We start from the raw sequence: 288,358 nt of genomic DNA, 5'->3' as shown, positions 1-288,358 counted from the left end.
CTGTGTAAGGTGGAAGTCCAAAATCAGGCACAGACTCTGCGAAGATCTCTCTCTCTCTCTCTCTCTCTCTCTCTCTCTCTCTCTCTGTTGGCTTTGGGAGAAGGTTCTGGTTTCTTTAGATTATGGCCCTTGGTCCCTTGGTGATTTTCATGTGTCATGGCATCTTTCTTTGCCTGGCTTTGCCCCCTTGCTTAATCTACTACTTTTGTATCTCAAAAGAGATTGACTCAAGATATACCCTGCACTTATACTATCTCATTACCATAATGACATGTGAAAATGGTACGGCTTGGGCTCCTGACATCCTCATGCTTCACAAGGGGGAGTCTCAGGCTAATTCTTATGAGGGCAGACAAACCTTTACCTTCCAACCACTGCACTGATTTGGACACTAGTCAAGCCTCCCATGGTACTCTGTACTTCTCCCTGGGCTTAATAATTCTTTGTAATGGCCATATAGAACTCACAGATATATTTATGGGGCTCATTAGGGAAGTAACAGGTTATCATTCAGGATCAAGAATAGCTCAGTATACAGTGATTCAAAGAGGACACTTTTTTGTTTTGTTTGCACCATGCCATAGGCAGATTCCTCTCTGATCTTTGACCCCTTGTCCTGACCTCTGACCTGCTTGAGCAAGTGTTACAAAGGTATTTGGCTGCCCCAGTAAGTGTCCAGAGATACCCATACCACCAGTAAGCATCAACCTGCCTGAAGGCACTGAGTTGTTTCTCTTTGTAGCACAGCATACCACAATGGCTGCCTCACACCATGGGCTGAGAAGCCCACCTTGCTGTGAGTCCACTCATGGCCTCTCTGGTCTCTTGGTTCTGCTGTCATCAATTCTGTCATTCCTTCTTGTCATCTCATACCATCTCCAGGGTTACAATTCTCTCTCTCTCTCTCTCTCTCTCTCTCTCTCTCTCTCTCTCTCTCTCTCTCTCTCTCTCTCTCTCTCTCTCTCTCTGTGTGTGTGTGTGTTTCTTGGCATGGACCTAAGGTCCAAAGGATCTGCTCCAATTCCAACTTCCAACTCTTCAGGGTAGTAGTGAGGTACTCTTTGGGAGAGCTCATTTAAGCCTAGTGGCCAAATGGACCAATCCCCTCCTAAAGATTCCCCACACCTTCTTTGCTTCGGCCCACCCCAACAAGGGGGCCATGCTCCTTGTTGACATTTTTAGCAAGTCGTCCAAACCCTTTGCTGAGTCACACACAGTTTCTTTGCATAATCTCACCCAAATATCTGGTAGGTGTTTCCAGAGTCATATGGCAAGTTTATGTGGCAAAAAAGGCCACACACAGCGATCTATTACGCTACACAAACCACGGCTGGCGCTAGGATTGACGGGGAACAATCCAATCCTTCACAGTACCTGGAGCAATGATGTTGGGACAGTGTCTGACTTCCTCTAACTTCACCAAGAAAGAGGAGGAGGAGAATCACTGTCAGCCCGTCCTAGGCGGATTCCGCGGGGTCAGAGGTCAAACATGCCTGCAGCCTCCAGCCTTCTCACTATTGTGCACACCAACTTGGCTCTCTGGTGGTGTTGCTGACCCATTGGGATTGCAGCCCACCGCACGCCCCTGATAATACCCAGGGTCATAGTACTTACTAGGGAACGAACTGGTTACAATTTAGGAGTAGACACCATCAGGACGCAGTTCATTATAAGGACAGTGCCCACAGGCGCACGCAAGCTCTCAGCCTCTTTCTGCCAAGCCTGAGCGGGTGTCACAAAAGCTCTTTTACCTCTACCAATAAATGCTCAACGGTCTCTACCTCATCAGTGAGCCTCAACTTGCAGGTGCTCAGCTCTAACTCCCGTCGGACAGCCAGCATAAGGCTCCCTGACTAAGTGCCCAGAGCAGCTCATTCCATTAGTAAGCCCCCGGCCTGAAGGAGCTCAGCTTTTTCATTCCATGGACCAGGGAGTCCATCACTCACGCTGGTCTCCTTCCGTTCCGCTGTCTCTGCTGCTGCTGCTGCTGCTGGTGGTGGTCATCTCTCACTATCCCTTGTCACAGTTCTCTGTGTCCTGGTTCAGAGTGATTCAGTTCAGGAATCTCAGATCCAAAAGATGTACTCCACTCCTCCACTCACGTCTCCATAGTCTTCCTCTGGGATAGCTCATTTTTAGTCTACCAGGATGGCAGAACAGACCAGTCCCATACTGGGGGTGCATATTCATTATTTGCATGGGCTTATTCCCACAAGGGTACTAAGTACCATACTTATACTTTCAGCAAGCTATCCAGGCCCCTTCATGGGTCATGAGCACCTCATCTTTGCATTATCCTACATAGTCATTGAAGAGCCCTGGCAGAGTAAAAGAAACCAAGAAAACCAAACCAACTTCCTGCCATTGAGTCAGTGCTGGCTCCTAGCTACCCCCGTGTGTTTCTTAGCCGATCCCAGTTGATGAGAGTAGAAGCCCCGTCTTTCGCCTACAGAGTTCCTGGCGGTTTCGAATCCCCGACCGCGCAGATAGCAGTCCACCGTGCCACCTGTGCACCAGGGCTGTTTCAGGTGGCATGTGGGTATGAATTGGGCTGCTAAGCGGAAGGGCAGCGGTTTGGAATCACCAGCTGCTCCAAGGAAGAAAGATCAAGTTTTCTCTGCCGAGTCTTCTGGGAAGAGTTACGAAGGCAATGGTTCGCAGAGCATATACAACAGTCCATTGTATCGCAGCGCCAAGGCAAAGAGATCACGTTTTATGAGAATGTAGTTGTTCTCAAGCAGGTGAGCTCTCCAGATAGCTAGCTATGACACCATGAGAGAGGGTCAGGGTATGAGAAGCCAGGTCAATGACAATCGTCACGAGGTGTGGCGATCTTCTATGGACATTCAAGCAACACCTCACAAATGCTCCTTTTTGTTCGTGTGTTCCAGGTACTTCCCTAAGCCTCATTTTGTCGTTGTCCTCTAGCTGTCTTCCCAGTGAGCACCTTTAGTGACTCCAGGATCCTATCTTCAATTCAAGTCTTTTCCTGGAACTTTCTAGACTGGAGGCCAAAGAGTCTCCTTTTTTCTTGGGTTGCAAGTGAGACACGCACAAAGCCCAAACCTTCTGTTCACCCTCCACCCTGACCACACTTTAGCCTTGAGCAACACGTGGGCCTAATTCTGAGCGGAGCCCAAGAAGATCTTTACAGAATGACTGAAGGAGAACGATTAGTCGCTCACAGATAGCTGCCGTTGGACTTCTACCCCATGTCAGACTAGAACCTAAACCTCCTGACCCTTTTTAGGCAGACAAGGAAACATGGTCTTGAGCAATTTGCATCATCCTCTCTGTACAAGCAACAACCAGGCTCATGGAGAAAATCAGGTTCTGAACAGAACCTTTCCGCTCTCCCTGTCCCTTTTGAGGTTTGACTCCCCTTTACTTAGCCTCAATACTGTAAACATGACACTAAATCTGACCTTGGTCCCCTCTCCCCTTGAATTAGACCATCTGCAACCTTAGAGTGAAACAATGACTCCAATTGAGGGGCAGAAAAAATTAACTGGGAATAAAACTTTTCCGGATTCAAGCGATAAGAGAAAGGAAATGGTTCCGGATGTAACCAGACATAGAATTGGAAAACACCCAGAGCTTTCTGGTTTGTGAAAAAGACAAAATCAATTGGAAGCTGTTCTGTGTTTCAAAAAAAAAATCATCTACAAAGCCCATTTTGGAAAGACTCTTAATTATGTGAGATATATAAAATGATTATGCAAGGTATATAAAATGATTAGGCGATGTATATAAAATGATTGAGAAGATAGCTCCAGACCATTTCAATGGTATTCCAAATCTAAAAAGAATTAACACTAAAGAATATTCAATCAAGTCAGCATTCTCCCAACTCCCCCTGGCTTAGTGCAGAATTGCGACAGAATCAGCATGAAGCAAGAATGTTTATAAACGCTGGTCCATTGTGGAATGACTTCCATCACACAGCGAAGAAACACTGAGGTCTCGCAGAGTCAAAGGTAACTTCTTTAGACCTCCTGAAGTCTGTCAGCTTAAATGTAACTAAGATCATTGTCAGCCCTTAAAACTGGGCCCTGAAACATGTTGTGTATCTTAATCATTGATAAAAGTGAGCTTCCTTTACCATTCATTTTTCCAACATCGGAGTAGATGCATAAATCAGATTTTTTAAAATAAAAATTCATCCAGCATTATAATAAAGAAAATACTACATAACAAAAGTTGACCCAGAAAATTTATTATGTTAGGCACTCTTCTAAACCCCTACGTGTATGAATTCATTTAATCATCATGACTATGACATAGATATTCCACTTATTTTATTTGTATAAAGGACCTGATGCATAGATGAATTAAGAACGTTGCCTAAGGTCGCTCCTTACTGAAGTGATAGAACTTGGCTGTGAACATGGGTGGTGTGGCTGCGGAGCCTTCGTTCAGCCACTCCTCCCTCTTTTTCTTCTTTATGGTTGAAAAGCCTGCGCGGTATGGAAACGGCTTGGACTCAGCTGTCAGATTGACCTGGGTTTCGATCCCAGTTCTACCACTTACTGGCTGCAGCTTCTCCGAAATCTTCCTCAACTCACTAGGCCTCACTTCCTCATCAGTGCATAATGGTTATGTCTTAAAGAGCTGGAAAAATTAAGGAAGCCACATTATGTGCAAGAGCCTCGTGTGTGCCAAGAGCCTGGACAGAGAAAGCTTTTGATAAGGTTGAACTGTTAGATGTCTTGATCTGGGAGAGCAGAGTTACTATGGCAATCAAAAGTATCACAACCAGGCTTACAGTTCATACATACACAGGTTTAGTCCAACAAAATGTGTTTGAATATGTGATCAGTGAATGACTGATCCAGACAAGTCCTCTTAGTAATATTGGTCTTACTATCATTAGGATGCCTTTTGTGATGGTTAGGGATTATGTTAACCTGACACTCTTGGGTAAGGGTAGGGGACAGAGCTCTACCTATCAATTATATCACAGCCTGATGACACCTGCTTGGCTTCATAAGACTTTTTGTGTAAGAGTGAGACCGAGGAGAGTCTAATCCTCTTGGGCCTTCTGTGTTTGCCTTCTACGGGAGCTGGACCTTGCATCTGGTTCCTCCATCTCCTACTGCATTGTTGCCTGCTGATCCCAGGAGCCATCAGTAGACTGCCCAAGGTGGATTCTTTGGGCTAACTTCAGCTCTGTGGATCCACCAGCCTGTGGCGCCTGCTGTCTCTGTTCCTCAGCTGCTTCTTATTTGTCAGCTCCCACATGTCAGAAGAAGCCTGACCTGAGCCGGACGGGACTCACCTCCTTCTATAACGGCGTGAGCCATTTACGGATATAAACCTTTTCCCATATATAACACATACGAGCGTCACTGGTTTTGTTTCCCTAGAGAATCCAACCTAACAGGCCTTTAGACAAACCAGTCCATTTAAAACAGTGGCTTCTGAGGGGCTCTGCTGGACCAGTTAAATTCAAGATGTACTCATAAGTTCATGACAATGATTTGGGGGGGGTGTTTCAGAGAGAGATCCTTGAGAGATTTTATCAAAGGAGATAGGATGATGGCAAGGGCTTATGATGAAGAAAGCTTAAGAAAACAGGAAACTGCCTCAGTGAGATAAGGATTCAGGAAAGTTATACTGAGGGATATTTTACCCCATCACGATAATGTACCTGTTCATTGTTTGAGGATAGAAAGGGATGCCCTATAAGCATCTCATTGGGAAATCTTTCCTGGTCCATCCTACAGCCCTGATTTTGACTCTTTGGCTCTCCTTTTGTGATCCAAACTGGAAAAAAAAAAAAAGAAAACATTTGAGAGGAACATGATTTGAGTCCCTCGAGGATGCCCAAAGCCCCTTTGATGTGGTGTCCACTGGAGAGTGCAGAAGCCCAGGGAAGGGTTAAAAAGATGGAGCACACGGACGTAGATGGAGGAGATTGCAGGAAACAACAGCTTCACGTTTGGGCGTGTTGCGTTTGTAAAGGTGTCTATGGTTTGACAACAATACATTTGACTTTCTCTGATAGCTATAAATGTTTCAATCACGATACCTCGATTGATGAATTTCCACAGGGAACGTGTTCTCCATTTCAAACTCTTTTAAGTCAATTCAATTCTGTGACGTCCTCTATATGGTACAGACATCGATTCCAATTTTTCCTTTTGAAAGAAAAATCTTTGCATTTTGGATAAGCTTCATTTCTATACCCTTTTTTGGCAACAACAAATTAGATACTACAACTTACATAATAAAATATCCATTGCACCCCCTACCATTGTGACTTTCCCTTTACAAGTTATGTCTACCACGTTCAGTTTCCCAGGGCCAGATTCTGTGGATCTGTTACAAAGAAAACTTGGATCCATTCTATTTTAATCTTTCACAAATGCCCCTATGTGCTGGTTTAGCCACTTGCTGAGTTTACTTTGTGCTTATTAACACATTTCTAACAGGTCCAATGCTTCCTGGTTCAATTTTTGAACTTCTAATTGCCAGCGTGTTATTTCCAGCTATCTTTTATATCGGTGGATAGATACATTTGATCAATGCCAGTTTTCTTTTGTTTTGCCTTTAAGCAAGTTTTAATTGTAAGATGACTATACAATCCTGTGAGTTGTAAAAAAGAAGAGAAAAGCTGCTGTGTCTTTGCCCACTGGAGGATATTGGTACTACTGTCCAATGTCCCCAAAGGATATTGCCATCAATGCAGTCAAGACTCAGAGCATGCTGTTACCACAGGGTCCCTCCTGTCATTCTATTATAGCCACACCCACTTTCCTCCTTCCCTCATCTCAAAGCCCGGGCACCACTAATCCATGCTCCATCTTTACAATTTTACCATTTCAAGGTTATACATATAAATGGAACCACAGCCCTTTGGGATCGGCATTTCTTCACTTAGCATCGTTCCCTGGAGATTCTTCCAAGTTGCTGGATGTATCAATAGTTTGTTTCTTTTCATTGTTGAGTGGTATCTCTGGGTAAAGATGTACCATAATTTGTTTAACTATTTGCTCCCTGAAAGACATGCAGGCTATTAGAAATAAAGCTGCTATAAATATTTATGTGGAGGTTTTCAAGTGAACATAAATTTCATCTCTCTGGGATGAATGCACAGGAATACAAAGTAGTGCTGGTGGCACTATCGGGCAAATGTTAGGCAGCCAACTGCATGGTCGGTGGTTCAAATCCACAAGTTGCTCCGCAGGAAAAAAGACTAGGCAATCAGATCCGGTAGACAGTCTCAGCGACCCTTGGCTTGCTGCGAGTTGATTTCGACGGCTTGGCAGTAGGTTTTATTGTTATTTGGCTGTTGTGACCGTTGCCTTGGAGTTGATTAAGACTCCTAATGACCCTGTGCCCACCAGAACCAAATACTGTCTGGCCCGTGTCGTCCTCACAATTGTTCTCACGTGGGATCCATCCTCCTAGTCACCGTTATGTTTGGGGCCCTTGTTGCAGCTACTCCGTTAATCCAGCTTCTTTCGGATCTTCCTCTGTTTGCGGACTTCTAACTGCCAAGCGGGCAGTCGAAAGTATCTCTCACCAACCTGGCTTCCCAGGATAGTCGTTGCAGTGCCGCACGCCATCTCACAGTGGTGCCACCATCTCACATTTCCGCCAGGCTATCTTTGCTCGTATCCCGTGTTATTGTTTTGGTTTATCCATTCTTTTAGGTAAGCAGTGCTATTTTGTGTTTTTAATTTGCATTTCCCTAATCACTAATGATGATGAACCCTTTTGTTTACCTTTTGTTTACTTTCCATTTAAGGAACCCAAATGGCACAGTGAGTTAAATATTAGACTGAAAATCACACATTGAGTGGATCAAGCCCACCAATTTCCCTGTGGCAGAAAGATGAGAGAATCTACTCCCCGTGTCTCAGGAACTTTGTGGTGCAGTTCAACACTGCCAAGGAGGCTGATGTGGGTTGGAGTTGACTCAACAGAAATGCGTTTGAGGTTTATTTTCCATTTGTGTATCCTTTATGATGAGGTGGCTCATTATGCCTTTGGCTCATTTTCTAATCAAGTTTTAAAATTTTTATTGTGGAGTTTTATGAGTCTTTTTTTAATTAGTCTTTTTTTTATTGGGGCTCTTACATCTCCAGTGTGTCAAGCACATTTGCACATATGCCGCCACCATAATTTTCAAACCATTCTCTTCCCACTTGAGCTCCTGATATCAGCTCCCCATTTCTTCCCCCTCCCTCCCTCGCCCTCCCTCCCTCCCTCACAAGCCCTTTGATAAATTATAGATTATTTTTTCCATATCTTACATCATCTTCTGTCACCCCTCACCCACTTTTCTATTATTTGTCTGCCTTGGAGGGGTTTCTAGTTGATCCTTGTGATCGATTCCCCCTTTCTCCCCCTCCCCTCCCCTAATCCTCCTGGTAGCTCTACTCTCATTGTTGGCCATGAGGGGTTTATCTATCCTGGATTCCCCGTGTTTCAGGCTCTTGCCTGTAGCAATGTGCTTGCTCTGGTCTAATCTGATTTGTAAGGTAAAAATGAGGTCATGATAGTTGGGGAAGGAAACACCAATGAGCTAGAGGAAAGTTGTGTATTTCATTGGTGCTGTGCTGCACCCTCACTGGCTCATCTCTTCCCTGTGACCCCTCTGTGAGGGGATGTCCAATTGTCTACAGATGGGCATTGGGTCTCCACTCCATGCCCTCCCCCCATTCACCTTGGGTATGGTTTTATTCTGGATCTTAGATGCCTGATACCTGATCCCATCGACACCTCGTGATCACACAGGCTGGTGTGCTTCTTCCATGTGGGCTTTGTTGCTTCTGAGCAAGATGGCCGCTTGTTTATCTTCAAGCCTTAAAGATCCCTGACACTATATCTTCGTTTTTGATTTTTGTTCTTTTAGTTCAAGGACTATTTGTTGGCCTTTAGGAGTGTTTTCTGGTTGAGTCACATGGGGTGCCACTCCCTGGGCCCAAAGTCTATTTTTGGTAATCCATGGGAACTTTGTTGCTCTGTTCCCCTTGCTCTTCTGTTGCACACCCTTAGTGTTTTGCCTCAGTGTGGTGGGATCAGATCGGGTTCTGTTCCCACACTGTGTCTCCAGTGTTGTCCCCTGTAGGGCTATGGGTCAGTGAAGGATGTTGTGTCTCATAGTGGGGCTGGTTGCAAACATTGTATCCAACTTTGTGACTTTTAGCCATCTTAACTAGGTTTTGTGCAGAGTAAAAGTTTCTAATTCTGAATAAGTCCAATATATAAATTTTCCTTATATGGATTATGCTTTTAGTGTAAAGTGTAAGAATTCTTTACCCAGCCCTCGATTTTGAAAAATTTCTTCACAATCTTTTTCTTTCCTAAGAGCTTATGGTTTATGATTTATATTTAAGTCTATGATTTTTGTATCAGGTGTGATATTAAGGTTAAATTTATTTGGGGGAATGTGGCTATCCACTTGCTCCAGTGTCATGTGTTGAAAAGCAATATTATTCAAAATAGCCCCCACATGGAAATAACCCCAGAATGGAAAAACAAAGTATCATACATGCATATAATGGAATATAAGTTTTATTCAGCCATAGCAAAAAAGAAATTCTAATAGCATGATACAACATGGATGACCCTTACAAATGTATGGTAAATAAAAGAGCCAGACACACATGAGCATACACTGCAGTATTTCATTTATAGGCTATGTCCAGAAGAAATAAACCCAATATTAGACTCAGCAGACATTAAGTGGACTATTTTACATTTGTACATTGTATAGCTTAGCTGTAATGGATGAATTCCTTAAAAGAACTATCATAACTCTTCTAATACTAAACATCTTAACTATATTACTTTGCCTATATACTTATATTTGAAGTGTTTCTCACAGCCAATATATGGTTGTTATGTATTTTAATCCTTTCTGTCAATCTCTTTAATTGTATATTTGGGCCATTTAATGTAAATACTTCTATAATAGGCTGTTTGACATTTAATAATTGGTTTTCTGGGTTTGTTTTTATTTTCTTTCTCCTCTCTTCCTGCAGGTTACCTAAATATTTGTTTAGAATTCCATTTTTCTTTATGTATAGTGCTTTTAAGCATTGGATTTCTTTGTATGACTTCCTGACTGATCATAGTAAAAATCACATTGTGTGTGTGTGACTTCAAAAGGAAAAATCATCCACTTTTTCCCCATCTTTACAAAAACTTTAAAGCCTCCTCATGTATACATATAACCTATTACAGTCTGCTGGTGTCATTTTATCAGCCCACGAAAGGGATAGATATCTTCCTGCCTCCTTTTATGACCCCTTTCCCTCTTCTAATTCAGTATAATTATCTTAAATATTCCTTTTACATACATTTTTGGATCTCATCAGATAGTGTTATACAGTGTGAACTGCATTTAGGAAGAAGGTAAGGGAACTAACGCTATTGCCATTTACCCATTGTCTGCATGTTCTTTCTTCCTGGTTCTCCTTTAATTGTTTTCTTTATATTTATATGGCCGACATGAGTCAGAATGCACTCAATGGCTGTGGGTGGGTATTTGGGGTTCTTTTCTGTTGTGTTTTTTTTTCCTATTAAGAGAGTTTCCTATTCCATTCGATTAAGGTAAGTCTGTTAGTCACAAATTTTTAGTTATCTCTCATCTAGCAATATCTTTATTTTCCCTTCATTCCTGAATTTCAGTAGGTATAAGAATCTCATGGACATTGTGATGCTCACCTTCCCCATACGATCAATGAAGACAAATAGGTGCATAAACAAATGTGGTGAAGAAAGCTAATGGTGCCCGGCTCTCAAAAGATATAGTATCTGGGGTCTTAAAGGCTTGAAGGTAAACAAGCGGCCATCTAGCTCAGAATCAACAAAGCCCATATGGAAGAAGTACAACAGTCTGTGTGATCACAAGGTGTCAAAGGGATCAGGTATCAGGCATCAAAGAACAAAACATCAAATCATTGTGAATGAGGGGGAATGCAGATTGGGGATCCAAGACCCATCTTTAGGCAATCCCTTTCAGAAGGGTCACGGGGGAGGAGGCAAACCTGTGTAGCAATGATGAAACATACAACTTTCCTCTACTTCCTGAATGCTCCCCCACTGCCCGCCCCCACACACACTATCTTGATCCCAGTTCTGCCTTGCAAATCTGTCTAGACCAGAGGATGTAAACTGGTACAGATAGGAACTGGAAACACAGGGAATCCAGGGCGGATGATCCCTTCAGGACCAGTGGTGAGAGTGGCGATAATGGATGGTGGAGAGTAGTTGGGGTAGAAAGGGGGAGCCATTTATAAGGATCTACATATAACCTCCTCCCTGGGGGATGGACAACAGAAAAGTGGGTTGAAGGGAGACGTCAGGCAGTGTAAGATATGACAAAATAATAATAATTTGTAAATTATCAAGTGTCATGAGGGAGAGGGGAGTGGGGAGGGAGGAGAAAAAATGAGGAGCTGATACCAAGGGCACAAGCAGGAAACAAATGTTTTGAGAATGATGATGGTAACAAATGTACAAATGTGCTTGACACAACGGATGTATGTATTGATTGTGATAAGAGTTGTATGAGCCCCCAATAAAATTATTGTTAAAAAAAGATATTTGAGGAGCAAACCATACTAAACACGTGTATGAAACAATTAACATGTAAAACAGTTAAATAAAATAGAGGATACGGCTTGCTCCTTAGAATTCAGGCCGGTGATACTTCAGCTCACTTACTTTGGACATGCTGTCAGGAGAGACCAGTCTCTGGAGAAGGACATCATGCTTGGTAAAGTTGAGTGCAATTAAAAAAGAAGATTCTCAACAATCGGGATCGACACAGTGGTTGCAATGATGGACTCAACTACAGCAGACACTGTGGGGAGGACCAAGACTGGGCAGTGTTGTGCCCTGTTGCACACAGGGTCGCTAGGAGCTGGAATCGGTTTGACAGCACCGTGAAGCTGCAGTAAATATTAAACACTCCAATTTCCTCTTTTATAATTATTTTCTTGACATTTCCCTGCCAGGACTGAAATCTGAGGCTTATTGCCCAGAGAAGGACATGGTGGCAATTGAGCACCTGGCGATGAGAGGGTGCAGCAGTCTCTGGCACTGTAATAAAACGCATGGATAGGGTGTGATGTCATTGGAGGGCACCCTCTTGAAGTTGGGTTATATGATTTTCCATTTGGGGACATATGAAACTCAAGGTTGATGAACCTACGGACAGCAAGTTGACTAAGGGTTTCAGCGGGGAAGGTGTGTGGGGGCAGTAAAAGGGAGATGATATCAAGGAGTCCATGTAGAAAAAGAATGTTTGGAAACTGATTGTGTTAGTTATTGTATAATTCTACTTGACCAGATTGAACTATGGAATTATGATATATGTATTAAATCCCAATTAATAATAATTTTAAAGGAAAAAATAATTAAATGCATGTGTGAGAAAAAAGGAATCTGGATTGAAAGTTCTTTTACTTTAGGAGTTAAAAAATATACTGTGTTACTTTCTTCAGGGCTCCGTGGTTTCTGATGAGCAATCGGCTGTCATTCTCATTGTTTTTCATTAGGCACAGGGTCATTTTTCTCTGGGTGCTTTCAAAAGGTTTTCATTGTCTTTCGTTTTCCTAAGTTGAATGGATCTGAAGTGTGTTGGGGTGGATGTCTTAGGGTCTACAGTGTTTGCAGTTTGCTCTGCTTCTTGGATATGTGGGTTTATGTCTTGATAAATGAGAAATTCTCAGCCATTATTCCTCAAGAACTCTTAGCTCTGTTCTTCATCCTCTCCTTTTGGGACTCAATGGCAAGGATGTACGATCGCTTGTTATAGTCTCACAAATCCCAGAAACCCAACGATCTGCCTACCTTCAAGTCTATTTTCTCTTCATCCGGATTAGGTAATTTCTATTATTCTATCTTCCAGCTTAATACTTCTTTCCATTACTTTGTCCCTTCCTTCCTGCTGCTGAGCTTATCGACTAAGCCTTTTATTTGATGACATTTTTCAGTTCTCATTCTTCCACGTGGACCTTTTTTATATCTTTTATTTCTTTGCAGAGACAAATGGCTGCCATCTTGGCGTTAGTCTTTATTGCCTTTTCTCTTTCGGTCTAAATCTTTCTGGTTCTTGATACAGTGAGTGGTTTTAGGTTGAGATATGGATATTTGCAGCCCGATGAGGCACTATTATTTAAAACTATTTTAGCTGGCCACTCATCTGCTGGGGAAAGGAGGGACAGTGCCTTGTGACTGGTAGGGGACTGTGGAAGCCCATCCAGTTTCCCAGTTCCACCTGCACTGGCATCTGAGGTGAGGCTTCTTTGTACTTGCTGAGTGGGAGTGGGAATCCTGATTCCATACAGGTGCTCTACTGATCTCTCAATGGCTGTGAGAGGTAGCTTGTTGTGGTTAGATGCCATTAAATTGGTTCCATTTCAGACCCTCTGCACAATAGGACAAAATACTCCCTCGTCCTGTATCTTCATCACAGATGTTGCTATGTTTGAGGCCATGGTTGCATCCTCCATGCTGTCTCGTTGAAGGCTGTCTCCTTTTTTCACTGACCATTTACTCTACCAAGCCTGGTGCCCCTTTCCCAAGATTGGTCTGTCCTGATGATATGTCCAAAGTACATCAGATCCAGACCACCATCCTTGCTTCTAAGGACCATTTTGGATGGACTTCTTGCAAGGCAGACTCACTTTTTCTCTGGAAGGCCGTGGGTATTTTCAATATTTTTCACCAACACCAGAATTCAAATGCATTACTGTTTCTTCCTCCTTCCTTTTCACATTTCAGCCTTCCAGCTTTCACATCCATACGAGGCAACTGAATACATGATGGGTTGGGTCAGGCGCACCTAAGTCCTCAGTGACGTCTTTGGTTTTGAACACTTGTTCAAGAGCTCTTTTTGCAGCAGATTTGCCCAGTGCAATACATCCTTTGATTTCTTGACTGCTGCCTCCAGAGGAGTATAGCTGGTGGATCCAAGTAAAATGAAATCCTTGACATCAATCTTTTCTCTACTTATCTTGCTATTATCGATCCATTTGTGAGGAGGTTCGTTTTACAGTCAACAGCAATTCGTATCAACGGCTGTATTCTTTGATCTCCATCAGTAAATGCTTCGTGGTCTTATGTTTCAGCAAGGCAGGTTGTATCGTTAATATAGTTCAAGTTGTTAAGGGATCCTTCTCCAAACCTGATACACCGTTCCTCTTTTTATAATCCAGTTTCTCAGATTTATTTGCTCAGCACCAGGTTAATTAAAGTGGCAGTGTATCATTACTGCCCCCCATATGGATCGTGCTGACACTATAGAAGATGCAGTAGGAGGGAAAGTCCAGCAGGTTCCTCGGTCGTTCGTGATACCACCTCCACAAGGAGGCAGGGGCAATGCGGGAGGGCTCTTCCTTAGAGCCTGCCAAGTACAGATATCTAGCCCCCTATTGCCCTATTCTTGTACAGATGAGGTTGAGACCCTTTTATGGCGGTTTTTGGTGGAAGTAGAGTGACTTTTTAAAAAACAATCTTTTTATTGGGGCTCTTATCACAGTCTGTACATACATCAATTGAGCAAAGCACCCTTATACATTCGTTGCACTCGTCATTCTCATAATTCACCTTCCACTTGGGTTCCTGGAATCAGCTCGGTTTCCCTTTTTTTCCCCCGTCCCCCTCCCTCCCCGATCCAACCCCTGGTCCCTTGATAGTTTATAATTATTATATCTTATCTTACACTCCCGGTGTCTCCCCTCACCCGCCTCCCCATTGCCCATCTCCCAGAGAGGAGGTTACACATAGATCTCCGAGATCGGTTCTAAGTAGAGTGACTTTTTAAAAGTATTTTAGGTTGGTAGGTTGCCCTTTTGTGGTGTCTTGGCTGGAGAAAGAAGTCTTTTATTGTTTGGGGGTTGCTTTTTTTGTTGTTGGTCTCTGCCTACGGGCATTTCCATGTTGCTGGTTTCTCCTCCTGTAAATCGGGGCTATAGGAAGCAAAAAGAAAATCAAAGAAGTGCACTGCCATGACATTCTTCCAAGTGAAAGTTTTAACTGTAACATTCAGAAGATTCCATTGTACGTAGTGGACACCTAAAGAAAGTGTGTCGATTCCATTTTCCATGGTTTTATTTTTTTTTAACAATTTATTGGGGCTCTTACAATTCTTATCACAGTTCATACATATACATACATCAATTGTATAAAGCACATCTGCACAGTCTTTGCCCTAATCATTTTTTTCTCCTCTTTTTTTTTACATTTTATTAGGGACTCTATGGTTTTATTTTGCATATTCATTTTTCGTAAGAGCTATTGACAAAGAATTAAATAAAATAATAAAAATGCGTTTCTTAGAGCAAAATTATATGGATGGGTGGCCCAAGCATCTTAGTAGCTTTTGACTATATACTGATTATATAAAGTACAGTTTGAAACAATGACCCTGGCCCCAGGAGAGGAGAGTGAAGGTAGGAAGCCAGAGTGTACTGCAAAAAGAAGGTGCCTTACGAGATGGTAACCAGTTAAGTGCTCAGTGATTAATGTTGTTTGTCAGAGAATGGTGATGTCAAGAGGGGGCAAACAGGGAGGTCCCCCATTTACAGAGAGAGAGAGAATCTGAGCAAGCTCAGTAAAATCACACTTGGAAAAGGAAGGAGGCACCAAGGTAAGAGGGTAGGATTAATGAAGATGCACTGCTAAGATTGTTGGTATAATTATTAAAAATTATTATAAGGTGTATGTCTAGGCACCATGGCAAGCACTTTAGATTATTTTAATCATCCTTCCTAACATCCTTTGGTAATGCAACTGATTCTATTTTAAAGATGGGAAAACTAAGACTAAGAGAGGCGATTCCCCTCGAGCTGCAAGGAGCTAGGATTCTGTCTGAAATCTTAGCACGACCCTAGAATGCCTGGGATGCACATGGCATTTGCCTGAAGCAGAGGGTTAATATGGGAGAAGAGGGATAACACTGAAACCTGGGACAGGATGTACAAGTCTTTACTCAAAGGAAAAAGGAGGGAGAATCTGACGCGGACTCTTCGGAGGCAGCCGGTGGGAGGGAGGAGAAGCAAACAGAAGAGAGCCAGTTTAATACATGAGGCAAAAAAATGACTCAACTGACTTTTACCCAAAATTCCTTATCGAGTTCCTTGCCATTAATTTCATTTAAAAAATAAGTCAGGCGGCTTTCAATGGGCCATATTCTTTAGAGATCTCCCTCTCCTTCTCCCCTCTTCCCTGTGCGTTCTCTCCCCTCTCTTCCTCTCTGTGGTAGTTACGTAATCTGGTGTTAATTTGAGAGGCTTATGAGTGAAGGGGTGGAGTCTGGTCTGTCAATCAAGATATAACCAAATGAGGTCTCTGTGTGGGCATGGCCTTCTCTTGAGAAGTCTGTGAAGTCCGGTATTTCCTCCATGGAGGCAGAAGGCACATTCTCTCTCTGCTCACCTCCTGAGACTATGCTCTACTGACAAACAAGACAAGATACATGGCACTATGCTGATAGACCATGTGTTCTGGGTACTAGAGAAGCCATGTGGAGACCCCTGCCAACTCTGAGATGCTGACGCCGCCACTGGATCCAAACACTTTCTACCCACTGGTTTGTGGTCATCCTACATTCGGCATCATTGCATGTGTTTCATGAGTCCTAGGAGAACTTTATAGATTGGTATCAGACATCTGGGCTAATATCGGACTTATGGGCTTGGACGGGACTGAGTTGGGATGCTTTCTCAATGTACACTTACCCTTTATGTGCAACTCCTCTCATACACGTGTCAATGAATTTCTCTCGTCCACCCAGACTAACTCATCTCCTTCTTCCGACAAATGTTACATTAAGAGCCCTTTAAGGAAAGCAGTTTTGTTTGGTGTTTGGTGTTAGAGACTTTGTGACGTGATGGGTTAACTTCCAGTGAGCTTCAGGCTCCTGTTTTAAAGTGGCATGTGACTGGATCATGCTTCGTCATTCAGTCAGTCTGCTTAGGTTAACTAGATACAATGTGGGCAGTCAGAATGACATCACAGGACTCCTTTAAAAGAGGAGATACAGGGGGAAAGAGAAAGATTTCAAGAGAATTTTTCTCTAGAAGACTGGCTAAAACCCAAAAGAAAAATCAGATTAAATGGGTCCGAGTAAGCTCTTGGATAATGTTATGGATTCAATTATGTCTCCCCAAAATGTGTTGTAAATCCTAGCCTTTATTTGGGAATGGGTTATCTTTGCTAAGCCGATAATGTAGGGGGTGCGGTGAATCAATCTGTTTTGAGATATAAAAGAGATGACACAATCAACTGGCAGCAATTGGGTCAAGGAGGGCAAACCGCATCAAGATCGCACAGGGGCAGCAGCTCAAACAAGATAGGGACCTTCCTTCAGAGCTGACAGAGAGAGCGCCTTACCCCGAGAGTCAGCCTCCGCAATTCAAGCTGCCAGCCTTCTACACTGTAAAAAAAATACAAATATCTATTTATCAAACCCACCCTTTGGTGATATTTCTGGTCCAGCAGCCCTGGTGGCACAGTCGTTGCCCATGGGGCTACAATCCGAAAGGTCAGCAGTTCCAAACCACCAGCCACGCTTGGGGAGAAAGAAGAGGCTTTCTCCTCTTCAGAAACTGGCTTCACCTAGCACTAGATAACCGAGACAGACAGTATAGCTCTGGCTGAGCCAGAAAGCCAAGGGGATCGCATTATACTCTACAGCTATGCAGGGAGAGTGGGCCCGCCCTGTTCACGATCTCGGAGTAATTACAGAGCATCCTTTCTCAAAGTCTGTTCTGGGGAACACCAATTCCATGGAAAAATCTGAGAAGAAAGAAAGGTACCATAGTTTGTGTGTGTGTGTGTGGGGGGGGGCAGGTAACTTGCTTAACTTTCAAATAATTTTGTTAGCTTTCAAATAACTTTCAGCTGAAGGTTTTTTGGAGCTTCCAGGATGTTCAGGTGTACCCCCAAAGAAACACGGGGTTACGAAACATACTTGTTCCCAGACACCCGCCCCCTCCTTTGGGGGGTGGCGATTTCTTATGAAAGGGTCTTTGATACATTCTGAGACAGTAAAAGACATTAAAACACATGCAGACCTGTATCCCCCACTATTGTTTTTTCTGATTCCTCCAAGATACACCTCTATGATAAGATATGTGCTTATCATACTTTAAAGTTAAATGAGTATTTCCTATCTAAATTTAAAAAAATTGAAAGAGCCAAGTAATTTTCTTCAAATTCCCAAATTTCTATCCCCAATCCTCTAAACTATCCTAAGTGAATCAACAAACTGGTTCATAAGAGAAAATTGCAGAGATTTTATACACTTATTTTTTTATGAATGTTGAATTATAACTAGTTTTATAAAGTCAATCAGATTCCCACATCTCTTTCTGGTCACAGGAGCTGTGAGCGGCTTGTCCTCGGGCGCTCAGTAGCTCCCTCTAGGCTGTCGGGCGTGGAACTGGGCCTCCCAAGGCTTCTGATCCAAGGCGCTGTGGGGAAGGGCTCTCCCTGGGTCTCTCATTTGCAGGGAGACCCTGGAGAGTTTCTGGAACTCCTCCAGGGCTGCTGCATTCTCTCGAGAGATCTGTTCCCTCCTCTGCTGCTTTTTCCTAATGGCCTCCTTGATGCCATCGATGTGGTCCTTCTCCTCCTTCTCGGCCTTCAGCTTCAGGATGTGATGATGCTTCTCCCGCAGGACGCTGAGCTCGCGAGCGTGCTTCACTCGGTCTTTGATGTTCCCGTGGGCGCTGCTCCTGGCCGGTGGGATCTTGTCATCAACCAGCCCCATTGGCATCCTCTGGTGCCTCTGCTTTTGCTCCTCGGACTCCCCCACTCGCCAGCGGACCTGCTGGAGCTGCTTGTCCTCCTTCGGCGCCTTCTCCCTCAGCTCTCGGCAGTGCTCCTGAACCAAGGGCGTGTGGGTCTCACGGAGCTCCTGGGACCTCTGTTCCAGCGACAGTTTCTTCAGCAGCTCTTCGGCCTTGGCCTGGCAGTCCATGAGGACCTTGCGGGCCTGGTAGTTGATGATGGAGGTGAGGTTGGTCTCCTGGGCCCTTGTCAAGTCCTCCAGGGCATGCAGGTGCCTCTTGTGAGAAGCCTGCTCCAGCCTCTTCTGCAGTTGCAGGATGTTCTGCTCCTGGACCCGCTCCTGTTCCATCAAGTGCCGCACCTGGCACTGTTTCCTGTGCTCGGCGGGGGCTCGAGCCTTCACCAGCTTCCCCTGGCCCTCCACTCGCTTCTCCTGCTGGATCTCTGTCTTGCCCTCCCTGTCCTGATGGGCATGCCGCTGGCAGCACAGGTGACCCTTGGGCTGTTCCCTCTCCTGCCGCCACTGCTCCTGGCTCTGCTGCAGCAGCAGCCTGCGCTCCTTGGCCAGGGTCATCTGGACCTTCTGGTCTGAGCGCTTCAGCTCCTCCCAGGCGACCGCGGCCTGCTGCTGCAGTTCGCGCATCTTCTGGGCCTTTTGAAGGCGCGCCAGCACCAGGGCCACGATCTTCTGGTCCCTGGAAGAGATCACCGCGTCTGCCAGCTTGCTTCTGAGGATCTGCGAGGGCTGTCTGGGAAGCTCCTCACAGGACATTGTCTCTGAGCTGCCCTCCAGCTGGGAGTACTGGCTCACCAGTGACTCCAGCAGCTCCTGGCGGCCCCTCTCCGGGGGATGCCCGGAGGCGGGCCTTGTGCTCCCTTTGGAAAGCACGGAAGACTTCCCTGTGAGGCCTGGGGAGGAGGACCAGCAATCTCTCCGGACCGGCACAGCCCACCGGTTTCCATTCTGTGCGTCTTCCCCCGCAATCGGTGCCCTCAAGGGACTGTAGGCTCCCCGAGGTCTCGGCGGGGGCGAGTCTCCCTGGGCCGGAGGGTACTGTTGGCAGTGTTGAGGCTGGTGCAGTTGAGGCGGCTGCCAGGTCAGGCTGTGCCCACCGCCTCCTAGCCGCTGGCCTTTGGTTCTGGCCTCCCCCCAGCCATTTTCCAGGCGCCGGCTGTAGGGCCGCTGTTTCCGGGCGCGGTCCGGGGCTCTCCGGGCCATGTCCGTCAGGCTGCGGCTTTCCCACGACGAGGCCGGGTACCCGTGCCCGCGCCCAGGCCATGGCAGGGGCGAGTGGCGCAGTGGGAGCGCCTGCCGGGACGATGCTGTCTCGCTCCCCGCCGCGCGGGCCGGGGTCCAGGGGCCCAGGGCCGCCTCTGGCCTGGGCCCAGGCGCGCTCCACCGGGCAGACAAAGCGCGCTCTGGGATGGGCCACCCCGGCTCCGCAAAGTCCAGGTAGGGCCGGGGTGAGAAGCGATCGAGGCCCACCATGATGCCTCCGGACACGCCCAGTGTCTGGCTAGGGTCCCGGGCCTCCAGGGAGCACTGCGGGAGGCCCCCGCTCAACCCCCCCCCCCATTCCTGTGACGCTTGGGCTACTTCACAATGCACCTGACATCACCGCGTCCTGGCCACCCCTTCCCCCACACCTACTCCACATGGGTAGCACCCCAAGCACCCAGACAAGAAGGGGTGAGCCTACACAGGTAATGCCAGTAGATGCCCCCTCATTGGGCACGGTATGTGGGGGAGCCGTAGGTAATCAGGGGTGAGAATTGGGGCTGAGGGTACAAAATGAACCCCCACCAAAGTTTCAGGCAGGAATGTGAAGCTGCGTTGGTAAGTGGCGGCATTCAGGAGTCCCAGCGAAGGCATCATCCCAGAAGTCAAACAGGCGGAGGGAAGGTGCCAGGGAAGAGTCCCTGAGCCCCTGGGTACTGTTAGCATTCTTTTGCCCCGGGCCCCACATCTGTGCGCCTCCGCCCGGCAGGCATCCCCTTTTTGACGGTTTAGGTTGGCAAGCCCCAAAGTATGTTTGAACGTTTGCATTGTTAAACTTTAGGAAAAAAGAGAGTGCTGTTTGTCCTGAACCAGGAGACCTGCTGGCTTAGTCATTGTCTGTTGGGCATCTGTCTGCTAGGTCAGCGGTTTGAAACGCCCAGTCATTGCTGGGGAGAAAGAGGAGACTTTCTACTTTCACAATCATAAAGAGTGACAGTCTGAGGAAGTCACAGGGGGCAGTTCTACCCTGTCCTACAGGGTCCACTATGAGTCAGCATTGACTCCATGGTGTGGCAGTGAGTTGGTTCTGATTTTTGTTTTCGCCCTAATAATCGCTGTTTGTGATAAATTATGACTATCTTCTGCACTCCCTGAGATAGAGAACGCCTGCGAAGGTCACATGTATTGTGTATGTGTCTGTTTTGTTTTCCTCTAAAAAATTTTGTGACTTTGACCTGTTGACTCATCATGGGCTGTCACTGGGGAAGCATGGGTTCAAAGTTGGGTGATTTTGCACTGCACCCTCTTCTGCACCTTTTCACATGTATGATCTTGAAGAAGTGCCTTAACTTTCTGGACCCTCAGGTTCCCAGCAAGTGGAATATGGTGGGTGGAGCCCACAGCAGCTCTGCAGGGCTCTGCACAGGTGGGATGGGATTATGCAACAAGAGCCTTCACACCAACTAAACATTCGAGAACTATTATCTCAATGTCCTGCTAGACCAGCGGTTCTCAATCTGTGGGTCGTGACTTCTTTGGGGGTCGAATGACCCTTTCACAGGGGTGACCTGGTTCATAACAGTAGCAACATTACAGTGATAAAGAAGCAATGAAAACAATGTTATGGTTGAGGGGTCACCACAACATGAGGAACCATGAGGTTGGCGGCATTAGAAGGCTCAGAACCACTGTGCTAGACTTTGCTTTAACATTTACAGATGCAAACTGACCTGTGGGTGGACAAACATGTCTGCAGATTCCTAGCTGAGAGAGAAAGGAATGCATGTAATCCCAAAGCAGTTGGGGAAGCAAGGAAGGTCAGGGATGCTTGAGTCACTGGCTCTGTCACGTCCACACTTGACATGGCACTTGGCGAACTTCCTTACTACGGGGTGCAATGAGAAAATGTTTCTGGAAAACATTCTCCAAATATTGTACCCTGCTTATGGAAGAAAAAGGGGTACTTATCCACCTCAAGTAGGAGCTCTGGTGGCACAGTGGTTATGTGTTGGGCTGCTAACCGAAAGGCGAGCAGCTCAAAACCACCGTTGGTCTGTAAGAGAAAGACAGGCTTGCTCCTCACTTAAAGAGGGGCGGTGCCACCCTGTCTAGAGGGTCGCTAGGAGTTGGGATCGGCTCAATGGCAGTGAATTTGGAGGTTTGGGGATTCGTCTAGTTTCCTTTGTTAATATTTCTTTCCTTTGGACTTCACAGCCACCCCAGACAGGATGGGCCAGGAGAATTGATACATTCTCCTGAGGACAAATTGCAGACATGGTCATAATGCATGAATTTCCCAAAGTCTCTCATTAAAATGAGGAGTTTTGATTCAGCATGTCTTCCTTGAGATATGTTGCTTCTCAGGAAATAGATTCTAATCTGAAACATACTTCTAAGGATCTGCCAAGCCAAGGCCTGCAGTCACTAAAAAAGACACCACCCACACATGCACTTGTTGGACGAATGCTCTCCTTACAGGGAGAGTTGCACATTGGGCTGCTAACAGTGAGGTTAGCAGTTTGAACCCACCAGCCTCAGAAACCTTATATATGATCACTGTGAGTCAGAATAGAGTCAGTGGCAGTGGGTACGTAGAATAGAGAGTCAACCAGGTCAGCTTCAAGAGTGGATGTCATTCGTCCATGGAGAACAGGGGTAGGGGAACAGGGGTAGCCATGGAGAACACGGGTAGGGGAAGCCATGGAACAGGGGTAGCCATGGAGAACGGGTAGGGGAACAGGGGTAGCCATGGGGTTGCCTGGGTGCCTAGTCACATGCATGCATAAGCAATACAATGAACGCTGACTGTGTGCCCAGGACGGGAAAGGAGGAGGGGGAAACTGAGACACAGAAAGAAGCCTGGTTCTCAGTTTGTTCCCAGTCCAACGATCTGATTAGACAGTCCGTGTGAGGGTGGCCAGGCTCTGTGACCGACCACCCTCCCAACAGAAACCTAGGACATGTGCATCCATGGGTCAAGGTTGCATGTCTTGGAAGCCACGTGGTTTCAGCCTTAATCAGACCCCTGCACAGTCCAGAGGATGAAAAGTTGGCCTCTTCCTATATTTCTCCTGGCACCACTGTACCATTGCTGGTTAAATTATCTTATACGATGGCAGCCCTTACCAAGAGGTGAACAATTTTTAATCAAACCAAGCCAAATTTAACGTCTTTTAAAAAAAGAGTGATCCATTTCCAAGTTAAGTATTTTGACATGAACTAAGGAGCCTAGTGAGTGGTCCAAGGGTTAGCCAGTTTGGTCAACAGTTGGAACCCCCTGCTGCTCTGAGAGAGAAAGATGAGGCTGTCTGCTGCTGGGACGATGTGCCACCTTGGGAACGGAGGGGGCTATTCTCCGTCCTGTCGGGTGTTCTGGGTAGAGCTGTGCTGAGTTCCACACCTCTCTGAAGGCCAGTACCCATGCCCCTTCCTGCCATGGAGGTGCCATGTGGGGAACACCAGCCACCAGAGAGCTCGGAGACCTGCCCCCAGCGAGTCACTCAGAGTAGTCATTCACTTCAGAGTCTGGGCTTCCTCAGCTGTCAAATGACTATGCTTCAAGAGGCGACCTGTGAGGTCTCTTCCAGCCCAATGTAACTAGAGAGAGAGGGTTCAACTTAATAGCTGTCTCAGCCTTCATTCCATAAAGCTCATTCCATGAGTAAATCCATGAAAAACGCTTATAGCAGTCTCTGGCACGTGGTCACTGCCTTATAAAATCTAGCCACTAGAATCATCACTATCATTTTGCTAACAGCAGTACAACTGAACAGAGCTGAATTGAAAGACTGCACTTGAGGCGGAGCCAGAATTGAATCAAGGGCTTGGCTTTCCACTTCAGGCCTCTTTGGTCTTGTGCTTTCCCCTAAACAATCTCAGAATTCATTGTAGAAAAGTATATCTTGGTGCCTTCTGTCCGCTGCTGGTGGAGTAGAGGACATGGTCTTCACCAACATCTACAGTGTGGAAAGTCTGGGCCAAGTTCATTCAGGACCCATGCCCACCGTATTTCTAGAAGAAACGGGCCCAGGTCAACACAATGGGCTGGGTTGTTACAGAATAGCCTTAACAGAGTCCCTGGGGGTGGGAGGATTCAACTGGTCAGGGGTTTGCATCAGGGAAGGTCTCAGACAGCATGACATGAGCACTAAGCCTGAGAGGACAGCTAGGGCATCAAAAGACAGAGATGAGCAGGATTCACTGCGGGGAGGGAGCTGTTGGAGCCATTGCATGAGGCTTCCACAAGGCCCAACCCACGTGGAGTTTGTGTAATAAGACACTGAGAGTATATGCAGAGCGGTCAGTGTGCTGAGGGCAAGGAGGTGGACTGGGCCCAGAATCCAACAGACTTGATGCCATGCTGAAATGAGCAGGCATCATCCCAGCAGAGTTCCAGTTGTGTTCAGAAGAGCTGCAGAACTCCTTGAAGCTATCTTGGGTCCTAAAGTGAGTGGTCTGAGGGGATTGTAGTGCAGGCACTGAGCCCTTGGTCCCTGCTTAATCCAGAGAAACTTCGATTGATTTGCTTTCTATATTATGGCTCCCTATAAAATCAGCGTTCTTCTAGTTAATATAATGTTGAAATCTACTGCGTAAATGAGGAGTCATAAAAATCTTTAACCCAAGCAAGATGTTGTTTTGTGTTCTTGTATTTTTATATTAAAAACATTTTTACATTTTATTAATTGGGAATATATATATATATATATATATATATAATATAGGGCAATAACCCACCCAAGGGGAGGGTATTGTTTATATCTACAGGGAAAGTGGGACCAGACTTCAACCCAGTGCCGCAAGGTGTGAATGCAATATCCCTGCGTGGAGTAGGGAACCAGTAGAGAAGTCTGGGAGGCTGGCCCCAGCACCAAAAATTAAGTGGATTCCTGCCCCTCCCCTGAGAAGAATTTGTTTCAAAGGACGACATTGATTCTGCAGCTCCGGGAGATGGACATATCTGATCAGAGCACACGGGAGCAGATGAAGGGGCAGGAGGAGAGAGTGGAACACAGCCAGTCCACAGAGAGAACAACATGGCTGGCTCCACTATGAGAAATGATGCCAATCAGTGACTAAGGGCGATACAGGGGACAGCACCAGAGACACAGTGTGGGAATTGCACCTGACCCGATCCCACCACACCAAGGCAAATCACTGGGGGAGTGCAGCGGAACAGCAAGGGAATGGAGTGGCAAAGTCCCCAGGGAATGCTGAAAGTGGACTTTGGGGCCAGGTCATGGTACCCCAACAGACTGGACTGGAAAACACTCCTAAGGGCCAACAAATGATCCTTGAACTAACTACAAGCTTTTCTTTCTTGATGTGTTTTGTTTTGTTCTTTGTCAGTGGTTTGTTTTTGTTGTTTTGTTCTCTGGTTATATACTGTTGCTTTGCTTTCCTCTGTCTTGTTTTCGTGCACGTTATTGTCTCCACAGGTCTGTCTAAATAAGACAGGCTGGATGAACTATCTGGAGGAAAAACAACGGGACCGACAGTTCTGGGGGACTTGGGATAGGGGGAGGTGGGGGGGTGGTAACGAAGTGGTGTTAACAAACACAGGGACAAGGGAACAACATGGGACCCAAAATGGTAGTTAGGGGGGAGTGGCAGGCCTGGTAGGGAATGGTCAAGGGTAAGGTTGCGTAGAGAAGAGGTATAGCTGTAACCCAGGTGGGGACAGAGCATGGTAGTAGGGCAGGAAGAAAGTCAAGGGAGATGGAGGAAAGAGCTAGGAGTCAAAGGGCATTTATAGAGGCCTAGACAAAGACATGTACATGCAAATATATATATATATATATATATGGATAGGGAAATAGATCTAGGTGTCTATATTTATAGGTTTAGCATTAAGGTGGCAGAAGGACCTTGGGCCTCTACTCAAGCACACCCGCAATGCATGAATACTTTCTTTTATTAAATTGGCACTCTATGAGGCTCACCCTCCCGACACAACTGTTGAAGCCAAAGCAGGTGAACAAGTAAATGTGGTGAAGAAAACTGATGGTGCCCAGCTATCAAAAGAGATAGTGTCTGGGGTCTTAAAGGCTTGAAGATAAACAAGCGGCCATCTAGCTCAGAAGCAACAAAGCCCACATGGAAGAACACACCAGCCTGTGTGATCACATGGTCCTGAAGGGATCAGGCATCAAAGAACAAAAAAATCATATCATTGGTTGTACACCTCCATGATACAATCGCTGAAGACAAACGGGTGCATAGCAAATGTGGCGAAGAAAGCTGATGGTGCCCGGCTATCAAAAGAGATAGTGTCTGAGGTCTTAAAGGCTTGAAGGTGAACAAGCAGCCGTCTAGCTCAGAAGCAACAAAGCCCACAGGGAAGAAGCACACCAGCCTGTGCGATCACAAGGTGGCAAAGGGACCAGGTATAAGGCATCATGCTATATATATATATATATATATACCATAGGGAATGAAGGGGGAAGTGCAGAGTGGAGACCCAAAGCCCATTTGTCGGCCACTGGAGATCCCCTCACAGAGGGGTTTAGGAGAGGTGATGGATCAGTCAGGGTGCGATGTAGTACCGATGAAGAACACAGCTTCCCCCCAGATCCTGGATGCTTCCTCCCCCCAACTACCGTGATCCGAATTCTACCTTGCAGGACTGGATAGGGCAGAGGTTATACACTGGTGCATATGGGAGCTGGAGGCACAGGGAATCCAGGGTGGATGATACCTTCAGGACCAGGGGTATGAGGGGCGATACTAGGAGAGTAGAGGGTGAGTGGGTTGGAAAGGGGGAACCAGTTACAAAGATCCACATGTGACCTCCTCCCTGGGAGATGGACGGCAGAGAAGGGGTGGAAGGGAGACTCCGGATAGGGCAAGATATGACAAAATAACAATCTATGAATTATCAAGGGCTCATGAGGAAAGGGGGAGTGGGGAGGGAGGGGGGAAAAAAGAGGACCTGATGCAAAGGGCTTAAGTGGAGAGCAAATGCTTTGAAAATGATTAGGGCAAAGAATGTACGGATGTGCTTTATACAATTGATGTATGTATATGTATGGATTGTAATAAGAGTTGTATGAGCCCCTAATGAAATGTAAAAAAAACAAAAAACATTTTGACATTTTATTAATTGGGAATTTATATATATATATATATATATAATTCCATAGTTCAATCATGTCCAGAAGAATTGTACATTTGCTACCATAATCAGTTTGCAAACATTCCTTTTCTACATGGACTCCGTGACTTCGTCTCCCCTTTACCCCACCCCACCCCCACTGTACTCCCTCCCCCCAAGCCCTTATTCTACTTGCTATCTCTATAGGTTCATCAATCCTGGGTTTCATCTACCAAAAAATGAAAAAAAACATAACACAACTTCAGGAGGGTGGCCCCAATGACCTAACACCTCTGAGTTACATCCTAATATGTATAAACAAAAACCAAACCAAATAATACAACCCAAAAATACAGAAACTTTTGGAAAACAGATTGGGATTTGCTGACAAACTTTTAACTGTTCAAGTCAAATTTATGCCTTTGAACTTCTATACTCAATTCATTTTTAAATGCACTCAATTTATGTGTGGCATGCAATGTCATGGAAGAGATCAGCTTACGTGATATGCCAAACCAAAAAAAACCAAAGTTTCCAGACTCTAGAAGAAGAAGAAGAGACCTGATTGGTCTATAGTTCAGAAGTGTGGACGAAAATGTGGTGGCTGAGAAGAGACATTGAAGCTTGGAGCCCAGCTAGGAGGCTCGTTCAGCAGTCTGGATGATCAATAAACCTGTTGCTGTGGGATCTGTCAAGCCTCATAGTGACTCGACTTCTTGGCTCTAAGCTTTATAGAAGGAGAATGCCAGGCCTTTCTTCTGTGGTATCACTGGGTGGATTTGAACCACCAACTTTTTTGTTAATAGTCAAGTTCAAAACCATTAGACACTCAAGGACTTTGGGATTGAGTGATAAACCAAAACCAAATGAACCTCACTGCCATCAAGCTGGTTCTACTTCAGAGTGAACCGATAAGACCAAAGAAAGTGCTCCTTGGGGTTTCCAGGACTGTAAATCTTTACAGGAGCATACAGTCCCCTCTTTCTCCCACGGATGGCTTGATGGATTCCAACTACTGACCTTGCAGGTGCTTAGTAGCCCAAGGTATCACCTTCTAAGCCATGAGGGGTAGGAGATGGGAATCAGGACAGCAGGACAATGGCCAGAGGACAGAGGGCTCTAGATTCAATTAATACTTCAGACTTTAAGGGACCATGAACTGAAGTTGAATTCTGGAGAGAGAAGATCTCTTGCTTGGTGAGTGGTAACAACAAAAAACTGCAGGATGGGTGTATTTAACCTTGAGTGACCTTGAATCCAGTGGTCCTGGAAATTGGGTGAAAGCCGCTTTAATAAGAACTGAGCCCCCAAGCAGAAAGCAAATGTTTTGAGAATGATGATGGCAGCAAATGTACAAATGTGCTTGACTCAATGGATGGATGGAGGGTAATAAGATTTGTACAAACCCCCAATAAAATGATTTTTTTTAAAAAAAAAGCCCAGACAGAACAGCCAACAGAATACTATCTGATAACAATTGGAAGAGAAGCCTTCCCTTGGAGAAGCCTCCTCCTAGGCCTTCATGCCCAGAAGCAGGGAGCAGCATCTTTAGCAGCTGATTAAGACCCCCAGGAGGATCACAGGTGTGGATGCCACCATCCTCTCCTCCACAGGGCAGATGAAAGAGTTGTTTTGCAAATGTTCAGCTGCCACGTATTCCCTTGATACTAAGAACAATCGTCCTCATTTTTATTTGGCAGACAAAGTCCTCAATGTATTCCACTGGATGCTTGAGAATGTGGGCAGTCTGCCAAGTGAAGACCTCAGCCTCTTTCCTTAATTTGTTGGAGACTTGGAGAAAATACAGCCAAGTGTGCTCTGACCCTCCAAGAGAGTATAGAATAAAAAGGTGCTGTAAGTCCTTTCTTAGAACATCCTGTTTCTGGTGGTGACGTCAGATTCGATCTCCTGGCAACGTTCCGATGAGAAGTCTGCTTGCGCTGCTCCGTCCAATATGGCAGCTGGTAGTCACCTATGGGGATGAGCCTTTGAAAGGTGGGTTGTTGTAGTCAATATGTAAATATGGAATCATGCTGAGCAAATGCAACAGCTTTAGTATGAAGAAAATGCAGAGTAGATGGATAGTTTTTTATTGGAATGATGATATTTAAAACACATTGGGCCAGAAACAATTGATTTCTCATATAAAAATTCACCTCACATGTCTTAATGTAAACTCTCACTGCCAACTGGTTGATTCCAACACATAGCCAACTGATAGGCTAAGGTCGACCTGCCCCTGTGGGTTTGGGAGACGTAGCTCTGTACGGGAGCGGAAGCATCACCACTTCACCACCGTGCCACCAGACTCCTCTCAATGTGGCTACTAGTGAATTGAAAATGACCTTTGTGGATTGCAGTGTGTTTTTGTGGGATAGTGCTGCTTTGAATGGAAGTCTCCCTATTGTCATGAGATTAGTGAAACCTTTTAAAATCTGGGCAATTGTCTTTTGGATTTAACTGCATAAATGCAATGTCTTACCACTCACTTTTTAAGAAGATAATACTTGGGTCAGATCCCTTTTCCTTTTACTCTCAAGGGATGGATGATAGGGTAAATGATTAATTTCCATAATTCAGCTCCGCAGTACAATTTCACAAGATTTCCGCTTTTCACACCCACCCCCATTTCTCCTTTACGACACAGGAAAACAGCTGCCCTTCAGGAACAGCGTCTGAGCATACTAAGCAGGGCCACTCGCTACATACATGTGCTTTCGAGATATGGGCTCATTAAAAATACCAGATCTACAAAACTTTCTTTTCCCCAATGTTATTCGAACACCAAGGGCAGTAAATGGAAAACTTATGTTAGCTAAGAATGAAAATTGCAGACTGCAAACTTTTTTTTTTAAGAAATTGAGATAAGAGCCCAGAAATATAAAAGTTAGGTTTCCATGGAAACAATCACTTACCCATAATGCAAAAGTTGCATGTGGATGAGAGGTTATAAGTATGACAATGATGGCTGGTACCTATTGAGCATGTGTTAGGAACACTGCTCCAAGTGTTTTTACATGTAAATCTTATCACAACAACATGAAGTAGGTGCTGGAGTCACAGAGCAAGAACTGCCCTAGATCATAAAGCCAGTCAGTGGTGGAGTCTAAATTCGAATCCAAACTTCCCCCACCTACCCTCCACATGGTACAAAAGTCTGTGTTAATAGGTTGCTGTGGATTTGAACCTTGGTCAAACCTACACCACCATTAGAAGTGTGTTCCATAGGGATTTTAATGCCTGAGTTTTCAGAAATCGATCACCAAGTCTTTCTTCTCAGTGCCACTGGATGAACCCCAAGCCTCAGTCTTTAAGTGAGTAGCCAAGCATATTTGCACAAGCCACGGACTCCCCTTCCATGCTTACTAAGAACCAGAGAAAAATGTTGTGTGTGGACAGAGGAGCAATGGCCCGTGGCTATCGAGTTCATTCTGATTCATAGCGGTTCCATGGGACAGAATAGAGCTGTCAGGAGAGTTTCCAAAGCAGCAAATCTCTAGCAGAGCTGACTGTCTTTTAATGACAGGTGGGCTCCGATTTCCGTTAGCTTTTCAGTTAGTAGCTAACGGCTTAACCCACGGTGCCACCAAGGCTCCTTAAAGGAGCAACAGAGAATTTTAAACATGTCCGGTCAGAATCCATGAGGCGGCAGTGAGTTGTGCTGCATCTTAAGATCTTGAGGTTGCTTTCCACATTATTTACCATATTGTAATTGAAAGGAGAGGTAGGAAGGAACAGGCTCTTTTGAAAAAAGAGAGGCTTGAAAAGAGCACTCCCGGAGCAGAGACTAAGTGGTCGCCATCACTCAGCAGGGACAGAGTCACAAAGCCGATGTGGTTATGTTTCTGAAACAATATCCCAACTAGTTCTTCACTTAGAACACAGGAAAAGGTGATTCCAGTGGGAATGTGGGAAAAGTTCCACTTTGGATCTCCCTTTCTATCCCCTACATAGCATAGGTATTATATTGAATTTTTAAAAGAAAGGACATGCTTTGTTGAATTTTATTATTATTTATTATGTGGGTTCCTTTTTTCTTTTTTGCTACAGTTGACTCTAGAGTATATAAGTTCAAGAGGACGGTGGTTCGCAGCCACTGTAAGAGAGTGAAGCCGGCCTGCAGACGAAGGCTGGGGTTGGGGGTGGGAGTGGGTGGACACGATTTGTTTCATCTGCTGACTGTGCGCATATCATAAGATGATGCACGTGGTGAATCTTTCCTGAAGTTATCAGCGAGGTAGGGCTCCCTCATCCCATTATGATTCCAGCGTTGTCATGCAGACTTATCAGATGGAAGAATTGTCAGTGGGACACATTGTTTTCTCTCCAAGTCACCGCCACATGGCTGGCGTGGAAACTGGCAACCAGAGGTGCCCACCCACTGTGGCCTCACTAGCAACTACCTCTGTCCACAGGGACCTAGTCACGGTGCTTTTGCCCCCCTACTGGGGACTCTGCATGGGCACTTCTGGAGAAAACATTAACCATCCTCTTCCACACACTAATGTAGCTCAACCCCACAACTTCATAGTTGCCCCCACACTCTTTGTGTTCTCAGCCCCTACCTTGTGGCCAAGGTCAAGGCCATCAGTGTGAACTCCTTGACCTATACTTCATTTATTGTTTTCCTTTCTGATGCAGAACAACAATTGTCCCTAACCTTTGTCCTTGCCAAAGCCCACTCTCCCTGTCTGACTCAAGCCCTCCATCCTCCCCCAAGTCCCTCTGCCCGCCTCAGCCCCTATCTTGCCATTTTGTTCTTTGCAGCTTCACTGGCTCCTTCCTCTCACCTCAGAACCAAACACAGGCCAGTCCCGTATTCCTCCTGGAGTACATTGGTAAGCCGACTCTTGGTAATTTTAACTGCAGAGCCAGCACTGTTCAGTAGAAGATTCTTCAATGAAGACTGCCTTCTTCATATGCACTGTCCAATTGAGAAATCCCTACCCATGCGTCAGCATTTGAACTGTGACAAGTGTGACTGAAGAAATAATTTAAAATTTTTTCCAATTTTCCCTGTGGTACATTATACATCATTTGCTAAAGTATTTAATTTTAGTTCATTTAAATGGAATAGCTGTGTGTGTCTAGTGAACTCCCTATTGGACAATGTCGCTCAGGGGTTGGTATTCTGAGGTCCTATTATGACATTTCTTAGTGTCCCCATCTCCTAGCAATGTGACCCTTGCTCAAAGTACTGACGTTACTGTTGCTGTGAGGCTCCTCCCACCTCCATCCGACGAGTAGGCGGAGTCATTTTATGATTTTGAGTTTTGTTCCACAGTTTTATCCCACTCTAACCAGGACATCCTACTGTGATCCTCTTCGGGAAAATCAGCAGTAGGCAGGCATCATCTAATTCTTCCAGTCTCAGGCTCTTTCAGGCTGAAGTTCATGTGGTCCATTAGTCTTCGCGGCTAATGGTTTCCTTGAGTCTTTGCTTTTTTTCACTCTTCTTTGCTTCAGAGGCAGAGAAACCAATAGTTGGACTTTAGATGGCTGCTCAAAAGATCACATTTGCTACTCACATCAGTTGAATATAGAACATCGTTCATGGCCCTGCTCAGTACTCTCCTTTATGCAGACATCAGTGAAGGGAAGGGTGCTACAGGGAAGTCTGGTGAAAAAGCAGATGGTGCCCGGCTGTCAATTGGAATAGTGTCTGGGGTCTTAAACAGTTGTTTTCAGACAAACAGCCATCTAAGTGAGGCGTCAATTTTCCATGAAAGAAGCAACAGCATCCTGTGTGATCCAAAGATGTCAAATAACAAAATCCCAACGTGATGAAGGGAAAGGTATCAGAGCTTACATTGTGAATACCCAATTTGTGGAAGGCTATGGGGCACCGTGAGAGCCCAAAATCCACCTGCGGAGTATTTAGTCAGATTAAGCCTCTGGCAGATCCCCTCTGGCCACAGATGAGGGATGTCCACAGGCTTGCTATTAGAGATGATTGTAAACTTATGTAGAGTGAACTACAGTCTAGATACCTGTTCAGTTGACTTCTGTCTTGACCCATCCTGAATTTGCTCTAGGTTTAAATATTTTGCACTTGTTCCATGGGAGAAATTTTCTCTCTGATTTATTTTTCTATTGCCAGTGGCCTTTCCTGTTTTTCAAAAAATGAGTTTTGCTCTGTTTCCCATTTTATGAAGGACAGAAGGAGCAGATGCATAGAGACGATAACTGATGTAATAGCTTATTGGGGATGGGTGGGAGGTTGAGGAAAATTGGGAAGCAAATAATGAATATAGGAGGGGGAGGAGGAATGAGCACTGATTGTGATGAGGTATATATAACTCTTTCTTTTTAAAGAGACTTAACTATGGAAGCAGATGATTTGTGAATTTTATATCAATAAAACTATTGGGGGGAAAATAAAGAACATTGTCTTTGTAGACATGTTATACCAATTGACCTTGATGTTGCTCAAGACTGTGGTCCTGAATTCCCAAGCCCAATGACTCATTCTCTCAAGGACATTTGGTTGTGGCTAAGAATGTTTCATAACTTTGCCCTCTGTATGATTAACTATTTTCATGGATATATTTATAGCACATGTTTATGGACAATAGCTCCATTTGCCTCCCCTCCCCTCTTCAACTTGAGTGTCTTTCAACTTGTAGATTCTTCTTATGACTATTTTGCCAGATGGTGTATGTCATGTATTTACCTTCATTCGTTTAATGCTTGTGCTCCTCCCATTGTGGTCTTCGCCTTGATCATTTTGTGCTACCTCCCCAGTTTGTGTTGTCTCCCATAGCCTTCTTTCCTGCCTTCCGCATCACCCAAATTGACACGTGTCTGCTCTCTGGTTTACCCTCTCTTCCCCTCCCACCCTGGTTACCTTCAAATAAAGTTTCTTTCAGTGTACAGATATCTTCTTGACTTTTTGCAATAGTGGTCTCACGATATTTGTCCTTTTATGACTGATTAATTTCACTCTGTATAATGTCCTTCAGGTTCATCCATGTTATGAGGTGTTTCACCCATCCATCTTTATTCTTTAGTGTTACCTAGTATTCCACGGTGTGTATGTACTGTAGTTCATCCATTTGTTTATCTTACTTTTATGAATGGTGAGATTAGGTCATTGTGTTTCTGGCTTTTCTCATTATTTCCTTTGTGTTGCTTTAGTGTTTCCTGAAACATTATGATTTTTTTGTTTGTAAAATCTTAGTGGAAAGGTTTACTCATGTTCTTTGTGATTTTTTATTATTTATTCATGTTCCTGTGATTTTAAAAATTATTTTCCTAAGTTTACAATTGTTTTGTCTTGACAGTGTTGACTTCTTTTACATTTGGAAGTTCTATAATTATACCACTTATTCTCTTTTTGATTTGTAATTATCGTGGTTTATTTATTGAAGTTTCTGGTTCCCTAGGTTCAGACTTGTCGATGAGTGTGTGTGTGTGTGTGTGTTTGATACTCCTGTATTTGGGTTGATTTCTGGGTGCTGTTGTGTGTTTTAATTTCTGATTATTGTCTCCTGTTCTCTCTCCAAAGGATTGCTTTTAGTATTTCTTGTAATATTGGCCTGGTTTTTTAAATTTTCTCTTAATGTATATTTACCAGGAAATATTCTAATTCTTCATTGTATTTGAAGGGCAATTTTGGTTGGTATTTTCTTGGTTAGAATTTTCTTTCTTTCAAACTTTCACATATGTCATCCCATTGTCTTCTTTTCTGTATGGTTTCCGCCAAAAAAATTAGAGTTTAGTCTTTCCTTTGGAGGTGGCTTTTCCTTTCCCAAGTTACTTTCGGAATTCTTTGTTTTTGGTTGAAAGTTTGGTTTTGAAATGCCTGGGCGATTTTACTTTGGGATCTATCCTATTGGGGGTTCATTGAGCTTCTTGAGCGCACAGCTTCTTATCTCCCTAATATTAGAGAAGTGTTCGACAAAAAAAATCTTTGGGAATATTTGGGTGGATTTAATTTCTTCTTCTTCTGGAATTTCAATCACATATATATTATTCTTCTTGATGATGCCCCACAAAATTTTTCTTTCCTAATTAAGAGGATATTACCCTTTTTCTGATTATTTCTGTGTAAGATTAACAAAGAGACTTATCTTCAATTTTGCTGATTCTGTATTCCATTTGTTCCATTCTATTCTTTTGTCCTTCCAATGCTTTACCTATTTTTGGATTTCTATTTGATGTTTTTGTATGATTTTGAATTATTTGTTTATTTTCTCAGCTTTTCTTCTTGGATTTTTCCCTTAGATTCTTGTAGAGTTTTGTTTTTCTTTTATTTTGCTTGTTGGTTTTCTTGATTTCTTTTTGTTAATCTGCTGAAAGGACTTAAATATAATTCTTCTGATTCTTTACTAAGTAGTTCCAATAGCATTTGTGTCTCTTGAATATTTTATGGTTCTGTATCTTGATTATGTGTTTGAGCCATCTTGACCTGTGTGTGTGTGTTTGTGTAAGACACAGAGATTTGAATTTGTCTATTGTCTTCAATACAATGTGCTGCTATTGTATGTTCATTGGATGTTGGTTTGCTTCTCCCTGGTTTTTGTTTTTGATTTTATTTAAAATATATATCGCCAGGCAGCAGGGTAGGCATGCTACTATGGTCACTAATTTGGAGTACTGAAGCTCTCATCAACCATTGGGTTTGGTGGCACATGAGCATGTGGGTGTGAGTTATGCCGAGTGGCTGAAAGTGGGCTGGGTGGGTGTTGCCGCTGTCATCAATCCATTGGTGGCACTTGCCCAGAGGGTGGCATGGCAGATGTGGTAAGTATGGCTGGGTAGGGTTGCTGTCTCCTGCATGCTGGGGAAAGACAAACTAAATGGGAAGGGGCATTTCAGAGGAAAAAAACAAAGACAAAAATCAGGGGATGGAGATGAGGAAAATTCAAGGAATTAGGAAAAATGAAAAAGATAAATGATAAAAATTTTTAAAGATAAAAATCTAAAAGTCCTTAAAAGTAGCACAGTATTGGTAGATGAGCTAGGCAGCAAACCTGGTGGCAGAGGAAAATGATGCTCATTCCATGGGCATCTGGGACACTGAACATGGAAAGGGAAGGGAAATGGCAGAGCATGGGACACTGACTCCACAGGATGGAAGTAAAAAGGAAGGAGAAAACAGAAAAAGAATATGTGGGGTGAAGCGAGTAGAACTAAGAAGCAAGGAAACAGGAAGAAAATGGCACAGGGCTGGCAGAAGTATTCTACCTAATACAGCCACAGAGGAACCTGCACTACCATCCACAGTGGGTGCTGGTGGGGTGCTGACTGGAGATGAAGGAGTGGTGGGCACATCTCGGCAGTATAGAAAGAGAAGGCAAGACAAAGCCAGGGAAGAGAAAGACAAATTCAAGACAAGGGACGGGGCAAAGAGGGAAGAACAAAGATGGGGGGCGGGGTGGAGAGGGGAAAGGCAGTGTAGTACTTGCTGGCTGAAGCTTCCAGTACAGCTGTGGCTGGAGCACAGCCCTTTCTCTGCAGGAGTGTGTACCACTCATCAGTGGGGTGTGCAGAGGTCTGTGCATCATGGAGGTGAGGGTGAGTTGTCTGCTCTGCAGGATCTAAAAGGAGGGGGCCGTCAAGGGAAGAGAAAGGGAAAACAGAAAAGAGTTGGGGAGAGGGGATAACTAAGAATAAAGCTAGAGGGAAGAAAAAGCAGCATAGCCTTTTCAGTGGGGAAAGGGATTGAACATCTGCCAGGTGGGTGTGTTGGGAGGCTACATCTCTGATCTGCAGTATCCAGGTCCTGGGGGAGCACAGCTGGTTATCTGGTTCCTGTGCTGATCAGAGCATTGCTTGCTATAATTCAAAATGACCACCGTGTAATTCCTGGTATACTGTTTTCATTCAGTCTCTTCCATTCATCAATATTTCATCTACTTTATTCTTGTCTTTGAAGCTCTGGGTTCCAGGACTGTCATCCATATGTTTCATAGGTCTTTGCTGGAGAGGATGTAGACAGCATATCTGTCTGTCTGCCATCCTGGATACACCTGCATGTTAGGTTGAGTTCTCCAGAGAAGCAAAAGCCCTGATGCTTGTATGTGTTGTATAATGATATATCAAGAAATGGCTTACATGGTTATAGAAATAAGTCCAGTCTGGTTCAAGCCAGGCTTCTTCTGACTCTCAGAAGGTGGTGAACAGGACGCAGAATGACAACCCAGAGACAGCGGGGAGCACAGGCTGGTGGATGCAGAGGCCCAAAGTCAGCTGAATGAATCCAGCTGACAACTCCTGGGATTGGTAGGAGACCCTAAAGGAAATTGAGGAACAAGATACAAGATCTAGGTCTGGCAAAAGGCAAAGTGCCTCCAGAAGTTCAGCCCGGTTTAGTCTCTTTGTCTTATGAATAAAGGCTTATGGCATCAAAGAGATGTCATCAGCCTGTGATGCAATGGCTAGGTTGAACTTCGCTCCTACCCCTCCTTACCCAGGAGTAGCTAGTTGATCTAATCCCTAACCATCACAACCTAGTACTTAAATATTTAAGGACTAAGTTTTTTCATCTGAGATTGAGATAAAGTACTGAACTGTAAGGTTACAGGGCTTCAATGAGATAGCATTACATTTAGAACACTGCTTGGTCCACAGTAGTACTCAATATGCAACGTTGGCTTTCGTCCTCATTGTCATCTTCAGGGTCACCAATTCCATTCAAATTGCCCTTCCCAATGTCAGGTCAAGATGCTTTATTAAGTGTCCATCCAAGTCCGACTTCAAGTTAGTGGGCCCTGATTATAACTTTTTAAAGAGAAATAAACTAGACTAGAATAAATGTGTGCCCCCATGTAGTAGAAGTAGGATTCATTCATGAAAGATGTGTTTCCATCTCTTGTGTACTGGGTAGTGATGTGAATATATTTCCTACCATGGATTGCATCAAACGGGCTGAATGGTTTATAGAAGTTTTGGTTGAGAGTTTACAAGGTTAGGACTGAGATCCCAGAGGCCACTTTCAATGGCTCTTCTCAGCTTCAGCTTCATCTCTCTATCCTCTAAGACAGAGTAACACAGCGACAGTTGTGATGATGCATAAGGCTGGGAGGTATTTCATTCTGTTTTTTGTAGGGTCACTGTATGGGCTGAAACGGACTTGTTGACTTCTAACAACAACAACCACCACAACAACAAACTCAGAGTATTGAAATGCACCGCCTGTTTGACTGGCTTTCTTTCCTTTCACTTCCTCTGTTTGCCTTTTTTCTCTTCTGTTTAGTGTATCTCTGATTTGCATCAGAATCGCTCTCAGGGTATTGGTGTAAGTGGTAGTCCTAAGCAGAGTCCAAGGTGACCTTTGTAATTTTGTCTCCTGTCACCCTTGTGAACCCTCCTCCCACATGGAATAGGGCTCACTGTGTAACTTGCAGGATTCTGCAGCAATGATGAGTGTCAGTCTGCAGTTTGTCTTTGCTCCCTTGGATCACTTACTCCAAGGGAAACATGCTCCGTAGGATTTTCAGGCCGATCTTCTGCAGTACCTATGGGTGAATTTAATTAGCCAATTTAAGATGAATAATTGAGCCCAGCTGTTTAGGGATCGCTCCTTCAGTATGGTTCCCAAAAGTCTGTGCCCGGGCCTCATCTCTTTTTACTGGACACTCACTGGACATGTGTGTCTGGCCTATGACTTTCATATGCGGCTTTGGAGCAACTCCTGGACCCCTTCTCCCACTCTGAACTCTATTCACAAGGGCCCGTCTTCACTGTCACTTCCGGCTAGCTATCACCCTATGAGCTGTCCTCCAGTAACCGAAACTCAACACGTCCACATTTGCATCCTCCCACTGTCTCCACACAATTTCTTTTTCTTCTGTGTTCCCTATTTTACTTGACGGTCTATGGAATGATCTCCCAGATTCTCCACCTTGATGTCCTCTTTTCACCCTCTTTCTTGCTCACACGGAAAACCTCCTGGTGTCTGAGATCTGGTGACTGCTTCACTTTGAAAATGTCCACGCTCACTGAAATCCCAGAGGCCATTATTGGGATCGCTCCTGTAGCCTGGTTTCATTACCACCTCCCCAATCTGTTGCTATAGCTTCTCCATTGCCTTATTGACCTGGTCTTTCCTCAAACCTCTTCCATTATACCCTGCATCCCTCCTCAAAGAGGAATGTCTTACAACACAGCCCACGATGATAATTACTTGTTCAAAAACCATTGATGGCTCCCCAGTGTCTTTCGAATAAAGTTCAAACGCTTTGCTGTGACATTTAAGATACCTAATAGTGTGGATCCAATATGGCATTCTGACTTTATTTCTAGCAGCCACCTCCCCAACCCACCCCTAAACCCACATATCATAATCTCCAGCCACAAGGGGTTATCTATAGTATCCCAGTCATGCCTCAAAGTTCTCTCTACCTCATCTTTTTCTGCCATCTCCTATAATTTTCCCTGCTAAGAATGAAAGATCATGATATAAAGCCCACTGGAAAATGTACTTGGGTTGCACGCCTTCTGCAGTGGCTGATGTAGTCTGTTCTCACCCTCTCATCTCAGTTCCCAAACCAAGTGGGGAGAAGGCAAGGCTAACATCTGGCTATTTTATTGATTTGGATCGTGTAAATAAAAAAATTTTTCTCTGGATTTTCACCTGCTTAACTTAAAGTGGTTTGTGCTTCCATGAAAAGGCACATTCATTCTTTGAGCCAATAAGCACTTATTAGTCCTCTCCCGAGGACTGCTGGTGGCACAGAGGTTAAGGCCACTTATGGTTGCTGTGTGTCATCATTTATTCAACAGCATTAACAACCAACAGCATTAACAACCAAACTCGTGCCATTGAGTCAATGCCAACTCATAACAACCTATGGGAGTGGGTGGAACTGCCCCTGTGGGTTTCCGAGACTGTAGCTCTTTACAGGAGTAGAGAGTCCCATCTCTCTCTCGCAGAGAGGCTGGTGGTTTCAAACTGCTAACCTTGTTGTTAGCCACCCAATATGTAACCACTGACCCACCTTGGCTCCTCCATCTAGCAAGAGGGGGATATAAAAATGGATACTTTTCCCCTGCTCTTGATCCACTTTGCTAATACTTGTGAGACAGTAGCAATTGCAAAAAGAAAGGTACTTGACATATCAGTAGTTTCAACAGGTAAAAGAAATCGCTTCTAAGTTGGTGAGGTAGTTTATTGTGCCAACCTGGCTGATAAACACATGTGGGTTAACTGAAAGGCGAAGGGATAAATGGCTGTGAGCCTCACCTTTCGAGTTCTCGGGTCTCTTGCTTTCTGATGGTCAGACCAGGGTGCAGCTGCCTTAGCCAGTTCCCTGCTTCAGCTGGCAAGGCTCACTTCCTGCAAGACATCACTGAGGAGAAGCCACATGGACCTACCCCGATGCAGCCCTGGGAGCTGGAGCAGTTGTGTGGAGACCCCTGCCAGCGCTGAGATGCTTACACATTCACTGACTCGGCTTTCCTCCTGCAGTCAGCATCATGTGTGTGTTTTGTGAGATGGAGGAGGACTTTGTGGATTGGTGTTGGCCATATGGGTTAATATTGGACTTGTGGGCTTGGGCAGCATTGGGTTGGGATGTTTTCTTGATTTGTACTTACCCTTTATATAAAACTCTCTCTTATACATGAGTTTCTGTGAATTTGTTTCTCTCAAGTACCCAGACTAATACAGTTGGAGAGACTGAGTGGGGATGACTTACGCCTGTCTCCCTCTACTTGAACGTAAACTCCAGGGAAGACAACCATCCTGTTTTGTTCAGTTTGTATTGCAGCACCTAGAGCGGTGCATGGCAGATAGTAGGTGCTCAACACAGATTTGTTTGAATGAAGACATCGCTGCATTTTAAAAAATGTGTGTCTAAAGCACACACCAAAACCAAACTCACTGCCATTGAGAGTTGATACCCGCCCATGGCAACTCTATAGGGCAGGGTGGAGCAGCCCTGCAAGTTCCTGAGACTGCAAATCTCAAAATAGGAAGCCCTTTCTCCTGAGGAGTGGCTGGTAGTTTTGAACTTCAGGTTTGCTGGTAGCAGCCCAAGGTGTAACCACAACTCAACCAGGGCTGCTCAGTAAGAGATAGAGGTCTAGGCTTACAGCTGTGAGTTCCTTGAAGGCTGAGATGAGGCCTATTTGCATTTTATGGACTTGCTTTGTGTCGGGCATATCTGGGGTCCTCAGTAACCGCTGGCTGAGGGTTTGAGTGAGTGGTTCCAGACCTGAGACGCACTTCCTTCCCAGCGTTCCTCTGCTGTCTTCACACATTAGCCATTCAACAGGAAACATTCGGGCCACACTGACAGGGATTTTAAAACCTTTAAGAAACTACGGGGGGTGGGGGGGGACAAGCTGGTAGAAGATGAGATGAAATTAAAAGGTCTGAGAAATAGCATTTCTTGGGTAATGAGCTATGGAAAGTGTTTCTGTAAACTCTGGTTTACCTGTTACCTAGTAGTCGACTGAAATGGACATGGTGGCTCTAAGTGGTGACATTGTTAAGCCTTCTCATTAACAACGCTTGTTTGATTTAATCCAAGAACCAAATATTGCTATAGAGAGGCCAAGGCTTAAAGTTAATGAAAATTTACCCAATTCAGAATTCAATAAAAAGGCTAAAGGCCCAGAGAATATGTCTGCTGCTGTTTTTCCCTCCCCCCTCCCCCAGTGGTCTAAATTTAACTAACGGAAATTATATTCTAAGTACCAAGTATTCATGCCAAGCTCTGAAGTGGCAGCTATCTTTGCATAGTGAGGTTATTTTAGTGAGAGGCTCATCCACTATGAATCCAACTGGATGTAGAATTAAATGCTGGGGAAAGAAGCAAAGGCAAGAAAACGCCCTGGTCCTGGACATGAAGAAGCTTAACTACCTAAGCCGGTGAATAGGTATGCTGACAGCAGGGGGTTGGGGATATGAAGCACAGACGTGTGGGTGTCGATTCATGTACAACCTTGGGGCAGAGCCTGCTACCAGCCATGGAAGTCTGAACTTCCTTTCTTCCCAGCAGTCCAGTTGTGTCTGGGTCTGCATTTCCCAGCCCCTTCTCACCGATGTGTGAACCTGGGACTGGTTGGTCTTGTGACCTTGTGCTGGCCCATGGGAACGTATGCAGAAGAGATGGGGGCTGCTTTTAGACCTCTGGAAGCACATTTCCCTTCTTCTGGGGGCTGAAATGGCAAAGAGCAGGCACTGCTGGAGACCTTGCGTTGGTCTCTGCCTTAGTCCTTGAAGGGCTACAGTGGTACCAAGAGGTAGCCCGTTACTCATCCTTCCATCCTAGTTCCCAAACCAAGTGCAAATAGGCATGGTGGAGACATGGAAGCAAGTCTCACGGGGCATCCGACTTTCTCCTAGCCTCTCAAATCCCTACCCAAGTCTCCGTGTTCCACCATCACGGACCCGAGCGCGGCCTGACCCTACACTGCGAAAAGAAAGAGGGGCACATTTCACTATGTTGGGGCCATTCTTGGATATGCACACAGCTGTTCACCGAAGGGCAGGGGTTCGAGCCCACCAAGAGCCTCCTTAGGAGAGAGATTTCTGCAAAATCCGCCGCCAGCCCCTCACGGAGCGCAGTTCTACTTTGCCGCAGATGGGATCCCCAGAAGGTAGAATTGATAGCAACTGGTTTTTAACGGTTACAGGAAAACAAGCAGCTTCCTGCCGAAAATTAAAGTATGGGATGATGAGGCCCCCAGAGAGAGACAGTGGGTGTCGGGAATGCCAATAAGCCCCGTGAGGAGACTCTCCAAGCACAGATGGAACTGTGCAGGGAACGAGCGGCTGAGGAGTTTAGCAGGCACCCCTGACTGGCTATCATCTCCCCCTCCCAAAGGAAAGCCTCCAGCCAAAGCCGGCTGAATGCAGACACATCCCCAGGACCTGGGTTCCCAATGGGCCGTCAGTACTTCAGATGCTTAGAGCCAACTCCATCTCATTAAACTCCGGGTCCACTTTCCCCACTTCTGTTGATCTTTTTTTTCATACATTTCAAGTGTATTTTCGGATACCTAGGAAATACTTAATATCGACCACACACACACACACCTATATCATGGAAAACAATCTTTTGACTCCTCCTCCCCAGCACCCCCATCTTCTCTTACCAACCTGTTTCCTTAGCCCTCACTCTGCACAGGGTACTCTCAAGGCATGTTACTGGTATAACACAATCTGATCCCCCACAGGAATAGTAGGAGGTAAGTACTGCCTTCCTCCTCATTTAATGGGTGAAAGGTCTGAGGTAAAGACACCAGTGTTTCTTTAAAACTGGAGACGGAGTGGCATCAGTTTAATATGAAGTAGTAGGGATGTTTGGTTTTTTTTTAAGTCTGACGCTGTCAACTTGCCCTCCGTGTGGTGGCGGTGAGAATCATGGTGGTACAATAGCTACGCGCCTGGCTGCCACCCTAAAGACCAGGGATCCAAACCTAGGAGCAGCTCCGCACTAGAAAGACCTGGCAATCGGCTCCAGGAAAGCGTACAGCCGAAGAAACCCTAGGAGGTAGTGCTGTTCTCCCCTACAGCTTGCTGTGCATTGGAGCGGACTCAATGGCACCTAACAACAAGGACAATATAGATCATGGCATTGTTCGAGACAAAGATGTCTCCATCTAGACATTCTAATCCTCTGCGCTTGGCGAACCGCGTCAGGAATACAGTAAGTGCCCTCTGAACGGACGAGAGAGCGTGTGAAAGAGCACATGGATCTTGTTCTGCACTCAGCCCTGAAGGTTGTCTCCACATGTGTAAGGGAAGGTCAAGCGAGACAAGTGAAAGCGCTTTGGAAATTCTAGCTCTTGCACCCCAAACCAGCATTCAGTACAACAAGGGAGTATTGGGTGGTCTGGAGTTGACACTCTGCATTCCTGGATATGCAGGACTGTGGGAACCAACAGAGAAAGAAGCTCAATTGACCCCATTCCTTCATTTCCAATGTCAAAGAGAGATTGGGTGGCAGGCTATACTTCTAACGTTTATTCATTTTGAAACATAATTTTTGATTTCTCTGGTGTGTTCTTCCTGATTCACCTTGGAGGAACCACATGGCGTACGAGGAGGCAAATTTCAGGGCCCAGAGTGCAGAACAGGGTAAATGTACATTCCGGAGCCCTGGGGCATAATGGTTATGAGTTGGGCTGCAATCCTCAAGGTTAGCAGGTCAAACCACCAACTGCTCCTCAGGAGAAAGATGGGGCTTTCTACTCTCACAAACAGCTGCAGTCTCAGAAAATCAAAGGGGTAGTTCTACCCTGTCCTCTAAGGGTCCCTATGAGTCAGCACTAACCTCATGGCATGAGTTTGAGGGTGTTCGGGCACTGGATGCCTGGAGCAGTGGATAAGCATTGTCCTTGTTCATAGAAGTCAAGATCTACTCAAGGGCAAGGAAAGAGCATACTCTACCCTACATGCGACCTTGGCTGAATCCCTTGGACTTGGGAAACACTACCGATGTGACAGTTTGGTTTGTGTAGGATGATGGGGCTGTGTGGCACACACACTGAGTAGCAAACTCTGGGGTGTCAGAGAGCAGGAGCTAATAGGTGCTCAAGAGGGAGGAAGAAAAGGTCACAGGTCACACTAAGATGGTGACAAGCAGGTGATGGGATGTTAAACATACATTCCCTTCCCTGACTTCCGGTTCACCTCTCCTCGTTCCTGTTTCTGTTCACGTGCCTCCAATGGCTTTTCCTCCCACTCGGAGTCAGGACCATCTCAGTTCCCGGGTCTCTAAGATCAGTGTGAAGCAGGCCTCCCCTGGTTTCTTTAGCCTCATTTCTTCTGGGTCTCCCTGTCATTCATTCCATTCCAGCCACAATGATCACTGCCCCGTGCACTGTAGGTGCTGGCCATGCTCCCACCGCAGGGACTTTGCATGTGCTCTCCCCTCGACAGCAAATAATGAGCCACAGTGGCATTGGGCTGCTAACCCCAAGTCTGGCAGTTCAAACTCACCAGACACTTGGTGGGACAAAATTGAGGCTCATATAAATATCTAGTCTCAGAAACCTAAATCTGGGTTGCTCGGAGTCTGAACCTACTCGGTGGGAGTAGACTTAGGGTTTTTGTTGTTGCTGTTGTGGGTGGCGTGGGGGGGTGGAATATTTGGTCTGTTTGGAATGCTCTGACCTTAGAAACCTGCATGGCTTATTCCTTTCCCTCCTGCAGGTTGTACTTAAATGTCACCTTCTCAATGAGAGCTTTGCTGAGAACTCTATTAACAATGCTCTCCTAACATAGGCAAAGAACCTGCCAGAGACTGCTAACGCCCCCCTCCCCCCTGCCCCCCCCTGTCCCCCACCTCCTCCATGCCCCATTCTCCTCCTCTTCCTGGTCACCTCGTTGCCTAATGAAGCCTGCATTCCCTTTGAGGAACCATTCCAGAGGGCTTCAGAAAGTTCATGGGACAATTCCATTCTCCTTCCATTTTCCCACCTACAAACTCCTGGAAATTCCTTCATAGATCAATCAGATAAAGATCTACTATCCGTAATTTACAAACTACCACTAAAACCTAATTACCAAAAGACAAAAAACTCAACCAAAAATGGGCAGAGGACTGGACTAGACATTCCCTCAAAGTGGATATACGAATAGCCAGAAAGCACACTAAAAAATACTCAAAATCGTTAGCCATCAGAGGATTAAAAATAAAAATTCCAGCGAGACAGCATCTCACCTCTATTAGAATGGTGATGATAAGAGAAAATGATGGTAGAGATTGTGGAGACACAGGAAGACTCATCCATTGCTAGTGGGATTGGTATAGCCACTATGCAAAATAGTTTGGCAATTCCTCAAAAAATTGAATGTAGAATTAGCTACCATATGACCCAATAATTCCACTTAGCTATATACCCCCAAATGCCTCAGGAACCGGCATTTGCAAACCAATGTTGATTGTAGCACTATTCACAATCCACTCCCCCAAAGGTGGAAATACTGCTAACTATCCATCTCCTGATGAGTGAATGCATAAAATGTATTTTAACCATGTGAGAATCCCATAAACAAAATGTGGTTACCACCAACAAAATCAGAAAGAGAAACAAATCCTGATACATATCACAGTGTGAATGAGCCTTAAGCTGAGTGAAATCAATCAGTCCCCAAAGAGCACATTCAGTATGATGTAACTAATATCTATGAACTAAGCAAATATATGAGGGGATGTCAAAATTTTATTGAAAACTGTAAAAGATAAAAATTAAAAATATATGTAAACTTTATTTCTCAACATCAGCTTCATGAAGGTCAAGATAATTTTATATGCAATGATACCAGTTATTTAGTCCAGACCTGGAGACTTTAGCCTGGGAATTTAACCATGTCAATGTAGTTCTTTTTTATAGTATTAGCTGAGCAAAAAAAAAAAAGGTGGGGGTGGCATTCCTTTTAAGAAGATTTTAAGATGAAGAAACAAGAAGTCAGAAGAGCCAAATCAGGACTACTTGGCAAGTGTTACACAATTTTCCATCGAAATGCTCTCGACATTGCACTTATTTGGTGAGAGGAATGAGTAGGAGCATTTTCGTGGTGAAAAAAGAAACTCCAGTGAAGTTTTCCTGGGTGTTTCTCTGCTAAACCTTCGGCAAATTTTCTCAGAGCAATTTCATAACAAGCAGTTGCTATTGTCCCCTGGCCCTCCAGAAAGTCAACATGCAAAATCCCTTGAGCGTCTCCTAAAAACTGTTTCCCTGGCTTTCGTTCTTGACTGGTTTGTGTTCTTCACTGGTCTACTTTTGTTTGGGCTGGACCACTTCCATCTCTTGGTAACCTTTGCTTTGATTGTGTTTTGTCTTCAGACTCATCCTGGTAAAGTCATGTTTCATCTCCTGTTATAATTAACCTAAGAGCTGCTTCCGGTTCTTGATCCCACTTCTTAAAGTTTTCTTTGGAAGCTCTGCTCTTGACGGCAACTGATCTTGGCACAACAGTGTCAGTACTCAGCAAGCCGAAGGTTTGCTCAACTTTATTTTTTCAGTCAGAATTGTGTACTTTGAAACTATTTAGACTATATGGTGTTCACGATTGCTTCTGATATTAATCAATAATCTTCAGTTAAGGGATGGACAGACAATGGGAAACTTTGGTTCTAGCTTTAAGAATGCATAGTTGAAAGAAGGGGTGGAGAGGGATATTCCTTATAATTTCCCCCCCAAAGTTGCCTGGACTCTCCTATTTGGGCTGACAACTTCAAAGCTTTCCCTTAGTTCACTTCCTGGTTGGCAATGGAATTAGCATTGACTCCTCTCTGAAAGACATAGATAGGTAAAATAAGTTCTTCTGCATTTAGTAGGAAATAAGTTGTGTTAGTCTGGATACTTTAGAGAAACAAATCCACAGAAACTCATGTATGAGAGAGTTTTATATAAAGGTTAAGTGTGCATCAAGAAAACATCCCAACCCAGTGCTGCCCAAGCCCACAAGTCCAACATTAACCCCTTAACCCATATGTCCGACACCAATCCACAGAGTCCTCCTCCATCTCACAAAACAGACACATTGATGCCAACTGCAGGAGGAAAGCTGAGGCAGTGAATGTGCAAACATTTCAATGCTGGCAGGGGTCTCCACATGGTTGATCCAGCACACAGGGCTGCATTGGGGTAGGTCCATGGGACTTCTCCTCAGGGATGTCTTGCAGGAAGTGAGCCTTCCCAGCTGAAGCAGGGAATTGCTAAGGCAGCTGCACCCTGGTACGACCATCACAGAGCAAGAGACCTGAGAACTAGAAAGGTGAGGCTCACTGAGCCATTTATCTCTCCGCCCTTCAATTAATCCCACGTGTGTTTATTGGCCAGGTTGGCACAAGAAACTAACTCATAAGTTATTCCCTCATTCTGCCTGCATTCATTCCCTTCCTCTTCTTGAAAAATATGCCTAACGAAATATAGTCAGGATGTCCTGTTTTGTTAACCCCGTGAGGTGGAAGGTGTTCATAGAAATAGCCATGGAAGGAAGGAAAAACTGAGTGGGAGTCAAATTGGCCTGGATTCAAGTCTGAGGCCTTTACCGGTTCAAAGGTCTTGAGGAAACAGATTGACCTTGCTGGTCTTTATCGCCCTCATCGCTAAGATGAGTATTACTTTTGAGAGTGAGATAATGTTGAAAATAACAAGATGGTATGCTGCAACAGGGACCCTGGTGACAGAGTGAGTTAGGGGTTGGGCTGCTGAGCCCAAGGGCAGCAGTTTGAAATCGCCAGGTGCTGTGTAGGAAACAGATAAGGCTGTCTTCTCCTGTAAAGATACACAGTGCAGAAAAACCCAGGGACCAGTTCCAGTTTGTACTCTAGGGACTTGACTTGAGGGCAGATGGATTGCTATGCTGTAGCTGCCTTGAAAATGGTCTCACCAAGAAAACCAAACCCACTGACATAGACTCCATTCCACCCCATACGTCTGAGCTTTGTTGATTTTATGGCTGTAACAAAGATGTTATCTTTTGGGGGGAAGTGAAATAAATATTCAAACTGTAGAGGGCAGTCCTATCACCTCAGAAAAGGGGAAGGGTGCCCCAACAATTTGGAGCTCCAAGGTACAAGTGTTTGCAGGTACAAGCTGCCATCTGAAGTTTACAGAGAAAAACCCTACTGAGCTTGACTTACCTACTGTAAGCGAATCTATCCTGAAAGAACTTGTGGAAATTACTCCCGGTAAGCGTCTACACAGCAAAAAGCTGTGATCTTCCAACTCTCATCGGCATGTGAGATTTTTGCGAGTACCGGAAGAAGCAAGGGATGATTTGGTCGCTATCAGAAAGATGATTTTCATATCCATAAACTACCACAGAATAATGGAGTGCCACTGGTGGCAGCAGCACATGGACAGGTTGGATTCAGAAGAGAGTTATCCTTGCTGATGTCAGATGGACCTTGCCTGAAAGCAGAGAGTACCAGAAATAATACCTGTGTTTGACTACGCACTCAACAACTGTGGATCATAATACATCACGAGCAACATCACGAAGAACGGGAATTCTAGAATCTTTATGTACCTTCATGTGCTCCTGCACTGGAGCCTCGGTGGTGTAGTGGTAACTCGTTGGGCTATGATCCGCATGGCTGGCAGTTTGAAACCACCAGCAGCTCCTCAGGAGAAACACTGGGCTTTCTACTCCCATAAGCAGCAATGATCTCAGAAACCCACAGGGGGGTGTTCTGAGTCAACACTGACTCAATGGTAGGGAGGGGGGCTGCTTGTGCAGGAGCCTGGTGGCGTTGTGGTTACAAGTTGGGCTGCTAACCACAAGGTCAGCAGTTCAAAACCACTAGCTGCTCTTAAAGAGAAAGATGGGGTTTTCTACTCCCATGAAGAGTTAAAGATCCTCAGGGAGGGAATGAGGCTTTCTGCGCCTGTGAAAATTTGCAATCTTGGAGACTTATAAGGGGCAACCCTATCCTCTAGGGTCACTATGAGTCAGCATTGACTTGATGGTAGTGGAAGTGATGCCCCAAGGGGAAGATTGACAATGTTCTTTTTTTTTAAAAAAATCACTTTATTGGGGGCTCGTACAGCACACACAACTGTTTTGTAAACTGTTTTGCTGGCCCCGATCTTCTTGGATGTCTAACAGTGTCTTAGACTTAACATTTCCAAAACAAAATATTTGTGATCTCACTTTCTCCTACCTACAGGCACACCTGTTCTTTTGTGGCCCTTTCCACATCAGAATAGTCCATTCTTCCTGGTCCTCAGGAAAAAAATGTGAATTATCCTTAACTCTCCTTTATCCCCTACCATCTCTAATCCATAATAAAATCTTTTTTTCCCTTTCTCTTTATCCTAAAGAAATCATTGTATTGGGGACTCTTACAGCTCTTATAACAATCCATATATCAATTGTATCAAGCACATGTGTACATATGTTGCCATCATTGTCTTCAAACTATTTCTTTCTGTTTAGGCCTTTGGTATCAGCTCCTCCTTTTTCCTCCCTTCCTCAAAAACAATTTTCTTAAAAATGATTTACTGAATATTAATAATTTTAAAAAAATCATGTCTGACACCCCAGACACCTAGCTTTTCAGCAATGCCATGTATGTAGGGATATATCTGCTAGCACAATCTTGTGTACTAACAGAATTCAAATACTAGATCTCTTTGAGATAATTCTTCATAGAAAATTACATATCAAGGTATTTGCATGTTATTTTATGATGTCAATTTTCTCTGTCATTCCAGACTCAGCAAATATTTTTGTTTGTCAGCTGTGTGTTTGAAAAAGCTATCCCATAAGAAGCAAAATATATTTCCCTCAAATATCTTTCACTATTGAAATGGTCAATATATATTTTTGCCTACCATATGTTTTATAGTACATAAGATGATATTAAACATGATGGGACAGTTCTATAAATAATAACTTGGAAATTATACTTGTACCCAGCATCTCTCTTATCCTTTTTAAAAAAATAAATCATTTTATTGGGACTCATACAACTCTTATCACAATCCATACATACATCAATTGAGTAAAGCACCCTTATACATCCGTTGCCATCGTCATTCTCAAAATTCGCCTTCCGACAATGTTCTATAACATAAAATAAGCATGATGTCTCTAAGGAGGTTCAGAGACTTATACAAACCATAGGTATATAAATGGATTGGGGGCTTGCACTTAATTCTAGCCCCATTTAAGAACACTTAGTTCTTATGACATGGCCCTGTTTGATGCTCACCTTCATGAAGAGATCATGGAAGAGATGGGTGCTATAGCACTAGATGGTGCCTGGCTATCAGAAAGAAAACCATCTGGGATCTTAAAGGCTTGTCTTCAAATAATTAGCCATCTAAGTGAGGCATCAACTAAGTCCACATTTAAGAAGCACATCAACCTGTGTGATCCGAGGATTGGAAATAATAAAATCCAAGCCAAGGAAGGAAATGGAATCTGAGATTGAATTGTAAGCATCTGGTTTGTACAAGGCTATGGGTGACAGAAGAAACCCAAACTCCATATTTAAGATCCACACATAGATGAAACACACAGTGAATCCCCTCTGATCACAGTAGAGGGAGGGGGATAACTTTGTTATCAGGGAGAGAGCACTGTAAAGTCAATTATGGCAGATGTACTTGAGTTAAAATATAATATCTTTGGGGCCAGGGTGTGGCACCCCATCAAACTCTACTGGAAAACACTCCTAAAGGCCAACAAACAGTCCTTGACCTAACTACAAGCTTTTCTTTCTTGTTATTGGGTTTTGTTTTGTTTTTGTCATTGACTTGGTGGTATTATTGTTTTCTTTTCTTTTGTTGCTTGGTTTTGCTCTGCCTTGTTTCTGTGCATGTAATTATCTCCACAGGTCTGTCTAAAGAAGATAGGCTGGGTGAACAATCTGGAGGAGAAAACAACGGGGCTGACAGTTCCGGAGGCATATGGGAGACGGGGGAGTTGGGGGAAAAGTAGTGGTGTTAACAAACCCAGGGACAAGGGAACAACAAGTGATCCAAATCGGTGATGAGGAGGGTGTAGGAGGCCTGGTAGGGCGTGACCAAGGGTAATGTAACCAAGGGAAATTAATGAAACCCAAATGAAGGCTGAACATGATAGTGGGACAAGAGGAAAGTCAAAGGAAATAGAGGAAAGAGCTAGGAGGCAAAGGGCATATACAGAAGTGTATATAAAGGCATATATATATGTTCATGTATTTTTATATGAGGATGTGGAAATAGATCTGTGTGCATATACTTATAGGTTTAGTACTAAGGTAGCAGATGGACATTGGGCCTCCACTCAAGTACTCCCTCAATGCAAGAATACTTTGTTCTATTAAACTGGCATTCCATGATGCTCACCTTCCCAACACAATGGCTGAAGACAAAGCGGGCGCATAAGCAAATGTGGTGAAGAAAGCTGATGGTGCCAGTCTATCAAAAGATATAGCATCTGGGGTCTTAAAGGCTTGAAGTTAAACAAGTGGCCATCTAGCTTAGAAAGAACAAAGCCCGCATGGAAGAAGCACACCAGCCTGTGTGATCATGAGGTGTCGAAGAGATCAGGAGGAGTGCAGAGTGGAGAACCAAAGCCCATCTGTAGGCAGTTGGACATCCCCTTACCAATGAGTCACGGAGAGGAGATGAGCCAGTCAGGGTGCAATGTAGCAACATCTAACTTTCCTCTAGTTCCTAAATGTGACTATCATGATCTCAATTCTACCTTACAAATCTGGCTAGACCAGAGGATGTACACTGGTACAGATAGGAACTGGAAACACAGGGAATCCAGGACAGATGATCCCTTCAGGACCAGTGGTGAGAGTGGTGATAGGGTAGGGTGAGGGTGGGGTGGAAAGGGGAACCGATTACTAGGATCTACATATAACCTCCTCCCTGGGGGATGGAGAACAGAAAAGTGGGTGAAGGAAGACGTTGGACAGTGTAAGATATGACAAAATAATAATTTATAAATTATCAAGGGTTCATGAGGGAGGTGGGAACAGGGAGGGATGGGGGAAAATGAAGAACTGATGCCAGGGGCTTAAGGGGATAGCAAATGTTTTGAGAATGATGAGGGCAATGAATGTACAAATGTGCTTTACACAATTGATGTCTGTATGGATTGTGATAAGAGTTGTATGAGCCCCAAATAAAATGATTAAAGAAAAGAAAAGAAAAAAAAGTAATATCTTATCATTTGAGCTCCATTTTTTACCCATTTTAAAGTTGTTTCAGTGTAAAGGGAAAACCGTGAAGGAGAAATACATGTGAATTAAACTCTGGTGAATTCCCTCTGACCACACCATCGACAAGGAACGTAAATAGTTTTGCTTTCATGCAGAATGCATTGGAAAGTGGATTATTATCATCTGACCTCCATTATAACTTATTTTAAATTTGCTCTAGTTTTCAATATTTTCTGCTTTCTTTTCAATTGAGGTTTTTATCTATTTTACTTTGTTTATTGTTGTTAGTTTTTTTTTAAAATCCTTTTCTGTTTATGAAGTCCAGGATCGACAGGGACAGTAACTAGATTCCTGGTTCCTTGGGGATGTGGCAGGGGAGGTTGTGGGGAAGAGGAGCTAATAATGATGAGCACAGAATGAAGAAAACGTTCTAAAACTGATCTTGGTGATGATTCTACAGCACTTTTTGATGTGATTGAACTATTGAATTGTGTGCTATGTGAATCATATGCCCATAAAGCTGTTAACAACAGATTTAGTCTTGGAAATTCACATGGGCAGTTCGACCCTTTCCTACAGCGTCGCTAGGAGTCGGAATTGACTTGATGGCAGTACATTTGGTTTGGTTCATATGCTCACGTGGGAGAAAGACAAGGCTTTCCAATCCCAATGCACAAGGACAGTTCTCCCCTGTTGTGTAGGCCCACTAGGAGCAGCGAGTTTGAGAGATTTTATGTGTTCCTGGGGACCCTGCACATAGATCATGAGACAGTCATTTGAAGTAAACAAGGGTATATTAGGTGGTTTAAAGTCAGGCAAAGTTGTTTGTCAGGGTGGTACCCTTTCACCACCCTTACTCATTTTGTGTGCTAAGCAAATATCTGAGAAGCGGTACTACATGAAAAAGAACAGGCTGGGAGGAAGACCCGCAATATGCAGACGACACAATCCTGCTTGCCGAAAGTGAAGAACACTTGAAGCACAAGTCAGTCCTGATGTAGATCAAGGACGTCAGCATCTAGTATGGACTTTCCCTCCATGGAAGCTCAAAACCAAACCCCCTGCCACGGAGTCCACGCTGACGCATCGTGACCCTACAGGATGGGGGAGAACTGCCCCTGTGAGCTCCCAAATAGAAAGGCCCATCTTTTGGAGCGGCCAGTGGTTTCATACTGCTGCCCCAGCTGCTAGCCCCCAGCGATCACCACCATGCCATCAGGGCTCCTTCCCCTCCGTGTCACCAAAGCATACAAATGAAGCAAAGATCTCACAACAGGACCACTGAACAATACCACCACAAGAAATGGAGACAGGATAGAAGTGGCCAAAGATCTTATTTCACATGGAACCACAGTCAACACCCAGGAAGCAGCAGTCAAGAAATGAAACATGCTATTACACTGGCAAATATGCTACAATAACCTCTTTAAATGTATTCAAAAGCGAACCTGTCACTTTGGGGACTGAACCAGACTGCGGCACTTGCAGCAAGCTCCCTGTGTCCATGGAAAAGTTGGACCGTGCGTACGGAAGGCTGAAGAAGAAATAACGACGTTCTGGTGTCAGCAAAGAATATGGCCAGGAAAATGAACACATCTGTACCGGAAGTGGCAGCCGGCATTCCTGCTAAGCAAGGAGACTTTGTCTCACTTTCTTTGGACATGTTATTAGGAAGGACCAGTCTCTGGAGAAGGACAGCAATGGGTCAGCAAAAAAGGAAGATCCTCAAGGAGATGGAGTAACCGTGAAGGCAAGAGTGAGTGGACTCAAACCTAGCAACCACTGTGCCGATGCGTGGTCCGGGCTCCATGAGTCCGAACTCTGAGGCACGTACCAATAACTGGTTCTAAAGTGCTACCAGCTAGCATCGCCTCATTAACTCACTCCTTAACTGCCTGGGCTGGAACATTGTCCCTTGGAGCTCAGCAAGCTGAGGAATCTTTGGAAGCAGAAGTCACCCTGCCGAGTATTCTTGGGCATCAGTCAAGGCAGACAAGGCACCCTCTCCATTGGAGAAGTCTCTCCAGTAAGGGCTGGCCCTGGGTTTTGACCCCCAAGTTCCAGAAACCTCCCTTCCAACTCCTCTCCCCCCTGACAACACTATGGAGATGCCTACTGCCCACTGATTCCCTGTTTCAGCTTCCTTTCTCTGCTGAGGCTGGGAGGGTTCTGTGGCATCTCCCAGAGGACAGAGCAGCCCTCACCCTCCTGGCTAGCGGGGGGCACACAGGAAAATGCCAAGGGTCAGGGTGGAGTGTCAGTCTCACCTAGGGAACGAACGGAGCTCTGGGGATGGGGATAGTGACTTTCATTATAGAGAAGCCCCCTGGCCTGCCCCACCCCAGTTAACCCTGCTAGTAGTGAGCATCCCGGGATGGGGAGCTGGGCGAGTTGCGCGCTCTCGCCACCACGGTTTGCGCCGCGCCCCGGGGCACCAGAGGACAAGCGGAGGCCGCGTGGGCAACGGGGCTTGCGCGCAGGCCGGGCAAGGGGCTACTGTCCCGCGCCCGGAATGGGCCTTGGTGGCCGCGCGTGCGTGCGTGCGTGCTAGAGCGGCCGCAGGACGCCTCGCGCCCCGACAGGTGCAGGCGCGCGGGTTTCCCATTGGTCGCGGCGGCGGCGTGGGTCTCGGCCCCCCTCCCCATTCTCCCGGGGTCCCCCTCCCCCGCCGCAGGCCTGCTCGGTCCTCGTCGGCGCGTGCCCGCGCGCGCTCCCCGGCCTCCGCGCCCACCGCCCAGCTCCCGCCACCCCGCCTTCGCGCGCCGCGGCCATCGCGCTCGCGCTCGCGAGCTCAGGTACCGGGCGCGCGGGAGGCGCCTCGGGGGCGCGCGGCCCGGCTGCCATCCTCCCCCGTCGCCGCCCGCCCGCCCGCGGGAGCCTGGGGAGGGAGAACGCGGGCGGGGGAGCTGGAGCTGGAGCCGGGCGCCGTCTCGCTCGCTCGCTCGCTCGCTCTCTCGCTCTCTCGCGCCGCGGTGGTAATAGAGGTCGCGCACAGATGCGGGTGAGCCTGGCGGGGGGAGGCGGCGGCGGAGGAGAGGAAGCTGCATGCATGAAACCTACAGGTAAGCCCACGAACCCCGGCTGGGGCTTTCCATCTCGCGGAGGGGCGCGCAGGCCGGCGAGAGGGAGTTGGTGGCTGTTTGGGCTTCCCAAGCCAGGGGGGTTTGCACCGCGCAGAGCGGGCTCTTCGGGGACTGTAGCCCTAGGACCTCTGCCGATCCTGGAGCGAGCCCGAGAAGTGGCGGGGGGATCCGTGCCCCATTGTGGGATCGGCCAGAGTGAAAGGTGTAGGCCCAGGGAAAAGTGGCTGCACGAACCCGAGGTGCTGGAAGGCTGTAGACTTTGGTGTCACCGTCACAACCGTGAATTCCCGGGGACCGGCGCAGAGCCAATGTGCGCGATTCCCTGCCCTCCTCCCCTCCTCCACCCCTCCTGCACGCGCAGCATCCCACGGAGGCTGTTACTCAGTGTACCCGTGCGGGGGGGCTGGGGGCGGGGAGCTCACCGTGGGAAAGGGGCGGGGGCCGCGCGGGGGAGGAGCGGGCATGGCGACCCGGGAGCCCGGGGGCAGGATCCCGGGCAGAGGAGTGGGAGCGCGGCCCCGGAGCCCAGCAGCAGCCAGGGGCATTGTGGTGTTCGCTCCTGGTTGCAGACTCTGGCAAGCCGGATGCCCTCTGTGGATGAAAGATGTATCATGGAATGAACCCGAACCTTGGAGATGGATTTCTAGAGCAGCAGCAGCAGCAGCAGCAGCTTCAGTCCCCCCCGAGACTTTTGGCCGTGATCCTGTGGTTTCAGCTGGCGCTGTGCTTCGGCCCTGCACAGCTCACGGGGGGTAAGTGACCCCGTTGTGGCGCTGAGGACCCGGGACAGCCCTGGCGGCGGCGGCGGCGGCAGAGACGCCAAGCTGTGCTGCCGAGAGCCCTGCCCCCTCACATCTACCCAGACTTTGGGGTGCCCGAGAGCCCCAGGGTTCCTGTGTCCCAGCCTAAAGCCACCCTCGCCAAAACAGGGGGTGCCCTGAAATCCGCATACATTCGCCAACCCCCCTTGTGATTGGATACCCCCCACCCCTCTGGCCGCCGAACCGGCTTTTGGAAAGGAAAGCCAACAAAGCCAGCCTCCTCGTTCTCACTTTGGCCGAGAGAAGCAGGGGGAGTGGAGTGTTTGTGGTTAATATGTGCATGTCTGACCCTCGCCCCGTGCCCTCCGTCCCCACCTGCACTGAAGCCGTTGCTGCGAGAACTACTATTGTGGACCGGAAGGGTCTAAAACCATGGCTTGTGGGGACGGTGGGGGGGTGGGGGCGGGGACGACAGGGCAGGTTTATTGGAAAGTTAACTTTTTCTCTTCGTTTCCCCGTGCAGTGGTGTGTGCCAGCATGTCTGTGCATGTGGAGGGTGGGGAGAGGAGTTTTCCCTTCAGTGGTGTGTCTGGAAGATGGCTTGGCCTATCCAAGTCTGATTTACAGGGGGGAAAAGTCAAGTGCTCTTCCACGAAGGGGAAATTAGCTGGAATGAAATTGATAGTCTCAGCCGCCGGAGGCGTCTAATCTATAACGTACTTGGTTCTGGAGGAAGAGTCCTTGGACTGTGGAAGGCAGCTGGAGCTTCGGTCCAAATGTAGAGACTCTCAACCCTCTTTCCTTATCTGTGGGTCCTTGCTGCCCAGCCCCAATTTCCTGTGAGGTCGGAGTGGACATGGACCATGCCGCTGTTTAACCACGAATACTGCTAATATGCACACAATTGGAAAACAAGTATTAGTGGAGAGAAATCAAGCTTTTGGGGCGGGCTTTGAAATATGAATGTGGCAGAGTATGGGAAGGTGAGGAAATTAGCCGGAGTGGGGGCGGGGGATCACCAGTCCGCTGGCTTTCAGGGCGGGGGACAATCAAAATCAATAAGGCAGGCCTTCCACTTAGAAGTCTGCCTGGGCGGGGCTTGTTGTGACGTCAAAATTAGTGAGGAAACACTGCTGGGGATCTGGTTCTTGTTTTGTAATACGGTACTCTTAGGTTCAGGGAAATGCCTGAAGTCAGGCTTTCTCCTTGTAAAAGAGAAGGCCAAGTTTTGTGCAGCCTGCAAGCGTGCCTTGCTGGCTTGTCCTGGACATGTGTTCTGCTTCATGGTTGGGGGAGGGTGGGGGGGGTGGGCACAGGTGGGCAGGGCAGGGCTGGTTCATCTCCTCCCCTCTGCCCTCATCTCTCAGTTCTGGCTTTCTTTCCTCAAACCAGGTGCGGGTGCTTTTCTGTTCTCGGTCCACTTCCCCAGGTCGATTACAGATTAATATCTATCAGGGCTCATCCTCCGAGCTCTATCTAGACAGTTCTACTGGTTGTGTGACATCTGAATGGAGCCCTGCCAGAGTTTTAGGCTGCTCTCTGGGCTCCTCCCACTTGTGTTTACAGAACAGACTCCTGCAGGATCTTAGAGTTCAGTGCCCAGTCTGGACCCTTCCTCTCATGTCAGTTGCCTGTGAGCTTCATGTAATAACTGAATAACCACCTAGTCCATTCTGACTCAAATCCTAGAGAGGATTTCTGAGACTACATCGACATGGGAGCGCACCGCACCATCTCATCTTTCTCTCATGGAGGCGCACTGAAGGGTTTGAACCACCGACCTTGCAGTTAGTCTGACAGCACTGTTGGGCTTCTTTGTGGTTCCCTTATCAAAAACAAACTGAAAAAATTCATAAAACATGCACCTCAAACTCATTGCCATTGAGTTGATTCAAATGCATAGTGGCCCTACACAGGGTGAACTTCCCCTGTGGGTGTCCGATGCTGTAAATCTTTATGGGAGCTGAAAGCTTCGTCTTTCTCCCACAACAGGTGGTTTCTAACTGCTTGTGATTAGCAGTCCCTGTGTAACCAGTACGCTACCAGGCATCATCTAGCACCTCTTTATCCCTTTCTTCCCAGAGGGAAGACGTCAAGCAAAAAAACCCAAAAAAAATCCTAGAGCCTTAAAGAGGAGGCAGGAGTAAAAATCACCTCTCAGGTCTGGGCTCCAGAGCTCGCTCTTTGAGGGTTCCCCGGTGCTTCTGAAAGGATCTGGGGGCTGACACCCGCGTCTGGAAGACTCGCATTTCAGAATCCCTCTATGAGTAAACTAGTTTGGGTGGCAGGGGGCATCTACGAAGTTCTTTATACAGAAATATTCATTCTTCAGAAAGGGAAAAAATAACACCCTCACAGAAACTCCAGGATGGAATCAAAGCCGATTCACTTTCAAGCTCTCTAGCAAGGGGCTTCTAAAACTTGATCTTGCACACAGGGCACCTGGGGGAAGGCGGGGCTCTTGGGGAAGGCTGATATTGATTCAGGTGGTCTGGGATAGGGCCCGAGATTCTGCATTTCAAACCAGTATCCTGGCAAGGATTTTGTTCCTGGGCCACAGACCAGACTTTGACCAGCAAGACATTGAGCACTAAAATTTTAAAGACTAAAAAAGTCTTTAAAATAAGTGGATTCCGGCTCTAGACTTTCTGCTTTCGTTCTCAAGGACCAAACTCCAATGGCGTATGTGTGCGGTCTCCAGGTGTAACCAGGGCTGAATAGCAGCCTTCATCTCTTCTTCCTCTTCTTTTTCATCCACAACAAAAGGGCACGCGTCTAATAGCAACTGTTCCGAAATGTGGATATTCATTTTTGATTGCTTTCCATGGACAAGACACTCTACAGTACTGAGATTTAATAGTCTCAGCTAGAAGAAGAAGGGGGTGGGGAAGCCTGAGCTCAATACAACAAGTGTTAAAGAAAAAGCCTGAACTTGGAAAGGGAAAATTGAAAAGATGATCGGAGGAAGAAAAGGGAGGAAAGAACTCCCATCAGAACCTGCCTGTGGTGTCCTGTCCTAGGAAGCCATGATATCCTTTGAGCCCAGTCTTAGCTTTCTGAGGCTGAGGGAGCCTCTGGTAATTTGTAGGGGGCTCTCTCCAGCTCGGCACTTGTAAATTAGGGGAAAAAGGACCTCCTTTGGGCCTTCTAAAATGAAACAGCCTGAGAGGACCAATACTGGTACCTGAGGGAGCCACAGGCCCCACTGTTCCCAGAATTTTCCTAGAGCATGGTTTCACCTACTGCTCTCCTCCTCTCTCCTGGTTCTGGTGACCTGAAGCCCGCTGGTCTCCCAGGACTGCCTGCAGGGGTCCACCCAGACCTCCAGGGAGGGAGTTAGTCAAGGGTATGCACTACAAGGCGGACCTTGAAGATGAACTCATTCACACGTCCCTAAATTATCAGAGGCTCAAGGGAGGATTGGATGCCTGGCTCTGCCAGGTAGTAGTTTGGGGCCTTGGAAGCCTTCTTTTCCTCACCTGTACGATGATGATGATAATGAACTTGTGGGTGTGGTGGTGTGCGAGAGATGGAAATCACGTAGGCACTTTGTAACTGTTGGCTGTCATAGCTGACAGGGGGCTAAAGCAGTGCCTTCATCTTGAAGCCTTTGTTTCCTTTACTCCCTAGTTTTGCTTGTCCTTCCAAGCCCTGTGCCAAGCGCTGCTACATGCCTCACTGCCCCGGCCTCGAGTCTGACTCCGCGTGGCCCTACAGGATAGAGTTTTTGAGACTGTAATTATTAGACTGTAAACCCCTTGGGGATAAGAACCTTGACTTTATTCATTTTCTTGCCTCTTAGGCACCCAGCACAGTGGCAGACTATAGTAGATGCTCAGCTAACGTTGGTTAAGAGGGAAAACATATCCTCAAATTAGTGGACCTTGTTGTTAGCCTAGAAAAACTCTCTTCTACTCTTTCCGCCCCTCCTCAATGAGGAGGCAAATCATAATCTGAACCTTGGCAATGGTGTTGAACTAACTACTAACTTCAAGGTTAGCAGTTCAAAACCACCATCATTTCCTAAGGAAGAGGAGGAGGTTTTCTACTCCCATAGCTGCCTGTGCAGGTTGGCCTCTCAAATCATGGTGACTCCATACACAGTAGGGTTGGATGGTGGTGATTCAGAGGATGTCAAATGCCTGTCTTCAGGCTTGTGTATCTTTAGACCTGTCTTCCTAGCCCATCTTAACCTGGAAGCTCTGCGGACGAGAAGCTCAGCATCATAACAAGAAGCAGGTCCCACTGACAGACAAGCAGCGACTGTGCAGAGATGCATTGACTGAGCATCAGCCCTGTCTCCCACATTCAAGGGGAGAATTCTTCCACTGACTCTCCAGTGTCCAGGAATCTCTGGCAAACCAGTGCCAGATGTGGGGCTCAGAAGTGCGAGGGTTTCGTGGCCTTTGCAACCACGTCCAATTGGAGATGGTCCAGGAGACTAGAGGAAACCAGGGAAGGCTCTAGGAAGGAGCACTTAGGACGGGGTCTGAGGAAGGCAGGAGTTGGAGCATCTTGTACCACAACCTGGAGGCACTACCTGGCCTGACTGTTCATATCTGGTTAATCTAGAGCATTCCTCACCTCCATCAAGTCAATTCTGACTCACCGCGACCTTAAGGGACAGAGTAGCACTACCCCTGTGGGGTTTCTGAGACGGTAATTCTTTACGGGAGTAGAAAGACTCCTCTTTATATGATGGAGTGGCTTATGGGTTTGAACTACTGACCTTATAGTTAGCAGCCCAACAAATAATCCACTACTCACCCAGGTCTCCTAAATCTAGAATATCAACTCCCAAATTTACTTGGTCTACCACCCCCTTTTCAGAAAAAAAAAATTCAGTGCCCACCTGTCAATTAAAAACGTGTACTATATAGCCCGCAGTTGGGGATTAAGGGTAGGTTTCTGCTTTTGCAGCCCGCCTGGGTTGTTCCAGTGCCCCCCCAAGGGGGTAGTATCTTTACTTCAGGGAATAACTGACCTAGATTCTAGAACACAGTATACCCCCAGGTGGCCAAGTTGGGTAAGTACGATAAATAACTTAGAGCCCTGTCCTAATTGTGTCACATGATGGGCAGGGGGAACCCCCCAAGGGATTTAGAGCTGGAGTGTCCCCTGCACAGTGCTCAAAATTCTTCCTCTGCTTCCAGATCTCAGTCTCAGGGACCTGACTCCTGCCCTCTCTGCACACCCACGCTTATGGCATTAGAGGTCGTAGCGTTGGGCCGTGTGCTTGTAAAGCTCAAGCCAAACTTACAGCGGCAAGTCAGTCCTAAGGCACAGCGACTCTCTAGCGTGCCCACGGCTGTGAAGCTCAATGGAAGCAGACTGCAACACGCAGTAGCCGGTGGGTGCACACGCTTGACTTTTGTTTCGCTACTGAGCATTTTAGCCACCCACCAGGTGCCAAATGCTTTCTGGCTGATTCATTGATTTGGGGGTGCTGGTTTCTTGGAATTCCACTAAGGAAAACTTTCTTACCTGTCAGAGTTGACGCTTTTTGTGCAATATTATTTATGCAAGCGATGGTTCCAAGCGGCTCTACTTTCATCTATGAGAAAAGTCTCAACTTCCCCAAGTGATGAGTACATTGTCAACAAAAGGGCACCTCGGTGTAAGCTCGGAGAAACACTGTTGGTGGACTGACCCGGCAAGATCCGAAAGAGTTTGGATTTCACAAGAAGTATCACATAGCAAGTAACAAGGCTCTTGTCTCAGAGCCCTGCAGGAGCAAGTGGGAGAGAGACTATTGGTGAGTCTTTAATTCTCCAGAGTACAGGTGAGAGTAGGCAAAGATCTCTCTCTAGCAAATATTGATTGGCTATGTGAGAAAAAAAACCACTTAAATTGTACTCTGTTTGTAGAGCCAGAGACATGTTTCCTAAACTTCCCAGCAGCCAAGGAGACTTGCCCTGACATGGGAAGCTCTGGTCCGGCATTAAGGCTGTGTGAATGGTTTATGGGGCTGGCTAAATTCAAGTTCAGCCTCTGCCATTTGTCAGTAACTGTGTGGCTTCAGGCATGTTGCCTTCTCCTTGACCCAGTGCTTTCTATCTCACTACCATGTGTGGAGTGGCAGTGGGGATTCCGTGAGAGCATGCGTGCACCCATGCAGGAGACCTGGGTTCAAATCCCAGCCAGTACACCATGTGTAGCCACCACTGGCCTGTCAGACTCTCGAGGAGCTTCCAGACCAGGACAGAAACTTAAAACCCACCACCATCCTGTCAATGCTGACCCATAGCAACCCTGTAGGGCAGGGCAGGACTGCCCCTGTGTGTTTGGGGGACTGTTAACTCTTTACAGGAGTAGAAAGCCCCATCTTTCTCCTCCAGACTGGCACAGACTAGGAAAAAAGACCTGGTGTGCTACTTGAAAAACCAGACAAGGCTCAGCCTATGGGTCGCAACTGCTTAATCCCCATCCTCTCCTGGAGAGGACCAGGACCATGCAGCGGTTTATTGTTGGTTCTTTGCTTTTAGGAATGTGATATATCCCGAGTCCTGGGCAAGGCGCGCTCTGTTATTTCCTCTCTTTGCCTTCCGTGCAGTGTGCTGCTGCATGGCCCAGGAATAGCCCAATACATGGACGCAGCCCTTGCTCCTGAAGAGACCAATGACTAAGGGCCAGCTTCTTCTCAAAATGGTTGGATGCAAGGGGCTTGCATAAAATGTTTTTTCACTTACACTTTTACGTCCGCTTAAATTTTAGTTTTATTTATTGATACCAATAATCGCAGTGTTTTTCCAGACTGCTTCCCTTTATCCTTGCCTTATTTTGAAAGCTCTTTGGGTATTTTATAATTGAAATAGACATCCTTAGTAACAGCACGTCTGAATAGGTAATTGGGATGGCGGCCTCTGAGTGGAGGGGGAGAAAAGGACAGAAGGGGAGGCTTTCTAATTTACGTGACCACACAGTTGAATTTCTCCCAAGTTCACTGTGATGTCTAGGATGGCATGTGAGGGTCTGTGCTCACACATCAGACACATGCTACCTGATGTCTAAGGAATGACATCCGGGACGGTGCTATCACGAATCACTCGAGATGACTTGGTGTGTTCGGCCCATGTTCTTAGCTCTTCCACTGTTCCTAACCATGGCTGGTGGAAGAAAGATAGGACCAAGTTTCCCCTGGGTCACTATATGAGTGATGGATAACTGACAAAACCAACCTCACTGCCATCGTGTTTATTATGAGCCTTCTCAGTCCTCCGTAACTGCCCTGGTGTGTTTCTGAGACTGTCTTTTAAAAAAAATTTTGTAATGTATCTTTAATATACCTTACAAATTAATTAAATGTACTTGGGGAATAATATCAGACTTATGGTGATAAAGTAATATTTCCTTATATTTTAAAGATTGTATTGCTTAGTTTTGTATGGTGTTTGAATACTTTACATACTTTTATGTTATTCATTTGGTTGATTTTCAATTTTTCTTACATTATGTTTTGTGGGCTTTTTTTTCTTAAATCATTTTAATGAGGGCTCATACAACTCTTATCACAATCCATACATACATCCATTGTGCCAAGCACATTTATGCATTTGTTGCCATCATCATTCTCAAAACATTTGCCCTCCCCTAGAGCCCCTGGTATCAGCTCCTCATTTTCCCCTCCCTCTCCACTCCCCCCTCCCTCATGAACTCTTGATAACTGTAATTCTTTTTTGGAAGTAGAAAGCCTTATCTTTCTTCCAAGGAGTAGTTCCTGGTTTCGAACTGCTGACCTGCGGTTAGTAGCCCTCCATGTAAACACTATGCTACTAGGGCCCCTTGAGGGCCTGATGGACGCTTTCAAATGGTAGTAATGACACTCCTCACCCACATTCAGAGCGGGTGACTCCATCTGCACACTGCTCCTCACTGTACGTCCAGGAACTCATTCCATCCCCACCACAACCACGTGAGGGCATGTTCTCAGCCATCCGCAGCCTGCAGACGAGGATCCAGGGTAGAGAGCAAGGTTGGGCATCTTGCACAGGGCCACCAGCTAGTCAGTGAAGCTCAGTCACCCAGACGGCCCTTCCTGGACGGCAGAGAATGGGGGGAAGGGAGACTCTGGATAGGGCAAGATATGACAAAATAACAATCTGTGGATTATCAAGGGCTCATGAGGGAGGGGGGAGCGGGGAGGGAGGGGGGGAAAAAGAGGACCTGATGCAGAGGGCTTAAGTGGAGAGCAATTGCCTTGAGAGTGATTAGGGCAGGGAATGTACGGATGTGCTTTATACAATTGATGTATGTATATGCATGGATTGTGATAAGAGTTGTATGAGCCCGTAATAAAATGTTTAAAAAAAAACAAAACAAACAAAAAAAACTTTCTCTGTAGTAAGCTGAGGAATGGCGAAATCGCTCCCCCAAGTGCATCCCCCTCACCCCCCGCCTTTTCATTTTATTTCAACCCAAATATCTTTCTTGTTAAGCACAATTCGCCAATATTTTGGAACCTTGGATCTCCCCACCTGACAGAAGGGAATGCTTTAATACTCTGGGGTTGCAGCCAAAATTATAAGAATGAGGAAGAGGAAGAGGGGAGCAAGAGAAACTCCCAAACAAACCAACAACAATCATAGCAACAAACTGAAAAACAAACCAAAACAGGAGAACCCAAGACTCCAGAGTGCCTGACCCTGGAGACGTGAGTGAAGAAAGGTCAGGGGCCGGGACTCTCCTCAGGTGTGTGGCTCTTTGAGGAAAGCGGTCCAAGCTGGGCTTGCCTCTCCTCCGCTCTGCAGGGCGTGGAGAGGTAAGTAATCAAATGGCTGGTCTCTGGGACCCCCTGAGAGTGCCAGCAGCCCCCTGTGCCCTTTCTGGGTGTTATCCCGCGTGACTGGCTGTGTCCAGGTGGCTCTCCTCCAGGTGGTGTGGCCAGCACTCAGAATAGCTTCTGCTCCCATGTGCAGTGTGCCACAGTTTACAAGGTGTGTTTACGTAAGCGCCACTTTTAATTTGCGTAACCCAGTTAGACAGCGAGGTTGCTGTTTTTCCTCTTCTTCCTTTGAAAGCACCTCCTCGCCAGGCTTGAGCTCCCGAGCTTCTGCAGACAGGTCAGATGAGTCTAGACTGTCCACTCTGTCCCTCCGGGCCAGCCTGCTGCCGGTGAGCTATGAGTTAGTCTGTGTCCACAGCTACGAGAGAGAACGGGTTTCCTCTGAGGAGCGGGAGCTTGCGACTCCTGCCAATCCATGTGTATCAGAGCAGGGCTGTGCCTCGCCAGGCTCTCAAGAGCTGGTTCGGGGGGGAAGGAGACTGCCAGGACCTTGTTTTGAGGCATCTGTGGGCGCACTCAAAGTGCCAACTTCTTAGTTAGCGGCTGAGTGCATAACCCTTTGCACCATGCAGGGACTCGTGCCTGTAAGGAGAAAGGCTCTCCCAGAAGGTTACCATCCAAGGGAGCGTACTGACTGGTTTCGATGTCTTCTGACATCTGTGAGCCGCTTCTCCTGCTCGTCAGGAAAGTGGGCTTTGAAGGCGTGAGCTGAAGACGCTCTGCCTTAGGGGAGATTTGGGGCCCTCATTTCTCAGCGAGAAAGATCACTGCACGACTTACTATAAGAGAAGAAATTATCCACTCAAGGAGAGAAACAAATAGAAATAATTAAGTGAGCTGTTCACAAACCCGAATTAAAAGTGCATTTTAAAACCGCGTCTTAATTGAGAGTGTTGTAATTGCTTTATTATCTGAAACAAGGTAAACTGGGAGCACCAGAGAAGTAAAACAAAAATAATTCTTGACATTGTTTGGAAGTGACAGCAAACCTGGGAGGTCGAGGTGGATGCGCCTATGTGGGAGGGAGGGGCAGGCCCGCGGGCCGTGGGGGACCCCAGGGAGATTCCCCATCAGGTGTCTGCTGGGTGTCTGAGAACAGCGTTTCCTTTCAGAAGAGGAATGGTCAGTGATCCGTGATCCCTCCAGGAGTATCTCAGGAAATTGGACTTTTAAAGAGGGGTGGGGGGGGGGTCTTTGGGAAAGAATGACCTATGGGGCTTTGTCCTGTCTCTGACATTGGTGAGTTTCATCTTCTGGAATCAACCAACGTAGAAGAATGCTGAGCAAGGGGGCGCTCAAGAGCGCTTTCTCCAAGGAACAGGAGACCCATTTCTTGGGTCTGAGTGCATTGATGTACGTAAGCTGACGTAGGAAGGCTAGGAAGCGGGCCACTCTCTGAGGAAAGCAGACATGCCACTTTACCATGGTTCCCGAAACCTCCGTGCCGTCAATGCTGTCACTGGGTGGGCTCCGTGGTGTTCAGAGCAGTTTCTCAGCCTGGGGAGGGAGACTCGGCGGGCGACACACGCTGCAAACACTCCGGTTTGCTCTAGACGGGGAACCACAGCATCTGCTTGTTTCCCAGAAATGTGATCGGTGTAGCAAGTTCCTCCTGGGAGAGGCCTTGGTTCACGCAGACTGCTGCCCACGTGCCCCGAGTCCTCGTGGCAGCGTCTTTGGGGGGAACATACTTCTCTGTAGGCTCAGCTTGTTATCTGACTGCGTCTGTTTGATGGCTGACCCAGAGTGTCTCTAGGTTTAAATCATGCTTACATATTGAAAACAGAGCAGTACCATTGTGGAAACTTGCAAATCTTACGGTGCAGAATAAGACAGCCATGCGTCTCTGAGTGCCCTTCGCAAACCTTGCCCAGAGATTTGCCCCTTCAGATGGACAAGGGGAGATTTATTCCCACCCCCATCCCCTCATCTCCCTTCTAGTCACACCTGCCCTCGGTAGACGAGAGGTGCTCACTTGCTCTGAATAATGACCTGTTTTAACTTCGAACCACCCAAAGCCCGAGGGCTGTAGATTCCAGCAGACGGTACTTGGGGCCACTGTCCCTTACGACTGTCAGCAGCTGGCTGAGTGGCAGTGCTCTCATCGCTGCCTCAGTTTCCTCATCTTCAAACGAGATGGTACTGGGACCATCTGCTCTCAAAGTTGTCCCAAGAACGAAGCACATGAACTCTCAGAAACATCAGCGTCATCACCAACAAACTTGCCTGTGAACGCTACGGCATCCACTGTGCTCAGAGCTTTCTTGGTGCCGAGGAGACACGACACACTACACGGCACCGACAAAAACACCGAAGCTCACTGCCTTTGAGTTGGCAGTGCTGACCCCTAGCAACCCTATAGGACCAAGTAGAACTACTGCAGTGGGCTTTCGAACTGCTGACCTTGTGGTTAACAGCCTGAGGTGTAACCCTCTATGCTGCCAGGGCTCCTCGGAGAGAGCATGGTGAAGACATAGCACAGAATGGCATAGGCATGCTGTAGACTGGCAGTCGGTGGTGATGAATGCCGTGGCCCGGTAGTCTCATGAAACTATTTCACACGGTTGCCCATACTGTGCCATGGTCACTCTGTAGTGGTGACTTGAGGGCTGGGCACAAAGTTGCCAGTCCACCACGGTGGCTGTGAGTCAGGACTGACTCAAATGGCAGTAGTTGGTCTATAGCAAAACTCACTCTCCCTGAGTCCATTCTGACTCCTGGTGCCTGTGTGGGACAGGGAAGAAGTGTCCCTGAGGGTTTTTATGGGGGTAGAAAGCCTCATTTCTCTCCCATAGAGTGGCTGGGGCATCACACTGCCGACCTTACAGTTAACAGGCCGGCGTGGTAACCACCGAGCAGAGATTTGTATCAGAGACGCTGAGGAGCGGGGTGGAGAAGGAGAGTGAATAAGATGATGAGCTCAATCTTGAACAATAAACTAATTTTCCAGGCAGGGAAGGTACTGGGAAATGAAGAGAGGCAGCATGAGCACAGACTCAGAATGAGAATGAGAAAGAATGCGTACTGCCGCCAAGGAGCTGGGCGGCGCAGCCTGGTTGGTGCTGTTAGCAGCTGCGTCTTTGCCCCTAACTCATGGTGACTTCATGCGACACTGTCAGGTCTTGTGCTACTCTCCTGATCAGCTAGGGATCCCACCCTGTGACATCTAAGGTTTTTATGGATTGGTTGTTGCAAGTAGATTACCAGGCCTTTCTTCCTCGTTACTTTGTCTGGAAGTGCCGCGGAAAGCTGTCCAGAGTCGGAGCAACAAACACCCCTCCACTGATACGTAGGCAGGCTGCAGCTGAGAGGCTGGACTCAAACTCGGGTCTCCTGCATGGAAGGAGAGAATTCTATCACTGGCCAGTTGCTGCTCTCGGGGCAGCTGTTGCAAGGTCAAATAGGGTGAGAAGAGACAAAAGAGGCTGCAGACAGAAGTTGACACCCCCTGCCCCCCACGTCCCCCACCAGCTAACTCAGATTCTTAGGCATTTGACCTGAACTTAGCAACTGGAGGAGGGGCGACCGAGCGATCTTAACTTGTTACGTTTTTTTATTAAGCATCTATCAGGTGCTGCAGTGACGAGACGGAGAGAACCCTACCCCAGTATTCTCCTGGGGGCCACTCAGGCACGTTATATGTTGGCACAGGAGGGCCCGATGTGGGCTCTCCTGCAAGACGAATGACTGGCTGTAGAAGGCATATGAGGAGGAGAATTAACTGAGGCCAGACAGCTGGGTGGCCCTGGAGATGGAAGAAGAGGTAGCGCCATTAGCAACACGGTGGCAGTGGACAGTTGGGGGGGAGGCCAGTGTGTTCCTTTTGGATTGGAAGGCTGTGCTGCCTGCAGGACATCCATTTGGGCACCATCTGTCCACCAAGCACTAGAAAATTCAGGGCCGTGTCCAGGAGAGAGATGAAGGCGGGAGCCACCAGTTTGGGTGTCACCTGCTCCGGCTCCGGCAGACGCGGGCTCCCAGGAAGAGCCTGCAGGGGGAGAGTGTGCCCCTGGGGAGACAGCCGCCTTCAGTGGTGCCGGGAGACGGTGACATCGGTGGCGGTAGTAAACTGGAAGGTCTTTCTTTCCGACTGATGAGGGTGTGTCTGCTCTGAGTCCGGAGACCGCGTTTCACTTTCTTGACCATGTTGTTCGCAGGATGCTCTTCGGGTCACTTGAACCGGTTGTACCCGTTGTTGTCAGCTGCCGCTGAGTTGGCCTGTGCCTTATGGACCAGAACTGCCCCATAGGGCTTTCTTAACTGCTGTCTTCTTGGAAGCAGTTTGCCAGGCCTTTGTTCCAAAGAGCCGCTGGGTGGATGCCAACCGGCAGCCTGTAGGTTACACCCGCTGATCTTAAACTGCTTGTGCCCCACCCCCCTTGCCTCTGGATGCCCTTAGCAACTGGAAAGAAAGGGGGACCAGGGTGGGGAAAGGTGGGTAGTGGAGCATCTACCAGGAGAAACTTGATGGTGAAGAGTTGGAAGACTTCCCGGCCCTCATAGGCAGACACAACTCACAGGCAGAATTGGAGTCCGACAAGATCTCCCAGGAGGCCTCGGGCATTGGGTGTTTCCCAACTGGGCCTGCTGGGCTGAAGGGACTGGGGGCTGTGTAGTATAGTGGTGAGGGGTGGGGGGCTGTGGCCCACCTTCCCGGCTGCCATCCCTTCCGTGCCCCTGGGGATGCTGGGCCACCTGTGCTCAGTGCTTTGGGGCAGCTCTTGCATGCGCACACACCCTTCCCGGATTCCACCTTCTCAGGCTGCCAGTTAATCTTCAAAGGTGTGATTGTCAGAGAGTATTCCTCTGCCACCCCCACCCCCTGCGGCCAGCTCTGTCACCTCATTTAACCTGCCCAGGCTGTGGCTGCTTCATCTGTAAGTCAGGGGCAATACGGCGCGCTCCTCCACACTTCCCAGGGGCACCCGGGGATGCCGGTGTACAGGAGACAGGGTCAGAAGACGAGGCAGTTTATAAATACAAGCCTGCTTGCCTGTCTGGAAGGCGCCCTCCCTCCCTCTGCAGTGCCTAGGGCCATCTCTGCTCCTTGCCTCCCCCAGGGTCAGGAGGGGGCAGGGAGAGCAGGCCTGCAGCATGTAAACACCGCCCTGTGTGTGGGTCCTGACCCCCATGAAGGCTCGTTTTGTGTGGCTATGACGTGGGGCCGCTTTGCAGCAAAATGGATGTGGCAGTCTGCGCTCCGTCCCTCCTGCCAGCGCGTGCCCAGAATAGTCGCCCATGGAGATGGAGGAGGTCCTCGCGCCGTGGAGAGGGGCTTCTCAATAGCTGTTGGCCCAAGCCCAGCCAGCCCCTTTGTGTGCCCACAGAAGCCTGGGGGAGAAGAAAGGCATGCACCAGGCAGACAGGTGATGCTGCGTAGGTGCTTGTGAGGCCTAAGCAGGAGGGTGCTGTCCACATGCCCCTCCCTCAGCCTCCCCCACATCCTGCCTGGCATTTATGGTGTTGGAAGCCAGTGGCCACAGTGGACCGGCATCTCCGGGATTTGGTCGGTCTGGCGGCAGGTGAATCTCCTTGAGCTGCCTGCGGGTCCAGAGAGTCACTGTGTGTTTCATCCTTGCCGGCTGCCTCCTTTCACCCCCGGCTGCATGCTGTCTCTAATTCTCGGGAATCTCTTTATAGCTTTGCAGGTGGGATGCTGCTTCTCATGGTCCGTGGGCTGGGGAGCTGGGATTCCTAGTCCTTGAGGGGGATGCCGGGGAATCCTCCGTCTGCTTGCCAGCCAGGAGCCTTCAGGCCAGCGGCGTGTGCGCCTTTCCAACCCAGACTGGCCTCCTCCTGCACCCTGAGAGGGTCCCTGCACCAACAGGGTCTGCCTGGGAAGAGACTCTGCAAAACGCCACCCGATCAAGGGGCCTTGCCTGCTGCGAGCAGGGTCCTGGATAGCTTTATTAGGTAGCAGGCCATTTATCCCCTCGAGAGCGGCTCTGCTGAAGATCCGCTGCTGCAGTTTTCATTTACATGGTAATGAATGTGCACCGCTGCCATCTCCAGTTGAAGGAAGGCCCAGTTCTCCGGGGGCTCTGCGGCCACGCGCAGGAGCAAAAAGTGGCATTGAACCTGGCCTGTCTTTGTAGCTGTTACTGTGGTGCCTTGGCTGGGCAACTGGAGCCAGCCAAGTGTCAATTCCTGGTGGCCGGTTCTTCTTGCTGCGAAACGGGTGCCTCCTGAGTTCACTGCTTCCAGTGTAGTTACCAGGCGCTTCACTGAAAGTAGAGGCGCTTACTGGTCTCTGCCTGCTTTGTGGGCACCCCACAGCATTTCACCTCCTGCAAGCCCTGGTCCTTATTTCCTTAGCGCCTGCTGCGCTGCTAACCCGGGGCATGTTCTCAGTGAGGTAGCATGAGCCCACTTCCCCCCTGAGCCCCAGAACATTGTACCTAACTACTTCCCCCTTAGGCCTTAAGATGACTTTAAAGTTCTACTTTTTCAGTACTCCTAATGGGGTTCAGGCACACACCCCTCTTAGAGATAGCCAGAAGAAAGGATATGGGTGGACTCTCAGGCTTCAAACTCCTTCTGCCTGGTTTGCCTTCCAGCTGAGAATTTGCCCCTCCCCCCCCCATTGATGGAATCAGAATTTACACCCTAACAAGAGCCCCAAGAATCTCTCTCTGTTGGGGATCTATCTGTAAGCACCTATAAGAACAAGAGAGGTCACGTGGGGACCCAGTGTTGACTTGCCTTAGAGGATAGGAGGGGTAGGAGGTATCCTTTTATGACCAGACGGCGAGACAAATGATGATGCTGAGCACAGAGACTCAAGAGGAGCTACCTGGTTGGCGTCTTTGCCTGGGAACAGGTAGCACATCCCTGTTAGGGACATGGAAACATCACACTGTCTTCCCTCCCAGACCTCACCCTGTACTCCTTTCAACCACATTCAGTCTGCCGCTGTAGGCACAGCATCTCCTGTGAGTTTTGTTGAGTTGTGTCAATGAATCAATTGGACTCCAGTGAGCAGGGGAGCTGGCTGAGCAGAAGTGGAGAAAGTTATGTGACCTCCTGGGCTTGCTGCTGGCATACCAAAGGAAAACCCGGAGCTGGGGCCCAGCTGATGTGAAGTGGAGGGACTCGTGTGGAGCCCTGAACTTATGGCTGCTACCCATGGGCTGCGGATGCGAGGGAGGAGGGCTATGTGGGCAGCTGGGGTCTAACTGGAATAGGATACAGAAGCTGAGGTTTCCAAATGACACAGCTGGTACATAGCATGGGATTGGTCATCCATCACACAATTTGGTGTCAAAAGTGGGTGCTGTCAATCCCCCTGGAATAGTTTCCGCGATTGGTACTATGAACAGGATTTGCTAGCGTGTCCCTGGTGTCACCTGGTTAATCTAGAAAAACCAGGGTGGAGCACTATTCAAATAAGACCTGCTGAACACCGCTCATTAACTCTGCCCTAAACTCCTCGGCCTGACCTTCAGCTGGCCTTCACACAGTGGATCCTGGGCCTGCACTCACCTCTGCTTCTTTGTCACAGAGCCTTCCTGTGCCTTAGGAGGCAGCTCGCCTGTTCTCTCCACAACCTGTGGTAAGCTCAGACAGCTCTGGTCTCCTTAGGAAGTCTCAATTCTCTCCGACTGTCGCAGAGAACCATGGGCATGATCTGGGCCAGGGGTGTTGCATGGAGCCCCCAGTAACCCTGTGGGGGCTTTCTGGACACTGGGGTGTGAGGAGATGCTTGAGGAAGCTGGCCCCTGCTTCCACCTTCCCATTGCACTTGCCTTATGCGCTGTCTCTTTATATCCTTTCCCTAGCCTGTGCGAACACCACATCCAGCGCAAGACATCGCCGTACCCGGGAGAAAAGGGGTCTGTACCCCCACTGGAGACTGTAGATGGTGGGGAAAGAAAGACAAGGGAGGGATCTGGAGACCGTCAACGCCATTCCGCTGCTTCGCTGCTCTGTATGTGGGGCAAGCTGCTTGGTCTCTGGGGGCCCCCATTTCTTCATCTGCATAGTGGGGACAAAGATGACACGGACACCATCGTTGTGTAGTGTGGATGAAATCAGTTAATATGAGGAAAACACATGGACTAGTTCGTGTCTCTAGACGATCAGGTTTCAGGAAGCGTTGACCATTAGTACGGTAAACACGTTGCTGAGTCTACTTGTGTTTGCATGCGTGAACAGTACTGACCGATCACGCGTTAACCGTGTTTGTACTTACATTAGTGAAGGTAGGCTGTCAGCCTGAACTGTAGGTCCTTAAAGGAGCCAGCTGCACAGGGGGATTTGGGCTTGAAATAGCCAGTCAGAAAAAACAAACAAACCACCCCAAACCAGCTGTCATTGAGTGGACTTGGTATGTGTCAGAGCAGAGCAGTGCTCCATCGGTTTGGCTGGTTTTTTAACTGGATTGACAGGCCTTTCTGCTCAGGCACTTCTGGATAGGTTCGAAGTTCCAGCCTTTGGGTTAGCCGCCCAGCATGTTAACCGTATACACCACGCAGAGACTTCGTTAGTAGGCTATTGCTCCCCCACCTTCATCATTATTTGTGTTGCGTTTTTAGTTCACATTAGCTCCTAATAGCCAGGATGTACAACTGACTCATCTCTTTTTCACTTGGCCATATGCACCCTATTCTAGATACTCACCAAACACCTGCTTGCTGACTGATGGGGCTATGAAGGTCTGAAGGAGTCAAACCTTCCTCCACAGCTTGATCGGACTAAATCCCCTGAGGACGGTGTAGCTCATTACTTCTCAAAGCACAGCACACACCCAGGTCTGCATTCCCACTGCAAGCGAGCTGATTCTGACTCATCATGACCCCGTAGGGCAGAGTAGAACTGCCCCCACTGGGTTTCCCAGGCCCGGGGCTTTACAGAAGCAGACTGGCTCCTCTTTCTCCCACAGAGTGGCTGGGGGATTTGAGCCACCCACCTTTCAAAACCCATGGGACCCTTTGGCCTGTAGGGTCTTCATGAGTCAGAATTAAATTGGCAGCAGTGAGTTTGTTGCTTTTTGTTGTTTGGCTGCTTTTTGTTGTTTTTAAAAACACTGTTCATGAGTTTGTTATTAGGCAATTCTAACTTATAAGTGAATTGGGTAATGAAACCCCCCTTTTTTTAATCTGAGAGGGCTTCAAAAGAAAAAGTCTTTGGAGAAAGGGAATTAGAAGATAATGGAAATTTTACATGAAATTTTTGAAGCCCTCTGTGTACCCTGGAGTATTTTACAAGAGCTTGGAGGTCTTTGACCATTGAATGCTTGCTGTAACCTACCTGTAAAAAAGTCGGAGCCAAATATTTTGTTGGTGGATGTCTTTAAATGAACAATTAAATGATCTCTAGTTCTTATAGGACTCGTTAGGCTTTCCTGGTTTTTCTTGAGACCATTTTGATAGAGGGACTAATTGTTCCACGTAATTGTGTCTTTCAGAGCACAGTACACACGTAGAGATATACTTTCCTTTGCTATCAGACTCACAGTGACCCAATAAGGCAGAACAGAACTGGCCCGCTAGAGTTTTCACAGCTTTAAACTTCCAGAACTAGACCACCACACCTCTCAAGACAACCGATGGATTTGAACACTTAACCACTGTGTCACTAGGGCTCCCTCTAACCAAATGACAACCCTGTATAGGATTTCTGAGGTTGTAAATCATTGCAGGAGCCACATAACCTCAGCTAGACTCATCTTTCTCCCACAGAGCAGCTGGTGGGTTTGAACTGCCAGCTTTGGGTTTGGCAGCCCAATGCTCACCCGACAGTGCCACTGGGCTCCTTGCACCACCAGGGTTCATAATTGCAGTCAAATACCCATCACTGGACCAGAGACTTAAAGAACTCCGCAACCAGGTTTGCCCGCCCAGACCTGCTACTACATGGTAAGAGAGATTGCTGAGGCAACATTTGATCATCTCTGAACTCATCCCCCTTTTGCTTTTGACATTGGAGTCAAGTGTCAACAACAGCAGAAGGTTGATGTCTGACTTGGACACCTGGACTGTCTGGAGAGTCATACCTGGCTCTGCACTCCTAGGGTGAGACGGCAAGGCACTCTCTCCGGCTTCTTATCGCGGTTTGCTCTAACATTTACTTAACACAAATGCATTAAGCATTTACTACGTGCAAAGAGCTGTGTTCGGTGCTAAGAATAGAAGTACAAACACCACACAGCCACAGCCCCAAGGACTTCAGATCCATGTGGAATACCAGAGGAGGACAGCTGTCAGTTCCAATGACAAAGAAGAGCGGGGATTTGCTCAGAAGGGGAAAAATAAGAACTGTGAGCAAGCCAGAGCTGGAGGAAACCTCCTTCCCACGCCTGTGTCCGCTAAATAAAACAATAAACCAGCCACATCAGTTCTGACGTGTGGAGATTCCATGCGTTTCCAAGTAGAGCCATCCTCTGTAAGACTTCATTGACGATGATCTTTTGAAAGCAGATTGCCAGGCCTTTCCTCCAAGGGGCCTGTGGACGAACTTGACCCACCACACTTTTGGTTAGCTACTGGGTGCTTAACCGTTTGCCCCACACAGAGCCCCCAACCAAACTCGCTGCAATGGAGTCGATGTTGACTCATGGCCCTGTGAATTTTTTCCGGGCTGTAATCGGTTACAGGAGTAGAAAGCCCCATCTTTCTCCCCAGCCACCCTTTACTTATTTGTGCATTTCATTAAGTCATTCAGCAAACAGTTCTGAAGGTTTGCTCTGTGCAGACCACAGGCAGGTAATGTCGAAGCGGTCCAAAGATGATCAGGAAACCCAGCCTTGCAAAACCTTCCAAATTAGGGGCGTATAACCTTTTTCTAACCTTCATCCTACCACTAACACTCCCCTCATTTGCTTGACAGCTGCAGCCACTGCAAGTCATCGGCAAGTGCTCCTCCCACCTTTCAGTAAACCCAGCCCCGGGTTAGGCAGACGCAAGCCAAGTTTTCATGGCCAGTTGTCCATTGGCGCCATGAAGGGCCAATGCTATCATCACAGGGTGATGGGATGTCATCTTGGATCTGACTTTTTAGTCATTTCGTGTTTAGTTTTTCTGGGGGGGGGGCGGCATTCCTTTTCATTAGTTTGTTGCTGCTCCTCTGATGTGCCCACAGCCTGTGTGGGGGGTGCATGCTGTGCCCCTGCTCGGTTGGGCTGCCATTTTGAGACCCCTCTCAGGAGACCTGCAGTCAGTTCCCAGCAAGGGGCCCTGGTGCAGGCTGACAGAGAAGGCAGTGGTCAAGTCAAGTGGGGACTAGCTCCCCTTTCCAGACCCCTCTCTGCTCAGGACATCTTGGAGGACCTTAGCTGAGTGATCACCAGGACAACCTTGGGAGGGGGTGGGGTGCCTTTAAACTAGGCCCTCCACCCACCATGCCACCCCTGCGAATGTGTTGAGGCTTGTGTGTACATTTCTCTGAAGAGTGTCTCCAGCTTGCAGCAGGTAGGTCCTCGGATCAGTTTAACATGAAAGGGTTAGACTTCCCCACCTGGGACCTGCGAAGAGCAAGGAGGTGGCAAGGTTACCGACAACGAGTTCCCAGTGATCCAAGTCGCTTGGGAAGGTTAGGAACCTGAGCTCCGTGTTTGTGATCTCCTTTCTGTCTAGGGCTTGGGGTGACCTGGTGAAGGAGGATCTACAGAGAAAAAGCAGGCATGCTTGACTGTGCTGGCAGCCAGGGGCGAGCTGCCCCTTTAATTTAACCCTCTGTCTGCTTCAGCAAGGGCAAAGACTGGGCCGGTTCAAACATCGTCGCACTAGTGAGTGGTTTCTGTGTAAATATGGAACGGATGGATATTTACCGAAGAGGTGGAGCGATCCTTCATTCAGCAGGCATGTATCGAGGCTCCGTGCGAGCAGGCTGGTGCTAGGCAGGATGGGAGAGCCAGAGATGAACGGTGAGCAGGGCCCCCAGCTTGTGTGATGATAGAAGATTACGTGTGGGAAATATTCATCTTTATTTAACACCCCACCCCCCAAAGCGTGGGCAGGATGAGAAATATTCCAATAAACAGGCAAAAGCGATGCTGTCTCTCCGCTATCTCTGTAATTCAGCATGCTGTTATGACACATTGAAACATTCTAGACTTTACAACGGTGAGGATGCTGCTGTTTCCAGGCTTATAAATGGACGGGTTCGTTGTAGATGAGCAATTTTATTTTTCCTTCATAATGAATATTAGAAACTGAATACATGCTCCATGTTGTTTACCTCGATAGTCCACCCAGTCTGGCTTCTGGGTGAGTCGTATTAGAATGAAAGGGGCATCAATCAGGTGGCCTGGTAGCACAAGTGGGTGCAAGCTAGAAGACTGACTGAAAGGTTCAAGGTTCGGACCCACACAGAGGCCGTGGAAGAAAGGCCTGGTGATCTGTTTCCGAAATCTACCTCTCAAACCCCTCAAGTTCGTCTTTGCTGTCTAATGGGTCTCTATGAACCCACATCAATTCAGTGGCAATTCCTCCCTCCCTCCTTTCTTTCTTAAAATGCTTGAATTATTGGGGAGGAAAAGAAAGCCCAGAGAGGGTGTGAGTTGCTAGCTTTGCTGCTGGTTAGTATCAGAGCCAGGACCAAACAATAACACACACACACACACCCACACACACACCAGTGTCAGAGCCAGGACCAAACAATAACGCACACACACACACACACACACACATACACACACACACACACACACCAGTGTCAGAGCCAGGAAACAAACAATAACGCACACACACACACATACACATACACACACACACACACACACACCAGTGTCAGAGCCAGGACCAAACAATAACACACACACACACACCAGTGTCAGAGCCAGGACCAAACAATAACACACACACACACACACACACACACACACACACAAAACAAAATAACAAACTCATTTCCACCGAGTCAGTGCTGACTCGTCGTGGCCTCATAGCTCAGGACAGAACTGCCCCTGTGGATTTCCAAGACTAACTCTTCCTGGGAGTAGAAAACCCATCTTTGACCTGTGGAGGGACCAGTGGTTTTGAACTTTTCTCTAACAGCATTCACCTTCCTTGAGGCAACCAGGGGTAGGAGCCCTGCTTGATGTGGGTTTGAGAATTAAATGAGAGAGTTTGAAAAAAAGTTCCTGGACTAACTCCATTATCTTTTGATTCCGTTTCCCCATGACCTTTTGGCAGCTCCCCTGTGCATAGCAAAGTGCCTACAGCAAGACCTAGCACACAACACAGGCTTGTGATGGCTGGCCACTGTTAACGGTCTTCTTCTTCATGCCTTTGCATCTTGTTCTCCATAAATCCATTGAAACCCTTGGTTGTGCATTGGGCTACTAACCCCAAAGTCAGCAGTTCTCAACCACCAGCCCCTCTGTGAGAGAAGGATGGGGCGCGCTACTCCCGTAAAGAGTTACAGTCTTGGAAACAAACAGGGGACAGTTCTCTGCCCACTGGGTTGATAGGAGACAGAATCCACTGGATGGCGGTGAGTTTGCTCTTTTGTTGTTGTAAATAGCTCCACCTCCCACCTGCCCCCTCCTTATGTGCCCTCTTAGGTGATACATTTCATGTGCTGGTGAGCTGGGAGGTTATTGCTCCTGTTGGGGCCCACCAGTCACCTAGATGCTGCTGAGGGCTGAGCCACCCCCTTTCCAGTTTGCAGTCGAGCACTTAACCATGCAACCACCAGCTCCCCCAAGCTGTTAGTACTTCTTTCCATTGCCCCCAAATAGACATGCACCCCAATTCTGGCTTCAGAAAGTGTCCCCCAATCTACAGGGGAGGCTCGAATTACATCTTCCGCTGTTTTGCAGACTGCTGGTGGCACCGTGGTTACGCAGTGGGCTGTGATCTGTGAGGTTTGAAGTTTGAAACCACCAGCGCCCTGTGGAGCATGATGGGGCCTGCTGCCCCGTGAGGAGCCAGAGCCTGGGAAACCCGCAGGGGCAGTTTCTGCAGTGCTTTGCGCCAGCATCGACTGTTGGATGGGAGGCATGCTGCCGCCCTGTCGGTTTCACCTCTCTGCGAAGCTCACCCTGTTGGGTCCCCATCTCCTCTCATCTCAGTTTTCCTTGGGCCGAAGGCTCCCCCAGCCAGGGGTTCTCGCTCCATTCCTTCTTTGAGAGTCACTTGGGCCTTGGTCTGCATGTAGGCTGGCCCAAGGTCAGAGTGGCAGGTTTGTTTCCATGACGTCTGGCTCAGTGTTGACAGGTCTGTTTCCAGCAACACTTGGGGTGGTGTTATCTCAGGGGGCCAGAAGCACCCAGGCCCTGTTCTGTGGAGCCCTGATAGCTTGGAGCCCATTGTTTCCCCGAGCCCTCTGTGGTGAATTGTTTTCCCCTCCCACTCCAGGAACTCTCTGCAGAAGTAATAGAGGCCCTTCTCGCTGTGAACTTCAAACCCCAGGGCATAAACAGAGAGGTTTTCTGAGACCTTACAGTGATTGAATCCAGAAAGCCAACCCTGAAGGACAGCTCCCCCTGAACCCCATTCTACCTGCCCCCAAAGCAACAACAACAAAATACACTCACTGCCATCGAGTTGGAGCTGATGAATAGCAACCCTATAGGACAAGGTGCAACTTCCCCTGTGGGTTTCTGACACTGTAATGCTACAGAAGTAGAAAGCCTCATCTTTCTCCCAAGAAGCACCTGGTGGTTTCGAACTGCTGACCTTGCAGTTAGCGACCCACCGTGTAACTCCTACACTACCAGGCCTCCTAAGGATGAAGCGATTAAAGATCAGTTTCTCATTTGTTTTTGAATATTAATTCAACATTTAACTTTGTAAAACAATAGGAAAAGTGGTATTCATTATGATTAGGATCTTGTGACTGAGAACATGAATGTGTAAACACCCTGCTGTCTCAAGTACACGGTCCCAAGAACTTCCAGCTCGGCACAGTGGCCATCGATTTCTCAGATGCCTTAAAACGCTTGTGTTATGAGCACAACGAATATGGCCCGGAACTTGCGCACAATGATCGGTATGGAAACCAGTGACCCCAGCCCACAGAGGGGCTTGGTCAGCTTACTAAACACATTGAGTGATTTGTGGTCCATGATGAAGTTGACAAGAAGCAGGTTTATGCGAGGACCTTTGGCACAGAGCATTAAGACCAGTCTGCACATGAGGGTGGAAGGGGGGTGGGAGGGAAAAAAACAGGACCCGATACCAAGGTCTCAAATAGTAAATGTTTAGAAAATAATGATGACAATATATTGTAAAAATACGCTCGATATGCTTGATGTTTGATTTGTTATAAGAGCTCCCAATAAAATTATCTTTTAATTAGAAAAAACAGTGCCTGGAAGGAAGCACACACCCATTGGGCTCGTGGATGTGGGGAGAACCTCCTAGACTCCGAAGAGAGAGCTAAACCAGATGGCGTTTGACAGTGAGAGAGAGTGGCGGTGGTTTGCCAGGCCAGAGGGCACCGTGCTAGGTAGCTGTGTGGGTTTGCAGTCCGTGGGGGGAGAGCTGTGTGCGCTCATAGCAAGAGGTGTTTAGCAGAGCTAAAGATCTGGGACTCTGCCCAGTGACGGCAGAGGCCCGAGTGTGCCCCTGTAGCAGTGGCCCGGTCCTCTCAGCGCAGTGGGGGAGGACCAGGGGGCAGGATGGCAGGACAGCCCCAGAGGCCCATGCAGTCGTGGCGGAGCTGGCTGTTGAGGCCAGCGAGGCCCAGCAGTGGGGCAGAAGCTTAGGGAGCTGTGCAGAGCCCCTGTGCAGTGAGGTGGAAGTCAAGTGGCCATGGCAACACGAACATACCATCTGACTCGAACCACACCCATTGCGTAAAAACGGACAGGGGTGGTTTGGGGAAGGGGCAGTGTTCCTCCTCTGGGGAAACTCAAGGAGTTAGCTGTTCCACTCTGTGATAGCAGCCCTACAAGACCAGGGAGAACTGCCCTATGATGTTCCAGAGGCCACTATCCCTCTCACAAAGCTGCCACTGGCTTGCAGTCAAATGCGTCACCACTGCACCACAGGGCTGCTTCAGAGGGCAGACCTAATGTCCTAGACTTGAGAGTGGTGGAATCAGGATCCAAATCTATGTATTCTGACCAGGAGCCAGCCAGCCTCTTCTCCACTGCTTGTCCCACTGCCATGGGGGCCAGTGGGGCTCAGCTGTGTTGAGTGTCAGGACAAGGAGAACCAACCCATCTGGAGACCCTTGGTGAACCACTTAGGGTTCCGAAAGGTGGTGTTTCTCAACTGAGGCATACTCCCACTCACATCCCCCACCCGGAGATATGTGACAATGTTAGGAGACACTTGTTGGTATGTAAGTCCAGGTAGACCAGAGAAACAAATTCATTGACACTCATGTATAGAGAACTTTAAATCAAGAAGTAATTGTGTATCATTAAGACATCACAGCCCAGTTCAGATCAAGTCCATAAGTCCGTTAATAGCCCATATGTCCCATACCAATCTATGAATTCCTCTTCAGACTCATGAAACACATGCAATGATGCCAAATGCGGGAAAATCACAGGCCAGTGGGTGGAAGGTCTTGTGGATCCAGTGGCAGTGGAAGCATCTCCAGGGCTCTGGCTACCATGCGTGTGGCTCCATGTGGCGTGTCAACAGGAATGTGTACCAGAGTGTGTGTGTGTCCCACCTCCAGGGAGGAAGACAAGACGTTCCCAGAATCCTCAGAAGGCCATGCCTGCTGAGTTAGTTTATTGTGCCAACCTGGCCGATAAACACATGTGGGGTTAATTGAAGGGTGGAAAGACAAATGGCTCGGTAAACGTCACCTTTCTAGTTCTCAGGTCTCTTGCTTTGTGATGGTCAGACCAGGGTGCAGCTGCTTAGCCAGTTCCCTGCTTCAGCGGCCAAGGCTTACTTTCTGCAAGACATCCCCAAGGAGAAGCCACAAGGACCTACCCTGATGTAGCCCTGGGTGCTGGAGCAGCCGTGTGGAGACCCCTGCCAGCATTGAGATGCTTACACATTCACTGACTCGGCTTTCCTCCTGCAGTCGGCATCATTGTGTGTGTTTTTTGAGATGGAGGAGAACTTTGTGGACCGGTGTTGGACATATGGGTTAGTGTTGGACTTGTGGGCTTGGGCAGCACTGGGTTGGGATGTTTTCTTGATGCTCACTTAACCTTTATATAAAACTCTCTTATACATGAATTTCTGTGGATTTGTTTCTTTAATATACCCAGACTAACACACCTGCACAGAGGCATCATTGGCTATGACCTGATTGACAGCCTAGACTCCACCCCTTTGCTCAAGTTGACAGGAAATTATGTAACTGTCACAGTTGTCCTAACTTGGGGTATGAGGGGCTTGGGTACCGCCAACATCTAGAGACAAGGGATGCTTCTAAAAGCTTTGCGCTACTTATGACAGCCCCGTTCAGTGAAGGACCATCAAGTCCCACATGTCCAGAGTTCTGGGGCAGAGAATCCCCGTTCCAGCCCAGCTGGTTTGGTTATGCCAGGCAGAGTAACCTGGAGAGGAGAAGGCAGGTACAGGTGACCTGGGGTGGAGGTGTTTCCAGGTGGGAAGCCCTTAGGTCCCAGAGGAGTTACTGGCAGCAAGAATAGAAAGGAAGAGACGGACTCTTCAGAAGATGGATTCCAGAGACTAGAGGTGGAAGACCAGAGACAGAGACGGCAGGCGCCGGGCTCTCTCCGAGTCTGGGTGTCAGAAGAACAGAGTGCTTAACTGTAATGGAGCCGTCAGAAAAGAACGGCTTATTTTAGAAAGAAGATGAGTTTGGTCTTAAGATATTTAAATTTTGACATGCAGGTAGAATTGCCCAACAGGCATTTGAGAATGAGCTGTGGGGAGAGAGAAGTTGGTGTTATAAATGCAAGCTGTGGGAAGCAGTAATTAAAACCCGAGCTCAGTGGTCTAGAGAGAAGACAGGGACACGAGGCTTATGGGTGATTCCCCTGAGGGTGGGGGGAGGGAGGACCAGGATGCTTAGGTGGGACTGCCAGCTCCTTCTCCTAATCACCCGCAATCTGGGGCTTCCCATTTTACCTCTTCATGCCTTGGCTTCCTCACAGGAAACGGGGGCCCCCAGAGAGATTGTTGGGTAGCCAGGCTAGTGTGGCATTAGGGAGACTCTCTCCCCACCCCCACCCCCATGTGGCAGTGGCCTCTCTGTGGTAGCTTGTGTGCTGCTGTGAGATTGGAAGCTGGGTCACTAGTGTATCAAATAGCCGCAGCAGCATCCATGGTGGACAGCAGCTATGGAGCTTGAATATTGTCCTGTCTAATGTTGAAAGAGGAACCCCCCCCCCAATGTTGGAAACCCAAACCCCGTTGGCATCAAGCGGATTCTGCCGTCTAAAGGCTCTATAGGACGGAGCAGAGCTGCCCCGTGGGGTCTCCAGGGCTGTGATTGTTTTCACAAGCAGGCTGCTACATCTTTCTCTGGTGGAGCCGCTGGGGGAGCCAAACCACCGACTTTTGTCTCTACAGCCAACCACTTTACCCACTGTGCCATCAGTGTGCCTCACAAGTTGGCAGGCACTCCACCTCCGCAGTGGCTGCACTGTGGATGCCATGGAGAGCAGTAGCCATGACGGTGGTATTGAACCAGGCAACGTGCTGTTCTGTACACGTGGTCGCTGTGAGTCAGACTGCGCTCCACAGGAACTCACAGCAGCAGTAACTGAAGCCAGCCAGGAGGGGTTCAGAGGGGTGGGCCACCGTGTGAAATTGTGCAGAGGCTAAGGGGACATATGGGAGCTGAAAGCAGCTCCTGTGCCAGTACTCACTGGGGACTCTGGGAAGAGCGACTGTGGGGTTTGAGTTTATGCCAACCTGATGGTCTCTGTGTGGGATAGAGGTGCAGCCCAACCTGGCAGTCAGGTGATGCCTCCAAGGGGCTGGGGCCTTTTTTAGAAGAGAGACAGGGAGAACTTCTTCTCTTGCCCTTCACCTCTCTCCTCACTGGGATTATGTTTCAGCCTCCTGGGGGCCACTGACCTGGGAGTTGTCTAGCCCTGCCATGTTCCGGCCGAGCTTGGATCCACCAGCCTGTCATCTCCCTGCCTCCTGGTCCACCTTGTGAGTCAGCAGCCCGCAGCCAAGGGCGTCCAGAGAGGGTGCCGGCTACCATTGGGTAGACTCACTTGAATTGGACTGGGCTGGGTGCTCTTCATGATGTAAAATGATTGGGGATTTTGATGTAAAGTTCTTTTTTACACATTTACCTGTGTCAGCTGGCCCCACTGGACACAGCACCTTTGGTCTGTGAGTCAGCAGTGTCAGCTAGACTCCTCAGTCTTGCAGTGGCATCCGGTGATGATCCTGACTGCTGTGGTAACAGAGTTGCAGTGTTGCAATGGTAACAGTTGCAGTGGTAACAGAGTTGTAGTGGTACAGTGGTAACATAGTTGCAGTGGTGCAGTGGTAACAGAGTTGCGGTGTTGCAATGGTAACAGAGTTGCAGTGTTTCAGTGGTAACAGAGTTATATCTAGGCAGATTTCACAGCAGTTTGCAGATACTGGTTTTCATTCCCCTGAAGAGGGGTGACAAACTGTAGAGGCAGAGAGGAGAAGAGAAACTCTAAGTGAGAGGCGAGACATCAGGGAGGAAGTGGAGTTTCTGTCCCAGAACCTTCCCCGCTCCCTCCCAGTCTTCCAGTCTTGAATGTAAGAGATGGTGCTGAATGTTCTAAATGTCCGGGAACAGGTCCAGATGCATCCAAGGAAGCGATCTGCCCACTGCCGCCGTCAGTACACATCAGGCTCCTCCTGGGCACCACTGCCACGGGCCTGCTTTATTTCTGAGTCCAGGGAGAAGAGAGTGGGATGAAACCAGAGACATAGCGTCCACAAGGGCCTTGGTGGTGCAGTGGCTAAGTGGTCAACCGTTAACCACGAGGTTGGCAGTTCAAACCCCAGTAGCTCTGCTTCTGTGGAGATTATAGCCTAGAAAACCCCAGGGGCTCCACCACTTGGGGTGACTATGAGTTGGAATTGACTTGGCAGCACCTGACAACAACAGGGGCTGAGGAACGTAGCGTAGCATGAGTGGGGGTGGGAGCGGGAGCCTGGGCTTCCAGAGAAGCTCCATATGGATGCTGCAGTTGCTCTGGGCAGTCCTAAGCTCCTGAGCCGACACCAATCAGGAAGGCCAGGGTTGTCCTTGGAAGCCCTTCAAGGGTGAGTCTTTCTCAGGGACAAACAGTTCCAGAGTCATTTTGTCAGTCAGTGCATTAAGTGCAGACTGACCCTGCCCTTCGCTACTCATAAGCAGGCTCTCTCGACTCCCAAGCAGGGAAGCCTTACCAAGTACAGCTCAGAGGCGGGCCCATCGGGGCACTAGGCCTCACATGTGACCTGTTTGTTCATTGTGTCAGTGAGACTTCGACTTCCCTGGATCTAGCCTCTCTCCCTCCCAGTGTATACCGGACACATAAAATAAGCCAGTCTCTGAAAAAAAATAGTGCCGGAATGACTTTTGCTGTTCAGCTATTAACACCTGTAAATATGTTCTCCTCTCTATGCTTCGTGGTCTGTCAGCCCGTGTGTATTTATTGAGCATAGTTGAAGCTAAACATTAGACAGCATCTTACTTGTTCTTGCCTAAGATTTTCTTTGAGGAACATTGGTGGTTGAGGTAGTTAGTTTATTGTGCCAATCTGGCCGATAAACACATGTGGGATTAATTGAAGGGCGGAGGGATAAATGGCTTGGTGAGCCTCGCATTTCTAGTTCTTGGGTCTCTTGTTTCCTGATGGTCAGACCAGGGTAGGGCTGCGTTAGCCAGTCCCTGCTTTAGCTGGCAAGGCTCACTTCCTGCAAGACATCCCTGAGGAGAAAGCCTCATGGACCTACCCCGATGCAGCCCTGGGTGCTGGAGCAGCCATGTGGAGACTCCTCCCAGCGCAGAGATGCTTACACATTCACTGACTCGGCTTTCCTCCTGCAGTCAGCATCATAGTGTGTGTTTTGTGAGATGGAGGAGGACTTTGTGGATTGGTGTTGGACATATGGGTCAATGTTGGACTTGTAGGCTTGGGCAGCACTGGGTTGGGATGTTTTCTTAATGCGCACTTAAACTTTATATAAAAATGTCTTATACATGAGTTTCTGTGGATTTGTCAGAAGCTGGGAAAAGTCTGAAACCATGAAGAAAACTCCCCTCTGGGATTGAATGTTAAAGGGAGCCTCTGGGCAGGCTAAGATGCTTGCTAGGTGACCGCCTGGATCTACTTGTTGAGTGGAAGTGGAAGAAATGCAGCAATAAAGAGATGGGTTGAGTTTGGCCACTGACACCTGTGGACTTGGTTTACAGGAAAAAAGGGAGAAGATGAGAGGGGGTTGACTGATCTAAAGTTAATGACCTAGGATAAGGGAGCTAGGCTTAAGTATTGGTGTGAGCCCATGGTCTAAAGGCAAGGCGACCAATGGGCACCCTGTGGAGGCTGAGTGAGACAGCCCACATTGACTTGACCAGAACCCAAGCAGATGAAGATTTTTGAGCCTGTGAACTGGTGCATATTGTTGCTGACTTCTTGGATGGCCTGTCTGGATTTGACTGTTTATGGATGCAGACTTCACAAGGTTCCAACTGGAATGAAAATTTCTTCATGTCCAAAAATATGATTTTCTCCTTAGAGCACTGAGTTGATGTAGTAGGCAGTATATATATTGGATACTGAAAATTTGGATAAAGGCATGAAGTGGTTGGCTTACAAACTTTCCAAGGTGGGGGAACATATTCACAGGATCATAACATTAAGGTGTAGGTGTTACTTAATTGCAATCATGAAGCTAAAGAATTATGTACAGATGCCAAGTTGGCAAGGGGTGGATTGATGTAGTTAGTTTATTGTGCCAACCTGACTGATAAACACATATGGGGTTAATTGAAGGGCGGAGAGACACATGGCTCAGTGAGCCTTGCCTTTTGAGTTCTCGCGTCTCTTGTTTTCGGATGGTTGAACCAGGATGTAGCGGCCTTAGCCAGTTCCCTGCTTTAGTTGGCAAGGCTCACTTCCTGCAAGACACCCCTGAAGAGAAGCCACATGGACCTACCCCGATGCACCCCTGGGTGCTGGAGCAGCCGTGTGGAAGCCCCTGCCAGCGCTGAGATGCTTACACATTCACTGACTTGGCTTTCCTCCTGCAGTTGGCATCATTGCCTCTGTTTTGTGAGATGGAGGAGGACTTTGTGGATTGGTGTTGGACTTATGGGTTAATGTTGGACTTGTGGGCTTAGGCAGCACTGGGCTAGGATGTTTTCTTGATGCGCATTTAACCTTTGTATAAAACTTTCTTATACATGAGTTTCTGTGGATTTGTTTCTTTAAAGTACCTGGACTAACACAGTGGACCGGGGCCAGACTTTCCCTTCCCCCAGGGGAGACCTGGGTTCTCTTCCTGTTAGGGTACCTCTTGTACTGACGCCAGTCACCTGTCCGGGGAGCGTGCCTGTTCCTGTGGTGCTGAACAGGGTTTAGCAGGCCTTCCAGGAACAGAGGAGCTAAGAGGAAAGTCCTGGTGGCCGACTTCTGAAACGTTGCCAGTGAGAAGTGTAAGGATCTCCATGGTCTGCCCAGAAGCACATCATGAGGGTGGCAGCAGTTCAGGCAGCTTAAAAATATATATCAATTTTTTGCGTGCTTTTACAGCTTTATAACCATCCATACACCCAGTGTGTCAAGCACATTTGTACTTATGTTGCTGTGTTAGTCTGGGTGAACTCGGGAAACAAATCCAGAAACTCATGTGTATAATAAAGAGGTTTATATTCAAGAGTAATTGAATATTGAGAAAACATCCCAGCCCAGTCCAGATCAAGTCCATAAGTCCTATATTAGCCCATATGTCCGATACTATCTATAAAGTCCTCTTCAGACTCATGAAACACATGCACTGACGCTGAATGCAGGATGATCACAGGCCAGTGGGTGGAAAGTCTTGTGGGTCCAGTGGTAGTATAGGCGTCTCAGCGCTGGCAGGGGTCTCCATGTGGCTTCTCCAGCTCCTTATCTCTAGCATAGAGATATGTGTCTTGTTGGAAGGAAGGCCAACAAGGGAATAAGTGTGTATCTGCCCCCAGTGAGCTATAGCCTTAGAGCCTCCAGATGAATCCATTGAGCTGTGACCTGATTGACAGACTAAACTCCACCCCTTCACTCTTAAGTCTCAAATTGACAACAGATTACATAACTACCACATTTGCCATCATCATTTTCAAAACATTTTCTTTCTACTTGAGCCCTTGGTATCAGCCCCTCTTTTTCCCCTTCCACTTTCCCTCCCACCCTTGTGAGCCCTTGATTTATAAATTTATAACAATTTATAAATTTTTTATTATTTTTGTGTCTTACACTCTTTGCTGTCTCTCTTCAACCACATTTCTGTTGTTCATCCCTGCCTTGTATGTGTGTGTGTGTGTGTGTGTTATATGTCAATCATTGTGATCTGTTCTCTGTTTCCCCTTCTTCTCCCCTCACCTAACCCCCTACTCTCATGGTATCTTCCATTATTGTTCCTGAGGGGTTTATCTGTCCTGGATTCTGTGTCACAAGCTCTTATCTGTGCCAGTGTACATGCTCCAGTCTAGCCTGATTTGTAAGGTAGAACTGGGGTCATGATAGTAGGTAGGGAGAGGAAGCAAGAACTAGAGGAATGTTGTATCAGTGCTATACTGCATCCTGTCTGGCTCGTCCCTTCCTGTGACCCTTCTGTGAGGGGCTTTCCAATTGTCTACAGATGGGCTTTGGGTCTCCACTCCAACACCCCTCATTCATATCAATATATTGTTTGTTTTAGGTCTTCTGATACCTGAGTCCTGTTCCTATCAACACCTCATGATCACACAGGCTGGTGTGCTTTCCTGCTAGATGGTCGCTTGTTTAACTTCAAGCCTTTAAGACCCCAGATGCTTTATCTTGTAATAGCCAGTCACTATCAGCTTTTTTCACCACATTTGCTTAAGTACCCCTTTTGTCTTCAATGATTGAGTCAGGAAGGTGAATATCACAGAATGCCAGGTTACTAGAACAAAGTGCTCTTGCGTCAAGGGAATGCTTGAGTAGTGGCCCAATGTCCGTCTGCTACCTTGATACTTCACATATAAATATATGTACATAGACCTATGTCCCTATCATTATGTATGCATATATTTCTGTATATACATGTTTATGTTTATACCTGTATACATGTCTTTTGCCTCCTACTTCTTTCCTCTATTTCCTTTTATGTTCCTGTCCAGGCAGCATTTGTTCTGCTGTGCAGGGGTGGCCATGCGTCAGTGGCCAACCCCATGGCATCATTTGCTCCAGTGCAGTGTGCTCATTGTCTAGTTTTGATTTTCTGAGGATGGGCCATCTGAGCTTGAGGTGGCTACACAGAGCTCTACTGGGTCTTAGAGGGAGGTGGTGCAGTCACTCGTTCTACTGGTGGAAATGGAGTTGGGAGGTTGGGGAGGGTTGGGGAGTCCTGGGAAAAGGAACCACCATGACTCCAGTAGCAACTGGATGTACAGGGAAAAATTCCAACTGGGTTTAATATCTCTCTTTATTAAAAGTGACATATACATGTACATTGTTGAATTTTAAAAGAAAATATAGATAAGCAAAATTCTTTAAAACAATGACATAGAAACCCTGGTGGCAAAGTGACCCTTTGGGCTGCTAACCAGGAGGTCGACAGTTCAAAGCTATCAGCTGCTCCAAGGGAGAAGGGCAAGGCTAGCTATTCCTGTAACAAGTTAACAGTCTCAGAACCCACAGGAGCAATTCAATTCTTTCCTCTAGCATTGACGGGAATCAGAATGGACTTGATAGTAGTGAATTTCTCTCTCTTTTTTTAATGACATGCTGCCAGTTTGTGGCTATATGCAGGACTTTGGACTGGTTCAAACAGATTGCATCATACTTTGTGCGAGTCTGCGTAGACTAGAGAAACAAATTCATAAACATTTATATGTATAAGAAAGAGTGTTATATACAAGAGGAATTGAACATTGAGAAAGCATCCCAACCCAGTCCAGTTTAATTCCATAAGTCCAATATGTCCGATACCAATCTATAAAGCCCTCTGCAGACTCATGAAACACATGCAATGATGCTGAATGCAGAATGATCACAGGCCAGTGGGTAGAAAGTCTTTGGATCCAGTGGCCTTGTTAGCATCTCAGCTCTGGCAGAGGTCTCTACGTGGCTTCTCTGACTTAGGGCACTAGGTAGTTCCATGTGTCTTGTCAGCTGCACTGTCTCCTCGGAGTGTCAGAGAGAGAAGTGTCTCCCACCTCCAAGGAGGAAGTACTGGAGTTCCCAGAATCCTCAGGAGAAGGCCATGCCCACACAGAGGCCTCATTGGCTATGATCTGATTGACAAGCTAGACTCCACCCCTTCCCTCTTAATTCTCAAAGTGACAAACGATTATATCTACCACATACTTGATGAAGCAAAATTGAAACAGACCTAGATTTAAAAATGTAGGTGAAGCAGGATGCGAGCCAGAGTGGGAACAAGTGTGGCAGTCCTGAAAGAGGAGCCTTGAGCGCAGTGAGTGACTCCGGGAACTTGGTGAGTAGACGGAATTATTGCCTAAACTGGAGCATGACACACAGTTGGCTGCCAGCTTGGAGCTGGAACCTGTTTGTTTCCACCTCTGCCAGTCAAGATCTTCAGTTGTCATGCAGTGTGTCTGCTGCCCTTGTTTTCTAAAAAACCCAAATCCCAAACCACTGCCATTGAGTCAATTCCAACTCATAGCAACCCTATAAGACAGAGTATAGCTGCCCGTGTGGGCTTCCAAGACTACATATCTTTATGGGAACAGAAAGCCCCGTCTTCCTCCTGTGGTTTCAAACTGCCAACAAGTTAAGCTTCTTGCAGGGCCTTGACTTTAATTTTTCACATTTTAATTACCATTTTGCTCCACTCACACCTTACAAGTAGACATCCCTTCTGGCTTCACTTGGTTGACTGTGACCAAACAGATGGAACAACCAACAAGAACCGGTTCAAGGGCCTGGTAATATGTGACCATAGAATTTATGTTTCCTGCGAATATCCATAGTTTTCCCCAAGTGCTATTATATACCTTATTTTGTAACCCAATCTTGTCACCAAACAATATATCATGACATCCTTTATAATCTCTTAGAAATAATCTTATAGCATCATTTTAAATCCACTGCATAGTGTTTTCATTTCATAGGTCATCCTGTAATTTACCCTTGTACAGCCATTAAGATGATTAGCACAAAAGCAGAAGTAGTTTGTCCAGTGGCGGAAACAAGACAGTGTGAGAATCACAAAAATAGACGTATAATTGCAGATGGTAAAAAGAGCCCCGAAGAAAATGACTTGGGGTTAAGAGTGCATGTAAGTGGAGAAAGGGGCGCGCTTCTCTTGCTCTGGACTGCGGGAATGATTCAGGACAGCTTTCCCAGGGAAGCCAGCTCTGAACAGCGTGTTGAGAAATTCAGCTGAGTGAAGGGATGGAGTGTGCTCCCATGGAGGGAAATGGTTTGTGCAAAGATCCTGTGACGGGAGACTGTGCAGAATGTTCAGGAACCTCATTAAGAAGGCCAACGTGGGTTGGAATGCAGAGTACTCCGTACTTTATTGGCCATTAGTATTTATCATTTAAATCTCTGGCTCGTGTCCTTTCTCAACTTGTTATTGATGTTTTTACCTTTTTCTTATTTGGGAAAGACTCCTTACAAATACCCTTCCAGATATGTTGTGGCTTTTTTTTCCCTTGTGGTTTTTTTTTCCATGCTGCATGTTACAGTCCATGATATATTTCATGTTCATGACATTTTTATTAACCTTTTTTTTCACTCCCTCTGGTTCCTGCCACTGTCATGCCTGGAAAGTTCTTCAACATTCTGAGGTTATTTATTCACCTGCATTTTCTGTTATTTGTTATGTTTAACTCTTTAAACACAAATCAATCGGGAAATCATTTTCTGTTTATTTAGAGAATAGGGATATAGTTTATTTTTTTCCAAAACGGGCAGCCAGTTATACCAGCCCTACTTATTGAGTAGTTCATTCTTTTCCCACTGTTTTTGTAATACCACCTTCATAATACACTAGCTTCTTATAGATGTTTGGGTCTATTTCTGGACTTTCTATTACAGCCCATTGATTTGATGTCTCTTCCTGTTCTACTACCACACGACTTTACTACTTGTATCTTTGAGAGTAAATCTCCACTCCTTACTCTTCTTTTTCAACATGTTCTCAGCACCTTTCCTCAAAATTATTCTCCCAGATCAATCGCAGAGTCATTTTGTTAATTGTATAGATTAATTTGGGGACAAGTGACATCTTTTCAATACTGTTATTCTCAGGAAAAAAATGGCAAGGCTTTCTATTATTTTAAAACTTCTCTGGGGAATTTTACACATATCAGCCCTGAGGCTACCGCATTTCATCTAGAAATTGTCACTAGCCCAGAGGACTTCCTGGAGGTGAAAAGGAGACGAAACGCCAGTACCCCAAGGACCCTCCAATACCGTCCATAATTTTGCTGTCCTGGGCTCCCAGCTGTGGTCTCCCTGTGGTTTCATGTAGGCTGCCAACAACCCGGGAAATCCCTCAGCCTGGGCCGTAATGGTGCTTTGAAGGGCTAAGGGGTCTGGAGGCCTCTTTATCAAGACACCCTGCTCAGTACTTTGTCTGCAATCTCATGTATTCTTTACCAAACCAGTAGATTAATGGTGGTCAGCCCCACCTTACAGCAGACTTGTAGGCCCTGCAAGGCAGGATGTGGTCCGTAGGCAGATGGTTGAACCCAAGTGGCTCGGAAAACAAAGCCTCATTTCTTGCACTGAAAATGTGCCTGCTGTATCCTCCACAGGTGCTCTGTCTCTGGAGGGCCCTCCTCCCCAGGAAGGGGCTCACCGAGGGTGCTCTCTTGCCCTGTGGCCACGTGGTTGTTCACCCATCCAGTTTGGGATACGGGCAGGGCGGGGGCCGGATAGAGGTGTGTTTTAGTTATCTCAGTTTGGGTGTATTTCAAAAATAGGACCTTGACTTTCAGACACCCCGGGGCTTGGGGACCCCTGCCTTCCTTTGTTTGGGATGCTTCACCTGAGAGCCCGCTCCTTCTGCTGCAGGGGGTGGGGGAAGAGTGGGGTCTCCGGGGAGGGTCCTTGGAGGAGTGGGGCGTGGACCCTCTCCAAGCTGTGCCCATGGCAGCTGTGATTCCCCTCGTGGGGCCTGGGCTGGTGAGATCCAGCCAGCATTGCTATTTTTAAGCCATCCGCTCGGCTCTGGTGGAGGCTGCGCACAGCTGATGCTGAATCATGATCGAGCGCACTCATTACAGCAGTGCTGTGTCCTGCCAACCACCCGGCAGACACCCAGCGCTGCCGTTTGAGTCCTCTTGATGGAGTGGGTGGGATGACGAACACCTCCCACGACAGAGTCACCAGGCAAGCCCAGTCCCTCTAAGTGCTTTTAGGTGCCCTTGGCCTTGACACTTGCAGGACAATACGATCTCACGAACAGCAGGATAGTACAGTGTCTGATTCACAGTGAGGAAGCTAGTTCCAGGACTCTGCAGATTAAGCATTTATATTTTAGCAGTCGCAGTTGCTCTGGTTCCCTCACTCAGAAAAGATCACACCTGCATACATACCCGAGAGAAGACTCTATGTACATAAACAGGAGGTTAGATGCGTGCGGTCAGCGATGTCTTTTTGGAGAAGTCAGTATTGGCTGGGAGCTCATTAGATTTTGGACACAGCAGGTTGAAGAAGGATTCCTACTGGGCGGCTGGCAGCCTTTGACACCCTCTCTCCATCCGCTCTCGCTCCAGGCTTGTTCGCTCCATCTACCTGCAGGGCTGGGACTGGTTTTTCCTGGTCCATGCATAGGCCGTGAGGAGTGTTAGTCTGGGTACATTAGAGAAACAAATCCATAGAAACCCATATATACAACAGAGAGTTTTATATAAAGGGTGAGTGCACATCAAGAAAACATCCCAACCCAGTACTGCCTAAGCTCACAAGTCCAACATTAGCCCATATGTCCGACACTAATCCACAAAGTCCTCCTCCATCTCCCAAAACACACGCAATGACGCAGACTGTAGGAGGAAAGCTGAATCAGTGAGTGTGTAAGCATCTCAGCACTGGCAGGGGTCTCCATGTGGCTGCTCCAGCACCCAGGGCTGCATCAGGGCAGGTCCATGTGGCTTCTCCTCAGGGCTCTCTTGCAGAAAGTGAGCCTTGCCAGCTAAAGCAGGGAACTGGCTAAGGCAGCTGTACCCTGGTCTGACCATCAGAAAGCAAGAGACCCAGAACTAGAAAGGCGAGGCTCACGGAGCCATTTATCTCTCCGCCCTTCATTTATCTCTCCGCTCATGTGTTTATCAGCCAGGTTGGCAAAATAAACTTTAACTATCTCAAGGAGAAACTAGAATGGACCCACCCCTGTACCATGTGGGTTAGCTGGGGTAGTAGCCAGAATGGGAAACACCATAGGTCTATGTCCCACTGAAAACTTACTATCCCTCCTCAAAAAGGGGGAGGGGGACACTATATGTTGCCAGGACTCTTGCTTGGCAGAGTTGGAAACGATGCCTAGCTTGAAGATGGTGGCCAACCATGCCACTCCGGAATGTGCGTGGCTCTTTCTGGTCCTGGCAAGAATGCAGCTCCCACCTCAGGCTCCTGATGGGGCTCGGTATGGCTTTGGCGAAGCTCCCACTCCAGGGCTTCCACCTGTCATTTTTTTCCATCGCGGCTGTCATTCTGCTTCACTCACATTTTAAGATTTTGAACTGGGGTTGGGTGCCCTGCTTTCTGCGTACTTGCTTTCGTAGTCCACAGGGCCGAGAAGAGTTGCATTTGCCGCCTGTGAAGAAGAAGACATGGTTTCACCCCCTGATCTTGTTGCTGGGACGTCTGAAACCCTGCTCCCCAGTGGCTAGAGCAGACTGAGTCTTATGGCCTCAGCCTGCAAAGGCCCCATTAGGGACTTAAAGGGCTGGCTGACCACACCCACTTCCTCACCTTTGAAGGCAGCATGTCTGCTTGTCCAGCCTCTTCTTCAATGTGAAGCCCCGTTGCTGTTTGTAACCACAGTGGTCATGGGCTGGACTTCCCCCGCTCTGCACCCTAAGTGGGGCCCTCGTGAGACCAGGGGATGCCTGTGTGTCTGCAGAGGACCCGTATGCCCCCTCTGCCCCCTCAGCAGGGCATGACAATTCCTACAAGCTTCGGGCCTGGATTCTTGCCAATGTTGGGAGGCAGGACCATTGTCACCACTTCCGAGCTGATGTCGGGAAAGGAATGATGGCCACACCCCCGGCTCCCCTACTTCTGAGACAAAGCAGGATGTTTACCTTTTTGCCTGTGTCCAGCCTTTTGTTGGGGTGCTAGCACCACAAGCTAGAACATTCTTCCCGATTTGTCTGTGTGGAGTCATCTTTAGGGAATTCACTCTGAGCTGGGGAACCTTGGAGAGAGCAAGATGCCTGCGGGCTCTCTCAATTCCACCTGCCGCCCTTCCTCTCCCTGTAGCGGAGAGGAAGACAGGTCTGTGGGCTGAAGGCACCACAGGGGACACTGGTGGGTGAGGGTCCTGTCTCCTCCAATGTCACAAATTGACTTTCAGAACTGCTGGAAAAAACCTCAAGCTGTCAGAGTGCATGGCGCCGGGCAGGCCTCAGGACCAGGCCTGTCTGACAGTGAGCTTGGTCGAGGCCTGTACCTGCCCTAGGGCTTCAGGAGCACAGCTCCGAGGATTGGTAAGTCAGCATCGCAGATTGTTGGACAGTTTCCACGAATGAGACATGGGGGGTGGGGTGAGGGCGTGGGGGCAGCTGGCTGTGGAAGCTTTGAGACGTGTAGGCCCTCACTCAGAGGGAGCCCCATGTACGCTGGAGCAAAATACTGCCTGGTCCCATCCATGTTGTTCCCATGATTGGTTGCAGATGGAGCCACGTGATCCATGGGCTCATTTTCAGAATTAGATTGCCAGGCCTTTCTTTCTAGTCTGTCTTGGTCTGGAACATTGCTGAAACCTGATCCATATCCTGCTAACCCAAATGCCTCCACTGACGGAGGAGCGGTGGCTGCACATGCGGGAATCGAACCCCAGTCTTCTGCACGGGAGATGAGAACCCTGCCACCGAACCAACATGCAGTTCGTTTGAATGGGTAATCTCTGCTCCACTGACTCTTTCAGTCTCGCCCCACATCCGGGGGTGCTGGACTTTCCCAGGCTGCAGCTTCTTGAATCCAGAGACAGACTGGCCAGAAAAAGAGAGGCCCCTGGCTTTCAGAGGAACGACAGGCAGGTACTCCGAGTATCCAGGAGTGTGGGGAGAGGAGTCCTCTGTCTTCCCCACCCCTGCCCCTCTGCCTCTGCCTTCTTGATGAAACACAGATCCAGCCCTCTCCTTTCAAATGAAGATGCTCCCTTCTCCTTACCAGGCTCCCCAGCTGAGCTCCCAGAGAGGCTGGCCCATATTTAGCCTCCTTCCTCGCCTCCAGCTCCCTCCTCAACCCACAGCAATATGGTTCCACCCCACCACTTCCCTGATAAGACGCAGGCACATGCCACCACCAGAAGGCATGCAGACGCCCAGCTCGTGCACACGAGAGCATCGTCGTCCTCCGTGTCTTTTGTATGCACATTGCTCAAGCTGCTCGCCACACTTGACTGTTTTTCTCGCGTGAGTACTAGATGTCACTGTTCTGTTTCTGCCTTCTACTAACACGCATACCTAACCTCCTTTGCTGGAGCTCCTGCTGAGTCTCCAGAGTTCTCTCGGGGCCTTCTTCCCGTGTCACCCCATGCACCTACTATGTGAGCCCGCCACCCTCAGGGGTGGAGCCCTGCTGGAACAGAGATGAAGTCCTGACTGTGCGTCTCCCCCTCCGCTTGTTCTCCTCTCAAACTCCACCTCAAGGGTAGCCGACGTCTCTAGGCCAGACTTCCCCCAGTGGTCTCTCCCCAAGCTCCCCAGCCAGCACAGTATAATTCGCCCAGCCGCCTTAGTTGGCCAGCACTGCTGTAACAGAAATATCACACAGAGTGGGTGACTTTCCAGAACAGAAGTTTATTTTCTCACGGTTCTGGAGGCTGAGAGTCCAAGCAAGGGCATCTGCCGGCTTGGTCCTTTCTATGGGCCTCGCGAAGTGTCTGGTGTCTTGGGCACAGCTGTGCTTGCAGACAGCTCCTCACAGGACAGCTGCCTTCCCCCGCCCCCCCCCCATGCACCTGTGTGTATTCTGTTTCCTTTGTAAGTTGACACTCAGCTGTGACTGTCTGGTATGATGTTATTGACATCATAACACAACATCATGACATCATAACTCTCATACTCCGTGGTATGATGTTATTGACATAACATAACATAACACAGCCCAAACCCAAACTCACTGCCCATTCTGACTCACAGGAACTCTATAGGACTGGCTAGAGCCGGTGTGGACCTGTGAGTTTCTCAGGCTGTAACTCTTTACGGGAGTAAAAAGTCTCACCTTTCTCCCGAAGAGCGGCTGGTGGGTTTGAACTGCTTGACTTGGTCGTTCACATCCCAACTCAGCCTCACTAAATGACTGGAGCTGGAGACCCAAATTGCCCTCTTTCAACTGTGGGCCCAGCCTTCACACCTCTCAACTCATTGCCCTGGTGGAAAATATTTTGACTACTGCTCATCCCTGCTTGTCCGTCGGTCTGCCGTTACTGTGCTGGTTTGGGTTTTGCCATGACACTTGGAGCTATGTCACTGGTATTTGAAATGCCAGCAGGGTCACCCCGAGTTGAGCAGGTTTTGGTGGAGATGTCAGACTCAGAATAGACAAGAAGGGCTCCGGTGCTCACTTCGGTGAAAACAGCCACAGGAAACATTGCTTCGGAACATTGTCAGAGAAGTTGGATTATATGAAGAAGAAGGTGGCCTCCGGATTGGAGGAAGACTTCTTAACCACCTGTGCATGCAGACGCCACTCCCTGCCGGCTGAAAGTGAAGGAGGACTTGATGCACTTGGTGAGGAAGATCAAGGATTTCAGCCTTAAGTACGGATTTACAATTCAATGCAAGGCAGACCAAAATCCTCACAACAGGACCACCAGGTAACATCATGACACCTGGAGAAAAGGTTGCCCTTGTCAAGGCTTCTGTCTTGCTTGGATCCACAGCAATCAATGCTAATGAAATCAGCAGTCAAGAGATTGGAATTCAGACGACATTAGGAAAACCTGCAGCACAAGACCTCTTCGGAGGTTAATGACTAAGGTGGCCTGACCAAGGCGTTGGTGTTTTCCATTGCATCCATTGCCTGTGAAAGTTGGACCATGAATAAAGCAGGCCGAGGGGTGGGCGCATTGGAACTGCGGCGATAGAGGCGAATATGGAAAGCGCCCTGGGCTGCTAAGAAGACAAACCTGTCTTCAAAGAAGTGGGGCCGGCGCTCTTCTGACCTGAGGATGGCCGGATTTCATTTTACTTCGGAGAGGTTGTCAGAAGAGCCCAGTCCCTGGAGAAAGACGTTATCTTGAGTCAAGTGGAGAGACACTGAAGAAGAGGGAGACCCTCCAGGAGATGGATTGACATTGGCACAGTGGCTGCATCGAGGGGCACAAGCCTAGGAACAGTTGTGAGCATGGCAGGGGTCTGGCCACTGTCTCATTGTGTTGTGGAGAGGGTCACTGTGGGTCAGAATGGACTCGCTGGAACCTAACGACTCTCTCAATAGTCGCCTCATTTCTCCCTTTGTGAGAAAGGACATATGTACCTATCAATATAGGTGGCTTCAACCCCCGCTCAGCCAGTCTTTCGACATCACTGTCTTTCCAATCAGAAGCAAAGAAACCTGAAATTTCCCTTGTGTAGAGTTGACCTGGAAAGGAGGTACCCTTTCCATTCACCTCTTTAAAGAAGTGAGAAATTGTTCACTTATCCTTTGGAGATCAGGGGCCCCGGGTGGCAGGGACCTGCCCTGCTTGAGAAAGCAGTTCTTCCCTCAGGGCTTGAGTGGCCGCCAGCTGGGGCCAGCTCTCCAGGTGCCTTTCCTCAGGGATTTGATGGGCTTTGGCCTCATTTTCTTCCTCTAAGCCGCCTTTGTTTTTTGCCTCTGTGTATCCTAACAAGAGTCCTTCCTTCTGGGTTACAAGAGCCACCAGTAAGCTGGTCATGTAGCAGGTAACTAGCTGTACAGCTGACTCAGGGAAGGGAGGGGCCGGGTGTCCTGGTGATTTTATACTCAGCTCACAGATGCACGCACGTGGCTCTGGGCTTTCCGGCTGCCGTGCCCTAATTGCCATCTTCTAAGCAGATGGCTCCCTCCCTTGTCTCCAGGGGGGGCAGCAGTGCTTCTGAGAGTCACACTCTGTCGCAGCAGGAGCTTCTGTGATGTCCCTGCCCCCATTCTCAGTAGTTCTCTACTTAGACCTTTTTTTCCCTCCCTCACACCTTGAGCCCAAAGGTCTTGTCCTCTCAGCAGAGCGTGTAGGAGGTGCCATCCGTCTGCTTATTCACCCACTCAAGCGTTCTACTGATATGTGAACCTGAGGGAGTCCTGGCGAATGGATTCACATAGCCCCCGCCCTCATGGTGTTTTCAGTCTGGTCAGAAGGTGGACAGTCAAACATGTTAATGAAGTGTGAGGTGTCTTTTGAAGAAAGCACTCCAGATGGCTTCTGGAGACTACATAGGCGGAAAGTCGGGCTGGAAGAGAGAGGCCAGTGGAAGGCTTGTGGTGGTGGTGGCCTTTGCTACCATCTTGGCAGCCAGCTCTTACTAGGCCCAACTAGGGTCCAAGTTCCGCAGGGTTCTTTCTAGGCCATACAAGATGAAGTTGTGATGTTACAGGACATAAGTCACTTCTTCAACAAATACTCTCTGGACACCTCTGGTGTGGCAGGTGCTCTGCTAGGGCTTGGGAACCAGAATTGGCTTTAGATTTAAGAACCACAAGAACTGAGTTCTAATCCCAACTGGAGCATTACCGTGTAGACTATGTCAAGTTCCTTTTATAACCGGGAAAATGAGATAAGACAAGAGAAAGTATTAATTAAAAGGTTGGAGAAGTATGAATTCAATAGTGGCTGTGGTTATCATAGGAAGCCCCGGAGGCGTAGTGGTTATGCATTGGGCTGTGATCTGCATGGTTGGCAGTTTGAAACCACTGGCAGCTCCTCTGGAGAAAGCCTGGGTTTTCTACTCCCATAAACAGTTACAGCCTTGGAAGCTCATGGGCTCGCTGTGAGTCAGCATTGACTCCGTGGCAGTGAGTAAATGATGGTTATTATTGCTGGTTTCTAATTTGACCCACCAGGAAGATTTTCTTCTGGGTGAGATAATGATAACTGACCCCTTTTAAGAATTAAGGCCAACTCATGATTGTATAGCCCCACTTAGGAACATCATTGACTTGCAGGTACCATGATGCTTATTACAGGTGATTTTGATGTTTGCTCGTGCTTTGGGTAGGTTGTCTAAGACCTATTTCATCCTGTCTTATTTCCTGAAAGCAGATGTACTGCAGCTACACAGATAAGTGTCTTCATAAGGTGGATTGCTTCTTGTTGTTGGGTGTTGCGGAGTGAATCCCAACTTCTAGTGGTTCTGTGTGACACAACGGAGCCGTGCTCTAGCTTTTCTAGGCTGTCATAGTCTCCAGGAGCAGATCTTTAGGCCTTGTAAGGAGCTCCTGATGTGTTTGAACTGCTGACCTTTTGGTTAGCAACCAAATGCTTAGCCAGTGTGCCACCAGGGCTCCTTAGGCATTTGGCTAACTCAGACTAAAGTTCTCTGTTACAGTCGCCTAGCTGCTACAATTGCATCAGTGAATCAAACAAGTCTAGGCCTCCAGTTCCCCAATTCTTACATGTTAAATAATGCACAGATGAAAATTTTAGCCAGTGTAGAAGCTGTGAGCTAAGGGCGAGTTTTGTAGTACTGTGAGGGTTAACAAGAGGAACAGCAGTGCCCGCCACCTTCCAGCCCTGTGTCCCTTTCATGGGGCTGTTCCCGTGGCTATTTTATAGTCTCAATAAATTGCTTATACTGATATTTCTTGATGTGTAAATGTTAGGGATTAGCTATCGATGTCTTTCTGTGGAAGATGACGACAGTTTCCCTTCTCCGGTCCCGTTTGCGCTTCCCCCAAGTTAGTTGTCTCCCAAGTTGAAGTCAGTAGTCACTGCTGGCGGGGTAGTGACTTTGTAAATACCTTTCCCGCTGAGCCAAAAAGCATAGGAAGATCAGCTTTTCTGACTTTGTGTTTTTCCAGGAATCAATAATTATCTGTGTTTTTTCCCCCGTGGACCAGTATCTTCTGTATATCTATAATTAATTCTTCCCCAAACCTCCAAAAGGACTCCCGATCTTCCTTAATATTTCCCATCTGGTCAAATGCAACCAGTGACCTATCAGTGAATTACGCCGCCCCCACTCCCCGCAGCATCCTCATTCCTTGGTCCTGATGACCAATCCAATCGAGGCTGTCTCTCTTCCAGGTTTCTTGGGGCTTTACTGCGAGCCATGGCCAGATTCCCTGTCTCATGAATCTGTATCTTCCCATTTCTTGGATTACCCTTTTATTGTGATGACGCCCAGCCTCTCATTGCAAAGGGATGTGAGAGGTTAATAACGTGAGATCTGACTGTGCAAATGTATTCTCGTTCCCTGCTCTCACACCAGACTGATAGTTTGGGAAGGTGTGGGCTTTAAGGTCCAAGATAATGTCCCCCAGAATTTGTTAATTTTAGGTCTGGTCTTCCAGCTTGTACTGTTGCTGATGAGAAGTCTGATGCCATTCCAGTTCCCTAGCCTCTGTGTGTGACCTGCAGCGACATTGCTCACCTCACCAAAGCAGCTTAGGCTCTTCTCTCTATGTCAGCCTTTCTGGGACTTCACAGTGGGGTGCGGAGTAGAAGGATCTGCGCAGTGCTTGTGGCCTTCTCAGTCTGGAGATCCATTTCTAGGAGATTTTCTTTGACTGTGTCTTTGATCATTTCCACCCTTTATTTTCGCTCCACTTCTGACTTTCTGTAGAGTGAGCCTTGTCTCGGTTACCTAGCGTTGCCGTGACAAACCGTGCCGCAGATGAGTGGCTTTAAAGCACAGGGATGTCTGGTCTCAGAGTCCTGGAGGTTAGACGTCTCCGTCACGCACAGTGTCGCCCTCTGTCAGTAGCCCCAGGAGTCCCTTGGCTTTCCTGGGTGTTTCATGGAATTTGCCTTCCCTCTCTGTGGGTAGTTCCTTGTTTGCTCTGTTCTTTTTTATACTCAGACACGATTAGATTTAGGACCTACCACTCTACTCGGAGATAGTCCTGTTTCTCCATAGAGAAACCCAGTTTCTCCACAGCATTACATCCCCAGATACCCAGCCTAAGATTCTACTATGCATTTTATGAGGAACACAGTTCAATTCACAATGTTTGAATGGTATTTTTACCTCCATTTAAAAAAATTCTCTTTGCCCTTTTGTTTGCTTTTCTGAGCGGCTTCTACAACTTTCCTTCCATATTTTCAGTTGAATTTTTTTGGCTGCCATATTTAAATCCCTAAGAGCGATTTCTTCGTACTTGATTGTTTCTTTGAAAAACAGCCCTCAGTTCCTGTTTCGTTTTGTTCTGTTCTATTCATGCACTGCCTCTCAGACTGGAAGGATTCTTTGACAATTACGCCGAGGGGAGGATGCTCTGTGCGCAGGGGTGTGGCCTGTCAATAGTTGGGTGTCTCTGAAGATTGATTGACTTGGGCTATAATGAGTCCCCCTGGGTGGGAAGGGGTGTCCCTGACAGTCTGTGTCTGTGGGCCTTTCTGCAGAGGAGAATCTTCTTATTTCTTTCTGGGTGGGGAGTGAGGGGATATACTTGTATGGTAGTTACATAATCTGTGTCAGTGTGGGACTTGAAAGGATTAAGAGTGAAGGGGTGGGGTCTAGTCTGTCAATTGGGTCATAGCCAATGAGGCCTCTGTGTGAATGTGACCTTCTCCTGAGAATTCTGGGAATTCCTGTATTTCCTCCTTGGAAGCAGGACAGGCTTTCTCTACTCACTTCCTGGGCGATATTCCTGAGGAGCAAACACATGGACCTACCCTGATCCAGCCCTGGGAACTGGAGAAGCCACACAGAGACCCCTGCCAGCGCTGAGATGCTTACCCTGCCACTGGGTCCAAAGACTTTCTACCCACTGGCCTGTGATCTTCCTTCATTTGGCATCATTGCATGCGTTTCATGAGTCTGAAGAGGAATTTTAGATTAGTATTGAACATATGGGCTAATATTAGACTTAAGGGCTTGGACTGGACTGTGTTGGGATGCTTTCTTAATGTACAATTACCCTTTTATATAAAACTCTCTTATACACACATGAGTTTCTATGGATTTGTTTCTCTAGTCTACCCGGACTGACACAACCTGGATCGGGTAGAAGGAGTTAGACAAGGATTTTGTTTATATCTAAGCTTTCCTGAAGCCTCTTTTATGTAAGCATTTTACCCCTGACTTCTATTGTGTCTGGTGGCCCCAAATCTACAGGTCTGGCTTCCCTGGTTAATTCTGCCACGGAACTAACCCCTCCTCTTCTGTGTTGGAGAAGGGTTGCCACCTGTAGGCTTCAGGTGGAGGAAGGGCCAGGGCCAAGTTTTTCCTTATCCACAGTCCCACAAGTCCCTCTGCTCCACCCTACCTTCTGCAGAACTTGCTGCTCCCAGCAGCCCCCTAGCCTGAGCAGTGAGTTATTCCTGGGGCTGCTAACTACTAGGTCAGCATTCCAAAAGCACCAGCTGCTCGGTGGTGCTCTGCTCCTGCTTATGGTCTGGGAAACCCACAGGGGCAGTTCTACCTTGTCCTATGGGGTTGCTATGTGTTGCCAGTGGGAGTGGGGGGAGCTCAGTATGGGTGCCCCTTGCTTTGTCCTTCTCAGCCCTGCTAAATCCTCGAACCACTTTACATTGTCCCGAGAATCAGACATCTTATGAATTGCGATTTCTCCCATTTCCCATGTTCCTGGGAGCATATATCTTTTATTTGCATTTGGTGGAATTCTGGGAAAGAGCAAAATTGTCCCACATCAGATCTGCCATGTTCAGCGTCATTTTCATTTGTTTCACCATATATTCTTTCTTTGGGCATGTACTGTGGGTGCCTGGTACTATTCTAAGTGGCTCACATGCATCTCAGTCTCAGGGAGTCATTACATCCCCTCGCTTATGAACACCCTAGAAACAACCGTGGAAGCCTAGGCAGGAATAGAGTGGCTTAGTCCCTGCCCAAGTCCTGAGTGGTGGCTGGCATCTGGGTTCTAGCCCAGCATGCTAGCTTTAACCACCGGCTGGCGCCTGAAGTTTGATTGGAATGGAATGGAATGATTCCACTGGGGTGGGAAGGGGCAAGTTCTGGCTGTCAGCAGCCTGGTTGGCAAAACAGAGGATCAGTGAAAATGGGGGCAACCCTCTGCGAGGGGGATTGGCACCCTAGCCACAATCTTGGATTCACACGTAGGACCGGGCGCCGGGTCGCTTGCCTGTGCAGAAGGCCAGTGACATCCCTGGCAGCAGCACTGCACTGCTTGATGGACATGTGAGTGGTAGTCAGTCTGTGGGATGGATGGACTTCTCTCCCACAGAGACCAAGCAGAGAGGCCATGCCCAGATCTGATCGTGCAAGCAGAGGCCCCAGGTCAGCCGCCTGCCCAAGAGGCTGCGAGCAGTCTTTGCGCCTGGCTGGGAGGCTGATTTGTCCCGGGAATGCGTCTCAGAGTGGCTCTGTTGGGCAGGGCAGAGTGGTAGGTCATAGCTGGGACTTCAGTGTTCACCAGGGGAGTGCCCAGCGCTGACCATGCCATCCACCAGGAATCCTCTGATGACCCCAACCTCCCCCAGTGCCCTCTAGCCTGAGGGAGGCATTGTGGGCAGAGAAGAGGAGACAGAGAGATCTGGACTCAGACCAGCGTGAGATGAAGTTTTAGTGCCAGATTCTATCTCCCCGTGGCCTGAAGACACCTCTGGTCTCCATCTGAGGGAGGAGAGCTTGTCTGTAGAGGCCGACAGCTGTCTCCTGTAGCCACTCCTGGTAACAGAGACTTGAAGACTAATTCGATTCGGTGTCCAGGATGTGCACTTTAAAGCCTTGAGTCCAAACTGTAGCTTTAAAAATAATGAGTGACCTCTATCTGAAATGGGCAGGTGTAAGAACCGGTGAGTGTCTTGGTGCAGTGAGTTTAAAAAGCTGGCATTAGGTAATGGCCAGCGCCTGAAAATTGTTAGAGACCCATAACAGGGAACATCCCATTTTAGCAAGAGAGCTCACTGAAGTGATTTCATCCCTTTGATGCTTGTGGGAATCCAGGTAACCGTGTGTGACTTTGGGTCTGTCATGTATACATACGCTAAAACATTTTCAGTGGGAGTGTGTACTTGTGATCACATATAAAGTGAGTTGCTTTCAGGTCGCCCGGCCATGCTTCTTAAATAGCACCCTCCAAATATTTTATGAGCCAAGTCGTACGTGTTTTATGGCTGTGTATAACATTTCTGACAAAGTGCCCAGGTGGCCTCATTTGGAAATTGGCATTAGACCAAGAGGACTAGAATTCAGAAAGTGGGGAATGGGGGGCTGGGAGTGCCCTGTATGGAGTCACACACACTCAGCTCCCATGGCTCAGCCTTCAATGAGTGGGCTCCAGGAAGCCTCCAGAATGGCCAGGGTGAGATTTCACGAAGCAGAATGAAGGTGGGAGGCCAGCATCATGAACAGCAGGAGTAGACTTCCCAAATGCCCTTTGTATTGCTGGGAGAACTGGGGACAGATCAACAACTGCGTGAGCGTAAGTAATGCCCCAGGTGCGTACACATATAGGGGGTTGAGCAGTCAGATGGTTTTTGTTACAGACAGACTCTCACCGCCATCGCTGTGAGTCAGTCCCCTGTGTGCAGGCTACAGTTGCCTGCTTGGGGTTTTCAGATCACCAGGCCTGTCTTCTGCGGTGTCTCTGAGCAGATTCAAACCGCCAACCTTGTTGTTGACCACTAAAATGTTTGCACCATCCGGGGAGTGAACGAATCAGTAAGTAAGTAAATGAAAAATTGAAGAAGAAAAAATCCCCACCTCCTCATCCCTGCATGGCACCTTTTTGCTTTGGCTCACACTCAGCCTGGGCTGGCTGTTTCTCGCCGGCCTCTGGTGGCCTGGGGTCGATGTCTCAGTGAGGGAAGCGCAGGCACGCCTGCATCCATCCTCCCCGGCAGTCCCCAGTGGGCTCTGCTGAGCAGTGGCAGGCCCCTGGGCTCCAGGAGCAGATGGCATGAGCTGAATTTTCCCAGCCCAGCAAGAGGCCATGCCACTTGAGCCTTGGGGCAGCATGGGGTTGAGGCGGACAGGCTGTTGTGTAACTGCTTCTGGCCCTGAGAACCCCCTTTTGTGCCCTGTGCAGAGGGTATCGTGGGCCCTGGATAGTGGGCAGCACGGAATGACTGTTGTACCTCGCCTGTGCGCGCCTTTGCCCTTGGAGTGTCCTGCCCTGGCCAGGCCACGTGGCAACGCAGGTCCAGCTCTGTTTGTGCTGGAAACGACAGAGCTTTCACAGCTGGCTTGACAAGAGAAGACCGAGGAGAACGGGCAGGCTTCCACTGGGGACCATGCTATGGGGATGTGGCTTCTTCATCACTCCGATTCGAACCACCAAGTCCATTTTTGTCCAGGGGCCTGCAGCCCGTGGTGCTTCTGTGTGTCGGGGTAGAACTGTGCTCCACAGGGTTTTCAGTGATGGGATTTTCATTTGTCGGTCACCAGGCCTTTCTTCTGAACTGCCTCTGGGTGAACTTGAACCCCAAAGCTTCCCAGTGAGCAGCTGAATCGGTGAAATGTTTGCCTCAATCCAGGGATCCACTCGAGGACTCCCCCTGTGTTTATACGAAGCCCACCTGCTACGGTGAATGGCCTAGGAGACTACACACCACCATCAATTGGGGCTCCAATCTGTGGACTTGGATCTGTCTTCGCCGTACGTGAACTCTGTAACCCCCCTGGCTGGGGGCGCTGGCTGCACGTTCACTGCACGGGGCTGGAGACATGCCGTTTTATTCCTATTAATGCCAGGAAAGCGAGAGAGTTAAACGCAGTCACTGAGACGAACAGCGGTGCTGCTGGCAGACTCTTTCTGCAGTCTGCTAAGCTATTTTATTTTCCTTAGTGCGGACTTTCGTGTCCCGTTTGTCCTCTCCCGAATCTCCTTGTTTAAGCCTTCTCATTGGACAGGCCAGAGGAGGGGCCAGAGAGAGACAATGCGGGCCTTGGGAAAAGAGGAAGACGCTGCAGTAGAATCCGGAAGGCACAGGAAGCGTGAGAGAAGGAAGGTTCTGGAGAATGTTCCAAACAGAAAACTTTATTTCTTAAACCCGTCATTGACCCAGTGGTCTGTGGGTTGTGTTTTAGTGGGAAATGTGGCCGCTCGGGTTTCATCCCCCTGTTACGGGGTGCCAGCATGCGTTGAACTCAGTGGCGGCTGTGGAGAAATGGTAAAACCCCTCCTTTGAGAGCATGTTTAGGAATCAGAGTGGAGGTGATCGCGAGGAGGAATGCTGGAATGTGAGTCACACCTCACTGCCATTGAGTTGATTTGGACGCATAGTGACCCAGTAGGACCCAGTCCCCAAGACTGGCACTCTTCAGTAGTAGAAAGCTTTGTCTTTCTCCTGTGGAGCGGCTGATGGGTTTAGAACTGCTGACCTTGTGGTGAGCAGCCTAACACGTATCCACTCTGCCACCAGTGCTCCCCCAGCTTCTCCAAAGAAACAGGAAACGGCAGTGAGTCGTAGTCACCTGCATGGACTCTTCCTGCTTTCTCTCTCCTTCCTTCTGGCCACCCTCACGTTCCCTAAACCCACTTCCCCGCCCAGGCCCTGAGAACCGCCCTTAAATCAAGAGGTGTGCCTTCTGGGCACTCGGAGTGAGAGATGAGCACAGAACACGCAGGACTATCCTACAAAGAAGAGAAGATATACAGAGAGGGGGTGTTATGACCTTAGAGAAAATGGCACTGACCTTGGATGGAGAGTGGGGACAGGTGGGGCAAAAAGAAGACCATTTCAGGCAAAGGTGTTGCAAGGTTTGGGGAGTGAGATTATGAATGTATTATGTTAAACCAGACAGCCTTCAATTATCCTTCATCATCTCTTGATCAGACTTGGATACTTACCGCCATCGAGTCAATTCTGCCTCATAGCAGCCCTCTGGGTCAGAGTAGAACTGCCCCTGTGTGCTTCTGATGTTGGAACTCTTTACAGGAGTAGAAAGCCTCATCTTTCTCACACAGAGTGACTGCTGGTTTCGAACTGCTGACTTACGGTTAGCAGCCCAATGTGTAAATCCACAGCTCGAGTAAAGGATGGCCAACGATACTCCCAGTCTGTTCACTGCCTGTGCATTGCAGTCTTTTTAAGAAGGCAGTTGGACATAAGCCCTCTTTGTCTCCCCTTCCTCCATGCCCATCGATGAGGCTGCTGAGCAAGGAGAGAGTGCGAGCGGAGACTCCCAATGCTCGGACAGGGTCATCCACTCTTAGACCGCAGAGTCAGCAGGCATGCACGAGGCAGGAGCACGCACAGGCTGGCTTTTGCTCTCTTGGCACTAAAGTGTCCAATGACAGATAGACTTGTAAATCCAGTGGTCAGAGCAGGGTGCTAGTGGCCATTAATCTCTAACCCCAGCCCAAAAGTTTGTGGAACTGAGAAGAGAGCCAGGACTCCCCCAAGCCAGGACTCACCTCCACCAGCTGCCCCATCAAGATTTTCAATAAGTTGGTTCTCAGCATTGAGGGTCAGATTTAACCTTGAATCCCAGATGGACTTTTGAGGAGCCAGCTGATCTCCCAGTCAAGGCAGCAGGGGAGGCCTGGAGGTGCAGCTGCTGACATGTGGGCTTGACGTCACTGCCTAACCCAGAGAGCCTTGCTGACAGAGGCTCTTGAAGTCACAAGTCCTAAGTCAGGGGAATTGGAGGGACTTGAGGTAAGCTTGGTGAATGGCAGAGGCGACAACACGCTTGGCCTTCTGGGGTAAATGCACCAAACCCTTGAGTGATGTGGGCAGTCAGGTGGAAAAAACTTGATCAGCAAAGGGGCCCCTGATATGCCTTACCAAACGAGCTAGGGACTCTTCCAGAATAGTCGAGGTAGAATCTCTACCCAATGCAATTTAGACAACTGTTCAGAGCATTCGATACTGTCCTTAAGGACTAATTGTGGCTTATTGCTCAGAAGTGGACAGCCTAGTCTTTCATAGTCTTTTCTCAGTCTGGAACCTTGGCTGAAACCTGCTCATTTTGGGCAAACCTGCTGGCATTTGAAATATCAGTGACTTAGCTTCCAGCAACATGAACCAATAACCAAATTCACTGCCATCGAGTCAATGCAGACTCATAGCAACCCCCCTGTGGATTCCCAAGACTGTAAGTGTTTATGGGAGTTAAAAGCCCAGTCTTTCTCCAGAGGAGATGCTGGTGATTTTGAACTGCCAACTGCGCAGATTCAAAGCCAATGCATAACCACTACACCACCATGGCTCCAGCATCATAGCAATATGCAAATCACCATGGTGCAACAACCTGACAGACAGGTACTGTGCACAGGGACAGTCCCTGGAAGTGGACATCATGCTTGGTAAAGGGGCGGCAAAAAAGAGGAAGACCTTCGCCACGATGGATTGGTCCAGTGGCTGCATCGATGAGCTCAAACAATTGCGAGGATGGTGCAGGACTGGACAGTCTTTTATTTGTTTGTACATAGGGTCGTTATAAGTTGGAACTGACTTGACAGTACCTAACAACAACATCTCAGACTACTTGGTGATCAGAGAAGGCAGGGGGTCAGTGTGGGACTCAGTCCTGGTTCTGCCACCTATTATGAGACCTTAAGAAAGTCATTGACACCCCCCCCCCCTTGCCGAGTCTGATATCCTTATCTGTGAAGCTAAGGAGAGAAGGACTCACTTGGGGGGACCAATGAACCACTGTGCCTAAGAACCGTAGGTGAGCCATAGAGCACTTGACAAACAGGGGGCTCAGGGAGCCCCACTGTAGCTGACACTCATCACATATGACAATGGTTCGGCCCCATTGTGTTCTCTCTCTGTTCCTTCTCGATTTCAGGAGAAGAGATTGCCTTGATGGACAGAGATTGCACATAGCTGTTTGAGAACCGCTTCCCCACTACTGTGCACTTCCTGGTGGTCCAGAGCCAGATGGGAAACCTTTGATAAGACCATTTTTAGCAAGCTAGTATTTCTTGATGGCTGGGTGGTTTGATCCAAGAGGCTCTGGTTATGTATGTGAAATGCTATGTCGTGGTAATCTCTGAGGCAGGTGGCCGCTCCCTCTGGCAGCAGCACCCTGCCCAGGAGTGCTGGGCATGGATGGAGAAGACTGCTCATCAGGCCCAGACTCTGACCTGGAACCATAGATGCCCTTGCCTAATTGCCCAAGAAACCCGCTACCAGGGAGCCGATTCCGACTCATACCGACCCTACACAGGGGATCTAAGGATGAATGTGTTCATAGGAAGCGCCAACCTCATCTGTCTCTTGCTGAGCAGGTGTGGGCTTGAATTGCTGGCCTTTCAGCTGGCAGCTCCACACTACCTGGCAATGCACACCAGTGGGGCTCTGAGATACATTGGTGTCCCCAGGTTGTATTAGAGCAGCGGTTCTCAACCTGTGGGCCTCGACCCCTTTGGGGTCGCCTGATTCATAACAGTAGCAAAGAAAATAATTTATGGTTGCGGGGGGGCGGTCACCAAAACATGAGGAACTGTATTAAAGGGTCACGGCATTAGGAAGGGTGAGAACCACTGTATTAGAGGAACCAGGGAATAAACAGGATCGGGGCTCAGTTTGCCATGAGCACCCTCAGCCTGGTGAACCTAAACGAGGTAGGCCCAGAGTTAGGTTTTAACCTTAAAACAGGAAAACCATTTTTGTGTTTTTTCTTTCCTTCTTCTCTGAAAGGAATGGTGTGAAGCCTGCCATAGGGTTTGACCCAGTTTACAAGAAATTGTGCACGTTGGGGAAGCTTGGTGTGAGGGATGAAATCTCTTCTTAGGACTTGATAGCACTACGAAGGGGCTTCCAAAAGTTGGTGGGAAAATTCCATTATCTTCCATCCCAGTGTTCCACTGACTTCTGCTGAAGCACCCTCATATTCTCCAAAATTAACATTCCCCATGTCCCTCTCTCTCAGTACACTCCTCTGACAGGCATGTATTTCCTGTGTTTCCTCGTGGTCCCGTTCAATTAGATGGAGTGTTTGGCTGGACTCTCGAGGGAAACCAAGCCAGTGGTACTCATATAGGTATACAAGAAAGAAACATATCTAGAAGGAAATTTATATCAAGGAAATTGTCCAGCTCAAGTCCATGGGGTCAGATCATGGAGGCTCCTCCGAACTGAGGCAGCTGCAAGTTGACGAAGCAGGAGGGAAAAGTGGGAATGCGGGTGCTCACAGGCTGGTGGGTGCAGAATTACGCGGATCTAAGCTTGGCAGGAACATGGCAGGATACCAGCAGCTCCCAGGGGCAGCAGGTCACGTGGGCAACCAGCCCCAGGAGCCAATCAAACAGGAGGGAGGACTAGAGGGAGAGGCCAGTCCTCCACGGCCTCTTATAAATAGGCCACACCCCCAGGGAGACATCATTGGGCCATGTCCTGATGGAGAGGTTAGACTCTACCCATACCTTCCCCAAAGGGCAGCAAGTTGGGACCCAGCCTGTCACAAATGGGAATCCTTTTATTTTTCTAATTTGCCTATATTTTTTATTGTTTGTTTATTTAAAGTAACTGTGGCAGTTATATAATCATTTGTCCATTTGAGAGGATTGAGAGTGAAGGGGTGGAGTCTAGTTTGTCAATCAGGTCATAGCCAATGAGACCTTTGTGTGGACATGGCCTTCTCCTGAGAATTCTGGGAACTCCTGCATTTCCTCCTTGGAGGTGGGACACACACTCTCTGTAAGCTCACTCCCTGGGAGATATTGCAATTGACAAGACACATGGAACTACACTAATGCCCCGAGCAGGAGGAGTCACATAGAGACCCTTGTCTGCGCTGAGATGTCTCTACTGCCACTGGATCCACAATGCTTTTCACCCACTGACCTGCGATCTTCCTGCATTCAGCGTCATTGCATGTGTTGTGTGAGTCTGAAGAGGAATTCATAGACTGGTACTGGACATATGGGCTAATATCGAACTTATGGGCTTTGACTGGACTGGCCTGGGATGCTTCCTTAATGTACAATTGCTTTTGTATATAAAGCTCTTTCTTATACACATGTGTCTACGAATTTGTTTCCCTAGTCCACCCAGACTGACACATTAACACTGGCCATGGGAAGGTTTCTCTCACTTTCTGGGGGAGACAGGAGAGAAGAGATACTGATGCCAAGCCACGTAAAGAAAGCTGGTTTCAATCCCCGGCCCAGAATAAGTCAGTATGACAAGCCCAAGTCAGTCAAATGTCCAGATGCCTTGATTCCTTTCCCCCTGTGCAGCATGATTCTGGGAGACACCCCAGGGAAGAAGCCTGCCTTGGAGTCCTGGTGCTGATCTTGAGGCTGGGGTGTGAGTATGTGTTTGTGTACAACCCTGCTGGAGAAAACAGCGGGGGAAGTCCCCCTGGGACTTGAGCTTTTCTCCCAGAGTTCTCTCGACTGTCTGACCTTTCCAGCCATGAAGTCTCCAGGGACGGTTACTTGCTGAGTGGTCCCCAGTCTCTGGTACTCGACATCCTTCTCCATCTTGTCCGGATAGCCCTCTCTGGGTGGCCCACTGTGAAGTTGTTCAAGAAACCCTTCTCTCCTTCCTAGAGCTGCCTCAAGGCACCTGCTGCCTCTCTGTGTCCAGTCACCTGACTCACACTCCCCCACCCATCAGACCCTGCCATGCCACATGGAGACTGAGGACACCCCCCCACCCTCCCACCCCCACCCACGTGTGCACCCTTGGGCTCCTTTTGGAACCAGAACAGTAGATACTACACTCCGTGTTCTTGCTGCATCCCATGGTGACTCTGAGGCATCTTGCAAAGTAGTCTTGCGCCAGAGACAGGGAAAGGCCGCAGGGAACTAAGGCCCACACTTCTTAGCTGCTTCTCCTGGATTGATCTGTTTCCTTCTCCTCTGCCTGCTGTCTTTTCCTCCGTCCTTTTCCACTCCCACGTCTTGAGCATCAGCCCCTAGGAGCGGAGGAGCAGGACACGAGGCTGCCCTATAGCCCCTTCTGCCTTCCCCCAGCCCCCTCCAGGAGGCCAAAGGGCTGTCTGCTGCCCCTTCCTGCTGGGCTTTCTGCCATGCCCGCCACCCCTATATGTGGCCTTCCTTGGCTCTGGGCTCCCGTCCTGAGGGAGAGGCTTAGCTCAATGTGCGTGAGCGCTGCAGAGAACATGGTGATAAGATCGTGAAAAATACATCGGTTTAATATTTTCAGAATATCGTCCCTGTTACACAGCAAAAATAAAATAATAATAATCTTTGTTCCTGAAGAGTTTGCTCTAGTCAAGGGGAGATTTCATCACCTGTCATTTCAAAATAATTTAGTAAGTACAAAGCTCCCAGTTCAGCCCTCCATCTCTCTCTGTTGAACACACACACACACGCACACACACGCACACACACACACACACACGCACCCCACCTACTCTTCTAATCTCCTGCGTTCTGACATTTGCCAGCTTTTCTCATATCACAGTGCTTTGTGAGAGCTGGGGCTTTGTCTGTGGTGTAGCCCTTGGCACAATGTCTTAAATCCATTTGTTAAAACAAAAAGCGCAGCCAGTCTGTCCTGAGTAACAAGCTCCATTCAAGGCACTGAGGTAGCAAAGATAAATGGAACAGTGAACTTGCCCAGACTCACAGCCTCGTCCAAGTGAAGGTTCTTGGCAGAGGACAAAGGTCTGTGAACTTAGATGAGAAAAACATTCCCTTGTTTATGTTCACTAATCTCTAGCTAACGTTCATCATGTCCTTTAAATTATGAGTGTAGGGGACTACACAGAATCGCATGAGCAGTAGCTGGACCTTTGTCACCAGCAGAGGTGACAGCTGTTTTCCTATCACTGGCAGTTGTTTTTGCTTCCTCACGATATCATTTATGTTCACCACTCTGTCGGAAGGAGAATACTTATGACACCCAAGAGTAAACCGTGTCATTTAATGTGTTAACCGGAAAGCACGTCTATTGCACGATCGCAGATGCTATTAAATGTTTGATAATGATATTACATTATAATCGCTTTCCTGTATAATCCTGTGTATTTCATTAGATGTAATTAACAGCATTATTTTGAGAAGAAATCCTTTAGCAGATGGCCAGAGGGACCCAGGGTGCGACAAAGGTTTAGAACACCTGCTCTGACTGTATCGGCAACCCCACGATGAACCATTTAGAGTAAATGAAGGGGCCAGTGGGGTGAGCACAGCTTCAGTGGGGGACAGTGGCAGGAACGTGCGACCAGGGATGTCAGCAGAGAAACAATGTGCTCAGTCACGGTGATCATGAAAATGTTGGGGCGTCTACGCGCCAGGCAGAGTTCCAAGTACTTGATACGTGAGATCTTCTTTAAGCTTCACAACAGCTCTGGGAGATAAGGCTTTTCCGCGCCCCTTTGACAGATGAGGAAACGGACACCTGGAGAAGCTAGTTAACTTGCCAGGAGACATTGGCTGATTCAGGGTGAACTCTGGTGGCAGATTCCAGGGTCTCTGGCACATAGACGTTGCGGCTGCCCCCCCCCACACACACACACCCCTAATGCTGACATGAAGTGGAAAGGGATGACAGAGCTAGCTCAGCTCAGCTCACACTGGACAGTGGCTGTGAAGCTGTTCTGACCTCACCATCCATGAAGAGACATTCGCCCTACTTCTGCCTTCACTGGCCATGGGTGTCGGTATTTTTCCCAGCGGGTGAGTCTGATGAAGTTTGGTCAGGACCTGAAGAGAGCACAAGGCGAGAAGGCTAGTTTAGAAGACACCTCTGAACACTGTCAGTAGCCTGTTGTCGAGCACGGAGGCATGAGAGCAGTCACGGTTGGAATGGATGGCATGAAACATGTGGAATGAGAGGGTCTTGGAATGAGACTGAGAGTCCCCTCTGAAACACCGGGGATGCGGATCAGGCGCAGCTGTAAGGAAACGCTGCCCTCACGTGGATGCCCATGGGATCTCTAACCAGTTTACTCAATGCCCTCTAGTCAGGTCCATTCATGGTGGCCCCACCCAGGTCAGAATAGTGCTCTAGGATTTCCAGTGGCTGGTCTTAAAGGAGATTGCCAGGCCTTTCTTCTGAAGCACCTCTGCATGCCCTTGGATGAGCAGCTGAGAGCGCTAACTATTCGTACTACCCAGGGACTTCATAGGAAGTTGAAATAGTGTCAGAAACGTAGAGGGCGGATTTATGAATGACAGCTATTCAGTGGCACTGGACACTGGGTCATTGTCCTGGGGCACAAGCTTGTAGACAAGTGTCCCTGAACCCAGGGGCATCCAGGAGGAAAGGTATAACAGCAGAAATCACACACACACACACACACACACACTTGCAGGGCTGTGTAGTCTGGCCTGGGGAACCACAGGGGCCTCAGGCCTAGAAGGCTGCTTCTTCCCCTGGCACGGGGGATGGGACCCAGGAGACTCCTCAGGACAGGCAACCATGCGAGACCACCAGGGCAGCATTTGCCCACAAACAAAGCTCAGAGGGAGGAACAGGACGGTGGGTGGAGAAGGACACACAGAGACAGGCAGCCCAGGGAAGGACCCCGGGAAGAGTGTCGCTCCATTGAGGGGGTGGCAGCCACTGCCACAGGACATGGACACACGGTGAGGGAGGAACTGAGCTGTTTTTTGAACTTGCGCCCCAAGCAAGCAACTGCAACAGCAGTGGCGGCCAGCAGCAGCTGTCCTGCTCTCGCAGGCGGGGGGCCAGGAGCAGGAGGCCTCTTCCGCCTGCTGCTTTGTTGCTGTACCGTGACAGAGGTGCTCGCGGGAGCACCCAAACCCAACGCCCCAACCCACATCCAGACCCTGTGACACCCCCCCGGGAGCCGAGGGACACCAGCTGCCTGTGCATGGCGTCTGCCAGGGCCAGTTCATAACATCAGACCCAGAGTGCGTGTCTGTGTGTGTGTGTGCCTTTTCCTCCATCTTTATTTCTGGAGTAGGGTTTCTCAAGGAGCACCCCCCTCCTCCCCAGCTCCAACAGGCCAGATAACCACCTGGGGCCTGCTTTCGCTCTCCTCGGTCGATATTATTGAGGTGTTGAGGATGGCGAGAGACGAGATGGAAACACCTCTAACTGCTTGCGTGCCCCACTTTCCAGGACAGAAATGGAACTCCTAGAAGAAACCCAAAGGAGAAACAAAACACTTTCCTACACAAGGAAGGGCAAAGGAAAGTGTGGGTGTGCGGTTGTGCGGTTGCGAACCCTCGGCTGGCTCGTCCAGTCTTCGCATACAATCAGACGAAAAAGTGGACTCACGGGAGGGACGTGACCTGTCCAGCCAGGATCGGCTGCGCTCAGGGGCAGGGCTGAGTTCGAACCAGACCTGCGCATCCACCTTTGTACATTTGTTGCCATCCCCATTTTCAAAACACCCTCCTCCTGCTTGGTATCGCCTCCTCATTTTTTCCCCTCACTCTCCCGTCCTCCCTCCCTCCCCCATGAACCCTTGATAATTTATAAATTATTATTATTTGTTCATGTTTCATACTGACCGTTGTCTCCCTTCACCCACTTTTCTGTTGTCCGTGCCCCTGAGAGGGGGTTATAAGGAGATCATTGTGATCACTTCCCCTTTCCTCCCTCCACCTTCCCCTTCCCCTTCCCCACCTTCCCCTTTCACTTCCCCTTCCCCACCTTGTAGTGCTACTCTCATTATTGGTCCTGAGGGATTTATCTGTCCTGGATTCCCTGTTTCCAGCTCTTATCTGTACCTGTGTACATGCTCTGGTCTAGCCGGATTTGTAAGGTGGAACTGGGGTCAGGATAGTCGCTGCAGGGGTGGGGGATTAAAGACCTAGAAAAAAAGTTGTATGTTTCATCATGCTATTTACTGAACCATGACTGGCTCTCTTCCTTGTGCACCTTCTGTAAGGGGATGCCCAAATGTCTACAGATGGACTTTGGGTCTCCACTCTGCACTCCCCTCATTCACATTGACATGATTTTTTTGTTCTGGTTTTTTGATGCCTCACACCTGATCCCATCAGCACCTCATGATCATAGAGGATGGTGTGTTTCTTCCATGTAGACTTTATTGCTTCTCCTAGATAATCTTTAAGACCCCAGATGCTACATCTTTTGATAGTTGGGCACCATCAGCTTTCTTCATCACATTTGCTTATGCACCCATTTAGTCTTCAGTGATCGTGTCAGGACGGTAAGCATCATGAAATTCCTGGTTATTAGAACAAAGTGTTCTTGCATTGAGGGAGTACTTGAGTAGAGGCCCAATATCCATCAGCTACCTTTATGCTTAACATATAAATATGTGTACATAGATCTATTTCCCTATCATTATATATATAATTATATTTACATGCCCGTATTTAGACCTCTATAAATGTCCTTTGCCTCCTAGTTCTTTCCTCTATTTCATTTTATTTTCCTCTTGTCCCACTGTCATGTTCAGCCTTCATTTGGGTTTCACTAATTCCTCTCAATTACATTGCCCTTGATCAAGCCCTACCAGGCATCCTACACCCTCTTTGCCATTGATTTTAGATCATTCGTTGTTCCCTTGTCCCTGGGTTTGTTAACACCCACTTCCTTTCCCCCTCTCTCCCATGTACCCTCAGAACCATCAATCCTGTTGTTTTCTCTTCTGGATTGTTTATTCCACCTATCTCACCTGGATAGACATGCAGAGACAATGATAAGCACAAAAATAAGGCAGAGCAAAAGAAAACCAAACACCAACACCAATAGTTCTGTGTCTGTTTGTTGACGTTCGGGGTGTTTTCTGATAGATTCTGATGGGGTGCCACTCCCTGACCCCAAAGCCTATTTTTGGTATTTCCCCTGGGACTTCATTGCTTTGCCCCCTTGCCAGTCTTTTGCATGGCCTTGGGGTTTAACCCTTGTGTGGTTGGGTCAGATCGGGCACAATTCCCACACTGTCTCCAGTGTTGTCCTTTGTAGTGCTATGGGTCAGTGAGGGATGTCTTGTCTGGTGGTAGGACTGTCCCTCTGGCCTTCTGTGTGCATTGGCTGCTCTGAGCAGGAATTTCGTCCTCTGAGCTTGGGGGACCAGGATGTGTTCCACTTTCTCTCCTTCCCTCTTGGTTTTCACCTGTGTGCTCTGACAAGATACGCCCCTCTCCCTGAGCTGTAGCTTCAGTGCTGTCCTCTGAAGCAAATTCTTCCAGGGGGAGGAGGGTGTCCATGTAGTTGGGATTAAGGTCAGTCGCATGGACCTTTCTATTGGTGCTCTGTCTCATGCTGGTCTGTTACATTCATGTCTTGGTGCTCCAGATTGAAGTCTGGTCCCTCTCTCCCTGTCCTGCGGAGATGTAAACAACACCCTCCCCTTGGGTGGGTTAGTGCCCTGTTCCCCTGCTACCCATGTCTTTTTTTTCCCTTTCCCTTATTTTCTCCTCCTTTTTTAGTTGGCTGACACATGTATCCCTGGATTAGGTCTGGCCCCTGCCACAGTACCTGGAACCTCACCCCAGGAATGTATGTATCTAGTAGCTTTTCCCCTATGCCCCCTTTGCATTTTTAAACTTACCTCAGTGGACTCATGTTGTACTTGCCCTTTTGTGCGCGGCTTACTTCGCTTACCATAAATTTCCTCCATTTCTTCCCATGCAGCGATGTGCTTCATGCGTTCATCACTGCCTATTTGGGGACGCGTAGTACTCCATTGGATGTATGTACGACAGTTTTTTTAATCCATTCATCCATTGATGGGAATTTGCGTTGCTTCCAACGCCTTGCAATTGTGAACTGTGCCACACTGAACATTGGAGCACAGATGTCTGGCCGTGGTTTGTTTCTTGTCTCTTCTGGGTATATGCCCAGTAGGGGGGTTGCTGGGTTGTATGGTAGCTCGATTTCCATCTGTTTTAGATATCGCCAGATTGATTTCCATAGTGGTCGTACATACCTACAGGTCCACCAGCAGTGGAGAAGAGTTCCCCACAGCCCCTCCACCAAAGGTAGGTGTAATTTCCCTATGCAGTTCTCAACCTGTGGGTCGTGACCCCTTTGGGGATCAAACGACCCTTTCACAGGGGTTGCCCGATTCATAACAGTAGAAAAATTATAGTTATGAAGTAGCAACTAAAACCACTTTATGGTTGGGATATCACCATAACACGAGGAACTGTATGAAAGGGTCACAGCATTAGGAAGGTTGAGAAGCACTGCTCTAGGTGAAGGGGAGTGGTCTGGAGGCTGGCAGTGATGTGTGAGAGGAAAGAGAAGAGAAAAAACACCTGAGCCTCCTGAAAGAGAGTGGGTGAAAGAGAGGAGAGAAACAAATGGAAAGATATAGCTGTGTCCAGTTTGCCTGATGGTGTGGCTAGAGGGGTTTAACCCCTGCCCAGAGGCAGTGGCATGCTGTGGCTGTGTTGGCATGCACCAGCCAAAGGAGCCCAGTTCTGGCTGAGACTAGCAGGGCTAAGGTCGGCCTCCACGGTGGTAAGTCCAAAGCCCACAGCTTCTAAAGCCTAGTGTACCTGTGTCTGTTTATCTTTATGGCGCTCCTCCTGTGACCCAGCAGTGCGGAATTTCCCTTTCAGTCCCTCTTCTGTGCTGATCTCTGTGGATCCCTCTGGTAGGTGTTACTCGGTTGCCATCTTGTCAAAAGTTCTCATTATCCTTTAAACCACACTTGTCACTTCCGGCCATTTTTGAATCCTCTTCAGAGGTTACAATGCAGCAAGAAGAAACTTTCCTGCAGAAAAGAAGCTGACCCATGTAAACTAGGCTGCCATGTGACCCCAACACATGTGGTAGTGTGTTTTTAATGCGTGTGCTTTGGGTGAATGCACATGATCTGGCAGTGAAGTAAGAAGTTGTCTCGTGGGGAAGTGATCAATCCAGGCTAGATGGAGGGGGTGGGGAGAGCACCAGGCTTCTGGGCTGGTTCATCATGCATAAAGAAAGCCCAGCAGTAAGGCGTTCCTGGTGAAGAACGGGAACACGGGGGCAATCACAACCACATGTACCTGGAGCAAATAGACTTCTTGGACTTGAAATCAAAGTTATTCACAATAACAACAACTCTGACAATAATAAAAAAGCATCCTTGGAGCAAAGGAAGATGGGCAGCTGGTCAAGAACATCTTCCCAGGTGGCTTGGAGCACTCTGGGAGCTGAACTCAATAGAAACGTCAGGCACAATAGTTCCAGAACCCCATTGAGGTAGGGGATGTCCTTAAAAGTCCCCTTGGAGCTTTATAGCTGTGAGTTACTGAGTTAGGGATTGTGTTAGTCTGGGTTGACTAGTGAAACAAATCCAGAGACATTAATGTGTAAGAGAGAGCTTTATATCAAAGAGCAATTGTATATTAAGAAAACATCCCAGCTCAGTCCAGACAAGTCCATAAGTCCGATATTAGCCCATATGTCTGATATTAGTCCTTAAATTCTTCTTTAGACTCATGAAGCCATGCAATAATGCCAAATGTAGGAAGATCACAGGCCAGTGGGAAAGTCTTGTGGATCCAGTGGTGGTGGAAGCATCTTAGTGCTGGCGTGGGTCTCAATGTGGCTCCACCAGCCTCAGGACTCTGGCTCCATCAGTGTAGTACATCTGGCTTGTCAACAGGAATGTCTTGCAGGAAGACAAAGCAAATAGAGTTGAAGCAGAGAGTGTCTCCTACATCCTGGGAGAAATATAGGAGTTCCCAGAATCCTCAGGAGAAGGACATGCCCACACAGAGGCCTCATTCATTGGCCATGGCCTGATTGACAGGCTAGACCCCTCCCCTTTACAAGTTGACAGGAGATTATGTAAATGCCACAGGGATCACCTTTCAAGTTTTTTTTAAGGAGCATGATCCCAAAAGTTTGTAATGACGTACAATAGCATTGATTCACACACACACATACACACATACGCATACACACTTTCCACAGACCCATTGAGACCCTCCTGGACTCCAGGATAGACAGATGGCACCCTTTAAGCAGATTAACAGATGATGTCTTGGGTCCTTCTTGTCTATGGTCACCTTGATAATCGGGGATGTGGGGGTTGCTGCCCTGGATGGTATAAACAGGGTGCCTGATTGTGTGCCGGGGACAATGCTGAGAGTCAGCAACGGCCAAGGCATGATCGTTGCTTATAGGAGCGCAGACAGATCAATAGCTGGCCAGTTTCCTGGTGGGGGAGCCCAGGCAGGTACTCACTTGGGTTTGGATTAGGCAGTAGGCTGGGAGGCAGTGCTTGAACCACACTCTCAGAGGATGATGGGGATTCCTGCCTTGGTGAGACTCTCTCCTGTTTCCCTCATCCACCCACAAACTTGTTGCCTCTGGATCCACCCCTGTATGGCTGAGCTGATATGGTAGAAGAGCTTCCTCTCTGTCCTTCTGGGCCCGGGGTTTATGTTCTCAGACACGTATCCCTCTCGTCTCTCTCTTCAAGCCTCTCCTTAGCCTCTTTACATGCACATGCTTAATAAAGGGGTAAATACACTCTCCCTTCTATGAAAAACCAAATCCTCACTCGACAGTCCCCTTGCCCCGCTGTCCTGGCCCTCTGCTTCCCTCTGCCTGCCTCACTTGAAAGACATCATTCTTACTTGCTTCCTGCACAGTCCTGCTCAGCCCTGCTTCCACCAGTGCACTCAAGCTCCGCTCTGAGGGCCACGGCCACCCTCTTCATCTCATGGCTCTTCCCCGCTCCTCTGCCCCTGTCCTCCCCACCTCTTCTTTCCCGGGTCTTCCCTCCCTGCCTGCCTGCATCCTTCAGCGTGAACATGGCTTCTTCTGCTAGTCCCAGCTCTTCAAGGTCACTTCTTATTTACGAATCTCTCTTTTCCTAGGCAGCCTGACCAAACTGTGACCTCAGCCACCTCTTGGGTTACTCTGCAAATTCTGTATGCAGCCTTCAGGCTCACCCCGCCGCCGCCGCCCTGTCCACATTCTAGAACCTACTTAGGCAAGTGCCTACTGGACGACAGCAGGTGTCTCAAACTACAGTGTGTACCAGATTAAACTCTCCTTCCTGTCCCAACATGGTGAACTTCCTTCCAGACCCGTATTTCCCCAAGAGGGCAATATTTCCCACCCCACCCCCGGGGGCAGGCACTGGAATGATCCCAGGGGCCTGAAAAAGCAGATTTTATCCTGGATTTCCAACTATCCTACAAACATATGTAATTGACGGGGGTTGGGGGGGGAGGCACTGAGTATTTTTTTTCCTGCAAAGGTGTCAGTAGGCCCCATGTGTATGGGAACCTGTGTCCTAGATACAGCATCCTGTTTAAATGTGCCATTATCACCCACGTTCCACCTCTGGCCAGCAGGGCATCCTGTGAATTCTGCCTGTTGAAAATCTCTTCCACCTGTCCTCATGGTGCCGCCACCATTTCTACCGCCTTTGCTGACGGACTAACGATGCCTTGCCCCCTGCGTTTGCCTTCTAGCTGGCCCGCCTGCCTCCATGGCCTCCTCCCTCTGACCCACTCCTGCAGTGTGTCTGGTAGAGTGGAGTCTCAGTCCGCTCACTCCTTGCTTAATCTAGCCCTCCAGTGTCCCCGTGGCTCCCCTTAGCTTCTCACATGTGGGCCTTAGAGCCTGACCCTACATCTCCCACCAGCCACCTGGCATCCTCTCTTCCCCATCTTCCTTCAGTGCAGCCCTCCCTCCCGTTCCCACAGTGCCCTAGGTTCAGCAACACCTGTGACTTCTGCCTGGAATTGCCTTTCCTCCTCTCTCGGTGGACAATGCCTGCTTAATAAGACTCCGCTCAAGCGTGTGGCTCCTCCAGGCTGTGCTCGCTGCCCCTCTGTCCTTATTGCGGCACTTGTCTGGGGATTTTAATGCTTTAGGTCTCCTTCCCTAGCTCCTGTGACCGGAGACAGAGGCACTTTGCTAATCTGCTCCCCAGGGCCACTCCAATGATGATTGAGCAAGATAATTGCTACGTGTCTGAGCTGGCTGGCTAGTAGGATGGTGAAACCCATTCCAGGCACCTGGGGGCCGGATGGGGCTGGTTTCAGATAAGATGATGAGCTCCGTGTGACGGTATGCAGAGGGCCAGGGCAGGCTGAAACAGGTGCAGGAGGCCTAGCACCTTGTCATGCACCTTGATCCATGCAGCACAGGTCTGGTGGGAGGGGCCTCAGTCAGGGAGCCCCATGCTTACCGGAGCCTCTGCCATCATGAACGGTGAAGGACCATGCATTAGTCTGGATGACTAGAGAAACAAATCCAAGGAGACTCGTATGTGCATAAGAGAAAGGTTTGTATACAAGAGCAGTTGAGTATTGAGAAAACATCCCAGCCCAGTTCAGATCAAGTCTGTAAGACCGATATTAGCCCATATGTGTGAGACCAATCTATAAAGTCCTCTTCAGACTCATGAAACACATGCAATCACGCCAAATGCAGGAAGATCACAGGCCAGTGGGTCAGAAGCCTTGTGGATCCAGTGGCAACAGAAGCATCTCAGCACTGGCAGGGGTCTCCATGTGGTTTCTCCAGTACCCACGGCACAGGGTCGTTAGCATAGTGCCCGGTGTCTTGTCAGTAGAGTGTCTCTCCAGAGAGTGAGCAGAGAAGAGAGTGTGTCCCGCCTCCATGAAGGAAATGCAAGAGTTCCCAGAATTCTTAGGAGAAGGCCATGTCCACACAGAGGCCTTGTTGGCTATAACCCAATTGACAGACTAAACTCCAGCCCTTCACTCTTAATTCTCTTAAGTCCCAAATTGACACCAGATTATGTAACTACCACAGACTGAGAATCAGAGGATTGACTACTGATCACTGGGTTGGCTCCGTTAGCGAGCTGGACTTGTACCTTCACGCTCTGCATCCAAACCTAACCCTACTGCTTCACTTGATGGCCTTCTCCCACCTGCCTACACCATCGATGCTTGCTCTGTATCATCTGTCCTGCTGATCCATCTTTCATGCCTCCATCCGCTCTAGCCGGTCCACCCTCCAGGCTTCCTGTCTTCCCTTGGGTGGAGCTCCCTGCCTCCATACCTTTTCTTATCGTGTTAGTCCGAGTTGACGAGAGAAACAGATTCACAGACATTCATATGTATGTAATAGAGAACTTTATATCCAAGAGGAATTGTATATTAATAAAACATCCCAGCCCAGTCCAGATCAAGTCCATAAATTCAACAGTTAACTCATCTGCCTGATATCAATCTATAAATCCCTCTTCAGACTCACACAACACGTGCAACATGCACATGCAACACATCATGAGACAGACTAGCAAAAGCTCCTGAATAACCTGCCTCCTTTCCCCTCCAATCTTGGAAAGTCCCACTAGTGATTGATTTTAGAATGTACTCTCATGTACCCAGGTTCTGGATGCTATAATTAGTTTTGACTATTCTTCAATATATTATTTGTTTTACTATTGTTCCTTTTGATGTTGTAATCTCAATGGTGTGCTTAATCTTGTTATGATAACCAGGATGTTATAGTCAATTTTGGTATTGTTTCTTTGATGATAAAGTATGTACCATGTAATGCATTCTTGCTCTTCTTGAAGTTACCAGAATTTTATAATCAAGGCTTTACCCTGGCACGCTCCCTAACCCTAAAGAATAATAGCATTAATTTTGCTTTCTGCCCACATTTGTTTAAGTCTCAGACAAAGGATCAATGAGTTTTTCACCTTTAAAGATGAACTGAAATGTGGACTCAGGACTGCAATCAAAGAATGGCTTCTAGATTCTAGCAGTCCAGTTATCACCAAACAAAGCCTCTTCCAAACCATCAAGGCATTCTGGTGGTTACTTATTAGAAGCCACAATAGCTGCAGGCCAGTGGCTGGAAAGTCTTGTGGATCCAGTGGCGGTGGAAGCATCTCAGTGCTGGTGTGGGTCTCCACGTGGCTCCTCCAGCTCCAAGGCTCTGGCTGCCATCAGCATAGCTCCATGTGGCTTGTCTACAGGAATGTCTTGCAGGGAGACAAGCAGAGAGTCTGTGTGGGTTTGGCCTCCAGTGAGCTATTTATCTCCATAGTGCCTCCAAATGAGGTCATCAGGCTGCGACCTGATTGGCAGGCTAAACTCCACTTCTTTGGAGGTTGACAGAGTATGTAACTGCCACACTCATCTTCTCTGACCAACCGGATTCTGCCTTTCTAGGCTTCCAGAGGCAGAGGGTGATGGGAAGAGAGCCATCTAACTAGAACTGGTTTCAGATCCAGCCCTCTGCGAACTATTCACTCAGTGGCCTTCATCAAGTAGTTGAACTTCTCCCAGCCTCGGTTTCCTCAGGCATGAAATGGGTGTGTGGAGATAGACCCAACGAAAGCCGAGATATGTCACAGACATGGCAGGCGGGGCCCTGGACCTTGTCGCATGCCTTCAAAAGGGGTTTTCAAACCACAGGGACCCCATGGGACAGTGTAGAGCTGCCCTCTCAGGTTTCCTCGGCTGTAGTCTTTCTGGAAGCAGATCAATTGGTCTTGCTCTCCAGGAGCCATTGGGCGGGTTCAGACGGCCACCTGTGCCACCAGGACTCCCTGGCTCTGGACCCAGAGGGTGTCCATCGGGATGAGAAATCGAGGCACCTTCTGGGACAGACTCACTGCTGGTTCTGCCCAGTGCCAGTTATGGAGGGTGTCCTGGTGCTTTGTCCTGTCTGTCCTAGCCTGGCCCCTCTTCCAGGTGCATTCGGATGGGGCAGGGAGGACATGGAGAGAGCTTTGAGTGAGGACCAGTGGAGTGGGGGTGGGTGGGGTTTCCCAGGCCTCATCCCAAACTGCACCCATGGCCCTCCAGTCATTGATTCCCACTCTCAGCAGCAACCCTAGAGGCAGAATAGAACCACACCACAGGTGGTTTCCTGATTGAGCTGGTAACTAGAAGGTCAGCAGTTTGAAACCATCAGCCGCTCTGTGGGAGAAAACCAGCGTTTTCTACTCCTGTGAACAGTTGCAGTCTCAGAAACTCACAGCGGTCCTCCAGGGTCATCTGAGTACTGTGAGCAGCGTCAGTTTGCGGGCAGTGAGCTCTGTCGTGCTTCCTTTATGAGGACAGGTAACTTCCCCTTTCGCCCAAGGAGCAGCTGGTGGGTTTGAAATGCCCACTTCGTGGTTAGCAGCCCGGCACTTAAACAGCTGCTCCACCAGGACCCCTTCCCAACCTTAGTACTGGCAGCCGGGTATCAAAAGGAAAGGGTTCACCCTTGCTTTGCCTTAGGGTTCTCTCTGCCTCCAGGTTCCTGGATAAATTCACCATGAGAGTCAGTATCCATCACAACCTCTTACCTTATTTGTCATCCTTAAGAATTGTGCAAGTCGTGTTAGGTTTCCTTCTTCCAAGCCCAGAGCTGTTCTGTGCATCCTCTGTCACCGTGCCGTCTTCCTGCTGGCCTTTGTACACAGTTTCCACTCAAGCTCACCAAGGCCACGGGGCTGCCCGCGGTCTCTGTACCCTTGAGCCTTCCATTCCTGGAGAGACACACTATGGAACTGGTCCTGTGCTTGGACGCATTGACAGCCTCCCATTGTAAGTGCTGGCTTTGAAGGCCGACTTCCTAACTCCCTCAACCCTCTCCCTTGGGATCAGGATTGCTAATCAACAGTCTTTGTACCTGCTAAGAAGTTTTCTAGACACTTCAAGTTTGTCATTTTAATTCTTGGAACTGGGGTGGGGTGGGGGTGGGTAGGTGTGAAGGAGCAGCCGGCTGCCTGCTAATCAGATCTTTCTCTCTCTCTCTCTCTCTCTCTCTCTCTCTCTATATATATATATATATATATATATATATATATATATATATATATATATATATCAGAACCTTTCCCTTTTTTGTTTCAAATGGACATTTACCTGAAATTTCAATGTAGAAACCATTAAAATAAGTGAAGGTCCCAGATCCACACCCCCCCCACCCACTTGCCCCCAGGCTCTCCTTTCCCCTCTGAAAAGAACCTGGGACTATTCATGTGCTAACAGGGAGCTTTCCTAGCAGACAGAATTAGTGGAGATTTCTGAGTCCTGACCTTCCTGCTTTTGACCTCTTCCTATCTGCTCCACCCTGTTCTCCCCCAACTTTGGACCACAACAGCATCACAGCCCTCGAGCACAGGGCCTGCCGTTCGAGACTTGGAGCAGGTGTAGAGTTTTCTGACTTTCCACACTGAATATTTCCTAAAACAAACAAACAAACCCCCAAACAAATAAAACAAGACCCAACTGCCCTCCAGCCAATTTCATAGCAACCCTCTACAGACAGGGTAGATCTGTACTCCTGGGCTTCTGAGACTGTAAGTCCTTAAGGGAACAGAAAGCCTCATCTCATCCACTCCCTGAATATTTATGCAGGCCCGGGTCTAATGTTTCATTTGGTTCTTATTACGGGAGGTGGCAGGCACTTTCTCCCCCCTTCTGCCAGTCAGAAGGAAGCGTGTATTTCAGGGAAATGGGAAGGCCCCGTCAGCTTCGTACAGTCACAAAGCTAAATGAGGACGCGAAGCCAGAATCCACTCCCCTCCGAGCTTGCTTCTAACTTCTCTTTAAGTCTTGATTGTGAATTGAGATGAAGGTTATAGAGCAGACCAGTGTTATGTTCAATAATCCAAACGCATTTTGTTTCCTGTCATTGATTGCAATCCCCGAGATGTACCATCACTTAGCCCATGTCCTCCCTGTGCTTCTGTCTCCTTCTTTCCTAACCCTTCTGAACATCGTCCTTGGGTAAATTTCACCCTTTTGGTCTCAAATGGTTGGTTATTCTAAGGTGTGTGTACCTCACAAGTGTTATTGTTTCCTTTAACAACCTGCCTGTTGTTTGGGTGAACCTGGACCCACCTAGATGAGTTAAGTACTTGAAGAGAGCCACCTGCTGTCTTTGATCTAAATTCTGTTCTTAATCTCTTATCACTGAGATCACTGTCTTCCTGCCACCTTCCCTCCCCTCCCAGCTCTTCCACCCAGGGGCTCTGTTTGTTTTGTTGAGTCTTGTCCAGCTTTCCTGCTCTACCTTCTCAGCCTGGCCTTTGCACTTTCATCAGCAGGATATCAAGACTTGTTTCAGGTAATGTCTGGTCCCCAGGTTGACGGTGACCCCAGGGAAGTGCCCAGGGGCACAAGTGATTTGGTCTGGACTGCTAACCAAAGGAGAGTAGTTAGATCCACTCAGTGGAGCCATGGGAGGAAGGCCCAGAGATGTACTGTCTTAAAAGTGTTGTCATTGTTGGGTACTGTCACTGAAATTCCGACTCATTATGACCCCATGTGACAGAGCAGAATTGTCCTGTTGGGTTTACTTGGCTATAATCTATATGGGAGCAGACCGCCAAGCCTTTCTCCTGCAGAGCCTCAGGGGAACTTTGAACCATCCACCTTTCAGCCAGCAGCAGTGTTCCGGGCCATTATTGCACTCCCAGGTCCCCCTTTCCCTAAAATGAGAGCCCCTGGAAACCGAAGAGCATGGTCCTTTGAAACTCGTGGGCTTTCCTGAATCAGTATCATTGTGGCAGCAGATGTGGAGATAGAGACACCAGTTGATGTAGCACCAGCCCCTCCTCTCCTCCACAGTTTGTGGATCAGAGTAGAACAGGGATTCATAAGTTTTCGGGGGCTGGTTTTCAGAAGTAGATCAGCAGGCTTCTCTTCCTTCCTTTCATCTTTCTTTCTTTTTTAGCACTTTTATTGGCATGTAATTCACATATTAAATAGGTCGGTCGTTTTGAAAGAGCGGTACCATCATCTCCACAGTCCATTTTAGAACCTTTTCTTCTTTCTTGCCCTCATTGTTCTCAGCTCTTCATTTCCTCCCAGCCTCCTGCTGGAATCCCCCCTCCCACCTCCCACCCAAGAAGCTGCAGTCACTGTCTCCACAGCTTGACCAACCCTGGGTTATATATAGAAAAACATGCAAAACAACAACAACAAGACTAGTGTAAAACAGAGAAAAACCTCAATTGGAAAGAAAGCAGAAAAAAATACTATAGAATAGAGGAAATTTAAAATGGGTCAAAAGGGGGAGATCAGATGATAAGGTGTTCATTTGTAACCCAATTGCATCTGCAGTAACTTGCTTTCCACCGTAATCTGTCTGCTGACAAAACTATTCACATCCCTGGCCATGGAAAGAGGAGCTTCACCGGCAGCGTAATCCCTGTGGGGACCCTGGAAATGGATTTTGGGCTTCCACTGTCATCCATCACCTTCTGCAAGCTGGGTGTTCACAATTTAAACTCTGAGACTATTCCCTCCTTCGGGTTTGGATGTTATTATTTGCAATCCTTGCATCACGTGTGCTTCCTCCACGTGGGTCTCCGGGTCTGTCTAGTGGCCGTGGGTGGACTCAAGCCTCTAACTTCGTGGTCCTTCTCAGATGGCATTGGATCCACCGGGTGGAGTTTCCAAGCACTTAGGCATTCCTTGGCCCTTGGGTGCCCCACACCTGTGAGAGACATGCAGGCTGGCTTGACCAGGTGAGGTAAGGAGGCTCGGGAAGGGTCTGAGATTGGCTGGAGGCTGTGCTGCTGACGGAGCAGAGCGGGCCTCATAGGCAGGACTCCTGGGCTGTGTTTGGGGATTTTGCTTCAGTGCCGGCCAGCCTCGCCTCGCCCCTGAGGTCCCAGGGAGTGATTTCACACGGCCCTGTATCCCCCTGTCGTGCAGAGGTGAGGCCAAAGCTGCTTTTTGTTCCCAGCCTGTCCTTTCTGCCAGCTAATGAGACAAGTTGTAGACTCCGTAAAATATTAAATAGCAGCTGGTTCATTTGCCTCCTATCGAACTTTGAAATGATGACAATCTCATTTGCATGGCAGCTCAAGATATCACTATCTGGGCGTGTAGGCTCCAAGCGCCCTTAAATTTAACCAGATTCGTATTTCTTGTTCTTTTTTTTCCCAGATGGGCTGGTATAAAATATTTTGAGTGCCGCCCTCCACGGACTGAGCCATTAGCAGTGCAAATGGAGCATCTGGTTCTTGCTCACCTGGTGGGCTCCCGATTGATAATGCCCACTAGGTGGGCACCCTGCCCAAAGCATCTCACTGCAATAATACCACAGGGATGGAGTTAGTACGTGAATTGAGCTTGGAGAACATGAGTCAGCGGCTGAAGCCCAGATCAACCAGAGGCAGCAGACAGAGTCCCGCTGTTTGAAGGGCCCACCAGCACATTCCCGTTTGTTTTCTTTTCAGACCAGTGAGAGCAGGCTACATTCTTACAGACAAGAAGGGAAGATCCCATCCACTTCTGTGTTTGAGGAGCTTATGATTTTTACAGGGACAACAAACCAGAGAAGAAAAAGTCCGAGTAAGCAAGGATCTGAATGCAACACTTCCCTGGCATTCCTTTGAAGTCAATGCATTCCCATAGTTGACTGCTCCAGTTGACTCTGCCCCAGTCGCTGCTGCCAAGGAACATTGTTCTAAACCCTCAGTTGAGACAGAAATCTTTGGCTAATGGGCCCCGAAGCCCTTTCAGAATAATGATGTGGTTTGGGCTTGCTGTTTCGGGAAGCCAGGTTGCTCAGCAGCAGCACAAGGCAGCCAGGGCGCATGGGAAGCCAGGCGTAGAGTTATTCGCCCTATCGCCACCAGGTAGGCTTTAGGCTGGGATCAGGGAGAACCGTATGTGTTACGGGAGCCCATGGCATTTTGTCGAGCCGTTTCCAAGCCGCCTCCCCTCTTCACAGGCCAAGCAGCTCCACTGATGGCATAGTTGTAATACAGTGTTTGGGAAATTAAGTCATTGCAGATAGGATGTAACAGTTCATTATCAATCCCAACCAGGCGGCTGGCTTTTCCTCAGCAGCCATCTGTGGGGTTTTTTGTTCTCCCACCTGCCCCCGACCCACCCTCCTGGTGCTGGCCCCACCAGAGCACCATTTGTTTGCAGTGGGCCAGAGACCCTTAAGGGGAGGAAAAGCTATAAAGGAGACCCACCAAGGTCAGGATGCCCACTGCCCCTCGGTGCTTGGCTGTAGGCCTATAGAGTCTCAGGCAATAAAGAGTTAATATCATGTGCAGGGAGCCACGAAGGGACTTCCCTCATATATCAGCAACTGTGGAATTTGGTACCCACCCCAGCAGCAAGATGACCCGGGGCTCTGTGCCACACTCCTAGCTGAAGTTCATGGTTTCTGTTGGGTTGTTTTCCCATCTCTGAGGCTGTGGGCCTGTAGAAAGCCCCACGCCCTCACCATTCCAAACCAAACCTGCTGCCATTGAGTCAGTGCCAACTCAGAGACCCTCTGCAGCCTTCCAAGACAGTAACTGTTCATGGGAATAGAAAGCCCAGTCTCTCTCCCACAGCGCTACTGGTGGTTTCCAACTGTCCCCCACGCGATTCTCAGCCCGAGGTGAACACATGACACACCCCTTACCGTTAGGGTTCCATTAGAAAGCAAACATTTGTTTCTTGATTACACTCGCTCAGTGTGGAGAATTTGGAAAACGAACAAATGTCTTAAAGACCACCGGTCACCTACCGTCCAAACAACAGTTTAATATGGAGGTGTAGTCCCATTCTTTCGTTTGCCTCTGCACGTGGGTATGTTTGTGAATGTATTTTCAAATCATCCTGTGCACATTGTGTGGCATCTGGTGTTTGAGGTCTTTTCCTATGGAAGCTATTGCCCCATATTTATTAAAGATTTAATGGTAGACAATTGTCAAAAGTCGAATCTGGCCGTTGTGCTCTTTCTGAGCATTCTGTCACATGAACAGATCAAGCGATAAGACATCATCATTAGGAGGGATTTGAGTGCTCTTGGAGTAAAGGGTCTCTGGGGCCTTGGTCTGGGTGCTCGAGACCATGCTGCACGGCCAGAGTGTTTGCAGAGTAGATGCTTTGTGGTGGTAGGAAGAGTTTCACGCAGCCCCACACTTGTTGGAACTACACGTCACTGCACCACACATAAGAATGACACTGGGACCAACCCAGAGGGACCCTATGTGTGTCACAGTAGGACTTTGCTCCCAAGGATTCTTAATAACTGGCTTTTCAGAAGTCGTTTGCTCCCCAGGCCTTTCTTTCTTCCAAGGTGCCTCTGGGTAGACGTGAACCTCCAACCTGTATGTCAGCAACAAATGTGTTAACTCTTGCCACCACTCCAGGGTTCGATAACAGCATTAATATGCTGAGCCCTGCCTAGAGTCACTTCCCTCCTTCTTAGTTAAAGGCGCTGTCCCTGGAAAGGAGGGCTCAGAACCCACAGAGGGGATGGCCCTGAGGCTCAGGAGGCTGACCAAAGGGTGAAGTGTACCGCGCCCTTCTGCCTTCATTCAGACACCTCCAACTCCGACCACTCACCCGGGAGTCACTGGTGGGGCCACCCTTCAGGTTCAGGCACATTCTGCGTGCTGTCCAGCCCTGTAGAAACCAAACTGGGTGCCTTTGATGTGTCACCAAATTGCTATATTTGTGGCTGAGCACGGAAGGGCAGGAAGCTCTCTGCCCGCCAGGACTCCTCTCACACGGTGAGTCCTCAGGCACCCCCGTCACACCCTCAGGACAACTTCTGGCTTGGCTGGGCCCCATGCCTCTCAGAAAGGCTGCAAGCAGGGCTTCCTCCCCAGGAGCGAGGCCGAGTGTGGAGATGAGGAAGCACATCCCTGCAGTTTTCCACATCCAGTGTCGCCTGCTTTGAGCCCTCCCCTGCTTGGCCAGTGGGTTCAGTCGGGTGCACATCTGCATGTTTATGTGTGACGGTGTGTGCATACCAGTGAATGTCTGCATGTCTGTTTGCTTCTCTTTGTGATATCCATGTGTCTGTATGTTTGTATTTCTCTGCGACTGGGTGTTTCTGTGTGCATGTATGTGTTCATCTGCCTGTGTGTGCACATGTCTCTGTGGGTCATGTATCTGTCTGTGTGTGTTTGCCTGTCTGTGTGACACAACTTTGCCTGAAGTCTTCAGTATGGATTTACATTTGGACAGAAAGAAACAACACCCCAAGATTTGTGAAAACACGGGGAAATGTAGCAACACTTCCTCTGGTGCAGTGCACAGGGGTACCACCTGCATAGCTCAGGTTGTTCCTGGGTTTTCTTCCAGTCCTGATACTGTTGCATGCTTCTTCACATAATTTGGCTTCTCGGAGTATTTGCTCTGCATACAGATCGAGTGGGTCTGGTTAAAGGATATACCCCGGCCATGTACTTTCCCCACTTTTGAACCCCACAGGCTCCCCGGGCTCTGTCCACGGGCTGCCTCTTGATCCAGCAACAAGTCCCATGGGCACATCTCTGGTCCTCGAGTCCCTCATCGCCCGCTACAATCCGCACAGACGCCCTCGCGTGTACTGTGCCACCTCCTTTTCCCCAGTTTTATGTTTAATCCCCGTTCGTCTGTTGCAGCCAGTTTTTCATGTTCTACCCTGATAGACTCCAAGCGAGTATATTCAGAGAGGGAGACAAACAACTCTGCTGGCATAAGAAGAACGATGATGACATTCATTCGCGTCTTGATCGTCAAAGAGGAGCCATCTATTCTACACACGACTGTTTGAACACGCTTATTTATTCTCATTGAGTGGGAAATCTTTTCTATTTAAAGATCCCTGTCTGTTTTTCCAGAAGTCCCGGTAGTATAGTCATTACATGGTGAGCATCTAATTGCAAGGTCATCAGTTTGAAACAACCAGTCACTACGAGGGAGAAAGTTGAGGCTTTCTACTCCTGTAAAGAGGTACAGTCTCAGAAACTCACAGGGGCAGTGGGCTTACTTGCTGTGAGTCAGCATCCACTCAGTGGCGGTGAGTGTTGTTTTGTTTTGGTATCTTTTTGTCCCAAGGTTTCTAGGTAGCACAGATGGTTTGAGCTCAGTCGCTGTGAGTTGGATTTGAGTTAACAGCACACAACAGTAACGCTATAAGATTGAACCTGGCCAATGATACCATGCAAGAAAGGCCTGGCAATCCGCTTCTGGGAAAGATGACTGTCAAGAAAAGCCCGTGGAGCAGTTCCACTGTGTCATGCATGGGGTCAGAATCAACAAAACGGGAGCGAGTGTGGCCTGTTAGTTTTTCATGATGCATGACTTTGTGGACAAATTCAGTGGCCCCAGGTATCAGGCCCCCTGTGGCAAAGCTCCTCGTTCCAGCAGTGTACGATAGCCTCTTCCTAAGGTGTGCTTTGCTGCCCACAGAGCAGGGGGATGCCTGCAGCGGGGGCCTGGATCCTGATGCTGCAGGCCACCCAAGCTCGGTGGCCTTGGGTGGTCACATCCACTTTTGGGCCTCAGATTTCTCAGCTGTGAACCAAGAAGGACTCCCTAGGTGACTGCTTCCAGGGATGCAATTCTTGTGATTTTTGCTTTCCTGAAAGACTTCCGGGTATACACCCTGGATTATTAATCTTGTAGTTTTCAAAATATCCTTGTAAAGCTGATCACCTGATTCAAAGAAGCCCATGAGGGATACATAGTAATGATCTGTCTTTTAACCCAAATTGTGATGTAAGTAAATGATCCTGCCACGTTCGGATAACTGATCTGGTGGTGCAATGATCGACGCTTCGTCCACGAGGCAGGAGCTCTGGTTTCCCATTGTGCAGCTCGCCATCAGGGCAGAAAGAGGAGGCTGTCCGCTCTGGGAAAGATTGAAAGCCGCACACCCCCACGGGGGCTCTTCTCTTCTGATCTGTCCTGGGAGAATCGACTCGATGGCGGCAAGCTTGAGATTTTACAACCACCGAGTGCCTGGTAGGGCTTTGCCCAAGACCTGCTGGTTCAAACAGGGACATAACGGGAGCAGCGGCTGCTGGAACAGCTGGGGAAACAGTGAAGGGTGAATTTTATGGATTACGGAGATAAGCTCTTTCTCTAGCTAATCATCTTAAAAACCCAAACAGAGCCCCAGTCTCGGTCATTTGACTCAGCTATCCTGAAGTTCTCCTGCCAGTCACATACACACAGGCATACACAATCACACAGACACATGTGGAGACATGCCAGCACACAGAGAGCAGACACAGACATACACTCAGACCTGCAGACACACCCAGAGGCGACAACACACACTAACATGCAGACACACCGGCACACACAGACGTGTAGACACACAGGCGGCGGAGGTGAAAGAGAGCACACTCCATCCTTCCAGTTGGTTATCTTGCTCCTGCGCCCTGTTCCTTCTCCTCATCCTCCCTGCCCCCAACTTGATTCCATCTGCCCAGCGGCACTTGGAAATGTAAATAGAGACTGCAAACCTCACATACGATCCGCTCTCTGCTGTGTGAGGGAGGGGAGGGGATAAGCAGGCTTTCTAACAGGGTTGTTCTGACTGTTCTTGCTTTTAACAGTTGGCTTCTCATAACGTGACTGGGAAAACTCATCCTTTCAAACTGTTAGATTGATCTCAAGGGGTTGCTGTGTGCATAAAATAAGGCCGTCTCTGCAAACGCCGTGTAAACGGCGAAGTTCTGCACATGTGGAAAATGGCCTGCACATGTGGAAAATGGCCTGCGTACCGCACTGGCGAAGCTGCTGATGGAGGAGAGGAAAGGGCATTTGAAAACATCAGCACCTTGCCAGCAGCATCTTAGGAGTGTGTGTGTGTGTGTGTGTGTGTGTGTGTGTGTGTGTGTTGAGACCATCCATGAACTGTCATCTGGGCTGCTTCCATCTAGATGCTCTGAGACATTGTTAACCGTTTTTATCAGAACTGGTGGCACAGCTTAGAGTTTAGAACTGGAACCGCCTCCATAATGAAGACCTGAAACCTCAGGATGGTCCAGTGGCCTTGTCCACTTCTTTCACCATTATCAGCCAGTTGTTTGATGGCCCCCGGCGCTGTTAAAGAACCCTAAGTCTACGTGGACTGTCGGTTTTCCCTGCTGAAGGAAGGAACACACTGCCCCTTCTGTCACGTGGCTGTCTGCATTGCTGAACTTCAGACGGAGAGCCACGGTTGTGTCTGCTGCCTGTGGTAAGCCACCGCAGGCTGGGCTGGAGGACGTGGGTGGTGTTTGGGGTAGGGATTTGTGGGCAGAGAGGTGAGGCTGGAGTGAGCTCGCACTGTGAGTGTGCTTGCTTGCCAGTTTTATTGGAGCTGAAGCTTGGTGATAGGACATAGGAATAATTGGGTAATCAGAGAGAATTAAATCAAGAGAGGGAAACGAGGCGTTCTGGCATCAGATGGGGATTGCTACGACATCCGCATCTGTGGTCTTTTTTTCCATTTTAATAAACTCTGGATTATTCTATCAAGACTCCTATGTGTTATGTGTGCTTGCTCAGACGTAACAAGCAGTCTTTATAGTCATCTCTGGATATTTCCCGAAACATTAAAACGTTCTCGCCATTTTCCAGAAAAAGTTCCCTAACTACACTACCATCCTGGTACTCCATTGGCTCGCACGGGAGTCACTGCGGGTGTAGTGTTCTGAGGAGCTCCTGGGTAATGGACCCCTGGGGGCCCTTAGCCCTCGTAGATGAATTCTGCATTCCTCTACTCACTGCTGTGTCTTCAGATGGCAAGGCTTAAGTGGTGCCTCGTTAGTTTAAATTCGCTATAATAAATAGTATTTCATGCTACTGGTGTGGTAGAAATATGACTACGGCAACGAGCCCCGTCTTGCTTGCTGGTGTTTCTTGGCTGTCTTTCCCCAGAGACCGTTGCAGTGAAAAATCTGTTTAGCTCAATAACGCGGGAACAGTAATCAGCCTTCCCACGTAACTAACGGACTCTTAACCATATACAGCGACGGCATTAAATTCACAAACGGAATTAATTTAGAAACCTTTGATTTCCTTTGTTGGCTTTTTTGGGTATTGTTCTTTATGGGGAACTTTGTCTTTACGTCCTTTTCTTCTCTCTGAGCTCTCTAAATCTTTGACTCTGTGTTGTGTGTGTGTGTGTGTGTGGTTTTATTTGGACTCTGCAGTGATCAGTGGTGTGTGTGTGTGCGCGTGTGTGTGGGAGGGAGGGAGGGAGGGAGGGAGAGAGAGAGATGGTGGTGGTTTTGTTTTGATTCTGCAGTGCTCAGTGGTGTGTGTGTGTGTGTGTGTGTGTGTGTGTGTGTGTGTGTGTGGAGAGATGGTGGTGGTTTTGTTTTGATTCTGCAGTGCTCAGTGGTGTGTGTGTGTGTGTGTGTGTGTGTGTGTGGAGAGATGGTGGTGGTTTTGTTTTGACTCTGCAGTGCTCAGTGGTGTGTGTGTGTGTGTGTGTGATGGTAGTGGTAGTTTTATTTTGACTCCGCAGTGCTCAGTGTGGTGTGTATGTGTGTGTGTGATGGTGTTGGTTTTGTTTTGACTCTGCAGTGCTCAGTGGTGTGTGTGTGTGTGTGTGTGTGTGTGTGTGTGTGTGTGTGTGTGTGTGATGGTGGTGGTGGTTTTGTTTTGACTCCGCAGTGCTCAGGAGCATACACGCACCCAGGTGACTGATTGTTGTAGAAGGAGAATTCCATAGCTTGATTGTTCCCCAGAGAAGAGAGCCCGGAGGTGTTTCTGCCAGGCACTGGCTGTGTCCTCAAGCAAAGGGTCGAACCGTAGCACTGATGCTGCTGCAGTCTCTCTGTTTGCCTCCCCGCTTGGCTTTCATTTCCAGAAATCAGAGTTCAGGTCTCTAGAGCGCTGTGGGGTCTCGTGAATATTTTATGACCTAACCAACTGGCCAAGGAGCCCTGGTGGCAGAGTGGTTACACATGGGCCTGCTAACCGCAAGATCAGCAAGTTCAAAACCACCAGCCACTCTGAGGGGGAAAGATGAGGCTTTCTACTCCCATAAGGAGGTGCTCTCTTGAAAACCCACAGAGGCAGTTCTACCCTGCCCGCTAGAGCTGCTATGAGTGTGCACGGGCTCAATGGCAGCGAGTTTGGTGGAAGTGTATGGTGTGCTTACACTCAACAGTTGTCCTTGAAGACACAGCCTTCCTGTGAGTTGGCGCGGATATTGTGGGGAATACGGTGGCTCTAGGAAATTAGGAAGGAGCCCTTCGTGGGTGCAAACTGTTAACTTGCTTGGTGGCTCCTTGAAAGCTTGGAGGTTCAAGGTTACCCAGAGGCTCCTCCAAAGAAAGGACTGATGATGTACTTCAAAAACAGCCATTGAAAACCCTGTGGAGCCCAGTTCTACTCTGACCCACAGGAGGTTGCCAGGAGTCGGAACAGACTCGACAGCGAGTGGTTCGGAGAGTAGGCTGTTGCCTCGCTATCGAGTGAGAGGTTGCTGTTCTTTGGGGAAGGGGTTGCACGTTAACACGATGGCTTACCTCCATTAACTGGACTCTTAACGGGTTCTGGTACCATCTCCAACTTCATAAAAATGCTGGAAATAAGTATTTTAGTTTTCCCCATTCTATCTATCTATATCTATCAATCATCTATCTATCTATATCTATCGATCATCTATCTATCTATATCTATCAATCATCTATCTATCTATATCTATCGATCATCTATCTATCTATATCTATCAATCATCTATCTATCTATATCTATCGATCATCTATCTATATCAAGATGTGGTAGGTTAGGAACTGGGGTGTTAACCTCAAAGCCAGCAGTTCAAAACCACTAGCCACTTTCCAGGAGAAAAACAAGGCTTTTTACTCCCGTAGAGAGTTACGGTCTTAGAAAGCCACAGAGGCAGTTCGACTCTGTCCCTGAGGGTGGCGATGAGTTGGATCAACTTGATGGCAGTGAGTTTGGTCTTTTGGTTTGTCTGTACAGAAACCTGAGGTACCCAGAGGTAAAGGGATCTACCTGCAGTTGTGCAGCTAGGTGGTAGCAGAGTCAGAATTCAAAACAGGCAGACTCACCGCAGAACCTGGCTGCTCAACTAAATCTGTTTTCAAATATCTAGGACTGTGGGGTAGGTATGTGAGAGGGATTCGAAAAGTGCATGGGAAAAAGGGATTCGAACAATAATGGAATTCTTTCGGGCACTCTTTGCAGCTGTGTTTCTCCCAAACTGACTCTGAGGTGGGCTTGACATTGCAAACGAGGGCAGGGGTATGAACAAAATGAATCAAAAGCACACAAGACCATACACGCCACCACCAGCCGGGCTGCCCTCTGACTTACTTGTTGTTTCATTTCATTTCTAAAAAGAGCTGGTTGTGACCCTGAAAATTGATTTCGTGACCGACTGAGGTGGCAGCCTGCAGATGACAGACGGACACAGAAAATGCCAGCTGTGCCTGCACTCCTCGGGCATCCTGGCGCTCAGCGCCTGTGCCTCACTCTCCCTCCTCCGGCCGGGCCTGTCGGTGGACCAAGTGAGCACAGAGACAGACTGCGCTTCTTCTGTCTGCATCTCTGTGTATTCAAACACCCTCCTCCCTTTGTCCCCATTGCGTTGTGAGAACAAAAGGTGAAAAGTTGCCCAGGACAGAGATGATTTAGACCAGAACCGAGCAGGTCGAGAACTTACTTAACAGTGATCTCGGTGGTGGAACGAGGGATTACAGAGTGACATTTTATGAAGCAAGTCATGGTTTCCCAAGGATTTTACTTGTCGTTTTCACAGCGTGTCTGCTTCTGCTGCTATTCCAACCACACGATGGTCCGGCCCTCCTCTTAGCCCTACAGGGGGCTTCTCAGGTTCCCACTGGTTTTTCATTCAGAAGCAGGTGAGTTTGAGTAGGCTTAGTTTCTCCTCCACCTGGGAGATTCTACCTGGGCAGTGGCATCCAGGTCACCCCTGGGGCTCCCTTTAGTCCAAGTGTAGCAATTCCTGGGAATCAATCCATACAGATAGATGCTCTCTAGTGAGCTCGGCTGTGACTTGTGGTGGGTAGCCATCTGCACCACAGAACAAAACATCGCCCAGGCCTGTGTGATCCTCACAGTCCCTGGCAAGTCCAAGCCACCACTGGCTCTTGTGCCAGTCCACCGGCCAAGGGTCTCCTTGCCCCCAATGGCCAAACTCTACAAAACAGGATGCCCTGCTCCAGCAATTGCTCCCCTGTGGCATGTCCACAAAGCCCTGGAGGAGTGTGGTCACGTGTTGGACTGCTTGCTATAAGGTCAGCATCGAAACCACCAGGCACTTCATGGGAGAGAGACAGTGGTCCTACTCCTTCCAGGAATCAGTCTCTGCAGCTCCCTCAGGGCAGCTCGAACCCTCCTATGTGGTCACTGTGAGTCAGTGAATGAGGAGGCTTTTCTTCTCCATCTTCCTTAGTCTGAGGGCTCTCCTGAAACCTGCCCGCCACACACAGCCCTGCTGGCAGTTGAAACACCACTGGCGTGGCTTCCAGCATCATAGCGGCATGCTACATATCCTACAGCAAGACAAACTGACAGACGGGTGCTGGCCCACATTGTGTAGCCTCCAGTCCCCGCTCTTAGGGACCCTACTGGGATGGTGGTGGTGGGAGGGGGTGTCAGTAAGATAGAGCTGCCTCGTTAGGGTTGCCCAGGCTGTACATATTCCGGAAAGCGTATTGTCACATCTTCTGCTCATGGAAGGTCTGGTGTGTTTGGAAGGTCTGGTGTGTTTGGAAGGTCTGGCGGGTCTTTCAGGTAGCAGCTGTATTCGTAAAGCGCTGTTGCCACCAGGGTGTCTTGGGCGTTATGTAGGAGCCCCTAAACTATCTGTAGGGTGGGAGTCTTGGGCACAGTTGAACCTGGCCTGGGCTCCGACCGCTTACCTCCAAACCTAGACTCTCAGGCTCCGTCAGAAACTCCATCTGCTGCTAGGGAAGCCCTCGAAGGTTGTTGGGCAGGGCATAGGCAGCCTGGATGTGTGGTCGCCGGCAAGGAGGCTGGCCACTTCTGGCAAGCCAGGTGCTTCTGTTTTCTGCCACTGACAGTCAGGGGCACTGCGTTCAAAATGGAATAAGAGGACTGCTTCACTAGCTACGACCCATTAGGCTTTCTTCCTTCTCCTTTCCCTCCTGCCACCCCGTGGCGCACAGAACCCGGTGGCACTCAGAGACCCGTGACACTTACAACACTGGCTCAGAGGGACAGGGCAGAGGAGCCCTGGGAGTGCCACAGTTACACAGCTCCACCGCAAACTGCACGGGGGTGTTTTAGCCTCACTGGAGAGCTGTCCGGCTGAGACGACAGCCTAGAGAGCTCTGCTCGGTCCCATGGGCTTGCTCTGAATCAGAGTTGACGCCGCAGTACACACAATGCCTCCGTTCATTGGAATGACGTCCCCGGAGCTCTGCGAGCAGGGGCTTTTGGAAATAGCCGAGAAGCCAAAGGTGGTCCTTAGGAGAGGTGTGTGCTGGGGGTATGGAGCCAGTCAAAGGGACCCTGTCATCAGTACATCCTCAGGGCCCACGCGATTCGTGCACGTTGGTGCTTATGAGTACATGCCCAGCGAGTCCAGGTGACAAAGAGAAATGGTGTTTGTCTGTGAATGGGACTGCAGGATTTTCTTCCTGGACTAAAGGCTTCTTGATGTCCAGGGATCTTTTCCTAGTGAGGTGGTTGAGGAGAAATGCTGTCTGTGTGGTTAGGGGTGCGACACGGGCCGGGATCAGCCCATGGGAAGCTGGGAGGACAAGGATTCTCATGGAGGAAAGTCCTGCAGTGGTCAGGAAGGGCCTCCTTCAGCGGGACCACATCCTTTCAGGGGACCACATCCTTCTCCTGTTCTGTACTGCCGTGGGCAGCCTGCATGCCAGTCTCTAGGGTGGCACTAGCCCGTGAAGCCCCTGTCTGGGGTGAGGTTGTGATGGCCCCAAAGGCATCTTTCATAACCAGACACGGAGGGCAGAGTCATACTATTTATGCTCGGTGGGCACTTAGGGGCTGGCAGGCTGGTTTCTCGCACGTGACGAGTCAGGCCCTGCCATTTGTGCTGGAGGCTTGGGCTTTGGGGAACTCAGGAGTTTTGCTTCCCGTCGATCATGATTGGTTACTCCCTTGGCTAGCACAGCACGCGCACGCACGCACACACACGCGCGCACACACACACACAGAGTAATTTGCTCCCCTGGGAGGGATAAGATGGCCTGTGAGGTGAGTTTAGTGCCAATCCTGTGAGGCTGACTCAGTGCTGTGGAACAGATGAAGGGGTTGCACATGATTCCAGTTAAAATTTGCAGCATTTTTATTTTAAGTGGTAGCAGGGATGCCTCCCCCCCACCAGCTTGGGGGCCCACTCCCTATCTAAATGCACACAGAATCAATTTGTGTCTCTATTCTATTTCTTTCCCCAAAGACTCCGCCAGCAGTTGATGGAGAAATAGAAACCCAGCCCTAGTTCTAAACTGATTTGGCTTCATTTGACACACTCTTCCTTTCTGGAATATGACTTTTCAGTGATAATAATCCCAAAGATTGCTTTTCACACCTCTTCCATTTTTATGATTCTTTTCAAAACTGCTTAATGTAGCTCCCAGTAAAACTGCCTGGTAGGCTTCAGGAGGCTCAGAAGTAACCAAATGAGAAGTGTCAAGACCTCATAATGGGACTGGGGGATGGCGGCATTTCTTTGGGAGAGTGCACCGGGCCACTCTCTGTTCCGGTGACTACCCCCGGTTTTTGTTTTGTTGCTGTCGTTTAAGAAGAACGTATAAGAGGAGTGAGCCCTCCACTGAGAACGGAATCCCAATTCCACCTCGGCCTTTGACTTGTCCTGGGGTCACAGATGCTGGGACAGAGATGGCAATACCAGGACCAGGCAAGGGTGCAAGCCTTCCTGGTGGTGGCCAGCCGAGAGCCCTGCAGCCTGGGTGCTGATCCCAAGGCTGGGCCCTACTCCACCTGGCGCTCATTAGCATTTTAAAAGTGCCTCTTGCCTTTAGGAAGAATGCCTTCTGTCTGGGAGCCTTGGGGACATGGTGGCTATGGATTGGGCTTCAAACAAGTGGAAATAATCAGTCACTCCCGGAAAAAAGACGAGGCTTCCTGCTCCCATCAAGCCACAGCCCTGGAAACCCACAAGGGCAGCTCTACCCTGTCCTAGAGGGTTGCTGAGTCGGCATCCACTCGATAGCAGTGAGTTTGAATTTGAGTCTGGTCCGTAAGGGCTTCAACCCTAACTGATTTTAGGAGGAACGGTGGTACATTTGGAGCCTGGGTGGCACCGTGGGTTAAGTTAGGCTGCTCCCCCGTGCTCAGCTTCAATTCCACCAGCCACTCCAGGAAGGAAGGCAAAACTTTCCATCCCTGTAAAGATTCACAGCCGTGGGAACCCTAGGGAACAGTTCACCTGTGTCCTGCAGGGTTGCTATGAGTCGCATAGACCCAGTGGCAGTCAATTTGCTGTTCTTGGTTGATGGCAAGTTGACTCTGGCTCATAGGAAACACTGCCTGGTCCTGCACCAGCTCTAGGACCTGTGGTGAGCTCTGGTCCACTATTGCGTCAATCATGCCCGGCCATCTCATAGAGGGCTTCCTTTCGCTTCGCCAGCTCTCTGTGTAAACCAACCATGCCATCTTTCTGGATGATGTGTCCGAAGGAAGGGAACTGAAGTCCTGCTACCCCCATTTCTAAGAAACATCCTGATGGTAGTTCTTCTGTACCCGATTAGTTCTGTACCCGCTCCCTTCTCTGCCAACTGCCCCTAAAACCACGCACCTAGGAAATCTTTCTGTGACTTCCTTCCTCCAGTCGGAATCTCCTTGTTTCCAATGCTGCACAAGGAGGATTTGAAGAATGGGAGGGGGTGGCCAGGGCCTTCAGGAATACAGGTTTCTGGGGCACGATGACTTGAGTGGGCCAGCACACAGCGATCTTTCACGGCTTTTCCATAGCATGTAGGACAGCCCGCCCGGAATGGGTATGTTAGCCGATGGGTGGCTCACCCCCCCTTATCGGAGGACACTAACAGAATCGCTCCACAGAAAAAATGATCCAGGCTGGGCTTGATCCGCTCGGGGGTAATTTGAAAGTGGAATCTAAAGCTCCGGCAGGCCCTAGAAAATCACTATCTTGCTCAATGGGATTAGTTGTCCAAGATGATGAATATTTGGCACCATCCCATCTTCTGGCTGCTCTGTTTTCAACACTTGTTCTGTTACCTCCTTTGCCTAATGCCTTGCATCTCCTGGCCAGCTGCACCCCGGGAATCAGCACTGCCCTGCTCAGGGAAACACGGTCAGGGGTGGATGATGGTTCCAGGAAGTCAGAGAAAGTGCTGGGCGGTGGGGGGGTGATAAAGGAAGGAATGCATGCAGAAAGGGTCTAGCATCAGGTTTAGAAGGAAATTTGCTGCTTTCACACCATGATTTTTATGAATCTCCCATCACTTATTTATTAGAGCAGGATTCTTTTTTTTCTTTCTTCCCCTGATGGATTCAGGGCTAAGTTGTCAGTCTTCGCTTGAATCATCTCACCTCCCGTGAGAAGAACGTCTGGGCGGGGTGCAGCCGGCAGAGGCTCTGTGACGAGAATGCCACAGTCTGCAAAGCGCAATGCTAGCTGGGAGATTTGCTAAGAAGTGTGTGTGTATGAACGTGTGCACCTGCAGAGACACATATGAGTGTGTATATGTCGTGGGAAGACACCGTTGTCTCAGCCACATCTCTTGCATTGACCTGGGACAGGGGGAGGGTTTAGGTGTTTGGGGCTGTAGATTGGGAAGACCGGCCAGTAAGCGGTTGCTCTGGAGTGGACGCTGACTCGTAACCAGCCCGCGTGTGTTAGCATAGAACTGTACACAATAGGGTTTTCCCCTTGGTTTTCTGCATGTAGATCACCAGGTCTTTCTCCAGGGTATTCCTAGACTCAAACTGGAAATCTTTGGATTGGAAAAACCAAACTCATGGCCATCGAGTCAATTCCAACTCATCGTGATCCTATACGACAGGATGGAACTGCCCCCAGGGGGTTTCCAGTACCATAACTCTTCAGAGGAGTAGAAAGCCTCATCTTTCTCCTTCAGAGTGCCTGGTAGTTTCAAACTGCCGAACTTGTGATTGGCAGCACGACGAATAACCACTGTGCCACCAGGGTGCCTTTCATTTGGCAGATGAGTACTTAGTCCTTTGCACCACCCAGGTCTCTGCATCAGGAACCATGGTGGTGTAGTTACTTGTTGGACTGTGATCTACAAGGTCAGCAGTTCAAAACCACCAGCCACTCCAAAGGAGAAAAGCAGGACTTTCTACTCCAGTGAACACTTACAGTCTCAGAAACTCACTTCCATAGTCACAGTCCATCCTTCCCACGTATATTTATTAAGCAATTGAAAACCCATGGTTTGGTCAGGAGCATATTCGTCCTCATATAGCATCTTTGCTTTTTAACACCTTTAAAGAGATCGTTTATATCAGATTTGCCCATGCAATACCTCTTGTGATTCCCTGACTGTTGCTTCAGTGGGCATTGATTGTGGATCCAAGCAAAATGAACTCCTTAACAACTTCTAGCTTGTCTCCATTTGTTGTAGTGTTAGCTGCTGGTCCGGTTGCAAGGAGTCTTGCTTCCTTGCGTTGAGCTGTAATTCATACTGAAGGCTGTAGGCTTTGCTCTTCGCCGGCAAGTGCTTCGCGCTCTCCTTGCTTTCAGCAAGCAAGATTGCATCATCTGCATATCGCAGGTTTGTTCTTTATATAGACCATCTTCTCAGATGGTCGGCTCAGTACACAGATTGAACAAGATGCCGAAAGGCCACAACCCTGATTCACACTTACTGATTTCCAGCCAGACAGCGTATCCTTCTTCTGTTCAGATGACTGCCTCTTGGCCCACACAAAGGTTCCATTGAAGCACAATGAAGTCTTCTGGAATTCCCATTCTTCATGATGATATCTATAATTTGCTATGATCCACACAGTCAGATGCCTCTGCAGAGTCAATGAAACACAGGTAAGCATCTTACTTGTGTTCTCTGCTTTCAGCCAGGATCCACTGGCTCTCAGCGGTCATATCCCTCATTCCACATTGGCTTCTGAGCCCAGCTGGAGCTTCTGCCACTCCTCTGTCGATGTACTGCTGCAACAGGGTCTGAACTGTCGGTAGCACACAATTTACGTGTGATATCAGTGACACTGTTTGGTAATTCCTGAATTCTGTTGTGTCACTGTTCTTTAGAATGGACACAAATGAGAATCTCCTCCTCTTCCGGTTGGTTGGTCAGGTGCTGCCTTCCAAATTTCTTGGCATACACAGGTAAGCACCTTACGTGGTACAGTTAGGGCTGCATACAGCTGTTGAGACTTTGCCGTTGTTTTCCATCAGTTCATAGATCCTCGTTTTTCATTAATGCCATCAGTGCAGTTTGCATATCCTCCTTCCATCCCATCAGTTCTTGATCACATGCAACCTCCTGAAAGAGTGGGACAACGACCAATTCTTTTTGGTCCAGTGACTCTGTGTATTCCTTCCGTCTGCTTTTGCTACTTCTGTCTCGTTCTCTACTTTGCCTAAAGAATCCCTCCCTATTTCAATCGGAGGCTGGAATTATTGCCTTAGTTGGTTCAGCTTTAGATAAGGCTGAACATATTCTTTCTGTTGGGCGGTCTAACTCCAAGCGTATGCCCGTTTAAGGGCAGTGCTTTGCCTTTGTTGTCTCAGACTGCTCTTGGGTCTGTCCGGGGCACCTCCCTGAGCTGCTGCTTCCTGTCACTCACTGTAGCTACCCTGCCTTCAAGAGCGAGTTGTGGAGTCGCCTGGTCCTTACTTTTGTTTCTTCCCTGCCTTTCTGAGGACCATCTTCTTTCTTCGTGGATGATATTCTTGATGTTGTTCCACAAGTCATCAGTGCTTTGGCCATAGTGTTCAACAAATCCAGTCTGGTTTGGATGATCTCTGAATTCAGATGGATTATCAAAGTCATATTTGGGCTCTCATGGGCTTATTTTTTTCACCTTCAGCTTAATTTACATATGATTAATTGATGGTCTGGTTCCACAGTAGACCCCTCGCCTCCGTTGGCTGTTGATGTTGAACTTCTCCGTGATCACTTTCCACAGATGTAGTTGATTTGATGCCTGTGTATTCCACGTGGGAAGTCCTCCTGCATGTTGCTGCTGTCAGGTGCTTTCCAGTCAGTTCCAACTCATAGTGACCCCGTGACAACTGAATAAAACCTTGCCTGGTCCCGTGCCATCCTCCGGATTGTTCTTATCTTTGAGTCCATGGCTTCAGCTACCATGTTAATCCATCTCACTGAAGGCCTTCCTCTTTGTCGCTGCCCCTTTACTTTACTGGGCATGATGTCCTTCTCCAGGGACTGGTCACTCCTGACAACGCGTCCAAAGTATGTGAGACCAAGTCTTTGCCCTTAAGGAGCATTCTGACTGTACCTCATCCAAGGCAGATTTGTTTGTTCTTTCGGAAGACCATCATCTTCCTCATTCAATGCCATGCATAGTAGTCACTTCTATTGTTGAAAAAAGGGCATTTGCAAGGAACAAGTCCTTGGACTTACAAAATTTTATCATGAGATCTCTGGTGCCATTTTCTCACCAAGGTTGTAGATCCAACTGATGATCTTTTTTGCTGTTGTTGTTCACAACGTTTGCATTTCAATCACCAATAATTATCAATGCGTCTTGGCTTGCTGTTGGGTCGATTTCAGGTGACTGATGGTGGTAACAATTGGGGCTTTTGTCATGTTTCGCGTCAGTCGTTGGTGTGTACGTTGGAGTCGGAGCCAGGCCAGCTGGTCTTCTGTGTGGTCACGTGGATGCCTTCCTATCACGAACCACACCGTGCGGTGTCAGGCTAGAGCTTGAAGTGTTCTTTTGGACGACAGATATGACGCCGTCATTTCCAGCATTGTAGACTGCATGGTTGTGTGATTCAAAAGGGCCAGCCCGGTCCCATCTCATCCCCACTGATGCCTAGGGTATTGATCTTTGTGAGTTCCATTTCATCCTTGTGTGATTTCCAGTTTTCCTAGGTTCACACAGCATAGATTCCACATTGCTGTCACTCATGGATGCTTGCAATGGTTTCTTCTCGTTTTGATTCATACCACGCCAGCAATAGGGAGGTCTCAAGAACTCTGTCCCCCCACCCCCACCCTCCACGCCATTAAGGTTGATTCTCCTGGGTGGTGGCAGCTCTTCCCTGGGGTGTTCTGAGGGATTTATCTGATGGGACTTTGTCAGGCGATGACCCACTGACGTTCCTGGGGTTTTCACTGACCCGTTCGCTTGGAAGTAGATTCCCGGTGCTCTCTCCTAGCCTCTCTCAGTCTGGAATCCCGGCTGAATCCTGTCCACCAAAGGTGACCCTGTTGGTATTTGAAATACCAGTGGTCTGGTGGTATTTCCCATCACAGCCACATGAAAGCCACTGCCATCTGACCAGCTGGCAGACGAGTGATGGTAGATGCCTGAGCGTCTGGAAATACTGAATCAAAGGGTGTTACCATTTGCTGGGACAGATTGGAAAGGCTGCCTCCTGAGTCGCTGGCATCCTCTCAGCTCACCTGCCCGCCCTTCTTTAGCAGCAGTAGAATGCCCTCCATGTGCCCCTCGCAGGTGCTGAGCAGAGGAAGAATGAGGCCTGGCTTCCCTCTCCAAGGGTTCGGAGCCCAGAGGTTGAGGTCACAAATTAAAACAGCATGGACAGGTGCATCCAAGGTGCCTTGTGGGAAGAGAGGCCTCCCACTCAGAGTCTGAAGGGTGAGACAGGGCTTTCTAGAAGAGGTTCCGTGGCAGTGGAGACCTAAAGCCTTAGCATGTTCTGGGGAACATCTTCTCCTCAACAGAGGTTCCAGGATACATGCTGCTCTTGCTTCGGAGGGAGGCGAGTCCCACTTGTGAGGTCTGGGTCTCCTCGTGGCCCACCTTGGGGGAGGGCCTATCCCACCTGACCCTCAGCTGCAATCTTTGTTTCTCTGCTGTGCTGTCGGGGTGCTGTCAAGCTTAGGACTCCGCTCCCACTGACCTCCAACACATCCCTGGTGCCCCAGTGTGTGAGACCTTGGGGTGCTAGATGCAGGGCCAGCAGTTCAAAGCCAGCAACCATTCCTTGGGAGAAAGAGAAGGCAGGCAGTTCCTGTACAGATATCAGCATCGGAAACACTACAGAGCAGTTCCACTCCATCCCCCCCCCCCCCCCCCCCCCCCCCGCAGGGTTTCTGGGTCGAATGTATCCAGCGGCCTAGAGCTTGCCTTCTTTATGGGTGGAGAAACATTCGAATCTATTTCATGGTAACATTTTAAACAACGAAAACCCTTCCTTGACCTTAACCCATGTCTGAGTCCACTGCTTTCCAGGAGACCGCCCACGGTCTCCCGGTGCCTCCAAGTAAGGTGGTGCCCCATCAGGTACGCCGTGGCTGAGAGCTTTCGTAAGCACATCACCAGGCTTGTCTCCCAGGATTCCCCGGAAGGGACTCGGACCTCTAACCATTTTGTTAGTTGCTGGGTGCCTTAACTATTTAAGCACTGCCTCGGGATGTACAAGTCAGCAGTTCTAAACCATCAGCTGCTCTCGGGAGAAAAATAGAGACTTTCTGCTCCTCTAAAGAGTTTCCATCTCAGAAGTCCACAGGGGCAGTTCTCACTGGCCTATGGGACTCTGGTAGTGGGAGTGGGAAGGGTCCCTAATCCACATCTAGTCACCGATCTGTGTTCCTCTGTTCATACTAAGCACCGCCCTCCCCCACTCCTCCCCATGCCTCTGGGGGTCTCAGTGCTCTCCAGCCAGCAGTTGCTTAGCTGACTGATGTCTGACACGGTAGCTCATGCCCTCCTTCCTGCCACTCTTTCTCTTGGCTTTGGTGACAACCTGGTCTTTCTCCATAGCTCTTTATTCTCAACGTCCTCTGAGGCCTCGCCATCTTTGCCAGCTCCCTGAATGTGGGTGCATCTTCAGCCCTCACAGGTACCTCCTCTCACAGGTGCTGGGCTCCCAGGGGAGTGTGTCCCCCATGCCTTTAGGGGCACTTTGTGCTCACGTGCAGGTCAGGGTGCTGGCAAGCTTAGGACTCAGCTTCCACTGACCTCCAACACATCCCCTCTACCATGCCCACATAGAACTTATCATTGGTGTCCGGGACCCATTTCTGGTCTTTCTGTCTATGTGGTTGACACAACCGCTGACTGGGTCATTAAACTGCGAACCTGGAAGTTAGTTGTCCAGAGCCTCTCCCTCTCTCCTCATTTGTTCTCTCAACAATGCCCATCCAGTTGGGCCACGTTCTGTGGTTCTTAATCTCGACTATTTCTTGTGTGTACCCTGAGTCATTGCAACTCCCAGCCACCCTGCTGCACGGGGTTGAGCTGCCGTGTGGGGTTTCTGGACAGCGATCCTACTGAAGCAAGTTGTCGAGTCTTTCTCCCAAGAAGCAGCTGCTGGGTTCCCACAGCCGGCCTACAACTTAACCCCTGCAGCACCAAGGAGCCCGCATTTCTCCTGTCGCCCTCTCTAGTCCCCTGCCTTTGCCTTGTTTCAGCTCCTTGCTCACCTGGAGAGCTGCAGTAGACTTGAAAATCCGCCCTTCTCAAAGTTCTTGGCCTCCGTCGGGCACTGGACTAAGTGGCTGAGGATCATTTGGAGAGCTTAGTAGACACCCAAGCCCACGGGCCCTCCAGAGAGAGACTGGCTCAAGTTGATCTGCCATTGTATGCAGTTGCCCCCATGGTCCTGGGGTGTAGCCTGTGGTGAAGGAGCCCGTTTCCAGAGGTCTTCCTGCCTCTTCTCAGTCGGCACCAGCCAGTCCCTCAGGACCATTCTAGGATGTGGACCCGCTCCCAGTCTCCTCTGTTTCAAACCATCTCTTTCCTCCCTAAGCCACCTCGGTTCAAGTCCACGCCCAATGATTTCAGTACGTAGGTACTAACACACATAGCAGCACTGCCCCAGGCCTGTCCGTGCTGAGCGCCCGATGGTGCATGCTGCTTCCCCCAGCAGGCTGTACAGCTCCATGCAGGCCCCTGGCCCCCCACTCTCCCCGCCCCACCCCACTCTCCTGTCCTCACCACCAGGGTTCTCGCTCCAGCAGGCACCCTGCCTTCCGCCCTTGAAGAAGGGCCTCTTCCTTCACACCCACCGTTCCATCTAAACAGCTTCTTTGGGTCAAGATCAACCCATGGGCACAGGACTACGACCAACAAGTTGTCCCCTCTATAAGCAATACCCGTCCGCCTCCGGGCCGGCCAGTGTTTGCACACTGACACCTCTGGGATTCACCTCGTTTCCCACTGTCTGACAGCAGGGCTGCCCCGCTCTGTGACCTGTCATTGTCTGACACATATACTCCACTCCATAATATTAATAGAGCAGGGACTGGTTTTAATTGACTGTGTGTTTGTGTGTGTGTGCGTGCGTGCGTGCGTGCGTGCGTGAGAGAGAGAGAGAGAGAGAGAGAGAGAGAGAGAGAGAGAGAGAGAATAGCTTTCACCTATGGCCTGACAGAATGGCCAGCCCCCACCCTGGGTGTGTTCCCAGGCTCTGCAGGTCAGTGCTGCCCTGCTTGGTGGTGATAAGTCAGGAGCTGCTGTGCTCCTATTTTGCCCCCTCAGTGCCACCATGGCTGTGCTTAGCCAGCGCCTACCCTGAAATGGCTCATCCAGTCAGACTCTCCGGAGGAAGGATGGATACTTGTCGCTTAGGAAGCACATGACCATCCCCAGTACTTCCCCTCAAAATGAAAACATGCGACCATCATTGCCTAATGACCTCCCGGTTCTTTATTACACCCCCCCCCACACACACACACACACATTCACCATCCTTCTGCTTATCAACCTTCTGCCTGCACTGTTGGGGAGCAGTCCTTTTCTTTTGGGGACTCCTTTTTTTTCAGGAACAGTGCGGGGAGCCTGTGGCCACGGATGAGTGGAGGGCCAGGAAGGCAAGATGATGTTAAAACATCACACGTGCGTTGCAAACCAAACAGGATGAAACCATTGCCATTGAGTTTGATTGTGACCCATGGTGACCCCACAGGCTCTTGGCTGCTCCTTTGGTAATAGATTGCTGACCCTGACTGGGCTTGAACCGCTGGTCTTGCAGTCTGGTGTCAGATTCGGGCTGCCCTCACAGACAGACCCTCGCGGCCTTTGTAAAAACAAAGTAAGCGCTTTAACCTCGGTGTCCTCTTTGCCCTTTGCCCTTCAGCACATAGGCACTGGCAGAATGCCCAGGCTCTAGAGGCTAGGGGAAGGGCGGCATCCAGAGTGCCCCGCATGCATGCACACAAGAGGGGGAGCAGGTGCGGCCTGCTCCAACTACTGCCTGAGGGTCTTTTACAAGCGCGCGCGCGCACATGTGTGTGTGTGTGTGTGTGTGTGTGTGTGTGTGTGAGCGGATCTGCTATGTCGCCAGGCTGATGTCTGCGCGTCTCTTAGAAACCAGGTGACTCCTCCAGGGATCCTACTTTGAGGGTCTGGACAGAGATTATGTGAGATTCCACGCTGTTGGCGCCCGCTGTTTCCACCCCTCTGCCAGGACTTGACAGTGGTCAGCAGCCCTGGCGCCTGCGGGCTGTGCTAGGGGGAGGGGGTGCGAGTGGGAAAGCACATCAGCTCCCTCCAGGTAGATTTGTGCATGTTTGCATAACTGCTCAGGAAGGCCCTGAGAGTCATGATGAGCTTGGGCAGAATGCCTTTGCAGCACTCAGGCATTTCTGGTTCTCCGTGAAGGGGCGTAATTTCCCTGCCTGGGTGGATTCCTTTAGAGCATTCCAAGCAGATCCTTTCTTTACTCCCGGCTGTCCGAAGCAGCTCCTGCATCCCCTTCCTGGCCTGCCCTCCTGAGGCACCTCCTCCAGCTGAGGCATGCCCTTGCCCTGTGGCCTCACACTGGCCTCCTGGGATCACCCCAGTATGTCCCCATCCCCCTCTCCAGCAGACACACACAGAGCACTTTCTCTGCCGGGCACTGTGATTGATTCTGGGGACAGAGATGGAAAAGCCAAGGGCCTGCCAATTGGAGGGATCTCAGCCTGGCATGGAGGCGGCTGTCAGGCAGGAGAGCTTTACACAGGCCATGCTCACAGGACAGGGGCTGAGACCAGAAGGGCCACAGTATCCTCCACCTGGTGGTCTTGGCGGTGGAGGGAGGGTGTGGTTCAGGATGGTTTGTAGAGTCAGAGACACCTGACTGGGCCTTGGGGTGTGGGTGTGGGGGCTCTCCGATGCTGGGGACACATGGATCCATTCCTGGGTTATAACTGAGGGACTGATGACTAGCCCCGGCCTGCTGCTCCCTCCCTCCACACTCACTCCTCCGCCCTCTGGCTGCTCCTGCTGTTCCTCATTAGGACGTCAGAAGGGCTGCTGAAATCTTACCCATCCTCTGAGCAGGCCCTGGGTCCCTCGCCTCTAAGGTACCCTGTCAGCATTAAGCCCTCGTGCCATGGCACCTGTCTGTTGTTCATTTTGTTTGCTTATTTTCCTCAGTCTCCCCACTCTTTAAACCACTATGAAGGACTCTCTTGACCACGGAATGGAAACCCTTAATGAGCAAAGAGCCAAAGGCAGAGGGAAATGTGTACTGGACGGGCATGCTCTTGGTTTGGGTTGGTGTCGCTGGGGTGGTCCTAGGTGTATGAACTAATATGGGGTCTACCATTTACTGGGAAGCCCCCCACCCCACCCCGCGCCCCTCCTCTGGCTCCAGGAGAACATACTCAGTAGCATTTTTTCCTCTCTGTCGCCATAGGATTTGATGACCTAAATGTGTGTGCCGACCCCGGCTTCCTCGACAATGGCTTCCGGACTCCCATCGGCGGTGTTTTCTTTGAAAGCTCTGTGACCTGGTATCGCTGTGAAGACGGATACAGGCTGAAGGGCTCCCCAAAGAGACTGTGCATAAAGTATTTTAACGGGTCTCTCGGCTGGATCCCAAGCGACAAGCCCATCTGTGTGCAAGAAGGTACTGTGCTGGCCTCCCTGTGCATGCTGTCCCTGTGGCCAAGCTGGCAGAGATAGGTCGCAGGGCACGGGCTGTGGGCCATGGAGGGCTGAGCGCCCAGTCTCAGGCCTCGGCCTGCATGCTGACTGCCGTGGGGGCTGGGGCAGGGATCCGTGATTCTCAGCATGCAGAGTAAAAGTCACTTACATCCCAGGGCCTCACCGTATTTGTCAATGCAAGAGGGCAACTCAGCTTGTACCAGGGCTGGTTAGTATTAGTCTGGGAACTCATGTTCATGTGACGCAATAAAGAGCGCAGCAGATGTGTCGTTCCCCTGAATTACACAGAATGAGACAGAAGATGTATGCTACTCTGAGGACTGCCTCAATTACTCTTTATCAGCTCTCTGATCAACCGGGTCCACTTTGGGAAAGGAAGGGGGTGGCAGGCAAGTGACAGATTGACAGCGTCGACATGTATTTCTAGCAGTTAGCCTTAACTGTATTGACTGTGACAAGATAATCACGTACTTCGAGCCATTGTCCCCCTGTCTGTCTGTCGAGCCATCTTGATACTCCTTTGTTTGGGCTCTCCGTGGATGCATCCAGGGTTTCCCAACATGCCTGCATGGGGCTAATTGGAATGCCACATTGTTGATGAGGGCCCTCAGAGGACCAGGAAGGCAGAAGGAGGCCGAGGCGCACGTTAGGAATGGATTTCAGTTTCTCTTTGTCCCATTACTGATTTTATTTGGGGGGCAGAGCTTCGATAATAATGATTTTTAAAATATATCTTTCTGATTTACTGTCTGTTTTCGTTATGAGACTTCAAAATAATTCCATTCTATGAGCACATCCTAGGCTCCTGAGGTTCCTCCTTTCTGGAATTCGAAAGGGTGGTAAAGGTGGAGGCTGGGTTTTCTATTAGAGCGCTGGCTCTCTTGACTTTTACTCTGTAGGCTAGAAAGGGGATACAAAGTAACAACAAGGACGGTTAGAGCAAGCACATTACCATCCAGTCAGTTCTAACACCTAGCGACCCTGCAGGAGCTGTGGAAGGGCCCCTAGCATTTGCAAGGCTGTAATCTTTGTGGAAGCAGACTGCCACATCTTGCTCTGCCAGGTCATTGGTGGCCTCCAACCACGGACAGTGATTACGTACGTGTCTCAGTGAGCAGCCAGGCACGTAACCATGGCAGGGCTCCCTATAGGAAGAGTTAAGATGGTTAGATAGGCGCTTTTCCCCTGCTACACGCAGCTTATGCCAGCTGTGTGCTTCGAAGAGATGCTGTTTGATTAAAGCTACTTGGAGATGAAGTCCAGCCAGCTAACCACTGCATGAAGGTATTTTCAAGTTCCTTAGCAATCAAAGAAATACAGAGTAACACAACAATGAGATACCTCCTCATACCAACAGTCTTAGCAGAATGGAAACAATAAATGGATGCAGAGATTGGAACACTGGCGCTTACATTGCTGGTGGGACTGTGCTATTGTGCAGCCACTATGGAAATCAGTCCGGCACGTCCTTAAACAAATGAAAAGACCTTATGATCCCGCCGCCACACAACCGGGTGTATACACCGAAGAAGGAAAGAACACAACACCGGCAGACATGTTCACACCGATCCTGTTACAGAAGAACAGATACATAAAATCTGGCCCGATGGACTTCACTTTTCTACCTCAATAAAACAATCACGACTCTCAGACCCCACAAGACTGGGACAAGCTAGAGAGCATCATGCTCAGTAAAAGAAAAACAAAGAAAAAGAAAAGTCATTTTCACACTTTCACACTGTGTAGACGACCAGGAGGCCAGGGATGGGACTGGGACACAGAGGGAGCTGGAGGGACAGGAAATATGGAGAGAGGGAAGGTGGGAGGGGGCAGGGGGGATAAAACAAACCAGTCAGAACCCCCTTTAAAGTGAGGGTTAACGGGATGCACTTACTGATTTGATTTGACGAGCCGGGTTGTGCAACTACACAGAATATGTTTCTCGTTAAACGCCAAAATAAATACATGAAATTAACAGCTAAAAAGAGACGGGGAGAGAGGGTAGGCTCCAGAATCCTCACCGCTCAGATCTAAGCCATTGATCTGAGTGGCTGAAACAGGAGGAAGAAGTAAGACTGAAGTGGACTTGGATTGTTTAGTGACATACAAGTTTCAAAACAAAGCTACGTGGGTGACAGACACACAGACCCCTCTGTGATGAGCCTGTAGCCTCAGGTCTGCAGACGTCCGAGAACAAAGAAACCAAGATTCGCTTCCCGGGGAACCTCTCAGTTATGAAGATTCCCCTGTCATTTTATTATGACTCCTGTTAACACTCTCAGAAACTCACAGGGGCAGTTGGACCCTGCCCTCTAGGTTGCTATGAGTTGGCATCGACTCGATGACAGTGGTTGTGGCTTGGAGTTTATGCAAGAACAATGCTTGCCCCTCCCCTACAGTGCTGTATTTATGCTAATACCATGGTGGTGCTGGTGGTCTTTGAAGGGTCTGTATAAAGAAAGAGATCCCTTCTGTTTCTCCGATGGTGGAGAAGATCATCCTGGGGAAGGTTCTGAACTAAAGCCAAACCAGCGGCCATCAAGTCCATTGGGATTCTTGGGGCCCCTCTGTGCACCCCACAGGGTTTTGGAGGCTGTGACTTTTTGGAAACAGATCCCTACTTCCGGAGACACCTCTGGATGGGCCCAAGCCACCAACCTTTGGGGTAGAGGTTTGCAGTAATGCCTCCTTTGAATGTCCCAGGCCTTCTGCCTTCTACGTGGTTTTTGGGCATCTGGAAATCTGTCCCATTGTGGGAAACAGAAGGATTTCTCCCAAGTTGTTTCCCCCAAATATATGCCAAACTTAGCTGCTGGCGAATGACTATACATTTGGAGGACATCAGTAGATCAGGGGTCATTGTTCCTAAGAGCTATCAGCCATCTAGAGCAAGTAGACACCACTGTTTATCCCACAACAATTGGGCCCACTCCCTTCTGATAAGGATAGTAGTTGTCTGTTTCCTTGTAGGAGATGCCAGAGAGGTCAAACCCACCCAAGGATGACCAAGGTTAGGCTGCCATCATGAATGTAGGGTCTGCCCATCTTGTCACGTGTATACCCCGAGACCTTCCCATTCCTGTGGGCACACCCCTAGCTCATCCCCTTCCTGTCACACTTGTGCCTATCATACATCCCCTTCCAATGATGTGTATGCCTATTGTACTGCCCCTTCCTGTGACGTGTGGTTACCTGTAATCATGCCCCCCAAAGGAGATATAACCCTTGGTTAGCAATAAAGTTGGGGCTCCCTCCTGCTCTCAGGGCTGGGCTCCCCCCCACGAAGACCACCAAGCAGGGCTGAGGTGAGCATGCTACCATGAATTGTGTCCATTATTCCAATTTCTACTCTACCTCTCATGCTCTCTATGACTTTATTATAATCCCTACTTATTATTGCTGTCCAGTTGCACCTACCGGCCCTGTGATGATTTGTTGGGGAGTACCCTTCTCCCCACATCCCATGGCTTCGCACAGCAGCGAAGAGGTTGCACATTTCCTTCTGTGTTTGGTGAAAATAGACTTTGCACCCTGACGAGGACTCAGGCTACTCGGCAAGGCTGCCGACTTCATCTGCCTCCCTTGTGGAGTCACTCCTGGAAGGCTCACGAAATCTTGTAGTAGTAGAAATAAGGAGTGGTAGTGGTAGTGGTACTAGTGTGTCAGTCTGGGTAGACTAGAGAATCAGATTCGTGGACACTCACATGTGTATAAGAAAGAGCTTTATATACAAGAGCAGTTGAATATTTAGAAAACACAGCCCAATCCAGATCAAGTCCATGAATCCGATATTAGACCATATGCCCGATACCAATCTATAAAGTCCTTTTTAGGCTTACAAAATATATGAAATGATGCCAAATGCAGGAAGATCACGAGCCAGTGGGTCAGAAGTCTCGTGGGTCCAGTGGTGGTGTAGCCATCTCAGCACTGGCAGGGGTTTCCATGTAGCTTCTCCAGTTTGCAGGGCAGGGGTCTATCAGCATAATGCCATGTGTCTTGTTAGCTGAGCAGCTCTCTGGGAGTGAGCTGAGAGAGTGTGTACCTCCCACCTCCAAGGAGGAAGTTCAAGAGTTATCAGAATTCTCAGAAGGCCATGCCCACACAGAGGCCTCAGTAGCCATAACCCCATTGACAGACTAGACTCCACCCCTTCACTCTTGATCCTCTCAAGTCCCAAATTGACACCAGATTATGTAACTACCCCAAGTAGTAACTGACCACATTTTTGTAACTCATTAAAGTTTGAAGGTGTTTTCAGATTCACTAACTCCTTAACATGTACAACCAACAGTTCAAAAAAAAAAAAGGAATCTTATTGTCCCCATCTCAAGATTAGAGAACTGATGTACAGAGAGGTTCACTTGTCAAGGTCACGCAGCTGGTGAGTGAGTTACAAAGTTGAAACTAGTGTGAAGTCAGTTTTTTCTCTCTACAGGTTTGTAGATAACTGTTGTGTCATAAGCCAAAACAAACGCACTGGCTTTGACTCTGCTGACTCATAGCTAGCTACCCTGTAGGACAAGTGAGAGCTGCTGCCTCATAGTGTTTCTAAGGCTGGTAACTTTTACAGAAGCAAGCGGAATGCCTCATTGTGATCCCAAGGAGTGGCCGGTGGGTTCAAACCACTAACCTTTATGTTAGCGACTCAGAATTTAACCACTGTGCCATTACACCACAATCTCCCCCCACATAAAACATTGCCATTACTCTCCCCCCCTCCAAAAAAGAACAACAAAACTCCACTGCCGTCACGTTGATTTCAATTCCTATTGATCCTATATGGCGTTTCCAAGGCTGTAAATCTTTTACAGGAGCACAGTTTCATTTTTCTCTCATGGAGCAGCTGATGGGTTTGAACTTATAACTTTAGGGTTAACCGTCCAACACTTGCTGCCAGGGCTCCTCTGTACCACCAGAGATGCGCCTTTATAAACACTGATGGGCTGCACCTGTCAGATCAGGACAGGCCACACTGCTGGTCCCACCCTGAGAGCCTTACAAAAGCTGAGACTTGGGCTTTGGTGCGGTTTGCACACTGTAAAACAACGCATTTTAGTTATATATTTTAAATATGTTAAAAATAGCTCAACAAGACTAAAATAGAGGTAATTCAACATCATACACAAGGTGGCTTCAGAAAATTCATGACAAAATGGACATTTAAAGCTGATGGAATTCTTCCACGAACTTTTTGAAGCCCCCTCATATTATGAACAGATATGTTGGTGGCTTGGGGCACTGGAGGTGAGAGAGAATAGTGAGGCTGTCTTGCCAAAGCCTATTTATTATGAATGTTCATAAAACTTTCCCACTCCATCTCTTATTAGGATTGGGGTACAGCATACCTGTCAGCTCTTTCGTGTTTATATTCTTTTTGAGTTTTTAAATTGCTGTGATGAAATAGAGACGAGAAATTGCCGTTTTAAGCCCTGTTTTGAGTGTGGCGACCTTGATCGGCATGCCCAGGGTGGTGCAGTCATCGCCACTGCTTCCATCACGTCTCCATCACCCCCAGGGACTCCGACGCTCTTAAGCAGTAGCTTTCCATCTCCCCTCCCCCGGGGAAACAGTTCCCTCTGATCTATTTTCCATCTAAGCATTTTCCGGTTTTCGTGGGATCCTACTGTATTTGTCCCTTTGTGTCTGCTGGAGTTCCTGCCACGTTGTTTTCAGTGCTCCTCCACGTTGTAGCGGATCTCACACTTCTTCCTCCTTGTGGCTGCATAAGACCCTGTGGGACTAGATCGAGAGTTGGGAGTCCTGGTAGCTCAGTGGTTATGTGGGTACACATTGAGTTGCTGACTACTGGGTCAGCAGTTTGAAACTACCAGCAGCTCCTTGAGAGAAAGGCAGGGCTTTCAACGCCTGTGAAGAGTGAGTCTCAGAACCCACAGGGCCATCGACTTCCCTGCCCTAGAGTGTCGCTATGAGTTGGCATCGACTTGAAGGCCATGGAGTTGGAGTTGGAGTTCAGCTGCTGACAGATACTGGGGCTGTCGCCATCATTTGGCCACAGGGAACACCAGTGTTTTAAAAGTATTCAGCTCTTATGTCGGCAGTTTACTCGCTAGACAGTTGCTTTGCTGAAGACAAAATGGGTGCATAAGCTAATGTGGTGAAGAAGGCTGATGGTGCCCAACTATTACAAGAGTCTGGGTTCTTAAAGTTAAAACAAGCCGCCATCTAGCAGGGAAGCAACAAAGCCCACATGGAAGAAGCACATAGATAAGAGCCCTCAGCACAGAATCCAGGACGGATAGACCCCTCTGGACCAATAATGAGAGTAGTGATACCATGAAGGTAGGGGAGAAAGGGGAAACTGACAACAATGATCAGCATACAACACACACCACCCCCGGGACAAACAACAGAAACATGGGTGAAGGGAGACCGCAGATGGTGTCAAATAAGAAAATAAAAAATAATTTATAAATTATCAAGAGTTCACGAGGGTGGGGGAGGGAGAGGGTAAAAAGAGGAGCTGATACCAAGGGCTCAAGTGGAAATGATGATGGCAACATATGTACAAAGTACTTGATGCAATTGATGTACGGATGGTTATCAGAGCCCCCAATGAAATGATTTATTAAAATGAAAAAGTAGATAACATAAATGAAAGTTTCTCCCTTAAGAAAAGAAGAGAATGACTATGTAAGTACCTGCTCGCTGTTCCTGGCTCGGTGAGAGCCTCACTTACATTCTGAGATAGGGTTTCACAGCTCTGTCTTCCGACTCCTCGGAAATGGCCTCTTACTCCTCGTCCTGCTCTGGCAGGTCCCCAGTGTCCCTGGGGCACCTTCTGATGCAGGTGACTTCCTCCTTGCCCCAAACCGGTGCTCTCTTGTCTTTACTCTGCCTTTTCTCTCGTGTGTGCTGTGGGGCAGCGGTTTCTGAAATGGGGTTTCCGCGGTGGAAGGCTTTCTCCCACAGCTCGCGCGAACACGGTAGAAGAAGAGACTTTCCTTGTTGGCCTCTCGTCTCTGAGTCACTCGCAGAACAGCTAGCTAGTGGTCTAGCTTTGGTCACTCGGTTTCAAGTATTTATGGCAGAAAAAAAATCCATGGAAGAACGTATTTTCACAATCGACGAGCCCCACAGATTGAGTAACTTTTAAACAAGTGAGTGTGCTAGAGCATGTTTGCAGCCAGCTTAAAACCAACCTCAGACAGACTCCCACGTGGGGCCGTGAGGAGCGCTTCCATGGACGTTTGCTCACTGTAACAAAGCCCGGGACTTGCTCGGGAAATCCTTCCCCTCCACTTGGCTCGTCAGCCCCTTCGGAGCAAGAGAGAAACGGGGAGTGGCAAAAGAGAGGAGGCGGAAGGGCTGCTTAGCGCTCACATCCAGTGAACCCCCAAAGTGCTGCCCGCCCTGCGGCAGGCCTGCACTTGGAGTGGGTTTCCCCGCGGTGACAATGGTGCCTGTCTTAGGCGGCTGTCACCAGTGTTACAAGTGGAAGGCCATAAGGAACCCAGCTGCATTTGCTCAAGGCAGAGAAGACTCAGAGTCCAAATTCAGAGTGCTGACTCTAGGGAGAGGTTTTCTCTCCATTCAGTGTTGCCCTGGGGGGTGGGGAGGGGTGCTAGAATGATCCAGGGAGGCAGGGGTGGGGATAGGGGTGGGCTGAGTCTTTTTTTTACTTTTTCTGAAAAGATAGTAGGCCAGTTAGCTCTGGAAGGTTATGCTGTCGAAGAAGATCCTTAGCGTTTCTGAGCTTCGGCTGCTGGGCAGTCTTCCCGTGACTCGGCCTCTCTCTCCTGCATCTCTGCTTTGTAACTTGCTCTGTGTCATCCTTTTCATGTCTCCAAAGAGCTCGGCTCAAGATACAGCCTTCGTTAATCCTGCCCGATGCACATGACCAAGACCACTGCTGCTCGCCTGGGATTATAACCATGGTCCCAGAGGAGAGGAGTCACGAACACACACTTGGGGGGAGGGGCCGGGACGCAGACTCTAGACTATTTCTATCAGACCCTCACCAATGCCCGGCACCCCTCCAGCACCCAACCTGCAGCACTGGGTGAAAGGCAAGAGGCGAAGGCGCTGCAGCCATGGGAAGGGACAAACTGGGCTTAAACTCCCGAGCTTTGCCCAGCAGCCAAAGAACTGAGCTGTCCCTGCTTTTTCAGAAAAAGCCCTCACTGTAGGTGGGAGCTGTGGGGACAGATGACAGCTACAGCCATTGTGCATGGATGGCCAGTGTTGCAACTCCCTGTCTACAGAAGGGAGGGAGAACGGCCGCCTTGCGCTCATCATCCGCCCCGGCTCACAGCGCATGCCTCACCAAAGAGACACAGTCTAGCCATCACACTCTTCGAGTCAAGGCCAACTCAGAGCGACCCCACAGGACAAGGGAGAGCCACCCCCTGTGAGTTTCTGAGACAATCCCTCTTTCCGGGAGCAGAAAGGCCTGTCTTTCTCCCAAGGAGCGGCTGGTGGTTTAGAACTGCTGTCTTTGCCGCCGTCCAATATGTAACCACTACACCACCAAGGCGCCTTACATGAGCCATGGCATTCAGGATGGATTACGTAAGTAAACGTTGGACCAGCATGGCCCTTGAATGATGTTATAAATAGCCAGGTGGCCCCGGCAGAATGAAAGTTCTCCGCCCCTGACTCACCTGTGGGGACAAGTCATCCATCTACAGACAGCACCACAGGATGACCACAAGGGCCCCATAGGGTCACTGGATGGAAGCAGTGGGTTCAAACTGCCAACTTTCTAGTTGGCCCAACGCTTTGACTTCTACACCATCCGCACTCCTGGAACGCCGGAGCCCGCAGCCCTCACAAATGAGGGGTTCGGGGAAGACCCCGGTGCACTGGCAGCTCTCTTTGCCTTTGGCTGCTGCCTGGCCTGTCCGTTTCAGCAGATGGGCCTTGGTAGGGAGCCCCGGTGGTGCATGGTTAAACGCTTAGCTGCTAAGCCAAAGGTCAGCAGTTTGAGCCCAAGACCGCTGTCTGGGAGAAAGGAAAATGTCCAGACTCAGGACCCGTATGGGCGGTTTCAGGCTGTCCTCCAAGGTCACTGTGAGTGCGAATCAACTCAATGCCAGGGAGGTTTTGCTTGTTGGCTTTTTGTTTGTTTTTCATCTTCGCCATGGTCTGATGGAGATCACCGGCCTCTGTCCATACCTGATTCCCACCCAAAACCTCAGCACAGGTGTCTGGTCGAAATTCTGCAGCGTTCGTGTGAGCCGTTAGCCAGGGCTAGTTACATCCCCAGAGGGCTCCTTAGAACAGGGATGGCAGGAGTTCACCTTACAGACTTAATGTCGGGAGAGACCGGTCCCGGAGAAGGGACATCCTGCTTGGTAATGTGGAGGGGCAGCGGAAAACAGGAAAGCCCCACCGCAGCGGCTGCAGCCCTGGGCTCAGGCATCAGCAAGGAGGATGCCGGAGCAGGCCTGGCGTGCTCGTTCTGCAGCGCATCGGGCTCTGCATGCGTGCGTGTGGTCAGGGCCACTCGAACCACTGGACAGCAGCAGCAACAACCGCACGGACTCCCTTCAGGTTGTTGACACTTTTCTGGCCTTTGCTTTCATGGCCTTTAACGCCTTGTAGCCTTTACAGGACGTCGGCATCAACCATTTTTAGTGTTCGTGTTCAAGGAAACCCCCAAGGTACACCTTTCTGCCATAATTCTAACCGCCTTAGTTTACAGTTTGCAGCCGCTTCGGAGCCCTGTTGGTGTCGTGGCTACTTGTTGGACTGTGATCTGCAAGATCGGCAGTTCAAAGCCCCCAGCCTGCCTGAGGGAGAACGATGGGGCTTTCTACTCCCATACAGAGTCACCGTCTAAGAAATCCACAGGGAAGCTCTTCCCTGTTCTGTAGGGTCGCTATGAGTCAGCATCAACTCGATGGCAGTGAGGTTTTGTAGTCCGCACGATTAAGCATTCAGCGGATACCTGACAAGTGGGAAGCATGTGCGTTCCCAGAGGCCCCACAGAAGAAAGACCTGGAGATGTTCCGAAAAGCCGGCTGGCAAAAACCCAATGGGGCATAGTTCCCCTCTAACACTCCTTGGAGTCTCGTGAGTCCGAATTGGATGGACGCCTGTGCTTCCTAGTGGTTACCAGCGGGGCTGTGATCCACCAGGTCAGCAGTTCGAAACCACCAGCTATTCCAGGGAAGACGAGGCTTTCTACTCCAAACAGTCTCAGAAATGTACTGGGTCCATTCTAGAGGGTCGTCGAGCGTCGCGATGGTTGGCATGGACTTGGTGGCGGTGAGTTTGGTACTTTAATGTACGGTCTTCTTTGATGAAATCATCTGGCTGGCGCACGTGTTTGGCGGCGTGCTGCTAACCCAAACAGAGGTGGATGGGTCAAACCCACCCAGGGGCTCTGCAGAAGAAAGGTCTGGTGAGCTGCTTCTGGATAGATAACTACTAAAAACAGACCATGCGGGACCATGCTACGCTAACCCAGGCTTTTGCCTGAGTTGGGGGCCGAGTCACTGGCAGTGAGCACCACTGTCAAGTCGCCCAGGTTGCTGTGTTCCCTTATGTTAGCCTGGATTGACCAGAGAAACAAACCCAGCGGCGCTCATGGATACAAAAGAACGAGCTTTGTAGCAAGAACTAATTATCTATCAAGAAAGCATCCCAGCCTAATCCAATACAAGTCCGTAAGTCCAATGCTAGTCCATCAGTCTCTCTTAGGCTCGCACAGTCGTGAGCAGTGAGCAGAATGCAGGCAGATTGCGGACCGAGTCATGCGGGCCCAAGAACAGCGAAACCAGCCCAGCTCCAGCAGCTCTCGGGGTCGGGGACAGAGGGTCCCAGCCACAGGAAATCACAGGGACAGAGAAGTGCAGAGGGTCCTCCTTAGAGAAGCCCCCAGGGAGACAGCATCAGGCTGTGGCCTGATTGACAGCTTGGATTCCTTCCTTCCACTTTGACACACCTTCAAGTTGGCATAAATTATCTAACTACCCCACCTTGTTTTGTAGAGAAGGAAGTGGAGGACTCAGAAAACTTCAATTCCCCACAGTCCCTTCGGTAGTAAGTAGCAGAGCTGGGATACATATCCAGGTCTGTGCTTTCCAATAGGATCATTTCATTGGTCAAGGATGAGTTTGCCCAGCTGTAGTGGTGGGGGTGGGGCCAGGTGACCCATATCCTAAGGATGGAGGCATCCTGCTATGAAGGCGCTTGGTAAGAATCTATTCCCAAAGGGTGTACCAGGGACTCTCTGCATTGAGGACTTGTACAGATGGGTATCTGACCTCCTGAGTTAAAATAAACACGTGAAGCCCGAGAGTGGCATTCAAAAACAAGAAAACCAGAGAACTCCCGGCTAATTCTTACAGATCATAAAACGTTTCAGACACACTCAGGCAGGGACCTGGTCTGACACCATGTCACCGGGAGAAGGAAGCCTGCTTTTCTCTAGGGATAACCGGAGACCCTGGGGGAATCATCGTTCACTGCCAAAAATAACCAAACTCACCATGGAGTCCATACTGGGTCATAGGGAGCCTCTAGGTGACTCGTTCTCCCACAGAGTTGCTGGGGGTTTTGAACGGATGACTTGGTAGTTAGCAGCCCAGCATGTCACCCACTAGTCCACCATCATGAGTCGCTCTAACGAACTCACGGCCGTGGGGTCAATTCCAACCCATAGTGACCTTTTAGGACAACAGAACACACTGCCCCTGTGTGTTTCTGGGACTGTAACTCTTCAAGGAGTAGAAAGTCTTGTCTTTCTCCCACGGACTTGCTGGTGGTTTTGAACTGCTGACTTTCCAGTTAGCAGCCAGTGTGAAACCACTATGCATGCCCCCAGGAACTCTTTAGAATCGTGCCAGTGTACCATATCCCAGAGGCAGAAACTGGCCTGTAGAGGTTAAAGGCTTCCACAGACACATAGCAAGTAAGTGAGCAGGGGCTATGACTCCTGGTTCAGTGGTCCAGGCCACATGTTAGACTCACCTGGGGAACCTTTGAAAATAAAATTCTAATTGTTCAGGCAGAGGGTGGCAGAGTGTAAGCACTGGTATTCTTATATTATTTTACAATGTTATTGACATATAACTCACATATCATAGAATTAAATAGTTCAGTCATAGTAAGAATAGTTGTACAACCATCACCACAATGAATTTTAGAACATGGTTTTCTTTCTTGTACTCATTATGAGTTCCCTTCCCCAGCCCCATCCCTAGCCTCCCCACCATGCCCCCCAAGAAACCATGAATCCAGTTACTATCTCTATAGATTTACCTGTCCTGGATTTCATCAACAGAAAAATATACCAAAACAACAAAATAAAACAGGAAAACCTCAATTGAAAAGAAAGCAGAAAATATTAAAAACTAGAACAAATTTTAAATGCAAATGTGTTTAATTTTACCCTGACTACATCGGCAGTAACCACTCTCCAGGGCACGTTGTGTGATAGCAAAGCTAGTCCCATCCCTGCTCAGGGGGCAGAGGGGATTCCCTGGAGGCTTAATCACGTGGGAACCCTGCAAATGGATCTCGGGCTCCTGCTGTCTCCCTAGCCTTCTGTAAACCGAGCGAGCACAGGTATTCCTAACAGCTTTGGAGGTGATACGTCGGTGTGCACCAGAAAGCCCAGGCACCTGCAATTTTGGTTTGGTCTCCCTCAGCACCTGGTCCCATTACAGGTGACAGAGCGCAGGAGGAGACCTGTCCCCTCCGTGACCTGACCTGGACTTGCTCTGTCTCCAGAGCCCCTTTGACCCCGGTTCCTTGCAGGGTGCAACAGGGGCTGGGGAAGATCATTCTCTCGGCAAAAAAAGTATTATTTTTAACTAGTTAGTCAAATATTTTGGCTCCCATAGATCTAACCAGGAGGGCTATACGAGATGAATAATTCGATGTTAAGAAGGTCTCAGAGCTTCCTGGGGAAAGGGTGCCATGTGAGTGTAAGTACTGTTATTACACGATCACTTTTTAATTAAAAGATTCAACTTGACTCATCAGCTGCGGCTGGCAGTCAGGTTGGCAGAAACCCCCTCTTCACTGAGACTGTGGGGTGCGGGTGGCTCAGAAGCCAGGCAGTCAGACTTCTCTCTAACAGTTACTCACAGAGGAAGGTGAGCTGTCTCCCAGCCCCACAGGCCCCACTAAGACAGATGGATGCTTTAAACATGCTTTATTTCTAACCCTTTTCTCCCCCTGCTTATTTTCTATGATCTCAAACTTCTTTCTTGTTGCCTTGGACGCGGGTGATCAGACAGAGCCGCCGTGCCCTCCAGGGCAGGCATTGGCATGTCATCCCTAAGATTTTCTCTGCCCTTTTCCATCTTCTAAGATGGGCCGAGCCGGGGCTGCCGCAGCCTGTCTCGCGGACCTCTGCTATTTCTTATGCAGCCGCTGTTAACAGAAGCTACTGCCATCCTATGCTCCCTCCCCAGTCGCTTCTGTGTGAGTCCGGTTTTTGTTCTTTACACATTTTCTTTAACTTAAAATGTGGTCATGACTTAAAAGTTGTGTGTGGGAGTGGGGAAGGATCTCCAGGCAGTAAGGTTCGAGGCAGTAGACTGGGACAGATAAAGCCAAGGGTAGTCATGGAAATGAGCATCCTTGCCATCATCCTTGTGAAAAGACAGCTGGACCACCACAGACAGGGCCTCGCAAGCCCCATGTTAGAGCCGAAAGTCCATGGGATAGCAGCCTGACGGAAGCCCCTGGGAGGAGCCCCAGTGAGCACGGCCAGCTGCTAACAGGAGTGCTGGGATTCTAACCCGCCCAGAAGCACTGGAAGAAAGACTTGGCCGTCTCCTTCGAAGAACTTAGCCGTAGAACAAGCTCTGGAGCTCGGCTCTACTCTGGCACTCACGAGGTCGCCATGAGTAGTGATCAATTCATCTCGGGGTTTTATTCTGTGCATGCTTTACTCTCACCAGCTGCATCTTAATATCTCTCCCCGTCAGACCACTGCTGGGATCGCACGATCCCTGTACAGGCACCCAGGGGATCGGGAGTCATTGTAAAGCAATAACAAAATTGACTTGGTATGTGTGTAGGCCCTGGCAGGGCCAGGTGTGCAGATGACAGCACATCGCTAGCAACCTCGAACACCAAGCTGAGGTGGGCTGTCCCCAGAAAGCCGTTCTTCAACAGATTGTGGCAGAAACTACCCAGAATGAGGTTGGCTGCTTATGAAAAAATGTAGGGTGAGCCCCACGGGTGTCCTTCCAAACCCACCGCAGAAGCAATCCGTCTTCCTTCCTGCCGGTCATGAGCGGCTGGGGACTGACTGTGACTCCCCAGTTGGCACCTTGTAAGTCCTGTTAGTGATTCGCCCTCCTCAGGAGCCTGTGCTGAGCCTGTGCGCGCCAGCTCCCAGGCTGCTTGGAGTCCAGCCCGGGCCTTAGGACATTTGTCACTTGCTAAGCCAGCCTTTGTGTGGTGCATGCTGCGTGCAATCCTGTCCCAGCACCAGGGTGGTGTTCCGGTCCTCTCCTGACGGGGATATTAGAAAGAGGTCACAGGCCCACTCTTACAGATGCAATTCAAACAGCAGCCAAACCAAGCAGTTGGTGTCGAGTTCATTCCAGCTCGGCGACCCTGGGTGTGTGGAGGAGAACTGCTCATAAGATTCGTTGCAATGACTGTGACCTTTAGGAAGCAGAGGGCCAGGCCTTCTTCCCAGAGGCTCCTATATGGGTTTGAACCACCCACCAAGTGAATCGCCGTTTGCACCACTCAGGGACTCTGCTAATGCGATGTTGTGGTTGAGTACACTTGAATCAATGTTGATCATTCACAGGGACCCCTCGTGATGGAGCAGAACTGCCCCATGGAGCTTTCTGGGCTCATCTTCAGAGAAGCAGACTGCCAAGTCTGTGTGCAGGGGAACTGTTGGATGGGGGCCAGCTGCCAACAGGAATCTGAACTTAGCAGACACTTCCAGATGATACTGTTGCTCCCTGGGATGCCAGTGGTGGCTTCCCACAAGCACAAGGAATAAGCCTCAGGTGGTTTCCCTCTGACCAGAATTGAGGCTTGGGAATCACCGGTTACCAGAGAGTATTAAAGAGACTGGGACAGTAGATTAAAATGACCAATCTGACTTGAATGGTTAAAACCTTGTCATTTGATCTCCCCTCTGATACATTTTGTGCTTGATCTGGGTTTTTATATTTTCTGTCTTTTTTTTCATCTCCGGACTTCTTTCTGTTGTCTTTTTTCACGGTTGGTAGCCTTCTGGATTCTCTGTTATGAATGTTCTATGTGTTTAGGTTTATGAAACCCAGGATGGGTGACTCTTTAGAGACAACAACCAGAATAAGGGTTCCTGGATGGGAGGGATATGGGCAGGGGCATGGGGGCAGTAAGGGGAGGTGCTCAAGAAGGACGGAAAGTTCTTGAAACTGATTGTGGAAGCAATTGTACAACACTGCTTGATCTGATGGTGTGGTGTAATGGGGTGGTGTAATGTCTGAATTAGAACCTAATCAAATGGTTTGGAACAAATGCCATCAGGTAGAGCCAAAGCCCCTACCATGTCCAGTGAGCTCATGAGCACAGCACCTGAAACAATGCCCTCTGGTTTCCCTGTGAGTCCACATTGGGAGACAAGAAGTCCCCCACCCCTGCTGACAGTAAGGGCTACTTTCAGAAGGTTGGAGGGGAATTCAAGGTCTCTTAAAAGGCAACAATCATGAAGATCGATTGTATTTATCCAGGATGAAGCAAGAAATCAGGCACGTTGTCTTCTAGGACAGAGCACTGCACCAAATCCAATTTCCCCAATGATCTCAAATCCCCAAATCTTTAAAAGTCAAATTGCTTTCTGAAGCCTGATAAGTAATTACATGGTGTTTTGTTGTTGTTGTTGCTTGGTTGGTGTGGTTTTTGCTTTTGAGAACTCAAGTACAAACCCAGTAGGTTCAGGCACTCCTTCCACAAAACTTGGTTTCTTGTTAGGTGCCAACTGTGGTCCCAACCGAATGACATGCTGCCCGGTCCTGCTCCGTCCTCACCGTTGTTATGTTTGAGCACATTGTTGCAGCCACGGTGTCAACATAGCCTATCCAGGGTCTTCCTCATTTCTGCCTCTCCTGTCCCAGGCCTGAGGTCCTTTCCAGGACACGTCCCAAGTCCGTGCAATGAACCCTTGTCATCTTTGCTTCTAAGGAGCACTCTGCTTGTACTTCCTTTAAAACAGATGTGGGTGTTCTTCAGTCACCCCATGGGGCTTTCAATATGCTTTGCCAACAGCATAATTCAACATGCATCAGTCCCTCTGAGGTCTTCCTTGTGCGCTGTCCACCTTTCAGGTGCGTGTGCTGGGATTGCAAAGGCCGCGGCTTGCATCGGTACTGAGGTGGCTGGCCTTTGTTCATCATCACACTGCACGAGTCCTCCACGCAACCTCCTTGCTCGTTAACACTGGAAAGAAGTAGCGTGCAGCAGTTTTGCCCAATGCACTGTGTCATTTGATCTCGCCGGCGGCTTTCCGTAGTGGCGTTGATTGTAGATCCAAGTAAGATGAAATCCTTGACAACGTCGGTCTTTCCTCCATCAGCGTGATGCTGCTTATTGGTCCAGTTCAAAGGCTTTTCGTTTTCCCTCTGGTGAGGGCTGTCATCCTTGATCTTCATCATATAAATGCTTCAAGTCTTCGTGGCTCTCATGAGGCAAGGCTGTGTCATTTGCATATCTCTTACAGTGAACATGCCCTTTTTGGTCGATCCTGATGCCGTGTTCTTCTCCATGTAGTCCAGCTCCTCAGATGGTCTACTCGGGCTACAGGTGAAAGGACACAACCCGGCACACGCCTTTCCTGACTGGACACCACGCAGTACCCCCCTTGTTCTCTTCGAACACTGCCTTTGAGTCGACGTACAGGGTCCACGTGAACACAGGTGTTCTAGAATTCCCATTCTTCAAAAGATTAAGCACGGTTTGTTGTGATCCAGTCAAATGCCTTTTCACAGTCAGCAAAGCACAAATACCTATCTTTGGGTCACATGTGATTTCCCAGGTCCAGCAACTCCTAGAAATACACTTTGAAGCTGCTCTAAACACTGCAGAGCAGTCCACGGACTTATCGTGAAGCCAGTACTCATTTCACCACCTTCCAAAGGAAGATGCACTTGGCACCCCAGCCCCTCGAGACCTTCATAGCTCCTCCCTGTTTGGTTCACTCATCCGTGTATCCGTTGAGTCACTTTGTACCTGTTGATTTGTGGGGGTTCTTTAGATATACTGAGTATAAGGTCTTTCCTGGTTTCATGTGCTGCAAAGATGTTTAGCCTTTCGTGTGACTTAGTTTTTATACACTTTGAAGTCTCTGTTGGTAAACAAGGGATTTCATTTAAATATCACCAAATTTATCAGTGGTTTTTTGGGGTCTCGTTTGAGAGCGTTTTTCTACCCTGACCACTGTAATATAGTCTAATACATTATCTTCTCGGAACATCATTGTTTTGACTTTCACATCTAGATCCATAAGCCATTTGGTCTTGATTTGTATTTATGATGTCATCCGCATATTGAAAAGACGTTTCCCTCCTCACTGCTAGGGTCACTCTGATGGCATCGTGTCTGGGGCTTCGACGATGCTGTTTGTCATAAAGCAGAGGCCTTATTTCAGGACTCTGTTCTGTTCCGTTGCTTTGTTTTTCTATATTTGCTTCGACCCTGCTTGGTTTCAATGCCTGTGGCTTTATAATGAGGTTTGAGTTCTGATAGGGAAAGTTTTCCACCTTGTAGCTTCTTGGAAGGAGTGCCTTCCCCTGCCCTGTCCCTGGTCAGCTGGCAGTGCGCACCTCCAGCCCCCAGCAGCAGGCGCCCACCCCTGGAGCTGAGTCCGACCCCTGAAACCTGCACCAGCAGCACTGTGCCAGGTTCTTCTTGTTTGTCTCTATCGCTTCCTGCTTCCTCTGCTGGCTGTTTCCTTTTCTACTTTTCCTGTGCCCTGTTCTTTCTTTTCTTATACCAAAAAGCAAGTGCCCTGCTCCCTCCCCCCTCCACACACACTCCGGAGCCACCCACCCCTGACTCTCCACAGTTGGCTGGGTCTGGTGCTCCCTCAGAGCAAGTGTCCCATTCTCGGCACACCATGTTTGCCCGCTCTCACTTGCACGTCTGCTGGGCCACTTTGTGCTTTATCCTTTTCATTCCCACTCAACCTGGGCTCCAATCCCTACACAGGTAGACCCACCCCATCTTGGCCACCACCCACTGCAGGACCACTGGCTCACCTACAGATGGCAGCCAAAGCCTCTGTTGTTCTGTATATCCAGCAATCAGAGGCTCCTGCCCACACTCTCACCTGCTACCATCTCCACCTGGAGTCAGATGGTGAGCAAGGGCCACAGTGCCGCTGCATATTGCCCAGACTAGCATGCCACTCCATCATCTGAATATATGAATGCAAAATGAGAAAAATCCAGGGAGAAGCAAGCCATCAGAGTCAAGAAGTTAATACAACACCACCCAGTGTCTCAAAGACAACAGACCATTTCAGCTTCTCTCTCTCTCTCTCTCTCTCACACACACACACACACACACGACTAGATAGCTCAAACAAGTGACCATAGTACAGGACCAGAAAATCCTCCAGAGGGAGAAATGCTATTGGAACTACTTAATAAGGAGGTCAGAAGATTTATACTTAGGTCTTTTTAGTACATTAAAAAATAGATCAAAGTAAGCCCAAACCTCCCCCAACCCCCAAAAAAAGGAAAAATAGAAAACAGGCAGAACTCTGGAAATATTCAGGGAAAGCAATGCAAGAACAAATTGAAACAATAAATTAGAAATCATAAAAATACCACAAGTAGAAATACAGAAGATTACTATTAAAATTTCAAAATAGATCATGCATTGGAAGGGCAAAGGAGTAGGAATTAATCAATGGAAGGCAGAATTGGTAAAATTGGCAGACCTCTTACTACTAATCTGCAAGAAGAACAATTGAAAAAGCAAAAAAAATTATGTGGGTATACCATCAGGAGGAATAATTTATGTTTGATTGGAACTTCAGACCAGGAAGAGAGCCACAAAAAGTTTCAAGGAAATTATCAAAGATTTGTTAGAAGAAAACTTCCCTAATATCATGAAAGATATGCATTCAGGAAGCTCAGTAGACTCCAAATAAGATAGACCCCAAAGGAAAATCACCCAAGACACGTTCCAGTGAAACTTCCTCAAACTAAAGACAAAGAAAGAAGTGTCACCTACCGCAGAGAACCAATAAGACAGAGCTCTGATTTCACAGAAGCAACCAGGCTGGTAAGAAGGCTATTGGATGACACACATAAAACCCTAAAAGAAAAAAACACTGCCAACCAAGAATTATATGGCCCGCAAAATTTTCCCTCACATCCAGTGATGAAATTAGGCCATTTCTAGGTAAACAGAAATTAAAGGAATTCGTGGAAAACACACCAAGCTTATAAGAAATGCTAAAAGGAGTTCTCTGGACAGACACCCAACAATGGCAGGCAACAATGTGAGATTTGGACGGTGGCGACATCATCTGAAATCAACTCAGGTACAGAAATAGCAGAAACAAAATAAATTTACCAGATTGAAAATGGAGCCAGAGACATCAATTTTTAAATGATTACAAAGCCAAGAGAGGGGACGAATGGTGTCGTTTCAGAATGCCAAATGAAGAGGAAGTCAGCACAATATCAAAATAAATGGGCAGATAATAAATTCCAGGGTAGACTAAAAGTTAATCAATAACCCTTATCTGAAATAAGGAGGGAAACCATAAAGATTCAGTAAACCCTAAAACAATAGCAATGAAGGGAATGAGAAAATCTGTAAACAAAATGAACTCAACAAAGAAATATAGTCAACAAAGAACCCATCAGCACTAAGCAACACACACTGGTGTGCACATACAAACACAGTTCCAGCACACTGCCAGCGGTCAAAGCCACAGGGGTGCTGTGGGTTAAACATTAGACTGCTAACCAAAGAAGGTAACCATTAAAAAAAAAAATTTTTTAAGAAAGAAGGTAACCGTTACTGCCGCAAGCCTGTTTGTTTGGTTTAACCTATATTGCACTATCGTTTCCTACCATTCCCAGCTTGCGAAGACTTTAAAAAATATCATTTAAATGGTTCAAATCCAACGGCCATTCCTCAGGAGACACGGAGGTGTCTGCTCCTATCGAGGTTGGTAGTCTCCGTGCGTCTTAGCGAGCTCATGGCAACGGATTCCTCAGTTAGCCTAAGTGTAAATGTGTTAAATGCACCAACCAAGGAACCAAGAGTGGCAGAATGGATGTGCATATGGATAGCAGGCGCAATTAGAAACGGAAACAGAAATAAGCTAAACACAAGGATAGGGGAAACAATTCAAGAAGCAGCATGCCACTTCTCAAAAAAGTTTGAATTTCATTATGATTATGTTAAATTTAGAGAGAAATTTATGGAAAGTGATATATTTACAATACTGAATTTTCCAATGTAAGAATGTACAATAGTTTTTAAAAAAAAGAATATGCAATTGTCTCCCATTTATTTAGTACTGTAAAAAATTTTTCTAGATAGGTTTTTGTAGTTTCTAAAAATTTCATATATCTTTCCTTGGATTTATGTTTATTGATAATCTGCTGGAGCTATTGCTATTAAATTTTTTCAATTGCTTTCAGATGGAAGTTCATAATGCTTAATCTATTTATAAAATTTGCCATTTATTTATCTGTGTAAGTTTCAGGAGGTGTACACCAGATACATAACTATGCCTTAGGCGAATGATACATTTTATTTATTTCTGGTCCTAAAACCTTGCATTTCACTTTTCTTGCACGTTTGCTGTGAGTCAGGTCACCAGTACCAGATCGAGTAGAAGTAGAAAGATCTTGTCTTGTTCCCTATCTCAAGTGCACTGCTTGCAACATTACTGCTACATGTCTTTTTTTTTTTTTACTTTATCCTTTATTATATTGTAGTTTCCTGCTATTTCTAACTTGCCAAGGCTTTTTAAAATATCATATAAATGGCACTGGACTTTAGCAAACGGTTCTTTTGCATCTACAGAGCTCTTTTTCTCTCTGGTTTTGCTCATGGGGCGAGCTACATTGGTTGATTGTCAGACTAACCTGGCTTTCTTGAAAGGAACTCAATTTACTTATGGTGTTTTCTCCATTTATATTTCTTGCTGGATTGTGTTTGCTAATATTTTATTGATAAGTTTTTACATCTGTGTTGATGAAATGAATCGACCTTATGCTGCACTCAGAAAACAAGGTGTTGTCCCTCATTTCTGTTCTCTGGAAGAGTTTTTATAAGACTGGGGCTTTTTCTTCCTTAAAGAGCCCTTGCAGCACAGTGGGGTACACTTTGGGCTGCTACCTTCAAAGTCAGCAGTTGGAACCCATCAGCTCTTCCCCAGGAGAAAGACGAGGCTTTCTACTCCGTAAAGAGGTACAGTCTCGGAAACCCACAGTGGCATGCTTACTCTGCCATACGCGGTTGCTATGTGTTGAAATTGACTCAATGGCAGTGGGTGTGATTTGGGGGCTAGGGGTTATTTCTTCCTTATGCGTTTAGTGGAATTTCTGGGTGAGACCACTAAGACCTCGAGTTTTCTTCATGGGATGATTTGGTGCTGGACATTGTTTTAGATGTTGCTTTGTTGGTGCGTGCTATCCAGTACAAGCTAACACATAGTGACCCCATAGGACAGAATAGAGTCACCCCCAAAGGGTTTCCTGGGTTCCAAGCTTTGAGGGAGCAGACTGCAAGAGCTTTACTCCCAGGGAGCCTCTAGCAGGTTTGAACCTCCAACCTCTGATTAATAGCTAAACCCTTAGCTCGTGTTCTACCAGGGTTCCTTTAGAGGATAGTGAGTTACCTTAATTCTGCCCCTACTCCGAGGATGTGGCCCTACTGGGGCCACAACCACAAACCTTGGATATTTGACCACGCCCTCTCTACCTAGGTAGGATTTGAATTCCAGTCTCTGATCCCTGGCTACAGGCCGCTCCTCTCACCCAGTAAGTTAGCCCGAGGTCATTCCCTGTGGGTGACTCTTCTTTGAGCGAAGCCCACACGCACTGGGGTTAAAGCCCAAACCAAACCCACCGCCACTGAGTCAAGGCCGAGTGGGGGCTGTGAATTCCATAGACGCCCCATGTGCACAGGTACAGCAAGAGCCCGCTTCTACGTGGGGGAACCCGGGGCCCGAGGACCGGGTCTAAGCATTCTACCATCCTCAGTCACCGAGCTGGGAACCCACCCTTGGACACAAGGCCCTGCATGCTTCTGCCACTGGCCAGCCCTCGTCGTTCTGCCCGCTCCCTCCTTTCTGCAGAGCTTGCCATCTCCCGAACGTGCCAGTTAACTCTTAAGCAACTTGGAAGTCAATCGTGAAAAGAGTTGTTTAGACATCGATTACTGCCAGTGCATCTATTTACAGCCGTGATTTCACAGGCGGGTGCCTTGATAAATGTGTTTTATTTGCTGTGAATAATTTCTGCAGGATGACATGGCAAAAAAAAAAAGTAATTTCACATTTTCCATTAGAAAGAAGTCGGCAGCCGTGTGGCGAGAGCTGTCAATTTTTATCTTGTGACTCCAGGTGGGCGTATGCTGCCCTAATTGGGTGGGGTGGGGTGGGGGGGTGTCAGTTGATCCAGTATAAGAACAACAGTTCCACCCAAACAGGCAGAAAACCCCTTTCCGCCGCCTGATAGGCAACAGAGATGTAAAATGGACTTTCCGAGGCCGGTCCCTAGCCCAGCCTCGAGTGGCAACTAAGAGGCAGCAAATTGGATCCCTCGGGGGAGCTTAGCTGCTCCTTGGGTGCTCGGGAGGCTGCACGCTGGCAGGATCCTCATGTGCCCCTTTGTGCCAGGTGTGCACCGGGCACTGGGCATGAGCACAAAGCCTACTGTCTGGGTGGCCAAGTCCTCGGGTGAGCACTGGCGACCCAAACCTGTTGATGTCAAGATGATGTTGACCAAGGACAACTCCCGTATGTCAGAGTGGAACGGGGCCCCATGGGGCTTCCCATGGCTGGATTTTGCAGAAACGAATCACCAGACCTTTCTTCTGAGGTGTCTCAGGTGGACTTGAATGATCAGTCTTTCAGTTAGCAGCAGAGCCTGTTAACCATTTGTACCACCAAGGGCTCTAATGAGAGAATGGCTGACCTGGGTTTATGCGCATTTAAATTCAGGTGACCCACATAGGGCGCCCCCCCAACCGAGCCTGCGCTTCCCAGCCACTGAGACATGCTGCCATCAGGGAAGCGCTCTTCTTACCTGTGTCTGGGACCCATTGCTGGTAGAGGTTCCGAGGCTCCCTAGGAAACCTCGCCTTATTGTTCACCAAAGCCCCCACCCACTGGCAGCTCCTTCCCTTCCTGCCCCCAAGTCAGGATCCCAAAGGCTCCCTGCCTGCCCCTCACCAGCCCCAAGCTTGAAGGAGCAGGAGGCCAGGGTCCTGCTGAGGGTGTTTCGGTCCTCCGGTGCACTCAGCAGACACTGGGTGTGGGAGAGGCCTGCAGTTTTAATCCACTGAGGTTTCTATGACAGCCAAAGCACTTCTCTTGCATTCCCGAAGAACCAACACATTTCAAACCCCAACCAAACCCAAGCCCCTTGCTGTCCAGTTGCAAAGGCCTCCTGCAGATGCATGTGTGGCCGGGTAGACTCATACTCCGTGGGGGTTTCCGCGGCTGACTTTTCACAAGTAGGTGGCCAGGCCTGTCTTCTGAAGTGCCTAGGGGTGGACTCCACCCTCAAGCCTTTCCAATGGCAGCCCAGCCTGTTACAAGTATACCAACCAGGGCCTCTCAACCCTTCAACCTCAAAACTCACTGCCACCATGTCAGCGCTGAGGGATAGCAACCCTCCGGGACAAGGTAGAACGCCCCTGTGAGTTTTCTGAGACTGTAACTAATAACAGGAATAGAAAGTCCTGTCTTCATTCTGAGAGGAGGCCGGTAATTTCGAACTGTTGACCTTTCAGATCACAGTCCAATGTATAACCACTACATCACCAGGGTTCCTGCCCCGCCCTTAGAAGTGGGAATAAATAGCTGAAACTTCGAAGCATATACTGATAAAATCAAGAAATGGTAAATAGAGCTGTGTCCGTAAGAAATAAAGAAAGATGCCATGTGGTCAATGTGACTTACACCAAGATAGGGTTCATAGGGCCGAGCTTCTGAGGGGAGGGCAGGGCAGCCAGGCAGGGGTGCAGGGGCCTGATCTGCCTACATGGAATAGCTGAGGTAGACCAGGTTTAGGAGTGGATACTTCTAACGTGTCCCTTTCCTCTCTGTGCCATTTCCCGACCACCTGGGCTCCTGGCTCCTCCGACGCCCTGCTTCTGAGCCCTAGCCTTGCCTCCTCCACTCTCAGACACGTGCATTCAGCTCTCCCCCAGTGTTAGGGGGCAGGAAAAGCTGCTTGCTCTGAGCCTTTGTGATTTTGGCAATAATAGATGCTGCTCTATTTTTTTTATCTTTTCAAAACCAGATAAGGTGGACAGGAAATGCTAATCGCAGAGGCAGCCCACCTGCTGCTCTGCAAAGCCTATTTCCTTATCAGGCTCAGTGGCCTCACAGGCAGAGGGGTCAGATTGGGGCTTCAGTGAGGACCAGCCAGTCCAGCTGCCTAGTGATGGCTGGCCAGAAAGACAGCCACGTGTGTAGCCCATAGGTGCTCACTGCCATCAAGTTGATTCTGACACATCCCGAGCCAATAGGACAGGGTGGAACTTCCCCTGTGGGTTTCCAAGACAAACTCTTTGTGGGAGGAGAAAACCTCATCTTTCTCCCAAGGAGCAGCTGGTGGTTTCAAACTACTAACCTTGTAGTTAGTAGCCCAACATGTCCACTATAGTCACTGGGGCCTAGGCTAACCCCTAGGCCTTGCCTTCTCTCCCTTGCTTCCACGGTCATCCTGAAGACCGTGTGGACTATGTTAAGTGCCAAGGGCAGAAAACCAAGTCCCTTTTAGGATTGTACTTGCACTTTCTCCCCAACCCTCTTACTACCCACCTCCTTCTGGGAAGCAGGCACGACTCCTTTTCCTTGGGACCTGGGAGGCTTATGATTTGAAAAAAAGGTACCATTGGATCAGATTGCTGTGTAGGTTGAGACCAGGTCTGACAGTACGACCTTTCTAGTGAAGCTCTCGAACCATTTTAAATTCTGGTAATTCATAACCAGTTGCTGTTAAGGAGTGATTCGTGGGGACCCCGTGTGTACAGACTAGAACTGCCCCCATGCAGACTGTGGCCTCTTGGAAATGACCCGCCGGGCCTGTCTTCCCCATGCCTCTGGATGACATAGAAGTGCCCACCTGTCTGGTAGTGGCATAGCACTTAATGGTTCGCACTCTCATAATCTATCTCCCGACCAAATTGCAGCTTGCCGTATCCCTCAAATTGAAGATGCCGAGATTCACAACAAGACCTACAGGCACGGAGAGAAGTTACTCATCACCTGTCACGAAGGATACAAGATTCGTTACCCCGACTTGTACAACGTGGCTTCATTGTGCCGTAATGATGGAACGTGGGGGAACCTGCCCATCTGTCAAGGTAGGTCCCATTGAGGGGTGCAGGCCACAGAGCCACGAAGCCGTGCGCCCTGCACATGCACCCTCTCTATCGGCGGGTCACTGCCAAGCCCATGATTGGACTGCCCCTTGCGCTCCCTCTCATTTGCATTCCCCCCTCGTACACCTGGTTTGAGACTGGAGGGGGAATGGCTTCTTCTTTCGGATATTTAATTTCTTCTTGACTCCAAAGCCATCAGAAGCGGGTTAAGAACTAGGACACTTGTAACTGGGCTGTGAACACCATGATGGACTATTGTATAGATAACGACACCAGCGGAGCTTTTACACAGTCGTGGTGAGACTATATTTAGAGCCAATTTTACCAAGGCCATTTTCTCCTAATAATGTTATCCCTTTTTATAATGCATGAAGAGTGGGAAAATAATCAAATTCAAATTTCATCCAACATGTGCACACGGTGAATATTTATCTGCTTGCATTTATTTCCGTGGGCCTGACCCAGCACAGAGGGGTCCCCCGTTCGTGAAAGTACACCCTGGAGTTCGCATGAATTCTGATTTTATTTTTTGACATGTGCCTTGAACCCAAGGACCAAGGCGCCCATGCATAATTCATTGTTCTAGGGAGAGGGAGGGCGGTATGAGGTGGCTGCAAGCACTGGCTTGTGCAACCAGGGGCAAATGTAACTTTGTGCTTGGGAATCATGGCTGGCAGGCGCTGCTATTGATTTGCCTGCCCCAGAGTTGGAAATAAATCATGTCCTTACCTGAGCGCGTTAGAGCCCTGGCCCCTGGAAGAAACACATGCCCCAGTACTAGGATGACAGAGGCGGCTCCGACAATCATGCCGCATTCCTGTCTCCCCAGAAGCCTTCTGGGGTGCCAGCATGATAGGCCACATTTGTAAAGGAGACCCACGATTGAGTTCCACTTTCAGAGACTGCCCATGAAATAAGCAGCTGGCTTTTCAGGTCCGGTATGTATTCAAATGAGCCCTACTAACCTCCGATTTGTTTCAGACCCCGAAGCCTGGCAGGGGAATGGCTCCTAATGACCGCACCTCGGACTCCGGCCGCTTCATGGCCTCGTACTTTCCTCTTACCCGTTTGTTCCTCCTTTCTTCCCTCCCCCCCCCCTTTCTGCCACTTAAATACAGCCCACGTTTTCAGGAGGGCCCCCTCATTGTATATCACCTGTCCTACAAGCAGACATTCCAGGGTGCCATCGAGGGAAGCTCAGAGACAGGTTTTCCTATCGCTATGTCTACTCACTGTGGCCTCTCCCCACGACAATCGTCTTCTCGAGTAAAGAGCTCACCTCTTTGGAAGGAAGCAATGGTAATTCCGGGGTAGAATTCTCTTGCCTTCTCTGCAGGAAAGTGCACCACTTGCCCGTCAGGTTGTTGTAACGTGGTGCCGTGGGTATTGCTATGATTCTGAGGTCAGCCACGGTGGACAGGTCTCCGCAGACGTCTAGCTGAGCCAGAGTTAGAAGAAGGAGTAGGGTGCCCCATTCCTAGGGTTCTCTCAGGGCTTAGTCACAGGAAACCTATAAACAGCAGGGGGATACTGTCTGATAACGTACCATAAAATGAGCCCCTCGGCCTGGAAAGCGCTCAGAATGTGACTGAGGAAGAGCTGTCCCTCAAAGGAGAGTCCACCATGATGACATCTGCTGCCGGGCACAACTCCTAGTGAGAAGAAGAGCTGCAAACATCTATTAATCATCAGAACACGGAATGTACGGAGTGCGAATCTAGGAAATGTTGACGTAAAGCAGTATGCATCTCGTAAGCTGCACTGGGTTGACTGGTATTGGCCATCTTGAATCAGATGGCTTCCTGTGCCGAGAATGACAAACTCAAGAAGAATGACGTGGCATTCCTTGTCACGGGGACTTTTCAAGATCTCCTAACGCTGTCTATTTATGAGGATGACTCTTTTTTAAACTAAGCAAAGGTATTTAATCATACAGACTCTGGGTGACATTGAGAAGAACAGGGATTTCAGAACCCGTCACTGCGTTCTTAGAGAGTTTATCCACAGACTGGGTGGGAGGAATTGGTTCAAAAAGAACAAAGGCATGCGGACTAGTTTACAATCAGGACCGCTGACCGTCAGGAATATAACCCTGTACTTACTTAGTGTGAAGCTGGACTACATGAAAAGGAGGGCCATCAGGAGCGACCGAGGGAAGGGTCAGGAGCAAGCTGCCGCATACAGATGACCAGCCCTGCTTGCTGAAGATGAAGGGGACTCATGAAGCCCAAAGGCTGAAGCCTTCACTGTGAATTACAGCTCTCTGTACAGAAAGCAAAACTCCTCACGACTGGGCCAATCCGCAGCATCACGATAACCGGAGAAAAGATCGAAGTTCTCAGGAATTTCATTTCACCTGGAGTCACGATCAACACTGATGGAAACAGAAGTCAAGAAATCAAGCAAGGTATTGCTTTGGGCAAATCTACACACACGATCTCTGTTAGGTGTGAAAAAGCAGAAGTCTGACTTTGAGGGCTAAAGTACACCTGACCAAAGCCAGGTGTTTGCGGCTGGTTTCCCTAGAGTTTCCGAAACTGTGGTGCACACCCCCAGATGGAGCCGTGTAACTGACTGCAGGACTTGTGAAAATTTTTGACAACAGTGAAAGATTTCTGCATGCTCAGTGACCGAAAAGTATCAAAATCAAATGCATAAGGACTCTGAGGTGTTCCTGGGAGCCTGGCTATGTCGCATTGCGAGACTTCCCTAAAGCCCTGGTTCTGGACACACAACACGAGCTCATAGCAACCACAACATCTGTCTCTAGTCGAGACCTCTCTCCCAAACTACGCTTTGTATTTGACGCACTCATTTACGTTTCTGCCTCTATTTCCTAGCACCCATTTTTGTTAAGTCAATTATGACACATATGCAGGACAGTTCACAAGTTTCCCACTCTCAAACCCTTTTCACCCAAGAAATCTTTATGCAACCCCAGATATATAGGTATATCAAGTAAGTATACAAATTAAACATGGCTTTGTGTACTTACTTATGCATGGAATGAATGGTTTTGATAGTATTACACAGCACGGCATCTACATCTACTGCTTATTTTACTGTCTTCTTTTTGGCTATGGGACATTCTCTGTGTTCAGAATCCGGGCCACAGTGAAGTCTCGCAATAGAACAGGTACCAGAGCTGCCCGAAACACCTCAGATTCATTACGCATTTGATTTTGAATTCATTTTGGGTCTCTTAGAATTCAGAAACCATTTACTGTTGCCAAATTGTTCATGACACCCCCCCCCACCTTCCACATTCAGTTATGTGACCCCATATGGGGTTGTGAACCATAGTTTAAGAAGCTCTGGTCTAGAGAAGCAGAAATAGTGAAGCTCATATATGTGTCTATAGAGAGAAAGGAGGCCAAGTTCCAAGTCCACGCGTCAGGTGTTAGGTTAGAGACTCCTCCCCTCTCGGGTAGCTGTAGGGGCAACCCAAGATTGGCAGGTCAGACGGCAGGCTTTTTCCTGTAGAAATGAATGAATCTAAGGCTGACAGGTAAGATGGCAAATTGCTGATGCCTGGCAAGATTTGCAGGTCAGATGAAGAGCCAGATGTAGGATCCAGACCCAGTATGAAACAGGAAAGCGTTTCCATAGTGTCTACTTATATTGGAAGCAGGACACCCCCACCCACTGAGGATTACATTGTGTTAGATCTCACGGAAACACACAAGCCTTGCCACAGTGTCTGCTTATCTTAGAAGCAGGAGAAAATCCCCACCCCCACTTCTGAAGATTACATCCTGCTATATGGCATCATGGGGGTATTAGTACTTATGAACTGCCAAACTACTGAGAATCCTGACACAGTCTTGTTACCATAAAACCACCGTATTTTCAAATGCACTGTGTGCACGTGAGAGTTGGACATTGAATAAGGAAGACCAGAGGAGAATCAACACATTTGCACTGTAGTGTTGGTGAGGAATATTGAACGTGCCATGGACTCCTCAGAACCCTGCACCCTCCCCGAGGAGACACCTGCTCAGTTTTACGCGCTCCTCTTCAAGCTGAGACTCGCTGCTGGGGCAGGAGACCCTCGGCGCTCAGGCTTGATGGAGCTGCAGCTAAGCCACAGTGTCCCAGACTCCCCTCCCTCGGCTGCCATAGACAGCCCAACACGTCTCCGAGCCCCCGGGGGGAGCATAATTGGCCCTTAGTGTGACATTTCATTCTGTAACATTTATTCGCACCTATAGATCCAGGGGCTAATGCCCGGGGAGCCTTCTCTCTATTATCTAGAAGTGCAAATAGAAATCACATTGAACTGCGGAGGGGAAGCCAGTTTTCTCCTGTTATATTGAGGACAGGCTGGCTCCAGCCAAGAGTGAGCGTACCTTTCCTCTCCTCTGATTAAGTCCAGGAATTATTACCCCTTCCATCTCTTGGGGGTGAGGCAGGGGAACTCTGCCAGGGCCTTTTTTGTTGTTTTTTAAATGGGATCTTTCTGTTTGGGAGCACAGTGTCCTGATGCCTCCAGGAGTTGAGGGTCTTAGCTCACCGTTATTTGAGGGGAGTTGGTCCATCAGAGCATCCATCTGCCTTAGAACTGCAGCCCCTCCAGGAGACCGCGGGGCAGCTGCTCGGCCGCCCCATGGGAACTGTGCCCCTGGCTCTAGATGGCTGTTCACTTGCTGGAGGCATTTGCTGGTGTTATGCCTCACAGGATTGATTTTATTTCTGGCTCTCACCCTCACACGTCTTTTTTCTTTTTTTAAGCAAGCATGGTTAGTTTTCAACTCAGAACAGTGGTCATCATGTAAGGCCACGAGGGCTGTCTAATTAGATGGCCTGAGCTCTCCGCCTTTCCAGAAGTGACTCATTCCTGAGGCCTGCGTGCTGGCCAGCTCAGGATGGTGGACAGTTGAGCCGGCCGAACCCAGTGGCGCCTGCCAAGCTGGACAGCAAGTGCCTGCTGATGCCTCACTGGTCTCAGTCCCTCCTGCTGAGTCAGCTACAAATCTTAGGGACTGCCCCCCCTCCCCCCACCCCTAAGACCAGACTAGGACCTGGATGCCATAAGGTGGTCAGTAGCTGAATTGGGGGGAGTAGAGGGCCACAAGTTCCTTCCAAGGTTCCTCTGAGTGTGCTCAAACCTCTTGACAGCTGAGTGCGTTCACCCCTCCCCGCCCCAGGGACTCCAGCCCGGCTGCACAAACCTCGGGCCCTGCAGTGTTTTCACAAGCATGCTGCTGACTCCCAGCAATTTGCCATGAGATCTTCTCAAGATAGAGTATGGAGCAGAGTCCGCTTTTGGAGAAAGGGCTCTGGCGTCTGTTCCTGTGCATAGGATATAATCTGTACTTGGTAATCAGAAGGGAAAACAGGCGTTTTTTATTACATATTATTTACTTCCCACACAATTAATCCACCCCCTGGGAGCACGCAATCTCTGCAGTGTCATTATTCCCTCTGGTGACATTGCAGAAGCCAGTGGGACATTCTATGATCACAGTGGAAGCCGCAGGAAATAGAATTCTGTGCCACTGCAGATGTTCCACGGGCTGCACAGACTTGCAGGGGGAAAGGGAGCTGATGTTTGACATAGAATTCCTGGGTGGTGCAGACAGTCCATGTGCCCGCCTGCTAACTACAAGGCTGATGGATCCACATGTGCTCAGAGGGGCCTTGAGAGAAAGGCCTGGTGATCTACTTCTGAAAACTCGGCCATTAAAAACCGCGTGGACCACTTCCCTAGTTGTTCCCCTGTCCATGATGCCGTCTGCTCACTACACCCTTCTCCCACCGCCTTCTTCCTCCTCTACCAGCATCTAGGAGTGGGTAGAGAGCCTGTGAGTATTAGAGCAACACGGGGGTGGAAGAAGGGGGAAAGTGATGGCAGGGGCAGGAAGAGGCAAAAGGAAACACAGGCAAGCTCTGGGAAGCAAAGGCATAGCTAGGGAGATTAACAGAGATGTGCACTTATGCAAATACATTAATCCATAACATTAGTGGTATTGGCCTATGTCCATATATTTATAAGGCAATACACTGAAACTGCAGATGGGCCCTGGGTCTCAGCTCATACCCTCCCTCAATATAAGAACACTTTGTTCTAACAAATTGGCATTCTGTGATGCTCACACACAACCCTCCCCCCCCCACAGACACAGTCATTGAAGACAAAATGGGTGCATAAGCAGATGTGTTGATGACATAAGATGGTGCCCAGCTGTTAAAAGATATAGTGTCTGGGTCTTAAAGGCTTGAAGTTTAAAAAGCGGCCATCCAACAGTGAAGCAAGAAGCCCACATGGAAGTAGCACACCAGCCAGTGTGATCATGAGGTGTCATTGAGACCGTCAACAGGCATCAGAAGATTCACCACAAACAGTAAACAAACAAACAAAAAATCATTGGTGAGAATGGAGGGGGATTGGAGTGGAGACCCAAAGCCCATCTATGGACAATGGATCATCCCCCCACAGAGGGGTTGCAGAGAGGGGGTGAGTCAATCAGGGTGCAGTAGAGCACTAAGGGGGTCACACAATATACCTCTGTTCCCTGGAGGCCTCTTCACACACACGCCCCTCCCCACCAGCTATCACGACCTCAGTGCCGCCTCCCAATCTCGACTGGATGGGAGCATGTGCAGAGCTATAGGCAAGAGAGAAAACTCAGAACGCATGGAGCCCAGGAACAGGAATGAGGATAGCGATACCAAAAAGGCAGGGGGAAGGGGAAGAGAAATGGGAAGGGAGGGGGCCACCAATTGCAATGATTGGCACATAACCACACACCCCCATCCAGGGGGCAGAACAACAGAAACCAGAGGGAAGGGAGACAGTGGTCTATGTGAGATTGGAAAATAATCAATGATCTACAATCTATCAGGAGGTCACGAGGGTTGGGAGGAAGGTGGAGAGGAGGGAGGGGACAAAAGAGAAGCTGATCCCAAGGGCTCAATGGAAAGTAAATGTCTAGAAAAGAAGGAGGGGATATATGTATGAATATGTCAGATACAATTGATGTATGGTTTGTAACAAAAGTTCTAAGAGCCCCCAATAAAATGATTAAAAAAATTATTCAAGGATGAACTAATATACTATTTATAGCAATTCATTCTAATGATGGTCACTATATGAATTATATGGAGAATATTTCAGATTTGGGACTTTGCATACATATTAAAACTCATTCGCAAGTGATAGGAAAACAAAAACGTTTGGACCATGTTTCTCCTAGGGCACCCAGGAAGCCTCCATCCATTGGAGCTGGTCTGATGGCACCTGGGATCCAGGCTTCCTTGCACCTCGACTGACACAGAATTCTTCACTTAATAGGAGGGCTCCTGACAGCAGTGCATCCCAGCATGTGCTCCAGACCAGCAGCAGTAACATCTCCGGGAAAGCCTCAGGCTCTGCCCTGTGAAACCAAACCCACCCGCTACATCAAGACCATTCTGACTCATAGTGACTCCGGGCCTTAGGAATTAGAAGCTCTGGGGGTAGACTCAAGGAGCCCTGGTGGTGATTTGAACTGTGTTCCGATCCACAAGGTCTGCAGTTTGAAACCACCAGCTAGCTACTCCACAGGAGAAAGAGGAGGCTTTCTACTCCCATAATTCTCAGAAACCCACAGGGGCAGTTCTGCCCGTGCTACAAGGTGGCTATGAGTTGGCACCAACTCGATGACCATGAGTTTGCATTTGTTTGGTGGCGGGGGCTGAGCATGGTCCCACCACTCTGTGGTTTGGCGGGGCTACCAGGTAGTTCAGCTGTCTGCCACACCATAGTCCAAGGTTCCATTGCACTTTCATAGGCGGGCAGACAGGCATTGGATCTATAGTGGAGTTACATTTGGATCAAAACCAAAACCAAAACTCGCTGCCATTGAGTTGATGCCAACTCACAGAGACCCAAAGGACAGCGTAGAAGCGCGCCATGTGGGTCTCCAAGACTGTAATTCTTTTTGTTTGTTTGTTTTAGCATTTCATTCACATGTCATGCAATGCAATCATTCAATTACATCAAGAAGAGTTGTATAGTTGTCATCACATTCAATCCTATAACATTCCCTTTTTCCTCGTATTCATCATTATTCATGTAATTATTTTTTTCTAACTGTGGTAAAAATATACACAACAAAACATTCTCTAATTCCACAACATATACCTGTATAATGCAATACCATTGGTTGTGCTCTTCGTGTTGTACACCATTATTGGTATCTTTTTCTGAATTATTATATCACCACTGACCTCAACTCAATGCCCCTCAGCAACAGCTCTTTCCCCTTCACCCATGGGAACCATCAGTCAAGTGTGTTCGCTTCAGTAGTTTTCTTGACATTCTGTTCACAGATCGTAGACTTCCATGGTTAAATTGAAATTTTAAATGAGTTGTATATACTTTGTCATAATAAGTTCTAGTACTCCCTCCCCACTCCCACATTCATTGTTTGCTCCCCAAAGCCCCTCACCCTCCCACCCACCCAACACATCTCCATTAACCCATTAATGAGGTATTTATTGTCTCTATGCATCTACTCCTTCTGCGCTTCGCACGCTGGGAAAACCAACTGAAACAATAAAGAACAGAAACAAAATAAAACAGAAAGAAGGAAAAAATAATAATATAAAGATACAGATAAAGATTAAGAAGGAAAATACCACCATAAATATTTAAAAAGTCAGAGAAGAAATTTCTGTCGTCGAACAAGCATGAAATACTTGAATCTAGAACAGATTCAAGTCAGTTCAAGAGGGAGGTTAACTGACAAAGTATCATATTAGACCATGTTCAATTCGCCACACTCATGTTTACAATGATCTCTGTCTGATGATAAAGCTCTTCGAGTCCCTTGCCTGTGGCTAGAGGGGATCTGTCAGAGGCTTAATCTGACTAGATACTCCTACGGATGGATTTGGGGCTCCCACCAACCTCCAGAGGCCTACAAACTGGGTGTTCACGGTTTAAGCTCTGATACTTTTCCCTTTGTCAGATTTGGATTTGGTTATTGTTTTCGATCCCCCAAGCTGTGTGCTTCTGTGTGGACTTAGGCGAGGCTTCCTTTCGATGGCTGCTTGTTTAAACACAAGCCTCTAAGACCTCAGACACTGTTCCAATTGAGAGCTGGGCACCATCTGCTTCCTTCACCACCCTTTACTGTAGCTCCCTTATCTTCGGTGATCATTTTATGAAGACGAATATTGAGCAGGGTCATGTTATCAGAACTAACTGTTCTTGGATTGGGGCCAGAGTTAAGTGGGAGCCCCAAATCCATCTGCTTGTCCCCAGCTTATGAACCACTGTCGTTTCTTTGGCAGTTGTATCATGACAAAAACAAAAAACCTACAAGTTCAACAATCAAACCAGAACAAATATACAGAAAGCAGAAGAAACAAAAAAGAAAAACGTTGTCAATCATCCCCCCCCCGGGGTATAAGGCAACTGCATTGATAACATCAACAATTTTTCCAATGACACAGAACTTAAGACACGGTGCATAGGAAGAGTCTTTGCTAGTATGGTCCAACCTCGAGCCACCTCCCATTACTTGCCCTGCACAGATCGCTCTCTGAGTTGATTGAGCTCTGTTTACCCTGAGCATCGGGATTGGTGCCAGGGGAAGACTTTAAATCTTTATGGGAGTATAAAGCTCTGTCTTTCTCAGGAGTGCTGGTGGTTTAGAACTGCTGACTTTGCAGTTAGAAACCCAACTTGTAACCACTATACCACCAGTGGGGGAATCCTGCTTATTGCATTTGGATCTTAACCTGAGCTACCCACCACGACCCCTAAAACCACTGGGACGCCTTCTGTAGCACCTCATTGGTTCTCAGTCCTGACAGTGCATTCGAATTACTTGGTTTGGAGATGGAAGGTCATAGTTCCATGGGACATCACAGTTAATTGTCCTACGCTCAACTGCCATTGACTCAAAGCCACCTTGTAGCAGCCCTGTAGGATAGGGTAAAACTGCCCTTGTGGGTTTCCAAGGCTCTAACTCTTTCCCACAGTAAGAAGCTTCATCTTTCTCCCTCTGTGTGGCTGGTGGTTTCAAGCTGCTGCCCTTGTGGTTAGCAGCCCAACATGTAATCACTACACCGCCAGGGCTCTAGTTCATTGGCCTGATAACATGCTTATTGCTTCTGCTTCACCTCCTTATTCATTATGTAGTGCCTGGGTTCTTAAATGTGTGCAAGTGGCTATTTAAGACATGACAATTGGTCTCTGTTCACCTGGGGAGCAATAGAAAAAGGAGAGTCAGCAATATGAGGAGGGAATGGAGTGTGTGGCTAATTGCCTCTTGAACAACTGCCTCCTTGGCCTTGAGACCAGAACTGAGTGGTGCTGCCTCCCACTGCTGAATATTTCAGTCAAAGAGTCTGTTAAAGAACCCTGGGAAAAGGGGAAATTGCACAATAGAATTTCACGTTCTCTTAGACTTAAGATTTTCTGGATCTATGAAGGTTAGATGAACCTCTGAAATGACCATCTTTAAATCTTAATACTCTCCCCTGAAGTCTTCTTAAAACCAAAGAATTCAGCTTCCCTAGGAGGAGTCCTAGTAGCATAGTGGGCGATGGGTTGGGCTGCTGATCACAAGGCCAGCAGTTTGAAAGCACCAGCACCAGCCACCCCAAAGGAGAAAGAAAGGGCTTTCTACTCCTGTAAGCAGCTGCAGTCTTGGAACCCACTGAGGAAGCTCTGCTCCTTCCTACCGTGTTGCTGTGAGTCGGCGTCAACTCAGTGGCAGTGAGTCTGGTTTGAATTAGAGAGAGAGAGGGCGCCCTGGTGGCTGCGCCAGGTAAGCATTAGCATGCTTACTATGCACTCAGCTTTTCCAGCCCACCAGCCTCTCTCAGGAGAAAGGCGAGACTGACTATTCCCTACATATTTATAGCCTCGGAAATCCTCTAGGGTCAACATGACTCAGAATTGACTTTGTGGCCGATGGCCGTGGGTTTATCTGCCTTGATCATTAAGTTCTTTTAAGAACTGCCTAGATGGGGTCATCTTGACAATGCTGCTGTGTCTAGGTTCTGTCCCGACAGTCCTGACCCCAAAGGGTCTGTGGTCAACTCTAGGCCTTCCCCACAGTTGTCCTTATAGTCCATCCCGTCAGTGCAGCCACTGTGTCAGTCCATCTGTTTGCTTCCCCTCTAATTTTCCAAGCATGTTGTCCTCCTCCAGGGACTGCAGTCTCCTGACAACATGACCAGAGTACATGAGGTGAAGTTTCACCATCCGTGCCTGTAAGGAACATTCTGGCTGTTGTTCGAAGACAGATTGGTTTGTTTTTTTGGCAGTCCATGGCACCACCAATATTCTTTGCCTGCACCATAATTCAAACTCATCGATTCCTCTTCGGTCTCCCTTATTCAGTGTTCGACTTTCACATACATATGAGGAAATTAAAAATACTATGGCTTGGGTCAGGTGTGCCTTAGCCCTCAAATTACATGTGTACAATGCAGTGTGTCATTTGCTCTCTTGATAGCTGCTTCCATGAGCATTGATGGTGGGTCCAAGCAAGACCAAATCCGTGACCACTTCAGTCTTTTTTCCGTCTACCATGATGTCACCTACCGGTTGACACAGCAGCTCCAAAGGCTAGATAGGAACCGTGCATGCTTGTTGATGAAGGAGCAACGCGAGAGTGATGGCATGGCCGGAAGAGCATCATCAGCATCACTGAATAATGCATGTGCAGACAGTTGGATTGGTGAATGTTCTGCCATGCGTATGAGTGTTCTTAAAAACAAACAGCAACAAAAGGGGTATTTCAAGATGTGTCCTGAAGTGCAGTGTTGTCCGTTTCTAGCATAATAGCAATTTGGCTACAAGGAAGACCAGTTAATACAACTATTAAAGATGAACAATAAAAAAAACGGTGTGTCAGGCCGGGTTGACTAGAGAAACAAATCCGGTGACACTCGGTACAAAAGAGCTTTCTATCAAGAAGTAATTCTACATCAGTCAAACAACCCAGACCAGATCAAGTCCATAAGTCAGATACTAGTCCATATGTACCTCTTCGGAGTCATGCAGTCACATGCAATGATGCAGGAAGATCACAGGCTGGTGGGTGCAGAGTGCAGATCCAGTGGCAGTGGAAGCATCACAGGGCTCTCGCAGGTCCCAGAGTGGCTCGCCGACATGAGGTGAAGGCAGAGAGAGAGGGAGAGAGAAGGGGGCCGGCCTCCAGAGAGCCATTTATCTTGGGCATGCCTCCAAAGAAGGTCATCAATCTGCAACCTGATTGACAGGCTAAACTCCATCCATACCTTCTTACAGGTGCCACATATTGGCCCCCAAACCCTAACTATCACAGATGGTGATGCCCAGGCACTACCCAGACTAACCAAAGCAGGTCTGCGGGGCATTGTACTGGGATGCCATTCTTTCTCGGGTGATTCTGACCAGCAGTTAGGGCTGGCAGCCACTGGCCTCGGGTGCACTCTTGCCACCTTCTTTGATGACTGATGAATGTATCTGTCCCACTCAGTGCCACTTGGGAATAGAAACACTAGGATACACATCTGCAGACGGACATCACACCTGGTAGAGTAGAGCGCCAGTGACAAGGCGGAAGGCCTTCAAGCAGGTGCATCAACATGGCGGCTCAAACAGAAGGAGCCTCAAACATAACATCAGCTGTGAGGATGGGGCAGACCCGGGTGGTGTTTCCTTGTGTTTCACACAGGGCTGCTAAGAGTCAGAGCCGACGTGACAACACCTCAAATCCGGAAGCCTGTGTATTTAAGTCTGGGGTGATTCATCCCCGACATCGGAGCCCCGTGTGCCATGGCCACTCCTGCTGCATCACATGCCGTGTAGATGTGCAAAGATGACAGAGTGAGATGCTTCCTGATGACAGATCGCCTTCCCTCCTCTCCCCTCTCCCTCAGGCTGCCTGAGACCACTGGCCTCTTCTAATGGCTACGTGAACATCTCCGAGTTCCAGACCTCCTTCCCGGTGGGCACTGTGATCTCCTATCGCTGCTTCCCCGGATTTAAGCTTGATGGGTCAGAATATCTCGAGTGCTTACACAACCTGCTCTGGTCAGCCAGCCCACCCCGGTGCCTTGCTCTGGAAGGTAACTATCTTATTCTTTTGGAAGCTGCATTTCGGGTTATGACAGTGGATGTGTAGCTAGGAGGCGAGGCCCTGCCAATGACAATGGGCAATAACTTTTGCTTGCAGAATATACTGTTCTTGACTCCATCCAGAGCCGGGAAAGCAAAAGTTGATCATCTGTCACAAAGCTGTGCTTACAACGCAACATCAAACTCATCCCCCACCTTTAGTTTGTGAGGGGGGAGGGGGTGAAAAGAGAAAAGTTTCAGGCGCCAAAGGTGAAACTGAAAAATATTGCAAAGTTAAATGGAATGTCTTCAAAAATGAATTTTCTCTGCACGCAATGAAAACAGATTGCATATGGCATCATGAACCTTACTCCTCCTCTTATTGCTGTGTCGGCGATCCCTCCATATTCCGTGCGTTTTCTAGCTGTGTTGTCAGTGGTTTGCCGCAGACACACACACAGAAGGCTGGATGGAAGAGCTCTTTCCTCTGCATGTCTGTTACATCTATGTGTGCATTTTAGATCCGCAGTTCTCAGCCTGGGGGTCATGACCCCTTTGGGGGGTCAAAAGACCCTTTCACAGGGGTCGCCCGATTCATAACAGTAACAAAATTACAGTTGTGAAGTAGCAACAAAAATAATTTTGTGGTTGGGGGTCACCCCAACATGAGGATCTGTGTTCAGGGGTGCGGCATTAGGAAGGTTGAGAACCACTGTTTTAGAGGGGTGCACCACAGATTACTAGCCAGTAGTCTAAAATAGTGACCGGGGCCAGTGGTATCTGCAGGGTGGGGCGGAGGCCCATAATACCTTCTGTTAGGCCAGGCAGACATGCTTACCCAGCCCTCCCTTTGGTTCAGGTCTGGGAATGATGACCAGAGAGCCCCACTTTCCCAAGCAACCAGAGACAATGTCCTCGTAGCGTCTGAATACAAGAAGTCCATGTGGAGCTTATAGATGGAATCATGTCCTTCATGACCATATGTTGGCATCCTAACCCCTACGAACTGTAGACATGATCCCATTTATAAATGAAACTATCAATCTAATGGCTTTTGAGATGTCATAAGAGCAGAGTAGACACAGAGAAAAGCAAGTGTGAGCGGGGGAAGATAGAAGCCACGTAGCGATCACCGAGGACCCCAGCAACACCAGGGGTCTCCGAGCCTACAACTAGAATCTGCTCCTAGAGCCAGTGCCGGGAAGTTGGACCTCTAGCCTCCCGGCTGTGGGATAATAAGTTTCTGTTCCTGAAGACCCCCCCTTGTGGTGGGCCTAGTACATCACCACTAAGAAGCCAAGAGAGTAGCAAAAGAAGAGATGAAACTGACCCTCTGGGGCCACTGCCCACAGCCCTGCCTTGGGATCCAGCCTTGGCTGTGTGGAAACAGGGCATTCTTGCTAGCAGCCTCTGGACAGAGGGCACTCAGTGCTGGAGAGCGTCAGGTGAGAGGGTGTGCCCTGGAGTGGCTGGCCAGAGAGTCAGAGGGCAGAGCCTCACACAGGAAGCGGTGGCGTGGGCTTGACTAGAGCCTGGTGGGAGCCAAGGAGCCTCTCTGGAGAAGGCGAGCAAGGAGAGAAAGGGGGAGGCCAGAGTGGGGTCATTAACTTACCATATGTGTAGTCTGGTGGTTACCACCCGACTTGCGGGGCACTCCTGATTCCCCAAAGAGATTCGAGGCAAGACCAGAGTGCCAGAGAAAATGGCAGTACATCCCCGATTAGATTCATATTTGTTAAAAACAACAAAAAGCAGTTTAATTTGAGCATGTCCTAATAATTAATGAGATTTAATTGCAGTAAAATATTACTTGCTTATTTGAAATTAAATTAAAAAGTTGGCAAACTGGCCAGCCGAACCTGGAGGGATAGGCTGTGTATAGGAACTGTGTTTTCGCCTCTCTGGACCCCGGTAGACTGAGGTGAGGGTGGGCAGCAGATGGAAAGGGGGTGTTTTCTCAGTCCAGGAGGAGGATCTCCCTGCTCAGATCACCAGAATCGGAGGCTAGCTAAAGGATACCCGGCTGCGATGGTCTCCATTTGAAATTGCGTATGTTAAAAACCTTGAGAACTTGGCTTAAATGGATTTCAAGGAGTCCTGTTCTAATGAGTTTGGTTTGGGGACTTGAAAAGCCATTTTTATAAACCTAGAGGATGAGATCTAAATAGGCATAAAATAAACTTTGCTTCCAGGAGCAACCCTATGGCTGAGTGTGAACTGGAAACAGTCTTGTGGTCAAGTGTGGCGCAGAGGCCACGTGGACTCCTCTCCTGCCAGCGTGGCTGTGGTTGGAGGCGTGTTGAACGATCTTAGTCTGGGTTCTACAGAAAAGCAAAAACAACCAGACATGTATTGAGTGTGCGCACGTGTGCATGTGTGTGTGTGGAGAGAGTAAGCAAATAAGCACAAGAGCATTTCTTCAAGGAAATAGCTCATGCAACTATGGAGGTTGGATTTTGAGGGCTCTTGAACCTCACATCTGCGGTCTGGCAGCAGGCCAGAGGCTTGTGCTGGCTTACCTTCAGAAACCAGAGGTCAGCTAACAAGCAGCACGCAGGGGAGACAGCAAGCTCTGCTAGAACATCTGTGTATGGGGGACTTCAAAAAGTTCATGGGAAGATGGGATGAAAAGATCATGGAACTTTTGGAGCCCCTTGTATATGCTAGAAGCAGAGCATACCCCCCAAGGAAAGGCCCCTGTCAGCTGACTGGCTGATTGCCTCAGATCCTGTCATAGAATGTGATTAGATCATATTGTTTTAAAGAAGAGCAACCTGTTGAGTACCTGCCAAACCCCTGAGAATCGAGTAGACAATAATAATAGCCAAGTCTCATTTATAGAGGTCTAAATACAAGCATATTTATATGTAAGTATATTTATATATGATAGGGAAATAGATCTATGTACATATATTTATAGATTTAATATTAAGGTAGCAGATGGACATTGGGCCTCTCTGAGACTCAAGTGCTCCCTCAACACAAGAACACTTTGGTCTAGTAACCTAGCATTCCGTGATGCTCACTTCCTGACACAATCTCTGAAGACAAAATGGGTGCATAATCAAATGTGGTGAAGAAAGCTGATGATGCCCAGCTAACAAAAGATGTAGAGTCTGGAGTCTTAAAGGCTCAAATATAAACAAGCAGCCATCTAGCTGAGAAGAAACCAAACTCACATGGAAGAAGCACATCATCCTGTGTGATCATGAGGTGTCCATGGGATCAGGTATTAGGCATCAAAGACCCAGAACCAAAAATCATATCATTGTGAATGAGGAAGAATGTGGAGTGGAGAGTCAAAACCCATCTGTAGACATTGGACATCCCCTTACAGAAGGGTCACAGGGAAGAGACGAGCCATTCAAGGTCTAGTATAGTACCAATGAAACACACAACTTTCCTCTAGTTCTTAACTGTTTCCTTCCCCCCACTATCACGACCTCAATTCTACCTTACAAATCCAGCTAGACCAGAGCATATATGCAGGTACAGATAAGAGCTGGAAACACAGGGAATCCAGGACAGATAAATCCCTCAGGACCATGAGAGTAGCCATACCAGGAGGAGAAGGGGAATGTAGGGGGAAAAAGGGGGAACCGATCACAATGATCTACATATAACCCCCTCCCTGAGGGACAGACAACAGAAAAGTGGGTGAAAGGAGACATTAGTCAGTGTAAGACATGAAAAAATAATAAATTATCAAGGGTTTGGGAGGGAGGGAGGGTAGGGCTAGGGAGGGGGGAGGGATGAGGAGCTGATACCAAGGGCTCACGTAGAAATAAAGTGTTTTGAAAATGATGGCAACAAGTGTACAAATGTGCTTGACACAGTGGATGGATGGATGGATTGTGCTAAGAGTTCTACAAGCCCCCAATAAAATTATTTATTTTAAATAGTAGCCCAATCTCACTCACTGCCATCAAGTTGATGCCAACTCACTTGTGACCTTGTAGGACAGGGTAGAACTGCCTCTCTGAGTTTCTGAGACTAACTCTTTATGGGAATAGAAAGCCTCATCTTTCTCCCACAGAATGGCTGTCGATTTCCAACTGCTGACCTTGCAGTTAGCCAGCATTACCCACTACGCTACTCTTTATGTACAATATTGGTTATAGACACAAGAGCCCAGCTTCCAAGCCGAGCTACACAGTGAATATGAGAAGAACATTTTTCCTCAGGACTTTAGATAGGATCTGGGTTAAATTAAGCCATGACTTATAAGAGGATTTATGAAAATGTTATCCATCTGTGCTAGGGGTTAGTGTTCCTTTAACTCTTACTTTAACTGTAGAACTTTTTTATAGATAAGACAAACTTATTTATGAAGTTGCTGAGTGGTGTGAACAGTTAACTTGCTTGACTACTAACTGACACTTTGGAATTTTGAGAGCACCCAGAAACACCTTGGAAGAAAGGTCGGCGGTCTATTTTTGAATAATCAGTTATTGATTATTCAGTATGAGCACAGTTCAACTCAACACACATGAGGTTTCTATGAGTCCCAGTCGACTTGATGGCAACTGGTTTGATGCTTTTGTGGCCTCACTTCGGCAATATTGTCATAGGATATTCAACATAGCCGTATCTCATCCACTTTCCTCCCTGTATCTCTGTCTCCCTAACCCTTGATTTTTTTTTCTTGATGGTATGGCAAAAATTAGCCGTGGTGGTAGAGTGGTTACACGTTGGGCTGCTAAGCTAACCACAAAGTCAGCAGTTCAAAACCACTAGCCACTCCAAGGGAGAAAAATGAAGCTTCTGCTCCCATAAAGCTTGATAGTCTCAGAAACTATCCTGACCAGTCTCCTCTGTTCTGTAGAGATAATGGCAGTGGGTCTGGGTTTCTTGGCTTTGTGGCAAAGATTATTGCACTCAGCTGTGGCATAGTGATACTTTGGGTTTTTTAGTAGGTAGTACTTCTGGCTCTGACTATGAGCTTTTTTGTCCCTTTCCCATTGTTCCTGTGTTAGACAGGGTTCTCTAAGAAACAAAACCAAAATGCTAATAATTTAACATATATTTGCACAGAAAGATAGATGTACAACATAAGAAATAAGGAGTTAATTAAATTATACAGCAGTGCAAATGGCTCAGTGCAACTCACTCCCGTGAGACAGTTGTAAGACACTGGCAGTCCTTCAAGTTTTGAGGACCACCGAGTAGTCCTCTGTAGAGCAATGCAGGCTATCCGGGCACAGGCAACAAACAGCATAGCAGGTCACCAAACTCCAACGATGTGGCAAAGCAGGTCTTGAAGGAACCTCAAATTACAGCAACACAGTCCACGGGTTAGGTGTCCCACAGGTAGTGTAGCTTGTAAATTAAGGCACAGAACAAGCAAAGCAGTCGCAAACTGGTCCGATGATCAAAGAGCAAGAGACAAGAAAGACAAAGCTCACTGAGCCATTTATCTCTCCACCCTTCAATTAATCCCACATGTGTTTATCGGCCACATTGGCAAAATAAACTAACTACCTCAGTTCCCAAATGCCACCTGCTCTCAATATACCTGTCACTTTCAATGCACCCATCACAGAGCTCTCCCCACCTCTTTTTAGCTCTCTATAAAGCCCCATTAGGTCACCAAGATGATGGTGGAGGCAATATAGCATATTGATGAAGAGTGAATTTGAACTCAGACTGACTGGTTCCCCTCCTGGGCCCTCTGCTTCACCCCTTTGACCAGGGGCAAGTAATTTACTACAAGCTTCCATTTCTTCATCTCTAAAATGGGAGTGATGCTTATAACCACAGAGATTTGAACTCCCTGGGCCTACTTATAAATGGATTTCTTTTTCATATCTGGTGACTCTTACCACCTCCCCATGGACAGCTGTCTGGCCAGTAACCTGTGTATCACAGTGACACATAATAGCTGGTAGTTCTTGCGTGTTTTTCGTCATGTTTTTCTGGAACACTGTAAGCCTGGGATAACCCACGGGCCCGTCTAGAGTGCCCCTAGCGGTGCAAGCAGTGCTCCCAGGAAGCAGAGAAAAGAAACATTACGAGCAAAGTTGGATGGCTTGATATGTACTACAGCTTAAGGTCTTCAACTGCAGGTGCCCACCCTCTCGAGATAAATTAATCCATTGTAAAACCATCAAGGAAAAAATCAAGGCTTAGAGAGACGGAGATATAGGGAGGAAAGTTGTCAACAAAAGAAGAGGAAATTCCTGAAGCTGTCACTGCAGCTTTGCTACAGTAGGAAAAACTTGGGCTTTTTGTCAAGCACCTTTTTTGTCTCACACTGAAAATGCAGCTTTATGTGGGTGCCGTGAGTAATGCGTGCTCAAAGCTTGTGTTCATTGACTGTCAGCTATTGGAAAGGCTATGTCAACAGTGTGCTCTTAGTAGTTAATTTGGGGAGGAGGAAGGGAGTCAAAACTTACATGCCCATTTTTGACTGTGCAAGAGAGTAGTGGTTGGAGCCCCTAATCTCTGCCTAGTTTAAGAGGTGATTGTATCAATTAACCCTGTGGTGTTTTAACGCATTGCATTGGGAGAATCTGCTGCACAAAGCCTCTTTAAAGTATTGAAAAGCAATGATGTTACTTTGAGGACTAAGGTGTACCTGACCCAAGCCATGAGATTTTCAATGGCCCCGTATGCGTGTGAAAGTTGGACATGGAATAAGGAAGACCAAAGATGAATTGACGCATTTGAATGATGTGCTGCAGAAGAATCTGAAAGTCCCACGGACTGCCAAAAGAACAAACACAGCTCTCGAGGAAGAAGTGCAGCCAGAATGCTCCCGAGAGGCAAGGATGGCGAGACTCCCTCTCATGTACTCTGTACATGTTGTCAGGAGAGACCAGTCCCTGAAAAAGACATCATGCTGGGGGTAAAGTAGAGGGGCATCAAAGAAGAGGAAGCGCCTCCACAGAATGCAGGGCCCCAGAGGCTGCATCGAGGGGCTCAAACTGAACGAGGAGTATGAAGATGGCACAGGACCAGGTGGTGTTTGGTTCTGATGTGCACAAGGCCGCTCGCAGTCAGAACCAACAGCACCGAGCAACGGATTGTGAGATTTGGCGTGGTAACCGATGTAAGCACATTTCATGAAGGGTCAGGCACCTAGGCAGGGGTCAGCCAAGTACTCGTTAATATGATTACTCTTACATTGTGCTCAAAGCTGCAGCGAGTCAATAAGTGGGGACGATTCTCTAGGAATAGCATACACAATAGCACTCCCTTAGTTGTTCAGAGCTACTGTGTTGGGAGCCACCCATTATTAGTTGTGTTTGTATAAAGCTGCTCTCAGATAATGGGAGGGCATGCTGAACAGTAATCTGTGTTGGTAGATGTTGATTCCATCCCATGGTGACACACCGTGTTCAGAGTAGTGAGACTGGGGCAGACTGCATGTCTGTCTTCTGAGATACCTCTGGGTCGATTCGAACCACCAAACCACCAACATTTCTGCTGGTAGTTGTGTGCTTAGCTTATCCTTCTGCACCGTGTGGGAACTCCATAACCAAAACCAAACTCACTGCCTTTGCATCAATTTGGACTCATAGCAACCCCATAGGATAAGAGAATTACTGAGACTGTATTTCTTCATGGGAGCAGACAGCCTCATCTCTCTCCTGCACAGCAATGGGCGGGTTTGAACTGCTGACCTTGTGATTAGGAGCCCAGTGCTTAACCCACTGTGCCAACAGGCCCCCTAGGGCCTTAATAGCCACCCCCTAATAAAACTAAAGCCACAGCTATCGAGTCTGTTTCAACACATAGGAACTCTGCATTGCAGGGATGGGAACCTCTGTTGAGAGCCATTTGGTTTTTTATGACATTCTGTGCGGGCCGTACGAGGTTATTTACTTAAAACATTTAATTAACTCACCCTGAATGTGGTGGCTGGAATTGCTTCTCTGGTGAGGTATGTGATGTTAGCTGGTGTGGATGATTTGGCCTCATACGGCACCTCGGGCCGCGTGTTCCCCATCCCGCACAGGTGTAAGTCTTTCAAAGAGCAGACAGCCTCAAACTGTCTGGTAGGTTGGAATCACCAGTCTTAGAGTTGGCAGACAAACACTTAAAGGGGTTCTTTAAAAAAAAATCACTGCCATTGGAGTTGATACCGACTCATAGTGACCCTGTAGGACAGGGTAGAACTGCCCCTGTGAGTTTTCCAAAACCACAATGAGAAAGCCTCGTCTTCCTCCCATGGGGCAGCTAGGAGTTTCAAACTGCTGACTTACGGACGGACACCACAGGGCTTCGCGAGGGATTCCATAACCAAAAACCAAACTCACTGCCATTGAGTTGATGTTCACATAGTGACTATTAATTTTGAGAGTTTACTCAAAGGTAGGCTCCTGACCAAAATGCTTGATGTGGTGTCTCCCTCAGTCATCACAACATCTCTGCGACGCCGATACCGCGTCTACCCCATTGTACAGATGAGACAGCCAAGCCTATGAGGTTAGACTTGTTTACAGTCACATACCAGTAAGTGAAGCAGCGGGAATGCCAGACTGGGTACTTGTCTCCTCGAAGTCCATGCTCATAACTCACCGAAGTACCGTGTCTAACCAACTGGTTAGATTACTTTATAGTCCAGCAGGGAAATGAGTTGTGGTTTTTTTTATAACAATTTCATATTTCTGTAGTCATTTTGAGACGCCCTGGTGGCATTGTGGGGTATGCATTGGACTGCTAGCCTCAAGGTCAGCAGTTTGAAACCACTAGCTTCTCCAAGGGAGAAAGGACAGGGTAGAACTGCTCTTTGTTTCCTAGAGAGTCATAGTCTCAGAAACCCACAGGAGCAGTTCTACCTTGTCCTGTAGCAGTTCTACCTTGTCCAGTTCTACCTTGTCCTGGGAGCCAGAATTGATTTTATGGCAGTGAGTTTCTTCGAGTAGAACCTTTTAAAAAATTTTTAATCATTTTATTGGGAGCTCGTACAACTCATATCACAATCCATCCATCCAAACATACATACATACATTGTGTCAAACACATTTGTACATTTGTTGCTGTCATCATTTTCAAAACATTTTCTTTCTGCTTGAGCCCTTGGTATCAGCTCCTCATTTCACCCCTCTCTCTCCCACCCCCTCCCTCCTTCATGAAGCCTTGATAATTTATTTTTTAAAATTTCATGTCTTACACTGACCAATGTCTCCCTTCAACCACTTTTATGTTGTCCATCCCCTAGAGAGAGGGTTATATGTAGAGCATTGTGATCGGTACCCTCTTTCTCCCCCTACCTTACCTTTCCCCTCCTGGTATGGCTACTCTCATTATTGGTCCTGAGGGGTGTATCTGTCCTGGATTCCCTGTGTTTCCAGCTATTATCTGTACCCATGTACATGCTCTGGTCTAGCCAGATATGTAAGGTAGAATTGGGGTCATCATAGTGGGTGAGGGGGGTGGGTGGAGGAAGCATTAAAGAACTAGAGGAACTATGCTTCATCAGTGCTATACTGGGCCCTGACTGGCTTATCTCTTCCTGTGACCCTTCCGTAATGGGATGTCTAATTGTCTACAGATTCCCTTTGGGTCTCCACTCTGCACTCACCTTCATTCACATCAATATGATTTTTTGTTTTGTGTCATTGATGCCTGATACCTGATCCCATGGACACCTCATGATCACACAGGATGGTGTGCTTCTTCCATGTGGGTTTGGTTTCTTCTCAGCTAGATGGCTGCTTGTTTATCTTCAAGCCTTTAAGACCCCAGACTCTATATCTTTTGATAGCCGGAAACAATCATCTTTCTTCACCACATTTGCTTATGCACCCATCTTGTCTTTAGCAATTGTCAGGAAGGTGAGCATCACAGAATTCTGAGTTATTAGAACAAAGTGTTCTTGCATTGTGAGAGTTCTTGAGTAGAGTACCAATGTCCATCTGCTACCTTAATACTTAACATATAAATATATGTACATAGATATATTTCCCTATCGATATACACAAATATATTTATATAGGTTCATACCTGTATCTAGACATCTATAAATGTCCTTTGTCCCCTAGTTCTTTCCTCTATTTCCTATGACTTTTCTCTTGTCCCACTATCATGTTCGGACTTCGTTTAGGTTTTAGTAATTCCTCTCGGCTACATTACCCTTGTTCAAGCCCCACCAGACATCTACGCCCTTCTTGCCACTGATTTTAGATCACTTGTTGTTCCCTTGTCCCTGGGTTTGTTGACACCCTCCTTCCTTTCCCCCACCTCCCCTCTCCTTTGTCCCTCTGTAACTGTTGGTCCTTTTGTTTTCTCCTCTGTATTGTTTATTCTGCCTATATTATCTAGATAGACATGCAGAGACAATAATAAGCACAAAACCAACACAGAACAAAACAAAAAAAAACCAATAATTAGAAAAAGAAAAGCCTATAAATAGTTTGTTTGTTGACCTTTAGGAGTGTTTTCTTGATGACTCTGATGGGCTGCCACACACTGGCCCCAAAATCTATTTTTGGTATTCCCCAGGGACTTCATTGCTTTGTTCCCCTTGCTGTTCTGTTGCATACTCTTAGTGTTTCGCCCCGGTGTGGTGGGGGCAGATCAGGCATAATTCCGGCACTGTGTCTCCAGTTAGGGAATATAGTCCTAGTCATGGTGAATTATTTGTTTTATATACTTTTGATTTCTATTGTTCATATTTTGTTAAGGATTTTTGCTTTGGTTTTCATTAGGGATGTTGGTTTGTAGTTCTCAATTGTTGGATCCTTGCCTGGTTTAGGTATCAGACGTATACTAGCTTCATAGAAAGAGTTCAGAAGTTTGCTATCTTTCTATGTTCTGGAAGAGTTTATGAAGGATTGGTGTCAGTTTTTCACTGAATGTTTGTTAGAATTCTCCTGTGAAGCCATCTGGTCCCAGGGATTTTTTGTCGTTAGTAATCCCTTGATGACCTTGTCTATTTCTTCGATTGCTATGGGTTTGTTGAAATTCTTGACATCCATCTGGGTTAGTCTAGGAAGGCATTGTTTTTCCAAGTACTTGTCCAGGTCTTCCAAGTTGGCGAATTCATTGGAGGACAGACCTTCTTAGTACTGTGTAATTATCCTTTTGATTTCAATAGGATCTGTTGTAATGTCCTGTTTCAACGCTCATGCATGCCATTGAAATTTGTTCCTTCCTATCTTTGGTTAGGTTTGCCAGCGATGTGTCGATTCTGTTAATCCTGTCAAAGAACCAATTTTTAGCTGCACTAAATTTTTCCATAGTTTTCTTGTTTTTCCTCTCATGAATCTCAGCCTGATTTTTATTATTTCTTTTCTTTTTATATTAGTAGGATTGTCCTGTTGACTCTGCTCTAATTGCTGTAAGTTTTATGTCAGCATCTCAATCATAAGTCTCTCTTACTTTTTCATGTGTGCATATATTGCTATCAAACTTCCTCTAGTAACTTCCTTTGCTGTGTACCAAAGGTTTTGGTACATTGTATTCTCATTCTCCTTGGTTTCTAGAAACTTCCTAATTTCATATCTGATCTGGGCTAGTACCCACTCTGTGTTAGTCTAGGTAAACTAGAGAAACAAATTCAAGATACACTCATATGTATATAAGAGCTTTATATACAAAAGCAATTGAATATTGGGGAAAAAATCCAGTCCAGATCAAGTCCATAAGTCCGATATTAGCCCATGTGTTTGATACCAATCTATAAAGTCCTCTTTAGACTTAGAAACACATGTCATAATGCCAGATGCAGGAAGATCACAAGCCAGTGGGTGGTAAGTCCTGTGGACTCAGTGCATTTTGAGCATCACAGCACCGACAGGCATCTCTACGTGACTCTTCCACCTGGAAGGCCTCTGGCTGATTCAGCATAACTCCATCATTCTCATCATCTATAGTGTCTCCTATGTAGTGGGTATTTGCCCCGCCTCCAATGAGCTCTTTATCTCCTTAGTGTCTCCAAATGAGGTGATCAAGTTGTGACCTGATTGACAGGCCAAATTCCACCCCTTCACTCATAAGTCTCAAATTGACAACAGATTATGTAACTACCACACACCCCTTTGGCAATAGGGAGTTATTCATACTCCAATTGTTTTCCCTTGTTTTCTTTATCTTCCTTTTGTTGCTTTCTAGGCTTATGGCATAGTGATTGGAAAGAGAAGTCTATATGATCTCTATGTGCTTGAATTTGCTAATGTTCGACTTCTGTTTTCAAGTATGTACCATGTGGCATGAAAAGAATATGAATTTTAATTTCATTTGGGTAGAGAGCTCTGAAAATATCTATCAGGTCAAGTCACCTAATTGTAATACGTAGATCTGTATCCTCTATGTTAAGTTTCTTTCCCTGTGATCTGTCTTTCTCAGAGATGGTGTATTAAAGTCACCTACTGTAATTGTTGAGCCTGTGATTTCCTTTTTCATCTTTTGAAGTGGTCATTTGGTTAATTTTGTGGGTCTGTCATTGGGCACGTATATATTTATTATGCTCACCTGTTTGTTCATGGTCTACTGTTCCCTTGAGCATTATGTAGTGTCCCTCCTTATCTCTTATTATGACTTGCATCTTGACATCAATTTTGTCTGAGATTAGAATTGCAACCCATGCTATTATTAAATTGCCATTTGCTTGGTATATTTTTCTACAGCCTTTGATTCTCAGCCTATTTTTTTTCTGTAATCTTGAGATGTGTCTCCTGTAGGCAGAACAACGGGTTGTGTTTTCTAAGCCAGTCTGCTAGCCTCTGCCTTTTAATGCTTGAGTTCAATCTATCAATATTCAGGGTTATTACATCAATCTGTGGACTCTGTGATGTCATCTTGTACCTTTTTTGTTGGGTGTTTACCTTTCTTATCTGTGTGTGTGTGTGTGTGGGTGGGTGTGTATGTGTGTGTGTGTGTGTTTGTTTCATTCTTACCTTCTTTCAATCATTGAGACAATGCTATTTGGGGAACTGTTTTCTCTTTGTTGCCCTCTGCATGGAGTTGTTCTATTTTCTGGTCTCTAATTTGTGTCCAGTGAGTGTTGTTCTTCTGCCCTAACTGGGTCAGCAAGGATATTTTGTAGGACTAGGTTTCTTTTAACATATTTTTTAAGTTTTTCCTTCTCTGGGAAGACTCTTATGTTTCCATCTATCTTGATAGATAATTTGGCTGGACAGAGTATTCTTGGGTTTGCATTATTTTCCTTCAATTTTTAAAATATGTTATTTCACTCTCTTCTCTTCTTAATAGTGTCTCCTGATAACTCTGAACATATTTTTATTTGTATGCCTTTATAGATGACTGCTTGCATTTCCTTAGCTGCTCTTATGATTCTCTCCTTTTCCTCAAAGGTGGATAGTATTATATGCCTTTTTGATTTCTTCTTGGGATTCGGTCTAGCTGGTGTTCTTTCATCCTCCTGAATGGTTGCCTGGTTTTCATTCATTAAGCTGGGGAAGCTTTCCTGTAAGCATTTCCTTACTGTTTTTGCCACTGATTTCTGCCATGTGTCTTCTTTCAGTAGTCCAGTTGTTCTAATGTTGTGCCTCTTCTTCACATCAGACGTGGCTCTCAGGTTTTCTTCAATTTCTTGGATTATCTTATTTGATTGTCTTTCTCATTTGTTGATGTCTGCCTGGTTATCCTCTGGGTCACTAGTATGAGTCTCGGTCTCCCCACATATGTTGGAGAAGTCTGTGAATTTGCTACTGGCTTTTGTTATCTCATCCTTTAGGTCTTGTATTTCCCTTTGGCACATGACCTTTATCTCCTCTATCATTTCATCCCTTTGCTGTATTCCTTCCTTCATATCTGTATGCCTCCAAGCAGCATTCTGAAGATTTCTCTCTGTGGCATATCACCATTTGCTTCTTCTATGCACATTATTTGGTTCAAGACATCTTCTGCCATTGCCTTGTGTTTCTCCTGTTTTTTAATTGAGGTTGTTGTTGTGCTGGTTGCTGTTTGCATGTGGTCTTAGAGGGACCAGGCACCAATTTATAGAGAGTCAAAGAGCACTGAGCTGTCTCTTTGGGAGACTTGTAGCAATGCTTCTTCAAACTGCCTACATCTAACTGCACTGTGGGGTTGGGACACTGCTTTTTCCTCCTGTGGTTTCACTCTTTCCCTAGCCAACCAGTATTCTGTTATTTGGAGGGAAAGTTGGATGGTCCTCTCACGGGACAATTGTTGGGTGGTTGTGAGACCCAAGGATGGCACTGCACTGGATGATCTCACAGGAAGCCATGGTGGGGTAGCCCATGGTGGCTTGGAGTGCCTCAGAAGGCAGTGGGGTGGGGGCTGCTTTGGTCTACAGTACCGTGATGGCAGGTGGAATTGCCCTAGTTGGGAAGATCACAGTGTAGGGTCAGGTGGAGGAGCCTGCCACAGTGTGGAGCACTGGAGAGGGCTGGCGGAGCTTCCTTATTGTCACATGAAGCACTGTGTCAGGTGGGAGGAAGTTCCCTTAGCCACATATAGGGCCAATAATGATTGGCAGCAGCTCCCCCAGTCACATGGAGCACAATGGAAAGTGGTCAGAGGATTCCCCAACTGAGTGGAGGAAAGGGCAGACAGGACTTCCCCCAGCAGCTTAAAGGGCCTTGGAGGGTAGGCGGGAATTCTCCCTGCTATTTGAAGAGGAGATCCCCAAGCCATTTTGGGTGGAGCTGAAGGCAAGCAGGATTTCCCTAGCTGCATGTAAGTTCACAGAGGTTGGGCAATCCAGAGCTCCCCTAGCTGGGTGCAGGGTGGGCATAGTTGCCCTAGGTAGAGGGGAATGGCCTTGAGGCCGGTAGTGGCATGTGAATGGAAAGAAAAGAAAAAGAAACAAAAATCCCAGAGACTGTGGCAGGAAAGAGATAAGAGAGAGAGAGGAAAAAGTAAAAAAAAAAACAGCTGAGCCCTGATCGCTTGACTGTGGGGCTGGAGAGGTTTAAACCCTGCCCAAAGGCAGCTGTAAGCTGGTGTTGTGTTGAGATAAAGCCCTTGGGCTGGCCAAGACTGTGGTGGGCCTAAGGCTAAGCCCCAGCCAGCTTCCGCAGTGGAAAACCAAAAAGGCCACAGCTCTTCAAAACCTAGTGGATCTGTGTCTACATATCTTCAGGATGCTCCTCCTGTGACCTGAAAGAGTAGAATTTCCCTCTCAGTGGCTCTCTACTGCACTGATTCCTTCAGAGCCTCTCTGCTGTGTGTTACTCTCTGCTGTGTGTCACCATCTTGCCGGAACCAAGTAGAGCCCTTTTTTTTTTTAAGGTACAGTGTACTTTATTGATGGTGCATAACAAGGTCGGGCTCTCTAAGCCCCTCTCCTTCCTTCAGGGGGTTCCGATGTTATATTCTCACTATGTTAAGGGATTGAATTGGGGGCAAAGACTCCCCAGCAACTGAGAGCCTCTCTTCCTCTAGGGCTGTTTCTGGGGCTGCTGGTCCAGGGGGGCTCTTACTCCTTGGAGGCCATGTGGACCATGAGGTCCACCACCCTGTTGCTGTAGCCAAATTCATTGTCATACCAGGAAATGAGCTTGACAAAGCGGTCGTTGAGGGCAATGCCAGCCCCAGCATCAAAGGTGGAAGAGTGGGTGTCACTGTTGAAGTCACAGGAGACAACCTGGTCCTCGGTGTAGCCCAGGATGCCCTTTAAGGGACCACCGGCCGCCTGCTTCACCGCATTCTTGATGTCATCGTACTTGGCAGCTTTCTCCAGGCGGCAGGTGAGATCCACGACGGACACATTGGGGGTGGGGACACGGAAGATCATGTCAGTCAGTTTCCCATTCATCTCCGGGATGACCTTGCCCACAGCCTTGGCAGCGCCAGTAGATGCAGGGATGATGTTCTGGGCAGCCCCATGGCCATCACGCCTGAGTTTCCCAGAGGGGCCGTCCATGGTCTTCTGGGTGACAGTGATGGCATGGACTGTGGTCATGAGTCCTTCCACAATGCCAAAATTGTCATGGATGACCTTGGCCGGGGGGCTAAGCAGTTGGTGGTGCAGGAGGCATTGCTGACAATCTTGAGGGAGTTGTCGTACTTCTCGTGGTTCACGCCCATCACACACATGGGGGCATCGGCAGAAGGGGCAGAGATGATCACCCTCTTGGCACCGCCCTTCAAGTGAGCCCCGGCCTTCTCCATGGTGGTGAAGACACCGGTGGACTCCACGACATACTCGGCACCGTCCTCACCCCACTTGATGTTGGCGGGATCTCGCTCCTGAAAGATGGAGATGGCCTTCCCATTGACAACAAGCTTCCCATCCTCAGCCTTGACGGTGCCCTTGAACTTGCCGTGGGTGGAATCATACTGGAACATGTAGACCATGTAGTTCAGATCAATGAAGGGGTCATTGATGGCAACAATGTCCACTTTGCCAGAAGTGAAAGCAGCCCTGGTGACCAGGCGCCCGATGCAGCCGAATCCGTTCACTCCAACCTTCACCATCGTGTCTCGGGGACGCGGCTGGGATTGCACGGGAATGGGAGAGACGGCTGTCTGTCGCACGAGGAGGAGCAGAGAGCCAGTAGAGCCCTTTTTAAAGAGTTCAAAACTTTGAAAAATAACTCTTTCCCCGCTGCAGGGGTTGCGAGACCAAACAAAGACCCCGAATCCACCGATGACAATGGACTACAGTGTACATTTGTCTCACATGTCACCACAGAGCCTCACCCAGCCAGGGTGCTGCCTGGAGATCCATGGCTTCCTTTTGTAGGTGGCATCTCTTTTCCAGATCTCCAACTGCTGTCCTCCCACTGCTCTCCCACTGTGAGGTCCTGCGTGCAATGAGGAAACTTGAGACGGCAGGCTTCCTGACAGACGTTTCAGTGAGAGCCACCAGAAAACCAAGCTTTCTCCTGGGAAGCAGTTGGTGGTTTCAAAGTGGTGATTTAGCAGTTGGCAGCCCAAGGCATAACCACTGCGCCACCAGGGCTCCTTGGAAAGCCACCCCAGGCACATTAAAACAGTCCTATTCATGATGAGCGGCTTCAGGAAAGAGTTTATCATTTGAGACAAAGGAGGTTGGCAGCGTTGCCACCCATCAAAAATAAAAACCACTGCCCTGGGTTGGATTCTAACGCATAGCAACCCTATGGCGCAGAGTAGAACTAAATCTTTATGGGTGCAGACAGCCTCCTCTTTCTTCCCTGGAGGAGCTGGCCTTATGGGTAGCAGCCTGACTTATGGTCCCTGCTTCCCTCAGGGCTCCTTTCACCTCACTAGGGTGACTTCAAATACAAGATCCAATTAAAACAGCGGCTTTCAAGGGAGGGCACCTGCTGGGCTTGTTGAATTCAAGGCAGAAAGATTTGCTCAGAAGGTTATGGTAACTGTTTGGGGGGGGATTCAAAGGGGTCATTGATAGAATTTCTCCAAAGGACAATCACAGGGACTGAGTATGAAAAAGTTTTAAAAAATGAAAATGGAGGGTGAGAAAAAGTTCAGGAAAGTTGAGTCAAGGAATGAGAAATTTTTTTCCTGTCACCTCATTCTTCCAGGGAAGCAAAGTCTGACCTGTGAAAATTGCTTTGGGAAACTTGACCCCCACTCATCTTACATCTTGGAGCTGCCCCTTTAGGCTTCTCTTGATTCCCTGGACTCTTCAGGAATGTTCAAACGAAGACTAGTTGAGTTCCTGTGAGGATGCCCACCCGGCCATTGCAATGTGGTGTAAAGCGAGCGAAGAGGGCAGAATTCTTGGGGGAAAGTGTAGTGAGATGGAAACTTCCCCAGCCCAGGTATACAGACCTATAGATGGAGGCTTTGTTGAGAAGCAATAGCTTCACATCCCCATATTTTTAATACAGGTTTCTATGACTTCATAGCAGTGCTTTTTTTGGCCTATATCTCTCTATATGTATTTATGTATATGTGTGTGTGTGTCGATGTATATGTGTGTATGTATGTAAAGGTGTATCTCCATGTGCTTTACTGTGGGTCTTTGTCTGAATGGTTCCTAGCCGTGGGGCCTCTTCATCTCCAAGTCTCTCATCTTCCTGCCTCGTTCACTCACAAAACCACAATGAACATAAGACATATTTTGTCTCAATCATAAAATGGAACTTGTGAGAAGGGATCCGGGCAGCCTCTCATTGCTAAGTGCCACCGCCTCCTTTTGTACTATAGTGCTGTACCTTGAACGAATCACTATAGACTCAGAGAAACTGCAGATTGGGCACTGGGGAATCACAGCGGAGAGGAGACGCATTCTTACTTGCCGAGTTTATGGGCCAGTGGAGCTAACAGACAGACGATTCAGTTATCTGAGAAATGGCATCGTCCCAGATGGCGCCCACGTATGCACACAGCTATTTTTACCAGGGCACACAAGTGCCTATGTGTTTGGGAAGGTGCAAGGACACTTCTAGTAGGTGTTTACGCAGTGCAAAAAAAAAAAAAAAGCTGCTCAGGGATTAGGGGGCTTTTTGTTTTGCTCCCCAGAGACCAAACCCAAATAAGTTCCCCCTCATTATACTAGCTCTGGGGAAGGGTGTGTGTCTGCAGAGCCCCTCGTATGAGAGCAGCGAGCGTGTTCAGGCTCTGTAGCACTCAGCCCATAGACAGATGCGTCTGTGGATGAGAGGGCAGAGCCAGTGGAATGAAGGGTGTTGAGGAGCATCGAAATCATAGGGTGAAACCAACTTGCAGTAAGTGGTTCTGTGGAGGGAGGCACACAGAGCAGTCTAGGTGGTGACCTGAAGTGAGGCCCTCAGACATTGTGCATGTCCTTGGGGCTTCAGCAAACACTGTGAACAGCTGCACAAAAGGGTTATCTAGAAGTCTGAGAATTTGACAACATTTCTTCCCATTCAGGTTTTCAAAGACCCGGAAGTGGCACAGCCTTGTCTGGTATCTGAAGACAGAAATCCCTAAAGCCCCACCTATCCCCTGCCCTTTCAAAGGACAGTCAACAGCTGCAAAGGTCACATGAGTAGATATCTTTGAGCAGGTGAAGAGGGTCAGAAGCACAGGTGACTGAAGCAAAATCTTGAAATTGGGAGTCCTAGCCCACAGCCACTTAAAAATCCCTACATGTTAAATTTGGCAACTAGAGTCAGTAGTGTTTCTTTCAATAGATCTCTAGGGGGAAGTTATGGGGTCTACCTTAAGTAAGATTCACTAGAGAAGCAAAAGTAGTGACTCTGTGTGTGCGTGTGCGTGTGTGTGTGAGAATTTATATCAAGAAAATGACTCCCATAGTTGAAGAGTTGGACAATTCCAAGACCAGGCCTGTTCTAAGTCTATGGGTCAGATGTTAGGCTGGAAGCTTCTCCTGATGAACCCAAGAGCAGTAGGAAATCACCAGGCTAGTGGCTGCAGGGGCAAATGAGTCCACGATTGACAGGTCAGATGACAGGCCGCTGGTGACTTCCAGAATTTGCAGGCAATATGCAAGCTGCTGACTTAAGTCAAAAGATGATGAGTCCGATGCAGGATCCAGACTCAGCAAAAAGCAAGCAAACTTTTCCACAACATCCACTTGCATGAGAAGCAGGATAAACACCCGAGGAAACTTTCTTTCAATGGATTGCCCCAGAGCTGTGATCTGAGGAATAGTATTGCATCCCTCCCTAGTTTTCTTACAAGTGATTGACTGTGGCTTCATTGTGCTAGAGCAGGTCATGGGGGATTGATTACTGAGCACTGAGAATCCTGACCCAGCCAATTCGACACAAAACCTGATCATCACAGTCAAATCTAGAAGGGACTAGTCGAGCATTTAGTTGAGAATCCATATTTAGAGAAATATACTATTTTTTAAAAAACACTTGTTAACTTCATTTATTCAGTGAGTAAGTATTTTTATGCTGATATACCAAGTATTTTGCAAGGTACAGAGAGTCTAGTGGTAGCCAAGTTCTACAAGAGGGATACCCATACATAAACCCCCACTGAGTTAGCATACCTTGGGTGATGTTCCTGAGATCTCACTTTCTTGGCAGACTCAAAAGAGCCTTGGGGAAGCAGCAATTAAGCCCTCAGCAACTAACCAAGATATCAGTAATTCTAACCCAACAGTTGCTCTTTGGGCTACAGCATCTGGTGATCTGCTCCCGTAAACATCACCAGAAACCAAACCAAACTGGATACTGTCAAGTCAATACCCGTTCTTAGACCTTATGCCATTACCTTAGCCACTAAGGTCACCAAGAACTGCCCCTGTGGGCTTTCAAGGCTGTAAATCGTAATGAAGCAGGCCATCATGTATTTCTCTTGCGGAATGGCTGGTGGGTCCAAACCACACAACATCCAGTTAGGAGCCCACTAGGGCTCACTCCCTTACAGACCACGGCCAAGAAAACTCTAGGGGGTAGTTCTGTTCTGTCCCATAACATTGCTATGAGTCACAATCAACGCTACTGTTCCCAACTACAAGTTCTCTATTGCCTCCAGCAGTATGGGGTCATGGTTCTCCATCTGAGATGACCCATTTGGGTTTCTAAAGTGGAACCTATTTTTTTTGAAAGAACAGAATTGGGTTGGTGAGTGCTCGCTGACTCTTTTGGGCTGGGTCCCAGACCTCATGTCATATGTCCTCTCAGAAGTTCCAGGAAAGCTGTGTGTGTGGCCCCAGGGACCTCAGGGAGCTTGGTGAGCTTGTTTGTTTGTTTTTCACAAATCAGAGAATAACCCCCTCCAGGAACTGCAGGGACCTAATGGTTCATTGACAATGACTTGAGCAGAAGCTTCCCTGCTGCTAACATTTCCAGCAGGCTCTGCAGCCGCGTAGCTGGCATTTCTCCCAGGAACAGCAAACCTGACCTCATTAGAGGCTGAACATCTCAAACTTTTTCTTGTTTTGTTTCAAAATTCAATCCTAAAACGCAGAATGCCCAAAGTGATTGTTCCTCCTTTCCCGTTCATTTCCGGAGCGCTCTCAGACTGAGAGGAGGGTTTAATCAGATAGCTTCAGATTCAATTACAGGCAAGGCAGCAGTGTGATTTCCTGAGAACCGACCAGTGCCCAGGGGTCCTTTCAGGTCTGCATCCTTTCATAAGTAAAGGAGGAAAACTGAAGAAACCGAAAAACCCCATTTGGCCAAATGTGAAACCACTTGGAAGGTTCCCATTTGGGATCAAAACTGGAAGCCAGTTTGACTGTGGCGAATGTCTGCTCCCGGGCTGTGTTTTACTCTGCTTTGTTCCCAGTCAAAACACGTTCAGGTACAAGAGGCGCCTGGCAGTGGTCTCCCTCCAGGAGCCCTGCCTTCCCTCAGCTGTGGCTCAGGACTGCAGAGTGAGGCCTGGGTCGGGACAGGGAAGACTCGGCCAGCAATCTGGGTCCTCGGATCAGAGACCCTGCTTGCCAGAGGAGGCCTGAGGGAGGCTCCAAGTTCCCGGCGTGTGGGCTCCAGCAGGGTGCAGACTCATGTGAAACTTAAAACCGTACTGCCTCCAATGGGGAGCAGTGTGGGAATTTTCCTTTTTTCCCTCCCTTTCCACTTTCCTGGTTGGCCTCTGGTGCCAACCCAGAGATGTCCCGAATGCAACATGGTCGCTGCTATAAGGATTCCAAAATCGTGGTCGTAATACCAGTGATCAATGGGTCAGTCAGCACCCACCCCACCTCCCACTGTTTTAGTAGACCAGTAGGCCAGGACATGGTCTCCATTGAACTACCCTGGGCCTTTAGCCCCCCTGCTGGATACAGAAGGAAACTGGGTCAGCAGGAAAGGGCTGCTAACTGCAAAGTTGGTCGTTTGAAACCACCAGCCATCTCTCAGGAGAAAGGATGAGAGACTTAGAGAGTTTCAGTCTTGGAAACTCTCAGGGGCAATTCTACCCTGCCCCATGGAGGTCTCTGTAAGTCAGCCCCAACTGGATACAGTGAGTTTTAGTTTGTTGTCATGATGCTGAAGAGGCTTCAGCAGAGTTTCCATACTAAGATGAGCAAGGCAGAAAGGCCTGGAGTGATACTTCCAAAATCCAGCCAGGGAAAATCCTTTGGATCCCAGTAGGCTGACTCACTAGTGATCACGGGGATGGCACAGTGCTTCATTCAGTGGTGCACCGGGTCGCCCTGATCCATGGGCTCACTGGGCAGCCAACCACAGGGAACCATATCTGAGTTGCATTAGCAGTTAATGCTCTTAGCTGCTGACCCAAAGGCTGGAGATTCAAGTCCGACCGGGACTCCTCAGAAAACAAATCTGGTGACCTACTTCCAAGACGGCCATTGAAAAGCCCATGGAGCACAGTTGTACTCTGACCCACGTGGGTTCGCCAAGAGAAAGAATTGACCCCACAGCAGCCAGCGAGGCATCCACCACTCCAGTAGTGACTAGACAGCCAACGTTAAGCCTGGAGGCCCATGGAGGGGTGGGGGAGCAAATCGGGCAGGGCCACCCCCACAGCAAGCCTCCTGAAGGGCTGGTTTGACATGGCATGTGTGCTGGAGAGACTGATTTGAAGAAAGTGTGCCGGTGTGAAGTCTGAATGCCGTTCATCTGATTCCGTCCCCTTAGCAACTTGAGACCAGAGACATGAGAGGCTTCGCCTGAGGTCACGAAACCATTCCCTCCCAGACTCACTGCCTCCATCCGGAGCCTCATTACAAACCCAGCTGGCATCTGTAAGAGTCCTCTGAGATTTGCAGACGCATTCTTGAACAGACAAGATTCTCAGGTTCCTTTGAAGACCAATGTGCACGTGCTGGGCTTGGAAGGAGGACAGCTGAGGCCTTGGCCTTGCGCACGAGTACCCTCGGGGACACGGCCGCTCAGATTCAGGTTCAGGTTCAGATCCCACCGGCCAGGTCAGTGCTCCACATCCCTGCGCACCTGCAGCTTGCTCTGCCGCCATGGCGATGAACGGCTCTCTTACACAGGGCCAGGCTTGCATTACAACCACAGTGCCTGTGACCGCCCGGGGTTTCTTCTTTGAAGGAAAGGCAAACTACCAAGCAGTCCTGTTAATGTGTTGTTCACGGGCCATAGTGAATTATCCCGTGTACAGTTGACCACCGGCAGCAGAAGACAGCAAAAAAAATAGCTCCGTGCGCGTGAGCACGGCGTTGCTCAGGGATCGCGGTGTTGAACGCTTTTGTTGTTGTTGGAGATAGGTTATTGCTGCTGCACCTTCTTCCTCTCCTTGATCACACATCACTCTTGTACTCAAGAGGTGACTGTGCGGTCGCATTAAGGAGCCTCATTAGTGTCTGTTTAATTAGTTTTTTCTATACTGAATCCCGAAACACTGCATTTTCTGTCCTAAGAAAACCAAGCAATTCCTCTGTCATTTTCCCAGTACAACTAAGTCCTCAGATTGGGTGGCCTTTGACATGAGTGAGGGTCCCTGAGCGCCCTGGTCCACTCTCACCAACTGCAGTGAGGGGGTTGATCTCAGCCCCTTGGCCCCTTGCCATCCCTGTAGGCCTCCCTGGAGACTGGTCACCCCCAGGGCCTTCTCTTCCCAATCTGTTTTCACACTCGGCCATCTAGTTGACTTATAGGACAGAGTAGAACTATGCCTGTGGGTTTTCTGAGATGGCAAATGTTTACATGAGCTGAAAGCCTCATCTTTCTCTTAAGGAGCGGCTTGTAGGTTTGAACTGCTGACCTTGCAGTTAGCAGCCCAACTCGTAGCCTACTACCCCACCAGGCCTCCTTGCTCCCAAATATCATAGACTCTGAGAATTATCGTCTTTTCTTTTTTTTTTTTTTTTTTTCACCAACCTCATCTGAATGCAGAGATTTAGATCAAGGTCAACAGGAAAAGAAAAGATGATCTCCCCACCAAGGGGAACAAAGCTGGCATGATTCTGGACGACTCTGGTTGCTGCCACCTAATGAAATGGAGGGGACACCTGTGGAGGTCTAGGACATGCCCCATCTCCCACCACACACTCTCACTTGGCAATAAGACCCAGCAGACTTGGCCCCAGGGCCCTGTAGTAGCCTGGGGGAGAGCCACCCCATTTATCACAGAGTTGACTGTGACCCATGTGTGTCGGTAGGTGTGTGATGGCTGGTTTCCAGAAGTAGAACGCCTTGCCTTTCTTCTGGGCCTTCCAGTTCGCACGGGAACATGTTATCCCTGTGCACAGGTGCACTGTGGTCCAGGGCTGCGTGGCTCATATCTCCAGCAGTTGTCTCTTGTGTACAAGGCACAGAGAGGGAGTTGAATCATCAGTCAGTCAAAAGAAATATTTGAAATCCCCCTCATGATCAAGAAGCCGTGGTGGTGCAGGGTTGTTTGGTTTTTTTTTCAGAAGTAGATCGCCAGTTGGACTGCTAACAGCAAGGTTTGTGGTTCGAACCCACCCACTGATCCAAGAGAGAAAGATGAGGCAGTCTGTTTCTGTGAAGATGTGTGGCCTTGAAAATCCTATGGCGTAGTTAGTTCTCCTCTGCTATGAGTTGAAATCATAGCCACCCTACAGCTATGATTCTAACGAGTAGCAACTAGGTGTGGGAATTGACTGGGGGCAGTGAATAAGAGAGTTGGGTGTGGAAGCATGGATGTGGCTTTGTTTTCAGAAAGTCATAGGGGATCTGACTCACCATGACCCTGTGGGGCAGGGTAGAACTGCCCCTGTGGTTGCTGAGACTGTAACTCTTGATAGGAGTAGAAAGCCTCTTCTTTCTACTGGTGGTTTCGAACTGCTGACCTTACAGGTGGCAGCCCAATGAGTAACCACGGTACTACCAGCCACCAGGGCTGCCTGTCTCTATGCTACAGTTTAGTCATTTTACTCTTAGTCAAAGACCAAGGCGGGCTTCTTTAGGGCAGAGGAGTGGGTTCATGATTCTCTCCCCAAAGTATTCCCAGTTTGCTCTGAAGTCGTCCTATGTTATAAATATGCACAGACAGGCAGGCCGAGCTCATTGTTCTGTGATGTTTAAGTGCCAGGTTGCTGAGAGGTATGCAGATCTGAGCAAGAGGGAATAGAGTAACCAGTGGCCAGGAGTCCCGTGTGTGGGAGGCTTTGTTATGCTCGGGGAATTCGTGGTGTGTGTCTTTAAACTCTAGGCTGTCTCCTCCATTCCTCTTGGATCCAGGCAGAATTTGTTTCTTCTTCCCTCTCTGGGAAGGCGGGGTAGCTTGGATTTCATGACAATAACCCCCTGGCAGTCAGGTGCAGCCCAGAAGATACCAGACCCGCCATCACTGGTAGGCTTCCTCGGACAGCGAGTTCCATGATGGGATTTGGGGTCATTCTGCCCACATTTTCCATCCTCCCTTTCCCCCAGCTCCCAGTCCCACCTTCACTTGTCTTCATAAATGACCGCCAGAACGCCCTGCCTTTTCTCCCAAAGAAATTAGCCGCATGGGAAGAGGATCATTAGTGTTATTATTGCTGTTGCTGTTGTAGTGTAATAATATATTATGATATATAATATACCTATGTTCTGATAATCGTAATTATATATAATATATAATAACATGTTACCACATAATATAGATCATATAAAATATATGCTGATATAATTATATATAATATATAACTCAGATATAATAATATATGATATATTTATACATGGTAATTTATGTTATTAATTTTAAAAATTAGACATATAATTTAACATTATATCTTATTATTGATACCAAGAGACACCAGTCCCGGAGGAGGACATCAAGCTTAGTAAAGTAGAGGGACAGAGAAAGAGGAAGGCCCGTGACAACTTGCATTGACGGAGAGGCTGCAACAGTGGAACAATTGAGAGGATGATGTGGGCGCAGGCGGTAGTGCGCGCTGTTGTGCGCGGGTGGCTGTGAGTTGGAACAGACTCGACGGCACTGAACAACCACAACGTGACTGTTACATGCAGTTGAGTTGGCCCTGCCTCAGGCACAGAAGTGTGGGATGCTGCTCAGTCCTGCGCCATCCCCGTGACGGGTTGCCAATCGGACTCTTAGGACCCATAGGGTTTTCATTGGCAGTGTTTAGAAGTCAATGGCCAGGCCTTGCCTCCTCGTTCAGCTTTGTCCGGAGGCATCAATGAAAGCTGTTCCATGTCAGAGCAACATACAAGCCTCCACCGGCAGATCCGGTGCGACTGTGCCTGAGGGGCGTCAGCTGGGAATCAAACCCTAGTCTTACAGGGGCGGCAAGAGGTCCACCATGGCCCACCATGGGGGTGACCAATAAACACTTCATGCCTTTTCCAGGTCCATCCTTGCGGTTTTTCCATATCTCATCCAAACATGGTGCCTGCATTTATCATTGTCTTCTCTTTTATGCTTCGTGTTTTCCCATGAGCTGATGCCTGACTTTTACCTTGTGCCAGCTCCCTCTAACATGAGTGTGATTAGAGGAGGCAGTGCTGTGTCTGATAACGAGACTCTCCTAGTAACCACAGCTTCTGGGGGCAAAAAAAACCAAAATTCTATGGCGGACTCTGCTCATATTCTGAACAGTTTGTTCCTGAATGGATAGGAACCTGATGTACTCTTATGTTCACCCCTTTGTTTCCCCTCAGTCACAGTTGATTGAGCATTTGGTGGATGCTTACCCAACGGGTTAGATCCTCCTTTGCCAGTTTCCACACAAACTGTTCAGTGGCATTAGCTACATTCATGGCACGGTGTCCCCATTCTCTTTTGAGTTCTCCGTGTTCCCTCGCTAGTCCAGGTCCTTTTCCCTGCCCCCTGATCTGCTCATCTTTGATTTTGAGTAATTGGCTCATTGTAGACCTTTTGGTCCCAGACTGATGGTTTTTAAGTAGGGGACCAATCTCACAGAGAACATCATTCATCTTGTGTGCTACTCTGCTGACTCATATAAAAGGCAAGGTCAGGGGTCAGGCGCAGCTTCAAGTAAAGCATGTTAGTCTCAGGGAGACCTCTGTTCTCTACTGTTCCCACTTGTCTGAATTTTTTTTTAAAAAGCATTTTAGTTCTGCTCCATATTTGTCTCTCGTTGTATCTGGAAGTATTCACTGTGGCATCGGTCAGAATGGTCTGTGGTGGAGGTCAGGTGCCATTGGTTTCTTCTAATCTCAGGCTAGGTGAGATTGTGGCTGCTATAGACTTGTCTTTTCTCTGAGCTCCTTTATGCTTTTGAGTTTTGTCCTATGTTTTCCTCCTGCTCCATCCAGGAACTTCTCTTCTGATCCCCACTGGAGCAGACGACTTGGAAGTCAGGTAGCATCTAGCTCTTCTGGTGTTGGGCTCAAGGAAGCTGTGGTCCTCATGGCATTTGGACTAATTGTTTCCTTGAGTCTATGGTTTTCTTCACTCATCTTTGCTCCAGGCAGAGAGAGGCCAATAATTGCATCGTAACTGGCCATTCACAGACTTTGAAGACCCAACGCTACTCACCAAAGGAGGATGTAGACTGGTGTTTCCTAAAGTGGGTGGTACTGCCCCCTGGGGTGCTGGAACAGTCTAAAGAGGGCTGCAAAGCAGATACCTACACTTTAACCTGGGTTATGAGCTACATTACAAAAGTGTTTCATTGTCAGTAGGGGACTAAGTAATTTGTTTTCTGAAAAGGGGGTTTCGGGGATCTATGTAGACCATTGTCTTTATGTACATGTTGTCCCAGTTGACCTAGATGTCCTCTTAGGCTATGGACCTAAGCCCCCATGCTTAGCTATGACTCAAAAGCTTTTAGACTTTTGCCCCCTGTGTGTTCTACCGACCTGGAGAGATCGGACACTTGTGCAAATAAGTATATAAAACTATCCTCTGGCAAAGCTTTAGTTCCACTCGTAGTTATACTTCTGTATTTTATACCCGTTTATCTTGCATATCTACCTCTGGAACCACTCATAAATCATTGTCCTCTTGATTGTTAGTGAAGGATTTTGCATGTGACCTATTACGCACATGCACCTGTCGGTGTCTTCTTTGGCCTTGGGCGTGTTGTCCTGAACTCTTTCTTCCTGAATGTTGCCTTCTTTTTCTCCCATGTCAATGTCTGCCTACGCTTTACTTGGTGATTTTCCCATCCTCCCCTCTCAGGCCTGGTAACTGTCAAAGTGTGTTTCTATCTGTGTGCAGCCTTGCCTTGACTTTTTAGAGTAGTGGTCTCGTATAATAGGTGTCCTTTTGTGATTGACTTTCTGCACTCCGTTCAGTGCCCAGGTTCACTTGTATCAGACACTTGTTTTAACCTTCCTCCGCATTCAGTGCCACTGTTCTCATAAATGTATGTTCCCCTCCTGACACGCCAACATCACGCCTTGTACTCGTATGAAAGAGGGTGCATTGCAGTATTTGTCCTTTGATGCTTGACTTATTTCCTTTAGTATTATGCTCTCCAGATCTACCTAGGTTATGTTTGCAGACTCATTATGACTCTTTATGATTGTGTAGTAGTGCATTGTACAGGTGTGTATGTACAACTTACTTATCCACTCATCCATTAATGGGCCCTTCAGTTGTTTCTATTTATTCGCTATTGTGAGTGAAGCAGTGGTGGATTGATGTCCGTCCATGTCATTATCTTTGGGCTAATAGGACATATACTTAAGAGTAGGATTACTGGCTCACAGGGCAGTTCTGTTTCTGTGTTTGAGGAGGCAGGATACCATTTCCTATAATGGTTGTTCTAGTGTACAGTCCCGCCAGCAATGGATAAAGGACTTCCTACATCCTTGCTAAGATGTGTTGTTATCTGGGGTGGTGGTTTTTTGTTTTGTTTTGTTTTGTTTGCATTTGTGCTGTTTTAGCCCAGGGTGAGGCGATATCTAAAAACCCTAGGGATAAAATCGAAACATTTCCAGTTACTGGAAAACTAGTGAAAAGAAGTAGAGCATCGTCAGAGATAGTGCCAGGAAATGACACTATGCAAATAAATATATAGAACAACACTCGGGTTGGAAGGCGCTGGAAATATGACTGAGGAAGAACTGCCTTATCAAAGAAGAGGTGACCCAACACAATGCTCAAGTTATAGAACAATATCATTGATATCACATGAAGTAAAAGTTTGCTGAAGATCATCCAATAACGATTGCAGCAATACCTTGACAGGGAGCTGCCAGTTCAGGCTGGATTCAGAAGAGAACATAGAATAAGGGATATCATTGCTGACGTCAGATGGAGCATGGATGAAAGCAGAGAATACCAAAAAGTTTCCTTGTGTTTCATTGACTACGCCAAGACATTTGAGTGTGCAGATCATAACAAACTATGTATCACCTTGGGAAGAAGCTTCATTGTGCTCGTGTGGAACCTGTACAATGCTTACGAGGAGGTTGTGTAAGAATTACTGCATGGTTTAAAATCGGGAAAGTTGTGCATCAGGGTTGTATCCTCTCACCATATTTATTCAGTCAACATACTGAGCAAATAATCAGAGAAGCTAGATTATATGAAGAAGAATGCAGCGTCAGGATTGGAGGAAGGCTTATTAACAACCTACAATATGAAGATGACACAACCTTGCTGAAATTAAGGAGACTTGAGGCACTTACTGATGAAGATCAAGGATTGCAGCCTTCATAATAAGATTGAAATTGTCCAGGATTTCATCTCGCTTTGGTCTGCAATCTTCATAGAAGAAGCAGCTAAGAGATTAAGCAATGCATTGCATTAGGCAAATCTGCTGCACAATAATTGGGGAAATTGCAGTATTGGGGAAAAAAAGGGGGGTGTTACTTTGAGGGCTAAAGTAAGCCTGACCTAAGTCAGGGTGTCTTCAGTTGCCTCACATGCATGTGAAAGTTAAACATTGAATAAGGAAGACCAATATAAAATGGAAGCGTTTGAAGTATGGTGCTGGTGAGGAATATTGAAGGTACCATGACTGCTGAAAGAACAAACAGATCTGTCCTGGAAGAATTGCAGTCACAAGGCTCCTCGGAGGCAAGGGTGGTGAAACTTTGCCTCATGTACTTTGGACACGCAGGAGAGACCAGTCCCTAGAGGAGGACGTCCTGCTTGGTAAAGGGGCAAGATGGGGGAAAGTAGGGCGGCCCATGGCAAGATGGATTGATACAATGACTGCAACAATGGTGGATGGCAATGGCGGGTCTGTGGCAAGACTGGAAGGTGTTTCGTTCTAATGTACACATGGCTGCTATGTGTAGGAGCTGACTTGATGACTCACCAAACAGCAGGGGAGTGGCTGTCTCCTTGGAGTTTGGTCTGTATCTCTCTATGGCCTCTAAGCACCATGAACATATTTTTATACATCTATTGGCTACTTGCATGTCCTTTTTAGTGAACGTGTTCTGTTCATGCCCTTTGCCCATTTTGTGGTTGTTCTTTTTGTTGTTAGGGTTTTCTAGATTTTAAAAATTAGACCCTTGGTTAAGGCTTCTCCCAAGATTTTTTTTTTCCAGATGGTAAGTGTGTCTATTTACTCTTCTAATAAAGGCTTCTTAATGAGGTCCCTTTGGTCTATTTCTGTCTTCATCTATTTGCAACGTTTGTTGTAATATTTGTGTTGACAAAAGATCAGGTCCCGTGGTGTTTGTTCTCCCTGTGTTTTCTTCCCAGAGCGTTATGGTTTTAACCTGCTGGGTTTGGGTTGGTTTCTGTGCCTGGTGAGGGGTGCAGGCTCGGTTTCATTTTCCTGCAGGTGACTTTCCAGTTTTGCCAGCACCGTTTTGCGAGAGACTGTTCTGCACCACTGAATGGCACGTTGACCCTGGTTGGAAAGCACTTGTGCATAGATGACAGGGTTGAATTCGGAGTTCTCATTTCCATCCGTCCATGATCTGTGTCGATCACTGAACTCAGAACCAGGCTGTTTGGGTGATGGTTTCCAGGGAGCAGGAGGCCTCCTGCTTTGTCCTTTTTTCCTCAGTGTTACTCTAGCTGCTCAGGGCTTGTTTCCTTTGCATGTGAAGTTGGCCATTAGTTTTGCCATTTCAATAAGAATATAGTTGGGATTTGTATTGGGATTGCATTGTGTCTGTAGATTGCTTTGGATACAATTGGCATCTCACTATATTTATTTGCCTTTTCTCTTGCTCAGCTCTGCCGCAGACGTGCAGTACAATGTGAAGTAAGATCATGAGCATCCTTGCCTTGTTGCTATTCTCAAAGAGAATGCTCTCGGCCTTTCTCCTCTGCACATAATATTGGCCATTGATTTTACATATATGACCTTTATGTTGATAAAGTATCCTCCTATTCCTATTTTGGTGAGAGTTTATAACCAGGAAACGTTTGGATTTTATCAAATGCTTTTTGTGCATCAAATGATTTGATCATATATATGTGATTCTTGTTTTATGCTTATGGGGGTTACATTGTTAGATAATTCTGTTATTGAACTAACTTTGTAATCTTGATATCAATCCCACTTGATGCTATGATTTTTGAGGTCACTTTTCTGTAAAGTGTTCAGGCTAGAATTCTGTTGAAAATGTTTACATCTTTGTCTGTAAGGAATACTTGTCTATAATGAATGTGCGATGCCTTTGCCTGGTTACAGTAACAGTTATACTGTCTTCATAGAATGAATTTGGTAGTCTTCCTTCCGCTTCTTAATTTTTGAAGGGATTGAGTAGGATTTGGGTTGAGTCTTTTCTGAATGTTTGGAAGAATTCTCCAGTGGAGCCTGTTTTTTTGTTATTTGTTTTGTTTTTAACATCTTTAATTTCTTCTTTTCTCGTGGGTCTTTTAAACTTCCTACTTCTATGTTAGTAATTTTTCTATTTGATTTAGATTTTCATATTCATTGGTGTAGAATAATTTATAGTAATCCATTTTTATCTTCTTTATTCTCTATTGGGTCAGTTATGTCACTAATTTCATTTCTTCTTTTTTTAGTTTTTTATTATATTACAAATTATACATTTCAGTCTTAATATCCCTAAAATACTTAATAATTTATAATTGTCTTGTTTTCCTTTCTTTTCCTTCTTCCTAATTTCATTTCTTGGTCTGATTATTTTCTTCTTCTGTTTTTATTTTATTTTTTAGCAGCCTAGCAAGTGGTTTGTCTATTTTACTGATCCTTTCAAGGATCCATCTTGTGGTTTTATTATTTATTCTGTTGTTTTTCTATTTAGTTTCTATTTAGTTTAGTTCTACCTTGCTCTTTATCATTTCCTTTATTTTTTTCTTTGTACCATTGTTGATATAGGTTGATGATTTGGGCACAAAGGTGTTCCATGTAGCCATTTATTGCTACAAACTTTCCTCTGAGTACTGATTTGCTGTGCCTCAAAGGTTTTAATATGTTGCATTTTCATTTTATTCTAGGAATCTTTAAATTTCACTTTTGATTACTTCTATCACCCAATTTAATTTCTCTGTTAGTTTTTGTTTCCTTTACTTTTTCTGTTGTTGGTTTCCAGCTTCATACTTTAAGGGTCAGAGGTGGTGCTGAATTACTTTAGTCATTTGACATTTGTTGAGACTTGGTTTGTGCTCTAACATGTAGTCTCTCCTGGGAAACGCTCCGGATATGGTGGAGAAGCGCAGGTACTGTGTTGATGCTGAGCAAAGTGTTCTGTATATGCCCATTAGGTTCGTTTGGCTTATAGATTCTATGTGCCTATATTTATAGGTTTAGTATTAAGGTAGCAGAAGAACATTAGGCCTCCACTCAAGTACTCCCTCAGTGCAAAAATACTTTCTTCTATTAAATTGGCGTTCTATGATGCTCACCTTCCCTACACACCGCTGAAGACAAAACGGGTGAGTACGCAAATGTGGTGAAGAAAGCTGATGGTGCCTGGCTATCAAAAGATATAGTGACTGGGGTCTTAAAGGCATGAAGGTAAACAAGCAGTCATCTAGTTCGGAAGCAACAAAGCCCACATGGAAATACACACCAGCCTGTGTGATCACGAGGCACCACAGGGATCAGTTATCAGGCATCAAAGAAAAAAAATAATATCATTGGATGTACAACTCCATGATACGCTCGCTGATGACAAATGGGTGCATAAGCAAATGTGGCGAAGAAAGCTGATGGTGCCCAGCTATCAAATGGTATAGCGTCTGGGGTCTTAAAGGCTTGAAGGTAAACAAGCGGCCATCTAGCTCAGAAGCAACAAAGCTCACATGGAAGAAGCACACTAGCCTGTGCAATCACAAGGTGTCGAAAGGATCAGGTATCAGGCATCATCAGAACAAAAAAATCTTACCATAATGAATGAGGGAGGGAGTGCGGAGTGGAGACCCAAAGTCCATTTGTCGGCCACTGGAGATCCCTTTGCATAGGGGTCTTACGGGAGCAAATGAGCTAGTAAAGGTGTAATGTAGCAATTATGAAAAACACAACTTTCCTCTAGTTCCTAAATGCTTCTTCCCTGCCCCACTATCATGATCCAAATTCTACCTTGCAAGTCTGGCTAGACCAGAGGATGGACACTGGTACAGATAGGAACTAGAAACACAGGGAATCCAGGGCAGATGATCCCTTCAGGTCCAGTGGTGTGAGTGGCGATACTGGGAGGGTAGAAGGAGAGTGGGTTGGAAAGAGGGAACCGATTACAAGGATCTACATGTGACCTCCTCCCTGGGGGACAGACAATAGACAAGTGGGTGAAGGGAGACATCGGACAGGGTAAGATATGACAAAATAATAATTTATAACTTATCAAGGGCTCATAATGGAGGGGAGAGTGGGAGGGAGGGGAAAAATGAGGAGCTGATGTCAGGGGCTTAAGTGGCGAGCAAATGTTTTGAGAATGACGAGGGCAATGAATGTACAGATGTGCTTTACGCAATTGATGTATGTATGGATTGTGATAAGAGTTGTATGAGCCCCTAGTAAAATGATAAATAAATAAATAAATATGTAAAAATAAATAAAATAAAGTTAGTATTTTTAGTGATACTTTTTTGAAAGGTTCTTTGTCTAATTTCAAGGAGCCCAGTGGCATTGCCGATTAACCCTTGGACTTCAGAGGTTAATGATTCAATCCTACCAGTGACACCATGGGGAAAAATGAGGCTTTCTGCTCCTATAGAGATTTACAGCCTCACAAATACTAAACAGGGTCACTGTAAGTCGTGATCGAGTCAGTGACCGTGGCTTGGATATATAATTTTAAATGGTGTGTTGAAGTGCCTCACGATTATTGTGGAGTTGTCTACTCTTCCTTTTTCATGTATTTTAGTGTATTGCTGTTAGGTATGTAAATATTTATAAAATCATCTTACTGGATTAACCCTTTTATTATTATGTAATGTCCACCTTTAGCCCTTGGGATGAGCGTTGCTGTAAGCCTGTGGATCTGGTTTTTGCTGTTGCTGTTTTCATACAATGTGTTTCTACATCCTTTTGTTTTCAACCCCTGTCCTTTTGCTTGAGTTATGTTTCTTATGCACGGGGTGTTTACAGTATTTACCTGTAAGGTGTTCTGGGATGTTTACAGTATTTACCTGTAAGGTGTTCTGGGGTGTTTACAGCATTTACCTGTAAGGTGTTCTGGGGTGTTTACAGCATTTACCTGTAAGGTGTTCTGGGGTGTTTACAGTATTTACCTGTAAGGTGTTCTGGGGTGTTTACAGTATTTACCTGTAAGGTGTTCTGGGGTGTTTACAGTATTTACCTGTAAGGTGTTCTGGGGTGTTTACAGCATTTACCTGTAAGGTGTTCTGGGGTGTTTACAGCATTTACCTGTAAGGTGTTCTGGGGTGTTTACAGTATTTACCTGTAAGGTGTTCTGGGGTGTTTACAGCATTTACCTGTAAGGTGTTCTGGGGTGTTTACAGTATTTACCTGTAAGGTGTTCTGGGGTGTTTACAGCATTTACCTGTAAGGTGTTCTGGGGTGTTTACAGTATTTACCTGTAAGGTGTTCTGGGGTGTTTACAGTATTTACCTGTAAGGTGTTCTGGGGTGTTTACAGCATTTACCTGTAAGGTGTTCTGGGGTGTTTACAGTATTTACCTGTAAGGTGTTCTGGGGTGTTTACAGTATTTACCTGTAAGGTGTTCTGGGGTGTTTACAGCATTTACCTGTAAGGTGTTCTGGGGTGTTTACAGCATTTACCTGTAAGGTGTTCTGGGGTGTTTACAGCATTTACCTGTAAGGTGTTCTGGGGTGTTTACAGTATTTACCTGTAATGTGTTCTGGGGTGTTTACAGTATTTACCTGTAAGGTGTTCTGGGGTGTTTACAGCATTTACCTGTAAGGTGTTCTGGGGTGTTTACAGCATTTACCTGTAAGGTGTTCTGGGGTGTTTACAGTATTTACCTGTAAGGTGTTCTGGGGTGTTTACAGTATTTACCTGTAAGGTGTTCTGGGGTGTTTACAGCATTTACCTGTAAGGTGTTCTGGGGTGTTTACAGCATTTACCTGTAAGGTGTTGTGAAAACAAAATGTGTACCTCCTTCCTTTTGATGTTTGTTTTTGACCTTCTTTGATTTTTTGGTTTGTGTTTGTATTTAACGGCCTCCGCTTTCCTTTTCCTCCTTTTTTTTTCTTCTAAGTGTTTTATTTTCCTGTGCAGTGTCTTAGTGGTTACCACACATATCTTACACCACACAGCTGACAATCACAACGATGTGTAGCATATGAACAATCGTTAACTTATAACCTTAACATAATAAATCTATTCCTGGTGTACTCCTCATGCCCCCTTCCTTCCCTGTTAGTGTGTTTCCATTAGCACCAATATGCACCTTATATTTGATACATTTATTTATTTTAGATTATTTCTTGGAAATTTAATGTATTGTTTGTGGGGTTTAATGCTTGAGTCTGAGTCTGTTCCCTGGAAATAGTATCTTCTTGGTCTTTATGATTGCCCGTGTTGTTGTGCTTTTTAGAGATCTCCCTGTAGCTATTATTTGGGTTTTCCCGCTGTGTGTAGATGTGACCATTTAGGGCTCTTGCCCCATTTGGAGTCCTCCCTTGAGTAATACTTGCAGAGCTGGCCAATGTCTTGCTTTCCTTCTCGTTTACGAATGAGATCTTGGCCGGCTAAGGTCCTCGGTTGCCTGGCAGTTTTGTTGCTTGCATGGGGGCCATATTTTATGTCTGCTGCTCCATGGGAGAGACGCATGACATACCGCCCACCTCTCAAAGACGTACCGCCCTGGCCGCCTCACAGGGCTGCTTCACGCTACCCCGCAGGGGCACAGGGAGTCAGTGAGTTCCACTGGAAGGCTTTCGTTTCCTGAGTTGTTCTTCAGTACAGATTCTAGTCTGGATGGTTACGCTCTGGAATTCCATACACATGTACAGGAAAGTGGGTTCTCATTTGTCCAAGATGCTGTTGTAAGCAGCAGAACTCAGATTCCCAGAGGTGAAGGTGGGGGGCTGGCTCTGTCTTTCCCTCACCAGCACCCCTCACAGGCCCTCTGACACGGTCTTGCTGTGGGCCATGATATAGCTATTTCCCTCTGTGTTGCTGTCTGACTGAAGTGTCCCCCTCCCCCTGCGGCCCTTGCAATTCCTTCTGTGCCTGTCGACCTTCAGCAACACTCTCCCAACACGTGGCCCCTCAACCCCGCCCATGTGTGTGCCCAGGAGTGCCCACAGCCACCGTGCACTGCCCTAGAACATCTGGCCACAGCGTCCTCGGATGCCCTCCAGTTCTCGGTTCACTCTTCCGAGTGTTGCCCAGCTTGGCTGCGATGAGCAAGTGCTCCCAATGTTCGTGGGAAGGTTCTCCCAGCCTCTGTGCCACTCCGCTCTGCCCCTCCCCTGCTTCTGGACTCGCCCGCCTGCCGGACTCTCCAGCAACTCAGCGGAGGTATGGCTCCCCGTCAGTGCTTGCTGTGACTTGTTCAGAGGGTTCTCGCGGGGGGAGTCATGTGAGTATGTCCACTCACTTCGCCATCTCGCTTCACTTTCCCCCAATCTTATGTCTGGCTCCATGTCTTCCACACTGATGAGAAGAGGGCGAAGGGACCCTTGTGTTGAGAGGGTGGGAAATAGCCGGAGTTAAAAAAGGGGGGAGGGGAGCCAATTATATCAGAATTCAGAATTTTAAAATGAGTCCTTACCCAGCTTGTCACAAGCAAACAACTGTGCCTACATTGATCTGAATTTTTATTCCATAAATATCCGGGTCTGCAGGAAATGTTCTTGGACCGGGGAGAAGAGTAAATTTGTAGGACGCTGAGATGCCAAGAACACTATAGACGGCAGGGCGAAAATAGCGTGCGTGCGGGGAGCGTGCCTCGGGGCTTGACATGGTCGATCAATGGCACCAGGTGATGCTCACCAGAGCATGGGGCTCCCCAGAGCATGGGGCTCCCCAGCCTGGTGTCTGCTGGCACTAGCCCAGGAGAAGAATGGCTGACATTTCCCCAGGGGCACTTGATGGGTCTTCCACTGCAGGGCAGCATATCTTGTCCATGGACCCCTGAGCGCCCACAACTGTTTCTCCGTTCCACTTGAGGAATCTGGGCGCTGAGATATTTCAGAGCAGCATTTTGATGGGCCCGGCCCAAGCACCGGGCCTCTGCTTCCCAGGTCACGGCTGGGCTCCAGCTCTGCCTCTGCTGGACTGGCCTCTGTCTGCCGTCTTCCTCTCATGTCCAGAGGGTAGGACTACCTACAAACCCTCCTGTGCATAACAACAAAACACTGCCTAGTCCTTCCTGCACCATTTCACTGTTGTCATCTGAAAGAGATGAAGTCCAAGGCCCGAGGGTCCGCTGCTGGCCAGTGGTTGAGTCAGCATATGGACCCAGGAAGGGCGCTGGGCACTGTGTGAAGCTGCCTCAGGTCCAACGTCAATCCAGCGTTTTTTTTTTCATCTGTGTCTCCTCTCTCACTCACAGTCTCAGCTCCACACACTCCCTACTCTGTCCTCGTCCAGGCCTTATGCACCTCCTCACTCTCTCCAACTTCTGTCCCAGTCCTCCAACTTCTCCAACTGCCAGAAAAGCCCAGTCCTTCTCACAGACCGATTCAGAGACTGACCAACTTCGTTCTATTGTCTAAGCTGGAAACAGTCTGACTACAGAAAACAAGGTTTATTCTCTGTGTACAAAGGGACTTCAAGCAGTTTGTGGGAAAAAATGGAATTAAGAGTTCACGGAATTTTCTCGTGAGCTTTCTGTAGCCCCCCTCAGCTGAGGATCTCTGGTCACACAACGGTTACGTGCTCAGTTGGTAAGCCACGGGTGAGCGCCAGCCACTGCAAGAGAGGAAGGTAAGGCGGGCTGCTTCCACAAAGAAGACAGTCTTGGGAAGCCTTCGGGGCAGCCGCGTCTGTCCTATAGGCTCCCCGTGTGTTGGAATGGATGGGATGACAAGGGGTTTGGAAGATAAGATAGGACCATGCCTGTAAGTGTGTGCGCCTGCCAGCACACACTCATAACCGCACATTCACACAGCCATCAACAAAGCATGAGGAGTTTCTGTCCCCAGTTCTGGTGGCACTGTGGTGGAATCTTTGCCTTACATACAGGAGACCCAAGTTCGTGCACAGCCACCACTGTCTGCCAATGGGTGCTGGTGTGTCGCTATGACAGCGAGGATCAGTAGACCCTCCAGACTAAGAAGGCACAAGAAGACAGGCGATCTCTCTCTCTGAAAACCAGCCTGGGAAAACAGTGGATACAAGCCACTGGTCTTCAACCAGTTGAGGGGCACGGGGTTGGTACAAGTCCGGGTGGTCTTTTGTTTCTTTGCTATGGGTTGGGGACAGCCAAGAACATAACCCCCTGACTGCAGGATTGATGTCCACATCTGCTGAGACTTGCTAACAGACAAGAAAGAGAAGCCACCTCGGTTTTAAGACAAATGGATGGTAGAACAGTCTGAGATGTGAAACTCCCCGTCAAATGTGTTGATGTGGCACCTTGTCCTGCTTGTGGAGGAATAGTGTGAGAATCACCCAGACTCATTGGCAGCAAGGCCTCCCCCCATCCGACAGTGGAAGAGCCTGTTGGCTCCAGAAAGAGGCAGAAAACAACAACAGCAGCAAAATCTTCTCTAAAGGCCTTCTTGGGAGCCCTGGGGGTATCATGGTTACACATTGGGCTGCTAACCACAAGGGCAGCAGTTCAAAACCACCAGCTGCTCCTCAGGAGAAACATAATACGCATGTAAAGAGTTACAGTCTCGGAAACTCACAAGGGCAACTCCACCCTGCCCTATAGGATTGCTATGAGTTAGCATACTATAGGTGGCCGTGAGGGAGTAAAGGCTTACTTCCCTGGAGACTTCCTGTGTGACCTTTATGGGACACACACCCCTTACTTCAACTGTGGCAAGGTCATATTTCAGGGAAGACTCAGTAACATCAAAATGCTTTGCACCATGCAGCTGCCTCGTGATGTCCATTCACCTCATGGTGACAAAGGCCGTCCTTGATGTAGCCCTGGGTGCCCAGTCATTGGGAAGAGCCCAGAGCAGTCTTCTCAGCCCCCAGAAACATGCATCCCCTTTGATTCCGGACCCTGCCCACCTTGCTACAAACACTGTCATCATAAAGCACCTGCCCACTCACCTGAGTGCTCCCGCTGGTGTCATTGCTTCGCCAGAACCCGGCAGGCACCAGGCTTGTGAAGTTGTACGTTTTCACACTAAAGTTTCCCCATAGCCATCAGCTGAAGGCTGCGTTTCTGCAGGGGGCCTCAATCTGGGGGCTCTGAGACTGAGAGCAGGTCACAGCCCCTCCCTCAGGGCTGCCTGGGACCGCTTACCTCCAACGTGATCGGTCAGCATATCTCTGAGCAAGCAAACACGAAGCTCCTTCCACCTGGAGACAAACACACGTCCCGGCCTCATCATCATTCGCTTCCTTTGGTGGACGCATTGATCGGCCCTCCACGCTGTTAACAACAAACCCAAAGTGGAAAATGTAATGTGCTGTATAATGTTTATTGATTTTCCCCGAGCTAAAAGCCAAGTTTCCAACGTAACCTTGGAGACAGCTATGATTCCAGCACGAAGGGCTTCATCCACTTTCCGGGAATTATTATTCAACATTGACTCGGGACAGCTGGTACGATGGCTGGTGCGACTGGGGAGGGTTGAAGAGTGGGTGCTGATGCTTAGAAGCTAGCAGAGCTCCGTGGTGGGGTGTAGGGACAGCCCCCTGGTTCCCAGCAGCTCCCAGGAGGAAGAGCAACAGCCATCCCCCCACCCCCGGCCCCCACCCTATTTCTTCAAGACTAGCTAGGGTTGAGATCCGGCCACTACCAGCATTGTGTCCTCATCACCACCGAGCTCAGATACCAAGTCTTCTCAGTGTCTAGAGCACCACTTCGCAACCCGTCACGTGCACAGGGACCTCTTGGGAACCTGGCAGCAGTGAGATTCTCGATCATTCGTAGATTGTATGTCTCTAACGGCTGGTCCCATGGGTTCCACTTGAACTCCCCAGGGTCTGCTCAGAATGGGGGAGTGAGAGGAGCCAGGGTGGGGTGGTGGCTGAGCTCTTGGCTGCAACAATTCAAACCCACCACCTGCGCGATGGGAGAGAGATGGGGCAGTCTGCTCCCAGAAAGATGTGTAGCCTTGGAAAACCTCCGGGGCCATTGTCCTCCATCCCACTGAGTCTCCATGCCTTGGAGTCATTTGGGCAGCAGTGGTGCTGTGCGTGTCCTATGTGTTGTGTTGTGTTGGGCTTTGGCGTGGGTGTGCTTGCCGGAGTTCCGGGGTGGTGCGAATTGTTAAGCAAAAGATGCTCTTCTGTATTCTCCCAGAGGTTCCTTGGCAGAAAGGCCTGCCAATCTCCTTCCTAAAACTCACACCCCGTGCAAACCCTATGGAGCGCAGCTCTACTCGGGACCGCGTGGGCTCACCGGGAGTCAGACCCGACTGAAGGGCCCGTAGTCTGGTCCGCCTTTCATTCTCAGAAGTGAAGACTCAGACCAAACACTCTGACCATTTAATTCTAGCGCTAGCTCCGCTGAATGTCACACGTCTCGCCTGCTTGGCAGATGCCGAACAGAGCGGGCTTTGTTGTTCCTGCTCTTTCTTCATTGCCATTCCACAAAGCAGTGCCTTTCCATGCTGACTGCCCCCTGGGAATCGGACGAGCTCTGGGGTTGTGGGTGCACAGCCTGTGTTGCAGACGGATGCACTGACTGCGTCATCAGGATGACTTGGGGTGTGGCAGAGAGGATGATGCCGGCCAAGATGGATTCCCCTGGAGGTGCCTCGAAAGAAAGGTCTGGTGATCAACTTCCAAAACCCTCCATGGAAGACCCTGGGGTACACAGTTCTATCCTGATCCACATGGGTCACCGCTGCCATAAGAAACTAACCAAAACTAAATTAACTGGCTGCCAGGGAGTTCATGCTGACTCACAGTGACTGGATAAGACAGGGTAGAACTCACAGTGGGTTTCCAAGACTGTAGCTCTTGATGGGAGGAGAACGATTTGTCTTTCTCCCTTGAAGAAGCTGGTAATTTTGGACCTCTGATCCACCATGTATCCTACTAGACCACCAGGGTCAGCAGAAAGCACCCCACAACGTACCACGGCTCACACAAAATAGAAAGGCCTTCTGTTGGTGTTTTGGCACATCCTGTTTGGTAAAGAGGGGCGGTGAAAAAGAGCAAGGCCCTGGACAAGGTGAACTCACACAGCGGCTGCATCAATGGGCTCAGACAGAAGAACAGTTGTGAGGACGGGGTGGCGTTTCGTTCTGTTGTGCGTCGGGTCGCTGTGCACAGCACCTAACAACATCGTACCACTGAGTAAGTGGTGGGAAACTGGTAGCCCACCTAGCTAATCAGGGGATGATGGAGGCTCTGCCTTCAAGGCATGGCTTTCAAGGTCGTCTTCTAGCCAGCAAAGGGGGAAAGAGTAGGGATGACACCGAATGTGGGGGAGTTGGGATAGCAGGCCTAGAAGTAGTGTTCAGCCCTTCTGCTCCCATTCCTCCGATTAGAACGTAGAATGATAGGAGACTCTGTGTCCAGGACGAAGAAGGGAATGTGGGCTACATGCAAACAAACAGCTGCCCCTGCTGCAGACCCAGTGGGGGAGCAGCAGGGGCACAGACCAGCGAGCCACTCTTTCCTGCATGAACTATCGAATAAAGTCATCGGATCAAAGCATCCTCCCTCAGTGACTCAGAATGATTGTTGCTGTTGGGTGGGTGCCATTGAGTTGGTTCCAACTCATAGACAACACACGTACAACAACCAGACTGAAGCGCTGCCTGGTCCTGCACCGCCCTCACACGCATGGCAGTAAGCTGTAGGGGCACCCATTGGGTTGCAGCCACGGTATCACTCCATCTCTTTGAGGGTCACCCTTTTGACTCCTGACTCTACCAAGCATGTTGTGCCTCTCCAGGGAAAGATCTCTCCTGATAGCATGCCCAAAGGATGGGAGACAAAGTCTCAGCCTTTGGAGGACCATTCTGACAGTACCTCGTCCAACACATTATTTGTTCATCTTCTGGCAGTCCGTTAGCTTCAACCTTCGTCACCATTGCTGTAATTCAAAGGCATCGTTTCTTCTTTAGTTTTTCTTATTCATCGTCCAGCTGCTACATGCAGATGAGGCTGCTGAAAATGCCAGGGCTTCAGTCAGGCACATTGTGTTAGTCTAGGTACTTTGGGGAAACAAATACACAGAAATTCATGTTTAAGAGAGAGTTTTATATAAAGGGTAAGTGTGCGTAAATAAAACATCCCAAACCCAGTGCTGCCCAAGCCCACAAGTCCAACATTAACCCATATGTCCAACACCAATCCACAAAGTCCTCCTCCATCTCACAAAACACACACAGTGATGCCGAATGCAGTAGGAAAACCAAGTCAGTGAATGTGTAAGCATCTCAGCGCTGGCAGGGGTCTCCACATGGCTGCTCCAAAACCCAGGGCTGCATTGGGGTAGGTCCACGTAGCTTCTCCTCAGGGATGTTTTTCAGGAAGTCAGCCTTGTCAGCTGAAGCAGGGAACTGGCTAAGGCAGCTGCACCCTGGTCTGACCATCACAAAGCAAGAGACCCAAGAACTAGAAAGGCGAGGCTCACTGAGCCATTTATCTCTCTGCCCTTCAATTAACCCCACATGTGTTTATTGGCCAGGTTGGCATAATAAACTAACTACCTCACACATCTTAGTCTTCTATGGGAGCATGCCCAAAGTACATGGTTGCTTTTAAACACTTTCAAGAGTTCTTGTGCAGCAGATTTGCCCACTGAATTCCACCACATGGTGTCTGTGCGGCTACTTCCATTGGCATTGAGTGGTGGTCCAAGTAAAAGGAAATCCCTGACAGCTTGAGTCTCTTCTCCATTGGTCATTGTGCTGCTTGTTAGCCCATTTGGGAGGGTTTTAGTTTCTTTATGTTCAGGTGTAATCCATCCTGAAGAATGCAGTCTTTGCCCTTCCTCGGTAAAACTTCGAGTTCTCTTCCTTTTCAGCAAGCAAGGCTGTCACCTGCATAGTACAATGTTAATTAGTGTCCCTCCAATTCTGGTGCCACACTCTTCTTCATTTGGTCCAGAGTCTGGGATTATTTGATCAGCGCACAGATTGAGTAGTCATAGTGAAAGGGTACAACCGTGACACACACATGTCCCAGTGTTTAAACCATACAATACACCCTTGCTCTCTTCAAACTGCTGCTTCTTGGCCAATGATTGGTTCTACATGTGCACAAGTAAATGTTCTGTAATCCCCGTTCTATGCAGTGTTGTCTCTAATTTGTTATAATCTACACAGTCAAATGATTCTGCACAGTCAATAAAACACGTGTAAACATCACTCTGGTAGTCTCTGCGTTCAGCCAAGACCCATCTGCCATCAGCAATGACATCTCTTATTCTCAGTCCTCCTCTGTGTCCGGATGGAATTTCTGGTAGTTTCCTGTTGATGTATGGCCACAATTTTTTTTAATCTTCAACAAAACTTAACCTGTGTGTGACATTAATGATATCATTTGATAATTTTCACATTCAAATGACCTCTGGGATGGGCACAAATATGGATCTCTTCAGCCAGTTGTCCAGGTAGCATCTCCCAGATTTCTTGACATAGACAAGGGAGAGCTTCCAGCATCGCATTGGTTTACTGAAACGTCTCAGTTGTCATCCCCTCAATCCCTGGACTCTTCTTTCATCAGGTGCCTCAGCACATTGTGGACTTGTTCCATCAGCGTCATTGGTTTGTGACCACATGCTGTCTCCCGAAATGGTTCACCATCAGTCAGCTCTTTTGGGTTCCGTGGCGCTGGGTATTTATTCCATCATCTTTTAATGTTTTCTATCTCATTCAGAGGATCCTTTTTTGTTGTTTGTTTAAGTTAGAGGCTGTGGGCTATAAGGTGCCCTAATGGCTCAGAGGTTAAAGTGCTCAGCTACTAAGAGAAAAAGTGGGTGGTTTGACTCCGCCAGCCACCCTGCAGGAGACCGAACACCCATACTCCAAAACCCCAGACCCGCCGCCATAGATGAGTCAATACCTACGGGTTCCGTGTGCGCCGGAATCAACTACAGGGCTTCTTGTCTGTTTGTCTTAAGCAGATCACACTGTTGCTCGACCTTTCCCTGTCCCCTTCCACAATTGCCGCAAAGGGCCACAAGGCACATAGCCTAGTTCAAGGCTCACTTTCCTCGTCTGCACTTAGCTGAGATGTAGAAATGGATTAAAGACTCGGGATCGTGCAGCATTCTCAGCTTCCGTGCCCCTGAAATGGCCTCACTTCAGATGGCTCCAGAAGTCTCTCAATGCATACTTCCAGGGTCCCTATTCATTTTCCAGGGTCCCCACTGGGACTGGGTGAGCCCTGGCCTTCTGTCTCAGTGCCATCTCTGTAGGGGCCCTCCGGGAGCAGCTTACCTAGGAAGCCCCTCCCCCTGCCTTTGATACTCCTGACACATTATAATTCATCCTCGGATATCACATGAACTGGTTGTGGTGGCATCAGCCCTCACTCCTGGCGAGCCCAGGTACACCAGGGAGAGCCGTGCTCCACTGGGGTCTCGTGGCCGGGTTTTCCTGAAGGAGATGGCTAGACCCTTTCTCTAAGGAGGCTGGAGGAGAACATGAACCTCTAACCATTTGATTGGCAGCCTAGCGCATTAACAGGGATGGGGTGGAGAGGAGCACCTCTCCATCCTGGGCTGGAGCAGGGTGTCAGTTCCCAGGGAACAGTTTCTTGCTGTTAGGTACCATCAAGTCCATGGTTCCGGAGCTAGTCCACTGCCTAGCTGACAGAGGCTTTGTCCCTGACACGCTCTCTGGCGGCCCTCTTTCCCTGTTGAAGATGTTCAGACCGCTAGTGCAAGATTGAGGAAGGGGAGAGGGAAGACGCAGTTGCTTAGCATGCTCTCAGAAACCTGAACACCCTGAATCTCCACACTCTGGTTGTGGGGACAGTCTGGGGGGTCAGCGTCATCCAGACACAAGGTGACCTTCGTTGGTGAACCCTGAAGGACGTTGGAGCCTTAACCTCCCCATGTGGTGAGCACCAGGCACCAGAAGGCACTGGAGAGATGGGAGCAATGACCCTGGGAGCAGGGGCCCATGTCCCGTGAGGCAGGGCAGCGGAGGGGGCTGTCGCTCAGGAGGTTGTGCGTACAGAAGTTGATGTAGTCCACCATCCACCACAAGCCCTCCCAGTAGTCAAGGCAAAGGCCCAGCCCTGCTTCTACAAGTCAGCTGGGGGCCAGAGAGGAGTGACAGGGCCCCTTTCCCAGAGCAGGTCCTTGGGATCCGGATCTTCGAGTGGAAGTAATAGCCTGAGGGACCGGGGAAAAGCCTGCTGCTCAGGCCCTCTGTGGTCAGGCCCTGTGCAGCTGCCCCTCCCAGAGGAACACATGCCTCGGGAACTCACTCAGCTGCAGAGGGAGCCAGCCCACCTTGGTCACATCCCTCAGGAAGCAAGCAATCCGTTGGGGGGCGGGGGGGGGCAGGTCTAAGTTGGATTGTGAAGACTCGGGGAATCTTCCCTCCAGACTCCTCAGGGTCTAACTAACAGAGGGTGCCAGTACCTCATGTTAGCTCTCGGGGGCCCTGGGAGGTGCAAACAGCAGTTAATGCGCTTGCTTGCTTACCAAATGCTGGGTGTCATGCCCAGAAAGAGGTTCATGGGAAGAAAGGCCCGGCAATCTGCCTCCACCCAGCCAGCCCGTGACAGCCCTGCAGAGCACAGACCTGCGCCCACCCCCACGGGGCCCGCTTGAGTCCTGGTCAACTCGGCAGTCGCTCATTCAGTATCAGCCTGCTTAGCAAGCTATTGATCTGGCCCCTCGGCTCCTGCACCCTCTCAGCAGCTCTCGCTGTGGGCCGGCCTTGTTTTCTTCATTTGATCCGTGAGTGCAACAGTGATTTTGAAGGGTTGACCCACTTGCGTGAGGCCATAGAGCTGAGCTTCTAACCCCAACTCCTGGCTTCCCAAGTCATCAGCAGGCATCCTGCCCACCGACCAAGGGGGGCCCGGGCCTGAAGTGGTAGGTGCAGGGCAGGTGGATATTTCAAGGGGATAGTTACTTGTAGGGTGGTTGGGAATGTGGGGTGTTGGGGGGGTATTTGGATTGTTCTGGTGGTGGGAAGCGCTGCTGGCATTCTGAGGGTGGTCCACAGAGGCCAGCTGTCTCCTCCTCTGGGCTCAGTGGACCGTGCCTGAGAAAGGGAGGTTGGGTTGTCTTCTCTGGGGCCCCCTAAGGAGGGACTTGTTCTTGAGCCTAGAGGGGCTCCTTCCTTTGTTGTGGATAGTGGTGTCGTGCCCTCTGAATCCCTGGGCCGTCTGAGGGCAAGCAGGGGTAGTCAGGAGCACTGAGTGCAAGGCCACAGAATTGACAACAGCCTGTTCCTGAGGTTGTAACCCTCACAGGCCCGCACAACCCCCAGAGTCCTGAAAAGCCTGCAGAGCTGCATTTGGGTGGTGGAGAGAAATGCTGGAGGCCTGGGCATCTTCTCTCTTACCCTTGCTCTCAGACCCCCAGGGTGCCCGCTGCTGCGTTTTCTGCTCACTTTGAGCTTAAGCTCTCTCCCCAGCCCATGCATACCTTTCCTCAACTATCCCAGCACACCCCTGTCCTCAGTGTGGTGCATGCTCAGTCGAGGGTGTTTGAAGGCAGCGCACTCTGCATCAGAGTCTGAGCTGCCTGATCCACACTTGCCTGGTAGATGCCAAACAGACGGGCCAAATGGCCGTGCTTTGAAGCTTTTACTGTGTGTGTGTGTGTGTGTGTGTGTGTGTGTGTGTGTGTGTGTGATTTGAGCACCTTATCATTAATAATATGTACTGCCTACAAGGCTACAGGTGGTAGTTAGCTTGTACTACTTTCAGATGTTCACAGATAGAATGTATACAGATACTGATTATAAAAGGCAACAATAATGAAACCAAAACAAAAAAAAAGCAAGAAAGACGAGAAACAGTCAGTGTGCATCAGAACCGACTTAACGACACAGGAGTCAGAGCAGAAGCAGTCCCCAGGTCAGGGACTGCCTGGATTTCTCAGAGGCAGGTCTGGCCAACGCCCCTCGCACATCACTAGTATAGACATCAGACGTATGCAAATGCTTTCCTGCTGCGTCTGTGTGCTGAAGAAGAGACGATGGCTCAATCTTATTATTGTTTTTTCCCCCAATAGATACCGGGCCTAGATAAAGTATGAAAATTGCAACTCATTGCCTACCCTGAGGCATGGGAACCGTAGATGAGGAAGAGACTCTGGCTTATTGCAAAGACCAAAGTTTACATTCTCTCAAACAATAAACACTTGTCCACACGAGTTACATAAACATACAACGCAGGGAGTCCCTGTCCCTGGGCCTGCTGCTGGTCCTAGCCGCCCTGACTCAGATGATGGCAGGCACCATAGACCGCTGTGATCCACCTGGATTTCACAGGCTGATTTTCAGTAGGTCTCAGATCTTTCTTCCCACACTCCATCTTAGTCTGGAAGCTCTGCTGAAATCTGGTGAGTGTCGAAGCAACCTATAAGCCTGCGCTGACAGGCACGGTAGCTACACCCGAAGGGCGTCTTCAGGGATCAAAACTGGATCTCCCACGCTAAACCAAACTCACTGCGGTCGCGTCCCGTCGACACCGACTCACCGTGAGCCGGAAGGACAGGGTTTCCTGTGGTTTCCCAGCCTGCACATCTTCATGGAATAAAGTCCTGTCTTTCTCCAGCAGAGCAGTGGGTGGTTGTAAACTGCTTGCAGTTAGCCATTGTATCGACTACACCACCAAGACGCCTTGGAAACAGAAAGTGAGAGTGCTACCAACTGACCCACACTTCGCTCAGATCGTTTACGAAGCTGTACAAGGTGAAGTATGCAAGGTGTGCCCAGCCCCGTGGGTCCCAGGTCCCTGGCTGGATGTCAGGGCTGGCGTGGTGAAGGAGCCCGTGTTGGTGCTGCAGCTAGCGGGCGGCGCAGGAGAGGCACTGCTTGAGCAGAAGCAGCTGGTACTTGGGTCTTCTTTAGGAACACTGCAGTCTGAACACAGCTGTGACATTCAGGGCCCGCCCGACCCAAGGCAGACAGAGGCTCCAGTGGCCCCACACCCTGTCTTCTTCCTGTCTCCCCAACACAACCTGTCCCACCAGCGACAAGCTCCAAGAGAGACTGTGAGGCGGGTGCGGCACAGGCAGTGTTTCGTCCCGTTGTGCACAGGGTCGCGGTGGGGCAGAACTGACCTGGCAGCCCCGACCGACAACCACATCAACATTTCCCTATTCATCTGAAAGGCGCCACCAGAGCCTCATAAATCCAAGAGCAAACCGGCGGTGCTGGACAGAGGGCGATGTCCGCTCAGCCGATGTCTCCCTCCACACAGCCCGCGCAGGCCTCGCAGAACTACTAATGGTGTTAACCATGTATCAAATTGTAAGAGATGAGCAGCAAACAGAGCTGCAGAAGCACCCCGGTTTGACACGTCCATCTGTCTGTCTGGGGGTATCTTCCCCTCGGGAGCATGAGGAAGGGAGGAGAAGGGTAGGCAAACTCCGATTGTTCCCCTTTGCTGGAGGTTGCCCTGGGACATGGAAAGTCCCCGAGCCTGAAGGATTCCTTTATCCCCTTTCCTAAATAAATCCCCGCTGTTTTATAACTAGCTATAACTACTTTTGTTTTCTTCCCAGTTAAGAGCACCACTCCCCGCCCTCCTGAGAGGTTTCCCAGGCAGTAAAGCTAACGGAAGGCCAGGTGCGGTCATTAGGAACACTGCCAAGCGGGACGATTGATGTTTGCGCGGAGGGGACCATGCATCTCCATGAGTAGCTGATGAAGGCAGCGAGGAATGAAAGCCCCCGCCATGGGGTGGGGTTTATCTGGCCTCTGAGAGAGCAGGGCGGGGAGGTGCATCCCGGTTCTCTGAGTGGTTGGGCTGACCGGGCCCAGCCAGGCATGCCACTTTCCTAAGAAGACACCAAGCTCCCCAGCATGAGATGGGCATCATGCGAGCTCAGCAAAATGTCGCTGGTCCTACTTGGCGCTCGCAGCCCCGATGGGCTGGAGTTACAGCCCCTTTGTATTTTTAGTGCCTCCACCCTCGGGGGCCATCTTCCAGTGTTCTTGTCAACAGCGGTCTCTGTGGTCCCCTGGGTTTACCTTCGCTGATTTTCAGGAGCCGTTTGTTCCCCTGGCCTCTCTTCCTAGCCCGTCTCAGGAAGCTCTGCCCGTGGCATAGCTTCCAGCACCATGGCATCGTGTAACCCACCGTGGGGCAAGACGCTAACAGACCACAATGTGCAGGCATCTTTTAATCCTCACGGCAACCCCGGACGTGCGGAATCATTTCCCTCATTTCCCAGATGAGGACACTAAGGCCCAGAGAAGGGACACAAGCTGTCTCCTCAAGGTGGAGCATCAGGGACTTGGATGTAAGCTGGGCCCAGGCGCACCCAGCGCTGCGCAGCCTGCAGCCTCCCTGCACACTGCAGTTGTCCTTCAGCTCGCCAGGGGGCGTTTGCCTCAGGGTCAATGCCAAGGTTTGGACTTGGACGGTCCTGCAAGCCAAGTGAGAAAAACGAAGCTGAAACAAAGCCCACATGGAAGAATCACACCAGCCTGTGTGATCAGGAGGTGTCGATAGGATCCGGTATCAGGCATCCAAGACCCAGAACAAAAAATTATATCAATGTGAATGAGGGGGAGTGCGGAGTGGAGACCCAAAGCTTATCTGTAGACAGTTGGACATCCCCTCACAGAAGGGTCACAAAGAAGAGACGAGCCAGTCAGGGTGCAGTATATTACTGATGGAACATACAACTTTCCTATAGTTCTTTAATGCTCCCTCCCCCACTAGCATGATCACAATTCTACCTTACAAATCTGGCTAGACCAGAGCATGTACACAGGTACAGATAAGAGCTCTCAACACGGGGAATCCAGGACCGAGAAACCCTTCGGGACCAACATTGAGAGAAGCAATACCAGGAAGGAACAGGAAAGGGTGGGGGGAGAAAAGGGGAACTGATTACAATGATCAACATATAACCTGAAAAAACAATAATAACTTATAAATTATCAAGGGTTCGTGAGGGGGAGGGGGGAGGGAAAAATGAGCTGATACCAAGGATTCAAGTAGAAAGAAAGTGTTTGGAAAATGATGATGGCAACAAATGTGCAAATGTGCTTGACACAATGAATGGATGCATGGATTGTGGTAAGAGCTGTATGAGCCCCCAATAAAATGATTTAAAAAGAGAAAAAAAATAAAAGAAAAAAGCAGCTAAAATCGGAGCATGTGCACAGGTACAAATAAGAGATAAGAGCTCAGGAAACACGGAATCCCAGAACAGAAATAGGAGTAGCGACACCAGGAAGGTAAGGGGAAGGTGAAGAAAGGAGGGGAGGAAGGGGAAGAACAACAGACATCGTGAGGGAAGGGAGACAGTGGATGGCTTAAGACATGAAAATAATAATAATTTATAATTTATCCAGGGGTCACGAAGTGGGGAGGGTGAGGGAGGGGGAAACGGAGCTGATACCAAGGGCTTACATAGAAAGTAAATGTTTAGAAAATAATGATGGCAACATGTGTACACATGTGCTTGATACAACTGATGCATGGATTGTTACAAGAGCTATAAGAGCCCCCAATGAAATGATCTTTTAATTAAAAAAAAAAAACCCTCCACAAATCCGCATACACTTGCTGGACCTCTGCCCTCCTCTCAGGATGCTGTGTGGGCCTGACATAGCCTTGGTCAGCCTCTGATCCTGCAGCGGTCCTGAGGGGGCTGACAGAGGCCCCCTGCTCTGTGCGTCTCTGTGGCCTCTCAGAGATAGCCATGGTGGAGCCAAAGGAGACCCCGGGGAAGGAGGGGACAATGTCGTGTGGCCACCACTCTGGGGCGGTGGCCGAGTGGTTTCCATCCAGGAAGACAGCCCTGGGAGCCCCTTTGGCCCCTTCTCCCCTGCTCCAGGACTCTCCTCAGACCCATGGGGAGCAGGGGAAAGTACTCTCAGAGGCTCTTTTGTGGAGAGAAGGGAGGAGTCCCCACTCTACCATCCCTTGGGGATCTCCTTCAACACCACTCAGTGCAGCTGCTGACACTTGTTTGACCGAAAACTCAGGTTGATTCTTTGTTGTTGTTGAGAGGATATGTAGCCAAAAGAGAGCCCGCTTCCGTCGTGTCTGCACGGACACTCAGTGACACTGGCCATACTCATCAAGCTCTCCGGCCATTCTCACCGTCCCTTCGGTCCCTTTCCACATTGGGCCACCCGGGCTATCTCAGCCGGGAGCCCTGGTGGCGTAGCAGTTACATGGTGGACTGCTAACAGCAAGGTCAGCACTTCGAGACCACCAGCCGCTCCAAGGGAGGAAAAGGAGCCTTTCAACTCCCATGAAGCATTAGTCTGAGAAACTCACCGGGGCCGTTCTGCCCTGTCTGGCTTACAGGTTCGCTATGAGCCGGCACTGACTCAATGGCAGGGAGTTTGGTTTTCCAGTTTGGCTAGCGTAGACTCACTTCCCCTCCAATCTTCAGCGTTTCCAGCCTCAGTTCTGGAGGGGAGCATTTCTCTCCCTCCTCCTCCTGCCTCGCCTGCCCGTCCCTACTGCCTGTGCGCCATCCAGGGCTAACAGAGAGCCCTGGAGGCAGCCCTGGGAGTGAACTGCCAAAGCCTGCGGGATCGTGTGCCATCTCAGTGGGGCAGCTGGGAGGTCCTGCAGGCATCAGATGGGCCTCGACCTCCAGGTTTGGGTCTGGACTCAGCCAGTGTCTCCTGTGGCCAACCAGCCCTGTCTGCACTACAGAGGGGCTGACTCCTGTGGACTGTGTGTCTCAGCAGCGTGTCGCTGGCTTGTCCAGGAGGGAGAGTGAAACCGGAGTACTTCCCTCTATTCAGCAGTATCTGAGCGCCCTCGGCTTCGGCTCCCACCGCTCCAACTTCTACTGGGCACTCCAGCAACGAGACCAGCCTCGGGGTGGGCTTTGACCTGATGCTGCTCACCTTCAGGTGCCTCCATGCCCTTCTTGGGGTCTGTTGCCCATCCTAGTCCCCTCTCGGAACTCGTGTCCAGTTTGCCTGTCCCTGGTGGATCCACTCGACCATTGGTCAGGTCTTACATTAAACCCTTATAAAGCACTCCTCGGAACAGCCTACAGTGCCCCCACTTGGCCAGTGAGGGCACGAACAGAGAAGAGATGTCGCCGCTCAGGTAGCGAGATCGGCCAGCCTGGGCACCCCTGAACCTGTCCTCATTGCTCCTGCTGCTTCTGAGGGCTGGAGCTCTCGGAATTTCTGCTTTCCCTCTCTCAAGAACCTGCTGTAACTCCCTGCAGGGCTACTGGGAGCATTTGATGTGAGTTGATGCCTCAACTCAGCCAGTCCCAGGCCAGCTCCATCCTCGTGCCCGCCCTGTGTGGACACACATGGCTGCCACAGGACTGCCTGCCTCTCTGGCCTTCTGGCAGCAGGTTTGGGGTTGGCAGAGCTCCACCAGGACTCAGTCTGGTGTATGTGTGAGCCAGTTCAGGGCAATGCCATGATAGAAGGAGCAGAGGGAGGGACCGAGAGTGAGACCATTCTCTTAGGGGTTTTCACAGCATGGGGTTGAAGCTGGCCTTGTAGCATCTGTGGCTTGATTCTCTCTTGAAGAGTGTCAAGGCTGTTTCTCTGAGTCCTCCTCGGAAGAGGCTTCTTTGTGGCACTGTGACTGTTGATCGATGCCTGGGGATCCATTCTGTACAACGGAATGCAACATTGCCCCGTGCTTCCTGCCCCTCATCGCCATTGCTACACGTAAGTCCCTGGTCAATCCATGTCTTTGAGGGTCTTCCTGCAGTGTGCTGACCTCTGCTTAACAAGTAGGGTCCATTTCCGGGGACCGGCCTCTCCTGATAACATCTTCAAAGTAGGTGATAGTCAATCTTGCCGACCTCGTTTTGAAGGTCATGCTGGCTAAACTGCTTCCAAGACATGTCTGGTCATTCTTCTGGCATTCCACGATACTTCCAATCATCCCCGTAGTTCAAGGGACCGTAGGTCAAGGGCATGCATTCTTCTGCAGTCCTCTTTATTCTTTTATCATCTAACTTTTGCATGCACATGAGACCATTGACAATACCATAGCGTGGGCCAGGTGCCCCTTTGTCCTCAAAGAGACATCTGTGGTCGTTAACATACTTTAAAGAGGTCTTGTGCAGCCAATGTGTACAACGCAAGCCGTCACTGAATTCTCGACTGCCATTTTCATGTCTATGGTGGATCCAATGAAAATGAAATCACTGACACCTTGAATCTTTTTCCACTTGTCAGCATGTTTGTCGGTCTAGCTTTGAGGGCTTTTGTTGTCTCTCCATTGAATTACAATCCACACTAAAGGCTGCCTTCGGTGATTCGGACCAGTAAGTGCTTCAAGTCCTCCTCACTCTCAGCTAACAAAGTTGTGTCATCTCCGTCTGTGTTCATGAGTTGTTAATCTGCTGGTAGGTTGTTAATAAACCTTCATTCGACCCTGATGCCACGTTCCCCTTCAAATAGTTCAGTTTGTCTTATGATTTGCTCTGCATACAAATTGAATAAATACGCAGCGCACCTTTCCTGATTTTAAACCATGTCGTATCATGCACTATTTCTGCTCCCACAGCTGCTTCTTGGTCAATGTATAGGTTCTCTCAGAGCACAATGAAGTGTTTTAGAATTCCCATTCTTGGCAATGTTACCTACAGTTTGTTACTATCCACACGGTTAATACCTATGCATGATCAATAAAATACAAGTAAACATGTTTCTGGTACTCTCTGCTCTTAGCCAACGTCCATCCGATACCAGCAATGATACCCCTTGTTGGGTGTCTTCTTCAGAATCTGGCTTGAGGACCTGGCACCTCCGTGTCAATGTACTGTTGCAACCATTTTTAAAATAATCTTCAGCAAAATTTTACTTCCATATGATATGAATGGTACTCTGCTATAATCTCCACATTCTTTTGGGTTACTTTTCTTTGGAATCTGCCCAAATGTGAGTCTCTTCCCCATTGACTGACCAGGTAGCTGCCTTCTGATTTTCTTGGCATAGATGATTGGGTGTCTCCAGCCTGGCACCAGCTAGTCGGAACGTTTTCATAGGTGTTCTGTCAATTCCTGGGGGCTTGGTTTTCAGGCTCTAAAGAAGCTTAGACCTCTTCTTCCCATACTTCCCGCTTGAAATGGTTGGACATCATGAACCTTTTATTTTACATTGTGGCTCTTGTCTTCCCTCTATCTTCCTTCAGTGCTCTCTACCTCTGCCCACAGTTGCCCACAGACCTCTTCCCTGCGGTTTCAACGCAGGGCTGGGAGTTTTCCTTCACTTCTTTCCATTTGAGCTGTGCTGAGCGCATTCTTCCCTTTGGGATCTCTCCTCTAGATCTTTGCACATGTCAGTAAAAGTCTTAACTTTGCGTTCTTGAGCTGTCCTTAGACATTTCCTCGTTAGCTCCTTCTCTTCGTCAATTCTTCCACTTGCTTTAGCGCCTTGATACTTGAGAGCACGTTTCATCGTCTCTTCGAACATCCACTTGGATCTTTTCTTTCTTACTGTCTTCTAATGACCTTTTTCTTTCCTCCTGTATGATGTCCTTGAGGTCCTCCCACAGCTCCTCAGGGCGTCTATCGTGAGTGTTCAATGCCTCGAGTCTGTCTCTAAATCCAGGTGGGATTGACGCAAGGTCATATTTTGGCTCTCGAAGTTGAAGTTAGTTGCTTATGAGCAATTGCAGCTGCCGCAGTCTACCCCTGGCCTCCTTTTGGCTGCTGCTAAGGAGTTTCTCCAGGTTCGGTCTCCACAGATGTCATTTCTTCCCCAGCCTCCGTGGTTGGCACTTCATTTCAGTAGTGGGTGCATTCACTTGACTTCCTTCCCGGCACACAGGCAGTCTCAGACCTCAAGGAGGATTGTTAAATGTCCTCTTTGAGGATGAAATGCAATGCTATTCCTTACACGTTTCCTTCCCAGCATATTAAACCGCATGCTAATCCATCTCCTAATGGCCAGGGCCAATCCACTTAAGCTCACGTATGCCTAGGATGTTGATCTTAATGCATTCCATTGCATTTTTCACCTCTTCCACTGTTTCTGGATTCCTGCTTCGCGCATGCCACAGTCTGATTATAGAAGGATTATTTCTGGTGTTTCTCCTCGTTTGGATTGTGCCCCATGGGCTTGATTCCATCCACGTCATCAAGGATGTCCTTTGAGGAAGCAGGAAATTCCTACTCGGAATTTGAGTGCCTTCTGGCTGTGGGGTTCGTCTTTGGGCAGCTCTGTCAGACAGTTTTGTGCCCCTGTTCATACGGTTTTCGCTGGCTAACCCCCCGGAAGTGGCTACCCATCCCCTCTTCTTAGTCTGTTCTTGATCTAGAACCCCCCACGCCCCCATTCAGCTTGGGTGACCTGCTGCTGTTTTCAGTGCCCATGCCAGAGCTGCCCGCAGCACTGCAGGATGCCAGCCATCACCATGGGATGCACTGAGAGATGGCGGTGGCCTGCAGTGACCTACACCTGCCTCCAGAGACGCCATCTTCCTGGTCACGGAGACAGGAACCATTCTTTCTGGCAACCCCGAGGGGGTTCTCGAGAAGGAAAAAAAAACGCATTTTTATTCCTGTAAGATAGTAGTGACAGGGGAAAACAAACTAACAAACCTGGAACGTAATGTAGGCAGACTACGCTTCTGGGTGTACAGACGAGAAAACCAAAGCCCAAAGAGCTCAGTGACTTGCCTAAGGTCACACAGTGGGTCAGTGGCAGAACCCAGACTAGCACCCACGACGCCTAGCACTCAGCCCACTGCCCACCGCTGCATGGCTCCTTGCTGGTCCCTGGCCAAACCCCAGCCCGGAATTTGTGGACCTGGTTTGGGGCACTGCCTGAGCGATTTGAACAGCTTCAGACGACTGCCTTGGTCACAGGCTTGGCACAGCTTTTCCTTTTGTTAAAAATTTGATCCATAAATATCCTCATTTTATTTACTAGAGTGTCTGGCACACCATAGCATGCATTATTAATACGGTAGCTTAATACTATTTATTAACTCTCTGTCTTGTAAAACAAACCGCTCCTTATGATGTGCCGTACAACACCCCACGAGAGCCTCGCGTGCTGGGAACATGGCAGCCAGCTTCCGGCTGAGGCCATAGGGGAATACAGAGGCGGGAGGCTCTGAGATAAGGCAGTCACCTGGGAGGTGCTGTTCTTCCCGGGACGGTGTTCTCCTGGGCTGGTCTGCATGGTGAGGCTCCCGGCAGGCCAGGGCTGCGGTTTTCATACTCTTATTCTTCCCCACTGCCCAAGTCTGTCCACTACCTCCAATGGTGAGTCACGGCGATTTCATCTGCCACCCTCGGCCCTGTGAGCGGTACAACCATGGGACGGTGGTGGAGTTCTACTGCGATCCTGGCTACAGCCTCACCAGTGACTACAAGTACATCACCTGCCAGTACGGAGAGTGGTTTCCATCCTACCAAGTCTACTGCATCAAGTCCGGTGAGCACACCTGGGTGGGGGATACTTGTAGGCCGCACGCCAGCCTGGCCCCCTCAGGATGGGGATGCGTGAGGCTGGTGTTGACCTCCGACCTGGCCATTCCCAGTTACAGTCCTGACCCTCCGGCCTCTGTCCACTCTGCTCCCCACCCCACGGGCCACCCTCTTTTCTCTCTCCCCGTACACAAGGCCGTGCCTTTCTCACGCAGGCCGTGGGCCGGGGGTGTGGCCAGAATCACACATATTCCCCAGACCCCTCGAGCTGCCCAGCCCCACTCAGTCTTCCCCTCCAGGAAGCATGTCAGAATTCAAATGGGAAGACTGTGGGTAAACCCTGCCCTCATTTCCAGAAATGTGGGCACCTGCAGGCGTCCATGTCTGATGGGTAATAGCAAACTACTTCCTTCCGGGCCAACAGCGGCATCACACAGCTCTCAGCCACTCCTGGCCACATGCTGTGCCCCCACCCTGCCTCCTAGTCCACAGCCTGCCATGGCCACCCGCCCTGGGCTGTGCAGAGGGCTGCATATCTCCCCTGCCCACAGCATCCGGGGAAACAATGTATGAACTCCGAGTGTCTGGGGGTGTAAACATGGGAATATGAGGAGATGGGGGAGCGAGTCTGGGGGAGGGGAGCCTGTGGGGAAGGGCAAGAGGCAGCCATAATGGGACGGGGTCACTTGTGCCCAATGAGGTTGCACCGGCGTCCCCTTCCCTGACAGAGACATGTGGTGGGGAGAGAACACAAAGCAGGCTTGTCTGCTTCACCCCAGCAGTGCTACGTCCCAGAGTACACACTCGCAGAGGTCGCTCAGCTTCACCCTCCTCCAGCCCTGAGTCCATGTCAGGAGAGCCCCTCTGTTGGAGGGCAGGCCTGGCACTCAGACCTGGGACATGAGCACCCAGGCAGGGCCCACCATAGGCACCAGTGGGAGTTGGAGATGGATTTTAATGAGTTGTCGCGTCTGCCAGCTCCTGCCGGTGACATCACGGTGAACCCAAAGATCAGGTGGTGTGCGTGGGCATCACCCAGCAGTCCCACAGATCAGGAACCCTTACCCCCAGCCGCATGCCTGTTGGCCCCGAGCCTCACGCGCAGCTTTGTCCTCTCTCGTGGCAGAGCAAACGTGGCCCAGCACCCACGAGACCCTCCTGACCACGTGGAAGATCGTGGCCTTCACCGCGACCAGCGTGCTGCTGGTGCTGCTGCTCGTCATCCTGGCCAGGATGTTCCAGACCAAGTTCAAAGCCCACTTTCCCCCCAGGTCAGTGCCAGCGCAGGGTGCCCCATGTCTGCCCAGATCCGCCACCTTCCACAGCACAGAGAAGGGGCAACAGGCAACCAGGCCCCAAGGGACACAGACAGCTAAGCGCATGACTGCTAATGGAGAGCTTGGATATTGGAGCCCACCTGGACACCTAGGAAGAAAGGCCTGGCTATCTGCTTCCAAAAACTCAGCCACAGAAAACCCCCTGGTTTCATGAACGGACCATGGTCCACTCTGACACACAGGGCTCCATCAGGAGTCAGAACTGACCAAAAGGCAATGGCTGGTTTTCAAAGGGGATCAGAGAAAGAACTAACACCCTTCTGGGGTAGTAAGGTGTCTCTGGACCCAAGCACCCAGCCAGAGACAGACCTCATTTCCCATATTTCCTCCTCACTCCTTCCCTCCAAAGCACACTGGTACCCAGCCCCCAAGCTGCGTCAGTACCATGCTGGGGCCTCGGGTGCGGCCTTGCTGCAGCACCAGATCCTCCCTGCCCGTCCAACCGAGTGTTGATCCCGGATCCACATTCTGCCACTGGGCAGCTGCACGATCCAAAGGGGCCGTGAGGATTGCAAAGAGAAAGCTAACCGTGGGGTATTGGAGTCCTTGTGGGGCATGCTGGTGCCACAGGGCTGCAGGTCAAGGCTGCTTACTGAAAGGCGAGCGGGTCAAACCACCGGCGGCCGCTGTGTGCTTCCACAGAGATTTCCGGCCTCGGAAACCCCGCGGGGCAGTGCTGCTCAGTCCCGTGGGGTCACTGAGTCAGAATGGACTTGACATCAGTGGGCTGGAGGTTTTAGCCTATTTCCATTGTCCAGATAACTATTATCCTATATGGGCTTAGGAGAAAAGTTTCCAAGAGAGCAACTAAATGTGAAGAGGCTTTCAGAACTGTTCTCAGCACTCCGCCATGTTCGCTTACCCCTCAAGTTTATGACTCCACGATATTCTCGTCGTTCTACGTGTTGTGGAACAGTGGGTCTCATCTATCCCAGTAGAGGTCCCTGGGTGACGTCAGTGCCTCTCCAAGCCTCCCCAGGCGTACCATGGAATAAAGACCTGGCAACCACCTTCTGTTAAGATTCCAGCCAAGAAACTCGGTGGAAGAGCTACACAGGGTCCCAACTTGATGGCTGCTAACGACAACGGGGCCAGTAGGTAACATCCTGGTTAATGGAGGGAGGATTGAAGTTGTCAATCTTGACGCCACAGTCATGCTCCTGGATGCAGCCGTGCAGAATCAAGGGACAGGGTTCATTGAGTACATCTGTTGTTGTGCAAGACCTCTTTAAAGTATTGGAAAGGGTGGGAACTAAGGTAGGCCTGACGGAAGCCCAGGTATTCTCTGTCGCCGCGTGTGCATGTGAAAGTCGGACACTGGCTACGGAAGACCGAAGAAGAACTGAGATGCTTGAACTGTGCTGGACTGCTAAATGGACAAACCCATCTGTCTCAGAAGCGCGGCCAGAGTGCTCCTTAGAAGCAAGGATGGTGAGACTTCATCTCAAGTCCTTTGGACACGCTGTCAGGAGAGACCAGTCCCTGGAGAAGGACGTCGTGCTTCATAAAGTAGGAGGAGCTGCGGAGAGGAGGAAGGCCCTCCACAAGAGGGATTGACTCCGTGGCTGCAACAAGGGGCTCAGACATAAGAACATTTGTGAGGCTGCCACAGCACCAGGCGGTGTGTGTTCTGTTGTACGCTGGGTCATTATGACTCAGCACCTGACAACCACACGGCAAAAGGAACGACATCCAAATAGGAGGATTCTCGAGGAGAAGTCCAATGAGCCCCGAGAGTAGATGCTGGAGCTCAGTGAATGGGAGAGGGGGGCAGGTGCGATGGTTGGGACAGACGAGGGGAAGTTATCAGACTAATGGAGGCCATCGCCAGGCATACGATGATGAGAGGACCGGTGCTCAGAGGAACACGGGGATGAAGGGCCTCCTGAGTGAGCACCAAACGGCAGATGTGAGGTGATGGAGCGGCCAGGGCAGAAAGAAACGGGCCTCTGCACTCGCTGGTCCAAATCCTTTCAGAATTGACTGGTACGGAGGGCTGAGGGAGGGCAAAGAGTCTGGTCAGTGTGAACTCAGCTGCAGGGAAACCAGCCTCTTCTTCCCCAAGCCTCAGCAAGAAGCACTTCAAAGTCAGTAGCCTTGAGACTGCCCCTCGCGTGTCAGAGGCCAGACCAGGAGCTTTCCTCCACCCTAGGTTTCTGGTCTCCATGGGGCTGACTTGCAGTCTGGAGCTGCTGCTGGTGACTCAGAATCTGCCCACCGTGTTGACCGCTGGTGGCGGCCTGCAGCAGAGCCCTGGTGGCATGGTGGTGGCACGTGGGGCTGCTCCTCACCCTGTCGGCAGTTCAAAACCAACAGCCATTCTGCGGGAGAAAGGGAATTGTGTTCTATTCCCATACAGAGTGGACAGTCTCAGGACCCACAGGGGCAGGTCAACCCAGTCCTAGAGGGTTCCCAAGAGTCAGACTCCACTCAAGGGCAGTGGGTTTGGCTTTGGAGTTTGGCCTCCTTCACACCAGTGCCCGGTGGGGGGAATGAGCAGCCAGGCCCTAGCAGCTGTCTTATGGCCACTCGGGGTTCTTCTCGGAGGTTGGGGTCAGTGTGGTGTTGAACCAAACCTGGGCTTTGGCATCAGACACTGGGATTCGAGGCCAGTGGGTGCTGCTCACACAGGCAGCTTTCGGAAGGGAATGGGTAGCTTTCTAACACCAGTCAGCACGGGCAGTACCCGCTGCTGCCAAGCCACCTCAACTCACAGTGACCGGTGCTTCAGAGTACCGACCGTGTCCCGCGGGGTTTGCAATGACTGGGTGTGCAGAAGCAGATCGCCAGGCCTTTCTTCTGAGGCACCTCTGGACGGTCCTGCACCTCCCGCCTTTCCATCAGCAGCTGTGCATGAACCGTGTGCCTCGCCCAGGGTGCAGCCGGGTGTTGCTTAGATGAACATGGATGCAGAGCTGGGTGGTGGGTGGGGCCCCTCTGAGCTGGTGCTTGCAGCGTCTTGTGGCCGGGCTGCAGCTCCGTCACGACTGAAGATGAAGTGGAGTGTCAGAAAACATCGAAAAAACCAGCTCAGGGGCCAGCCTTCCCTTGGAGACATTTGTAGGCCCGTGTCCTGTCCATGCCCTGAGCCTTTGTGCAGAACACGGTGGGCACAGCTGGGAGGCACTGCTGGCCTTGGACCCACAACCAAGCCTGGAGGTTGGAGGAGGGAGGAGGGGGAAATGAGGAGAGGGCAGGGTGGGGGAAGAACCCCTCTGTTAGTTGCAGTGTGGCCACCTTCCTCCACAGAGGGCTGGCTCTCCACCGGCCCACATGTGCCCCGAGGACTCCGGTGCTGTGGGGAGCGCTGGGAAGCCCATCCCTGGCGGGCATCTGACCATGAGTACTGTTTCCTTTGTGGCAGGGGCCCGCCCCGGAGCTCCAGCAGTGACCCTGACTTCGTGGTGGTGGATGGTGTTCCCGTCATGCTCCCGTCCTATGACGAGGCCGTGAGTGGCGGGTTGAGTGCCTTAGGCCCCGGGTACCTGGCCGCCGTGGGCCAGGGCTGCCCCTTACCTGTGGACGACCAGAGCCCCCCAGCATACCCCGGCTCAGCAGACCTGGACCCGGGCCCAGGCGAGTCGGAAACCTGTGACAGCACCTCAGCCTCCTCTGAGCTGCTCCAGAGTCTGTATTCACCACCCAGGGGCCCGGGGGGCACCCAGCCCTCCTCAGACACCCCTGGCACAGTGGCCAACACGGTCGGGGAGGTGGCCTCCACCAGCCCTGGCATCGACATCGCAGATGGTAAGTACACCTGAGGTCAGAACCCCCTTACCCACACCTCAGCAGCCAGCATCACCTCACTAGCATGCAAATGGTTAAGCCCTAAGACTATGTGTTTCAATGAACTGGGGAGTTGGCTGATGTTTTCTAGCAAACTGACATTGATTATTAACTAATAGTTTAACTTTTTCTTCATTTTCTTCCCATCCTCACTCATTTCAGGACTTAGAGAGATTTGAGGTCCCTGGAGGTACAAAGGAGTCTTGGTGGTGTGGTGGCTGCTAACCACAAGGCCAGCAGTTTGAATCCACCAGCCGCTCCTTGGGAGACGGACGAGGCTGTCTACTCTCGTAAAGAGTTATGGTCTCAGAAACCCGCGGGGGCAGTTCTACCCACCCCTACATGGCCACTCTGAGTGGAGTCTACTCAATGGCAGGAAGCAGTGCTGCAAACAGTTAGCACTCCATTATTGGCCCTGGTGGCTGTGTGTGGGATAAGCACCAGGCTGCTAACCTCCAGGTCGGCAGTTCAAAACCCACCAGCCATTCCATGGGTGAAAGATGAGGCTGCCTGTTCCTGTAAGGACTTAGTCTCAGAAACCCTGTATATGGTCATTATGAGTTGGCACTGACTCAGTGGCAGTGGAATTGAATGAAAAGTTGATAATTGGAATCCACCCAAAGGCGCCATGGATGAAAGGCCTGGCCATTTGCTTCTGTAAGGAAGATGTCCCCGTCGTGCATCGGAGCCAGCTCTGCGGGTCTGGCTTTGTAGACCATCTCCCGGGTTCTCGGGGGCTCCTGGCTGTGGCCAATGTGCCGTGGGTTTCCGTGTGCTAAGCTTGTGACCACAGCTTCTTTTACAGAGATCCCTCTGATGGAAGAAGACCTTTAATCAGGCAGAATGCAGGGGAGTCTACTGTCCCCTTGGGGATGGGAACCCGGTCAGTCCCTTGGAACGAGGTGACAGAGGACAGAGCCGGGGATGTTTTCCAAGTTATCTACGTGGTGGCGGTGCCTGGCATTGCACATCTCAGACTCTGAGGCGGGGCCGGCCGGCAGACTGCAGCAACGGAGCCACACAGACTAGAGGACCGGGGGGACCGAGGGGGAAGGCCACCGCGCAGGGAGCTCTCTGCTCCAGGGTGTGTCTCTGTGCACCCGGACCTGCGACAGTGCCTCCCGCATCCCCCTGATTATGTTATGAGTACTACTGCCTCCTTGAAAGCATGTCACATTATGTAAACTTGCTTCCGCAATCTGCATCAAACTGTCTCTGGACTCCAAACTGGCACGGCTGGGGCCCGTGGGGAGAGTGTACTGAGCTGCCAACCAGGCGGCCGAGCCCACGGGCCCTCACAGGAAGGGGCAGGATCCCCGAGCAAAGGTTCTTGTGGAACTTTCTGGAACATCCTCCTGGATCTGAACATCTCTACTTAAAGCAGGACCAGAGCGGGATGTGGCAGTCCCCATGGCAAAAGGAAGGAAAGGCTTAGGCCGACTCTGCTTTCTGGAACTTTCTTAACAAAGCAGAGGTGCTGTACTCTGCACTGTCCTTGCTGACGTATCATCCGTCTTTGTATTCATGGTCTGTGACCTGGGTCCATGCATTGGACAATCCCTGTTACTGTTCAAACGGTCAGAATGTGTGCAAATACATTATCTCATGATGGAGAAGGGTGATGTTTGTTTCAGCATCGTCTGACAGAGAGGTTCGTTCACTCACCCACTCTGTCCCACTCACCAGCCCCACGACAGGTCCCTATTAATATCGAAGCCCCTCCCAAACGTGCTCACGCTTTTATTGTACAAAATAAGCTCTGCAAAACAGACATTGTACTTCCAGGTAAAGGGAGTGAGGTTGGGTTTTTCTCCCCACACCCATTTTCACTGTGTCCTGCAAAGTCAAGAATCAAGCCTCCCCACTCACAGGCAGCACACCCCTCCTGTTTCAAGGACCTTTGGTCACCTTGCCAACCCCTGCTCCAATGTTCCTTTTGGCTGGGCTCATACTGCCCAGTAGGGTCCCTGGGTGAACAAACAACTTAGCCCTTGACTCCTAGTCAGAAGGCTGGAGGCTCTGGTCCACACTGGGGTGCCGCAGAAGAAACACCTGGTAATCTAGTTCCGAGAAGCCTGTGGAGCACAGTTCTACTCTGACCCACACGGGGCCCTCGTGAGCTGGAATCGATTCTATAGCAATTGGGTTGTTGCACAGGGGCGCTGGAGGGGGGTACCCAGTGTGGGTTATTTCTAAGAACATGGGTGATTAAAAAATAATAACAATCAATGTCCTGAAGAGCCTCTTTCACATGCCTGTTGGCTCGAGGAGTTGGTTCCTTTGCCTCCCGTGGGGTTTAGATCAATATCAACAAAACTCCGATCCATAAAATGGCTGTGCTGATGGAGCCGTGAGCGCTAGAAGCTTGATCAAGTCCTGTTGTATTTCTTGACACAGACTGATTAAAAATTAAACAGAAAGTGACAGCCGAGCACATGGCTGTGGCAGCGGAGGGACCCCGGTGAGGGAAGTATATATAGTGGAGCCTCAGGAACCCGAGGGATGGGCTCAGCCCAGTGGCTGCCCAGGCTGCCCGTGGGCAGTGGAGTCTAGCGAGTACATTCTGTGTCCCAGTGGCCTCAGACCACACACCTTCGCAACAAGTCCTCTCAGAAGCACTTGGTTTTCAGGAGTGGCTGAGATGAAATGGCAGGCAGCACACGCAGAGAGAGTGTGGGACAGTGACCTGGCCGTGGTGGGGTACAGGCCATCCAAGCTCCCATCCTGCCAGGTCCCCACTCCACCTGTGGATCACACACAAACACACACACACCACCACCACCACCCCCTCCTCAGGGGAACTCTGACTCCTCGTGGCCTTGCTAAAATGATGTGGTCAGTCCTGCAGCTTTCCCACAATTGCAGAGGCAGGTTGGAGCCCATCCCTATAGCTGATAGGCCAGTGCATCTCCCTGAGGGTCTCCCCCCCACCCCGAACCCTGCTGAGCCTCTGTGTCACCAAACACGATGTTCCCTTCCAGTGAATGATCCCTCCTGAGAGCACGGGTCCAAGCAAACACCTCACAGAGTCTTCTGTTGGGATCCACAAGGTTTTCGTGGACAGATTTTTAGAAGTCAACCCCCAGGCCTTTCTTCCTTCTCTGTCATTCAATCTGGAAGTTCTGCTGAAACCTGCCTGCCAAGGTTGACCCTGCTGATATTAGGTGACATAGCTGTGGGCAGCACAGCTATACTTAGACCACCAAAGCAGGACAGACACACTGACACATGGCTGGGGGATAGTGGGGGTAGAGGGGAGAAGGGGGGTTTGTCTCAGCTAATACCTGATTCCCCCCAGGCTGGCCTGAAGAGATGTGTGGGGCTTGTGGGGGGCTGCCCCTCCTTGTTACAGGAAATATTCTCCCTTCCAAAGTAGCCCACCGAGGATTCAAGATTCCTCTCTAGTCCTGACACTTGTGGGCACGTGCCATGGACCGAAGTAAGTCAAGAAGTATTGCTACAAACCAAGAGAACCCTACATTAAAGAAAACTATCACAATGTGAAGCTATTGTTCCTTCACAGCTCCTCCTTCTGGGCCCATTCACTTCCCAGGGCTGTGTTTTTCTCGCTCTAACTCTTCCCTGAAGAATCGCAGTTGAGTTTGAAAGTTATAGTGCAGTGCATTGCTTCAGAGGAGACTATTGGGTAGCCTTAACATTAGAGAAAGAGCCCTGGGTTTCACAATGGGCTGCTAACCCCAAGGTCAGCAGATTGAAGCCATCAGCCACTCTTTGGGAGAAAGATGAGGCTTCCTACTCGTTTAAAGACTTGCAGTCTCAGAAACCCAAGGGGGTAGTTCTATCCTGTCTTACAGTCACTGTGAGTTTGAATAACACTTGATAACAGTGTTTTCATTTAACATTATAGAGAAGTCCTAGGGGCGCTATCAGATATTGGACCGCTAACCATTGTGGTTTAAACCCGTCAGCCGCCACCTCTACCCCCCAGTCCCCCTGGAGGAAAGTGAGGCCGTCTGTTCCTGTAAAGATGTACCAGCACCTGCGTGTGAGTGGACTTGATGGCAGTGGGAAACCGTCCCCAAAGAATTCTGCACTCTTCGATTCAAAGCAGCAGATTTGACATCCGCTCAAGGGACTCAAATTGTGTTCATTCTAAGTTTTCAGTTTGGGGAACAACAAGTCAAACGAGTCAAGATCAGGGCTAGAGGGTGGACAGGTAAGCTTCCAAACAAACTTCGCCAAGGACAGCCCGCAGGCAACCCTTGAGGGTTGGGAGGTGCATTCTCACGGTGGGAAAAAATAAAATGCATGCCTCCGTGTCACTTTCCCGGCCTTTTGCTCACCAGTGCCATTTCCATTTCCGTAACACTTGTTCATAATAAGTCCCCAGAATTATCCATTGTCCTCTGAGAAAACCTATCCAGGTCACCTCGATGGCATCCCAAGAAACCGTCATCTTAGCCTTCTGTGCTGACCACTGCCTGACATTTAACCAGCCCGCTTTGGGCGGCCGGTGCCATCGAGTGACCCCATGTACAACAGAAGGACACACTGCCTGGTCCTGTGCCATCTTCACCATTGTTCTGCTTGAGCCCACCGTTGTATCCACCGTATCAATCCATTGTGTCAAAGGTCTCCCTCGTTCACTGCCCCACTGCTTTAGGAAGCGTGATGCCCTTTTCCAGGGACTGGTCTCTCCCGACAACATGTCTGACCAGCCCAGCAGATCCCTTCAACCCCCACCATTCTGATGGGACCTTGTTGGGAAGGCAGCCTTGTGAGATGCACTGAGAGAACTTGCCCGCAGCCATCCATCCTCACAGTGGAAGACTCAAGCATGTTGGACACATTTTGTTTGATATAAACCCAGGCATGTATGAACTGGGAACCTGGTGGTGATAATTTTTTGCTTGCCTTCATTTGTCAGAGAGTTTGAACATCAACACTGCGATAAGAAGAGAGGCTGGTAGGAAGAAACCACACTGTTGAATTGACTCCGGCTTATAGCGGAGTGTCAGAGCAGGACTGGGTAGCTCAGGCTTCCCACAGCTCGGCTTTCAGAGGTAAATTGCCAGGCCTTTCTTCTGAGCCACCCCTAGGTAGACCAACCTCCCACCTTTCAGTTAGCAGCCAAGTGTGTCACCTTTTGCACTGCCCAGGGGCCCCAGAAAGAAGGAAGTTCCTGCAGCAGCAATGGCTCACCCAAGCTCCCGGATCTTCCCCCTCGATTGCTTGCGCTTACAGGTGCATCAGCGAGTCTCATCCCCATGTATTGCTGACGGTGGCAGGTGATTAGTCTAGATTCCTTGAGGGGCTTCAATAACCCTGCGTTGTTATTAGAGCCCTGATGGCATATGATTATCCGTCAGGCTACTAACTGCAAGGCCAGTTCCAAACCACCAGCTAAAGACAGATCTCTGCACCCCGCAAAGAGTTAGTCTCAGAAACTCATGGGAGCAGTTCTACCCTGCCTTGCAGGGCAGCTACGAGTCATGACTAGATGGCAGTGAGTTTGATTGTTTTTTTTGGTTGTGTGTGTGTGTGTGTGTGTTTATTCCTCCCACTATTGTTATTCTACCTTCTCTGGGTGGTTAAAATAATCTTGCATTGTTTTTGGAGTCCCGGTGGTGCAGTGGTTCCGAGATGGGCTACTACCTGCAAGGTCAGCAGTTGAAACCACCAGTCACTCCAAGGGCAGAACAGCGGCTGTCTGCTTTTGTAAAGGGTCACACCGTCGTGGAAACTGACAGGGACTGTTCTGTAGGGTTGTGATGGGGCCTCATGGGATCGATGGTAGTGAGTTTGGTGTCTGCTTTCATTATTATGATTCTCGATCCCCTGGGTGGTGCCAGTAATGAATATGTTCCACTGTTCACCCAAAGGTTGGGAGTTTGAGCCCACCCAGAGGCACCTCAGAAAAAAGGCCTGGTGATCCACTCTGAAAACCCAGCCATTGAAAACAGGGAGAGCAGCAACAATTCTGCTCTGACCCAAAACTCTGAGCCTGAGTTGGGTTGAGAGGACACCTGTTACTGGAGCGGACGTGGCATTCACAACATTGCCCGCACAATTCTGATTTTGTTTCACCCATCCTGCAAGGTTCTCTGAGTGTGGCTGAACCCCATCGCTCTGCCTCCCAGGGAGGGACACCATGCCTTGATGCCGTCAAGAGGTGGGCTATGAGGGAGATGCAGCCACAAGCAGCGTGTTCTTTCGTTTTGGGAAAGGGGTCTACTTTCAGGAGCCATCTGGGAGCCCCCGCACACATGAGTGCAGAGCCAGGCAGAGGTGGTGATGCAGTGGAGCTGTTATCTGCCTGGCTTGAGCCCCCACCATAAGCACAGCAGTGGTTGGGCGTGCCTACACGCCACTACCTTGCCTCTGGTTTTCATTGCAAGGTTGTGAGGTACTGATGTGGAATCAATAGAACCTTTCCACCTCATTACCTGTCCCAGCAGCTGGTAGGCAGACAAGCTGCCTCCTGTCCTGCAGAAAAGCGCTGCCCTGGCCACACAGCAGGTCCAAGGCAGTCAGCAGCCAGACCCAAAGGCTCAAGGGCCACAACCAACGGAGGTCAGTAGCTTCTCCCACTCCTTTGCTCTCCCTCCATGCCCAGCGGAGAAGGGCAGCCACCCCAGCCCCCGTCCATCCCATAAGGATTCCCTGAGCAAGCAGCACAATAGCCTAACAGAGCATGGGCTTTGGAATGGGCGTCCCGACGCCTGGCTCCTCCCTGGTGGCACAACATGACACATTACTATGGCCCCTGGGCCTTGGCTGCTCGTGGAAAAAGAGGGCTGTTTTCCTCTACCTGGAGCCCCTACCTGCAGGTGCAGGCAAAGGGCGTGACTGCCAACCAAAAGGTTGGTGACTCACCTTCATCCACTAGTGCCTCAGAAGAAAGACCTCGCAGCCAACTCAGACCCGTTCCTGAAAAGGCATGTGGTGCTCACTTCTACACCGACACGTGGGGTCACCATGAGTCCACATCGATTGGGCAACTATCGATTAGGCAACTGCCTGGCTCCTGCCGACCTCACAGGCTGTGGGAAACAACAGAAGCTCCCTGCCACAGAGTCAATGCTGACTCAGCAATCCCCATGGGTGTGCGAGACTGTAACTGTGTACGGGAGTGGAACACCCGGGCTGGCTCCCCTGGAGCAGCCGGTGGTTTTGAGCAGCATAACCACTGCACTACCACGCTGGGGCAAAGAAGACAGTAATAACAGTCAGGCACCCAGCTGACAGGGGCAATTGGTAAGTAGTAAGTGCTAGTCTCACATGTTGCCCAGCATGCGGTAGGTGGTGGTGGTGGTGATGGTGGTGGTGGTGGTGGTGGTGGTGGTGGTGGAGGTGGTGGTGGTGGTGGTGGTGGTGGTGGTGGGGGAGGTGGTGGGGGAGGTGGTGGTGGTGGTGGTGGTGGAGGTGGTGGTGGTGGTGGAGGTGGTGGTGGTGGTGGTGGAGGTGGAGGTGGTGGTGGTGGTGGTGATGGTGATGGTGGTGGTGATGGTGGTGGTGGTGGAGGTGGTGGAGGTGGTGGTGGTGGTGGTGGTGGTGGTGGTGGTGGTGGTGGAGGTGGTGGTGGTGGTGATGGTGGTGGTGGAGGTGGTGGTGGTGGTGATGGTGGTGGTGGTGGTGGTGATGGTGGTGGTGGTGGTGGTGATGGTGGTGGTAGTGGTGGTGGAGGTGGAGGTGGTGGTGGTGGTGGTGATGGTGGTGGTGATGATGGTGGTGGTGGAGGTGGTGGAGGTGGTGGTGGTGGTGGTGGTGGTGGTGGTGGTGATGGTGGTGATGGTGGTGGTGGTGGTGGAGGTGGTGGAGCTGGTGGTGGTGGAGGTGGTGGTGGAGGTGGAGGTGGTGATGGTGGTGGAGGTGGTGGAGGTGGTGGAGGTGGTGGAGGTGGTGGTGGTGGAAGGTCTCTGCAGGGGGAGTCACTCCAGTGGGCCTGCCCAGGCACCTGCCTTCTGAGCCCTGACCCGCGGCGATCCGGACACCCTGGAGTCTTGTGCGGCTGTCTGAGGTCCTCCGCGCAGATGCACTGAAACCTCATGCCCCTACATTTCCGAGGTGGTAAAGGGAAGAGTCTACCGTCCAGATGCCAGTGGGACTGGCAGCACAGCCCCTGAGAGCAGCAGCCCCAGGTCCAGTGGGCGGGATGGTAAAGCTCAGTTCAGAGCGCACCCCAACACCTCCAGCGCCAGCCGGCCTTCTCTGGCTGGGGCCTGTGTTCAGTCTCCATGACCGGCTGCAGTCCTCGGGGTTCAGAGGAGTGGCAGCAGCTACTGAAATGATATTGCCGTTTGTGGTCCAGCCATTTCCAAGTCACAGAGTAGAAGCAGGTCCCCGAGCCCATCTTCCCAGGCACCTCTGGGCTGGGGGTTGGAGCACCAACCTTTCACCACCTGGATTAACCAGACCCAACTCCTTACCCTCGAGCTGAGTCCTACCCACAGCGACCCTGCAGGACAGAGTAGAACACCCCACGGGCCCCCAGTGGTGCTGCGTGTCAGGCAAGGCTGGCGATTCAAAGCCACCGGCCGCTGTGCAGAACGATGTGGCAGCCTGCTCCCATGAAGACTTGGAGAGTGGGAGACCCTCTCCTGGCCAACTTCCACCGCCCTCGGTTAAATGGAAGCGGGGTTCATCTTTAGGGAAGATGTCTGGCGCGGGGTTCATCTGCAGAGCAGCTGGTGGGTTCCGCTTGCTGCTCTTCCGCTTAGCTGCACTCCTGTGCCCTGCGCCAGCCCCGCTCCTTGACCACCCACTGTGGGAGCCCGGTCTCTGGTCCCCCCCAAGGCTGTGTGGAATGACAGCTCAGGGAAGCAGGGAGCGAACCGGAAAGGATGAAGTGAGATGAATGTTTTCGGTGCGGTGTCTGTAACAAATATTGACAAACCCTGTTTCGTCAATAAATACTTACTATGGTCTCTGTAGTGGGGCAGGTCTGTCCGCTCTCCAGTCCACTGGGAGGCCAGTGCTGGCAAATAGCTGCCTCAAGCCCAGTGAGGGGGCCTCCCCGCAGGACCCAGGCCAAGCGTGGTGGCCCAGCCAGCATCCAGGAGAGGGTCCCCAAGGAGGAAAGAGCTGGTGGCTTTGAGGCATGGAGAGTTGTACGTGCTTAGGGGTTGGGGGTGGAGAGGAGGGTGGGGAGAGGTGAGAGGCAGAACTGGAGAGGTAAGCAAGGGCGAGATCATAAGAGCGTGGTGGCTCGGACCTCCTCTGCCATGTTAGGATGCAAGCCGTTTCCCTTAGGGGAAAGGAAGCCCCAAACTTAAAGGTTTGAAGCACAGAAAAGCAAGGGGTAAAGGGGGCGCTATGAGGAGGAGAGGCTGAGCAGGCCCAGCACTGCTGGGGAGGCCAGCTTGGGGAGGAGGGGTGTTTGGTGATAGGAGCAGCAACTTAGAATGCAGGAGCTTGGGGGCCCAGCTTGGGGCTTCCACTGTGGCTCAGAGTGACCTGCCCCAAGCCCTGCTTTGTCACCTGTGGACAGGGTGGGACCGATGGTCTTGAGGAAGTCTTCCACTCTACATGGTGAGCATCCTCTTTCCCCACTTTTTAAAAAAAAACCCTGTCAAACAGCAGCCTCTCTGAGCGGTTGTGCCCCTACCTTGTCCCCACACCCCAGCCTGACAGGGCAAGAGATGACTAAATAATAATTTATAAATTATCAAGGGTTCATGAGGGGAAGAGGGAGCAGGGAAGGAAGAGAAAAATTAGGACCTGATGCCAGGGGCTTAAGTGGAGAGCAAATGTTTTGAGAATGATGAAGGCAATGAATGTACAAATGTGCTTGACACGATTGATGTATGTATGGATTGTGATGAGAGTTGTATGAGCCCGTAATAAACCGATTTTTAAAAAGGAAATGCATTGGGCAAATCTGCTGGAAGAAGATTGCTTTCACATGTTAAAAAGCAAAGAGGACACTGAAAATGAAGGTGTACCTGCGGCGGGCCAGGGCATTTCTAGTCACCTCACAGACAAGCAGGAGCTGGACAATGAGTGAGGAAGGCTAACGAAAAATGGACACATGTGAACTATAGTGTTGGCAAAGAATACTGAAAATGCCATAGACTGTCAAAAGAAGAAACAAATCTGTCTTGGAGGAAGGACACCCAGAATGCTCCTTAGAAGCGAAGGTGGCAAGAGGTTGTCTCATGTGCTGTCAACATAGTGCCAGGAGTGATGGGTCCCAGAGAAGGACATCAACAAGGTGGACGGCCAGTGGCTGCAGCAATGGGCTCAAACCTAACAGCTGTGAGGATGAAACCAGCCAGTTCTGCTCTGCTGTGCATGCGGACACTGTGAACTAGGACCAACTTGATGCACCTAACAACCTCTTAAAAAACAAACAACCCCACCCTCTACCCCTACCCACCACCACTACCCAGTCAAATCCAACTCATAGCGACCCTATAGGACAGGATAGAACTGTCCTTGTGGATTTCCAAGACTGTAGCTATTAATGGGAGCAGAAAGCCTCTTTTTACTCCCAAGGAGCAGCTGGTGTTTTTGAACTGCTGACTTTGGGGTTAGCAGCCCAGTGTGCAATCCACTCTGGCACCAGGGGTTGCTTTTCTTCACAAGTACGTCTACACTGCAGTGGCATTTCCACTTAACTTATTACACCCTTCTCCAGCTGACCATGGAGGTCCCTTAGGGCAGATTCTTCACCCCGAAAGAATGCACCCTACCCTGGAGGCATTCAGCTGATGTTCCATGTTTTGTCCTCCTATCCACACAGTTATCACTACCACCCTCCCCAGCCCCGCAGGAAAGCTTCCTCATAGAGAGGAATGAAGTCCATCTGGCCTGACTTGTTCTTTGGTAATTCATATCACAGTGATTTTTATCAGCCACTACTTCCATATCCAAGGGCTGACAAACCATGTTTAATCATTAAGCCAGAGGCTTTTCTGGTAGCAATGCTGAAAGCGTAAGTCGATTGGTCACAGAATCCCCCTTCTCCTACTGTGTTGGTGGGAGCCTACCTCAGGTCAGCATCTCACTCACTCGGGAGCTCTCCCAGCCTCCCCGGTTCTTTCTGTACCTGGGTCGGCAGGATCAAGGTTGGTGCGGCTGCATGTGTTGTCTATTGGGTGAGATCGTGGGCATTGCCATCGCACACACCTGGGTTTAGGTTTAAGACCCTCTACCTCAGTGGTTCTCAACCTGTGGGTCATGACTCCTTTGGGGGTTGAATGACCCTTTCACAGGGGTCACCTGATTCATAACAGTAGCCAAATGACAGTGATGAAGTAGCAACAAAAATAACTTTATGGTTGGGGGTCACCATAACATGAGGAATTGTATGAAAGGGTTGCAGCATGAGGAAGGTTGAGAACCACTACGCTACATGACAACCTTCCTCAGGGACCTGTCTCTCCTGATCACACATAGAAAGTAGGTGAGACGATCCTGACGGAACTTCTTCCACCATAGATGTGTTCCTTCTGGAAGTTCATGGGACTCTCTATATTCTGTGCCAACACCGTAGTTCACGGGCATCAATTCTGCTTCCGCCTTTCTTCTTCGTTTCTAGAAGTAAAGGCAGGCAAGCTATAATGTCATATGATATGTTTATAGTGTTCAAGAGTTGGTCACACTGGGGTGGCTTGCCTCACGCTCTGCTGCTGGACGCTATGCCCCCAGTATTTCAAATACCAGCAGGGTCACCATGGGGGGAAGGCTCCTAGACTCAGAGGACAAGAGAGGCATGGCAGTCTGCTTGGGAAAATCAGCCAGTGGATCAAAATAGGTATTTTCTGACAGCGTGCCGGAAGTTGAGCCCCAAGGGCGGAAGGCACTCAGTGCACAGTGGCCCAGGCAGCCCGATGGTTGTGAAGAGGGTGCCGGACTGTGTGGAATTGCCTTCTTGTGCTGGAACCTGCAGGGTCAGTGAGTCATTGACTGCGGTTCTTCTAGCCAGCGTCTCTAACTGCCACCAAATGACCTTTCCCTGCATGGATCTGGTGAGAAAGTCCAGGGGAGATACTAAGAGGCTTCACCTGTGAGTAATTGGGAGCAGGATTCCCGGAAGCGTCATCCTGCTGTGCATAAAATGAGCTCTCTGGGAAGCAGGAGGGAAGACCTTATTACCAGCAAGAGTCAGGAGTGGAGGTGTCCTCCGGACCTCAGATCCCTGCACAATGGACCTACGGGGTCCAGAAGACAGCAAGAGCATCAGAAGAGCAGCAGCAGAACCAGGAGCCAGAACACGGCACAGCGTGATGAATTTCCCACCCCATGGACCAAGGAAGCTGAGTGTTTTTGTGCAGGAGGCTGGCTTGTGGAGCGGGGTGCCTCTGGGCACTTACTTCAGAGGGCTGGGTTTGCTGGCTCACGGAGCTTGCGTTGAATGCCATCGTCTTGAGGCGAACAGTGGAGTGATATGCCCCTTTGGGCTTTTATTTGCAAACCTGCAAGAACTCTGTAACCTGTCCTTCAAATAACTCAGCCTGGGCATTTCTCATGGCATTACAACTTACTAACTTCCTTAAGAAACCTTTGATCATGACTTTGGTCTGTATTCTGTGTAGCTATTGCAAGGGATATAGAACCCAGGGAATTGCGAAAGAGAACACTAATTTAGACGTCACAGAACCAACCCAAAGTCACTCATGATAACCACATCTCTAGCCTGTGAGAGCAGCTCCCTCGTGGGTTAGCCTAAAGATTAAACACGCTAATGCTATGGACTGCTTCATTCACTGCCATTGAGATGATTCTAACTCCTGGTGACCCTATAGGACAGGGTGGGACTGCCTCTGTGGGTTTCCGAGACTGTGAATGTTTACAGAGAGTAGCAAGCCTCGTCTTCGTCCCAAGGAGAAGCCAGTTGTTTCCAGCCTTGCTGTTAGCAGCCCAGCAGGCACCACTGAGCCACCAGGGCTCCTCTGGACTGCTTAGAAAACACGGAAAAACAGGATGCCTGCTCTGTTTCTACTATTTCTCATCCTGATCTCCAACAAAAGGAAGCAGAAATACCCCCTTTCTCTTTGTCCCCTGAGACAGTTAAAGTTTACTGTGCCAACCTGGTCAATAAACAGATGTAGGGTTAATGAAGGGCAGAGAGATAAATGGCTCAGTGAGCCTTGCCTTTCAAGTTCTCGGGTCTCTTGCTCGCTGATGGTTGGACCAGGGTGCAGCTGCCTTAGCCAGTTCCCTGCTTTAGCTGGCAAGGCTCACTTCCTGCAAGACATCCCTGAGGAGAAGCCACATGGACCTACCCCGATGCAGCCCTGAGTGCTGGAGCAGCCATGTGGAGACCCCTGCCAGTGCTGAGATGCTTACACATTCACTGACTTGGCTTTCTTCCTGCAGTCGGCATCGCTGCGTGTGTTTTGTGAGATGGAGGAGGACTTTGTGGATTGGTGTTGGATATATGGGTTAATGTTGGAGTTGTGGGCTTGGGCAGCACTGGGTTGGGATGTTTTCTTGATGTGCACTTACCCTTTATATAAAACTCCCTCTTATACATGAGTTTCTGTGGATTTGTTTTTCGAATATACCCAGACTAACACATCCTCTGACAGCCTATGTCACCCACCCCGCACAACTGTGTGTCCTTAGGCATTACTTTTCCAAGAACTAAGGATGTTCTGATCAACTTGAGCATTTTCCCCAGGCTCTTGCCCATCCCTGGGCACCACCGCTCGGGCCAAACCCCTCTAGTGTCTCCATGCCCTCTCTCCCCAAGGCTGGCCTCTCCAGAGCCCTGGTCAGAATTAGCATACAGTCTAAAATGGGGGAGTTGGGGACTCCCTGGGGATTCTCGGGTTGTGTGAGAGCTCATCTGGACTCTGGGGTCCAGAACTCTGGCGTCCGACTGCAAACAAGGCAAAACACCTCCAAGTCTTGAGAGCTCAGACTGCAATGCAGGCCAGGTGCCAACTCTTTCCCAGCACTCTGGGGGTTAACCCCCGATAATCCTGCTCTCACGCTGTGCACCTAGGACAGTGCTTCCCAACTGGGCCAGACCCCTGCCACCCACCTCCCATTACTCACCCCAGCAGTTGAAGGCCAGGGATGCTCCCCCTCCCCCAACCTCTCTCAGTGCACAGGATGGGCCCCTCATCAAAGAATGCACCAGGCTGATGTGAAGAGTGCTGAGTCTGAGACACCCTGAGTTAGCAGATGGGGTTCGCTGAGCCCTACCACTAGCTCAGCATCGGACAGACGATGAATGCTGCAAGCCAGAGGTGCGCCTGGGTCCTAGCTTCTAAACCCTTGGAAGTCAGGTGATGTCTATAGATGCCTTTCCAGAACCACATGTTTACTGGAAGTAAAGTGGACACTTCAGCTACCTTGAAACCAGTGCAAAATGGTCCATGCTCTTGGCAGCTAACCAGCAAGTTGAAGGTCCGAGTCCTACCAGAGGTGCCTCGGAATAGAGACCCGGCCACCTCCTGCTGGAAAATTAGGCATTGCTGACCTGCCCCTCACCCCCGCCGTCCCCGGCTCAGGGGTCTGTGGTGACACATCCAGGGGGCACCACGAGCTGGAGTGCACATGATGGCAGCTGGCTTCTTCATTATACCCAAGGGTAGTTATGAAAACATTGTTAAAACTATGGAATAGTCACACACACACACACACACACACACACACACACACACACAACCACTTACATACTTGAGTGTAAACTGACCCGACTATCAGCTGAGGCACCTAATTTCACCACAAAAACTGCATCAAAAATGTGCTGAAAAACTCGGCTTATACACGAGTATATAGGTAATAAAAATATATACACATTTTAATTAGCACACTAAATAACAAGGTCAAGTAGCAGATCTACAAAGGATAAAAGCAGAGGCAAAGAGCAACACAAACAATATTTTGAGAGGTCTGTCAGCACTGGAACGGGCTGTGAGACAATACATAACTTTGTTTTTTTTTTTTTTTTTCCGGTAGCTGTGCTGGTCCTGGGCTCCAGCCTGCGTGATCAGGGAAGGGAGCGCTGCATCTTCTGGAAGACGAGGCGACAGATGCGCTTCCCAGAAAGTGCAGGGTCCCCCTGGTCTCCGTCCACGGGCCCAGGTACAAACTTTGGCACTAAAGCCTGTGTTCCTTGGCTGAAGTTGGCATCCAAACATCCTGGTCCCTGGCAGGCAAGCTCGAGCACCGAGTTGCACACAGAGACTCCATGTAGCCTCTTAGTAGCTGCCACCTGACCCAGAGTTGTGAGTGCGTGCCATTTAGCCTGGCGTGGCTTGGGAATGAGAAACCTGAAACCATGCCCCAGCTCTAGCATCTGCTGGCTGTGTGAGCTTGCATTAGTTGCTTGCCCTCTCTGGACCTCTGGGTGTTGTTGGTGTTTTTTTCCATACACAAAACAAGGAGAATCCCACCTGCTTTAAAGTTTGTGAGGACGGATTAAGGCGGTAAATGTAAGATACCGAACTCCATGTTTAGAACCTGAATCAGCTCTCAAGGAGAAGTGGGTAGCTGTCAGTATTAAGGGAAGTCAAAAGCAGAATGACATGCTCACCAAAACTCTAGAGCAGTGGTTCTCAACCTTTCTCATGCGTGACCCTTTCACACACTTCCTCATGTTGGGGTGACCCCAACCATAAAATTATTTCCATTGCTACTTCATCACTTTCATGTTTCTCCTGTTATGAACTGGGTGACCCTGTGAAAGGGTCGTTTGACACCACCCCCCAAAGGGGTCGCAACCCACAGGTTGAGAACCACTGCTTTAGACTCTAGCTGACTAAAACCCTCATCCCACGCCATTTGGTCCCTAGCCTCAGTCCAGCACATCATCCTTTTCTTCCACCTGGTCACCTGCATTTTCACAAATCCCTACCCCAGTCCAATTCTCCCCTTGCCTGCAAGCCACATGTGCATTCACACACGAATGTGTCCAGGGTCATTTTATCCAGAGGCACACCCCTGGCTGCATATTCCTGACAGGTCCCGCACCTTGGCCCCCAGCCTCGTCTCTCCCCAGCGGTGTGACTGGTGGTTGGTTTCAAACTGCTCACCTTGTGATGAGCAGACGAGCTCCTAACCCATCAGCTGGAAAAGTGACCTCTACCCCTAGCAAGGGAACACTGAGCCCATTTTGACCCTCCATCAAATGGAACATTCCTGATAAAGCAAGATGTCTGTCTCTGGGTGGGATCTCCAGCTGAGCACCTTGTGCCTGAGGGACCCTCACTTTCCCCTGAGAAAGTCATTAGGTGGTGGCATGTCTCGAAGGGTGAGATGTTAACAGGGATCAGTGAGATTACCCTTCTGGGGTCTCAAATACATGTCTGTTAAGCCCATAGATTTTGTGTCTGTCTTGAGTGATAAGCTTCTCAGGGGGTTTAATATCATCACTTTAGTATAGGGTGTCATGGATTGAACTGTGCCTCCCCCGTGGAAAAAAAGCTTTGTTGATATGCTAAATTAAATTGATCAGAACGTATCCCAGTTCATCGGAATGTGCCCAGGTCTGGAAGTGGGTCTATGAAGAACTATGGCCTGTGAACAGCGGTCTTCCTGGAGCAGGGCGAGACCCACTCCCCACTACAACCTGAGTGGTGTCCTTAGTAGTGAGGCAGAGACAGCCATTGATAATAGAGACAGCGGCTTGAAGACAAGGAATTCCAAGAGTGACTGGCAACCAGCGGAAACTGGGGAGAGGCCAGAGGGGTCTTCCTCCCAAGCCTTAAGAGAGCACAGCTCTGCGGGCCCCTGAACTCTGCGCTTCAGCCTTCAGTCTGCGGGGCAATGACATTCTGCTGTTTGACACAAGCCATTTGGTGGCGATTTGCTACGGCAGTGCTAGAAATCAAGGCCTGGAGTTTTCCACATGCTCTTATTCGCCCAGAGTGTCCCTGAGACTCACTCTGGAAACGCAACCTCAGCTCACAGGCATGACCGTGAGGCTGTCACAGTGCAAGCTCATGGCCCCACACTCACTGCAGCCTAGCTGAATCCCAGCACACTCTCCTCTAGGGGCTGGCTCTGAGGCCACACACTGTCCCCACTGGGGTCATACTCCACAGCCCCAGCACACACACCCTCAGGACCCTAAACACAGTGACCCCAGAACAATACGCTAATCAGCAACTCTCTGCGAGCCCACCCTGCACCCCACTCCAGGACTCGACCAGCAAGGACATCCTCGTTCAGGAAGGGGGGGGAATCACAGTGGGGGGACAAGGATGCACCTCAGCTGACACTGCTCCCTAGGCTTGCCAATGTGTTGTGCTGAGTGGGGGCCTGGGCTGGGGTCCCAGTGAGCATATCCAGGCCAGGAGCTCCCCCATCTGAGCAGAGAACAATTCAAACAGAGCACCGCCAATGCCAACCAGAGAAGCTAAAAGAAAGCTTTAAAACTATTGATAGAAAACAAAACAGGGATCGATCACGCTACAGCAAAGAATAGTCTTCCGTTTTCTCTGTCGGACGGGATGGTACAACAGCTTGTCCTACAAAAAGGAGATCAGAGAGGAGAGGAGCTAAAACCCGGACGAGAAAAGCCTCATAAACAAGCATCAGCAGATGGAGCATTCCTTTTCCCACGAACTTTCTGTTTCTCTGTTTGTTGTGTTGTTTTCTTTGCCCTAAATAAGGAAGAAGAGCTCATTCCTAAGAATGAGTCAGTTCTGCCTCATGCAACCCTGGGTGTGTCTGAGCAGAACTGTGCTCCCCAACGGCTCAGTTAGTGGATGTCTGACCCCAGGCCTCTCATCTGTGATCCCGTGGTGTGCATTTCCACCACCAGTCTTTCTCTTAGCAGCGAGTGCACCGACAATCTGCACCACCTGCAGGATCCTTTGATAAAGACAACCCCACCCTGTGCGGGCTTGTGGTTCCCAAAACTCTGGACCCACACTGCCTGAATCCCACTGAGAGGCCCAGGCACCCGGGGGCCTCCCAGACACTTCTTAGTCTGGAATTCTACAGAGGTCTGTAAAGCCTAAGTGTGAGGCATGTGCACCTCCTGGGAAGCGGGTCAGAAAGAGAATGCAAACTTGGCTAGGTGATCGTGTTTTTAAGGAGCCCCTGGCTGGAGCCGAGATTAAAGCACTCGGTGGTGAACTCACCAGTCGCTCTGCAGGAGAATGACGTGGTGTTTGCTTCTGTACAGATGGCAGGGGTGGAGAATGTCCCACCCTCCATCTGTCCGTAAAGGGCCCGAGAACTCATCAATACCCACAAACATCACATGCCTATCAAAGAAGAAGTGCCAGCCATCACATTAGGGGGAGCGAATAAAACACTGGACTCATGGTGCCCACCCATGATGGGGAAAAGATCCAAATGGCCCTTGAGTTCCACCCTGTCCTGTAGAGGCTCGCTTGGCCACAATGGGTGTCAGGTTTTCACATCCATTAACGAGAATGCCTTGGACACATATGTCCACACGATACATGCTAACCAACAGCGGATTAAAACCACGATGCCTGTAAGCAGCAACACTTTCTCTGTGGTCTCCCTCTGTGCGGGCTTGAGCACGTAGCTGCCTTCCCCTGCTTCCAGCCTGAATGTGCCTGCTGTGTCCCCGATCAAATGAGAGCTGGCTGAGACCCATCACCTCTGCCTCCAGGGCGCCCACACTTAGCTTGTCCAGCTCTCTGCATGCCCACGTTTTCTGCATGTAGGTTCCTTTCTTGGCCCGCAGAACCTGGGCACTCAGCCCTCCAGAGCAGCGTTTTGCTCCTGCCAGGCCCTGTGGCCCAGGCCGGAGCCCATCAGCACAGGCAGGGTTAGACGGAAACCGCCACCAGCAGCACAGAGCCAGATGGAGGGCTCTGCTCCTGGTTCCCCTCCTGGCCCCTTGGCAGCAGGCAGGAACTGGAAGGAAGCAGGTGGCAGGGATGGAGGGGTGGCAGGGGGCACAAGTGATTTAACCCTGGAACCAGAGGGCGTCTGCAGTGTGCTCTGCTTTCTCCACCACGTTTGCAACAGGCAGGACACACACACACACACACACACACACACACACACACACACACGGGTCCAGTTCTCCACTCCCTCCCTGACGGCAGTGGCCAATGAGAGAAATGGAGGAGGAGCCTCAGGAACCACTTACAATCCACACTAGCCAGCCCCTGGGGTGCCCACTTCCCACCCACAGTCGCTTCCCCTTCTTCCTCCCTGAGTCAGTCCAGGCTGGCCACCTCCCACCGCCCTGCTTCTGCCGGGCCTGCGAGCCCGGCCACCCCGCAGCCTCTCCTCTGGCAGAAGGAAGCAGCAACCTTGTGCCCATGAGGAACGGGGGGCAGACTTTCTGAAGAGAGAAAGAAAGAAGGAGAAAGGTGAGCGTGTCTGGGGAATGAGAGGGTGGGCTCTGGCACCCCGCCCCTCACACTGGTCTGCAAGGGTGCGCACGTGCACACGCGCACACACACTCTCAGGTGGCCCTGTGATCCAGCTCCCTCACAGACAAGGCGGGCCACCCTGCCTGGCCAGCTGCAAGTCTGTGTTCCAGGTGCTCCCTGCTTGAGCAGAATCATCCAGGTGGCAGACACCTTTATTCAGGATCCCTTCAGCTAGGCTGCCAGACCTATTCCCTGCCAAGCCCTGCGGTGCCCGGCTGAATGCTGATGGGGACTTTCGAGAGAAGGCCTCACCCTCCTCTCTGTACCCTCAGATGTCAAATCGAGCTTGTGAGGTGCCCGCTGCCCCTCTGCAGATCCCCCCACAGACCAGGGCTTCAGAAAGGAGCTGGGGACAGCCCCAGGAAGGATCAGGGCAGGGGTCAGGAGAGGGATGTCTACCCTCATCCAACTCTTTGGGTCTCAGTTTCCCTGCTTGTAACAAGACGCAGACCCGGATGAGTCCCAGGTGAATCTGGAAGCTATCCACGCCAAGCCCAGCCCCAGACCAAAGAAGCCTTGCAAGATGCAGAGGGTGCAACTTGTAGACCCCTGGGAGCCTCCATGTGACAGAGCACTTGGCCAGGGCTGGGACCCGAGGGTGTGGGTGGAGAGCCTTGAGTGATGAACTAGACATTGGCTGAGTGACCCACTGCCTGGTGTCCCTGGCTGACCCGGTGGGGGGTGGGCGGTGTGGAACCTAGACATGGGTCCCTCTGTGGCTTTGTGGGGCTCCCAGGGTGGGGCAGACGGGGCGCCCCTTGGGGATATGAGCAGGCAGGGCTGGACATGCCCTGTGGGCATCCTTGCCGGGAAACAGTTCAAGCAAACCTGCGCAGTGTTCTCCAAGTCCAGCCAGCACGCCCACCATGTGCACGTGCACAGGCCACGGGAGTGAGAGGCCATGCAAGGGCACACAGCTCCCTCGGGCAGCCCTGCTCAAGCTGCTGAGTCGGTGAGTGACACTCCCTGTGTCTCTGAGTCCAGACAGTGAGCTCAGGATGCTGGTGCCACCGCTGCACAGACACGGGAAGCACGGAGGCTGCCCAGCCACTCTTGATCGCGAATGGCTGTTTGTCAGAAAGAACTAAAGGGGCTAAACCTGGCTAACTCACCCTATAACCTTCTGTGAATTGCCAATCGCTGGGCTGCTCTTTGTTCCTCAAAAGGCTGCGGCTCGGGGTGCACTCCCAGGGAACGGACTGGAGGAAGTTACCCAGAGCTGGCCTGGCACCAGGAGCCTGTGGGGGACATATTGGGAAGGACTGCGTGCTCAGCACGCTCTGCTCCGTCCTGTGTCGACTGGATGATGTGTCGGGAGCACCTGCCTCATGGACCTCTGGAAGTGTAGTGGGTTCCGTGCTGGCTGCTCACCACAGACCCCACATTCTTACCCACTGTTTCAGTGTGGGTACACTAGAGAAACAAATTATAGGGACACCCATAGGTGTATAAAAAAGAGCTTTTGTTTTGAGAATGATGATGGCAACAAATGTACAAATGTGTTTGACACAATGGGTGGATGTATGGATTGTGATAAGAGTTGTATGAGCCCCCAATAAAATGAATTTTTTAAAAGAAAGAGCTTTATATACAAGAGCAATGGAATATTGAGGAAACATCCCAAACCAGTCCAGGTCAAATCCATAAATCTGATATTAGCCCATATGTCCGATACCAATCTATAAATTCTTCTTCAGACTCATGCAACACATGCAATGACACCAAATGCAGGAAGATCACAGGCCAGTTGGTGGAAAGTCTTGTGGGTCCAGTGATGGTGGAAGTATCTTAGCGCTGACATGGGTCTCTACGTGGCTCCTCAGTTCCAGGGCTCTGGCTCCACCAGGCTCTCTCCATGTGGCTTGTCAACAGTGATGTTTCACAGGGAGTGAGCATGTGTCCCACCTCCAGTGAGCTATTTATCTCTTTAGCACCTCCAAATGAGGTCATCAAGCTGCGACCTGAAACTACCACACCCACCAACTACTCTGAGGGGAAAAGATAAACCTTTCCATGCCCGTAAGATGTTGCCATCTCAGGCACCCACAGAGGCGGTTCCACTCTGTGCTGCTGGGTCACTATGAGGCAGCATCCACTCAAGAGCAGTGAGTTGCTTTTACCCCATGCTGTGAGACACCAGTGGCTCTAGGGTAGAATCCGGAACATCCACATGTGAGCCATCGGTTCAATCCCTGGCCGGCGCTGAGATGCTTCTACCACCAATGGATGCACAATCCTTTGCACGCACTGGCCTGTGATTTTCCCGCTTTCGGCATCATTGCATCATGAGTCTGAAGAGGACTTTATAGATTGGTATCAGCCATATGGCCTAATATTGGACTAATGGACTTGATCTGGACTGGGCTGCGATGTTTTCTCCATATTCCATTGCTCTTGTATGTAAAGCTCTTTGTTATACACATGTATATATGAATTTGTTTCTCAAGTCCATCTGAACTCATACAGAGAGGAAGCCATCTGGAGGCTGCAGAGGAAGCTCCAAATATGCTGATGACACCTGGGGCCGAGGTTGCCTTTCTGGGAAGGTCCTAGGATCACGACATAGGTAGCCCCTGCTATATCCATAGAGGACTGGCCTCTCACGGGTGGGAACCAAGGGGTCAGCTCTCTCACCCCCTCCAACCAGGCACACCACTCACTGAAGGGCCCTGCAGAAGCCCTGAGCATCCTGGGCCTCAGTGGGCACTGGACCCGAGTCGTGGCCTCCCTCCTGGTGGCTCTTCCTCCCTCTACTCCCATGACCACAGTTCTTCCGGAAGGTGAAGGGGAGTCCGCTCTGAAAGCTCAGGATGGTTCTACTCCGACTTCTGAGCCATACCGGGGGCTGAGTCAGAGTCAATGTGATGGCGACAGCTTGAAGACAGAAAGGAGCCCTGTGCTATACCCTGAGGAGCCCTGATGCCATAGTGATGGATTGGACTGCAAACTACAAGGTCAGCAGATCGAAACCACTTGCCACTCAGTAGGATAAAGACAAGGCTTTCCACTCCTGTAAAGAGTTACAGTCCTGGAAACCCACCGGGGCAGTTCTACCCTGTTCTATAGGGTCACTATGAATTGGAGTCAAACTGATGACAGTGAGGTCTTTGCTTGTTTTGTGTGAGTGTGTATGTCCTAAAACCTTTCCAAGGCTTTCACTCTTGTCAAAAGCCAGGCCCTGGGGACTGATGAGTTCCCGGCAGCCTGCTGTGTCTTCCTCTCTGGATGCTCTGTAATCACTCACTGACCCTGAGCCCCTGGACTCCTGCCTCAGCCAGCCATGCCCTTGGCCAACAACACACACACTGACCTCCAAGACACAGTTGGGGACCTCATAGTTTAGACACCTTCCTGAATCAGCCTCCCTGTCGGTTGAGTGACCACGTCTTCCTTCTCATCCTCTGAAAACTCAAAGTCACTACTACTGAGTCCATTCTGACGCATGGAGACCCGATGGCACAGGGAAGACCTGTGAGTCTCTGAGACTGTAACTATTCACAGGAGTAGAAAGCCGGTGGCTAGTGGGTTCAAACTGCTGACCTGAGCTTAGCAGCCCAACATGTAACCACCATGCCACCAGGCCCTGCTCAGTCTTTGGGAACTCTGGTTTCTGCAGGGCAGCACCCTTGCCTCTGCATGATGGGAATGGGGAGTCTGACCTCCCCCACTGTCAGCGAGTACCCAGGAGTGTTGGGGCTGGGGCCTGCTCCCCAGTGCCACTGGACGCCATGCAAATCCCTAAGGGGGTTCCCACCTGCTGGGGACATGGGCTTTCATGTGACACACGGACAAACATATAATATTTAGGATTTTTGTTTTCACCCGTCCTTATGGAAAGTGAAAATGGTTTAAATTATAATAATAAGAAGAATCTATTTAATCTTCTAAATAGGTGTATTTGATTTTAAATTAATCGGTTTTACACACACACACACACACGCCAACCACAGCCTGTTCAAAGCAGCTGCACTCCTTGACTGTATTGGAGCTGTTGGGCGGGGAGCTGGTCTCTGGATCCCTCCTGGCCCTGTGCTTACGGCTCTGTAGGAAGGACATGGGCACTCACAGCTCTGTAGGAAGGAAGGCCATGGGCTGCCACAGGGCACACTCCTGTGTCGGTTGGCAGCCTGGGTGTGTGGCTGCCATCCATCCACAGAATCAAAGCCCCTTTTCACATGAACACGCCCTCTCGGGGACAGGGTCCCAGTGAACAAGGTGAGCACAGGCTCACATAGGCTACAGTGAACCATTCTACCTGCCTTTCCCACGTGCAGAAACCTTGGCAAGATTGGGTTGGTGTATTGATTGATATGCTGGGTGAAGAGCACGTGAAATTGTTTGTTGCAGATTAATAAGTAAGCACATGGAAGTCGGTGCTTCCTTTGCACAGGGCGTAATGCGCTCCTACCAGGGAGCGTTCAGGGCTGGACTCAACATGTCTGTGCTGCCCTGCGTTGGGAGCCTGCACCCTGTGCTGCACAGAGTCCAGAGCCCGATCAGCTTGGGCCTGTCCGTGAAACGCAGGGTGGGCGCCGCGTCCTTGTTCCTCCACTCCCCTCTCCCACTGGGCGGCTCGCCCTGCTCCGCTTGTGCTGAGTCTGGGACCGATGCCTGAGGCAGGTGCATGGGTTGAACAGGCACAAGGGAAGCTGTAAGATGTCCCATCAGGCCCCCAAATGCTTCCTGCTGCTGCCCGAACTTCTGCAGACTGAGAGTATGGTTAGGCTCGCCAGCAGGGGCCAGCAGCAGGAGAGAGCCATTCCCTCCCGCTCAGTTCCCTGCCACCCTGTAGAACCTGAATCACAGCAACCTCAGGGGACAGGGTAGAGCTGCCTCGGTGGGATTCCGAGAGTGTCCCTCTTTACAGGAATCAGAAGCCTCGTCTGACTCCCTTGGAGGGGCGGGTGGTTTCGAATTGCTGACCTTGCTGTTACCAACCCAATGTGCAACCACACCACCACCAGGGTTCCTATGTCAGTCTGTTCTTCCTGACACGGAATGTCCTAGACAGTGTCAGGAGAGAGTGCAGGCTGCTGGTACCCCAGATTCTGGCTCCCACCTCTGCCCTCTCTCTGGCCCTTCATTTATGTTCCTATAGCCTGTAAGTTAAGCTTCTCAGCCCAGCGCCTCCCAGAAATGCTTGAAACAGGGCTTGTTGGCAGGTGATTTTGACACATGATGCCGAAGGGCGAAGGGCGGGAGTGGGGTGGTAAGCAGAGAGAGTGAAATAGAGAGGGAGGAAAGAGAGCATAAGGGTTTTTCAGTGTGTGGTCACTGCTGGGGACAGCTGGGCATGGTCCATTTGGGACCCTCTGAGATGCTGAGGAGAATTTGGCTACCAATGCCCTCACTTATTCCGGTTGGCCACGCGTGTGGTTCTGGGGCGAGACGAGTCATGGCAAGCCCAGTCTGCAGGTGCCCCTGCATAAGGCTGATGGTGCTGTCTGTGGCCGGCACGCGGTGGGTCCCCAAGATGTGAGGTGAGGACAAGAGGCGCCTTCTACCCCTCCCTCCTGCTTTCCTCCCAGGCATCCAGCATAGAGTTGATGTGCCCTAAAAATAAGGGGGCCTTCCAATTTCTCATAGAGAATAGGAACTGAAAGGTCATGGGATGCTCCCACAAGCTTTTGGAAAACCCCTCATACTTTTCAAACTAGACTAACAGAACGTAGGCGTGTCACTTGGAGTCCCAGAGTGGCACAAACAGTTAACTTGCTTGGCTGCGAAGCAAAAGATGGGTGGTTCTAGTCGACCCAGTGGTGCCTCAGAAGAAAGGCCTGGTAATCTACTTCTAAAAAATCAGGGGTTTCCCTGAGCTGGAGTCAAGCTGACGGCCGCAACTGGTTTGATTTTATCTGGGGCCACTTACCGTGCCCCCAAAGGGCCCTGGGGGTGTAGCAAGGCCATAGCTCAAACCCACAAGCCACTCTTCAGTGGAAAGCATTGCGCTTCCGGGAAGATGCCAGGCATGGAAATCACGTTGTGCAGCTTTGCTCTGCCCTCGAGGCTCAGGGGGAGTTGCAATAAACCCAACAGTCACGGGTGTGGTACTGTACGCCTGGCACAGTTGTCTACACGAGCATACACATTAACTCAGATCCCACAAGGCCCGTATGAAGCATGTTCTAGTCTTATCCCATTTCACAGGGGGGGAGGGGGGCGGGGCAGGGGAGCAGAGGCAGAGTCAAGTTTAGTCATGCGCCCAGAGTCACCAAGCTAGAGGAGGGAAGACCAGAGTCACTACTCAGGCGATGGCCCATCTGTGCCACACCTTAGGTGCCTTCTGACCACGCGCCCTGGGCTAGGCTTTATTTCCCAAGCCATGCTAGAACAGAGAACAGCTCCAGCTTGGAAAGCCCCAGATACCACAGTGTGATCAAAATGCTTTGGGGCTCTCAAGTCTGACAGAGAGTTCTAATCTCAGTTCTGCCCCTCACTAGTGGTGTGACCTTCCACAAGTCACGTTACTCATCTGAAAAATACAGATATAAATACATGTTTTGTTTATGGTAACCAGACATTGAGACAAGCCGGACTCCCATCAATATAAAAAAGAACACACCATAAATATGATCGTAACATGTATTTGATTCATGGCAACCCGTATGTCCCGTATGTTCCAGAGTAGAACTGCCACGCGGGGCGCTGGTGGCTGCCATCTTCCTGGGAGTGGATCGCCAGGCCTTTCCTTTGAGAAGCTGCTGGTGGGTTCCAACCACCTGCCATGAGGTGAGTAGAGGGTGCCACCGAGGACCCGCCCATCAGGAAGGTGTCAACAGAGCGTGACGCACCCAGGAGAAGATGAAGAGGAGTCAGAACCCACAGCTGCCTCTTCCACGGAGGCCTAGACGGTTCTGAAGGTGACACTCCACCTCTCTGTCCCTTCCCCCAAAGAATCCTGCACTCCTTGATGGACCCCACGTCTGACGGACCCCACGTCAACATGGCAGTTGGGCAGTCTCAAGGAACTGGTGTGTGTTCCTTGTCCATGATTTTGGGGTTTGGGGAGCAAAGAGAAGACTGGGGAAGCAAGATGAGGGCTGCACGGTGGGGGGGGGGGTTAGGGAACATCTCTGAGGGCAGCCCTGGTGGCCTCCCGAGAACGGTCAGGGGCCTCCATGTGATGGAAGACAATGCCTCCAAGCCATGTGCCTGACCCTTTTCTCACCAACGCCATCTTCTATCTCCTTAAAACGTCTTCCTAGGAAACTCCTGTGATTGCCCAGTGTCCTTTGAGAAAATCTATCAAGACCAAACCTTTGGAGTCCCCCAAGAGTCACCATGCATTTCTGAGCTGACCTCTCTGCCTTGAACTTCACTGGCTCAGTAGAGTCAGTATTTAGATAGGGCCTATTTTTGAAGGCTTAATGAGACTTAGATGAGTGTATTATCTTAGACTTAGACTAAGACCAGTGTATTATCGAGAAAACTTGTCTGCCGCCATCCACTGACCGCAATAACATATTTAAACACGTTTTGTGTGGAATAAAATGGTGCACGTCTGATCTAGAAACCAATTAGCAATACTTTTTGACTCACCCTTGTATGTTTAGCCATAAAGAGGAACATGAATGCATCTGAAAGATGTAGAGTTTGATGGAAGATGCTTGAAATAAAAGGTTACATCCTACATGGTTGCATTTATGTAAAGTTCTAAGAACAGGAGCAACTGAAGTGCGGTAGAAGTCAGAACAGTGGTCAGTCACCCTGCGAGCTGGGGACCCAGACGAACGGGGTTGTCCAGAGAAACAGACCAGTGACACTCACGTATGTATAAGAAAGAACTCTGTATCAAAAAGTAACTTGCTGTCAAGAAGGCACCCCAGTCCTGTCCAACTCAAGCCCAGCGTCTGATGCTAGCTGAAGCCCTCTTCCAACTCAAGAATGCCAAGGCCAACGACACAGAAAGATGAGGCCGGTGCAGGGAGATCACGGGCTGGCGGGTGCAGAGTTGCTTGATCCAAGATCAGTGGCAACGTGGCAGGGCACCGACAGCTCAGAGGCTGGCGACCAGGGTCAGTGGCCTGCGTGGGTGTCATACTGTCATTCAGCAAGGATGACTGTAAAAGGCAAGAGAAAGTGAAGTTCCCAGTTTCTCTCTTGTTAAAAGGCCACACTCTCAAAGAGCCATCACCAGGCCACCATCTGAGTGACAGGAGGACCCCATTCCTACACTTTCATACAAATTCAAGTTGACATCAAGTGTAACGACCACAGGCACGAGGGGGCATACGGTGGGGATGACACTGTTCTGTTCTTTCTAGGCCATAGGTTCCTAAAGTTATTTGGCCTCCCATCCCCTATTCAGAAAAAAAAAAAATTACTCAGCGCCCCGTCCTCACCGCCACCGCTACCGCCGGCAATGAACAACTTTTGTACTATAGCCTATAATCCAGAATAAAGTCTAGAAATCTCCTTTTGCAGCCCCCAGATTGTTGCAGCACCCCCAGGGGTGGTATCGCCTACTTTAGGAAGCATTTCTCTAGAGCAGGGGTTCTCAACCTTCCAAATGCCACCACCCTTTCATACAGTTCCTCATGTGGTGGTGACCCCCAAACCATAAAATTATTTTCGTTGCTACTTCATAACTGTCATTTTGCTACTGTTATGAATCAGGTGACCCCTGGAAAAGGGTTGTTCGGGCCCACAAAGGGGTCATGACCCACATGTTGAGAACCACTGCTCTAAAAGGTTTGGATTTCATGGATGTTTCCACTCGTGAAATTCAATAAATGTATACTTAAGACGTACGCATGGTATCGTCCATACATTTTACATCACAGGATAAAAAGCCATGTTGAGCTCCACGTAAGGATTGCATGCTGAATTTCGGGGGACATATACTGAGGCTACTCTGATGGCATAGTGGTTATACATAGGGCTACTAACCATAAGGCCCATAGTTCAAACCCACCAGCCGCTCCTCAGGAGAAGGACAGTGCTTTCTACTCCTGTAAAGAGTGGTAGTCTCAGAAGCTCACTGGGGTAGTTCCACCCGATCTTATATGGTCACTGTGAGTCGGAACCAAGGTGATGGCAGTGGGTGAGGTGTGGTATTCACTGCAGAGTTCTTTCAGAATGTTGGGGCGGGGGGGTGGTAATCTTATGTGAAAGAGAAAAGTATCTAGTACTTCTCTCATGGGTGGTAGAGCCGATTACATACCGTGAAGTAAAGCACAGAGGTAGATGCTTGGCTTACATTCTCATTGCCTACACCCCACAGACTGAGCTCGCATATCGAACTGAGACCCTCCTGCTCCTCCTAGCCCATCCTTCTCCCTTCCTCATCATCCTCTAGCAGCCGCATCACTGCTCTTCCTTGCCAGAGGCCCAGGAGGCTGCCCTGGGGAGGTCCTTGCTCGCTGCCCTCTGACTAAAGAGCTCCCTACACACAAAGGGATAGAGTGTCAGATGGAGAGGGTTTTACTGATTTCAGGCATTTCTTCCTAGTCCACCTGTGTCAGGAGGCTCCACTGAAACGTGTTCAGCGTCTAACAACACTTGAACGGCCACAGACAGTCACGTGGTGGCTTTATTTGAAGTACACTTGTCAGGAATCGAACCTGGGTCCCCTGCATGAAAAAAAAAATGCTCTGAACCTCCACCACCCTCAGTTATGGCGGAGGTTTCCCTGTATATCTATAGATCTTCAGGCCAACCACTGAGAAGGTGGCACTCCGTGAAACCCACCTCTGAATCTAAACAATGATGGCACCTGGCCTCCTCTCCTGGCAGGCTGTTCTCTGGAGGAAAGGCCGCAGCACATTCGAGCAACACCACGCTAGAGTCATGTCCAGAGGTGTGCTCCTCACGAGGGTCAATCTAGAGCCAAGTCCAGCTCCCTCAAGCCGGGGAGGGTCTGCCTTTCAAGGGTCTCTCTGCCTCTTCGTTTGGGGGGTAACGTTGCCTTCTTTTCATTCAAACCTATTGGTTTAATCTTCTCCCTTCCTGAGCCTTCAGTTCCCCTGGAGAGTTAATGAGAAAGTCCCACCATTCAGTCACTGGTCTGACGGGGACCAGGGAGCTGCTGAGGCCAGCCTGTCTGAGGGGAGTGTGGAGGGAGAAAGGCAGGCAGGGCCAGACAGCTCTGCTCTGCAGGAAGGAGGGCGGAGTCTCCCCCAGAACAGTAGAGATTGGATTATCCGGCAAGACATGTTAGAACTGTCACCCCTTAACCTGTGGGTGGAATCCTATTTGAAGGTTGAGTGTTCTGGTAGCTTTGCTGGGTTTTTATTAAGACTGAGTATGTCTTACACCTAGGGTGTTTGAGATATGAAAGAGGAGATGAAGCTAGAGAAATGGAGAGAAAGATTCCCCTCCAGAGTGGACGGCTGGAACCTTTCCCTAGGGCAGCGGTCCTCAACCTTCCTAAGGCCGCGACCCTTTCATACAGTTCCTCATGTGGTGGTGACCCCCAACCATAAAATTATTTTCGTTGCTCCTTCATAACTGCCATTTTGCTACTGTGATGAATCGTCATGTAAATAGCTGATATGCAGGATGTATTTTCAGTGTTATAAATTGAACATAATTAAAGCATAGTGATTCATCACACAAACAATATGTAATTATGTATTGTGAAATATTTATTTCTACTGACAAATAAATGAAATTTTGTCTTAAAGCATGGTGTAGCATGGGTAACAGTCTTCATGCCGGGTACTTGCAGGTGGGCGTATCTGCCTGTGGGCGGACCCGCCTGGAGACCGATAGAGGAGTGGTGTCTGGGTTCCTAAGGTCATTGGAAATATGTGTTTTCCGATGGTCTTAAGTGACCCCTGTGAAAGGGGTCGTGACCCACAGGTTGAGAGCTGCTGCCCTAGAGCCTTGACATTGGACTTTTCTGCTCCTCAGTGATGGGACAACACATTTCTGTTCATTGGACCCACCCACACATGCTATTTCTGTAAGAGCAGCCCTGGAAACAGAGACAGGCACCAAGTCCCTTCTCTACCCCATGCTGGACACAGTGCCGGGCACGAGGTGGGGGCCTAACAAATACAAGCTGACCAGATGGGCAGCCACCTGGGAAAGTGACAGGGATCCAAAGATCAGAGCAAGAGCGTCAAACAGGGGCCGGGCCTTAGGGGCCAAGGATCTCTTAGCTCTCTGTGGTTGGTTAACAGATCACCCCAACCCCAGCACTTGAATGTCAACAAGATGTGCCTTGTCCTTCCTCGCAGTCTGAGAGGTCTAGGGGACCCTCACTCAGTGAGATGGTCATATGGGCCGAAGTCCTCTCCAAGGCTTCCTCGCTCATGGGTCTGGCGAAGACTTCCACTGGGACTCTCAATCAGAGAGTCACAGGGCCTCTCCCAGTGGCAGTGGCTCCTCCCAGCAAGGCCCCTGGGTACCAAGATCAAGCATTCCAAGAGCAGTAGGCAGAAAACAGACCTCCTTCTGTGAAGGAGCATCAGAAACCAGACTCCCTTAGGCAGAAGCCCTCCAAACTCAAGAGGATGGAACTGAGACCCCCATCTCCTGAAGAGAGAAATGTGAGCTCTTCATGGTAGGCAGGCTCGTGGGCTGGGAGATGCTGTGGTCGGCCTCTTAGAGAGTCGATGCTGCCACAGCAGCAAGGGCAAGACTGGCAGGCCTGATGCTCAGTCCCAGAGTCTGCAAGGAGGGTCGAGAGACTTGACCTTGGGTCTAGGCATCTGGAAGGGCCCCATGGAGCTGACTGTTCGAAGATAGCAGAGCTGAGAGGCCAGAAATGGGTGGCTGCCCTGGATTGAATTATGCCCCTCCTTGCCCCAAAATATCTGTTGGCATTCGAACTCCTAGATCTGTAGATATAATCTAATGTAATACAATGTAATCATCTTTCATAATGCAATCTGTGTAATGGGCTCAATCATGTGACTTACCTAATAACTTCTGAGTTACAGTGTACTAGTCTGGGTACTTTAAAGAAACTCATGTATAAGGGAGAGTTTTATAAAAAGGTTAAGTGCGCATCAAGAAAACATCCCAACCCAGTGCTGCCCAAGGCCAACATTAACCCATATGTCCAACACCAATCCACAAAGTCCTCCCCCATCTCACAACACACACACAGTGATGCCGACTGCAGGAGGAAATCCAAGTCAGGGAATGTGTAAGCATCTCAGCGCTGGCAGGGGTCTCCACACGGCTGCTCCAGCACCCAGGGCTGCATCGGGGTAGGTCCATGTGGCTTCTCCTTGGGAATATCTTGCAGGAAGTGAGCCTTGTCAGCTGAAGCAAGGAACTGGTAAGGCAGCTGCACCCTGGTCCGACCATCAGAAAGCAAGAGACCCGAGAACTAGATAGGCGAGGCTCACTGAGCCATTTATCCTGCCACCCTTCAATTAACCCCACCTGTGTTCATCAGGCAGGTTGGCACAATAAACTAACTACCTCATCCATAAAGCACACCACAGACACAGAGGCAAGCACACGGGCACTAGGGAAAGACAGACACTATCTGACAACAGTGAAGGCAACTCCAGGCCTAGGAACGCCAAAGACTGCCAGCTGCTACTCAGAGCAGAGGTAGACCGAGAAGGGCCTCCTGCTAGAGCCACACACTAGATTCAGGCTTCTAGTCTCCTGAGCTGTAAAGTACATTTCTGCTCTTTGAAGTCATCCAGGTGTCATATGCCTGCCACAGCAGATAACAAAATGAGTGGTGCAACCAGTTGGACAAAGGAGAGAATTGGTCCCTCAGTAAAGGCTCTTGGCGGGACACTAATGTGAAAGGCACAGACAGAAACCTGCAGGCCCTAACACAGAGAGGTGGCCTTCTCAAAAGCAGCCCCTGAGACCACATAGGGGCACAGTCTTTGTTGGACATAATGCTGAGGGCCTGGGCTTGGCACATGCCAGTATTTCCAATGGCAGCACTGCCACCACTAGGCTCCCTCTAACCCAGGTGACAATTTTGTGCAAAGTCAAAAGCACTCCATTGTTCAGACGGTCTTGAGCCCACACGCAGCTCAGCAGGCAGAAGGCAGCTCACCAGGCAGGGAGGCCATGAGGACAGGACAAGGAAGGGGGCTACTGAAGAGGCCGCCGCAGCACCATGGACTTGCCCTGGGCATGTGGCAGCTCTGGGAACACCCCCTGTGCCCTCCATGAGATGCCACTGCATTGATTTCCTCACCTGCGTTCCTCTCCACAGGCAGTGGGCCAAGCCAGACTGCAAGAGCACCAGATAAATAATTTCTCCGGCTGGATGGACTGCCCTTAACCCCTGTTGGGACACCTCCTTTATTTCCTGGAGATGCTAAAAGTCAGCCTGAAGTAGCAAAACTCGGTAAGAAGCACAGTTTCTGGTCTTGGTAACCAGCATCGGTCACTGCGGGGCGAAAGGGGGAGGCACACCTTAAAAAGCAGGTTTAGTCTGGGAAATGGAATCCCCTCCCAGGGATCCTGCTCTCTCCTGCTAATCCAGGAAGCACTAAGACCAGTTACAATTCCTCTGAATTCAACTCATGGCAACCCTGTATGTGTCAACTGTGCTCCCTGAGGCTTTCTGGGCTGATTTCTCCGTGGATCTCCAGGCCTTTCTTCTAGGTGCCTCTGTGTTAACACAACCCCCCACTCCTTTAGTTAGCAGCCTGTGAGTGACTTGCCCACTCAGGACTCCAGCACCTTGAGCCACAGGCTGTCGAGTGGAGAGCCTCCCCGTAGGGTGGCTGTGAGAGAGGCGATCAGGGCTGAAACCGTCCTCATCACCCGCTTCTCCAGAAGTGCCTCTTGTACAGGTCACTTAGAGCTCCACAAAGCTGGCAGGTGGCTCCTGTTTCCGCCTTCCTATTAATGCCAACGTGCGGTGCGGCCTTATCTTTTTGGAGCAGGCTGTGTGCAGTCGGGAGCCCCGCAACGGCAGGTCAGCACAGCGTGCACCCGAGGCTGCAAGCTCCAGAGGAGCGGAGGTTCCCCCGCCCCCGCTGCCATGCAAGCTCTCCAGCTGGAGCATGCGCAATGGTCACAGGTTAAGAGCCCCATCACGCAATGTCCGATTTGGAACACAAGAAGATGCTTTTCTGCCAAGTCCCAGTTGTGGCTAGCACGGCTGGTGTGGGGACTCCCCATTAATCTAGTGACCGGCTCCCCGTGGACCTGGTGGTGACTTCCTCAGCCTCCAAGTACATGCCCTCTTAAATACTTTTTTTTCTTTTAAAATATTCATAGATGTGAATTTTTAAAAAGCTAACCTCACTACTGCCAAGTCAGTTCCAACTCATAGCAACCCTGAAGGATAGGGCAGAACTGCCCCTGTGGATTTCCAAGACAGCAACTCTGTAGTCAGTTGAGAGCCCCGTCTTCCTCCCAAGTGCTGCTGGTGGTTCCCAACTGCCAACCTCATGGTTAGCACCCCAGCACATTGGCACTTCGCCACCAGAGCTCCTACACGTGTGAGGAGTGTGCTTACTGAGTTAGCCCCACTCTGCAAACCTGCTTTATGCTGGCTATTGGATTGGGTCTATGGTGGAAGTTTACGCAGCAGACTCCCTTCCCATTTGAACCTTTCCTCACAAGGCGCCCAGTGACATCAGTTCCATTTGTCAAAATTCTCTTTAGTTGTGTCAACGTGCAAGCCTAGAGTGTGTTCAACTTACAGCAAAGGGTTTGGAATGAAGGGGCAGAGTGATCTGGGTTGGGCAGTAGCTTGTGTTTTGATATTCTGAGAGAGAAGTGGACCTACTCTAAGAGGGGATTTCACTAATCATAAGAAAAAATGGAATTGAAAGATAGTGGATTTTTTCCATGAACTTTTTCAAGTCCCCCTTTCATGGAAAAGTGGGGAA

At 49.0% G+C, this 288,358-nt stretch overlaps 2 protein-coding genes and 1 pseudogene across 2 annotated transcripts; 1 reads left to right on the top strand and 2 right to left on the bottom strand.

The window, feature by feature from the left end:
- Positions 1–18,376: 18,376 nt before the first annotated feature.
- On the bottom strand, positions 18,377–20,248 carry CCDC185 (coiled-coil domain containing 185). Its single transcript, XM_075542661.1, has one exon. It carries the CDS (start codon positions 20,246–20,248, stop codon positions 18,377–18,379), a length of 1,872 nt encoding a protein of 623 aa, XP_075398776.1.
- A 36,087-nt stretch (positions 20,249–56,335) lies between these two features.
- On the top strand, positions 56,336–255,132 carry SUSD4 (sushi domain containing 4). The gene is made up of 9 exons (XM_075542656.1): positions 56,336–56,483; positions 153,783–153,995; positions 179,366–179,539; positions 192,425–192,613; positions 221,129–221,134; positions 248,991–249,182; positions 250,302–250,446; positions 253,877–254,259; positions 255,104–255,132. The coding sequence occupies exons 1-9, from the start codon at positions 56,336–56,338 to the stop codon at positions 255,130–255,132; spliced, it is 1,479 nt and encodes a 492-aa protein (XP_075398771.1).
- On the bottom strand, positions 207,952–208,955 carry LOC142437402 (glyceraldehyde-3-phosphate dehydrogenase-like; annotated as a pseudogene).
- Positions 255,133–288,358: the final 33,226 nt, after the last annotated feature.

This window comes from Tenrec ecaudatus, chromosome 1 (genome assembly GCF_050624435.1).
Source record: "Tenrec ecaudatus isolate mTenEca1 chromosome 1, mTenEca1.hap1, whole genome shotgun sequence".
Lineage (NCBI taxonomy): Eukaryota > Metazoa > Chordata > Mammalia > Afrosoricida > Tenrecidae > Tenrec > Tenrec ecaudatus.
This window is presented reverse-complemented; position numbering and strand designations above follow the sequence as displayed.

Excerpts from the sequence above, each read along its gene's own strand:
- CCDC185 (XM_075542661.1), bottom strand. The coding sequence starts at position 20,248 with ATGGTGGGCCTCGATCGCTTCTCACCCCGGCCCTACCTGGACTTTGCG.
- SUSD4 (XM_075542656.1), top strand. The coding sequence starts at position 56,336 with ATGTATCATGGAATGAACCCGAACCTTGGAGATGGATTTCTAGAGCAG. Across the intron at positions 153,996-179,365 it reads GCCCATCTGTGTGCAAGAAG|CTTGCCGTATCCCTCAAATT; the intron begins GTACTGTGCTGG and ends ACCAAATTGCAG. Across the intron at positions 254,260-255,103 it reads TGGCATCGACATCGCAGATG|AGATCCCTCTGATGGAAGAA; the intron begins GTAAGTACACCT and ends CTTCTTTTACAG.